This window comes from Eleutherodactylus coqui, chromosome 3, assembly GCF_035609145.1.
Source record: "Eleutherodactylus coqui strain aEleCoq1 chromosome 3, aEleCoq1.hap1, whole genome shotgun sequence".
Lineage (NCBI taxonomy): Eukaryota > Metazoa > Chordata > Amphibia > Anura > Eleutherodactylidae > Eleutherodactylus > Eleutherodactylus coqui.
The window spans coordinates 8,514,829-8,803,186 of record NC_089839.1 but is presented as its reverse complement, the minus strand read 5'-3'; the positions used below and the strand labels follow the sequence as shown (position 1 = coordinate 8,803,186).

The window sequence follows — 288,358 nt, the reverse complement described above, 5'->3', positions numbered from 1 at the left end:
TTCTGTGTGGACTACCGGAAACTTAATGCCTGTACCGTCAGAGACTCATACCTACTACCACGAATCGAGGAGTCCCTGTCAGCCCTGGGAAAGGCCAAATACTTCTCCACACTTGATCTTGCAAGCGGATACTGGCAGGTGCCTGTTGCGGAAAGAGACCGTCCTAAGACAGCAATCATTCTTCCAATGGGACTCTTTGAGTTTAATCGCATGCCATTTGGATTATCTAATGCCCCCGGGACATTTCAATGACTGATGGAGAGATGCCTCGGAGATCTCAATTTTGAAGCCACTCTTATTTACTTGGATGATATTATTGTGTATTCTGCAACCCTTATGGATCATCTGAAGCAGCTGGGACAAGTGTTGGATCGCTTACAAGCTCATGGCCTAAAGGTCAAACCAAAGAAGTGTCATTTGTTTCAACGGGAGATTGAGTACCTAGGTCACATTGTATCTAAAGACGGAGTCCTACCTTCTAAGGATAAAGTAGCAGCTAAACAACAATGGCACGCGCCAAAGACGTTGCGGGAACTGAGAGCTTTCCTTGGACTAGCCGGATACTACAGGCGCTTCATCAAAGACTTTGCCAAGATTGCTGCTCTTCTACATGAGTTGTGTAGAGGGACTGCCGGGGGTCCCAAACACAGATCCATCCCATGAGGTCAAGCTCAAAATCAGGCCTTCCAGACACTAAAGGAGGCACTTTTTGCCGCCCCTATTCTGGCATATGCTGACTTCGAGTGAAATTCTGGCCCTGGCTAGTCGCATAGTCTAGCACCGATGACCGGGCCTCATTGGAAGTCACTGAAATTGCTTGATTTCCCCATTTAAAAAGGTTTTAGTAATAAAAACCCTTTAAGGCCACTTTCTATTTAGAAAGGTCTTCATGAGGCAATCGCTTAAAATTTGACTTACATGCTAAAAGGTCTTCATCAAACCACCCATTAGATGGGGGTTGTGCCAAGATGGCATCCTTGCTCATATACCATCCTACCAAAAGCATTTAGACACCCCTATCAGTAGAATGGATCGTGTCTTACTAGCATGTTATGGGTCCTAAGCCATGCTACATAAGATGCCGACCCTTGGAGGTGTCAGACATAGTTTTGGGGTTTTTTTTGCTTTGTTTCGCTTGTATCATTGTTGGTTGTCACATTAGTGGACTGTCGGTTCCTGACATTTCCTCTAAAACCCAGGTCACCAGGTATATTGTGAGTTATATGATCACAAGGTGGAAGAGACAGGAACATACTGAGCCTAAACCAAGAACCTGGCGACCCATCACAACTCTTGCTCATGTGCCCAAATACTTTCAGTTAGTGTATGCCCTATTATAGCATATGAACTTCATAGAGCAGGGTCAACCTCTCCAGACCCCCCTTTATGTCCCAGAATGGAGAGCTGCTTAGTAAGAGCGTTTCCCACCGTTGTGTCCTGTTATTACAGGATGGCCATTTATGTGATACTACATTTCCCTACAGCAGCCACTGCAGAGGAAACATCAAGCTGGCCACAGCTTTCCCCGACAAAACCACCTGTTTGCCAGAGTTACCGAGAGCGGGACTTGCAGCAATCATCTGATCTTCCCGAGTCCCGCTCTCTCAAAGAGGTTGTGCATCATGGCACAACCCCTTTTATGCCAGCTTCTAGTTAAAAAAAACCTTCGTGAGAAAATTCCTTTAAAGGGTTATTCCCGTCTCAGCTTTTCATATCTGAGATGGCAAACCACTGCCATTGTTACTGGCCACCCAATTAGAGCCTTAGAAACAGCCAAGCACTTCAGCCCAGCACTGTGTCCGTAGCTCTCATTGATGTGAATGGGAGCTATGGAAACAATGTAGCACAGCATGCTAGGCTGCTTCCATACGTTGGCTAGTTATGGTAACAGTGTAGCATGCTTTGCTACAATGTTTTAGTAGCTCTCATTAACTTCAATGAGCGCTAAAGAAACGGTGCTGGTCTGAAGCGCTTTGGTTGTTTTCGACAGGTGGTCAGAAACGCTATCTTTTCTTCTTAGGGACAGCATCTAGACAGTGAGTGAAGAAACTCAAAAGGCTATTCATGCTCCTCTGGGTAATATGCAAATAAGGGAGATGGACTAATACCTCCACAGTGCCACCTATTGAAAGGCAGCATTCCTTCAAGCCAAAGCCAGACTCTTTATGCAAGTCTTGTAACAATGAGAGGGAATTAAAAGCAAAGACAGACTCCATGTACAGACAGCTGTTTCAGGGTCTAGGTACTCATCCACTGTCTAGGTGCTCTAGGAGAAAAGATAGTGTTTCTGACCCCCATCCCAGGCCTCTCACTAGCAAAGCCAGACTCCTACTGCATACTGATGAAGGGCAAATACCCTGAAACAGCTGTCTGTGCATGGGGTCTGGCTTTGCTTTTAATCCCCAGTCATTGTTACAAGGCTTGTATAAAAAGTCTGACTTTGGCTTGAAGGAATGCTGCCTTCCAGTAGGTGGCGCTGTGGAGGTTTTTTTTTTAATCTCCCTTATTGACAAGTGGTCAGAAACAGATGGTCAGGTTTCATACCCCTTTAAGGGGTTGAAGTGGTAATATTGAAGTGCAGGAAGGATGTCGCTTCTGTACTCTTTCCAGTAGGGCCTGTGGTACTTGTCACCTGTAGGGGCCAGTCCACAAAGTGCAAAAGAGCTGTATTTCTTCCCTACTGCTTCCTCAGAAGCCCACCAAATTCTGCTCTCTTTCCCGTCAGAGATATCAAGAACGAGAGGAGCGGCCACACACGGAGGTCCTCCTCCAGGCCCTTGTTACAGACTACGTGTACCAACATACTTCACACATCAAAAATATTTAACCTGAACAACACCGTTATCCCGTTACAGTATCACCGGGCCCATGGGGCAATTAAGGAGCTTCGAGTCTGAATGCCAAAAACCTTCTATCTGAAAGCCCGGGGGACGGAGCGGAGCCGCACAGTAAATGCATCTGGTCACAATCCAACTTTTTTTTTTTTTACATACAAGAATTAATTCTCACAAACAAGTACAACGTCAGATGCAATTCAGCGGGATGAAAAGCGAATACGCCATTAGGTCACTGCTTCATATGTCTGCAACATTGGTGGGAAGAAACAATCTGCAGCCGCCGTTTGGGGTTACGGAAACAACGCCAAGAACTTCTCTAGTATCTCGGGATAATTATACTGACATTGTCGCACATCTGGGGTCTGATTTACGGGTCAGGAAAGCGGGAAATTTGAAATTTGCTTGGAAGGACATAATTCGCATAAAGGAACTCTACGGAAGGTGTAACCCCTACCCACCCCCCTCCTTCTCCCCCACCCCACCCCCGACTGCCCCTTCATCCGCTACCTTCATATTATAATCCAAAAGATGAAACAAAAAGCTTTTTGTACATTTCCCATCTAGTGGCGTTGGGCTCCTTTGGCCTTCAGAACTGCAGCGATTCATCGTGTCGTAGATTCCACTCGGTGATGAAACGGTTCTGCAGAAAAATCGGCCCCAGCGGACAGGAAGCTTCTTGTAGTTGCCGCAGATTAGATGGCGGTGCTGACATGTTCTGACCAGCTGACAGGAAGGGGTCAGCGATTCATGCTGCTTGTGCCAAATTCTGACCTCCCATCAGCAACAGAAATCTGGCTCCATCTGACCAGGAGATGTTTCTCCGCTGCTCAATGATACAAGTTTTGCGCTCTTTTGCTCGCTGGAGTCTTCCTGTCTCTCTTAGACACAATGGCGCTGGAACTGGTCGCCTGCTGTTATACCATCCGTGCGGAGGAACGGCGAGTTGTGCGTTCGGACACGTTAGTTGGAGCTCCAGCGTTGTGTTCAGCTGACTGTGCAGCCTGTTGGTCAGAACGATTCCTGACATCCTCCCCCGACCCCTGTGATGAGTTGTTTCTGTCCGCAGGATCTCCTTCTACAGGATGCTTTCCTTGATCGCACCATTCTCTGTATACTCTCCACACCGTTATACGAGGAAACCCCATGTGCTTGGTCATGAAATCCTGGCCCCAGCTAGTCTAGCAGCAATGACTGGACCTCGTTGGAAGTCGCTCCGATCGCTGGATTAAGCATCTAATGTGGATTCACACTGAAACTGATCCATAGAAAACTTGTCATGTGATTTTAGGCTCCGGGGTCACGGGGAGAATTACCGTACAGGGAAGTGCCAGTTGTGAGAAGGCTGGAGGCTCTAATAAAGGAGCCATGGGCTCTAATAAAGGGCATGGAGAATAAATAAATATTGTATTGTATTTGTATAGCGCCAACTTATTCCACAGCACTTCCAGGTAATTTATTTATTACCCCCCACCGACCTCGGAAGAATGGAGGGCTGAGTCAACCATGAGCCGGCTACCTGCATCATTCAGGGATCAAACCTGCAACCTTCAGGTCATGAGTTAGAGCTTAGGACTGCATTTCTACTGCCTTAGCCCTCACTGACACACAAGGGATCTATTCATGGGGCCATTAAGTATATCACTGATAATAACAAAAGAGAATACAGTAATAATAAGATACAGGAGAGTCCAGCTATATACAGCACCGGGCTGACACTCCGCAGGACTGACATCAATACAGAATTCCCACATCAGTCTTCTTGGTCACATTTCGGATGGTAATGCAGAGCTAATATTTCCTACCCTTCTCATTCCAAGATAATTAGTGTTAGAGTACAACACCCCACCAACAAGGCGCCCCACATTGATATAAATACACTGACAGCAAAGTCATTAATGATCATTATTAATTCCTGCAATTCCGCACATTCTGTTTCTGGAAGATTATCTCCAATCAGGGATTCAGCTCTCAGCTGTTCCAGGGACTAAAGGTCCTAATTAGACAAATGGACACTGGATAAAACAAGGATCGTGTTCCTCTACCGTATACTGACATGCCAAACGTCATGGGATAGCGGTATGCGAACTGATGATGAAGTGGCGTTACCTCAGTGATGGCTTGGATACACCCACATCGGTATAAGTGGTGAGTTTGAACACCGGCCAGAGGCAATACGAATTATCAGAACGAAGCTTGATAGTGGGCACCAGACGGATGGGCATTCCATTCCCAAAATCGTGCGGGTATTTAACATTCCTCAATCCACAGTGTCACATGTGTACCAGGAAAATGTCATAGAAGGCATTACCAGTGGACAGTGCAGTGGTCGCCCACAGATGCTTAATGATGGAGATTCGTGGCATCTGGCTAGAATTGTCCGTGCAAACAGACAAGCGACTCCGGCAGAAATCACATCCCCATTCACACACACATATCCCGCAGCATTCGTTACGCTCCATTGGATATGGGAGCAGAAGACCCACCAAAGCACCTCTGTTATCACCACAACACCGGACACAGCGTCTCACCTGGGCTGGTGAGGCTGCTACCTGGATCCTAGAGGGCTGGCAACATGTGGCGTGGTATAAAAAGAGTCACGGTGCCAATCGTTCGGAGCTGATGGTAGAGTTTGCACAAACCCCATAAAGCTATTGACCCCAGTTGTCAACAAGTCACTGTGCAGGCTAGTGGTGGCTCCATACTGGTGTGGGGGGTGTTCTTATGGCATGGCTGGGGTCCACTGGTCCAGCTAACCAGTTCCCACTATGTTTCTCTGCTTGGTAACTATTCATGGGCTTCATGATTCCCAACAATAAGGGAATATTCCAGCAGTATAATGCACTGTGCCATCAAACTAAAGTTGTTCAGAATTAGAGGAGCATTCTGGAGAGTTCCTACGAATAGTGTGTGCAGCGTCCGAGGAGCGGGCCCACAGCCAAGGAGATGACGGGGTAGATAAAGGTTTCTGTCACGGTGGCTGTACCATCTTCTTCCCTGAAGGTAGCTTGAGACTCATCCAAGTTACTGCTGGGAGACATCACAGGGAAAGGGTAACTAGCGGTTACCTTAAAGTCCGTTATCACTCGTGACGTCACCATTCCATCCTCAGTGGTGAGTCTTGAAGTGAATAAAGCAGCCCATGCACAGGTATAACTTTCTGGACAAACCGGGAACGGTTGGTAATGTCCGTTTACTTAACTCCAATAAAATTCCAATACAACAATACAGTTCAGCACAATTTACACTCTTTGAAGATGGTTTGACAGGGAGGACTTCTCGGGGTGATCCAGACCATCCACAGTCCTAGTTATCAGTGTGATCCCGCTCCCAGCCACTCTCTCTTTCTCTCCAACTCTCTACCGGTCAACACTCACTACTCTGGTGTCCTTCTCCTTCTCTCTTACTCTCAGTGCTGATAGCGGCATCGGCACATCCTGGGTGAAGCAGTCCCAGGCCAAGCTGAGGGATACCTTTCAGCCTCTTCCATTCTGTACCACACAGACCAGACAATGTCTGTGTGGCTCGCTCACTTGCAGACTTTGCAAGACTGCTCCCCTTATTAACTCACTCTCTAACTAACTAACTAACTAACTCTCTCTGCATCCTTACCAACATATACATGTATAAAACACAGTCACATGATATACAACATGATACATTTCTCAGACATAACCCAGACATTAACACATGCAGTGCTGCAAAGGTGTAATGCACATCAAATGCATACAACATGGAAGACACTGACAATACCATTGCACAAGACAAACATTTAATGTTATGGAGGGGCCCCATTAACTCTGGGCCACTTCATGTGGTCTGCACATTTGCCCAGCATGAGTCCAATCAGGCATTAATGGGATGTGGTAAAGAGGTCTATTTACACCCAAGATCCTGCACCTACAAATACCCTGGAACTGTGGGGGGGTTATTCAGATTGCTTAAAGGGGTTGTCCCGCAGCGAAATCAAAAAAATTTTTTCTGCCTACCCCCACATTGTGCCCCGTTAAAAACAATCCCTTTGTAATTTATTTATTTTTTTTTTAATCGCTTACCTGCATCCCCGTTCGGGCAGTTTCTTCTTTTCTTCTTTTAAAGATGGCCGCCGGTCCTTTCCCAATGATGCACCGCGGTTTTCTCCCATGGTGCACCGCGGGTCTTCTCCCATGGTGCACCGTGGATGTCTTGCGTTCCACTGCCGATACAGCCACCTCATTGGCTGATCGGCACCACGTGACGGAGGCGGAGCTACGATGGCGACGCGCAGACCAGCTCTATGGCGCGAGCGCGCTGGAGTGGCCCCATTCACCAGGCAGAAGACCGCACAGCACAAGCGTGTCTAAAGCAGCCTGAAGACACAGAAATTAGACGGCACCATGGAGACGGGGACGCCAGCAATGGAGCAGGTAAGTGAATAACTTCTGTATGGCTCATATTTAATGCACAATGTATATTACAAAGTGCATTAATATGGCCATACAGAAGTGTATACCCCACTTGCTGCCGAGGGACAACCCCTTTAACATCCCTCCATACAGCTTCTGTCCACTTGTGGAATCAATGTTACATATAGTTGCTGCATTTCACCAGGCTAGATGGGGTCTTATATGATATTAGTTCTTGCCCCTTAACTTTTGGCATTCCAGTGTATAATCATATGGACCCTTCTGGTATAACCTGGGCTTCTTCTGTTACTCAATTACCCAAAAGCCAACATAAACCTGTCAGGGATCTGGGGTCCGGGTCCGGGATTCCCTGAAAACAACCCACTACCCCTGTCCCTACCTACTTGCCTCCCTGGGCTAAGCCCCAGGGCGACAACTGGGCGATGGTCCCTACACTTACTAGGGAAGCGGGGCACAGGGACCGATACAGACAAACACTGGAAACAAACGAACACAGAGGAGAGTCAGACAGTCCGAGTCGGCAACTGGAGGGTACGAGGTACAAAGGGGTCAGACAAAGCAAGGTCAGGTCAGGTCCGAAGTCCAAGGGTCAAAAGCCGGGAGCGCAATCCAAATATGCGGGTGTAGCCTGGAGACAAACATACACTGGCAATGCTGAAGAGAAACAGACAGGTTTAAATGCTGTCAGAACTCCCGCCCCAGCAGCTGATTAGGGCGATGCCCTGCCAGCAGCCAGACCCAGACATAGGGCAGTGAGTGCGGAGACCCAGACATCCAGCAGCAAGTGCAGATCATGCTAATCAGGATGTCATGGCAACGGGGACGGCATCCGCCGCATCCCCAGCAACTCGATTACCCAGGCGCCACCCCCTGAGCACAGGAGCATGCGCCCGGAGCCAGTGTCCGGGACCTCGACGGCCAGGGGAGGTCACCAAGGCCGGAGCTCCGCTGCTCCACACCCGATCAGCTCAGGTGATAGGACCGGTGGTGCGGACACGGAGGCCTCAAGAGCCGCCGGTCCTAACAAAACCTATGTGAATTATTAGGTCATGTGGATGTCATGAAAGGGTATGAATCTTAGGTGCCCCTCTATTTCGAGGGCTCACAAGAGGAAATTATTTTGAAGGCACCACCCCTCTATTTATATTGAGCCTCTGTAAGGGGGGGGTCCATGGTATATATGGCTATTGTTATATATTCTTATTGTGTGCTGTATTTTAATTAGGAGCCTACATTAAGTAGGAAGAGGGATAGAGGAACGGGAACAGCAAGACTTTGGGCACAAGATCACCTACTGAAAACCGGAAGGTGAGCGGAGTAGATGGAAGTGTGGGTCAGTCTATTTTCGAGAGAGTGTTGTTGGCGCACAGGGTATCTCCACGGAGCAGCAAAGGCATAGGCTACAATGCCTTACAGGCAAGAAGAAGAAAATCAGCTGTAGAAAGTTGGCCCTACAGGCTCTTTGATCACTTCCTGCTCCTGCATGTAGATCCAAGTTTGCCATTTCCCTGAGTTCTCTGGAATTCTATGTCACAAGAACTAACCATGTCAGCGCAGGAGTATGTTCATAGATATATTGTATTGGTCTAAGCTCCAAAACAAATGGGGGAGACACAAGAAAGAAAAAAAAAGAAGGGGGGGGGGGGCAGCAAGGAGGTACTGTGGGGAAGGTGGGGGCGGGGGGGGGGGGGGGAGTAGGAACATATAAGGTATCTGATCAAAAAGATCCCAACCCTCTGGTGCAACCAGAACTAGAAATAAAAAAAATGAGAGGGGGAAAACCTATAAAGAGCCAAAACCTGAGACTGGAGGGGAAAAATGCTACTTGAATAAAATAAAATAATACAATACAAGGAAAAAGTGACTTTTGGGTAAGGGTTGGAAGGGAGGGTACAGGGGGACAGAAGGGTTGTTGAGGGGGAGAGAGGGACAATCAGTGAGTTCTCTGGAATTTTATCTCAGTGTTCTGATGATTGTCAGACTTTGAGCACAGGGAAAACTGGTAGGCCTTGTGGAGACTGGAAGGAAGCCATGGCCAGGGATGGTGGTAAGTCTCCTGCAATAGGCGATACGCCACAGGCTCTTTCTTAAGTTGGACATCCCTCCAGGGCCTGGAATCAGGCGAGCCTCTCCTCTTTCTCTTTACTTCCCTCCAGCGGCTGTGGTGTATCGGCTGTGCTGGAGACGGATGTATGTGGTCCCATACATAGCCATACTATTTGATATTACGGGCCGAGTCCAGCCCATGGGGGTTTGTTGGACTCTATTCCTTTTCATTTAACCCGAATGCTTTCATCACATACCTTTGCAAAATGAGATATGCGGACATGCCACAGACCTTCTTCAAAAAGTTCTGTAATCCACCCAAGTGTGACCCAGAATAGCCCCGCCTTGATTATCAGAGTCTGTTGAGTCAATTGCCTATAAAGTTGCCATGACCTCCATAATGGTTCAAACATTTTCCCAAACTGAGATGAACATTTGACTCCCAAACACGGCCCAGACCATAACATCCGCCTGTCTTCCTCTGAAGGATAGGGAACCACCTCAGTCTGAAGCTCAGCCATATCCTATACAGGTGCGGTGGTCGTGTTCTGCAGGACCTTTAGATAAGAGTCCAAACCCTCAGAAGGATCCACTGATGGCCCATCCCGAACTGCCCACTATGAGTCTTTCTGGCCTTTCCCCATTGCTTCCACCCTATCTGCAAGACATCCATCTTGTCTATAGGTAGAGGTGTAACGCAACGGCTGCGACTACACAAGAGGCTCGGAGCGCTTAGGACTCTTATTTTAACTAAAAAGACTTGCCTTTGGCAAACGGCGCATCATTTTAATCAGAGTCATATGACTGGAAGAGAAAACATAATTTCCCAGAGTATAAATGACATTTTCCTTTTTTTATGAGAATCTTCTTATTACTTGAACTAAATATAAAAATAACTGAGAAGTCGAAGCTTTGAGTATTTTTGGCAAAAATCTGCTCTCCAGGGATGAAAGAAATAAGAACTAATGAGTATTAACGCGTGAGCTGTCAGAGCCCGCACGTTCGCCCGCTCTGCTGTAGGAAAAGATGGCAGACTTCCCTTATTATGTGGAGTTGTTGGCGCTGCGGTGTGGGAATCGCACACCTTGTGCAGGTGTTGTAAAACATATCACAGTGGGTTCTAGAAGGTTTTACATGGGACTGCTATAATGGAGAAAAAACAGCCTAGTGACAGTATTGCCCCTGCTCCATTTGTCACTAGGGCCGATCCCTTATACCATATATTTCTATGATGCTAACCAGAGTCCCATCAGTGGTTCAGAGTAGCGCAGTATCCGTCTGTAAGCCAATGGGAGGCTCGTCTGATGGGCAGGGGAAGATGGGACCAGCAATGCCAGTTGGTTCAGCGTCCCTCACCAGTCCAGCTGAGGGGTCAGGCTTACTGTAGACAACCTGGTCACTGAAGCAATAGCGAACCATATTTATAGGCCCTCATTATGATGCTTCTCAAACCACCAGCAAAAAAACAGTCTGCCAAGAAGACGTCACCCTAGGAGTCAGTCATGACTCGGTACACCAGGGGACTCGACCTTTTACCTAGGGTCTATAGGAAGTTGGATATCAGCAGACTCTGGATAGAGCTGGATAGCTGAGGGCTAGGTGATAGCTCTACTTGGGTTGGAAAATGCACCAATCCTGCAGCCTTGCAGTTATATTGCTCCCCCATGGGAGCTACAGTTTAGTGTAAGACCCCGTTATAGGATTGAGAATCTATCAGTAGTCATCGGTAGTGACAGTTGTGGCTCTTACTCATATTTCTGTGGGAATCATATATTCTAAATTGATGGGCGGTTTAGTTTGGCCATTAAGCATACTGACCCACCATCCATATCCACGTATTATAAGCTATTTCTGAGGTTCATTGAGGTCCCTGATGATCTGTGACCTCCAGGGAAACCCGTTGGACCAGTGAATGATTCCATCCATACTAAGCTGGGGAGCCATTCCATCATATCGCTTCGCAGTGATTTATCCCCTCCAGAAATCTAGAACACGGTCTCAGCGAGGCTCGGTCACACAAGCCATTTTTTCACGCATGTATAGGTGTGATTTTAAATCACATCCATATAGAACCAATGGTTTCCAATGGAAGCGGTCACATGTGCGATTGTTACATGCACTTAAAAACTGTCTCTGGTTTACATTAGGCAACCTGCACACAGGCGGGTCGGACCTGGAGTTCAACCCGGTGCATGGCCGGTGACCCCAGCTTATCTCTCTGCCATCTTCACCTCTGCTGCTGATGTGCCAGTCGACGCACATGTGTGGTACAGAGGACGCGGCGCCATCCTGCGACCATTTTGCAATGATGATTGCAGTATGGCTGCAAGACTGACAGTTTCCATTGACTTCAATGGAAGCCGGCCATGCGTAGCCTGCACAAAATTGCAGCATGCTGTGATTTCTCCAATGCGAGCGGAGTTAGTTAGTCTAGTCTGTGACGGTCGGCTCACATTGAGGAGTCTAGAAGGGCTCGTAGAATTAGCAATAGAGTTTCCCGTAGTTTATATACATCCAACTCCCTCAATATAAAATTGGTGCAGTTCCCTTGTGCTCCAGGATTATACAGACAAGAGCGCTGTATCCGTGTAATACTGCTACACTCGGGTCGCTCTCACGCGGATGTATTGTCATTGCCCAATATGCGATGCCAATAGCCCATTGATTTCTATTGGTCCACTCAAAGCAGCGAAAAAAATCCCAGCATGCTCTGTCTTGGCGTGTATTATGTGTGCCCGCCCTCCACGATAGGGCATGGAGCTTGGCAACACGCAGTATGTATGCATGTCATTGCGTACTTACTGTGTGCTGGCGCACGACACTCTCACGCATGGCGCACCGGCTCACACGGTCATGTAAGCCCAGCCTTATAGAGTCATTTATTAATTGCAATTCCTCATATTTGGTTTATTTGATACTCTGTTTCCCCGAAAGTAAGACAGTGTCTTATATTGATTTTTGCTCAAAAAGATTTAACTTTTTTACATGTATCACTATGGACACTATCTAAATTGACTTTTTTAATTTAACTGTAAACAGGGCTTAATTTTGGAGTAGGGCTTATATTTGAAGCATCCTTAAAAAAAATCCTAAAAAATTATTTTGCAGCCTCAAAAATCCAGGAAAATAATGCTAGGTCTTATTTTCGGGGAAACGGGGTAGTTTGTGTAGATTGTTGCTTTCATTAGGTTGGGTTCACATCACGGGAATTGAAGTTACGTATAGCGGAACACATTCCGTCTATTTGGAATTTAAATAAGCTCTTTCTGGAGCCGCCCATTATTTTCTTGAAATGCACGCTGCAGACATCTCATCCCTTTTGAGTCATTAGTATCGAGAAAGTATCTTGTCCCATTCAGCGGGGTTGGGCGGGGCGGGGGGGCGGGCTGGTTTCATAACTTTCTCGCTAAAGAAGCTTCTTGAATTTTGAAGTTGGACACAAAGTTTCCTAAAAAATTTGAATCGGAAATCTGATCTTTTGTATCTTCATAGATCCATTTCATTATACGTAAAGGTGGGTTGGTGTTTGCATATTTTGAGGAGGTGCTTATGTTTGCATATGTAGTGTACAGAAGTCAATGTACAGAACTTTCCAGACGTTTTTGAATGATCTATGTATTGTCAGTGTCTTCTACGTGAGTGAATTTGATGTGTATTGCATAGCTGCAGCACTGAATGGGTTACTGTCTGGGTTATGTCTGGAAATGTATCTTTTGTATGTCACGTGACCTTGTTGTATATATGTGGTTGCAAGATGCATGAGTGAGGGTCTTTCTATCAGTCTTCTGTTTGGGATACTCAAGGCAGGAGCCTTTCTGCACTCAGACATCTTTAGTCTGTGTGTAGGGAAGATAGAGATAGCTGAGAAGATGGCGTGCGTGTGTGTTCTGGGTCTCTTATACTCAGGCCTCATCAATAAGGAGCAAGAGAAGAGCCGCAAGTTTGCGAGAGCCTCCATGCAGCGCTGAGTGCATGTTCTAGCCCGTGCGTGTGTACTGGTAGAGAGTGAGCAGAAGAGTGTCCGCGAACAGAGACCCACAGATAACTAGGCCTGTGAAATCCCTCTGTCCTCCCGTGGTTCCTCCCTTCACACCACAAGTCCTCCTGCACCCGTGTCTTGGGAGTGTCTTGTTTGTTCAAGTTATTCTTCAAGTAAACGGGCTTTAACGACAGTTCCCGGTTCAGCCTTTAAAAGTCAACTCTGTGTGTGGCGTCACCCGTGACAAAAGACTAAGGTAAATCGCAGTTGGGTTACCGATATTTAATAGCCTGTCCTCGGCCCCTTGGACGTGTCTCTAGTTACCCTTCGGGTGGGAGACGGTAGAGCCTTGTGACAAGGCCCAAACTCTACCCCACTGTCTCCTAGGCTGAGGGCCGGCTCCTCGGATGCTGCACATACTCACATCATGTCCTTGGTTGGCTATTTGTTACACTGGCTCACTACGTATATTTCACCTTATGGGATATACCAGCAAGGACACGATTGAGCCCTTTCATAGACTGTGAAATTACTGATGGAAGCCGGATGGCGAGCTGCATGATATGTATACATATATTTAATAAAGAAGGACAAAACAATAAAACTCTGCACACATCATCATAACAAAACTATATGGTTGGGCGGGAAACACCAACGAGGGAGGAGACCCAGAACCAGGAATTATAATAGAACCGCTGGACTCCAACGGGGTTCGGACAAAAAGTTAAACTGAGACAGCAGCTTCAATTGCACAGCTAAGCAGCACCACCAAGTGGTGGAGATCATATAGGCACTGTAAATATATATACCCGTAGCCTCTTACCCTACATACATGAGCACTATAACATGTCAGCTCGAAAACCCTACTGGTTTCCACTGTATGGAGGTAAAGAAGGGGGAAATGCTCAAGCATTAAGGGGTTAAATGTGACTCAGGAAGCCGCGGAGGTAATCCCGTATGTTGTGCGTTGCACTGGGGTCTTGATTGTTTAAAGATCAGAGTGTTTCAGTCTAAAGGACCGGACACTTCTTATCATTTTTACTCTTGTGGTGGTTTTACGGCCCGATTGTTTTTCTCTCCTGCCCACATTACTTTTTATTCTTTTTTTGTCACCTGTAGGGCTGCTGGTTATCACCTGATTAACACCTTGTTCACTGACTTTTTTTATCCCTTATTTTATTTTCTGTTCTGTTTTATTAGGAGTAATGAGTACAAAAAGTAAAAAAAAAGATTTTTTTTCTATTCACAGTTTCTTATTTTCAAAACGATTATATTTCTGTTAAGGTACAGGAATGGGTGCGCCATTTTGTTTCAGAAGTTGTGATATATCATTTGTATAATCTAGGATTACAGCGCAGATATGGCGACGGTTTAGGTAGTTTTTTTATGTATATTTAAATTTGTTCTAATGTATTTTTGTAACTTTTTTTTAACAGCTTTGCCCCCCATGACATCATATCAGAGACCTCTGGGGGACATTCACACTGTATTTCTATGTCTAACACTTGTCCACTGTAACTGGAGCATCCACAGGAGCACATAGTCACTGTCAGAGAGGGCCAGGGGTCTGCTAAGACCCTGCAGCTCTGACACGATCACGTGATCGCTGGGTCCCATGCAGAGAACAGCAGTACCGCTTCTTGCATCCTCCACATAACATTCATTCAGCGCTATGTATTCTGTAAAAGAGAAGTTAGAAATGGGTAATAACTGCTTCTATCTTCTCCTCCGGGTCCTCGGCTGTGTCTGACAGCCAGAGACCCAACCTGCTCGACTGCAGGAGCAGAAGCTTTAATCTTGCACCATATTTTTACTGTCAGACGGGATGAAAGCCCAGGACCATGCTCCGTATATTTATGGCGCTTGGTCCTTAACGGGTTAGTAACATTTATTTCACACCTGTTACATATAAAAGAAAATTTAAGAAAATAGGAAAACTTTTTGCAAAGTTGCTTTATTTTTAATTTTCAAATAAACTTAGATAATTCCAAAAAGTCTTTATTTTTGATTTCCATAATAGTTGGGGGGCACCCAAAGCATTTCTGCACAGGGCGCTGCTAAGCCAAGACCGCCCCAGTTACACATCACATAGAATAATGTTTACTTAACTACGTTGCCCTTTAATGAATCGGGCTTCAAATATAATTCTAGGCCGCACATTCCAGACTCCTGTATGGAGAGAAGTGAGAGTTCCTTTAAGAATCTGTATTATTTCTTCTTAAATGGTAGAACCAGACAAGGGAATTTGGACGTGAAAACCCCTGAGATTACGCCTATAAAACAGAAGGTAACTACTTCAGCAGAGCAGTACGAGCAGTGGATATGTCATCATCCAGCGGGGTCTTATGTACTGGTTGGAATGATAGATTGTTGAAGGGTCAAGGCCTCTTGAGAAATTCAGCTTATTATTCTTATTATATCCTTGTTGTTTCCTTTATGAATATCTTGCTACTTAAAGAGGGTCTCCACTTTGGGCAATCCCTACTTGTTAGAGGGGTCTCGTCAATAAATTCATCACAAAGTGTCCCCCTGCTGGTACCCCCACCGCTCTCCACTCTGTCCAAGAGATGAAGATCCTGAACAGAGGTCCCCACTTCAATTAAAGGGGTTGTCCAGTTACTGTAGAACTTCAATAGAACCCCCTGTATGAAAAAATAATAAAGTGAACTACTCTTATCCCTCCTTGGCCTCTGGGATCCAGCGCTGCAGCCCCGCTGCGGTCCCAGTGATTATTGTGATAGATGATGTCACAGGAAATCAGGTGACCACTACAGCTCGTTCTCCTGGCATCGAGGCTCACATCCCAAGAACCATGATGCTAGGAGTTTGAGGCCATGACGCCACAGCTTCTTATTAGCTCCAGTGGTCACCCGATTTCCTGTGACATCATCTGTCACAGCAACCAGGGGAACCACAGTGGGCTGCAGCTCGGGATCCGGGTGGCCATGGAGGGGTAAATATAGTTCGATTTATTATTTTCATATAGGGTGTCCTATTGAAGCGGATTTGTCCACTAATGAGACAACCCCTTTAATAGAGGGGGGTCCTCTGTTTCTTGAAGATGGGGTGACCACAAAAGCATTGTGTATTTTTTCTTTCGGATGAGGTTCACTATTTGGGTAAATAATATATTACTTTGATAGATCGGATGTTTACGGATGCGGCGATACCAATGTTTTTTATTTTTTTTCGTTTTTTATTAACATGGGAAAAGGGGGGCGTAATCTTTTACTTCCTTTCATTTTTTTAAAATAATTTTTAAAACTTTTTTTTAACTTGTTTTAACATTTCTTTAGTCCCCCTAGGGGACTTGAACTTGTGATTGTTTGATCGCTTATACAATATAATGTAATACCATAGTAGTACATTATACTGTGTTCTGACAGGCAGTTTATGAAGCCGTGCCACAGGCATACATTGAGGGGCAAATTTTGTCTCCAGGGGTGGAGGGGAGCTTTAAATGGGTTGCACCACAATGGACTTTCACCACCTATCCACAGGATATCCACAGGATTAGTGATAAAAGTCTGATCGGTGGTGGTCTCATTGCTGAGATCCCTACTGCTCCCAAGAATGGGGGTCCTGTATCCTCCTCACTGCAGGCTCACGCCCCCCCCTCTCACCTCTCCACCTCCGTAAGGAGGAGATTGAATGGAGCCGCGGTCACCCATGTGCGGTGCCCCTCTAAGGAGATTGAATGAAGCAGGGGTCACCCATGTGCGGTGCCCCCCTATTCATCTACAGTGGGACTGTCGGAGATAGCTGAGCGCTTGTACGTGGCTATTTCCTACAGCCCCATTGAAATGAATGGAGCCTTATCGCTTATCTCTCCAGTCTTCACAGAGGTGGGTACAGTGAGCTGGCAATAAGGAGAAAAGGGGGACACGGGACATGCTCCATTTGCAAGATCTCTGCTTGCAGTCATTGAATGGGAACCTTCACTGATGGTGAAAGTCCATCCTGAGCAAGTTTCAGTAGTAAGCTGTGCACCTGCGTCCATCACATGATTAATCCCGCCTGGAATGAAGGTTCCCATTCACTGACAGCAATCAGAAAACAGTAAAGAACGAATACACAAACTCCATTGCAATATTGTATAACTTGCCGACGCTGTAATATCACTTTAGATGAGAGAAACCTTACAGTCTCTAATAGGGTTATATAAACCGGTTATCACCGCCGCCACTAAAACCCGCGAGCGTCGACTCCTACCGCTTACAGGGAGTTTAAATCATTGGAACAATTACGGCTGATAAAAATTGCTACATTGGATAACCTTTATAAACAGTCAATAACTATAATAGTCTCCTGGCCCGCAGACGTCCTCGCCTTATATAAACAGCCATGACTAGGAATCGCAGCAGCTGTTAACATGATTTCCCTGAGAGCTTCGGAAATGGCTGGATGGAGAGCAGGAATTTCTGCCGATGCGAGAACAGCTGGGATTGTATTCTTCGCCTTTCTCTTGGGTTTTATGGCCAGGCGGGATCCGTCGTATTTATCATATGGGACACGATAATGTTTAAAATGAATGATATTCATAGAGTGAAAGTCGAAGCGCCGAGCAAACTGGGAGCCAGGAAGAAAAGGAACTGCGGATCTGGTGTGAACAGCGGCGTAACGTTGGCTGCTCGCGACGCTCCATTTATTGTTATAAACATGATGGGAAATAACAAACCCAGCCGTAACCGCGGGCAGCGAACCAGCATCTACTATGTGACTAGAATTGGCCTTATTGGCCAATTGCCTAAACGTCAGCTTGAAGGGAATGCCCACCCTTATAGGTAGGTCAAAAATTCTGCGCTGATGCATTTCTTACATGTTTGTAGCCATTTTAGCTGCATTTTTCTTATACAAATAGAGTTAAAAGATAGAATTCTTGCTGCCTGCAACCACCACTAGAGGGAGCTGAGGAGCTGACTACATATTATTATTGAGTTTACTGTATTAGGCATTGAGCACCCCCTAGTGGTGGCAGCAGGCAAACAAAATGTTATCCCTTTAAAGGTTTTCCAGGAATACATTTTTTTTCTCGTTAAAGGGGGTTAGTCCACAATTACAAGTTATCTACTATCCACAGGATAGGGGATATCTTCTAATCTTGGTACAACCACTTTAAAGGGAATGCCCACTCTTTTCTAGATTGGTCCAAAATTCAGCACTGATTTATTTCTTGATACATGTTTAAAGAGGGCATCTTGGACGGCCAAAAATGGGGCAGAAGGGGAGCAGATAAAAAGGAGAGCAGGTAATACCCACAATCCTCCAGAATTTTGTCCCAAAACCATGTAGGGCCCAGGGACAGTGAGGATGGTGGAGTGTGCCTCAGGGGATGGTAATCGATAGGCTCCCGAGGTAAAGGAACATCCCTCACAGATCTGGGAGAAGGATGAGATCTACCTATCGCTCTACGTCCTGCAGACGACTACAACCTTTGGGACCTTGGGGTTGGGTGTAAATATGCCCGGGCATAAGCATTCTTCTCCAAATACTCAGTCTGGACACTCCAGCGCCATGCTTCAGAACTTTATTTTAGAACATCCAGCAAGAGACAGTCTCTGGGATTCCGTCATGCAGGCCTAAGGGGGGGTCATGTTGAGTGTGACTTTTTTTGTTCTGTTTTCACAATTGTTCTGTTGATATGTATATTGTTTAGTACTGTGTCCCCTGAGTGCCAGAAAGGGCAACCTGTGCCCGACACAACACGCCAAGGATGTGGTAAAAAATGGAGGGCAGCGCCCACCCCCTCGCAGAGAGTAAGCGATAGGAAAACCAAAAAAGTAGTCTGGTGCAAGACTGTAGCATCGAGCATCAGGCCGAGAGCAAGAGGAACACGGACGTGTTACAGAAGTCCATGGATTGTTCTACCATCCCTCAGGGAGACAACAAGCTCACTGTCCGTGTTGAATAAATCGGTTGATATGAGGCCAGTTGATTGCCGAGACTGGAACCGGAGTGAGAACCAGAGCGGTGACCGAGAGCCCGATCCGGAAGAGCCGAGCTGGACCGATGATGTAGACACAAACTCAGCTGCGAACAGTTAAAGATAAGCAGTAGGCTATGGAAGCTCGCCTTTTACAACCCTGCCGGTACATTTCTTCCCATCCCCAGGCAGGGTTTTCCCAATATGTCACGGGAATTACAGACCCAGTTGGTCTTTCCATCTATTAGGGGTTGCAGAGGGAGAGGAGTCTTGGGAGCTGAAGAGCAGGACTTAAGGTACCGACTCTGCGTACACCGGCGGGCTTAAGGATAGAATACCTCTCCGGTAGCTCCATGAGTAGGCGGTGGCACCACAACAAAGTCCAATACCCCATGGGATGAAAAGTAAACATGTCTTCTCTCAACTTTACACAAGACTTCTGTGAACACAAGACGCACGTGACCCTCCGGTTCGCGCCTGCAGACACCATCCCTCCCCCTTAAAGTGAGCATGGCCCAAAAAGCATGAAACAATAAAATCATATGAAAAACAAGCCGATAAATGGACTGGCATTTAGGTCTGCCCCCTTTTTCACCAACAAATATGGTAAAGGGGGTGTGGTTTAGAACGCATGGTTAGGGGCTTGGCTTATCATGACACATGATTTTTGTGGCTCCTGCAATAATCACACCCCCTCTTTGTGGCCACTATAATAATTGTACCCCCACTCAGTGGGTATCTATAGTAATTATGCCCCCTCTCAGTCGCCCCAATTCTAATACTGTCCTCTCTCAATGCCCCAATTGTAATAGTGCAATTTCTCTGTGCACCAATAGTACTAGTGACCCCTTAAGTGGCCCCAGTAGTAATATTGCGCAATATAGTGGCCCCAGTAATAATAGCACCCCCTCATGGTGCCCGGCTCCCCTCTGGCTGAACAACAACCCTGTCATGAAGCTGCATTCGGGATGGGATGCCGTGGCAGCACTTACAGAAGATCCTCCTCCCCGGCCTCTGCGGCACATACAGTGCATGCAGGAATGCAGATGCCGGGGAGATGTGAGGATCGTCTGTGTGCTTCAGCAGTGTCCCATCCCAACCGGAGCTTCACAGTGACTTATGGCGCTTGATGACAGAGTTGCTCACGCCAGGTATTTATTTTTTACCGGCCATTAATATAACCCGTAAAAAATAAATACAGACACCGGCCCTTAGAATAAATTACCATCTGGCAACCCTACATAGGAGTACCCCATAGGATTGAGATGGCCCACATCTAATTGGTAAAATGGTTGTGATTGGAGCTAGCTGTTGCCATAAAATGGACAAAAATAGGGCAATCAGCTGTTTTTTTTGGGTCAGGAAGGGTAATGTTTCTCCTTAAGGAGACCACCTAGAAGGTGTGTGAGGTGACTTAAACAGCCATCCATTCTCCTCTGGGAGATATGCAAATGAGAAGATGGGGGACTGTCTCTACAGCACCACCTACTGGAAGGCAGCATTACTGCAAGTCAATTTTAGACTTTTTAACAAGCCTCATAACAATAACTAGGAATTGTAAGCCAAAACCAGAAACCATACACAGACAGCAGTTTCGGGGTGATTGCCCCTCATCAGTGTGCAGTTGGTTTCTGGCTTGGCTAGCTGTTTTTTTTTTTTTTAATGGACCATTGGTCTGTATGAAAAAATCATTAGTCTGAATAGCCTCATGGGATATTATGAGACCGTTTGATATTAATGGAATATATAGACAGCACATGACTCAAAATACGACCGTGTGAATGGGCCCTTACAGACAGGCGTTCTTGACCTGAACGAGAAGAAGTAGAATTTATTACATTGTCTATAGAAGAACAGACTTTGGTCTCAGATACATTTCCTCCGACCCCGAGGTGGAGTTTACAGGGAACCAGACCAGTCCTAGTGTTTATGACATGGATGTAGCGCTATATACAGAACCCGCAGTACATCGTATATAACCCTTCTTCAAGCAGAAGGCCGTGTCCCCCTCGTTAACAATCCCATACTTTAACCCTGCGGTAGACATAAACTGTGCAGAACATAATACAGCTCGCTATATTCAGTCATCGGTATTGATGGCCTTTGTCTCCGGCCCTGAGAACGAGCTTTACACTGATTTCATGGCCTACATCATTCACAGACAACATCAAAGTCCCCGGAGGAAAAAAGTAGCAGAATGATTAAAATACCACCAGGGCATTATGGGTAATTCTGCGGTCACTTAATGAAGGAAATCTCATTGAGTCTGATTTCCCAGATTTAATTCATTTACACTCCAGTAAAAACAGAAAACATTTGTGGTTAGAAGCTGAATAAACGCACTTAAGACGAGGCGGAATCCGTCCATTAGTCATTATAATGGGGCGAGGAATACTTTATAAGAAGTCGTGTTAATCGTTATTAACGGAGGGGATTCATAAGTCCAAATAAAAAGTCAGTTCACCTCTAATATGTGAGAGCGGTGATTTCCAATAATGGATCTCCTGATGCTGCGAAACAACAACTCCCAGCATGTCTTGGCATCCTGAGCCTGGCGGAGCTGTGACCAGCACTAGGGGGCACTGTCGCTGACACTGACTCTGGTGTAGGAAATACCTGGACCATGGACCACCAGAAGCCACCAAAAAATGGTGTTACCCATCATAGATCATTATGGTGACAGGTTTGGCCACCCAGGACAGAAGATTGAAGTCCTACAAAGGTTCTCACCACCTCATAGTGAAGGGTACGGGACCCACCAGAACTGCGCCCCCTCTCTGTAAGCTCTGTAATGGGGGTGCGGTGGCTTTAACTTACTTCCTGGCTTTCTGATACTTCCATATTATAGAAGTATTTTATTACATGTCTAACGTTTCTGAATAATCACATTTTACCAGAAGCTTCTATGACAACTTCATCTACAAGCTTATCTGTTATCTATTTTTGTAAGCCTGCTGTCTGCATCGTACCGCCATTCCTGAGTCGCCTGCCCCTACCGCGACACTGCGATGGGATTGTATTGTCAGCACTAACTCGGAGGAGCAGAACCTTCTGGCCTTGTGTGATCCCGCCAGCCTGATTCGGACACTTTATACGGAATTTACATATGTAAGTGTGAGGAGCATTCTTCTCAAAGACTAACTATGGAGCCATTCGTTTGTTGAGAAACTGTTCCATGACTGTCCTCATCACGACAAGGTGACTTGTTCACTCTTGTTATTAAAGTTACTATCCTTTGAGCAGCAAAACGGTGTCAGAGAATACATCTGATGTACGCGAGCCGCTGTCAGCAATACTTCGGCCTTGTGATTGCAGCTGCTTCCAGCAACGGCCACGTTGGCCTAAAGTTCGACAGCCTAAGAAACTTTCATTCGCTACTGCGGAGTTGCCCTCCATTGCACTGGAGACAACCATAACATCTCTTGTGTTGTAACCCGCGGCAGGTCCCTTATGTAGACCTCTACCTGTGGCTCCAGTCATACTGGAGGGCCCCTATAGCTGCATGGGCTACCTCTTTAGTATGTGCACCCTCAGGCAAGACATGTAGAATAGATAGGATGTAAGCAATGGATGGGACACGATATTGTGGGATTGAAGGGAAAACAAGGTGGAATCGCTTACGATAATAATATAGGATGGGAAAGAATAGAAGCTGAAGATGAAATTATTAGGACAGGATGGGATCCGATGATGGGATAACTTGGCTTGAATAGGATGAGATAGGTTGTGATACAATTCCTTGGACCGCCAAGATCACAACCAAAACAGTCCTAGATCGCATCAAACCAAAGCTTTTATTGGAGGGCAAAACTCCAAATCAGAGACTCTCATACTTCGGCCGCATAATGTGAGCTAAGGCATTAGAGATATCGATAATGCTTGGAGTGGTCAGTGGCAAAAGCAGACCCGGCCACCAACGAACACGCTGGATTGATACTATAAAAGCCAACACCAACATGCAAAAGATTGAACTGAAAGACGCCATACAAAACAGAACCGCCTGGAGAGGGCCGATCCATAAAGTGGATAGAAACCGAGGATGGAATGAATAGAATAAGATGCGATTAGACGCACAGGATGAGATAATACGCATTACATAGAATCAATAGGATAGTTTGTGATAAAATTGGATGTAATGGATACTATGGCATGAGGGGGACTGGGTTGCGATATATTGAGATGAGATAGGATGGATTGTTATATAATTGGATGAGTTGTGATATAAAGGCATTGTGTCACATCTAGTTATTAACAGGGACTAGAGCACTATGATGGGACTCACAATCAGACATTACTTACAGACTGACAAACGCCCAAAACACTCACTTGGCATACCTGCATGTATAAACAGATAGAATCACTATGGTACGAGGTATTGGTTCGTATTTTGGACAAGACACTTAAGCCCACAAGCCTGCAATAAGGGTCCAGTGTCTCGTGGGTGCCTACTCTCACAAGACAACCTTCCCATGAATCCTGCCTGCAAGTGGGGTGATCGTCCTAATAGGGACAGCCTCATGCTGGAACCTAAGGACCTAACTCGTCCTAGATGATAAACGATCCAAGCAGACAGGACACAATTCACACCACACTAACACACCAAGGAATGCATCCCACACAGAACAGGACTGTTCATACCACATGTCAGACACATATAACACGTCGCTGTTCACATCTACACAAACTATTAATGCAAACACCAGGGTGTTGGGAAAACCAGCATTCTCTAGCCAGAGGGGCTGGTATTTATGTGCAGCAGACCCGTGGTGATTGACTGGCTGAAGAAATCCACACCCAGCCAGCTCAATTATCCCACACCTGTGGCAGTGTGCTTCCGGAACCTCACAGAAATACAGGCCCCAGCAGCACAATCTAACACATGGGATAGAAAGGGATTGGTTGGATGAAATGAAATAAGATAGATTGCGGTAGAACTGGATGGGTTGGGATGGAGTGAAATTGGGTAGAAAGGAATGGGATAGTTTTGGATGGGTTGGGTAGAATGAGATAGGATAGATTGGGGTAGAATTGAATGGGTTTGGATAGAATAGGATGTGATTGGATTAATTAGGATAGCATAGGAAGAAAGAGGATAGGACGAGATAGTAAAGGATAGAATGAGATGTGATGGATCAGTATAGGGCAGGTTGGGATAAAAGGGTATGAAATAGATTGACATGGGATGGTTTGGGATAGGATGGGTTGGAATGGAATGGGATGTACCAGATTGGGATGGAATTGGATGGGTTAGAATAGAACGGAATGAGGTAGAAAGAGATGGGATAGATTTGGGTGGATTGGATGGAATAAGATACAGCGGATATAAAATGTCTACAAACCCTGTTATAATGTCATGCTAAAAAACCCAATCTAGATGAATCATGTCAGATTTATTACCCCTCCATGTGACCCGTTATAATATAATTTTCTGGACAATCCCAGCGGAAAACAAACTGACATCTTTTAGGGTGGAAAAATAAAAATAACAAAATGAAATAATGTGTTTGCATAAGTGTTCACACCCTCTTATATTTGGGGATGTGATTGTGTTCAGAATCAGCCAATCACATGTAACCTCCTGATAGATAGCAGTCTGCACCCCGCGGCCATTAGTTACAGGGATTCTGATTTCTCCATATAAAGTTCGGCTCTTCTAGGAGGATTTCCTGACATTTTCCTAGTTGGTCAGTAAAGATCTTACAGAACATCAAAGGGGTCTGATAGTTGGAAGATATCAGTCTGGAGAAGGGGGCCGAAACATTCTACAAGAATGGCTTCACCAGAAGAAGATCAGAGTGTTGGAATGGCCCAGCCAAAGCCCAGACCTGAATCCCTTTAAAGATCTGTGGGTGACCTGAGGAGGGCGCTACTCACAAGATGTCCTCGCAATCTGACAGATTTTGGATCACTTCTGCAAGGAAGAGTGGGCAAAGATTGCCAAGTCAAAATGTGCCATGCTGATAGACACCGACCCAAAAAGACTGAATGCCATCATAAAGTTAAAGGGAACATCAACCAAGTATTAGTTTTAGGGTATTTATATTTATGCCAGCACAATGTTTTAGTTTTGTTATTTTTCCACCCTAAAAGCTTTTGGGTCCCGGTTTCGGTACGTCCCGGTCAGATGTGGCAAAAACGATATCCTCGTCTTTTCTATTATCCACCAAAAAGTTCTGTACAACCCTTCAACGCGTGTCGCCATCTGTGATGCCCTTATACACCTATACTGGACACACTGTATATATCGTAGAAGCTAAGAAATGAATCTCCCAATAAAATCCTCAGTTGACTCTATATAGAAAGCAATAACAATGGTGGAAGCTTTATAAGCGCCGGACAATACCAGCGTAATAGCCATCCCATCCTTACGGTATATGAGTCAGTCTTTGTAACCTCTACTATGAAGCATTTAGCTGGGGAATAGGGAGAATATGTTTCCATGAGGGACTATAAATGGCGGCTCTGTGATGTCATCCGCAAATTTATAACAGGCCATGAAGATAAAAATGCTTTAGATCTGCCAGACATAGCTACAAGGCTTAGGACATCTGAAATGTCTTTTTTGTCTCACCAGCAAGAATTAGGAGGCTCGTCTCTATGCCGATACTGTTGTGTTGGAAGAAATGTACAAAAATAGGAAAGTAGAACTACCTGTTATCTCTCCCGAGGACGGATTGACTGCTAGGAGGTTGCATCCAAATACACTGCGGGAAATAATATAAATGTCATCTGTTAAAGGGTTTCTGTTCTTTAGGCCAACAGGAAAATATCCATATGTCATCTTCATACCCTTTTTACTATCCGGAGTGTAGAAACAAAAATTGGTTGTTGCTATCTGGAAACCATCAGGAAGCCACTGCAGATGGATCCGTTATCTTATATGGCGCTCTGAGTGCATACTAATCCAACTGTCTTCACATCTTAGTTGCCAACTACAACTTCAAGGGTCTATAGTGTCTCCTTCTGGTATTTAGGGCTTGGTCATCATGTACCATAACAGTATCAGCAGGCGTGAAACCAACCCATGAAGAAGCTAGAAGGTCAATCGATATTCCTTTACTTTTTGAACAAGAGAAGTCACCTATGTAACATCACCTGAGACCCAGGGCTTGTGGTTTCTCTTGGCGAGATGGTGGTCCCTTTGGTGGAGGCCCGAGGGACAAGAATAGATTAAGCTTACTTTAATAACCAGGATAAAGACCAGGAACTGAAACGAGGCAAAACCAGGCAGTTTGAGCAGGGTAAAATGGGGAGTATACGCAAACTGCCAAAAACAAGGGGAACAGGAAGGGTATAGATACAGGATGTAGCCAAAAAGATAGATCCAGCGTTATATCTCAATACTGGTGTCCTATAGTGAGGTGACAATAGCGTACTTTAATAGGGAGGCATGGATGTGCTATACAAATGGTATGGCGGACAGCCACTGGGGGCCCCGGAACACAGATTTCAATTTTGTGTTGTGGCCCCTGTAAGAGATAGAGAGTAAAACCCAATTGCTCAGTTGAAAAGTAGTATATGAGAAACGGAAATCCACTTTTTGCATCTCTCTAAGTCCTGTAGAACCGCTACTATGACTAAAGTAAGGAAAGCGTACTAGAAGATGCCTCCTTTGCAGGGTCCGAGGAGCATGCTCACAGCCAAGGAGATAAAGGGGTAGAAAAAGATCTTGTCATGGGGTTCTACCATCTCCTCCCCCGGGGGTAGCACGGGACCCGACCACATTACTGCTGGAGGAGATCACAGGGGAAGTAACCAGGGGTTACCTTGAGTCCATTAGTCACACGTGACGCCACCATTTCTTCCCCTGTGGTGAAACTTGATGATGAAATAAAGTAGTCCACACACAGGGGAACCAGTCTTAACAAAACCGTGAACGATCGTTAATGTCTGTTTACTGTAACTTGTCAAAGTCCAAAACACATGAACAGTCTTGGCACAGATACAACAACTCAGAGTCGTGTGATAAGGAGTATTTTCGGGGAATCTCAGATGATCCACAGTCCCAGTTATCTTTGTGATCCCGCTCCCGGTGACTCTCCCTCGCTCACTCTGTACTGGTTCACACTCCCATTAGTTGTGCCTTCCTTGCTTTGACACGGCTTGTCTCGCTCTCAGCACTCAACAGCTATACCGAGGCTTCCTGCGCAAGCAGGGCCCCGGCTGAGCACAAGGAAGTTGCTCGGCCTCCTCCATGCTCCACACACAGACTGATCTCCCTCTGTCTGTCAGACTTCTACTCTCAGACTTCTTGACTGCTCTCTCTCCTCTAGCATCATGCAAACACATACATATCAAGCAGCATCACATGACTCACAAAACGATACATTTTCCAGACATAACCCAGGCATTTACCCATTCAGTACTGCAGAAGTGCAATACACATAAATCTAATGCATACTACACATAAGACGGTGACATATGACAGACACAAGCCATTACGGAGGGGCCCCACTAACTCTGGGCCACTATACCTTCTGCTACAATAGGGGGCGGATCATCCAGGAAGTCATCCATCGCCGTCTGCAGGAGATTCAGGTACTGATCCGCGATGAGAGTCCCTGCAATGAACACAGGTCAAATGAGGACTCCATGCATGTATCGTAGCAGAAGGAGGCCACTTTCAGGACACTTTCCTTACTTCAGTCATAGCAGCGGTCCCACAGGACTTAGAGAGACACAGAAAGCGGATTTCTTCTTCTCACATGCTACTCTTTCACTCTCGATCTGTCTTACAGGGGCCACAACACAAAATTGTAATCTATGTTCCGGGGCCTCCTGGAGCTCATGCGCCATACCATTATGTAGCATATCCATGCCTTCCTATTCAAGTACGCTATTGTTATTGCACTATAGGACACCAGTATGGGATAAAGCGCTGGATCGGCTTTTGACTATACTCTGTATGGTGAAATTAATAACAAGTGCAAAGTCCAGGACCAGCAGGGCATTAACTGCTGAAATGCTAGTCGGGCTGAGCTGGGTCATCCAGGATAGTCGCAAGGAGTCTGTCCAAGAACCAAGATCACAGGTCATTCAGGAGACTAGAGAGAGGAGACACATAGGACTGTCCATAACAGCGCTAACATATCCCTGTACTCACCTGCACTAAACCAATATGCATAAGTCAATTAAGGATCGCTAAGGTCATCGGCGATCATGCAGAGCGTTTAGACTGAAAGTCTTGCCGCTGGATCGCGGGCTTCTCATCTGTTTCTCGCTCAGCCCTTCATCTCCTATGGGAGGCGCTGGAGCAGGGAGCGTTTACACGGGATGAGATGCAATTAAGCCAACAAGGTTTTTTAAGCTGACTGAAAAGTCATCTTCACAAACCACAAACGAATACGGAGCGGTTTTTGTGCATTTAGACTGAACGATTATCACTCAAACGTTTAGCAATAATCGTTACGTGTAAATGGGCCTTTAGGCAGAATTTATATAACAGCAAACTCTGGGATAGTACTCATTGAAGAGATCCAGCAGTTTATGAAGACTGACGTCAGACAATGCTTCATGGGTAAAAAGTATGTAAATTAGCTCTCATTCAAAAGGAAGAAAACTACCAGCGAACTAGTATCCTGTTCTGTACTGATGTGGGGCAAGAACCCGAAAACAGCTGTCTGTAGATGGAGGTCTCTTCCTTTTGGAGGAGTCTCTGATTTGGCTGGTATGGGGTAGTTTTCCTCCTTTTAGAGGAGGGCTACTTTTTTTCCCATGCAGCATTGCCTGAAGCAATAAACTGCTGGGTCTCTTCAATGAGAACCAGTAACCCCAGAACTGTGTCAAAGGCAACTGATCCAGCCAACCAGAACTCAGTTCTGTACTGATGAGGGAGAAAAGCCCTGAAACTGCTGTTCGTAGATGTCAGTGCAGTGTCCGAGGAGCGGGCCCCAGCCTAGGAGGCAGTGTCGTAGAGTTCAGGCCTTGTCACGGAGGGTAACCGGTGACATGTCCAAGGGGCCTGCGAGCAGGCTATTAAAATTAGGTTAACCTACTTGTGGTTTACCTTAGTCTACTTTTGTCACGGGTGACACCACCATTCCTTCCTCTGCGGTGATCTCTCGATGACTGAAGAAAGAGTCCACACACAGGATTGAGGTTTAAAGACAGAAGCGGGAACGGTCGGTAAAGCCGTTTACTGAAACACAACTAGTAATAACTTCAATACAGTCCAAGCTTAACATCCGCCGGCTGTATAGGTAGTGCAGGAGAACACGTGATGTGACAGGGAGGAAACACGGGAGAACAGAGTGACTTACACAGGCCAAGTTTTCTGTGGTTCTCTGGTTCCGGACACTTTCTCATGAACACCTTCACGACTCTCCACCGGTACAAACTCAGAGTAGTAGATTCGTACTCCACAATGCACAGCGGGAACCCACACTTCTTGTGGCTTGTCACACTTCTAGCTCTCCATACATTGAAGAAGGGGGTCCACAGGTCTTCTATCCTCTTGGCCTCCTCCATATCCACTACACACAGACTAGTGGTGTTCGTGTACAGAGCAGCTCCTCTCAGGACAGACCAGAAGATCATCCGACAAGACAGAACAACTCCTCTCTTTCAAACACTCACATATATAAAACAAGGTCACATGACACACAAAGATATACTTTTCCAGACATAACCCAAATGGTAACCCATTCAGTGCAGCAGCCATGCAATACACATCATATTCACGGATATGGAACACATTGACAATACACAGAAGCACAAGACTACATCGATCAATCAGAAACATCCAGAAGCTTCCACACATTGACTTCTGTACACTAGATCAGAGTCTCTCGTTTGGCTGGTATGAGATAATTTTCTCCCTTTTGGAGGAGAGCTGATTTATATAAGTTTGAATGTGACTTAGCAACTAAGAAGGCAACCAAAGGACATAAGACAATGTCACGCAGATCTTTCCTCAGTTGGACTTGAACCCAGGATCCTATACTGTAAAATCATTATGGTTTGACTAGGAAGCCATTAGTGAGAACCAATCATAAAGTTGGAGATGACGACAGAAGAAGGAAGAAATCTTGGTGATTGCTTGGCGAGAAAACACTTTGGCAATTCTAATTGGTTGGATGGGCAGTGGGCCCATGTACTTCACCAATTCACAAGGAGGGACCCTCTGCGTTATCCCATTACCAGTGCTGGTCTGGAGCTCATATGTACAGATGACTAAAGTAACCAGGACTGTGAAGCGTTCACAGACAGTCATGAATCACAACGCTGAACTTACATTCATAGGAACAAATGGTTTTGAATATGGACCAAATCTGTCTTGTAAAAAAATTTTAATAACCCAATTCCAAGTTCCTGGCGGTTACCAGCTGGAAGCTTCAGTCTAAATATAAGCAAACTCACGGCCAAAGTTCACGGAAGTTAGAAATTATTTCTTTGTTTTCTGTTGTCAGCTAGCCATATTAAACCAAATGTGTAACTGTTCTAAGCTAGACCAGGATCCTACACTATACAGGGGTACAGCTATAGGGGAATGCAAAGGTAGCAGTCGTACCCAGGCCCTGGTGCCGGAGGGGTCCATAAGAAGATACCTGTTACGTCCGCTCGGCGCACTAAAACGCCACACCCCCGTAAAACCGCAACAACTCTCATCAGGTGTCGCAAAGACCAATTGCACCTCTCCAGGTAACGATGGAAGGACCCCTGTCCCTTACTAATCAGGGAAAGTGTGGAACCCCTGCCTAAAAGCAGGGAAGTCGTCCTGATAAGGTCGGCCCCACTGTCTTCTTCTAGAACCTAGCTATCCCTGATTAGGAACTTGGAGAGATGCACTAAACACGTAGGACACAACACTGTTCACACACACACTGAACACAGAACAGGACTGCACATAAACCACAAGTTTGGCCACCTCCACAGACATACCACACATTACTGTTCACGCCAACATACATGGTTGTGCATACAACATATAACACGAACCCCACCTAGAGCTCACATGCATACAGATGGTAACCAGAGCCAGTCCAAGTGTCCTCACACCAGATGAATAGAGAGTCAGCCACTGTGCGGACATAGGGAGCAGTGTCAGGCATCACCCATCTGACGCACACATAAGACATCAGACGTCTGGGGCCGCACCTGCCCAGGGATAGGGAGAAACCTGCGGGCCCCTGCATCTGTGCCCAGACCGTCTTCAGGGGAGGAGAGAGGGACTCTACAGGCAAGCATACAAACACCAGCTCTGAGTGGGATTACCAGTGAAGAACTAAAATGACCAGCAATCTCTCACCAGAATTTTCTGGTATTTATCTGCAGCAGACAAGGGGGATTGGCTGGTGGACAATACCACCCCCAGCCAGGTTCCATTAACCCCTACTTGTGAAGGTGTGCACAAGAAAGCCTGTAGAACCACAGAACCCAGAGGCACAACCTTAACACCACCAGTATGGCACATGGTAGATGGGCATCCTGATACAGATTTTGTATTAGGGGCCAGAAGCTTGAAGCGACAGCTCTGATACTACATTACCAGACATTGAATAGCAACTTTAATAGAACCCTCCATCTAATAGCACATTGGACCTTCATTGGCCTTCAGAAACACAGCGATTCCTCATAGTGTCCACCCACAGGTATCAGGGGACCCAGCAAGTGCCAAGAAAAACTTCCCTGCACCATTACTCCACCTCTACCAGCCTGAAAGGAAGGGGTCATCTATTCATGCTGCTTGCACCAAATTCTGACCTCCCATCAGCACAGGGAAACAGAAATCTGGACCCATCTGACCAGGAGATGTTTTCCCGCTGCTCAGTGATACAAGTTTTGCGCTCTTTTGCCCGCCGGAGTCTCGTCTTTCTGTTTCTCTTAGACACAATGGCGCTGGAACTGTCCATCTGCTGTAATACCATCCGTGTGGAGTAACGTCGAGTTGTGCGTTCGGACACGTTAGTTGGAGCCCCAGTGTTGTATTCAGCTGACTGTGCAGCCTGTTGGTCAGAACGATTCCTGACATCCTCCTCCAACCCCTTTCAGTGATGAGTTGTTTCCGTCTTCAGGATCCCCTTTCACTGGATGTTTTCCACAAGGGCGCCATTCTTGGTATACTCTACGCACCATTACATGAGAAAACCCCCCGCAGTTGGCTGTGAGACCCGGGATAGTCTAGCACCGATGACCAGAGCTCGTTGGAAGTCGCTCCAATCACTGGATTTTCCAATCTAATGTGGATTCACACTAAAACTGATCCACGGAAAAATAGTCATGTGATTTTATGCCGCACTCCGGGGTCACGGGGGGAATTTCCATACAGGGAAGTGCCAATTGTGAGAGGGCCAGAGGCTCTAATAGAGAGCCAGGGCTATAATAAAGGGCCTGGGGCTATAGTAAAGGGTCAGGAGCTTTAATAAAGGCCTGGGGATATAGTAAAGGGCCCAATGAATGTATATGGCAGCATAAATCATGGGTTGTGGACCTAGGTATAGCTTTTGCATTCGAAGCCCAGGCATTTCAAATTTTGCCTTGGTCAACAAGTAATAGGAATAAACCCAAGTCCATACAGAAAAGTTATCTCTGCACTGAGAGTTTAACGACTCTTTTTTCTTAGGGTCTTTTTTGCTTATTGTAACTTTTCTCTCTCGTTTTATGACTCGTCCTAACACAACTGTGATGTTGAGGCTTGAAAAAAGAATTTTTTTTTACTTTCTGAGTAGCGGCCAATGTTCATTCTCCATTGATTTGATATATGGCCTCTCATCCATCTTGGCTGCATTAACAAGACCTCTTTTAAAAATACATTTGTATTTATGGCCAGCAGACAAAGATTACGCCTCGTTCTTGTGACACTAAATGTTCGGCTTTTGTTTTTTTTGGTTTTTTTTAGCCTAAACTATGATGTTAGGTCAAAGAAAAGACTAAAACACTGTCTTGAAGTATGTACATATTTCAAGCGCTAGAGTCTAATGTAATAACAAAGGTCGTAATAACAAACCATTACAGCTTCAATCTTGGCAAGTATCTACATAGAAGAATTCTCAAGATAGAACCATCATTTTTGCGATGTTATGGCATTCGGAGGACAGTCCCGGTTCACAAGTGAGTCATGGCGGGGCAGAGAGGCAGTAGCATTGTGAGCACTGAGCCATCAATTATTCATTTGTTTACTGGAAGCTTCTCGCTGTGATATTAACCAGGACTCCTTTAAAAGAATAAGTTTCCAGCTGTCTGGGTGTCTCGGAAGAAGAAGCAGCAGTGCTTGTGCTTAAATAGTTAGCCTAATGGCTGATTAAGTCATCCTTGATGTTGCTTCAAGAAGTCTATGGCCTTAATTAGCCCAAATAAACCTGGCATGGGCTAATTAGCACTCATATTAATGGACTGATCATAGAAGGGTAAATTCCGAAATCTGAAAGGATGGCGAATATGATACTCTCATTTTGATAAAGTGCTAAATGGCTGTCTTGGTGGTAGACTGTCAATTACGTCAAAAATTGTGCCAAATTTAGAGCATGTGCCAAATTTCAGTAGTATGGAACTGAGCATGCTCTGTGGGAACATTCAAGAGAGATGATTTAACAATTATATAAAAGGGACTGTGGCAGAGTGCGGTGGTGCTGCTGTGAGTCTCAGGGCCGATAGCCCGCAAGAGAGAGTGCAGAGACTGCTGAGTGGAGGCGCTGCTCTGAAGGACGCTGAGGACCTCCAACGTAGGCCAAGAGACTGCTTGGAGCTGTGGAAGAATGGTTGCAGAGGGATCATTATCTGTAAAGGAGTTGACAACCAGGGTGTGACAATCTGCCGGAGAGAGGGAGCCAGCGCTAAGTCCACAGATACACGAGGCGTCTGGACAACGCTTTAGTTTTTTTAAGAATTGTAGTTGAGGAAGACTCCAGACTTTGCAGTAGCCCCAATTGGTCAAAGCTGGTACTCGTGAGTAACGTACGTAAGTAAGGCCAGCCTCATTCAAAGCCAATTGGTGCACGCACCAGTAAGACCTTCTTGGTTAGCCAGCAGACCTGCTGTGAGTATAGCGAGGTATTGAATACTATTGATTTGTACAGTACAGATCTAATTGAGACTCGACCAGTTAGGAATAAACTATCATTGGGGCACTATCTGAAGTCGCGCCAAAACATTCATGGACAGTGTGAATAGAGCTTATGCGTACCAGCTACAGTAACCACAAGGCACGGAGGGTTACTTCTTCAGCAACAAACTGGGTGAAGTAAATCGAGATTTGTTACATTGTGTTGTTTGATTTGTGGTATTGATACGGTGTGCTACAATCTTGCTATTATTCCATATGAGGTGAGAAAACATTATTTCCAGGGTCGACAAGAGTAATATTCCTAAACCAATAAGAGTTATATATTTCTGTAACTCTCTGCTGCATTCTATCCTGGGACCTGCATCATGCATGCTCAGCCTCAACAAGTATATACGAGAAGGTAGACTTGAAATGTCACTCTGATAGAAAATATATTTATGGGACAGGCCCCTTTAAGTGAAGGTCTCTACCCTGTCCAACAATACATAGAGAAAATAATACATCACAGAAAGCAGCAATATACTTACTGATATACTGATGCAGGAGGGCAGCTAAAACACCACATCCCTAAACCTGCACACAGCCAAACTGCTATATGGAAGAGCCACCGCACAGGTGAAGGTACTGATGAACCGCAACTCACACGACGTCCTTATATTAAGGAGCTGACTGCTTAGTATTATCCTTGCACAAAAAAGCATATACAATGTACCAGGCCACATGATAAGTGTGGTATGGACAAGACTATAACTACTAAAATTATTGTACATAGTATTAGTAGTAGTTTAATTCTGTCACGTATGTACAAGAATATAACTACTATAATACAGCCCCCCTATGTACAAGAATATAACTACTATAATACTGCCCCCTATGTACAAGAATATAACTACTATAATACTGCTCCTATGTACAAGAATATAACTACTGTAATACTGCCCCCTATGTACAAGAATATAACTACTGTAATACTGCCCCCTATGTACAAGAATATAACTACTATAATACTGCCCCCTATGTACAAGAATATAACTACTATAATACTGCCTCCTATGTACAAGAATATAACTACTATAATACTGCCCCCTATGTACAAGAATATAACTACTATAATACTGCCTCCTATGTACAAGAATATAACTACTATAATACTGCTCCTATGTACAAGAATATAACTACTATTATACTGCCCCCTATGTACAAGAATATAACTACTATAATACTGCCTCCTATGTACAAGAATATAACTACTATAATACTGCCCCCTATGTACCAGAATATTACTACTATAATACTGCCTCCTATGTACAAGAATATAACTACTATAATACTGCCCCCTATGTACAAGAATATAACTACAATAATACTGCCTCTATGTACAAGAATATAACTACTATAATACTGCCCCTATGTACAAGAATATAACTACTATAATACTGCCCTCTATGTACAAGAATATAACTACTATAATACTGCCCCCTATGTACAAGAATATAACTACTATAATACTGCCTCCTATGTACAAGAATATAACTACTATAATACTGCCTCCTATGTACAAGAATATAACTACTATAATACAGCCTCCTATGTACAAGAATATAACTACTATAATACAGCCACTATGTACAAGAATATAACTACTCTAATACTGCCCCCTATATACAAGAATATAACTACTCTAATACTGCCTCCTATGTACAAGAATATAACTACTATAATACTGCCTCCTATGTACAAGAATATAACTACTATAATACAGCCTCCTATGTACAAGAATATAACTACTATAATACAGCCTCCTATGTACAAGAATATAACTACTATAATACAGCCACTATGTACAAGAATATAACTACTCTAATACTGCCCCCTATGTACAAGAATATAACTACTATAATACTGTCCCCTATGTACAAGAATATAACTACTATAATACAGCCTCCTATGTACAAGAATATAACTACTATAATACAGCCACTATGTACAAGAATATAACTACTCTAATACAGCCTCCTATGTACAAGAATATAACTACTCTAATACAGCCTCCTATGTACAAGAATATAACTACTATAATACAGCCTCCTATGTACAAGAATATAACTACTATAATACAGCCCCCTATGTACAAGAATATAACTACTATAATACCGCCCCCTATGTACAAGAATATAACTACTATAATACTGCCCCCTATGTACAAGAATATAACTACTATAATACTGTCCCCTATGTACATAAATATAACTAATATAATACTGCCCCCTATGTACAAGAATATAACTACTATAATACAGCCCCCTATGTACAAGAATATAACTACTATAATACTGCCCCTATGTACAAGAATATAACTACTATAATACTGCCCCCTATGTACAAGTATATAACTACTATAATACTGCCCCCATGTACAAGAATATAACTACTATAATACTGCCCCCATGTACAAGAATATAACTACTATAATACTGCCCCTTATGTACAAGAATATAACTACTATAATACTGCCTCCAATGCACAAGAATATAACTACTATAATACTGCCCCCTATGTACAAGAATATAACTACTATAATACTGACCCCAATGTACAAGAATATAACTACTATAATACTGCTCCCTAAGTACAAGAATATAACTACTATAATACTGTCTCCTATGTACAAGAATATAACAACTATAATACTGCCCTCTAAGTACAAGAATATAACTACTATAATACTGCCCCCTATGTCCAAGAATATAACTACTATAACACTGCCCCCTATGTACAAGAATATAACTACTATAATACTGCTCCTATGTACAAGAATATATTTTTGTACATAGGGGGCTGTATTATAGTAGTTAGATTCTTGTACATAGGAGCAGTATTATAGTAGTTGTATTCTTGTACATAGGGGTCAGTATTATAGTAGTTATATTCTTGGCCAAAGGGGCAGTATTATTGTAATTTTATTCTTGCACACAAGGGGCAGTATTGTAATAATTATATTTTTGTACATAAGGGCAGTATTGTAGTAGATATGTTGTTGTAGATAGGGGGCAATATTATAGGAGTTATATTCTTGTCCATAAGGGGCAGTATTATAATAGTTATATTGTTGTACATAGGAGGCAGCATTAAAGTAGTTATATTCTTGTATATAGGGGGGCAGTATTATAGTAGTTATATTCTTGTACATAGGGGGGCAGTATTATAGTAGTTATATTCTTGTACAAAGGGGGGCAGTATTATAGTAGTTATAATCTTGTACATAGGGAGCAGTATTATAGTAGTTATATTCTTGTACACAGGAGGCAGTATTATAGTAGTTATATTCTTGTACATAGGGGGCAGTATTATAGTAGTTATATTCTTGTACATAGGGAGCAGTATTATAGTAGTTATATTCTTGTACACAGGAGGCAGTATTATAGTAGTTATATTCTTGTACATAGGGGGCAGTATTATAGTAGTTATATTCTTGTACACAGGAGGCAGTATTATAGTAGTTATATTCTTGTACATAGGGGGCAGTATTATAGTAGTTATATTCTTGTACATAGGAGGCAGCATTATAGTAGTTATATTCTTGTACATAGGGGGCAGTATTATAGTAGTTATATTCTTGTACATAGGGGGCAGTATTATAGTCGTTATATTCTTGTACATAGGGGGCAGTATTATAGTCGTTATATTCTTGCACTTAGGAAGCAGTATTATAGTAGTTATATTCTTGTACATAGGGGCAGTATTATAGTAGTTATATTCTTGTACATAGGGGCAGTATTATAGTAGTTATATTCTTGTACATCGGGGGCAGTATTATAGTAGTTATATTCTTGTATATAGGGGGCAGTATTATAGTAGTTATATTCTTGTACATAGCAGCAGTATTATAGTAGTTATATTCTTGTACATAGGAGGCAGTATTATAGCAGTTATATTCTTGTACATAGAGGGCAGTATTATACTAGTTATATTCTTGTACATAGGGGACAGTATTATAGTAGTTATATTCTTGTACATAGGGGACAGTATTATAGTAGTTATATTCTTGTACATCGGGGGCAGTATTATAGTAGTTATATTCTTGTACATAGGGGGCAGTATTATAGTAGTTATATTCTTGTACATAGGGGACAGTATTATAGTAGTTATATTCTTGTACATCGGGGACAGTATTATAGTAGTTATATTCTTGTACATCGGGGACAGTATTATAGTAGTTATATTCTTGTACATAGGGGGCAATATTATAGTAGTTATATTCTTGTACATGGGGGCAGTATTATAGTAGTTATATTCTTGTACATGGGGGCAGTATTATAGTAGTTATATTCTTGTACATAGGGGGCAGTATTATAGTAGTTATATTCTTGTACATAGGGGCAGTGTTATAGTAGTTATATTCTTGTACATAGGGGCAGTATTATAGTAGTTATATTCTTGTACATAGGGGGCAGTATTATATTAGTTATATTTATGTACATAAGGGGCAGTATTATAGTAGTTATATTCTTGTACATAGGGGCAGTATTATAGTAGTTATATTCTTGTACATCGGGGGCAGTATTATAGTAGTTATATTCTTGTATATAGGGGGCAGTATTATAGTAGTTATATTCTTGTACATAGGGAGCAGTATTATAGTAGTTATATTCTTGTACACAGGAGGCAGTATTATAGTAGTTATATTCTTGTACATAGGGGGCAGTATTATAGTAGTTATATTCTTGTACACAGGAGGCAGTATTATAGTAGTTATATTCTTGTACATAGGGGGCAGTATTATAGTAGTTATATTCTTGTACATAGGAGGCAGCATTATAGTAGTTATATTCTTGTACATAGGAGGCAGTATTATAGCAGTTATATTCTTGTACATAGAGGGCAGTATTATACTAGTTATATTCTTGTACATAGGGGGCCGTATTATAGTAGTTATATTCTTGTACATAGGAGCAGTATTATAGTAGTTATATTCTTGTACATAGGGGCAGTATTATAGTAGTTATATTCTTGTACATAGAGGGCAGTATTATAGTAGTTATATTCTTGTACATAGGAGGCAGTATTATAGCAGTTATATTCTTGTACATAGAGGGCAGTATTATACTAGTTATATTCTTGTACATAGGGGACAGTATTATAGTAGTTATATTCTTGTACATAGGGGACAGTATTATAGTAGTTATATTCTTGTACATCGGGGGCAGTATTATAGTAGTTATATTCTTGTACATCGGGGACAGTATTATAGTAGTTATATTCTTGTACATAGGGGGCAGTATTATAGTAGTTATATTCTTGTACATAGGAGCAGTATTATAGTAGTTATATTCTTGTACATAGAGGGCAGTATTATAGTAGTTATATTCTTGTACATAGGAGGCAGTATTATAGCAGTTATATTCTTGTACATAGAGGGCAGTATTATACTAGTTATATTCTTGTACATAGGGAGCAGTATTATAGTAGTTATATTCTTGTACATAGGAGGCAGTAATATAGTAGTTATATTCTTGTACATAGGGGACAGTATTATAGTAGTTATATTCTTGTACATAGGAGACAGTATTATAGTAGTTATATTCTTGTACATAGGGGGCAGTATTATAGTAGTTATATTCTTTTACATAGGGGGCAGTATTACAGTAGTTATATTCTTGTACATAGGGAGCAGTATTATAGTAGTTATATTCTTGTGCATAGGGGGCAGTATTATAGTAGTTATATTCTTGTACATGAGGAGCAGTATTATAGTAGTTATATTCTTGCACATAGGGGACAGTATTATAGTAGTTATATTCTTGTACATCGGGGGCAGTATTATAGTAGTTATATTCTTGTACATAGGGGTCAGTATTATAGTAGTTATATTCTTGTACATAGGGGGCAGTATTATAGCTTTTTATAATGTCAGCAATGGGACATGATTAATATTTATGTCTGCCATTGTTTGCCATGTAATTTGATATATAGCATTTGTTCCATATTACTTTATTCTTGGATTATTCAGGTAAGGAAGCCGTATAATTTAGCATTTCCATCACTTCTACCATTTGTCATTCCTACATAATCTACTTACTCTGGTAGATTACAATTTCTCTAGTTTCCAAACGCCCTCAAGGCTCTGTTAACTCCTGAAGTTGAAATAAATATTTGTGTTGTAATGAATGACAAAATGTGACTGCGGAGGTGAAATAAAAACACATTAGCACTTTGTTTTAAGTTAAATAAACTTTGCTCTGAGTAACTACTTGAGGTGTTTATCCTTGGAGGATCCAGATGTCTGGCACCATCTAGTGGATGATAGCAGCAGTGAAAGATATATTTTGTGTATGGCTTTTTTGATTACTTGTATTACATTTTTTGAGGCAAAATGACCAAAAAGATAGTTAGGCTCACTTTTTATCCTGCATAGCTAACGCTATAAAAAAGATATTCATTTTATTGTGCGGGTTGTTATGCATACAAAACTACCAAATATATGGGATTTTAATTATTTTTTAAAGAGGAGAGAGTGCATAAAAAAAGTTTAGGTGTTTAAATTTTTTTAATGTCCTTATAGGGAACTTGTGTTCCTATGATAATACATTGCAGTACTTCTGTACTTCAATACATTATCGCTGATCATAACGATCACAGACCAATGCAGACCGGACACCAATGTCTGGTGTATGGTTGGTATGGCGGAGGGCTGATGACATCACAGAGGGAGCACCCTCCCTCTGTGAACCCTTTACATGCCAAAATCAACATTGTACACTTACATACTGGGCCAGGAAGGAGTTAATGTTAGTGTCATTCATGAGCTGCAAGTCTGTAGAAGAGAAATAATGTGCTTTTTCAAGTGTAAATGTACTTTTAAAAAATGTTTACCTTGTCATAGGAATATGTCAAAAGTTTTCATGTGTTCATCCGGATGTGGAAATTCAAAGCCTCAAAAGTGCTCGGCCATGGGCTTATTACAGTCTCCAGTAAGTGAAGGAGAACAGCCCATTCCCTAAGAGACCAGGGTTTGATATAAGAGCTGCATACAGAGCCCAATATGAACATATAATGCATCGTATTACTGTCCTACCTTATACAGGCATCCAGCAATACAATATTGTTAACTGCAAGAATCATGAGATGACTCTGCTCATTTGCCCCAGTCTATACAACAAAGTTGACAAGTGAGCTGTAGAGAACAGGAAGTGTCAGCCTATTGCATCTGCTGCAGTGGTCAGTGTGACAACCGCAATATGTCATTTTTTTCTATGTGGATAATGGCATAAAAGCAAAAAAATGTATCTATAAATTGTTAATAAAACCCGCACCTCGAGACCCCGATACAAGGTCTCCTACTCTCTACAATTACTTTTGATATAAAGCTCCCCCTCAAAATAAAACAAAGAGGCTGGTGTTTAATACTGGAGATGTTTGCTCCTCGGCATGAGCGGCCGGTGATGAATGTTACCTCTCATGTTACTGTACACAAGTCTATAAAACATGGTACTGGGCCCAACAGAAACCTCCCGCTGATGGCTGCTCTGTTCACAGTCCCCGACCATAAAAGCAGAACCTATTGAAGAATTCTCTCTGCCATTGTTTATCAAAGAACAAAACATTCACTAATTGCCGTCACAATATTACTGCGCCGCCTTTTATTTCGCCGGCGCATGTTTTATTATTATTTAAATTATCATGGAAAATTGTAGAGAAAAAAAATACAAATTACAGCCGGATTAGTGGAGAACACATTCCAGGACTAAGCCGGGTAATAAACTTATGCCTGAGCTTCCACCACACATCATTGTGTAAACACCACTTAATCGTTTCTGCCGGCGACATCCAAAAACATTTTATTGCAAACAAAAATATCTCATTTTACTTTTTTTTTTTTGTTTAAAAATAAATGGTGGTGCTGATTGTTACGGTTACAATTAGCAGGAATGAGTCTGCTGGTTAATTTCGTCTTCTAGGTTTGTTGTTGGCGCAGTGGCTATACATTAGAGCGGGTCAGCTGACTAAACTGCAGCAGCCCTGCCTCGATCGGAGAGTTCTTATTGGCTGAACTCTCCTTAAAGGGAACTTGGCAAATTTATGTGTAACAAAAACTGGTGCCAACGCTGTTAAAACACTGAAGAGTTGAGCATTTCAACAGTTACTTTGCTGTCCAACATGTGTCAAGCATACCTTCCAAATGAAGAGCTTAAGGTCCTAGCGCAGCATGCAAATTACAGGCGATCGGTTCGGTGGGCATGGCGGGCTGTCTCTGGAGCTCTGAGTAACTTACCCAACATTGTCCCTCTCTGCCAGTGACGAGGAGATGTTCTCCCCACCATCACAGCTTCCAAGAACAGCGCATGTGTAATTGGAAAGGATGAATCTGCCCACAACAGACAAATTACTGCACATACAAGACTTGGACTGCGGCTGTGATGAAATGGAGAACGTCTCCATGTCGCTTGCAGAGAGAGGAGCCGTGTTGGGAGAGTTACTCAGGACTCTAGAGGCAGTCCAGATAGCCCATGATGATTGGTCCAAACCCCCCACCACACTGATCGCATGCAATTTGTATTTAGCCTGGAGAAATAAATCTCTTCATTTTGAAGATATGCTTACGACATGGTGCACAGCAAAGTACCGGTTGATATGCACAATTCTTCAGTGTTTTAACGGTGCTGGCAAATTTACATGTCAAAAAGTGTTTAAAGGTTCCCTTTAAATATTCCTGGCTTCTGCGGTGAGTTGTTGGTTATTATGTAAGCTATGCTTGTTTGCTTCAGCGTCTAGTTTTATGGCTCTTTGCAAGCTCTCAGTGTTGCGTTTCCAGTCTAACTTGGTTTCTTGTCTGTATAGTTCGCTCCTGTGATTATTCCAGATCAGTTCCTGTGTCTTACTCTTGTAGCTTTGTTTGACTATTTCCACTTCTGTCTTGACTTCGTTCAGCTCTGCTCAGTTTGGTTTTCTTATCTTTAGCTCTTAATGCCCTCCCATTGTTTGTCAGGGTCAGTGTTTCAGACAGGGTTTCAACTAGGGATAGCTTAGGTATAGTCAAGGACAGTGGCATCTGTTAGGGAACACTAGCATTAGGGTTAGGTATTGTTAGGTTATTTTTGTTTCCACCATCTACTCCTTTATTTGTCTACCCTCATCCTTCTGCTCCATTATTTCTCATCATTTGAAAATCATCTGATTTCTCACACCAGCCTGTTGCTATTGGCAAGTTCTGATTTTTGCATTACCTACTCGTGCTGATACACACTTCACAAATTTGGTCATTTGACTGTTATGTACAGAAGTTGCAATTGTTAACATGACTGGTGCATCGTGCTAACTAATGTACTACACTGCTGTAAATCAAGTGACGTTAGCATAGTGTCTGAAGTGAACAAGTGCTAGCTCTGTAGCTCAGCCTTACTGTCAGTGCTGGGGGAGACTGCTACTACTGTAAGTGAAGTCGAGTGCTGCCGTCTAAGGTCCAGTGCCCATCATACTAGTGTATGACTATCAGTAATAAGAGTACATGATTGTATTTCTGTGATCTAATGTCTATAGAGGGTTACCAACACTGAGAGCAGCTAGAATCCTACATGAGATAAGAACGGGACAACATTCCTCTCCCAAAACTCCAGTAATCGGTCTCACTTCATGAAGATTACCATTGTGTAGCATCCAGACACGGCCCTGCCCAAACTTATGAGATTTGTCACTGCCATTGATTTCTAAATGCGGCTTTAAAAAAAAAAAAAAAAAAGAAAAATTTCTCCCCTCCCCCCTCTGATATGTTCTATTGTGGATGAAATCTGGTTAGATGAGATCTCCAAGTCATTGCTTTCTTTTTACATTTTAGACAGCTTCCCAACTTTTGTTGGAATTGGGTTGTAGATAATTAATAAGCAGTTATTCAGAAATGTTAGACAGTCTAACTGACCAACTCAGAGTATGCTTAACTCTACCGTTAGTAGGGGGATGGTAACAATCTGTTAGAGATCAGCAACATACTTCAACTGTAGAACACGTGGTAGTACCATAGAACCTTCACCCCAGCAATGGCGGTCGCCCGCACAGTGTCCAAAAGTAACGCAAGTGTTGTCCAATAACTTGTCCACAGCCGGCGATGAATGTGCGTCCTCTGGTGTCGGCTTGAGCTCACGTTTAACTGGCAGGCCTGCCTTTAATTCACTACCCGTATGCACGCATCAGGCCATTTTATGAGGACCTACCTCACTTACATATCGCCAGCGTCTTCAGTACCATAATGTAGGTGATGTGTCTTTGGACGTCTGTTGGGGTACCCCAGTTTGCAGAGCTGTAGGACAATGTGAATTCTTCGTAGCAGTCTCTTTAGCTGTAGTTCTGGCAGCTTTGTCCTCTCTGCGACATCAGTTCTGGAGCTGCACTTCTTAAACACGGGCTGCCTCCGGTCTTGTGCCACTGTCCTTCCAACAGGCACAGATTCACATCCTCCATGGCTCCAAGCCGACTCCTCGCTCCTGTGGCAGCTCAGCTTTCAGCTCTCTATGATATCAAGTCATCCAGATCTCCCACCTGATCTTTGCAGCCAATGGGAAGTCACATACAATACTGCATAGAGAAAATACACAAACTGCAGTAATGTATGACGACCAGTAAGGGTCACCCTTCTACCATCTAGATTACATAACAACAGAACTCATTACAGCACAAACCCAAACCTGGCCTAACTCCTTACAACAATGCTAAGAGGGGAAAAGTCTGTGGGCACCCCTGCTTTAGGGGCTTGGTCACAATTGTGATTCCTATAGCTACGGCACTGTCTGTACGTAAAAGACGGTCCCTCTATTTACAAAGGAAGCCAACAATATTCAGCATCTAAAATGGTCAGGGGAAGCAAAAGGAAAGGTCAGACACTTTTTTAAATTTTTTTTTTTGGGGGGGGGGGGGGGGTGAGGGTAAATATAACTGCAGCGAATTAACCCTTCTTGCACAAAACAAGTGGCTTCCAACGGTTGTGTTTAGGATGATACACGGAGGCCATTTTATTAACCCCCAGGACACCAGGTAATGCTCAATCTCTTTAATATCAGAGGGAGAGGTTCGCTCCCTTTAGGGTAGTCAGACAGAATAAAGACAGCTACGGATTGGTTGAACATACAACTTTTAATGCCATGCTTAGTCTCCTGCACGGTGGCAGAACATTCAGTACGTTATCTGGTACACCGGATCCCCAACTCTTACTGTACCCCACTTCAGCGGCTTTAAAAACTGGCCAAACAATGGAGAGGATTTGAATATTTCATGGTCCATGGACTCACAGAGGCGATAACTGTAAGAAAAAAATGAGACATGTCCGTCACATGATAGCTTTTCTTCATTTTAGGTGGTCATTAAAGAGGTTTTATGCAATTAAAGCTTAAATAGACCCTACGGTCCTGAATCAAATTCTGTTGTGGACCTGAGGGGAAATATTACCTGCGGTTGGTCTTCACTGACGATCAGGGGAAATCTAGGCCCCATTTCTCACTTTAAGATGCCCGCCGCAATCTTCTGAGCATCCATTTAACACTGTATCAGTAGTATGTTAGAGGTACACTTTTGATGCACTACATCCTCTCCAATTGGCCAGCACTGCTCATGTGATCTGTGCTGGCCAATCAGAAAACAGCACAAAGTGCCCTCATTATCGATACTTAGTACGGATTAGGCAGTTAGAGAATTGTGGCAGCCATCTGAATGAATGAAAATGGGGCCCTGGAAGAGGCAGATCCATGGGACATTGGTGCAGAAGCCCAACAGCAGGTAATCTAACACTCCCCTTCAGGACCAGAGGGTCACTTTAATCCCCAAGGGTACTTCCAGATGTAGCAGAGACTTTCCACTGTAAACGCTGACAAATGGACCTTTTTCAATATATTACATACAGTGCAACAAAAAAAGTGAAGCACTTTGATTAAAAAGGCTTCTATGGTTTTGTGTCCGCAGCGTACATGCAGATCTGTGGCTCCATGGCGACAGACTACAAAACAAATCTGGTGTAGTCCGATCCTGCAGTCCAACACCCTTCCACCCATCTTGTACTTACTACTAATGTGCCATCGTTAAGAATTTATGTGATCAGGATCAGACAAGGAGTTCGTAGATTTTAACCATGGAGACATATGGGCCTTCATAGGAACTGTATACATGAAACGGTAGGAGTTTTCCCTCTACTGTGGATGCATTATTTGCAGAGGTGTGCATTACCTGCATTTGACAAAGTATCTCACATCATCCTTAATGGGAAAAAAAAAGTGACCAAATCTGGGATTGACAAGGCAACTGTTAGGTGGATTCAGAACTGGCTGAGTGATCGGACTCAAAGAGTGGTCATAAATGGCTGCACATCCAAGTAAAAGAATGTATCAAGTGGGGACCACAAGGCTCTGTCCTGGGCCCAGTGTTGGTCAATAGTTTTATAAATGATATAGATAACAATGAGGGTTTAATGATCAAATTTGCTGAAGACACAAGGCTAGAAGGGATAACTAAGACTAGAGAAGAAAAAGCAAATTCAAAAAGATCTGGACAAGTTTGAACACTGGGTGGTATTTAACAAGGAGAAATGTACCTACATCTGGGCAAGTAAAATAAATCACCTACAGAATGGGAGGAATTGGGCTAAGCAGCAGCACATGTGTAAAAGACTTGGGTATACTAATAGATCATAGACTGAACATGAATCAACAGTGTGATGCAGCAGCCAAAAAGGGAAACACAATTCTGGGATGTATTAAGAGAAGCGTAGAGTCTAGATCACGTGAGGTCATTATCCCCTCTACTCTACCTTAGTCAGACCTAATCTGTGATACTGTGTCCAGTTCTGGGCACCCCACTTTAAAAAAGACAGACAAACTGGAGCAAGTTTAGAGAAGAGTTACCAGTATGGCGAGTGGTCTGCAAATCATGTCCTATGATCTATAGTTAAAGGATCTGGGAACATTTAGCTTACAGAGAAGGCTGAGCGGAGACTTAAAGGGGTTGTCCCGCGCCGAAACGGGTTTTTTTTTTTTTCAACCCCCCCCCGTTCGGCGCGAGACAACCCCGATGCAGGGAAGTAAAGAAAGTTTACCGGAGCGCTTACCTTAATCCCCGCGCTCCGGTGACTTCAATACTTACCGCTGAAGATGGCCCCCGGGATCCTCTGTCTCCGTGGACCGCAGCTCTTCTGTGCGGTCCATTGCCGATTCCAGCCTCCTGATTGGCTGGAATCGGCACGTGACGGGGCGGAGCTACACGGAGCCGCTCTCTGGCACGAGCGGCTCCATAGAAGACTGCAGAAGACCCGGACTGCGCAAGCGCGGCTAATTTGGCCATCGGAGGGCGAAAATTAGTCGGCTCCATGGGAACGAGGACGCTAGCAACGGAGCAGGTAAGTAAAAAACTTTTTATAACTTCTGTATGGCTCATAATTAATGCACAATGTACATTACAAAGTGCATTAATATGGCCATACAGAAGTGTATAGACCCACTTGCTGCCGCGGGACAACCCCTTTAATAGCGGTCTACAAATATCTGAAGGGCTGTCACAGTGCAGAGGGATCAGCCCTATTCTCATCTGCACAAGGAAAGACTAGAAGCAATGGGATGAGACTGAAAGGGAGGAGACACGGATTAGATATTAGACAGCGAGGGTGATCAATGAGTGGAACAGGTTACCACGGGAGGTGGGGAGTTCTCCTTCAATGGAAGTGTTCAAACAAAGGCTGGACAAATATCTGTCTGGGATCATTTAATGTATCCTGCACTGAGCAGGGGGTTGGACCCGATGACCCTGGAGGTCCCTTCCAATTCTACCATTGTATGAAACTAAATTGCGCAGTATTGTCATTGCATTCCCTATTAGAGCAGATCACCAACCTGCGCAGTGTTTCCAGTGGCTCCTTCATATTAATAATTCCAGTATCAGGATCCACAGTGGTCAGGATACATCTGTCCACCAAAAGACACCAGGAGTCAGTGAGGTCAGTCATACCAGCATGGACTCTTTTCTATATTAGAGGTACTGACCTGGGACAAGGCATGACGCGCTTCAGAGTTACCTGGCTACCAATCTGGATTTCATTCCATGTATCCTGGATAAACACAGAAAAAAAAAAAAAGGGGGGGGTTGGTCCGGTGTCGCCAGTAGAACAAAATGTGATTGTTCTCAGTAAGAGAAGCCAAGTAATGTTGTAGATATGAGACCTTTTAATGGCTAACAAAAACACATGTTATAGCGAGCTTTTGGACATCTCTGGATCCTTCCTCAGGCAAAATGGAACAAATCTAAAGAGGTTTTTAATAAATACACACGATCACATGGGAGGCAAACATTGTAAACTTAATTTGCACTAGATAAATACCAGAGAGAAGGTAAGAGGACACAGACATGGTATTAATAGCATTTAGTAAGGACCTGCAAGACCTGCTCACATGTACTGATAATGGTCAGGATACAAAGAACTGGTGTAAGATAGCAAGCAGGCCTGCTAGTCAGGGACATACTGTGTTATTCAGTTGGATGACCCACAGTTCTAGTAGCTTTCACAGACACAAGCCAAGACTGCTCATCTTATTTGTACAGGTCCTTTGGTCAGACTCTTTGCTAACAAAAAAAAAAACCTGTGTGGCATTGTGCCATAATGAGCTCACATCACCTTCAGAGACTTTACTTGCATAGTTATACTTGTGTACCAATGGTAGAGTGTGAAATATGTTGTTTTGTGTCATGATTATTAGTTACAGCCAGGGTCAAAACTCTAGCGTTATTCATATATTTTCTACTGCTCCTTTTTCCATATCTGCACAGCCAATTTTTCTTTTCAGGTCATAGGTGTAATAAATATATATGGTTTCGTAAGCCTGGTGACCACATTGTACTTCAGTTCCTGTGTTTGCCTGCCCTTACTGAGCAAGCATAGCATCCAATATGTGGGCAGTCACATAGATAACAGTTCCCTAATGCATGCCAGTGCTTGCAAGGAGACATCCGTGTAAAGCACCAAGTCACCCACTGAGATCCTGGCACAAGACCCCCAATGAGGCCAAAACTAAGGGTCTGTGACACCCGTTGGTCTCTGACTGAGGTTCCAGCAAGGATCCTGAGTGAATCCCAGAAGCACTCAGGACACTGCACTAAAGAAAAAAAAAAAAGGGGGACCAGCACCCAGCATCAGGTCTGTTTCTTATAAATAAGTTGTATCCAATCATGTGTATCATCCCACCATGTTTCCGTGATGCCAATGACATCATACTTCTCTTCCTGTGTTCTGAGCTCCAATTCTCCTTGTTTGTTTCCCATGCTCTGTGCATTTGTGTAGGAACATGTTAGTTTGTGATCGGGGTCTCTTGCTCCTGTACTTGCCTTAAGATTTTTTGTCTTTGTTCTTCCTTCTCACTTCTAATAGCAGGGTTCTCAAATGTATTAGGCCCCCAGCACACGGGCGGAAATTCTGCAGCGGGATGTCCCACAGAACTTTCACCCGTGCCTGCATAGGATTGCATTGCAAGATGTAATCCTATGCACACAGCCGCGATTTGTCCGCGTGAAAGCACACGCAGAAGACAAGTCACGGCATGTTCCATTTCTGTGAGGGTCCCGCAGAGGCCCGCACAGAAGTGTCAGTGTCGGGCCGGCTCCGCTCAGCGCATGCACCGGCTGGCCGGCAGCCGGCATACAGCGCAGAGGAGACGCAGGTCTCTGCAGGGGCACGGGACCGCATCCCGCTGCGAGAATTCTTGCAGCGGGATCCGACCCGGCTGTCTGCAGACGGCCTTAATTAGCTGTATATTTTTGCCTCTCACTTCCCTTCCCATATTGTTCTAGTTTAAAGCTCTCCTAATGAGTGAAGCAAAGCGCCCACCAAATATATGCTTACCTGTACCTATACACACTCATTGTCAGTAACAGCCCACCCCTGAAAGTTATCGGAATGGAATGAAACTTTCCGTGTGATTGTAATCACTGACTTGTATCAAAATTACAATATCAGAGCAGTAGGATCATTAATTGTGGAGACCTGACCCCTTGTAGGGAGACACTAGTACCCTGTTGTACCACCTCTGGCTTGGATACTAGATGTGATACAGGTGGGCATGGAGGTTCTAGTACCCTGTTGTACCACCTCTGGCTTGGATACTAGATGTGATACAGGTGGGCATGGAGGCTCTAGTACCCTGTTGTACCACCTCTAGCCTGGATACAAGATGGAATACGGGCGGGCATGGAGGCTCTAGTACCCTGTTGTACCACCTCTAGCCTGGATACAAGATGGAATACGGGCGGGCATGGAGGCTCTAGTACCCTGTTGTACCACCTCTAGCTTGGATACTAGATGTGATACAGGCGGGCATGGAGGTTCTAGTACCCTGTTGTACCACCTCTAGCTTGGATACAAGATGTGATACGGGCATGGAGGCTCTAGTACCCTGCTGTACTGCCTTAAGCTTGGATAGCAATAATGGGGTTTAGCTGAACACAAGGCTCAGTTTTCTTTCAGAATGGGGCAAAGATTAAAAATGATTCACTGCCCCAGAAAATAAAAGCTTCTGTATATGCCTACAGAGAACGAGAAGCACATAAAGCGGACCACTTCTCAGTTATCTAGTGGCAGCACCCGTATACACTCCAACCACGAAGTGCCAGAGTTTGTGAGCTGCTTCCCTGTAGAGATTCATAGCATTTGCCTGCAGCCACCACTAGAGGGAGCTCAGTGTATGTGGATCTGAATGCAGTGGGAGTTGTAAACCTCTGCAGCCCCTAGTGGCAGCTGTAGGCAAACGCTGAATGTAAGCAGTTCATTGGAGACCCCACATCACAGGGCTGATAGTCGCTGACCTACCCGTATAGTAGAGGACACTGGTGGACGGTTAATATGAAGAACAAACTACTATGAATTATACCTCCGCAAACGCGTCACATCCAGAAACCACAATATTGGGGCGAAAGTTTCTAGTGGAGACTTTCTTTTCCAGTTTGGCGTTTACATTCTCTACTGAGGCCTCAGAGATCAGCAGAATGGGGGCAAGATCTGGATACGCCACCTGCAGGAGACAAAGAAAACCCCAAGTTCACAATTAAAATGAGTTGTACAGGATTAGAAAAAAACAAGTCTGCTTTCTAGAAGAACAGCGCCACCTCTTTCAGCAGGTTGTCTGTGGTATTGCAGCTCCACTCTTAAAAAGGAATGAAAATGAACTGCAATATGAGACCCAACGACAGGCAGGCGCAGCGCTGTTTTTAGTAGTCAGCAGCCACGTTCTTCTACTTCTGATGACCAGGAGCATCAGACGGGTGCTGGGAAGATACAGCAAGAACAACATTTTAACCCTTTAGCAATCCATGGAAGCTTTCCCAAGCCGGTATTCTGCATTTCACAGGTAGCCGTCTAGCCGTGCCGGTAACTGCAACCCCTGGAAGGTCTGTGTTGTTTCCATCAGTTAAGGGACAATTTCGAACGGATCAACATTTTATCCTTCCACTGATGTTGAGTTCTATGAGGGCCTCTCCTCCAGTCACATCCAAAGCTGCACTCAGGATTCCACCAGCTGAAGCGTACTGGCACAACAGTCATGAACTCGTACATTGGTTTCTTGGAGGAGAAAGTGAATTGAACTACTGTCTGTCTGCCATACCCAATGTATATCTCCCACAATGCATCACAGCGGGTCATTCTCTGTGCTCCTAGTAAACCAGCAGAGCAGCATCTTGGGTCTCATAGCCTAAAAAGTGGTGAAAGTAGATGGTGGGATCTTTATAACAACGATAAAAATATTAGGCCTCTTTCAGCTGCTGCCTGACACTGGCACTTGCCTAACCACCTGCCATGGAAAGAGTTCTGATGCAGCAGAGATTAAGCATGCTGATCTCACCCTCAATACCATGGCCAGGGCACAGAGGCCAGTTAATACCATCTCTGGCACTCCGCACCAAGGGCATCTGACCCACTAGGCATTCTACTTTTTTATGTGTGCATCTATCCATTTACCTATCCTAGGTTTTCCTCGATCTACAAGTGGCCTTCCATCTCTCTAGGGATCCCACTACAGCCACATGGACTCCCCATATGATACCTATACTCTAGCCTGATACTTCTCAGAGTAGAAGTAGAATTGTGAATGCAGCTCTGGGGATGAATGTTGAACTACATGCGATGCAATTACTTACCGTGTATTAATGTTGGGTTCTATCACCCGACCAGTGAAATGATGTTCTCACAAGTGGAATCTTACACCCACAGGTCTTGTGAGTGAGTGAGTGAGTGAGTGAGTGAGTGAGTGAGTGAGTATGTATGTATGTATGTATGTATGTATGTATGTATGTATGTATGTATGGGGGATTGGACTCCTCCCACCACTGATAACGAAGCAAACTTTGCACAGGTTCCTTTATAAATCAAAGGACAACCCTATATTAACCCCTTTTGGCATTTTCACCTCCCCTTTTCAAAGGCTCTAAAAAAAAAAAAATTGATTGTGGCATGTAAGGTGTTTACAGTAGGGGTTCTCACTGATCCTTGCTGTTGCAGTGGGCGGGGGCGGTTCTCACTGATCCTTGCTGTTGCAGTGGGCGGGGCGGGGGCGGTTCTCACTGATCCTTGCTGATGCAGCAGTGGTGGGGTTGCTCACTGATCCTTGCTGTTGCAGCGGGAGGCCAGCTGTAGGTCACAGATGGCATGGTCTCAGCTACTGAGCCCGTACCATCTATATGCCCTAGATAATTGACCCCTCAACCCTTTCCTCCCCATGATGGGTGTATGTCACGGGGCACAGAAGGATTAGTTCCATCGCTATGTTAGCCTGTGTATGAGCTGCTCAGCTGTTATCTGGAGTTCCCCTTTAACTTCCCCCTCCGCCGCTCACCTTGCCACTCTCAGTATAGAGAGAAAACTCCTTCTTTGGATCTCTGGGCTTCATTGTGTCTTCAAAGTAAACGAGACGATACATCTGCGATCTCTTTAAGAAGCTGTTGATCCAGTTGGAGACTTCATCCCCGCAGTCTCTGCCCTGAACCTCATTGCCGTGAACTCTGAAAGACAATGGAGTCACATGTTCAAACCGGCGCACAGAAACATGGAGGCTTCACCCTGCCTCACCTGGGGTCTCAGGATGGCAAAGCCAGTCCTGATCTGAAGAGGTGATGAAAGTCATTAATTGGTACTTCTGGGTGCTGCTGCTAAATCTACAAACCCCGAGCTTCCCGGAGCAGCGGCCGCAGAATTAGATCAGTCAACTATATTGTTAGCTCTGTTTTGGACAAACTTTCCTATAGGCCGTATCTGGTATGCAGCATTCAGGGCAATGGGGGTAAGCTGCAATACCAGATATGGACAAGAGTGGCACTGTTTAAGAGAAAAAAAACTGCAAGCTGATTCTTTTGGATTGTGGACATCCCCTTAAACAGCCCGTAGCCCTTTAGTCTCAGAAGAGGATCCTGCCCTAGCTCTAGGTTTGGTGTAACCAACCGGGGTCTCCCCGTGTCTTTGTATCACATACTTGCATGCAAAAACAGCATTTGTTTTAGGAAGAGTCAGCGGTATTTTGAGATCATTCATTTCTGGGGCAGCGAGGGTTAAGTTGCCTCCGTCACAAGTTGCCGTAATTAGCACCATTCGTGGCTCTTGCCGCGCCGTTACGTGAACTTTGTCTTCCTTTACAACAAGCCAATGCCTGGAATGAAGAAATTGTTATTCACATTTGAGGTTAGGAAATCTGAGGCTTTCCAGCTTTCATACAGATTTGTGTTTACAGCTCCTATGCAGAGCTATGTGTCTCCATGGTTACAGACGACCAACACTCTGTAGCTTGATCCTGAATCAAACTCCCTACATCTGTACCCTATAGAATAGAGGTTACTTAGAAGTGAGAGAAAGATGAATGGAATATGACTACGCTGGGTTGGTTTGTAGTCTGTTACCATGGAGACATAGGTTTGCATAGCATAGAAGCTGTAGAAATAAGAATGTGAGGAGATCAAGACATTTGCAAAGTTGTGTCATTTAAAGTTGCAGTTGTACTGAACAATAATAACCCATCACACAGGTATAATATACTGGCATGTACTGTATATACTCAGGAGCTTGTCAGTATTGGCATGTATATCCACTGTCAAAAAAAATCCACCCCAGAAGTAGTTGTCATTTTGCTTAAAAATCAGTCATTTGCATAAGAGAGTCGGTCCCCCCTAGCAGTGGTAGAAGGGACAATGACAGCACAGCGATATGTTCAGGACATCCTGCAGCCACATGTGTTCCTCTCATAGTGGCCGTCCGGATCTAGGGAATCACCACATAGAGGTACACCCAATTTGTCTTTCACAACCGGCCACCCTGAAGTCTGGATCACCAGGTGGAGGTACTCCTAAGTAATCGTTTATGCAGGGTGTTCCAAAGTCTGAATTACCGTGTGGAGGTACTCCTGATCAAGTCTATTAATTTTCTGCACTGTTATTGCTCTAAATCATGCCTTGTATTGTTGAAGTTTGCCAAGTAAAGTTTATTCCAGGCTCTGACCGTTCCCAGGGACCTGAGGTGGGTAACCGGAACGATGGCGTCACCCATGACGAACGATTTCCCTGTTCTTCCACCTATTGGGCATCCCTATCCTAGGAAGAGGCCCAGCGCTGCCCTGGCCTTGGCTGTGTGTGTCCCTCCCGGGGGGAGCATGGCAAGTGCTGCCGTGACAAGCCAGTGTCTTGCCCTCTCAACTCCTCAGCGCATGCCATGTGTCTGGGGTCATCCTATGGGACGCTGCACTAGGGCTGGTACAACAGGGTACTAGAGCCTCCCTAAGAGGGTCAGTTCTCCACAATAAATGATCATTTTGCTCTGATATTGTAATCACTTAAGGCCCATTTAGACAATCATCACTCAAAATGTGCTCAAAAGCCATCTTTGGAGTGATAATCGTGTCTAAATGCACAGCCATCATGCACTTCTTGTGTACTATTTGTTCATCGCTGACCAAGCTAAAAGTCAGCGATGGCTCATCAGCACCGTGTTCTCAGCGGGATACCGCTGATACTTTTATTTCAGCTGGTATCACCGCTTGGAGCTCTCAGCGAAAGCTCAGAGAACAAAGCAACTGTCAGCACTCCTGCTGTTCTCAGAGCCATCAGCTCAGCGGAATACCAACTGATAGCTCTGAGAACAAGGCAGCTGTATGCAGATGACAGCGCTCCTGCTGTCTTCTGCATACTGCGGCTGCCTTCATTTACACGCTAATAAGAGCTTATGCAAAGTAAACTCAAAACTGCCACTCAAACTGCCATTTGAGCGATCATGTTTCCGTGTAAATGGGCCCTTACTTATATCAACATTGCAACCACAGAAAGTTTCATCCTTCCGACAACTTCTAGGGGAGAGATGAGTAGAGATATATATTCCTAGCAGAGGGATGTTACTATCAATTAACAATGACTGTATATACTTAAGGCCCATTTAGACAGGACAAGTGTCAGGCAAACTGTGCCCGATACTCATACTCGCTCTTGTGCTCCTGCTACTATTGCTGGCTTACAGTAGGGAGGCTGCAGATGATCTCTCCCCGTCCCTCTCCATTGACGCAACACAGCGGCTGTTCAGTACTGAATGGCAGCTAGTTACACTGAACGATCATTTAGGATTTCATGCTGTATAAACATTAGAGGATGAGCTGATTGCTCAGTGTAAATAGCGGCCATCAGTACTGAACGGCCGCTATGTTAAGTCAATGGAGAGGGATGGGGGAGCGAATAGAGAAATCTCCTGCAGCCGCCCCAATGTGACCCAGCGATACCAGCTCCCGTGCAGCAGCACCGCAGCCAGTATGTACGGGGACGCCCGACACTCGTCCCGTGTAAATGGGCCTTTAGAGTTTGTTAGGAGCTGGGAGGATTGGAGTTGAAATTTTTCTCATATGAGAGAAACCATTTTCCGAGACCCCAGAAATCCCACTGAATAAAACTACAATAAGGACGCAACGACATGGCTGATAAAACAAAACAATAGCTCACAGTTCTACAGCATACATTAGTAGAAATAGGTCACATTCTGCCATTCCCCCTTCCAGGTCTTGTACAATGAGGACATTCACTCCTCGTCTTATGGTCAGGATTGTGCGCAGTCACATGACATGTAGCACATAAATCTACGGATTGTCTATTAGGTTGTGCAGAGACGTAATACAAATCTCCGGGGGCCCTGTGTAAAACCTGTAACCGGGCCCTCAGCTGCCAGGCGCCATTTATAACATTGGTGTCGTCTTTTGTGGCAGAGGGGTCTTTGGGGGCCCTTGAGATACATAGGGAAGGAGGCTGGGACTGCATGGAAATTAATGGGTGAACACCTGCCCCTCCCCCCCCTCCTAATTTTGAAAGGTTTCAGGAACGGGATTGGTTGTTGCTGGGAGGAGGTGGGGTCAAGATCTCAAAAGTTGGAGATGAGTAGAGGCTCCTCCTCTTACCTGCTGATGACGTGCAGAACACCTTCCCACTCCCGCCATCAATTTGACCAGCTTAGGTCCTCCTTTAGCTGATTGGTTGAATGTAAGTTGGCTCATTTTGTCCAAGTGCTCCCGTCTGTTTCCACAAATGTCACAGCCGGTGGTTTGGCCTCCGATGGCGCTAGAGTGTCTACATGCCACGGTCTGTTCGGGCAGCAGGTTGGCATTGCAGGACATCGGGATGAGTTTATTATAGGGAGACTCCTTATGAGCTGATGGCATGTCAAAGTCAAGGCACCCGGTTTAATGAGGGGTACGGTTGCGCCATCCACACAGTCCCCTCTAGGGCGGGTGCGGCCGCTACCTCTGATTAAGGACGGCCCCTTTGCAAGTCTCATATTAAGAAATTCAAAGTTATTCTAAGGACATCCAATAACATTGCTCAATAGTCACGTGGGCGGTGCCAGTCTTCTGTCCTACCAGCCCGTACAAGGCACATCCGGCGTGTGAAGGAATCGCCAGGGACGGGCATAACGTCTAGCTGAAGTCTGCGCCATCTCACAGCTGTGGTAAATTTTTGATTTGGTACCCAATCAGAAGGTGTGCCAAATGTTTCAAGAGGCGGAGCCTGTGTGCGAAGGAAGCGCATAACGAGGCATTCGCACAGGTATTTTTTTTTTTTTAAATTGCAGTTTAAGCCGAAAGTAGAAGTGGATCCAGAAGAAGACGTCGGAGTCCCTTCTTTTACATCCATCCCCCTTTCCTTTGATCCTTTTGTGGCGTTTGGCTCATAAAACGGCATAAAAAAAAAAATCTGTGCATGAACTCACTTAAAGGGATTATCCAGCAACCAAGCAAAATGGCCGCCATCCTTGCAGCCTATGAGAAACCTGTAGTGGCCCCTAGAATTAATGGGGCCCCTCCATAAGTATGAATGTGTTTGTCTTGTGCGTGTCTTCAATGTGTGTGCATTTGTGATGAGTATTGCAACTCTGCAGCACTGAATGGGTAATGTCTGGAAAATGTATCTTGTTGCATGTCACGTGATCATGTTTCATATGTGTATGCAAGGATGCGATGTTAGTAAGGGAGGCTACTTCTGGCTCGTCTTGCAAGAGTCAGTGCAAGGTGCAAAGTTGTCCGATAAGCCTGCAAGTTAGTGGTGATCCACACAGACACGGATCAGCCTGTGCATGCCCAAGATGGAAGAGGCTGAGCGATGGCCTGATGAGAGGGTGAGTGAAAACCCTACAGATAACTAGGACTGTGGACTCGCCTGACATCCTGGGAATCCTCCCCGTCACTCCACTATTGTCTGCACCGGTGTCCTGCTGGTGTTGGACTGTAACCGTTATTTGCAGTAAACAGGCTCTACCGACTGTTCCCGGTTTTGCTCAGAAAGTCATCCCTGCGTGTGGACTACTTATTCCTAACGTCTGGATTCACCGCAGAGGACAGAACGCTGGCATCACGAGTGACAAAGGTACTTAAGATAATCTACACCTTGGGTTACCCTGTGAAACTTCCCCAGCGGTAACTTCAGGTCCTGCGCTACCCCCAGGGGAGGAGATGGTAGAGCCCCATGACAAGGCGGTGGGCCCGCTCCTCGGATGCTGCAAACCCATCTGAGCAGCTGGAACGCAACGCCATTCTGTTAGGCCACTGACACACGGACATATTTCAGCCACCATTTTGTGCCAATAATACAGAAGTGTGTCTGACCGCAAGTCTCCTGACCCAAACTCCGTACGTTCTACATGGTGCTCAGAGATCGGTAGGAGATTCGCCGTCAGACCGGGACACACCGGTGACCATAATACAGTAGTGTGTCACAGGCATTAGTCACATAGAAACCAACAGTGCGACATTAGGCTCCACCCCCTTGACAGGCTTCTCACAAGCATTCCTAGACAAGTGAAAAGGTCCTACAGGAAGGCCATACAGACACTAATAAACCTGCGAACAACTGCCGGATTAGCAGATTCTCTGGATCATCAAGGGCCACCATGAGGCTCGAGTCTGCTGTGACATCGGGGTGACCCCATGAGAGAACAGCACCAAACAAGCGCAAGAAGGTGGTAATCCCCTGGCCTTACAGCAACCATTAAGCTCCGGCCTGATGGGATGTAAGAGGAGACCCACGCGAACACTCAGTCGCAAAGGCGAACATACATGCACAAGTGTGAAGCCCCGCCCCTGGAATGTTCAGGAACGTTCTAGATTTATACGGAGGTGTTCCAGGACAGTGAGGGAGACAAAGAGCCTTGAGGAGATGACCCGAAGACCAGGTGGAGCGGAGGAAGATGCAGGGGGGGACTGAGAGGGAGGGCAGCCGGCTAGACAGTGTGTGAGGTGTATATCCCGCTACGAGTAAGCAGCTCCCATGTTTGTGTGCGCCAGTAGAGACACTGGGGAGCTTCAGGAGCCAATCACCATGCAGCTTCCCTTTTGTTTCCCTTTTGGGAGGCGATAAAGGACTGAGATCCAGACAGCCAGGTTAGATTCCGCGTGCGAGATCCCGCAGAGGAATCCAACCTGGTGCCCGGCCAGAGACTGCTGCTTACCTGTCCATATCTGTGCAGCGGTGTGCCGGCCGGCGCACAGTACAGATCGTGCCATCGATAGGCGATGACGTAGATTCCGTGGCCCATCCGCAGTGTCCGCTGCGAATCAGATGGCTTCCATTGATTTCAATGGAAGCCATCCGCGCTCAGATAGCGCATGCTGCAATTTTCCATCTACGAGCAGAAAACCGCAATGATTTCCACTCGTGTAAATGGAAAAGCAGTTTTTAATGACACGTTGTGGGCAGCATTTGCTGCGGAATCCGGAGGCGGACGCCCGGGCGCATTGGGCCTTAGGAAGAACGTGAGGTAGCGTTCACAGCTGGTAACGTCAGGAGCGAAAGGCCGGCGTCACACAGGCGCAATACGCAGAGAATAGCGCCGATTGAAGTCAATGGGTCTGCTTACATGTCTGTATCTTACGTGCGACACTTCGATTGTGCAAAACACAAAATAAAACCCGCGGCGTGCTGGACTGGTCTGCGCATTTGTGAACTAAAAGGTCCCCCTAGAAGCCGTTAGGGGGAGCATTTTAGTCGGTGTCTTTTTGCCGTGCGCATGCCTTGCAGGACGGCCAATGAGGTAATTACTCACAGCACATAAGGGGTTAACAGCGTTCAGCCTGACCCCCTCAGATAAGTTGTTTTGGCAGGAATCTCTCTTTATTCTACATTTTACACCCCAAATAACCCCGAGGCGGTCGGACACGCTCACTGCGCAAAAACTGGGCTGGCAATACGCAGCATCTCCCATGCAGTCCTACGCTGCCGCACGAAAAGAAAAACACACCACAACATGTTCTACCTTGGCGTGTATTCCAGCCGTGTACACGCCATGGTAGCACATGTGGATTGGCGGCACACAACGAGTCCACGGGTCGCCGCTTACTTACGCGCAGCCTGTGGCTAGTTATGGCCATGCGAGTCCGGCCTTACGGTGACAGCAGTGACCCCCAAACAGTTACAAAACCCCAACTCCCGTGACCAACAGGGCATGCTGGGGGTTGCAGTCCTGCACGCAGGTAAGTGAGGGCGCGGCACCTACCGGTCTCTCAGCTGGCCATCCTTCAGGCCGTACTCCCTGCACTCGGCCTCTTGCAGGGGGATGCCTTTACAGGACTTGATGGGATAGAGGAACAGCTGGGACACCTCCCCCACCCAACGCAGCTGCCTCTTCCTCCTGGACAGGTAGAGCCAGGTAAGGGCCACAGCGGCCCCCAGGAGCAGCAGAGTGCGGTGCTTGCTGATCGCCTCCATTATTACTGCTGGGGGGTGTGGAGGATCACCAAATATATAGGCTGACCCCTCTTCCACAGGAATGAACTTCTGTCCCGGATCCGCCTCTCAGCCTTTAACCCCTTGTTTCCACCCTACAGAATACTTTTCTCTGAAGCTCCACGGTAGGAGAGGAGGGCAGCATACGGGCGGCCACAAGGTCTTCTGTACCATCCATTTCACGTACAGAGCAGCCTGACCGCGGGCCTGCGGACGCGAACGCTGAGCATCATCCGCGCACCACATTCCCGTTACCAGGGTCGTTACTAACGAGGGTTCTGCCTCATGTCCACGGGCTGATCGGATTCTGCATGTGAATTTCCGCAGCGGGAGAACTGCGCAAACCATTTGCAAACCATTGCAGATGTAATGGTTTTCCGTGCGGATGTACATGGATGCACTGCGGATCATCCGTGTGGAAAAAAATCCGCTCCCCCGCCTCCCGGCCTTTTCCCCACCTTCCTAATTGATTTTAACCTTCAAATCCGCAGTGCATACGCAATTCTTTTTGCGGATCGTCCCATTGACTTCTACTGAGCCATCTGCACGGAATCCGCATTGGAATGGAGCGCGCTGCGATTTGTTTTCCGCACCAAACGGTCCGCAAATCAAATCTGCCCACTTAAATTCAGTTGCAGATGCCAATGCTTCCCTACGGGCACTCTGAATGGCGGATCTTCTGCGTGGGTGACCCTTGTGGATTCCGCAAATCAAACCCGCCACGGACATTGGGCCTTCTGTGGCAGCCGGGGGTCTAACAAGCATTGCAGTAAACCATTCACGAAGGGTGTTTACATGCGTGAACGAATATTCCCCCACGGAGAAATCGGCAGCGACATTTTCAGGTCTGACGTACGGATTTTGCAGTGGATTTGCTAACAACAAAATCCACAGCAATTGTGCAGCAAATGCGCAAAACTGCAGATGTTGGTGCAGCTTCTGCATGGCGGAATGTTCTGCCATAGATGAAAGCGCCCTAAGCAAACGCCAAATAGTACATTAACCCTTTGCAATCCAATTTTGGATTTAGGGTTTTCTTTGGGGCTTTCTCTTTCTGCCATTTTACAATGGCGCCATCTGCTGGCTAGAGCCAGTACTGCGGTATGGGACATGCTGGAGAGGCCCCCCGACAACAGAGCGGCCAGTAATATACAGTCCCTGCTGGACGTCTCCCGACATCGGAGCTGTACAGCCTTCAATCAGAATGTCTTCAGACGTTAGACAGTGGATTGGAAAGGGTTAACCCCTTAGTGACAGCCAAGAGGTGGGAAAGAAAACGGGAAAATTAGGAGAAAAAGTTTTTTCTCAGTTTTTTATCCTAAGCCATTTCTTATGTTCCATAGTCTGAATACCATAAATATATTATTCATCATTGGAAAAGAACAGATTCTACACACTTTTTGCTTTGGAAAAAAACTGTTTTTTTCCCAATTTTTCCATTTTTTCCATCTTTATAGCCAGTGCACCTCTTACTGGCCTCGGTGATTGATTTTGAACCTGCACATACTCATTTTAAGGCTTCTTTCACACGAGCGCATATTGGTCGGCGTTTTCACGTCTGGCCGATATATGCTTCCATCTAGGGCGTAGAATCTCGTGAACGGGCGCACAAATCTAACGTTTGTGCACCCGTTCACACGGCATGGGGTAGGGTGCATATGCACCGAGCTCACCATGCCGTCGCCCATTTTCCTTCCCTCCGCATCACAGGCTCCCCTCTCGTCTCCTCCCCGCTTGTTCTTTGCAATGGTGGGGGGCAGAGCAGGGGTGGAGCTAAGTGGCGGCCCGTCCCACTTCCCCCCATTAATGGCTATGGACAAGGGGTAGAGGGCGGTTGCTTAGCTCCACCCATGTCCCATCCCTTATCCATAGCCATCAATGGGAGGAGGCGGGATGGGATGGCGCTTAGCTCTGCCCCACCCTGCCCCCTCCCATTGTACATAGCGAGTGGGAAGGAGACGAGAGGTGAGCCTGCATGTGTCAGTAATACACCCATGAGATCTATGCATGGGAATGTGAGGGTTATGAACATCTTAATTTATATATGTATGTATCTTTGATATACGTTTCCGGAGGCTGTAGGCCTAAATTGTACACTCTATTCTGTGTCCTATGAAAAGCTCTGCTAAATGAAGTACAGGTGTAATCTTAAGTGTCCATCATGTCTCTAAGAGCTTGTTTATCTCGTTACACTGATCAAAAGGTTGTATGGAATGCTTTGTTAATGTAGAGTGTGATGATAATCAGGGTACCAGACACGATGTCTACAAACAAACAAATAAAGCATTGTTTATAGAGAAGACAAAATTATGTACCAGTAAAACAGGTCGACCTCTGTAAAGCAGTTCAACCTCTGATACGCCTACTATTTTTTGTATAAGAAAGACAATGTACACAATAAACTCAGATTTGCTCTAAGACACGACCGTGATGCCTGTGTCTATTGCTTTCTCATGGTGGCTGCCATAACCACCTTTGATTTGGAGCCCCACAGCATATTAACGTAACATGGAAAAATCCCTATCAGTAATTGGCGCCCGATCGCGGGGCTTGATGGAACAAGAGGACCACCTACACCTCGAACCCCCCCGGACCCAGATGGGATAAGGAGCCACTCGGAACCACGGATTGACAAAAACTGCGCAGTAAGGTAAGGTTTTATCTTGCCACAATCTATCCGTGCTTCCTGGCTGCTCCTTTCCTGTCCGAGGGGTAAGAAGTGCATGCCTCTTATAAATCTTCAAGCTTTTTAAGAATTCATATGGTGGGCTGAATATGCTGTGCGGGTGTTTAACTGTTATTGTCTTTATTTGTTACTTTGCATGGTCAGTGTACAGAATATGATACCCTATTGCCAATCTCTGGAAGGCATGGTATAAGTTATACCAGGGAAGCCTAAAATTTTCAGGGGATAAAACCCCTGATGGGATCCTCTTATAAACATAAGAGAAGTAGTAGAGACGAGGTAAAATATGCAGGGTGAGGAAGTACAGAATATGAAACCCGCTTGCCGATCTCGGGAAGGCATGGTATAAATTGTACCAGGGAAGCCTAAAATTTTCAGGGGATAAAATCCCTGAATGGGAGCCTCTTATAGGTATAAGAGAAGTAGTTGAGACGGGGGGAAATAAGCAGGCTTGGGAAGTACCGACACTTTTAGACAAGTGAGGAAGTACTGACACTTAAAAAAAAGTACTGACACTTTAGTAACTGACATGCAAATGTTTTTGTCTTTATGTGTGTGTATAAATGGAAGGACCTGTATGAGAGTTAGACTGTGTTATATGGTGTATACTGTCCGGTAACCAGAAACGAAATGAAGCAAAAATGACCAAATGCTGAGCCAGACCACAGGGGGTGGAGCTAGGTGATGTAGGGAGATGGGAGGGAAAAACAATAGGAACAGGTCTTGCTCCACCCTACACACAGTCCAGCCTAGGTGAGAAGTGTGTCTCCATTTTAAGTGGATGTTGGTGTATATATATGTATATTGTGGTAATGTATAGAGTGAAGGTCACTCTTAGACTCCATGTTAAGTCTCTCACTTGAACAAATGGAGTGACCAAAGGAGGGGCATCTAATTTTATTCCTGAGACTAGTTGTGTGAGATAATAGCCCAAGATTACCACAGTGTATATATGTATATACAGATTCGTGGAATATGTGGAATTCAAAAATATTGGGTTGTGTTAATTTGAATATTATTGAATTAAGATATTAATATGAGATAATTGTGTACTTGAAACACCTGATAAGTACTTTAGTCAAATTAATAGCAAAAGTTCTATTTAAAGTGTATCCCATTTCCAATTAACAACAGTATTTTATTTGAAGAGTGTATAAAGAAAATAATAATAAAAATTATAAGCCTCTTGGTATACATAAACCGCCAGCCATTGTCCATACTGCTGGTAAAGAGGATAAGGTGCGGAAGACTGCACAGAAAAATAGTGAAACAAACAATTGTTTTATGTGTGTGAAAGAATAAAAATTATAAGCCTCTTGGTGTACATAAACCGCCAGCCATTGTCCATACTGCTGGTAAAGAGGATAAGGTGTGAAGGATGGCTGGGGAGGTTGGCGGATGAGTGTTGGTCCCCATCCCACTTGTTGGGGTCCCAATCAACTACAGTATGGGCCTTTTGTGGTGTCTTATTCTCTTTGAGGCGTAATTTGAACTAAGTCTTGCTCCTTGCAGCAATATATATTAATGGCGCTGTGAACAGGATTACGCAGAGAGTAATACACTAGTTTGTTTTAAAGGAAAATTTTGATAAACTGATAGTTGAAGAATTTCTTGTGATAATCTGGCACAGTGTGAAAATGTCGCCTTTTAAGAAAATCCGCAATAGTACGAAAATGTCGGTAGCTAAGAACAAAGAAGTGTCCGATGAATTGTTAATTATGCCAGGGTGGAATAAAGCCCCCTATAATATATTGGCCGCTGAGTGGTCGCAGTGTGGTGAATATCAGTATGTGAGTAGAAACGGGCATAAGTTGTATTGTGTTTGTCATTGGGTAGCCTATTCTGAGCAAATTGTGTAAAAACCGCGGTACTAAGAGTTTTTCTTATCTATACATAATTCGCTCATTATTGGAAGTCTGGTGTACAGTAAATACAATCCCAATTTCTACTTCACATATTATCAGTCCGTATAGGAATGAATAAAACCCCCTTAGTGAGTGTGAATTTGCAGTTTAGAAGATGTTTACAGGCAGTGGAACCAGTTATACAGCTATTTGTCTGGAGAAGTTTCTGTGTTCTATAGAAGATAAGATACATTTCAAAGGGTGGAGTACTGGGCTTTAGAAGACCTACTTGTCTTTGCAAAGAAATCTGAATTAAGAATTGGTTATATTTTGCTACACAGGAAGTATGTTGTATTGTATATATATATATATATATATATACTGTTCAGTAGCTGAAAATGAAATGAGAAAAGAATTCAAAGATGTTCTCTCATTGTCGGGTTAGTTCCCTCTTCCATCTTCACCCCCTCCTTCATCTCAATTCCAACCGTCTCCTCCCCACCCTATGCCAAGTCATCCACTCCAAGGTCAAACATTGGACTGGAGGGATGGACCTGCTGGCATTGTGGACAACAGAACCCGGATTGGAGAGAGAGCTGCCCTGCTTGCGGAGCTCCTCGGTGCAAACCGGTTATGCCTATGCTCACTAGATCCTAGGCTAGTGAGTGGAAGCATGAGAAGGAGGACAAGGAGGAGATGCAGGAGTATATGTAGAACAGGGAAGGCAGCGGGAACTATAATCTAAAATTATGTGAAAGACTATTGTGGCACAGATTGGGATAAAATTAAACATAGAGAATTGAGAAGTGGTAAAATATTTTTAATTTGTCTGAAACATTGGGGAAAAAGAAAAAAAAAAATTGAGAGAATCCTCCTTGTCTCTTTCTAATATCACACAAAGAGAAGGAAGAAAGTGTAAAACAATTCTATGCCCCCCTTCAACAACGTTTGTCAGATCTGGGGTATAGGGGCATAGAAGAGATGGGTAAACATGTACTTAGTATGGCCTTTGTAGAAGGTCTATTGAAATCCCTAAGGTCATAGATAATATACCAGAGTGGAGACAGTCTGAATCTCCGGCCCCTTTTCAGACAAAAGGGCATTTATGTAACTGTCCTGCAGGCTTGGACTCCGCCTGAGGGGACTGTGCTGTTGCAATATGTTAATGACTTTCCAGCTTTGTGCTGAGGATATGAAAACATGTCAATCTGCACCCATTTCTCTTCTAAAAATTTTTTTTTTAGCAGAAAATGGCTGCAAGGCTTAAAAAGGAAAAATTACAGCTTTGTAAACAAAAGGTTGTTGTCTAGCTCAAGAAGGCAGACATCTCACAGAACGACGCAGGGCTGCAGTTCAAGCCATTTCTGTATCTTCTTCTGCTGCCAAAGCTTCGCACCTTTTTGGGACTTGTCTCATACTGCCGTCCCTGGCCTTTCATGCGACAGCAGTATTGACGCAAAAACATGGAGGACGTCCACGGTCACTTGGGTATTACTCCGGTAGCCCGAGGAGCCCCCTCCTGTGTCTGTGCGGTGGCAGCAGTACAAGTAAGGGTTGACAAATCTTCTGAGTTGGTCCTGGACTACCCCCTAGTGGTTCTCACCCCTCATGACATCCAGAGTATACTCACTCAAGTACAACCTAAACACCTGTCTCTAGCTTGTCAAATAAGGTTGCAATGTGCTTTGCTCATGCCCCCCCTTTAATATTTCTTTTCAATGGTGAACCCGGCTACTCTTCTTCCAATCGAGTATCCTGTTTCAAATGGGGGAGGGGGAGGCATAGGTGATCAAATGGGGGAGGGGGATGCATAGGTGATCTATGTATTACAGATCAGCTATTTTTAAAAAATTTTTGCAAATAAGAACGTGATCTATTTGGAATAGAATATCAGCATGATTGTCTAGCATTGATGCAACAAGAAAAGTTTAAGTTTTAAAGAGTTATTGAAACCCCTTGTTAATACATATTTTGAGTTGTTTTTATAGATGGTACCAGGGTGATTGATGACTCCACACCAGATATGCAGTGTTCACACAACAAGATCTCTAAAAGCAGAATGCCTCCGCATGTCTCAGTACAAGAAGCGGAACTGAAGGCCCTCACTGAGGCGTGTAGAGTGACAGAAGGTAACCATTTACACTGACTCCTGGTATGTATTCGGCATAGATCATGGTTACGGCCCAATATGGAAGGCCAGACATTTTTAAACTTCTGTAGGACAACCCATTGAGAATGGTGTAGCAGTACAGAACCTTATGAAAGCCCTACTCCTACCAGACAAAGTAGCAATCCTGAAGGTGAAAGCTCATACTAAAGCCAACAGTGCAGAAGCAAAAGGCAACGCCCTAGCAGACTTCAGCGCAGACAGCGGCCCTCAAGCCGTGGAAGAAAGAAGAAAAGAAGATACTGACCGCACAAGTCAGAGACTATGATTTGGACTTTGATAAAAATTTGAACATTGATGTACTAAAGACATTACAGTCACAAGCCAGCAAAGAAGAAAAAGATAAATGGACTAATATGAGAGCAGTAGAACAGGGTGGCGTATGGCAAACAGTCAGTAACTTGCCTACCACGATCCCTGTACCCCATGATGGCCCAGCTGATCTATGGAAAGACTCACCTATCGGAGGCAGCTATGCTACTGATGCTTGAGAGAGAAAGGGTTGCCCCCAGGGTTCTTTGTAACTGCTACATCATTTGTCCAGTTTTGCATGAGCTATGCTGTAAGCAACAGGGTAGAAGTAAATTGACCACAAAGGCACTTGCCAGGACCACTCTACCCATTTCAGGGATTGCAAATTGACAACATTCAGCTCCCACGTGTTGGGAAGTATGAATATATGCTTGTTGTTGATGTTTTTCAGGTTGGAGGCGTACCCTGTTACAAAAGTAAATGAGCAGGTAACCGAAAAGAAGCTCATGAATAAGGTAATCCGCAGATACAGGGTACCAGAGGTAATCGAGTCAGATAGAGGTACACATTTCACAGGTGAAATAATGCAACACTTCATGTCTGCCCTGGGTAACTCCCAGGCATTTGACACCCCTTATCATCCACAAAGAGCCAGAAAACCATATTGCATTATAATATTTCTCTTCAGGCAATGAAACCCTGCACCAGAGGAAAACGAAAATGGTATGATACCCTATTAGGGGGAATTGGTACAGGTGTAGGGGTTCTAAACTCTATAGATTTAGAGGTGATGAAGAATAAAATGGCTGGGGTAGGACAGGATGTTTCTAGATTGATAAATGTTCAGGCACAATGCATGCCTTCCTTGTTCCTCCCCCGATGTCTTGCATTAGGATATGATAAGGATGTATTAACGCTTTTTAATCTGGTTTTGCGGTTTAAAAGGATTTGTTTGTAAATATGAGTAAATTCATGAACTATACACAATGTAGCCTGCAATATGTATATATGATTCACGAGAGGGACAAAGCAGTCAGATGTGATGACAAATAATGAAAAATTGTGGAAAAATATTCTCAATAATGTAATTCCAGTAGCATCTTGGATACGGCCCGGGGCTGATGGCGTAGAATGCTCTGATGAGTATAGCACTGGGGAAATGATTTTATGATGTAAAGGACACAAGCCTGATGTGTAAGTCTGTAGTACTACCTGTGGTGTTCGGACCGCCTCTATATGCTTTACAATATTGGTTGCCCAAGTTCACAGGTATGATGATTTATAGTGAAAATAAAACCCATGGTATAGAGAACTGTGAAGAAACGCTGGATGGCCTAGCATGCGGACGGAGTACAGCCGCATATGAGCCATGTTTCCAGCAGCCTTCAATCAGCATATGTGATTGGACGGTGTTACCTGCTTCATCTATATGCTGATAGAAGTTGGCCCCCAATATATATTCTTTGTTGCCAACCGAACTGGAACCACCAGTATGTATAATCTCATCACTCCATTGTCTGGATGTATACAGAACATATCGGTGATACATTGGTTTACAGAAACTTACACATTTTTGCCAGATGCTGAAGCAACATTAAGGTACTACTGGTACCCAGATGCTATCCCTATGTCAACTCTGACAGTATCCTTGGGTAGAATTGTAAGACTAATGATAGATACTGAACACCTTTAAAAGCATTTGGATGTTACTAACCTCTCCCTTATGGAATTAGAAAAATGTATGGGTAGGAGATAAGCTAGTCAGCCTAGGTACTAAGATCCAGGTAGACACAGAGTATAACTGGTATGATATTTTTACTGAATGGTCACCTACAGCAGGAAAGATGATGGATTTTATGTTTCACCCATTATTAATACTGTTTCTTTTGTTCATTCTTTTGAGTGTTTGCAATTTATGGACATTCTGTGGGATACGGAGACAAGCAAATTATCTGGAATCGCTCCCTCTACGATATCGTTAAAACAGTCATACGTAAAAGAGCAACAACAGTGGGGATCCGGCGAAGAGGATAGAAAGACCGGCGGGGGTGGCTTAGCACCCCTGATAGTACCACTACAAAGGCTCTTTTCAAGATGGACTGTTTCAAAATGGGGGACTGTGAGGGTTATGAACATCTTAATTTATATATGTATGTATCTTTGATATACGTTTCCGGAGGCTGTAGGCCTAAATTGTACACTCTATTCTGTGTCCTATGAAAAGCTCTGCTAAATGAAGTACAGGTGTAATCTTAAGTGTCCATCATGTCTCTAAGAGCTTGTTTATCTCGTTACACTGATCAAAAGGTTGTATGGAATGCTTTGTTAATGTAGAGTGTGATGATAATCAGGGTACCAGACACGATGTCTACAAACAAACAAATAAAGCATTGTTTATAGAGAAGACAAAATTATGTACCAGTAAAACAGGTCGACCTCTGTAAAGCAGTTCAACCTCTGATACGCCTACTATTTTTTGTATAAGAAAGACAATGTACACAATAAACTCAGATTTGCTCTAAGACACGACCGTGATGCCTGTGTCTATTGCTTTCTCATGGTGGCTGCCATAACCACCTTTGATTTGGAGCCCCACAGCATATTAACGTAACATGGAAAAATCCCTATCAGGAATCCAATGCATCAGATCACAGCGCATATCAGCCGGCCGTGAAAAAGGTTGGCCGATATGCACGCATGTGAAAGAAGCCTTAGGCGGTGGCTCAGCTGGCTACTGACAGCTCCTGCTCTAACGGCCAGGAACAGAGAAACCTCAGATCCTGGCAGTTTAACCCTTTACATGCCACAATCATTAATAGCTGCAGCAGTAAGGAGCTGACAGGGGAGGGGGCTCTTTCTGTCACCCACCGGCACTCAGCAGTGAAATTAAAAGGTACCAATGAGTTCCCACGGCAGCTGAAAGCCTGACAACAGCCTCCATGTCTACCATGTAAGTCAGCCTATTAACACCCCGCCTCCTGCAGAATCTAACGGGCTGCTGTCAGAAGACTGGCTTCACACAGGCAAGAAAATCGCGCAAGATTTGTGTGTTGTGAGACACACAAATCTCGCAGGAATATGAACCCTACTCGGCGGCGGCGGCAGTAGTGCAAGCGGGGCACATGAGCAGACAGAGCGAGGACACTGACAGCGGCGCCGGGGACACATGGACGGAGAAAGCGGGGTTTTGACAGCAGAGGCATGGACAGTAAGAGCGGAGGGGGGAGTGGCGCCGGGGGGACATGAGCACGGTTTGGCAGCGGCACCATGGACGGTGACAGCGGAGAGGAGAGTGACAGCGGGGGACGGCTGCAGTGGCTGCAGGGGTGACGGCAGCAGAGATGGGAGTCCGGTGTTTACTATGTGTCAAGCGCCACGGCAGCTCAGGGGGGCGTGACCTGTCACTGATACCGGCCAACCCATGTCTCCACCCATACATTCGGTGGAGACATATTACGCCAGTACCGAGTGGGGGCCTATATGGGCATTATTACTGAGTGGGGACCAATATGGGCATTATTGCTGAGTGTAATGGTGGCCTATATGTGGTAATATTACTGGGTGGAGGCCTGTATGGCACATTATTATTGAGTGGGGGCCTGTGAGGGGCATTATTACTGGGTAGTGGCCTATATGAGGCATTATTACTGGGTGGGGCCTGTGAGGGGCATTATTACTGGGTAGTGGCCTATATGAGGCATTATTACTGGGTGGGGCCTGTGAGGGGCATTATTACTGGGTAGTGGCCTATATGAGGCATTATTACTGGGTGGGGCCTGTGAGGGGCATTATTACTGGGTGGTGGCCTATACGGTGTGGTATTACTGAGTGAGGCATAAGAGGAGCATTATTACTGGATGCGGGCCTATATGGAGAATTATTATTGAGTGGGGGCCAATATGGGGCATTCTTATTGAGTGGGGACATAAAAACACAGCACCGTTAACAAAAAAAAGAAAAATGTTAGGGGTCTTTGAAAGTGACAATAAAAAAGTTTTTTTGTTCTTTTTTGTGTGAAAAAGTTGCAAAAGCAATATAGAAATTTGGTATTGACATTATCGTACTGAGCGGCAGAATTAATTTCACACATTATTTATACTGCAGAGTAAATGCCTTTAAAAATAAAAAACATGCCAGTGTAGCGTCCCGAAGTACGTATATCTGGCCCCTCCATAACTGTCATACATGTCATATCTTCAATGTGGATGCTCTGTGCAGATTGTGCACAGCTGCAGTATGTAAGAGGTTAATGTCTGGGATATGTCTGCAAATTGTAACTAATTGTCCTGTCACGCGGGTATGTAAGGTATAAATAGGAGTGTAAGATGAGTTTGAAAAGGTTCCATTTTTCTTCAATGGTAGTGTGTGGGGAGAGAGTGCCGGCCGCATGGGGGTACCTTCAACCCTCATGTGGTGAAAAATGGAAGCTAAGGAGAGGTACCCTTGTGTTTCAACTCCAGGACCCCTACCGAGAGTGAGAGAAGCAGCCGCTGTGCAGTGTCTAAGTATCCACCTGCAAGTGAGTGTCAGTGGAGTGTTGTGTCCTCCTCTGGTGTGTCTGTCCAGGAGCGAAGTCATACAGATAACTAAGACTGTAGGCCCAGTGTCATCCTGTGTCTTGGAGTGTGTGTCCAGGAGCGGAGTCATACAGATAACTAAGACTGTAGGCCCAGTGTCATACTGTGTCCTGGACTGTGTGTGTCCAGGAGCGAAGTCATACAGATAACTAAGACTGTAGGCCCAGTGTCATCCTGTGTCCTGGACTGTGTGTGTCCAGGAGCGAAGTCATACAGATAACTAAGACTGTAGGCCCAGTGTCATCCTGTGTCTCGGAGTGTGTGTCCAGGAGCGGAATCATACAGATAACTAAGACTGTAGGCCCGGTGTCATCCTGTGTCCCGGACTGTGTGTATCCAGAAGCGGAGTCATACAGATAACTAAGACTGTAGGCCCAGTGTCATCCTGTGTCCCGGACTGTGTGTATCCAGAAGCGGAGTCATACAGATAACTAAGACTGTAGGCCCAGTGTCATCCTGTGTCCCGGACTGTGTGCATCCAGAAGCGGAGTCATACAGATAACTAAGACTGTAGGCCCAGTCACTCTGCCTACGTTGTACAGCTGACCTATTATTGAGCTTTAGATTAGGTACCAGTATTACTGGATCCTCTGTTATCCTTATTAGGAACGTTCCATCTGCTAGATATCATTTTCTGAGCACGTTATCACAAGCTCTGCGTCTGGTCAAATCTCCTACAAAAGAGGCAATTTATTGTCTCTTTTTTTGCTGACCATCCACAGCAGTAGCAGTAATTTATGTTGCCATATGGCGCTTTAAACATACTTGTAGCCAAGTATAGGACATCAATTTAAAGGGGTTGTCCCGCGCCGAAACGTTTGTTTTTTTTTCAATAGCCCCCCCCGTTTGGCGCGAGACAAACCCGATGCAGGGGTTTAAAAAAAAAAACGGATAGTACTTACCCGAATCCCCGCGCTGCGGTGACTTCTTACTTACCTTGCGAAGATGGCCGCCGGGATCTTCACCCACGGTGGACCGCAGGTCTTCTCCCATGGTGCACCGTGGGCTCTGTGCGTTCCATTGCCGATTCCAGCCTCCTGATTGGCTGGAATCGGCACACGTGACGGGGCGGAGCTACAAGGAGCAGCTCTCCGGCACAAGCGGCCCCATTCGGAAGGGAGAAGACCGGACTGCGCAAGCACGTCTAATCGGGAGATTAGACGCTGAAATTAGACGGCTCCATGGCGACGGGGACGCCAGCAACGGAACAGGTAAGTGAATAACTTCTGTATGGCTCATAATTAATGCACAATGTATATTACAAAGTGCATTAATATGGCCATACAGAAGTGTATACCCCCACTTGCTGCCGCGGGACAACCCCTTTAAGCGGCACTCTCTGTGATCATTCCTAAGCACATACACTCATTTATTGGGTGCGGGTATTCCGTCTCCATCAGTTAATACACGACAGGAATTATTAATTCAGCTATTCTTTAAGCTTTGAGAGTTATATATGACAACATCTGGCCAACTGGGCAACTACCCTGTTTCCCTGAAAATAAGACATAGCATGATTTTCCAGAATTTTTGAGGATGCAAAATGATTTTTCAGGCTTTTTGAGGATGCTTGAATTATAAGCCCTGCTCCAAAATTAAGCCCTGCTAACAGTCAATTAAAAAAGTCAATGTAAATAGTGTCCAGGCAGCTATACATGTAAAAAAGTTAAACCTTTTTGAACAAAAATTAATATAAGACACTGTCTTATTTTCAGGGAAACACGGTAGCTCCTGATGAACTGTTTGCAATACGAACAGGGAAACACGTTGAGCAATTTATTTATAAACAATGAACTCCGCTTTGAACATTGTCTCAAGCAAACCTCTCAGCTCTTAAGTATATCTATAAAAAAAAATATATATATATATATAGATAGAGAGAGAGAGAATGCACCCTATGCCAGAGGCGTAACTTGAAGCTTCCGGGCCCCGATGCAAAACTTGTAACAGGGCCCCCAACTATAATGCTTTATTCATACTACTGGGCTCCTTATATGGAGAAGAGAGGCCTTATGGGCCCCCTAAGGCTCCTGGGCCCGGGTGCAACCGCATCCCCTGCATCCCTTATAGTTATGCCTCTTCCCTATGCATATCCTGATAGTAAAATATTAGTACCTCTAAAAAAAATTCTTTCTCTTGATCTATAAGGGATCTCTGGTAGCCCACAGCTGGACCCGTTAGGAGGCCTATCAGCCTCGATCGAGACACGATTATGTTCACCGTGATCCGGTTGTTGTTCTCTCTGGTCACATCTCAGGTGATGTGTGTATGCCATTGAACACTGGGACATTTATGGTAACCTATCTCCCAAGGTGTAACTTACCTCTAGATGTACTGTTCTTTAGTCCTTGTACATCCCACATGTGACTACTATTCATTTAGGTACAACTCCATCATCTAGTGGGGACAGTCTATCTTGTAAAACCCCTTATATTACGGAAGGCTGATAATCCAGTACCGCCTTGATAATTGTGTCTTGTCGTTGTTCGTATGTTTGTTCGCCCAGAGTTTTAATTGATTCCAATAGTTTTGTTTTTAGTCTATATCTGTGAAGGGCTTGATACATATTATATACACTTTCCTACCTCTGTGATTTCTGACTTCCCATCTTTGCTGTAACCCCACGCAGGCGCCGCAGCAAACCTACCACGATGTGGTGTTTCATATTGAAAACTATGGGAAACACTTGCTGGTCCTCCGACACGTGTGAAATGAGCACCGGAGGATCGGCATTTCAGAGAAGTGATGCGAGGCGTATGAAATCGCCTTGCATCCACAGTAAAAACACACGTTGACAAGTGCAATACCGGACAGGGTTTCATGGCCCAACATCGTGCTCGCCTGTGTGAATATAGCCTCAGGAAGAGCAGAGGGTGATGACCTCATCTGATTTGCATCACATTGTTGACTCATGTTCAGTCTATGATCTATTAGTATACCCAAGTCTTTTTCACTTGTGCTGCTGCTTAGCCCAATTCCTCCCATTCTGTATGTGCTTTCTTCATTTTTCTTGCCCAGATGTAGGACTTTGCTTTCTCCTTGCTAAATACCATTATGTTAGTCGCCGCCCACTGGTCAAGCTTTTCTAGATCTTTTTGAAGCTTCTCTGTATAATAGTGTAAATGTAAAATGGCACTATACGGTGGTATTACTTGGACATTACTGCTATGTTAGCACTTTATGGCAGTGTTATTTGGTCCCAGTGTGATTGTATAGTAGTGTGAAAGTATAATGGAACTCTATGGTAGCATTATTTGCACATCATACAGCACCACTATGTTAGTACTGTATGCCAGTATCATTTGATCCCTGTGTGACTATGTAGTATTATGGAGGTATAATGGCAATGTATGGTGGTATTTGTTGAATATTATATGGCGTTGCTACATTAGCACTATATGGCAGTAACACTTTATTCCTGTATGGCTGAATAGTAGTGTGGAGTTATAATGGAACTATATGGTGCTATTACTTGAACACTATACAGTACTGTTATGTTACCACTGTAAGGTGGTACCAATTGAGCCCTGTGTTCCTGTATAGTAGTGTTGCAGTATAGTGGCACTATATGGTGGTATTACGTGGACATCATACAGCACTGCATGGCATTATTTATTTGATCTCTGTGTAACTGTATAGTAGTGTGGAGGAGGTGTAATGGCACAATACGGTGGTATTACTTGGACTGTATCAGCACTGTATGGCAGTATCATTTAATCCCTGTGTGATGGTATAATAGTGTGCAGGTAGAATGGAATTACTTGGATATTATATGGCACTACTACATTAACACTATATGGCAGTATAATTTGGACCCCGTGTGGCTGTATAGTAGTGTGCAGGTATAATGGCCCTATACAGTACAACGACTTGGACATTATATGGCTCGACTATGTTAGCACTGTATGGCGGTAAGAGAAAATCCTATATAAGTAAATAGAGCCATATAACATAATGGGTTCTCTTCCCCTGTGATTTCCAGGCACCGCACAACACACAGAAGTCACCCGCGTAAGGGCGCCCCATAACCTGTGATTTCGCCTGCAGGTTCACTACATTCTGCGTGTGAAAATCGCATGTGGTTTAATAGAAACAGTTAAAAATCCCATCGCTCTCACCTGAAACCTACATATACAAGCGAGAGCAATGTGAACGCAGTACAATATCACCCCCCATAGGTAATAAAGGGCGAGTTTTTAAAAGGATTTGCAGAAAAATAATCCAGACTGTGATTCCTCCAGACTGCAGCATCGCTTCTATGTTCGTGACGCACAATACAATCCGGCATGTAAATTCAGCCTTAGTTCTTAGAAATTGGCGCCGCTGTTAATTTCACACACAAATTAATTTGAAAACAGGGAAAATAACCCACTTTATTTACAAAGAATGTACATTGGGGCCACAAAACCTTTATAGGGTTAATTACAGCACGAACATACAAAGAAAAATACGAAGAAAGGGCGGACGTGCGACTCGTGTACTATACGGAGGGGCCACACAAAAACCTGCTGCGGACAACCATCTTCCAGGAGACTCGATACGTTATCGGCCGTAATCTTTTAGGCCCCTCCCCCATGGCCCATAATGCATCTGTGCTCTGTATGTTTAAAGCATAACTCCACTGCAAAACTCAATAAAAAGTGGAGCACTTTCACAAATCCTTTTTTTGGTGATGACTTTTGAGTTATTTTAAGTTATTTTCTCCAGTCACATCCGGAGCTGCTTTCAAAATTCTGCTGGATGCCCTTGGAAACAGGCAGGAGTTTAGCTCCACCCCATTGTCAGATTTGTGAGCATATTTTTAATTTTTATTCACACAGGCATAATTCTCCTCACTGTGTACAGCTGAATGCACACGGGCCATCAGATGCCTCACATGGGATGGGATATTCCACAGGACTTTTTAAAAATTTTTACTACTTTAGGGCTATTTCAGACTGCCGTATATCGGCTCGGTTTTCACACTGAGCCGATATACGGTGTCCTTGTCTGCAGGGGGGGGGGGGGAGGATGGAAGAGCCAGGAGCAGGAACTGAGCTCCCACCCCCTCTCCGCCCCTTGCCACTATTTGCAATAGAAGGGGGTGAGATGGGGGCGGAGTTAAGTCCCGCCGCTTAGCTCCTCCCCGCCCCTCCCATTGCAAATAGTGGCGAGGGGCAGGGAAGGGGCGGGAGCTCAGTTCCTGCTCCTGGCTCTTCCATCCCCCCCCCCCTGCAGACAAGGACACCGTATATCGACTCGGCGTGAAAACCGAGCCGATATACGGTCGTCTGAATCCACCCTTAGCACAATAAAAACACATTTTTAAAGAAAAAATATTGACTCTGCATCTCCGCATTCTAAGATCCATAACATTTTTTATTTTTCCTGTTTTTTTTGTAGGAAGAGTTCTATTTTTTATTGGCACCCGTTTGAGGTCCGTGTGACTTCTGGATGGTTTTTATTGAGTTTTTTGTGGGTGAAGTGAGCAAAAAATAGCGATTCTGGCATTGCCTTCTTAAAACTCTTTTTATAGTTTTCACCATGCAAGTTACATAGCAAAATATTTTCATCGTCTGGGCCGATACATACGTGGCCACACCTATCATGTGCTGCATTTAAAACATTTTTTGTAGGCTGCAAGGCTGGCGGCCATTCTGTTCATTTCCCCCTTAAATCATCACACTAATTATAATGTGACCATAATTCAGTGATGAGGAAACAGAAATACCAGCATTAAAACTTATAGAATGGCGCACGTATATGATATATGTTTGATGAGACCTTCATGTTAATGGGGGAGGGGCGGGGTTAATTAGCATAAATACGGGTACTTTCTATGTTCTTATTAATATTACTAGTACATTTAAAGGGGTTTTCAGCACTGCACTATTCATGGCCTTTACTCAGGATTTAGTATCAATAGTTGATCAGCGATGGGTCTGCCGCTCAGGATCCCATCGATCAGCTGATTGAAGGGACAGGGGCGCTCAGGTGAGCACTACTCTCACTTCAGTCCATAGCAGGCACAGCGCTCTACATTGTAAAGGTCTAGTATCACAGCTCAGTCCCACTTACTTGAATGGACGTGACCTCACCGGCCTGAATGGAGGCTGCACTGCTCACTTGAGCACCATGGCATTGGGGAATCCAAGCAGAGGATCCCACCAATCAACTACTGATGAGTTATCCTGAGCATGAGTCATCAATAGTGTAAACCCCTTTAATAGGACCCCCATCTAGGAGTCGGAGCGGAGAACACTTACAAAGAGTGTCTCTCTTTGTAGAGTTCAGGACATTTGTGCAATACATGAATTCCCTATTGATTGCAATTGGCACTGTGTAATACTTCATTTCTCCTGTGGGGGTGCTGTAGGAAAACTAAACACCTGCTGTTGGATTCTACCACATTCCGCAATAGGGGTGATCTCTGATCAGCTTATTGTTGAGGGACATCTTCTAACAGAAAACGTACATGCCATGCCATAAATCAGACTGGTGGGGGCCCCGATAACCAGAAGAATGACCCCCATTCGCAGCAGAGAGGTGTCCATGCATTTCCTTGTACATCCTGTTCAGTCCTGAATTCCCCTCATATACTGTGACATTTGCAAAAGCCACAAACTCCGCCTTGTATCCTCCATGCACCAAACAATGAAACCTCCTCTAGTACAAACCTGCATCTATCTCTCCGCAACATCCCAAATCCCTCCGATCCTACCACTAACACGGACACATCTGCTGCGAATGTTGGTTCGGCTCCTTAGACTCTTAGTGTAACACATTGTCTGCCGGACTATGCAAATACTCAACTGTAGCACGAGGCAAGTTAACGAGTGCTACATCCGAGTCAGGGCTCCGAGTCACCTGCATCCCCCCCCCCCCCCCCCCCACAGCTACAGAGGAAAATGACAAAATTCTGGCTGCCTGCAGCCACCACTAGGGGGAGCTGATTGCATATTCATTTATTATTGAGTTCAACGGGATCTATAGCAATCCTAAAACTATGAAATCCCAGCTTGGTGGTTCTACAAAGGATTGTGCTGGAACTGAAGAGAATGGCTGCCGCACGTGTAGCCTGTGAGAAATGACCTAGGATAGGCTGATTGTAGTTCTAGACCGGGGAAGGGGAGCCGCGAGCAGGTCTAGTGCTGTCCAGTCTGACAGGAAGTATGTTAGGCTCCGCTCCAACCTCACTTTCAGACCCGCCCCCTCCCCCAGGTCTAGATCTGCAATTCAACAGTCCTAGTTACATTCTATGACAGGTTTGTTACAGACTGCACGGACGGTGGCCATTTTTACATCCATTGCTGTGAGAAACCCGTCCCAGATTACAACTAGGATTGGTTGATTGCCGATATAAACCAGGGACAGGGAGGGGGTATGGGGGGGGCGGAGCCTAATATCACAGTGTTACTTCCTGTCAGGCTCAGTGCCCTTCAGTCTGATCTTAGGCCCCGCCTTCTCCTCCTCCTCCATGTCTGGAGCTGCAATCAGCTGTCTTCGTTACTTTCGATCTCACAGACTGTAGGGATGGAGGCCATTTTTAAAAATTCCTGCGAATGTAAAATCACTGAGGGACCCCTAAAGATCACTGGAGGAGTCCCAAACTCACCGTTGCGTAAGACTTTGATTGGAGTGGCAATGCACCCTGCAGCACCACTGAATGTCCATTGGAGATAGCCGAGCACGGCGTCCAACATGGCTACCGTTCTCGCTCCTACAAGGTTGTCATCCAGCTTTCCTAGGTGCCTGAACATTACATCTGACACGTTTTGCACTCATAACTTCATCCATGTATTGCTTATGCAACTCTTGACAATAGGGAACCTGGGAACCATCCCTTTAAGAGCTGTGATGGCAGCCATATTGGAGCTCCATAGAATTTTTGGTGTTTTTAAGGGATAAATGCTCCTTATTCGCAAAGTCAAAATGTACAGTTCCAGCCTCCTTATGAGCTTTGCTGGCATCTTGTGAAGGAGACGACGGCGACTGTCCAATCATGTAATACAAGACTCCGTGTAAACCCGCCCCTCAGATTCACTGTTGCAGAGATGATTCTGTTCCCCCATGTTCCTCCCTCGAGGTTCTGTGACATCCACTCTTTGGTCAATTTTCTTTCCAACAATGAGTATGCTGCATGAAATGTTGGGACACAATTTTCACAATGATTTAGCGAGCCGCCGTCGAGAGTACAACCGAAGAAACCCCGAATGGAGCAATGTAAGCATTCGCCAATCCCTGCAGTCCAATAATCATGTAGCGGCAGCCGGCTCTTACCGCTTTCCCAACGTTCTGGAAAAGAAAGCAAGGAGAAAAAAATCAGTTAACGTTGCAAACACTGCAGAAGGAGTCTTTCCTCAGACTGAACTGGCTGATAACAGGGAACAATAGACTGCATTCAACTGCACAATGAATAGTGATAAGAATAGACTTTTATTCCCTTTAAATGAATGCATGTATAAAATTCCCTAAGAAGATGAGCTGCATGCCAACCCACTCCCAATGACACCAGAGTTCTGAAAGCTTTTACTGAGTCCCCGCCCCCGAGGAACCCCGTTGCCAGCCATATAGCTTGTATTTGCACTCATTTTTCTTCTTTTATCACATGACATAAAATTTTGATGGTTTCTCTTTAAATGAGAATGCAGTAAGGTAATAACCTGAGGTGCTGCTGAGAAAACAACATGCTGATAACCCACACGCTTCCCTGTGTATGCTTGTTCTGTGCCAAAGGCAAATAAGCATTTACATGCTGTAACTATAAACTGCTTGCTATGCTCTGAGATGCCAAAGGGGGCCGTTATTGGGTGTTACAGTACCCCCAAATACACATTATGCCATAACAGTCACTCTATGTCAGCCACAATGTTCCCCTTAGGATAACTTCCCCATTGTCAGTCTCAGTGCCCCAACTGTTGAGCCATATTGCTCTTAGTGCCAAGCTACAGTACCCAAGTATTAGCCACATTACTCCCAACGTCAAGCTCCATTGCCGCTAGTGTCCACCACAATGCCACTAGTGTCAGCCTCAGTGCTCCAACTGTTGAGTCATATTGCCAGTGTCAATTAGTATTCCTGTAATGTCAAGCTATAGTGTCCCCAATGGTAGCCACATTGCCTCCAGTGTTGATTAGTATTTGCCATAATGTCAAGCTGTACTGCCCTGCTGTTGGCCACGTTGCCCTATTGTTACTCAGTCCCCTAGTGTCAGCCTCAATGCCCCAACTGTTGAGCCATACTGCTCCTAATGCCAAGCCACAGTGCCCAAGTGGCAGCCACATTACCTTCAATGTCAAGCAGTATTCCCTCTCATGCCACGCTGCATCACCCCTAGTGTCAGCCTCAGTGGCCCAACTGTTGAACAAAATTGCCCTTCAGTATTATAACTGCCAGTTGAATTAACCTGTGATGCAGAAGGATAATGGTGGCTGCACAGGAGCTCTGTGATAAATACTGTAGGGATCATTGGGGTTATTTACAGCATGATATCATGAAGTGCAAACAGAGGTGAATCTTCACTGTGGTAGTTATTGAAGCAAGCCTTGTGCCTGCCACAGTGATCATAAGGAGCCTGCCACAATGCATCTACAATAATGCCCTCTACATTGCACAAAAAGTGCCTACCACAGTGCCAGTATAATAGTACCTGCCACAGTGTACACAAGGTGCCTTCCACGGTGCTTTCCACAGTCCATCTATAATAGTGCCCTCTACATTGTAGAAAAAGTGCCTTCCACAGTGCCAGTATAATAGTACCTGGCACAGTGTACACAAGGTGCCTTCCACAGTGCCTCTATAGTTAGAACTATAAGTCTTCCATAATGACTCTATAATAGTGCCCTCCACAGTGTATTTAAAGTGCCTTCCATAGTGCCTATTTAACGTTTGCCTGCCACGCTGTTCACAATGTGCCTGCCAGAGTGCCTCTACGGTATAATTCTTCCTTCAAGTGCTTACAAGATGCCTTCTACAAAAAGTGGTTTCCATAATGCTGCTATAATAGTGCCTTCCAATGTTCACAAAGTGCCTGCGACGGTGCTGCATAGATGTGTTAGTCACAGTGACAATATATTACAGGCGGTCATATTTCCACAGTAAACCATGCCACGTGGAGGATATGTTGGTATAACACAGCTGGGCCAACCAGAAAGAACAAGTTATCCCCGCCCTGGATAACTAGTATTGCTATGTAGTTGGCGGCCCCAGGTGCCGTGTACCTCCTCCCAAACTGCACTGCTGTACCCCAGGACCTCAGAATGCCACTTTCACTTTCTTGCTGAGCTTGTTTTGCAACATTCTCCACTACAAGGTATAATCATCTGTACTCATGTCTGCAGAGGAAGAAGCGTGACATCGAGGAATCTCCACGTTATACACAGTTACTCAGTGCAGCTGGTGCTCTTACCTGCAGGAAGAATGTACAAGGAATAAGGCGCCCCCTATTGTTCATAATAGGAATACAGATAGTCCCCAACATACGAACATCCGAGTTGTGAATTTCGGTACATACAAACAAGGTCGTCCTCAAGCGCCTAAGGCTAATTCGCATGGCGGCAGAGTGGTGGCAGCAGCGAGCAGGAGCCGCGCCTGGCGCAAACAGTAGCTCTTTCTTACCGTACCCACGTTGTTTCAGTACAACGAGTGTTGTGAACTCCAAACATGTTGGGTGCCAAGCGTAAAGGAAGTGGTTGATAGGGGCTAAAAGAAATTAATATATGTTGCTTAGCAATCCATTTGAATCAATAAGGCTGAATACTGCAAAATATTTAATGTGTAAAAGGACTCATGACTGTTTTGAGGAAGAAGCCTGTGGTTTTCTGTCTACACTGAAGGTCTACGCCTGACCTGAATGGAATCAGGAAGTTCACCAGAGCAGATGTCCCTTATTCTGTCAAGAGATGGCTTGACCACAGAGAGTCATCAGCAGTTTCTTTTTGAAGAATATGCTTGTCTAAGTAATATGTGTTTGTCTAAAGTCATATGTTAAGGCATAAGTTTTTGTCAAATGTAAAATCACGAGTTTTTCCCTGTTTAACCACAAGTCCCATCCTGCGAGAGGGGCTGGCTATAAAAACCAAGACGATGCAAATAATAAACTCAGAGCTCATTGCTTCAAACCATATACTGTGTGTATAGGTCTATGCATGGTCTCTCAGGAGCGCTCCTACCTAGGTCAATTTGGAACCGGACAACATCACTGACCAGTCTGTTTGAACAGGCTTACCCCCGACAGTTTTTGGCGCCCAACTAGGGGGTGGGGCTTATCTTTACGGGACATCGCAACCAGTAGACTGAAACAAACTCCTGGCCCGTTGACGTGGACACTGGATCCTGAGACCCCAGACTGAAAACACCGGTGTAAAGGTAAGAGCTTGTCTTACTATTATACAGTCTGGATTCTTTAGATCTGTGTGTCTCTAACGGACTAGAGGTTAGTTGTTGCCTGTTTCCTATATTTTCTGCCCCGTCCATATTTTAGAGTGAATAAGTTCATTTAACTGTCCTAGACGGAAGAACTCACTCATTGGGACTTAAAGAGTCATGTTGTCTGTATTGGAGATTGAAATAATTGTTATTGTTATAGTCTCATTTCTGGCAGTCATATTGTTACTCTGGATCTGTTATAATATTACTAAAAGTTCCCTAAGAGGCGAAGTCTGGTCTCCCCTGAATCCTAGTGTTTGAAGTTGACCACGTTTTAGTTCTGTAAATCTATTCCGGGACAGGGAACTGTGTGTTCCCAGATAATCTCAGTGATTATCTTAGTTTACTGTGTGAAATATACGTCCTGTATACTTAGTGAAGAATAGTCGGAAGTGGTCAAGATGGGGTCTGAACAATCTAAGATATATCAGACTCCTATTGAAATAATTAAAGATAGAGAAGGGGAGGACATTTGCAGACAAGCCTATAAAGTTTACAAACGTATAGGCCTCAAGAAGGCGGGAACATTCAATTATGAATTTTGGTCACAATATGAGGATAAGCATAGAAAGGAAATAAGAAATAAGGGTTTGGAAAAGGGCATGAAGGCCATCCTGGACTGCTCTAAAACAGCAGAAGACGAACACTGGGACTCCGAGTCCCGAGGCGAGGGCATTTTAGTTTATTGTCCTATGGCCCGGCCACCAATAGACGTTCCCATGGAAACCCCTACGGTTCCATTAGCCCCTCCTGTCGTCCCGGCCGCTCCACCAATGTCTCCTAATAATCCCTTTAATTCTCTGTATCCCAATTTGCCGCCCCTGCCCCCTACGTATCCACAGGCTACTGCCCAGATGGATACACCTCCCTACAACCCTCAATCAGGATCCCCGGGCCCTGAAGTAAATAGAGGTCCGGCTTGGGATTGTCCACGTTGTGGTCAACAGAATGCCTGTTTTAGAGAACTCTGTACGGTATGTGGGACTCCATGTCCCAGGGACCAGTGTAGACAACCGGTTCCCTTGTTCCCCGTTACAACCTCCACTACCCATTATAGAGAACCAAACAGACCGAGTCCACCATTGGGCACGGTCAGACAAGAGGACACCGACAGACCATCGTCTTCTAATGACAGACCCCAGGCGGGAGACCCGTAAGTGTTATAACTGCGGGAAGACTGGACACTTGGCCCGTAATTGTAGGGCCCCTAAACGCCCTAGACAGAACATGTCAGACGAAAGGGGGCAACAGGGAAGTACGGCCAATACCACATCATCCCGCCCACAGGGAAACAACGGGTATACCAATTACCAATGAAGGTCTGGCACTCCTTCCCCCGTGTCCCTTATAGTTACTGACACACGTGGACCACAAATTTTCAGCCTCTAAAAATCCAGGGGAAGGAGGTGCCCTTTTTAATTGACACAGGGGCCACTAAAACATGTGTCAGTACCTCACAAGTCAATGACCTTAGTATTCCCCTCTCAGACTCCATAGCCATAGCCGTTGGAGTGTCCGGTGAACCAACACCCATGCGTGAGACCGAGCCCATAGAAGTCTCCTTTCAAGGGTCACGAGTCCTCACTCGCTTCCTGGTGTCACCCGCTGGGGATTGCATCATGGGAACCGATGTGATGGGACCCCTGGGGTGCTGTATTCAGCTCCATCCTTCCGGTGAGGCTCATGTCAGTACCTCTGCGGCCGACCACCAGGTATTCTGTCTCATGGCAGCAGACTTGGTCACTCCGCCTCCTTCATGTACTGTATATGTGTTGACCCCAGAAGATACACAGGTTCTCTCAGCAGTACCAGAGACCCTATGGGCAAAAGGGAAGACAGACTTGGGCCATCTCCACGTACCCCCAGTCATGGTGCATCTCAAAGATGGGGAAAAAGCTCCCATGATTCGCCAGTATCCCCTAGCCATGGCACAGGAAGACGCAATAGCCTCCACTATTACAGAGTTATGTGCCTTGAATGCTTTAAAACCTTGCGTCTCACCTGCTAACACGCCACTCTTCCCGGTTAAAAAGAAAGGCAAGAAAGGCGAACCTGATACCTACCGGATGGTTCACGATCTAAGAGAAATCAATAAGGTGACCATCCTAGAGACACCTCTAGTTCCCAATCCCTACACTCTGTTGTCCACCATACCCTCCGGAACCTGTTGGTACACCCTGGTCGATCTTACCAATGCCTTCTTTTCTGTCCCGCTACACCCCGATTGCCAGTACCTGTTTGCCTTCACGTTCCGAGGAAAACAGTACTGCTGGACTGTCCTACCACAAGGGGCACAAAACAGCCCAAATCAATTCACCCGATGTATGAGGCTTGTACTTGATGCATGGATGGTCCCACCAGGTGTGGCCCTGCTTCAGTATGTTGATGATCTCCTACTGTGTGCACCGGACAGACCTGCCTGCGTTGCGGCCTCACTCAGCCTCCTTTGTTTTCTTGCAGACAGCGGGTGTAAAGCCAGTAAAGACAAATTACAGTTTTGCAAATCTCATGTTGTGTTTCTTGGTCACTGCCTAGGTCCTGGTACAAAACACCTCACGCCAGAACGTACCAAGGTGGTGGAGGACATGCCACTCCCCGCCTCCCATGCTCAGTTGCGGACATTTCTGGGGTTAGTTTCATATTGTCGGCCGTGGATTCGCTCTGCCTCCATGACCATGCAGCCTCTGTACGACTGCCTGAGCTCGAAGCCATTTGCTTTGTCTCCGGAAGCCGAGTCAGCTTTTTACCAGCTGAAAATACAGATCACCAGCGCTCCGGCACTGGGTCTGCCTGACTATGACAAGCCGTTCCAAATGTACGTGACTGAGATGGCGGGACATGCTACTGCCGTCCTCACACAAGAGCATGGTGACAAAAAGCGCCCTGTAGCATACTACAGTGCACATCTTGACGCAGTAGCCAGGGGTTCACCCTCCTGTGTACGAGCAGTTCTGGCCGTACAAGCACTACTTGAGAAAGCTTCTGAGGTGGTCCTAGACTACCCTCTTGTGGTCCTCACGCCCCATGACGTACATGGAATTCTGACACAGGTGAGCCGTAGACATCTGTCTCTTGCTAGACAGATCAAAATGGAACTTGCAGTACACTCTTCATCCAATGTCTCATTTCAACGTTGCACAACTTTGAATCCGGCCACCTTACTGCCATTAGGTGACACTGATTCAAATGGGGGAGTAAGCACAGGGGATCAACTTTTTGTCAATTCCCTAGGCGAAGAGGAAGCTTTTGACACCGAGCACCAGCATGACTGTGCTGCTCTGATGGAGCAGGAGACAGCTGGATTTGCTCATGTCACAGATAAGCCACTCCTGAACCCCCACCTTGAAATGTTTGTGGATGGATCACGATACCAGAATGAGATGGGCAGATTTGTGACAGGGTTTGCTGTAGTGTCAATGAATGAAGTACTGATAGGCCGCGCCTTGCCCCCACATATGTCAGCACAGGAAGCGGAACTGTGCGCTCTGACCGAGGCCTGCAAATTAGCCCGGGGAGTCACTGCTAATATCTACACGGACTCCAGGTACGCGTTTGGCGTTGCGCATGACTATGGGCCGATTTGGCGCGCGCGGAGCTTCTTAACAGCTCAAGGCAGACCGATAAAGAATGGTGAGGCAGTAAGCAGTTTAATGTCAGCTATCATGCTCCCGAAGCAGGTAGCCATAATAAAGGTAAAAGCACACACCCAAGGGGACTCCTTGGAAAGCAGAGGCAATGAGAAGGCAGACGGAGCAGCTAAGGCTGCAGCCCTGCTGGACTGGAGGACACCCGTGTGCAGAGTTCAGACCAGGTCCTGCCCAGCGGAGGAGGATCCTGATCCCCCTGCCAAGGACCAGACCCTCTCTGTCCCACCACAGAAGGAGGTGGACCTACTCCCCTCAGGGCAAGAGCAGGAGCGCTGGGCAAGTGCAGGGGCAGTAAAAGGAAATGAAGGTTGGATGATGGGTTCCCGTATGTGTTTACCTGCGGCTGCCTATCCTAGTATGGCCCTTTTGGCTCATGGAAAGGTGCACGCTTCTCGTAATGCCATGGTAGCCCTGGTGGAGAAAATGTGGTACGCTCCAGGATTTGACAGGATGGCAAAGGCATATGTCAAGGCTTGTGAAATCTGTGCACTACACAACCCCGGTCAAGTAGTAAAGACCCCTCGGAAGTGCACTCCGCGACCTTTGTACCCCTTCCAGAGACTGCAGATAGATTACATCCAGCTGCCCAGGTCAGGAAGGTATGAGTATGTCCTGGTATGCGTTGACCTCTTTTCTGGGTGGGCTGAGGCCTACGCGGTCCCGAAGGCCACCGCCCAGGCCACTGCAAAAAAACTTGTGTCAGAGTTAGTGTGCAGATTTGGGGTACCAGAGACCATTGAGAGCGACCGTGGTACTCATTTCACTGGTGAGGTAATGAAGGAAGTCATGTCCGCCTTAGGAGTAGAGCAGGCGTTCCACACCCCCTATCATCCGCAGAGCTCCGGAAAAGTGGAAAGACTCAATGGCACCCTCAAACTTAAGATACAGAAAGCCATGGTTGAAACAGGAAAACCTTGGCCAGAATGCCTACCTCTGGCCCTCTACTCAGTACGGACCACGCCAAATAGGAAAACAGGACTGTCTCCTTATGAGATTCTCTTTGGCTCCGTGCCTAGGTTAGGACTGTATCACCCACAAGCTCTATCCCTGGGTCATGATAAAGTTACTTCCTTTGTGCAGGACTTATGCCACAGACTAAAAATAACGCACGACCTAGTTTTCTCTTCTATTCCAGACCCTGATAGTTTGGAAGGATCCCACTCTCTGAATCCCGGAGATTGGGTGGTGGTAAAGAGACACGTCAGAAAGACTTTGGAATCTCGCTTTGACGGACCATACCAGGTACTGTTAACCACTCCCACCTCGGTCAAGCTAGAAGGCAAACCCACTTGGATCCATGCCTCACACTGCAAGAAAGTTCCAACGCCTCAGCACCACGAGGGGGGTGGAGAATAAGCCCAACCCAGGGTGGGGGAGGGGGATGGCAACCTGGACACCAGCATTGATAGTCTGGATAGGTGTATTATTTACCCTTTGTCTTCTTGGACTACTCTCTTTTCGGGACAATTCCTCACCAACTGTCGATGTAAGAAGAAGATGGACTGTTTGGGCGGAAGGACACCCCAACATGTGGGAATACTTTGCAAAAGATGTACTAAATATCTCCCACATGTGCATGCCCAACCTTCGGAGTGGGGAAGATATTTTACGGACTTGCTTACTGTCTATCCCCACTCCAATAAAGACACTTCGCGATATATATTCAATAGTGCATAACGATAGTGATGTGGAGGAGAGCAATGTTATTCAGGAAAATACCTTTCTTAATGTATATGAATATTGTCCCCATTGTGATGCGGTCGAACATACACTTTGGTCAAATATGACTCGTTTCCGGGTCAGGAATGTCGCTCCGGCTGAGGTATGCTATAACTTCACGTGTAATAAAGAACATATGGGAGGTTGTGCGCAGAGAACCAGGGTGACTAGTGATTCCCAGAGACTCTGTAATCGCACAGTCAAGCAATGTAGAAAGGTACAGACTCCTATGCTCTGTAACCACACAGTCCGAAGCCCCAGCCATTTTAGGCACGTCAAATTACCATTAGGCTGGGTCCTGTCCTGCGGTAACCTGACTTACACATATATTCCAGCTAACCTGACCGGAGGTCCCTGCTCCCTAGCTAGATTAAGTATACTAATGTACCAAAAACCTAATAGCCCACAACTCACCAACAGACAAAAGAGGGAGGTAGAAGGACTGGATAGCAACTGTGAAGGACCACCCACTCTACTTAGCTACACAGAACATACGGCGGTTCCTTCCAGTCTTGTCACTAGGTAGTGTAGGGTCAGGGTGAGGCGACCTGGACGTGTTCACCATTAGGACTATCTCTAGGAGGGACATTGGTGTGGGTGAAGATTAGGGAGTCCCACGCCGTGCGTACCTGTGCACGCTACTAATATTGTAACATCATACTAGAAGCGAGAAGAGAGACCCCTGGTGGTAGTTTTGATCTACACGTGTACATTGACGTCATAGGATAGCCAAGGGGGGTACCTGACGAGTTTTAAAAAAAATAGAGACCAAGTTAAAACTAGATTCGAGTCCATTTTCCTGGTCATTATGGTAAATAAACGTTGATTGGATTAATTATGTTTATTATAATTAGCAGCGGTTTATAAATTATACTAGAGACGCCTTATAGGGACTAGTCGACCAATAGGACCTACCTCGACTATGACTTTTCAAAATAGCTACTAGCATAAAACAGGATAAAGACCAGGGATGGTTTAGCTTTCTTAACCCTACAAATTGGTTCTCTGGTCTGGGAGGATGGTTCATGGGAATTCTACAGAGTATGGTACAGATAATTGTCATGCTGTTGTGTATATATATAGTAATCAAAGTCATAATCTCTTGTGTGGGCAAATGTACGGCAAAAGCATTTTCAGCCCCTGTGTAGGCCGACCCCTGCTGGATGAAGGCAGACATACTGTCCAGGGACCTGACTAGGCCGTCAGCGCCATCGGGCGATAGAACTGGACCCTGCGTGTGTCTTCCTGATGTCCAAAATGGGGGAATGATAGGGGCTAAAAGAAATTAATATATGTTGCTTAGCAATCCATTTGAATCAATAAGGCTGAATACTGCAAAATATTTAATGTGTAAAAGGACTCATGACTGTTTTGAGGAAGAAGCCTGTGGTTTTCTGTCTACACTGAAGGTCTACGCCTGACCTGAATGGAATCAGGAAGTTCACCAGAGCAGATGTCCCTTATTCTGTCAAGAGATGGCTTGACCACAGAGAGTCATCAGCAGTTTCTTTTTGAAGAATATGCTTGTCTAAGTAATATGTGTTTGTCTAAAGTCATATGTTAAGGCATAAGTTTTTGTCAAATGTAAAATCACGAGTTTTTCCCTGTTTAACCACAAGTCCCATCCTGCGAGAGGGGCTGGCTATAAAAACCAAGACGATGCAAATAATAAACTCAGAGCTCATTGCTTCAAACCATATACTGTGTGTATAGGTCTATGCATGGTCTCTCAGGAGCGCTCCTACCTAGGTCAATTTGGAACCGGACAACATCACTGACCAGTCTGTTTGAACAGGCTAACCCCCGACATGGTGATGCTGGAATTTCTAAAAAATGCCTGGCCATCACAATGCAAACAAAGGCTGACATCATAAAAAGAGTGGAGCGCGGTGAGAAGATGTTGCTCGCTCATACCAGATGAATCGTTCTACCATCGGTACCATTCTGAAGAGCAAGGAAAGGCTCATGGAACATGTGAGAAGTTCGGTGCCGATGCACTCCACTATTATTAGTAAGAAACATGGAAAAGTGATAGAAGAAATTGAAAATCTTCTGAGCATTTGGATGGAGGGTTGTCATCAGAAAAGAAAGCCACTAAGCTTAATGCTGATTCAAGAGAAGGCTTTAAGACTTTATGAAGATGTGAAGACAAAATATGGGGAAGAAGCAGCAGATGTGACCTTTACTGCAAGTCATGGATGGTATAACCACTTCAAGGCACGTAATAACCTCCATAACATAAAGGTGATAGGAGAGCAGCCCAGGAGTTCCCCGCTACCCTTAGGCCTCATGTCCACGGGGATAAAATCCGCAGCGTTTCTCCCGCACGCGGATCCGCGCCCCATAGGGATGCATTGGACATCCACAGATAGTTAAATACCTGCGGATGTCATTTTTCCCATCAGGTGTGGATCCGCGTGCGGGAAAAAATCCGGACATGCTCCATTTTCGTGCGGGTCTCCCGAGGGGACGGCTCCCGCAGGCTTCTATTGAAGCTGTTACCATGCAGGGCGGCTCAGGGTCCCGCGGTCAGTGCGCGCCACCCCTGGAGCCCTGACGTCGGGGCTCTCCCGGCGACGTGGAGCAGCTGGTGTGCGGTGGAGTGGGCATGTCCGCCCGTAGGGCGCCGCCCTCACTCCTCCACCTCTCTTGTGCAGTAGTAGGGGAGCTGGCTCCTCCCACTCACCGCCCCGGGGTGGAGTCTTTCGTTTATAAGGCTGGCAGTGACCTGAGCTCACTGCCAGTTATTGGTTCTGCTTCCATCTAGTCAGTCCCTAGTTGTCTGTCAGCTTCCTTCTAGTTACCTGTTGTTCAGTCTTTTTCCTGTTGGTCATTTCCATCTGCCTCCTCTGTCGGCACTCTGTTCCCCCATTAAGTAGTTTCATCTTGTCAGTCGCCAAGTCCCTAGCCAGCGCAGGGACCGCCGTCCAGTTGTCCGCCTGGGGTTAGCCAGGGCCGAGGCAAGTAGACAGGGGCAGTGGGGTGCGGGAAGTTCAGGGCACCCCACCTGGCGCTCGGGGGGTCAGAGTGCCGTAACATAATAACTGGCCCTTTAAACTGTTTTTTTTTCCATGGAGGCGATCAGCTCCCTCACAACCCAGCTGCAAGCCCTGGTGCCTGTGATCTAGGATTTGTCAGCTCGCATGGTGGCCCAGGAGCAGTGGGCGTTGTCGCAAAGGCGGGACGCCTCAACCAGTCCCGAACCCAAGTGCCCTCTTCCCGAGGTGTTCTCTGGGGAGAGGAACAAGTTTTTTGTTTTTCAACAGGCGTGTCAGTTGTTTTTTCGGATGCGCCCCCGTTCTTCCGGGTCGGAGGCCCAGAGGGTCGGGCTTATAATGTCCCTGCTGCGGGGCTTTTTCCATTCCCAAGGGTTCCCCCGCCCTGCAGTCGGTGGACTCCTTTTTCCAGGAACTCGGGGGTATCTTCGATGAACCGGACCGTGTGGGGTTGGCGGTTTCTCGGCTGTTGGCGTTGCATCAGGGGTCGCTGTGTGTGGAGGATTTTTGCTCCAATTTCAGACGCTATGCGGGTGACACTGCATGGAACGATAGTGCTCTAAAAGACGTTTTTCTGCAGGGTCTCTCGGACGCGGTTAAACTATTGATCTCCCATCCCGTTCCCGGGTCCTTAAAGGAGGCTATGGAGCTAGCGGTGAAGGCAGATAGGAGGCTCAGGGCTGGGAAGCAAGATAGACAGGTCCGTAGAGTCAGCGAGGTCGTTTGTCCTGTTCCCTCCTCTTCCGTACCAGTCTCTGTTCCCGAGCCAATGGAGGTGGACCCGCTGGACCCCAAAGAGCGACGCCGGATTCGTTTATGGCATCATCTCTGCCTCTACTGCGGGAAAGCTGGACATCAGGTGATAACTTGCCCCTGGAGGCCTCAGCGTCCACAGTCTGAATCGGCAGAAAGACTCCAAGTCCTAGGCGATTGCAGGGAGGATCGCCTAGGACTACAGGTACGTCCTAAACTTCTGGTACCTTGCCAGGTTAGATTCCGGACCTTCTCCCGCCTAGGGCAGGCGTTTATTGATTCCGTAGCAGCCGCTAACCTGATAAGCATGCGTTTCGTTGAGCCCCTGATGGCTGAATTTGTGGCGCTGAAGACGCCAATTCGTTTTACTAGCATTGATGCTACCCCTCTTGCTTCGGGCTTGGTACGATGGAGGACCCCAGTGTTACAGTTCACGGTGCGAGGTCGCCACTCGGAAGATCTATCATTCCTGGTGATGGAGAAAATGTCGGTAGACATGGTACTAGGGATGCTGTGGCTGGCGTTGCACAACCCCCAATTCGATTGGGCCACTGGGGAGCTGACCCAGTGGGGATCATCCTGCCATAGCCATCTTGCTCCCCTCTCTCTCTGCTCAGTTGATACCGCACTCAGTCCCCGAGGTCTGACTTCCCTTCCTACCCTGTCTGCCTGTCCTGCTGCTGATGTCGCCACCGATGTGCCGCAGGGGAGATGGAAGGAAAAGCAAAAGAATCTGGAAGTGGTGGGGTCTCGTATGCAGTTGCGTAGTGGAAAGTGTCTGTCTGTATCTGAGCCGTACAGGGTGGGACAGAAGGTGTACCGGTCCTCTGGAAATCGCAAAAGGAGGCTTTGCAGGGTGTTCCATAAGTCGTTATCGAAACCTTTTGTCCCTTCGGGCCAAGGCACGTAGGCAGGGACAGTGGGGTGCGGGAAGTTCAGGGCACCCCACCTGGCACTCGGGGGGTCAGAGTGCCGTAACAGAAGCCTATGGAAGCCGTCTGGATCCGCGGGAGACCCGTACCAGAATTAAAACTCACCTGCTCCGGACGATGCGGTTCTTTCCTTCTTCGCGGTCGGATCTTCTTTCTTCGGCCCGGCGGATGTGCGCGCGGCATGCTTCCGGCGCGCCAAGCACATCCGCCGGGCCGAATAAAGAAGATCCGGCCGCGAAGAAGGGAAGAACCGCATCATCCGGAGCAGGTGAGTTTATTCTTCTTTTTAGGCCTCAAGTCCGCGGGGCAGGAGGGACCCGCTAGGGATTCTACATGAAGAATCAGCGGCGGGCCTGATTTTCCCCGTGGACATGAGGCCTTAAGGAAATTATCAAAGAAGGTGCGTTTTCATTTCAGCAAATATTTAATGTTGACAAAACAGGCCTTTATTGGAAAAAGATGCCAGACAGAACCTACATCAGTAAGGAAGAGAAGTCTATGCCTGGCTTCAAACCGCAAAGGACAGACTGACGCTACTGCTTGGCGAAAATACCGCAGGAGATAAGAAGATCAAGCCATTGTTAGTGTATCATGCTGAAAACCCAAGAGCCCTGAAAAATATAGCTTAGGCCTCACTTTCTGTTGTGTGGAAGAGTAACCAAATAGCCTGGGTCACTCTTGCTATGTCTCAAGACTGGTTTTATCACCATTTCATCCCCGAGGTGGAACGGTACTGCTGGGATAAGAACATTCCCTTCAACATTCTTCTCCTTTTAGATAATGCGCCAGGCCACCCTCCTTTCCTAGATGACTTTCATGCAAATGAGAAGGTAGTTTTCCTGCCACCCAACACTACCTCCCTACTCCAGCTAATGGACCAGGGGGCCATTGCAACCTTCAAGAAATACTATCTCCGTCGCACGTTTCGTCAGGCACTGAAGGCAACTGAGGGTGAGTCTGGGATGTCATTGTGTGAATTTTGGAAGAACTTCACTATCTATAATGCCATAAAGAACATTGATGCTTCATGGCGTGAAATTACCACGGCCACCATGAATGGGGTTTGGAAGAAACTGTGCCCCATGTTTGTCCACGATTCCCCTAGTTTAGTGAAGCCGCAGGCAGAAGAACAAAATGTAGTCGACAACTTAGTGAGCATCAGCGAGAAGCTTGACCTTCATCTTGAGGAACAGGACAAATGAAGAGGACAAATGAAGATCTCATGGAACTGGAAAACCAGAGGAAGGAGGAAGAAAAAGAGGACGAACTGGAAGTGGAACCACCAGGGTTGCAGTACTTCCACGATGCACTTCATTGCTACCGGGCCATATACGATGAGAAAATGGCGGCTACCACCCAGGCATCCTTAGACCAGTTCTTTAGAAGGATGGAAAGATGCGATGAGTCTCATCATGACGCTGAACCAGTGCCATCGACGTCAGGTGTTACAGCATCCACGCCAACATTTTCTCCCCCTCCCCCTGTTGATGTCCCATTACCACTGAGTGCTGATGACTCATCCATTCTTGTACATAGGGGGCAGTATTATAGTAGTTATGTTCCTGTACATAGGGGGCAGTATTATAGTAGTTATATTCTTGTACATAGGGGACAGTATTATAGTAGTTATATTCTTGTACATAGGGGCCGGTATTATAGTAGTTATATTCTTGTACATAGGGGCAGTATTATAGTAGTTATATTCTTGTACATAGGGGGCAGTATTATAGTAGTTATATTCTTGTACATAGGAACAGTATTATAGAAGTTATATTGTTGTACATAGGGGACAGTATTATAGTAGTTATATTCTTGTACATAGGGGGCAGTATTATAGTAGTTATATTCTTGTACATAGGGGGCAGTATTATAGTAGTTATATTCATGTACATAGGGGCAGTATTATAGTAGTTATATTTTGTACATAGGGGGCAGTATTATAGTAGTTATATTCTTGTATATAGGAGGCAGTATTATAGTAGTTATATTCTTGTACATAGGGGGCAGTATTATAGTAGTTATATTCATGTACATAGGGGGCAGTATTATAGTAGTTATATTCATGTACATAGGGGCAGTATTATAGTAGTTATATTTTGTACATAGGGGGCAGTATTATAGTAGTTATATTCTTGTACATAGGGGGCAGTATTATAGTAGTTATATTCTTGTACATAGTAGGCAGTATTATAGTCGTTATATTCTTGTACATTGGAGCAGTATTATAGTAGTTATATTCTTGTACATAGGGGGCAGTATTATACTAGTTATATTATTGTACATAGGAGCAGTATTATAGTAGTTATATTCTTGTACATAGGAACAGTATTATAGAAGTTATATTGTTGTACATAGGGGACAGTATTATAGTAGTTATATTCTTGTACATAGGGGGCAGTATTATAGTAGTTATATTCTTGTATATAGGAGGCAGTATTATAGTAGTTATATTCTTGTACATAGGAGGCAGTATTATAGTAGTTATATTCATGTACATAGGGGCAGTATTATAGTAGTTATATTTTGTACATAGGGGGCAGTATTATAGTAGTTATATTCTTGTACATAGGGGGCAGTATTATAGTAGTTATATTCTTGTACATAGTAGGCAGTATTATAGTAGTTATATTCTTGTACACAGGGGGCAGTATTATAGTAGTTATATTCTTGTACATTGGAGCAGTATTATAGTAGTTATATTCTTGTACATAGGAGGCAGTATTATAGTAGTTATATTCTTGTACCTAGGAGCAGTATAATAGTAGTTATATTCTTGTACATAGGGGACAGTATTATAGTAGTTATATTCTTGTACACAGGGGGCAGTATTATAGTAGTTATATTCTTGTACACAGGGGGCAGTATTATAGTAGTTATATTCTTGTACATAGGGAGCAGTATTATAGTAGTTATATTCTTGTACATAGGAGCTGTATTATAGTAGTTATATTCTTGTACATAGGGGGCAGTATAATAGTAGTTATATTCTTGTACATAGGGGACAGTATTATAGTAGTTATATTCTTGTACATAGGGGACAGTATTATAGTAGTTATATTCTTGTACATAGGGGGCAGTATTATAGTAGTTATATTCTTGTACACAGGGGGCAGTATTATAGTAGTTATATTCTTGTACATAGGGAGCAGTATTATAGTAGTTATATTCCTGTACATAGGGGGCAGTATTATAGTAGTTATATTCTTGTACATAGGGGGCAGTATTATAGTAGTTATATTCTTGTACATAGGGGGCAGTATTATAGTAGTTATATTCTTGTACATAGGGGACAGTATTATAGTAGTTATATTCTTGTACATAGGGGACAGTATTATAGTAGTTATATTCTTGTACACAGGGGGCAGTATTATAGTAGTTATATTCTTGTACACAGGGGGCAGTATTATAGTAGTTATATTCTTGTACACAGGGGGCAGTATTATAGTAGTTATATTCTTGTACACAGGGGGCAGTATTATAGTAGTTATATTCTTGTACATAGGGAGCAGTATTATAGTAGTTATATTCTTGTACACAGGGGGCAGTATTATAGTAGTTATATTCTTGTACATAGGGAGCAGTATTATAGTAGTTATATTCTTGTACATAGGAGCAGTATTATAGTAGTTATATTCTTGTACATAGGGGGCAGTATAATAGTAGTTATATTCTTGTACATAGGGGACAGTATTATAGTAGTTATATTCTTGTACATAGGGGACAGTATTATAGTAGTTATATTCTTGTACACAGGGGGCAGTATTATAGTAGTTATATTCTTGTACACAGGGGGCAGTATTATAGTAGTTATATTCTTGTACATAGGGAGCAGTATTATAGTAGTTATATTCTTGTACATAGGGCGCAGTATTATAGTAGTTATATTCTTGTACACAGGGGGCAGTATTATAGTAGTTATATTCTTGTACACAGGGGGCAGTATTATAGTAGTTATATTCTTGTACATAGGGAGCAGTATTATAGTAGTTATATTCTTGTACATAGGGAGCAGTATTATAGTAGCTATATTCTTGTACGTAGGGGGCAGTATTATAGTAGTTATATTCTTGTACATAGGGGGCAGTATTATAGTAGTTATATTCTTGTACATAGCGGGCAGTATTATAGTAGTTATATTCTTGTATTCCTATCCAGTGGTGTCAGAATCAAGCAATATTATTTGAAAACCTATCTCAGTGGAATTGTACATATAAAGAAGTGATTTTTTTGTGATTGCAGTTAAGTTGGTTCATGTTGATCTCTCCCTTTAAATGACTTCACTGATCAAAGTCTGAAGTTCAATGATTCGTGTTGTTGAGATTATGAAATACAGCGTTGCCGTCATCGTTACATAAACGATGAATAAATCAAAACGATAAAGAAGGAACAGCGGATGATATATGCGTCATCCAATAAACACGTATCTAAAAGATAGTGTGGGCGACCTGATGGCCACCATCCAATTGGTCAGGCTTACTTCTCAACCAGCATGTATACGAAAAGGAAAAGTCATGGACTTGATGCTTGTTTCCTCCTCCAGCCCCTTTTGATGACTATTGGGCCAATCACCAACCTCCTTACTCTCTCTCCAAAGCCCTCATGGTAGCGGCATGGTCTGCTTATAAGGATCGTGTGTTCTGTCCGCTGCTGCGCAGATCACAGGCACTTTAACCCAATAATAGTGATAATTAGCACTTGTTCAGATAAAGTGTCTATGACGTACTAACCGACCTGTGAATCTCAAATAAGGCCGCCTGCACATGACCGGGATTGAATTGCAGAATCCGCGATCGTCTTTTGTGCGGACGACCCGCGGCATTCCGCACCAATACAAACCAACTGAGCATCCATATGTCCGCTTGCGGAAACAAAAATCACAGCATGCTCCATTTTTGTGTGGATGGCTGCCATTGAAGTCAATAGAAACCGTTCGATCCGGGGGCCCTTCTGCAATTGACATTGTGGAAAGATCATGGGTTCCGCCTCATAGCTAGGCGATGACACGGGAAAAGCAGCTGTTAGAGAAAAAATCTGTACTGCGCATGTCTAGCAGCGAGCCGTGTGGACCATCCGCAGTACAGAGTATGAAGACAAATGACAGGTATGCACAGACGCCAGCTGGGCACAAGGTTGGATTCAGCTGTGGGCTCTCGACCCGTTTGTTTGCAGGCGGGCCTAACAGTATAATGCCCTAAAAATGCCCATTTTTAATAGATTACCATATCTGATACCAAAAAGTTCTTATTTGCAGGATTTTCCAGCGGTAATTGGGGCTATTGGCAGGCATGGTCTATGGGAGCCTAATGGACCGCCTATCACATTTTCTTTGGCGCTTACTGACAGTGTTTCCCCCGCTGCTCTCCCCGACGTCCACATCCTGCCGCACGAGAACCCGTGACTATATTACTAATGCGCATGCATTATATGGCTTCCTGTTATGTAGGATCTTCACAGTCCGAGTATAATAATCACATTCATTAATGAGTCCAGCAATGAGAGGGATCACACCCATCACATGCTGCCAAGTGCCGGGCGGGTCACATGGAGTGTATGACAATCCGTACGCAGACATGAAGGATGGAGGCCGTTAGAACTTTATTACTGCTGATGAATAAACAGTTCACTCTCCACCTCCAGCCTTTTCTAATGAACGACTAAATCTTTTGGGATCAGATATATTGCTTGTTAACCCCTTAATGACGGGGTATTTTTTGTTTTCATTTTTTCCTTCCACTTTTAAAAAAATCATAAGAATTTTATGCATCTTTTTATTCTTCCTAATAGTTAATAAAATGTTTTTTTTCCTTGTTTTTATTTTTAGCTCCCATGGAGGACTTGAAATTGCGATCATTCGATCACTAATACAGTATAATGCAATACCATAGTATAACATTATACCACCTTCTGACAGGCAGTCTATCAAGATGTGCCACGGGCATGGCATCCATGGGAGCTTTCAAAAGGCCCCAGGCTACCATGGCAACCCAAGCGGCACCTTGCAGTCTCATCATAGTGCGGCTGTTAGGGGCCTCTAAACACCAATTACTGAACACCAACACAGTCTGTGGGGAGTGCAGAGACTTTGATGGTGAGTGAAGGTGCTGGGCGAGCGCTGAGACTGTAATGGTGAGTGAAGGGACTGGGAGAGCGCAGAGACTGTGATGCTGAGTGAGGATGCCGGGGGAGTGCAGAGACTGATGTTGAGTGAAGGTGCTGGGGGAGCGCAGAGACTGTGATAGTGAGCAAAGGTGCTGGGCGAGTGCAGAGACTGTGATGGTGAGTGGAGTTGCTTAGGGAGCACAAAGACTGTGAGACTGTGATAGTAAGCGAAGGAAGTTGGGGAAGCGCAGAGACTGATAGTGAGCGAAGATGCTGGGGGAGCGCAGAGACTGTGATAGTGAGCGAAGGTGCTCGGGGTAGCGCAGAGACTGTGATAGTGAGCAAGGATGCTGGGGAAGTGCAGAGACTTTGATAGGGAGTGAAGGTGCTCGGGGGAGCGCAGAGACTGTGATAATGAGTGAAGATGCTAGGGGAGGGCAGAGACTGTGATGGTGAGTGAAGGTGCTGGGGGAGTGCAGAGACTGATAGTGAGTGAAGGTGCTGGGGGAATGCAGAGACTGTGATAGTGAGCAAAGGTGCTGGGGAGGGCAGAGACTGATAGTAAGTGAAGGTGCTGGGCGACCGCAGAGATTGTAATAGTGAGCGAAGGTGCTCAGGGTAGCACAGAGACTGTGATAGTGAGCGAAGGAGGTTGGCGGAGCGCAGAGACTGTGATAGTGAGCGAAGGAGGTTGGGTGAGCGCAGAGACTGTGATAGTGAGCGAACGTGCTGGGGGAGCGCAGAGACTGTGATAGTGTGCGACGGTCTCTGGGTAGCGCAGAGACTGTGATAGTGAGCGAAGGAGGTTGGCGGAGCGCAGAGACTGTGATAGGGAGTAAAGGTGCTCGGGGGAGTGCAGAGACTGTGATAATGAGCAAAGATGCTGGGGGAGCGCAGAGACTGTGACAGTGAGTGAAGGTGCTGGGGGAGTGCAGAGACTGTGACAGTGAGCAAAGGTGCTGGGGGAGGGCAGAGACTGATAGTGAGTGAAGGTGCAGTGGGAGCGCAGAGACTCATGGTGAGCGATGATGCTGGGGAGCGCAGAGACTGTGATAGTAAGCGAAGGTGCTAAGGGAGCGCAGAGACTGTGATAGTGAGCGAAGGTGCTGGGCAAGTGCAAAGACTGTGATAGTGAACGAAGGAGGTTGGGGGAGCGCAAAGACTGTGATAGTGAGGGAAGGTACTGGGCGAGTGCAGAGACTGTGATAGTGATCGAAGGTGCTGGGGGAGGGCAGAGACTGATAGTGAGTGAAGGTGCAGTGGGAGCGCAGAGACTGATAGTGAGTTAAGGTGCTGGGCGAGCGCAAAGACTGCGATAGTGAGCGAAGGTGCTGGGTGAGCGCAGAGACTGTGATAGTGAGGGAAGGTACTGGGGGAGTGCAGAGACTGTGACAGTGAGCAAAGGTGCTGGGGGAGGGCAGAGACTGATAGTGAGTGAAGGTGCAGTGGGAGCGCAGAGACTGATAGTGAGTTAAGGTGCTGGGCGAGCACAGAGATTGTAATAGTGAGCGAAGGTGCTGGGCGAGCGCAGAGACTGCGATAGTGAGCGAAGGTGCTGGGTGAGCGCAGAGACTGTGATGCTGAGTGAAGGTGCTGGGGGAGCGCAGAGACTGATAGTGAGTGAAGGTGCTGGGGGAGCGCAGAGACTGTGATGGTGAGTGAAGGTGCTGGGGGGGCGCAGAGACTAATAGTGAGTGAAGGTGCAGGGGGAGCGCAGAGACTAATAGTGAGTGAAGGTGCTGGGCGAGCGCAGAGACTGTGATAGTGAGCGAAGGTGGTTGGGGTAGTGCAGAGACTGTGATAGTGAGTGAAGGTGCTGGGGGAGTGCAGAGACTGTGATAGTGAGTGAAGGTGCTGGGGGAGTGCAGAGACTGTGATAGTGAGTGAAGGTGCTGGGGGAGTGCAGAGACTGTGATTGTGAGCAAAGGTGCTCTGGGGAGCGCAGAGACTGATAGTGAGCAAGGATGCTGGGGAGTGCAGAGACTGTGATAGTAAGCGAAGGTGCTGGGGAGCGCAGAGACTGTGATAGTGAGCAATGGTGCTGGGGGAGCGCAGAGACTGATAGTGAGCGAGGATGCTGGGGGAGCGCAGAGACTGTGATAGTGAGTGAAGGTGCTGGGGGAGTGCAGAGACTGTGATAGTGAGCAAAGGTGCTGGGGGAGTGCAGAGACTGTGACAGTGAGCGAAGATGCTGGGGGACAGCAGAGACTGATAGTGAGTGAAGGTGCTGAGCGAGCTCAGAGACTGTGATAGTGAGCGAAGATGCTGGGGCAGTGCAGAGACTGTGATAGTGAGCGAAGGTGCTTGGGGGAGCGCAGAGGCTGTGATTGTGAGTGTGGATGCTGGGGGAGCGCAGAAACTGTGATAGTAAGCAATGATGCTAGGGGAGAGCAGATACTGTGATAGTGAGCAAAGGTGCTAGGGGAGCGCAGAGACTGTGATAGTGAGCGAAGGTGCTGGGCGAGTGCAGAGACTGTGATAGTGAGCGAAGATGCTGGGTGAGCGCAAAGACTGTGATAGTGAGTGAAGATGCTGGGTGAGCGCAAAGATTGTGATAGTGAGTGAAGGTGCTGGGCGAGCGCAGAGACTGTGATAGTGAGCGAAGGAGGTTGGGGGAACGCAAAGACTGTGATAGTGAGCGAAGGTGCTGGGGGACTGCAGAGACTGTGATAGTGTGCGAAGGTGCTGGGGGTAGCACAGAGACTGTGATAGTGAGCGAAGAGAAGGTGCTATAGTCTGCAGGAGCGCTGCTGCAGGAGCGGGTAGCAAAAGCCTGGACCCCTAGATGTGAGAGGCGCTGTATTGGAAGCACACAGGGTGTTTTGCTGAGGTCCCGGAGACTCTTTGCTGCAAGGAGGATGAAATAAGCTTCTTACAGACATAATCTTGTGGGGATAGTTGACTGCGACAAAGAAGGGACAAACCTGCGTCGGTATTAGTAGCGATTCCCATACAATGAAACTGTGAGTGAGGCCAATCTCCATTCTGATTGTAGGTGTTCATACCTTTATAGACGAACATGGGTGGTCAACAGGCCTGCTAACCATTCTACGGACTACCGGAGTCGGACTGAAATATTATACAGGGGGCAGTTATGCCATCTGCAGCATTGGATCCTGAATCCGCATCGCCATACCATCCAACTGTGGTAATCACTCCATTAGGGGAGCATTGGGACCCCTGTTCTCATCATTGGTGGGAGTAACAACGGTCATCCCCCCCTGATGAGACAGTCATTCCCTGTCCCGTGGATAGAGGATAACTTCTAATCGTTGTACAACTCTTTACGTTTTAAAGTTAATCTCTATTATGATGTTTCTAGACCGAAAAGTCTGCACTGACTACAGGGATTTTCTACGGATCATCCTTGGAATAGGTAATCGATAGTAGAGGGGGGCGGTCAACCGACAGGATCCCGTCTGATCAGCTGTTCACTGGGAGGTGTGCTACGGCACTGAGCCGATCTCTGCAGGAAGCTTACAGTTTCACTCCCTCTGAAGTAGGGTGGGGATGTTATGGCGCCATCGTCTACTTCTGTGTAGAAAGTAAGCCCCAGTGGACTGGCCGGTCCATCTTTGTTTGGCATTGCTCCTTCAGCTCCAGCCCCCTGGTCATCAGGGCCCTCTTGTGTTTGGTCACTCAGCCTCCTGGCCACTCCCAGAATGGGGATGTAGCCTGCTGTGCTGCCCCTCACAGGCTCCTGCTGCCATTGTCACTGCTCTCCGTTGCACAACCTCTCTGCAGCAGTCTCGGGCTGCGGCCGCTGGGCGCCTTCTCATCCGGTGTTACACACTCTGCAGACTCTCACTTGCCGCTGCTCTGTGTCACAGCTATAACTTATATGGCCAAGGTGGCCGCCGTGAAATCACCCAGAGGCAGTCCTAGGGAGTTCCAGGACCTTTCTGGAGGAGCGGTTTATCAAATGTCACACAATGCTGATAAACTTGTCGCATCTTTAAGTACGTCTTGAGACGCAGAGTCACTTTGTAAATCACCCGCTACTGGAGTGATAGATTTTGCGACTTTTTAAAAAGTTGCAAATCTTAAATCTGTCTAAACTTCCCTCCACTCAAGCTCCACCCCTTCCATAGAACATTTTGAAAGGTGTGGCGAAAGGCGTAACATCCGTTCTGTTTGGCGCCAATCAATAGAAAATTTGTTGAAATTGATTTGCGCTGTACAAAGCACAACTTATACCAGAATCTGGCCCAACACAGTAAGAAATGTGCTCCATGTGTTACAGGATAATATTCTGACTGCAGCCACCACTAGGGGGAGCTCACTGCATTTTATATACTGTGTTGATATTGAGCTCTGTATGGCTGACCAATTTAAAGGGGTATTTCCATCTCAGCATTTCAAGGTTGAGATGGGAAACCTGCGGCTGTGATCAGACCAACCGACCAAGGATTACAGAAACAGCTGAGGCGGCAGGGCTATGCTGCTTCATATATACCAACTGTTTTTATGTTCTGAGCTTGATTCTGGTGCTGTATTTACCTACTGAGTTTGCTTCTAATGCTGTTTTTACCTACTGAGCTTGGTTCTGGTGCTGTATTAATGTTGAGCTTGGTTCTGTTGCTGTGTTTATGTTCTAAGCTTGCTTCTGGTTCAGTATTAATGTTGAGCTTGGTTCTGATGCTGTATTTATGTACTAAGCTTGGTTCTAGTGCTGTATTTACTTAGTGAGCTTGGTTCTAATGCTGCATTTAGCTACTGAGCTTGGTTCTGGTGCTGTATTTACTTACTGAGCCTGGCTCTGGTGCTGTATTTATGTACTATGCTTGGTTCTGGTTCTGTATTAATGTTGAGCTTGGTTCTGGTGCTGTATTTATGTACTAAGCTTGGTTCTAGTGCTGTATTTACCTAGTGAGCTTGATTCTGGTGCTGTATTAATGTTGAGCTTGGTTCTAGTGCTGTATTAATGTTGAGCTTGGTTCTAGCGCTATATTTACCTGGTGAGCTTGGTTTTGGTGCTGTATTTATGTACTAAGCTTGGTTCTAGTGCTGTATTTACTTACTGAGCCTGGCTCTGGTGCTGTATTTATGTACTAAGCTTGGTTCTAGTGCTGTATTTACCTAGTGAGCTTGGTTCTGGTGCTGTATTAATGTTGAGCTTGGTTCTAGTGCTGTATTTACTTAGTGAGCTTGGTTCTGATGCTGTATTTACCTACTGAGCCTGGTTCTGGTGCTGTATTTACCTACTGAGCTTGGTTCTGGTTCTTGTTCCCCAGGAGATAATCCAGCGCCAGAGCTGCATGACTGCGGTTTACCCCTCCAAACACACAAACGTTCCTCCGAACGTACTTTTTGTGTCGGCTGAACAATCGTTTGCCCTCTAGTTATTGAATGTATATGTGCAGCCGAAGCCCTGTGTCTACATCGCTCTATTGTTCTCTGTTATCAGAGGGGGAGGGGCTGCCTATAATGTTCTTTAATGGGATGACTGGCAGGAGGATGAATGATCACTTCTTTATGTCAGTGTTGAGATCCTCAGTGTCTCCAAGGACATTCAGGTCCTTACATGGGACTGACATTTGTCGTGCAGCTTTTCAATCTGTTATTACATTAACCCCTTCAGGACCAGAGACTTTAATTTCTTTTTTTTCCCCAAGAGCCGTCATTTTTTCACTGACACGGCCGTATGGGGTTTTGTTTTTTGCAGGACGAGTTGTATGTTTTGTGGTACAATTTAATGTCCAGCATGAAGTATGGAAAAACTGTAAAGGATGTAATTGTGTCATTTTTGGTAGATTTGGTTTTCATGGCGGTTGCACTGCAGTAAACATGACGTCTTCTAGTTCTGCGGGTCGGTGTGATCGCGGGGATACCAAACTTATAGAGGGGCCTGTGATCCGTGGACTGAGCTGAAGGTTTTGTTATTATCATTTGGGAACAGATGTGCCTTTTGTATCATTTTTTGTAACATTTTTTGGAATATTCCCCCCCCCCCCCCCCCCCCCGGAAAAAAAAAATCACAATTCTGGCTTTTTTTTTATGGCCCTCACCGTGCGGGGTAAATGTTGTGAAATTTTGATAGTTCAGACTTTTCTGTACACGGTGATACCAAATACCGGAGAGGACGGCAGCCATGATGGCCCCAAAGCCTCAGGTGTGAATCAGGAGCCCGAAACGCGTCAGAGACAATTCCATGTTTCCCATCATATTTGTGTAGAGACGGCCTGAAGGGGCTGATAATAAATACCAAAGGGAGGCTTCATGTGACTGGAGATGTGATCAGCCAGCGGACACCCACCCGGCTGCCAGAGGACTACAAATCCCAGCATGGCCGCTGCCCAGAATGGTGTTGCAGCTCATCATTTGGTTTTATCGTACTTTGCCGCAATTTTTATTGTGATAACAAACACAAATGCGCTGAAAACGGCGGCAAATCACACGCTGAATGTTTGATTCAGCATTAACCGCAGATCTGAGTCACCCTGATGGAGCCGAGCGGCTTCAGCCAAATTCACATCGGGGTTCGCAAAACGCACCTGTCCTATGACGGAATAAAGCGCCGCAGAACAGACCCATCCGGCTTCCATTATGCCCTCAGATGAGAATGTGGCCTTAGTTGGATCAGATGTAGCAGAGCTGAAGTTGTCGTTTCACCTTTTTGGTTTGCATTATTGGAACATTCTGATAACTTCCAAGTTATTAAACTGCGGAAGATTTAACTTGCAGTCCTATGTAAGGCAACGGGCGATCTCCCTATAAAGATTACAAACCTAGCTCTACTACACCTTCACAGTTACTGGCTCGCTAGTTGCTAGCTCTTGTTTAAAGACCCCACATGCACCCCGGCCAGAAGGTTTTAATAAACACTATCAGGAGCCTTCATCTCATTGGGGGGTCTATGGCCATTTTAGACAAGCAGTGGTCACTAATGGAGCTTTCAGGGACCTACAAGTCTAAGCATGTTCTCCTTCCCAGCAGCAGTGATGCTGCGTAGAGTATACAGATGTAGCAGAGCTGAGTTTGTCATTTCGCTCTTTGGGGTGCATTGTGATAACTTATGAGTTGTTAGAGTACGGCAGGTTTACTTGCAGTCCTATGTAAAACCACAGGTGAACGCTACAGGAGTTGCGCAACATAACAAACCCAGCTCTGCTACATCCGTACACGGTCATTTGCCTACTAGTTGCCATCCCCACAATAAAGACCCCCATGTTACGTCTCACCTTGGCGTATTTCTTCACTTTCTGCTTCCTCTTATACTTCTTGTCCTCTTTGCACTCGGTGTCCTCGGCGTTCTCCTCCAGGGGCTCGTACCTGTCGGACAGGGGGGACAGGTGCACCTTCTTACTGCTCCTCTCTTTCTTCCCCTTCTTCTTTTTACCTTGAGAGGTCTTGTTTTGCTCTGCAGCTTCTTGGAGCTCCTGCTGATTTCTGCTCCCCTCCGCCTTGTCTCCTTGCATCTTCCTGTACTTGTTCTTCTTCTTGCCTCGGATCTTGGGGCGGCCTGCCATGATCTGACTGCACCGAACAGGTAAATGCAGCAAATAACAAGCCTTGGACTTTGCTTCCTGCAGAATTCCAGCACAGGAATGTCCCTACTCCGCCACCCCACCTAGTGGTGCACTCAGCAACTGCAGCCTTTATTTCCTATGGCGTAGGCTGTGATGCTCTACCTCGCCATCTAGTGATGCTTGTGCAGAATGCAGCGTCTGTTACTTCCTACAGCGCAGGAATGTTAAAGGGGTTGTCCCGAGGCAGCAAGTGGGTCTGTACACTTCTGCATGGCCATAATAATGCACTTTGTAATGTACATTGTGCATTAATTATGAGCCATGCAGAAGTTATAAAAAGTTTTATACTTACCTGTTCCGTTGCTGGCGTCCTCGTCTCCATGGTGCCGACTAATTTTCGCCCTCCGATGGCCAAATTAGCCGCGCTTGCGCAGTCCGGGTCTTCTGCAGTCTTCTATGGGGCTCCGTGTAGCTCCGTGTAGCTCCGCCCCGTCACGTGCCGATTCCAGCCAATCAGGAGGCTGGAATCGGCAGTGGACCGCACAGAAGAGCTGCGGTCCACGGAGGAAGAGGCCATCTTCAGCGGTGAGTAGAGAAGTCACCGGAGCGCGGGGATTCAGGTAAGCGCTCCGGTGAGCTTTCTTTACCTCCCTGCATCGGGGTTGTCTCGCGCCGAACGGGGGGGGGGTTGAAAAAAAAAAAAACCCGTTTCGGCGCGGGACAACCCCTTTAAGTACTCTTGTATAAAAAAGACAAACGTATTACAGAGGAGACACTTTTATTGGCCAACCAGAGAAATGATATATGCAAGCCTGCTGCGCCCCTAGTGGTGGCCCAGAGAACTGCTGCTATTTCCTCAATCTCTCCTGCTGGCTTCCGTCCCAGGCTGGTTTTGTCCGGTGACACTGTGGGGGTCCGCCGCCCATTGTTCCCTTATACTTGGTTTATTTTCTTGGCTCCATCCAGGATGCCCCCTCCCTGCGCTGGGATTGTTATGTCAGCGCCGTTCTCCTAATCCCATCACCGTGGAACAGGGAGCATCCAGCCAGTACAATACCGCCCAAAAATAAAACACTTCCTTTATTTTCGCTTTATGCGGCATCAATGAAATATTCGCTTTGACCTCACTTTGCACAAATAATAGTGATTATCGCTGTTTTCACGTTACTGTATGAAAATTTGAAGGGCCGCTCCGGGGAAAATAATAATATAATAATCTTTATTTGTATAGCGCCAACTTATTCCGCAGCGCTTTCAGGCATGGAGCTTCATCCCCACCCCCCTTACCTGATTGCCTGTCACACTCTGGAGGTCTCCTCTGTGTATTCCAGTCACTTCTGTGCGCTGCAGCCCCCTTTCTGATGCACATCAGGCACCATTTTAATGGCAAGATTTTTTTTATTTTCACATGTGTCCCATGGAGCATCAGCACAGCATTAGCTGAGACTATACCATTTCTGCCTGCTGGGGGAACAGCATTGTAGATTCACCTGAATATGGTTCCAGATAATAAGTATACAGTCAGGAGGATGAGCTGTGATCTCCTCTATTATAACTATGTGATCATCATCAGTAACTGTGGCTGGAATGCCTGTGACTAGTGTCGGCCAAGCGATAAAATCGTTCCAATTTTCGCAAAATCAAAACAAGTTAGTCTGAACTGAGTTTTGGCGAAAATCGCAGGAGGATTGAATTTCCCATAATGCCTGCTGCAGAGGTCAGTGTGCAACCAATTAGCAGCCAGGGCACCTTACTTATGTTACCAAATATGTCCTCCATCTTGCAATTGGGCTGCAGTTTCATTGGACACCTGCATCACATGACCTAGCCATATATAACATAGGCGCAGTGTAACATTTTACAGTTGAGCACCGGACAGAGAAGCTGCAGTTATGCCTATATAACACATGATCTGTTGTTAGGGTCAGATATTCCACATAGGATATATTGCTGCTGGTGTGAAAGCTTATATACCGGGGTTATATTGGAAGGATCATACGGTAGTATCATAGTATGTAATGCCAAAAAAATACATACTTCCATCCAGTTCAGCCTATAACCCGCCCACCCAATGTTGATCCAGAGGAAGGCAAAAAAAAAACTATGAGGTAGAAGCCAATTTTCCCCATTTAAGGGAAAAATTACTTCCTGACTCCAATCTGGCAATCAGATGATCCCTGGATCACTGCCACTACCTGCTGTCTTGGAGAGCCCATCTGGGGCAGAGGGCAAGGAGTCAGCTTCATCCTGCTCCCTCTCCCGCTGTTGCATCTGCCTCTTCCCCCATCTCCCTGCCTGTTCCTGCAGTGGCCCCTGAGTATGGGAGGCAGTTATTTAGGGCAGCAGGACTACTCCACAATTGACAATCGGGCTGCAGGCCCTCAAACTGCATATACTTTCCGCGCTTGCAACCCATGGAGAAGCACAGAGAACTTCATGGTGTATGTCATTAGCAGACACTGTATGGAGGTCGGTCACTTGATGCCAACTGTAGAGTGGCTGCAGATCAAAGACGTGTGTGCGGTTTTAGCCTGCTTTCAGGAAGCGATCAAAAAGATCAGTCATGATGACGAAATGGTAAGTATGACCCTCCCTGTTGTCTGTCTGCTGGAACAGAGTCTACAGGCCTCAGGGAAAAAGACATTTAGTTGTCACAGGGGGAGGAAGAGATACCAATCTCTCAACTGTCTGGCCAATCCACCATGGTTTTGGGCAAGAAAGGGGCATCTTCCCCAACATATTTCTCCACCCATGGGAGAAACCTAGAGGAGGGGGATAATATAGGATCAGAGATGGGAGGGGGCTTTGCAATGTTCTGTCTATCGATCACTAACCCCAGTTATTCTACGTGGATAGTGGAATCAGCCATAGGACACTCTTAGTCCTGACCACAAGAAATGTAGTCCATCACCCATAGGCACTTTGAGGCATATGAGCGCTTTTATAGTACAGTGCTTGAAGAAGGACCGTCACATAGCCGACATCAGAACATTAGGTCATTACTTGGTGGCAACCCTCATTGATCCCCACTACGAGGTCAAAATGACAAATCTCATTCTGGGTGTATCTCCAGCTATAACTGAGGAACGGGCGGTGCCCTGAAACATGTATCTTTATACTGAGCTTACTTCTTGTATCATACTGAACTTTATATTTCGGTCAGCTGCGCTTACACCCATCACATTTCTGTCTTCACTAAGCAGCTTAAGTAGAGCATTTCCCCATGGCGGCAGGGATGTATCTGCAATGGATCACTGTTCTGTAGGTGAGCAGAGAGCCGCCACAGCAGCACCACCATCTGTGGCAGGGAATGCCTAATAGAGGTGTGTCATAGTAACAGGCAGCGCTTATCCATGATGGACCAAGTATATGTCAGCTCCCACATGGATGTACTCTGACATGGCATTGGCCCCTTTGACTCCTGGGTGTCTAAGCTGGACGAGTGGCTGGAGCTTCACAACCTGTTTTAGAGGCACTTGCCTGCCTCGCTGAGGTTTATAATAATGGACCAGCCGTGGACTTAACCTGACTTCTTCACCCTCGTGGCAGATCCACTGATTAGTTAGCATACTGCCGATTATTACTCACACATGACTGAGCATAGATTTATATCAAAGACCCCAAGGTGCTGCTGGTGGAACTGCTGCTGCCCTCCTCCTCCTCCAGGTTCCGCCATGTGTTGTCCTCCTCCCAAAATGAACATTATTTAAAGCACAAGAAACACCTGCAGCTCTCCATCTGTTCCTTGGAGGAGCCCCGTGCTCGGCTGTTCTGTTCACCTGGTAGAATTTGTTTTTTAAACTTTTTGACATTGCTTGTAATACCCCCCCCCCCCCCCCCGCTGTCCTGCTTGGTGTGATTTTTGAACTAGGAGACCCTATGTGGGCCTTTGTTTGTTTTCAGTGACACCCCTGTGCTACGAGTGACCCCCACATGACTGTACACTATTTTGACCACTTTTTGGGAGCAGCACAGTGTTCCCCAGATCTAAGGTTGCATGCCACTGTAATTTGGGGGGCTTTGGCTGCATTGGGAATATTTTGGAGGGCAAATTAGCTAATCTGATTTTTACTCCCATTGACTTTAATGGAATTTGGAATCAAGCGCCCCGATTCACAATGACTTCCATTAAATCAGCCCGATACTAACAGAAACTGATTATCCCACTAATCGCTGATCACTACTTGTGTCCCCCTCTAGGCAGCATAACCCCAAGTAGATCTTGGATAGTCAGAACTGAGATCACATGACCATCTGGGGAGAAGGAGGCTGGGAGTCTCAGACAGAAAGAAATAACTAACCGAGGTGACACTTGTTGTTGTTAGCAGTTTAGTCGTTCCCGACCCTCGGTGACCCTAAAGGCTCCCTCCCTTCATGTTTTTCAGTTTTGCACTTCTTCTTTCAGTTGTGTGATATCCATGCCAGTATCAGCTCTGACAGTATCAGCCATCAAGTCCTTTGGCGGCCAGGTCTTCTTTAGATAACACTAGACCACTTATATATCCTAGGGGGGCAGCTACATAATGAATGAAAATAAAATCAGTGGAGTGGCCCTTTAACAGGGACGTGGGGTCCACAATCCCAGCAGGCAGTCCTGTAATACCATAGAAGGCCCATTATTACATATAAAAGTGTTGTCTGTGTTGGCGGGATCTATAAATGTCGCCTCCATCGCTTTGAGAGCCGCCACAAGCACCACTGATGCTCTCCATTGGCTGCAGGGATCGCTGTGATGATGATCTATTGATTAGATGTCTGATCAGTGGGATTCCGGAATCGTCACTCCCTGACCCAGAGATGCGTTGTGGTTCCGGCACAGCGTTAGGTCAGGAGTGATACGGTATGGGGAAAAAAAATTGCAGGAGGCCCGTGACTTCGCCCCCTCCCAGTGATCAGACTCCCAACAATCAGAATTGAGAACTGCATTAAAGTGAATGTCAAGATCCAAAAGTCCCGGAGGCTGCATATCCCCTGTGTAGTCATAGCGTGACAGGGTAAGGTTGTGGCAGTTTACAGCCATCACCAGGGGATAGCTGAGCCTTTTGTCCCAGTCTTGAGCGTAATAAAGTCACAAATATTTGTGCAAGTGAGAATTTGCATCTTTTCGGCTTTTTGCTCTGGCATCATCACTTTTGGGGGAAAGTGGGAGGGGCTTGTCAGGTGGACTGATAGATTTATGTATAATTTATGCCAGAAATGTACGCGGGGTCGGATGTGTGTAGGTGCGCAGAGGTATCAGATATTAGGGGCATTGTGCACCGTCAGAAATAACACTAAGCCCGGCATTGGGGATGTGGGACAGTAAATTCCTCCCTGTTGCTACTTTATAGGAAATGGAATCATATTTCCTGCTCTGTTCACATTTCCGTTCTGTTCCGTAATGGAACACTAAAACAGAACGCTATGCTGGATCCATCACAGGGCGGAACCCGTGGACTAGAATGAGTTTCGGCAAGTTTCCATCAGAAACACAGTGCGAAAACCATGATGAAAGAAGTGTGAACAGAGCCCTAAACAGTCCTGAGCTTCTGACGCTGTCCGGGAGGGCCATCTGCAGGATCGCATTAAAGTGTACCATGTGTGTCCAGGAGGAATAACACGACCCGGCCCTTATATGACTTGTATCACCTGAAGGACAGAATTGTAATTAAAAGCCCCCTATTTTGCTATACTATTACATTCTCCGTTTATAAACCGTTGGTCACAATCCAGGGGTGGGGGTCACACACTCACCGAGGGGCCGTAAATGAACTCTGACCAGGCAAGACTTGTTATCTCCTGATAGTTTCTGTCTACGTAAAAGTAAAAGATCACATCTGCATGTACGAATGTATTCAGAGAGAATGTATATGCAAATGTTAAACATCCAATCAGGATGAGGACTTGGTGTATAATGAAGAGTGGCTCCTCCCATTCTGTGAGCATTATCTTCATTTGTGCTGTGTTAGTGCATAAACTTTAAAGGGACAGTAACGTTTCAGACAACTTCTGCTCATCTACTGGCTTCTGTAAGTCTCATCATTTCTGTAATATACTTTCATAACAAATTGTGTTTGGTTTACTACTGTAAATCACCTTTGAATTGGCTGCCACTAGAGGTCTCCCTTCCAGCTTCTCTGCAATCCACTCTCTTTGGTTAGGTAGCACCAAAGACACCGGGACATTGCCATAGCAACAGGGGTAGGGGCTATCTTCACAGGGCACTCCTGTACACCCAGAACCTGCAGGCTGACAGATCTGTAGACAATGTGATAATGATCTCCACAATCTCTGCTTCTCCTGCTATTACAGCATGTGGGTGTGTGACACATTATAGCGGTTCACTATCCATTTGTTCAGAATGTCTCTGAATGCCTGATCGTCCTAGGAAAGCAGAGGGGCGGGCATTCAGATACTGCCTCCCTGCTGATTGGACCAGAGACAGTGTAATGCAGCATGGGAAGTAAGGGCAAGGAAGTTAAGACAGTGAACTACCGGCAGAATGCTAGGCTTGTTACAAGTCCCGTCCCTGATAGTGGATTATAAACAGCAGAGCAACAGAAAAATAGGGAAGACCACCTGAAAAGCAGAACTTATAGACATGAAACGGTGCAAACAGCAACAAATAAGCAGGTAAGGAGAAACAGGTGTATTGTAGAAAACTTGTTAAAAACTCGGGTACGCTTTAATTTTCCTGAAGACTGTAGGAAAATTCCACAACACACCTGCTTTTTCGTTCTGCAGACTCCATCCCTAAATCTCAGTCATCACTGAGCTGGTGGGTGTAGACTGCTTCCATAACATCTCCATACATTGCATGCATAGAAGAGCAGGATCTCTTCTCCATCTCTGAGCTGATGGGTGTAGACAGCTGCTATCCATTGCTATACCTTTGCACTTACCCCTGACAATTGATGCTAGGGAAAGGATCGGACAAGTTGAATTTCAACACCCAACCCTTTTGTTTGCCCAGGAGATAAGCTAATGGCAGAGCCGTCTGGCTATGGTTCTCTCCACTCTCCCTATTGAAAACCCATGAGCGCCCGGCTGAACCAAGCGTCTTGTACATGGTGGAGTCGGGAGAGATAACTTCCGTCAGAACCAGCTGTTGAAGGTGTATGAGCACCCTCAGATTGTGGCAACAGATCCTGCACACTTTTCCATAACTCGGTTTCTATATTGGCAGCCTCTATATCATGGCTGATTTTAAGGGGTGGCACTATATTGTAGTACAGGCGGTACACATGAAGAAATTGTCTAGAAATGGCAAGCACAGGGGCCCTATTTTTCTAGTTGGCTATATAAAGTGGAAGCTGTGGTTCTCCAGGGGTTAATCCACAACCATGTAGCTATATATGCATAGAACACAGGCTGCCATGTGATATACTCTCATAATGCCATCCATGAGCTGCTGATTCCTTGTGATCTCCGGCTGATGTCACTCACATCCTCATTAATTAGCAACAGGATCTTCTGCCAGGATGTGCAGGAACGGTTGGATCCAGCGTCCCTCAAGGTTCTCCCAACTCTTTCCATTCTTCTGACTGTACAATCCTCCAGTCATCAGGTTATGTTTCTGACACCCCAGAAGACGCCAATAATGTTCCTGCTTGCAGAATAGAAATTTAGCAGTTTTTCAGTCACCTGATTCCTTACTTTCACCCTCCTTGGTGGACTGCAAATGTATGACAGTGATCGCAAAAAATCATAATGTCTTCATTGCAACTTCCAACCAGCTCAGCAACAATTGCTTCCCTGAGACGGTAATTGAAACTGCAAAAGAGCAAAAAAGGGAGGCGCAGCAGTAAGTTAAGACCCCCCATTTACATTAAATTAAAGTTGATTAAAATGCACAATTGCAACCTCTTATGGTCAGCAGGAATCCTTGTGCTCTCCTCTCTTCTAAGGTTGTTTGAGCAGTTGCCATGTAATTGTCCCACAGCTGATCCATTACATTGGGTCAGCTGACCACACTGCTACAGCTTGGCTACATTTGGGGGGTGGAGATATTCTTGGCTTCTGCAGTGTTGCTGATTATAGCGTAAGCTATGTGTTTTTATCCAGTATTCCCTCTTTGCTTATAGTCTGCTTTCCTTGCAAGCTTCTAGTTTAGCTTTGTCTCTCGTCACTACAGTTTGCTTTTGTGGTTTTCCAATCCAGTCCTTGCTCTTAGCCTTGTAGTTTTTGCTTCTTCACCTTGTTATATGTGTCTTTGTTCTAATTCAGTTTGTTTTTTGTCACTGGGTCTTAGTGTTCTCTCGTGATTTGTTAGGAACAGGTTTTCAGAGAGGGTTTCCATTAGGGATATCTCAGGGTCACTCCAGGACAGTGGTTTCTGGTGTTAGGGTCAGTGTCAGGGGAAGACTTGGAGAAAGCTAGCATTAGGGTTAGTTATTTTCAGGTTATGTGTTACAGTTCAGGTGGTTGCAGCGCACATCCTGTCCCTTCCCCCTGCAGATGTCTGGCGTCTGCTCAGCCTCTATCGGTGGTCTAGAGCAGTGGCCCCCAACCTTTTTTGCACCAGGGACTGGCTTCAAGCAAGACCATTTTTCCATGACTTGGCAGGGGCGGGGCTTTGGTCATATGGGGGTGGGGTTATGGAGGAGGTTCGGGTTTAGTGCATACTTATTTCATTATGACATTTATAATGTGAATGCGACTCAGCTCACCATAGGTTCAGAATGAGTGGGAGCATTGGGCTTGTTTCCCTGGATCAGTGGGAGCACTGGGCTTGTTTCCCTGGATCAGTGGGAGCACTGGGCTTGTTTCCCTGGATCAGTGGGAGCACTGGGCTTGTTTCCCTGGATCAGTGGGAGCACCGGGCTTGTGTCCCTGGATCAGTGGGAGCACCGGGCTTGTGTCCCTGGATCAGTGGGAGCACCGGGCTTGTGTCCCTGGATCAGTGGGAGCACCGGGCTTGTGTCCCTGGATCAGTGGGAGCACCGGGCTTGTGTCCCTGGATCAGTGGGAGCACCGGGCTTGTGTCCCTGGATCAGTGGGAGCACCGGGCTTGTGTCCCTGGATCAGTGGGAGCACCGGGCTTGTGTCCCTGGATCAGTGGGAGCACCGGGCTTGTGTCCCTGGATCAGTGGGAGCACCGGGCTTGTGTCCCTGGATCAGTGGGAGCACCGGGCTTGTGTCCCTGGATCAGTGGGAGCACCGGGCTTGTGTCCCTGGATCAGTGGGAGCACCGGGCTTGTGTCCCTGGATCAGTGGGAGCACCGGGCTTGTGTCCCTGGATCAGTGGGAGCACCGGGCTTGTGTCCCTGGATCAGTGGGAGCACCGGGCTCCTTTCCCTGGATTAGTGGGAGCACCAGGCTCCTTGATCAGTGGGAGCACCAGGCTTCTTTCCCTGAATCAGTGGGAGCACCAGGCTTCTTTCCCTGAATCAGTGGGAGCACCGGGCTTCTTTCCCTGAATCAGTGGGAGCACCAGGCTTCTTTCCCTGAATCAGTGGGAGCACCAGGCTCCTTTCCCTGGATCAGTGGGAGCACCAGGCTCCTTTCCCTGAATCAGTGGGAGCACCAGGCTTCTTTCCCTGAATCAGTGGGAGCACCAGGCTTCTTTCCCTGAATCAGTGGGAGCACCAGGCTTCTTTCCCTGAATCAGTGGGAGCACCAGGCTTCTTTCCCTGGATCAGTGGGAGCACCAGGCTTCTTTCCCTGGATCAGTGGGAGCACCGGGCTTCTTTTTCTGGATTAGTGGGAGCACCGGGCTTCTTTCCCTGGATCAGTGAAACCAACGGGCTATTTTCCCTTAATCAGTGGGAGCACCGGGCTAGTTTCCCTGAAGCAGTGGGAGCACCGGGCTTGTTTCCCTGGATCAGTGGGAGCACCGGGCTTCTTTCCCTGAATCAGTGGGAGCACCGGGCTTCTTTCCCTGAATCAGTGGGAGCGCCGGGCTTCTTTCCCTGAATCAGTGGGAGCACCGGGCTTGTGTCCCTGGATCAGTGGGAGCACCGGGCTTCTTTTCCTGGATCAGTGGGAGCACTGGGCTTGTGTCCCTGGATCAGTGGGAGCACCGGGCTTCTTTTCCTGGATCAGTGGCAGCACCGGGCTTCTTTTCCTGGATCAGTGGCAGCACCGGGCTTCTTTTCCTGGATCAGTGGGAGCACCGGGCTTCTTTTCCTGGATCAGTGGGAGCACCGGGCTTCTTTCCTTGAAGCAGTGGGAGCACCGGGCTTGTGTCCCTGGATCAGTGGGAGCACCGGGCTTGTGTCCCTGGATCAGTGGGAGCACCAGGCTTCTTTCCCTGGATCAGTGGGAGCACCAGGCTTCTTTCCCTGGATCAGTGGGAGCACCGGGCTTCTTTTCCTGGATTAGTGGGAGCACCGGGCAATTTTCCCTTAATCAGTGGGAGCACCGGGCAATTTTCCCTTAATCAGTGGGAGCACCGGGCTAGTTTCCCTGAAGCAGTGGGAGCACCTGGCTAGTTTCCCTGAAGCAGTGGGAGCACCGGGCTAGTTTCCCTGAAGCAGTGGAAGCACCGGGCTAGTTTCCCTGAAGCAGTGGGAGCACCGGGCTAGTTTCCCTGAAGCAGTGGGAGCACCGGGCTTCTTTCCCTGAAGCAGTGGGAGCACCGTGCTTGTTTCCCTGGATCAGTGGGAGCGCCGGGCTTCTTTCCCTGAATCAGTGGGAGCACCGGGCTTGTTTCCCTTAATCAGTGGGAGCACTAAGCTTGTGTCCCTGGATCAGTGGGAGCACCGGGCTTGTGTCCCTGGATCAGTGGGAGCACCGGGCTTCTTTTCCTGGATCAGTGGGAGCACCGGGCTTGTGTCCCTGGATCAGTGGGAGCACCGGGCTTCTTTTCCTGGATCAGTGGCAGCACCGGGCTTCTTTTCCTGGATCAGTGGCAGCACCGGGCTTCTTTTCCTGGATCAGTGGGAGCACCGGGCTTCTTTTCCTGGATCAGTGGGAGCACCGGGCTAGTTTCCCTGAAGCAGTGGGAGCACCGGGCTTCTTTCCCTGAAGCAGTGGGAGCACCGTGCTTGTTTCCCTGGATCAGTGGGAGCGCCGGGCTTCTTTCCCTGAATCAGTGGGAGCACTGGGCTTGTTTCCCTTAATCAGTGGGAGCACTAAGCTTGTGTCCCTGGATCAGTGGGAGCACCGGGCTTGTGTCCCTGGATCAGTGGGAGCACTAAGCTTGTGTTCCTGGATCAGTGGGAGCATCGGGCTTGTGTCCCTGGATCAGTGGGAGCACCGGGCTTGTGTCCCTGGATCAGTGGGAGCACCAGGCTTCTTTCCCTTGATCAGTGGAAGCACCAGGCTTCGTTCCCTGGATCAGTGGGAGCACCGAGCTTCTTTTCCTGGATCAGTGGGAGCACCGGGCTTCTTTCCCTGGATCAGTGAAAGCACCGGGCTTCTTTCCCTGGATCAGTGAAAGCACCGGGCTTGTTTCCCTTAATCGTTGGGAGCACCGGGCTTGTTTCCCTGGATCAGTGGGAGCACCGGGCTTGTTTCCCTGGATCAGTGGGAGCAGCGGGCTTGTGTCCCTAGATCAGTGGGAGCACCAGGCTCCTTTCCCTGGATCAGTGGGAGCACCAGGCTCCTTTCCCTGGATCAGTGGGAGCACCGGGCTTCTTTTCCTGAATCAGTGGGAGCACCGGGCTTGTGTCCCTGGATCAGTGGGAGCACCGGGCTTCTTTTCCTGGATCAGTGGGAGCACCGGGCTTCTTTTCCTGGATCAGTGGGAGCACCGGGCTTGTTTCCCTGAAGCAGTGGGAGCACCGGGCTTGTGTCCCTGGATCAGTGGGAGCACCGGGCTTGTGTCCCTGGATCAGTGGGAGCACCGGGCTTGTGTCCCTGGATCAGTGGGAGCACCGGGCTTGTGTCCCTGGATCAGTGGGAGCGCCGGGCTTGTGTCCCTGGATCAGTGGGAGCGCCGGGCTTGTGTCCCTGGATCAGTGGGAGCGCCGGGCTTGTGTCCCTGGATCAGTGGGAGCGCCGGGCTTGTGTCCCTGGATCAGTGGGAGCGCCGGGCTTGTGTCCCTGGATCAGTGGGAGCGCCGGGCTTGTGTCCCTGGATCAGTGGGAGCGCCGGGCTTGTGTCCCTGGATCAGTGGGAGCAGCGGGCTTGTGTCCCTGGATCAGTGGGAGCAGCGGGCTTGTGTCCCTGGATCAGTGGGAGCAGCGGGCTTGTGTCCCTGGATCAGTGGGAGCAGCGGGCTTGTGTCCCTGGATCAGTGGGAGCACCGGGCTTGTGTCCCTGGATCAGTGGGAGCACCGGGCTTGTTTCCCTGGATCAGTGGGAGCACCGGGCGTTTGCCTGGATCAATGGGAGCACCGGGCTTGTTTTCCTGCAACAAGATGGTCCCATCTAAGGGTGACAGTGACACCCGAAGTGTGTTCCTTATGTCAAGTCTACTTCGTAATCTCGTTTTTGCTGTTGTCATTGCAGGAAACCCTGTTCCACACAGATAGGATATTGGAAATGGAAGCTGAGTTTTCAGTGCTTTTGTGGCGATCTCAGGATATTCTGCAATCTCAAGCAGTTGGTCCTCAAGCATGGGCAAGGTCAATTCACCTGGCTTGTACACAAATGGGTTGCGAATCCATTCCTTCCTAGTTCGTGGGTCTTTTGTGGTTGGAAAGTAACGCTCAAACTCTACTGATAGCGGAGATAGGTGATCATGCACCAGCTGGGAGAATGAAAGCTCGGTCTCTTCCAAAATCCATGCTAATGTTTGTTATATCAGGCACCTTCCCCCATAGAGGATGTCTTTTGGCCCAGCTTGAGGTGCCACCTTGTGTGTTCCGAGTCTCTGGTTCCTGACTGACTATTCCTGACTTCATTACATTCTTCGCTCCTAACTTCAGCTTGTATTGAACTTTCTTCTGTTTGCCGCCTCCCAACTTCTGGCCTGTTGTATCGTGCTGAACCTCGTTCTATGTGTCTTGACCTCCGGCTTCTGCCTTGTTCTTAAAGGGAACCTGTCACCTTGGAAGAGTACCATAAACTAAGTGACAGGGAATCGGGGATGTAATTTTTAAACTTGCCTGCTCCCTGCCGGTGAAGATCTGGGCACGAAGATCTGACTCTTCTCTGAGGGCTGTGCACACGGTCTCCCATACAAGTCTATGGGAAAGCGCGCGTACGTCACTCAGAGAAGAGTCAGATCTTCGTGCCCAGAGCGATCTTCACCGGTGGACACAGCAGGAACCGGGGAGTATAAAAATTACATCCCCCGACTCCCCATCATCTCCCAGAACAGCACTAGGACTTCGTTTATGGGGCTGCCTAGAGGTGACAGCTTCTCTTGAAGTTACGCTGCCTGCGCCAACCTGGACCGCTCTGACTACGCCTCTGTTCACACCCTCAAGTACTGCACCTTGGTCTGTAGTAGAGGCAGCTGCCACATAACTAGGACCACTTCCAGAGTAACAGCTTGGGATCCCCAACAGCAAAGCCCACATCCCGATTGCTGTGGTTAAAGGAGAAAGCCCGGAGTACCTCAGGTGTTAGCTCTGAATTTGGCCCTAAGTCAAATCAATGTTTTGCCCAGTGGATCCATATCGTCCACTTTCACCATCTGCACCACTATCTGATGCCATCAGTATACTCCTCATCCGTCTGTGCCATCATCTGATTACTGTCACCACCCTGTTCTGTCACCCATTGGCGAGTTCCTATTTTTGCATTACCTACTAGTGTATATACGTGCTTCATGTAATTGTGTTTATCAATTGCCTAGTTGCTATATAATTCATCCCTACTTTAAAGGGGTTATGCCCTAACCTCAGGACAGGTAATCAATAGTAGATCAGCAGGGTCAGTCGCTCAGGAGCCCCACTAAACAACTGTATGCCGAGTTAGTGAAATTGCACACTGAGCTGATTTTGACAGGAAGCAGACAGCTCCATTTTTACTGCAGTGGCTAGGCTTGGTATTGCAGGCCAAGTTCCCATTGAAATAATTGGGAACTTGGCCTGTAAAACAAAGTCTGGCAACTGTGGTAAGAACAGAGCTGTCCGCTTCCTGCTGAAATCATCCGAGTGCACGAGTGTGCTGGCCTAAGCGCACAGCTGTTCAGTAGGGCTCCTGGGTGACTACCGATGACCTCTCCTAAGGGTAGGTTCTAAATAGTTTACAATTGGACAACCCCTTTAAGTCCCTAAGTTATCCGAGTACTGGATGATATCGTTAGTACCCAGTAAAGATGACCACTATAGGTGAAATCAAGTTCATGGCCTTGGTGTCATTGAACTGTAGGGCCGGTTCGGACAACTATAATGTGTATGACCGGATGATCATTCAGCCAAGAGTTGTTCGACCAGCAACCACCTTGTAAGGCCCCTCTGACCTCCTTAAAGACCCTTTTGCTAGGTGAATAAAGTTGACCTTGAACCCTTTTTACCCAAGGACAGGAAGCGACCAAACACTTATTGCGAGAACTGTTCAAGTAGATTTTTTAATAGAGTGCACCAGAATGTGAATATCTTGCATTAAAATGTCACTAGATAAAAGGGGGCTAGACTTTTTTTTTTGTTGTTTTCAAATCACCCTTTTTTTTTTTTGTCTAAGGCAACAATACACGTCCATTGTAGATCAAAACATTACAAAATAAAGTAAAGCTACGTCACACAGTACAGTACTTGTCAAAGTCCATTTCAACCAGGAAGCCATTTTTTGCAGAAATCGATGGCAACAACGAAAACAAAATAGAAGAAGAATAAAAAAAAAACAAAAAGAAAATAAAAACTCAGTTAAATTTGTAAAATTTCACTTTCCTCACAGCTTCAGTCGTGGGTTGTTGTTTTTTTTTTTGTAAAGGGAAAAAAAAAAGTTTCTTTTTTTTCAACAGCTTTCTGACGGACCGTTCTCGCTACGAGCGTGTGCAGATGGGGGCGGAGCCCAAGATATTGGTTACAATCAATACAACATTAAATAACATTGCACAATCAACCTCTAAAGGTCAGTTCAGTACAAAATAACATGTAGTAAAATGTACCAGCACTAGTGGTTCTTGGTTTTTGTTTTTTTTTTATTTTTTTTATTTTTTTTAGCTTTTACTAATTCCAAAAAGGGAAAAAAAAGTTTTATATATTTATATATATATTTATATTTCAGGCGGTTCGCCTTGTTGAAAAGCGTGATGAGCTAGAATAAATACGGAAAGGGGGGAGAGGAAGTAGCGGAGGGGATCGGGGTCGATTATGGAAGCGATGAGAACCAGAATTGTTTTTGGTTTTTTTTTTACGATCACAGAGGCGCGATTGAAGAAACCAAAACCCCCCCCATGTGAGCGGACCAGGAGATCATTTACAAAAAATAAAAAAAAAAAGGACCCTCGCAGGCCCTGCCTGGGGGCAATAAATTAACTCTTTCACTGCCACAGTGACATGCGAAGCAACTGTAAATTCCAACTGCCCCCTCCCTCCCCCCCCCCCCCCCAAAAAAAAAGAAAATTAGCAATAGAGGTAAAACTTCTCTCTGATTCTTCGTTCTTTATACAGACTAATATATTTGCAGATATACATATTGATAGAAAGCCCAGCGCTGAATGTCTGCAGTGATCCCTCACACCGACTGACGGGAAGGAGGGCCGCCATGTTTAGGGGCTACAACAGCAAGAAAAGGCCGTTTAGAAGGGAAATATCAAACTCAGTCCGGTTGCCCAACTTTTTTCTTAACCCCTTTGTGACCGGCCTCTTTATTTTGTGCCTTCGTTTTACTAGCTCCTCTCTGGGGTTCATAGAAGCCGTTGGGGAACTTTTTTGTTGTGGGTGGGAGATAGAAATGCTGCCCAGAAATTGACACTTTTTTAGTTCCTCAAGAGGTCTTGAAGATGTGATTTTTCGATCACTAGGATAGTACACTGCATTACTTAAGTAGTGCATTCTACTAAGCCTATGAAAGTAGACTATCAGACTCTGCAGGAGGCGGGGTGTAATAGGCTGAGTGACTTGTCAGGCTTTCGTCTGCAATGGGAACCCATTAGTATCTTGCACTGCGAGGTGCCAATGGGTGACAAAGGAGCCCCTTCCCCGTCTTACATGCTGCAGTTGTCATTGATTGTGGCATGCAAGGGGTTAAACTGCCAGGATCTGAGGTTTCTCTGTTCCTGGAGGTTAGAGCAGGAGCCTGGCTGTCACCAACTTAAAAAGTAGTATTGTGATCACAAAGGGGTTAAATAGGTAACTGCCAGCCAAGTGCCTCGCTAACACAAGTTGCAGCACATTGGTTTTACCATGATTGTGTCACCATCCCAATATCAATTTTTACGCGTTTTTGGGGGGTAGGAGACTAACAAAAACACTGGTTGTACGGCCCAGTGCCTCGTATTCTTGTAAACCCCGTAGCATGTGGTAATAAACCCGAGTATCGCCGGCTGGATTCAAATATAACCTCTCAACGAGGCCAAGATTTGAAGGAAGGATAAGCAGCTGCCTTCACCACCGGCACCACTGATCTCCAGAGGCCGGATCAAAAATCCTCAATATGGCCCCAAGCTGACATTCCCCCAAATCGTAGACATTAGATCGATCGTGGCAGGATCCGCCGACTACAAGAAACTTTATTTTAAAAAAATTAAAAATTGGGAACGTTGAATCATCCTGTGCAGCGGTAAATTACCGGGAGGGGTCAAGGGTCGAGAGAGGTCTCTACTATGGTTGGTGTCCGGATGTCCTAGGACTTGGGCCACGCAGCAATCCCTCGTGTGCAACCATGCCCAATATTAGTCGTCATGCAATAACTGCACCCATTCACTAAGACTGAGCCACACACTCTTCTGCTGTAGCACGGTTCTACGACCGGTCGATCGCGACGCACGGACGAGTAGATTCTTGGATAATTTTATAATTACATTACGGCTTCAGCCGCAAAATCGATTGCAGGGCAAAATCTACGCATTGTTACACCTGAAGACGGAACTTTGCAATATTTGCAGGCCTATCAGGAGAAGCAGAGATAACAGATGAGAAAAATTAATCACCCTTACCAAAATGGTCAGGGGACCGAAAATGGCACCTTAAAGGGGTTGTCTCACATCTAGAAGCAGACAGCTCCATATATTGTGTAGTGGCCCGGGTTGGTGGGCGTGCGTCCTTGGGTTCCCTGTTTGGGTACGTTCAGGCATGCTGGAGTTGGTGCAGTGGAAAATCCACGTAAATTATGCATCAAAAACAATAGAAGCCGGATCGCTGTGCCGGATCGCTGTGCCGGATCGGTCGTGCAATGGATCCAAATAGCGCCTGATAGACCCATTGGTTTGGGATCTGTCAGGGTTTCTGTTGTCTTGACATCACGAATAGCGCTTCATACGACCCATCCAACAGAATCAGGAATAACCATCGGATCGTGGGGGTCTGACCCCTGAGAGCGGCAGCCCTGAAGGTCTTTGATGAGCATGCTCATAGCGGCTCCATTCATTTCCATGGGACTACCGGAGATAACAAAGTACAAGAACTGGAAACGAATGGAGCAGCAGTGCGCATGCGTCGCCAAAGCGCAACAGGACCCCTGTTCTGGTAATTGTGGGGGTCCCAGCAGTCAGATGGGCAATAACTGTCCATCTTGGCACAACCCCTCTTAAAGGAGCCTCCATCATAGATGGATCCATAGGGATCTTTAGAACTCTTGGGGACCATGTAGGCCGAACTGTGAGCACCTGAATTGCTCATTTCAATCAACTTTATTTATAAAGTCCACAAAAATACTGGAACTTTTTGGTATACATTTCTGAATGTTCGCAGATCTCCGTCCGTGTCAGACCGCGCAGTTAGACTCTGTTCACATCTCGCGGTCCTTATGGTCAGCACCCGCTTTGGAAAAGCTCCCGACGTATGCGGTGAACACGTCCATAGCCGGCTGCCATTATTTTTTAGGGGATGTTCATACAGCGTATTGTTCTAGTCCCGGTCTTCATGGTGTGTATTTAAAATATGGATAAAAGAAGACTATTGACAGGTCCCTTCTTTTTTGTTTTCCGCGTCAGATTTTGCCATAGAAACCAATGGGACTTCAAAATATGCATCAAATACCGTCAAATGCAAAAAGTGAGCCTAAAACCAGAGGAGTGTTTTGTACGGTTTATTTAGGCAAATTTTGACGTGGATTTTTTCAGCCCCTTCAAATGCGCCGTGTGAACCCCCCTACCGTGTATATACATATAGTCTGCTGTGTCCAATTACAGACTGGCGTTTTAGAAAAACATGCCGCGTCAACGGCGGCCGTGTACCGATACAGCGGGAGGTTTCCATCCGGACCTTAATCTCAGATGGCAAAAAACAAGATGTGAACAGAGACTTAAAGGGGTTTTCCAGAAAAATATTATTGATGACGGAGCCTCAGGATAGGTCATCAGTAGTTGGTCAGCTGGAGTCCGCTACTCGGGACCTCGGCCGATCAACTACTCACAAAAGGCACGGAGCAGAAGCGGTTACAGATCCGGGGTTGGTAGTAACAGCTTCAGCTCCGTACCTTTCGTGTGTAGCGGTGCTGATTGGCCAAGGTCCCGAGTGGCAACTATAGTTGATTGGCCGAGGTCCAGAGTGGCAACCCCATTCCATTAACTTTTGACCTATCATGAGGATAGGTCAGCAGTAGTGCCTTCTTGGAAAACCCCTCTAAAGTGGAATTACCAGCAAAGTGAGTTATCCCCGATCCACAAGACCCCAAGATTCACTGATCCTAAAAGTACAGCCCCAGCATGTTCCAAAGTGCCACCAGCAGAGGACGCACTAATGCACCGCTGCTCCATCACTTCAGTGTGGCTGCAAGAGGTAGCCAAGTTAAAGGTCTCCGCTATCTCCATCGGTCCAACGCAAATGAACAGAGCAAAGGTGAGCGTGCGTCATTTCCGCTGCGCTTTGGGCAGGTACGTAGCTAGGCTTTCAGTCACTGGGGGTAAAGAATGAGTGTTGCACCCCCCACCATCGGGTACAGGAAGCCCCCCGACCCCACTCTGCACCAGACATGTCAACCACACTTCAAACGGCTGTAGCTCCGATTCTACAAGCGCTATAGACCTGCATTTGGTGTCATTTTAAAGGCAAGGATCCTGGCTTTCTAACTATACCAAATCCCTATTGGTAGCACGGATCAACTGGAGCGACAGCCGTTAGAAGTAGAACAAGCTCAGTTAGTCCAAAACTGTAATGTCCTGCCCCGGCAGAACCAGTTCTGTTCCAAATAAGTGTAAAAGGGTTAAACTGCTCCCCCCCAGTCTTAACTGCACCTGGGGTACATGCCTCGCCTGCCCCCCTAGCTAGGCTCCTGATTTGGGACATGCCGGGGCTGCATTCTTGGGCGTCCCAGCAATCGAACTCCCACCAATTAGCATGTTTCCCCCCTGTGATAAACAACAACTTGCTTTGCTGGGAATACCCCTTTTAATGATGGTATCGATTGATGGTCACCTTCTTTCTCTCTGTGGTGCACTGCCTGACATTTTAGAAGATTTGATCACATGGTCCATACGGGCGACGGTGGGTCAAAAAAAACCAAAAAATCTTTGCTTTGCATTTCCGGAAAGCGCGTCCTGTTATCGGGATGGCGGCTCAGGTTCAGGCTCCAGTGTGTCCTACTATTCACCAGAGGAAAGTTTCATTCATTATGATCCACAGGGGCCAAAGTGCAAAAACTTTGGGCCCAAAACCCAACTGTGGTCACTGCTGGAACTTCCCAATGGTCAGATATGCAATGGACTCAGAGAACATGGTATACTGGTATCCTGGGACCAACATGACGATGGGGGCCACTGGGGCCATCACAGTTAGACTTCTGCACAGCACCCCCCCTAAAGCAGCCGAATGAAACTTGCAATAACTCACATTAGAGATCTCTACGATGTGTAAACTGCACACCCGACAGATTATATGGTAATATTCCTACTCGTAGTCGTGATACCCCGCTCATGCAGTCACCACCGGACCACTAGGGGGCATCTTGGTCTTGAGGTTTTAGCACAAACAATTATAGCAAAGCGACAAAGAGCCTACCGGATGTTTATATTTCCCCAGTCTACCGGCTGTGTACCAAACTCACCAATATATTGTGCCCTAGCCCCAGAGGATCATGGGAGTTGCATTTTATGATATATAGCTTCCTTACACTAAAGGCCCTTTCACATGGGCCAACGAGGATGCTCCTTTGCTCAAGTGTTGGCCCATATAAAGCTGCGCTCAATCGGCCGACGCACAAGCAAACACTCGTTCATCGGCGAATCCCATCTTTTCGGCAATCATCGTCGGCTGCACATTTCCCCATGTGAGAAAAATGGCATGAGCGATCGATCAGCCCGTGTCAAGGTTGGCCAGACGAGCGCTGATCTCATGGATTGGCACTCACCTACAAGAGCAAATCACTCGCTGTAAAAGGACCCTTGTAACTCTTAAAGACCGGCCATTGTTGACCTGTTGCCCAAGGACGCTTCCAAAAACTACCAAGGGGCAGAATAAATTAATAACTCCTTTCTAAGGATTCTTAGCAGTAACGGAAGTGAATGTAACACATCATGTGGGGAAAGGGGGAACAAGCTGTACCCCTAACTCCCCACCATATGAAGCAGAGCAGCATTAGGCCCTCGAGGGCCGGACGGAACGACCTCCGTTCTAGAGCCCAAGGAAGGAGCCGATCATCTTGATTGGGTTTTCCATAAAATTTCTCTTAACACTGTCATCATAATGGTCTCTCCCTGAACACTGCCGTCTGGTATACTGTACACATCTTTGGGGGTCATCCCATTGCCCGATGGGGGTCACTGCCAAAAAACTAGACAGCGCTACTGGATAATCATCTGGTTCTTGAGTCAATGACTCGTCTGGACATCTTGCAGTCATGGGGATAAACCTGCGTTTTCTCTGTTATTGGGGTTTAGATGATAATAAAGTTTTATGAAAAACAAAAAATGTCAAAAATTTAAAATGATTAAAAAAAAAGGAAAGATCGTCTGATCGGAAACAATGAGGAAGAACGTGGTTATCTGAACCAAACACTGAACGGAGACGTCTGTACAGAAAACTAAACCCGGCTATACAAGATCTGCTTTTTCGGAAAGCAATCAATTGTCTATTTTACAATTCTATCCACATGAGACCGAGCGGTGAAACGTTCTCTCGGATTCGCTGTACAAGCCGCGCATTTATGGTCGAAGGGATACGGAATTTCAAAATGTACAACTGATTAGAGAATTCTGTATTAACTTATTGCAGTAAGGGCATCATCTATAATGTAAGGGGGGAAGGCGTGCGTGCCAGCCAAGAGACGGTAATGCCCGTTACTGGTGGAGAAGCCCAATTCTGCTGCCTGGCAGCGGAGTTTCCAGCAGTACATTCAGATGTTGGATGTTGTTGTGTCGAAAACATTCTCCCCCGAACCGAGATATTCACAGTTTAAGTTCGTTCGCAATCTTGGACGCAATGTTCTTGAAGGCGATGGAGGTCCCGGATATTCTCTTGAACCGCACCCCGTTGAGGGACAGTCGGGGCAGTTTACACACCTCCATCTCCCACTGTACCAGACTGTCCTGCTGGGCGTCCCCGTGCACGCAGAACAGCAGGAAGCGCTCCTTCTGCTCGTAATCGCAGTTGTTGGCATCCAAGACCTTGCGGATCTCCCTCATCATGTCACTGGGGTCCATGGAACTAGTGGTCTTCATGCTCCAGGTGAAGCGCAGAGATCGGGGCTTGGAGTCTTTTGAGTCTTCTTTTTGGCTCTCCCTTGGCTCCCCGGAGGTGCTCCTGAGGAAAGAAAGGCGTACAATCACATCATGCAGCTGCTAAATATATGTATCACAGCGACGGAAGCTACTCTGGAAGTCGTAAAACTCTCCTGCAAACTTCTGCAGCGCTCATGCAAACTCTAACCTAGCTGCAGAGTTTAGGGGCCACGGACCCCTGTGGTTGGACGTGATCCACCGGGCTACAGATAAGGAAGAGGCAATATGACATGACACTAATGTAAAGACGGATAGACGGAAAACAGGAGGGGAACCTGATTCCCCAGACCGGAGGTTGGCCTTGATGAAGCATGAGGCTTATAGCTCATTTACATAAATCCGGTGATCCAATGTGGTTGTGCCGAGCCTATGGAGCATGGGGGAGGGGCCGGAGGCAGGGTGTGCATTTGGTGATCCCCTACAGGGTGTCTTCGCACTCCCTCTGGATCACTGGACATATGTGAACCCCGCTTTAGTTCGGGCTCACACGGCTGTATGCAGAATCGGCGGCAGGCCAACTGCAGCACATTTCAACTGTGGGCTGGCCGTGACTAGAGATGGGAAGGACTGGGGGAAAAAGTGAAAAATTGGGGAAAAAACTGTTCTTTTTCTGATTTTATATGTTACATATTTTGCATCCCGTGTCACAGATGTGTTATTTATCTTCGGAAAAACACATTTTCTACAGACTTTTTTACTCAATTTTTCCAGAAAAAAATGGCTTTGGAAAAAAACTGAAAAAAAGTTTTTTCCCCATTTTTCCATTTTTTTCCAGGCCTTCCCATCTGTAGCCATGACCCTGCGTACATTTGCGTTATTGTACTGCGCATGACCGTTTACGCACGCAGGCAGTCATGCACAGTACACCTTTTTGTTTGTTTCCCGTCTCGGGTACCCGCTGCCCGTATACAATGTAGTTGCTGCGGGTATGGGCTGCGGGTATGTTTGCGACCATAGAGAACAATGGACTCAATGTGGCGGATATCCACGGTAACATACAACACGCTGCATTCTATTTTCCACGTGTGGATTACGCCGACCTCCTAATGTGATTGTACTGCGTATCACCGCGAATCATTTGTTTGCGGAATCCGAGATTGGCTATGTTCACACGCTGGGATAGATTCTGAAGCAGAATTTGCGCTAAAGTCCACGTACGACACGCGTCCCAATCACTTGGAAGGAAATCTGCGTTGCCGTCTTCACAACACGGATTCTTCAGCTGTAAATTTCTAATTGGCATTGTGGGAAATTAAAGTAGCGCAACGTCACCTCGTGCGGATCCGCGCAGAATCTGCTGTAGAAAGCCACCCGCGGATTTTGCCCATTGACAAGGACTGAATCCACATGCGGGCGGCCTGCGGTAGAAATAAGGGGCGTGGCCAGGAATATTTTCCACTTGTGTACAGGCGAAAAAATCCGAAGCAGATCCCTGTGTGAACACATCCCAAGAGAGCCTGTAGCGGACAGAAGAATGGGGAAAGAGGTTCTGCAGCGTCCAGCTGCCTCGCAGCCAGAGACAAGTCTGATCTGAAGCTCTGGGACGCTTATAGAAGAAATGCTTATCTACAGGGACATTTAATAAGGGCTGTACGTCCAGCCTGCTTGTGCAAAACTTTTGCAACTTTTCTGCACAAGCTTCACGACTTTTGTGAAAAGTGGGCAGGGCTTGTCAGCAGGGGGCAGGGCTTGTCAGCAGGGGTGGGGCTTGTCAGCAGGGGGCGGGGCCGCCCAGACAGATTTATGTATAATGTACTCCAGAAACTGACATCAATTACACCAGAAATCTACGCCAGATATCAGCGTTGGCGCACAGAGGGGTGGAGAGGCGCCTAATATATGAAGAGGCATGCAGCGGGGAACATGCACTTTTAAGAATGTCAAACACCACATGCAGCTATTGAGCCAGCAAGGAGTGCTGGGAGATTTCAGCTCTGAGGTCTGCAGTATTGTGAATGCAGCTTTGGAATACAATACAATGCCGGGCTGATGATTATGATGATGAGAGGAGACCCGAGTCTCCAGAAGCAGCACCTACAGACGATATACATTATAACATATAGACATGATCCCGTTGGAGGCGCAATCAAGCACAGTGTTTACAAACAGCGTCTTAAAGGGGCGCTAAACCTAGAATGAAACACAAAGCAAACACTTACCTGTCAACCTACAACCGTCTGTCAGAGAGAGAAGAGGGCCAACTTTTGGCTGCCTGAAGGGGGTGGGGCTTAACTAAGGGGCAGGGCTTAACTGATCAGCAGCAAGCCACAAACACATAAGCTGAAGCCCCACCCCTTTCCTAAGCTTATGTATCCGTATAGGACGCAGCGGATGCCTCCTGGAACACATATATTAGACGTCACATGATTTATTGGTTGCTCTTTGGATTGGATGATATTATGGAAATTTGTGCGTAAATTTTAGAGTCCCTTAAAATGGCGTTCTGTATAACAGACTGAACGTTCGTACAAAACACGGTATACATAACAGCGGCTCCACCACAAGCGGTAACGTCATACTGAATGCACTTGCAATACGTCATGTTAAGCGGGACGCGGCGCCCAAAAACAACTCCAGATTTTTTCGTTCAACACTTTTTTTTAGTAAGAATTCCTGAGTAATCGGCAACTTAGTGAAAGGAAAACGGGTGAAACATTTCCAAAAACAACACTAACAACTTGTGCATTCATATTTTGGTTCCGACATGGAGTTGTTTTAGGGCATCGCTGTCCCTTTAAGAGCCGCTCCGCACAGAACAGACTGAGAAGGAATTGGTGGTTAAATATAAAATGGACAGAAGTTTTATGCAGAGAACACAAATGTTTCCTGTAAAGGTGCAATCCCCCCCGCCGGAGCGTCTCCATCGCCACATGGGACGGGAGGTATGCCGAACGTTGATGGTAACATATAATGTGCCGAAAAACTACAAGGAAATGTAATCGGGGTGAAACGCAGGAGTCAACCGCGCCATTGTTCTTCCTTTTTACAGCGTTTTTTTTTCTCGTGACGTTCACCGTGTGAGATATTTTAATAATTCAGACAGTTACGGACGCGGCTTTTCCAATTACGTGTTTTTTAATTGTTTAGAGTTTTTATGGTGAAAATTTGAAAAGGTTTTTTTTAACTTTAATATTTAAAAAAAAAATTGTATTAAAACTTTCCCAGCATTCTTTTAAACTTACTTGTACCATATAACGCAATACTTTAGTATTGCAGTATATAGTACTTTTACTTGTTGCCTATTAAGCCGTGCCACAACCAGGGCTTAATAGGCATCTATAGATGGCAGCCTTCTCTAGGCCCTGGGCTGCGATGGCATCTTATCGGGGAGCTGAAGGGTCTCCCCTTTACGTAGCTGCTTAGATGTTGTAGTCAAGATTAACCAATGCAACTAAGTAGTTAAACGGTTGCAATTGGAGATAGTTTGTTCACGGTCTTTGCCTGTTGAGAACAGTAAGCACCCGCCGGGTATGGAGTGGGCGCCAGGCCTGCTGCATACAATCATACAAACCACATGACTGCATGGCGTATATATAAGTATTGCACCCTCTATGACTGTAATAGTATACAGCTCTGTAGCCCCCGCTGTGTAGTTGTGCGGTGCAATGGAATCCAGTGCAGCTACTGAATCATGCCGGGGACCTGGTAATAGGAAAGTGGGGGAAAACTTCAGTAAAAAAAATTAAAACTGCAGGTTGTTTGGGGATTCCTCAATCCCCTCCCCAGGTCACAGTATTTACATCCTGTCCGGCACCATAGTGCGATCTAGACGTCATTCTGCTCCTGCGCCCGCAGGACGCCGGGGGAATTGCACCTTTAAAGCTGATAAAAAGATTTAAAACAAGAAGCAATAAGCTCGGCCGCGTTCTCAAGGCAGCGAATGCGCAGAGCGAAGAGATAGGAAGACAAGACGGACGCTGCAGAAGAGCAGCCCAGAGGCGGAGGGAAAGATGACAGCTCCTCACCTTGAGGTGTCTGTTCTGCCACTCGCTTCAACTTCACTTGGATCCCTCAAAACAAAGTCAAGGTTCAGATTCAATGATGAGCCAAACACAAGTATCACAGACGACACGTGCAGAAGAACGGCGCCCCTCGCCGCCAGCAATAGACGAGTCTTGGATTGCAATTTGGAAGCAGCCGGGCCTGGAGCTGGAATCTTCTGCTGGTAACTCAAATGCAAACTCTTAAAGGGGCTTCACCCACAAAGTACCATAGGGTTCCAGTGGGAATGCCAAAGTCTGCAGGAGGGACAACGGTGCTCTACTGGAGAGTGACTGCACTTGCATGGCCACTAACGTCTATGGGAGACAAGGAAACACCCAACTGCACCTTTTCCACAGGCTGGACCAGATAATCCTCCGTAGGGAAAGGGCCAATACAAGCCAGTTTGTATAGGAGTTAGCAAATGTAACAGACTGGTTTTCAGAGGAATACCAATTAACAGATGATGTGGGATTCTACGTCATTCTTCCCCTTATGCTTTTGTCGACATCTGAACATGAATCCAAGTAGTTTATATACAGAACATCTGAATACAGAGTTGATCACTGTGTACATACATTAGTTATCCTATATTATACTCCAGAGCTGCACTCACTATTCTGCTGGTGGAGTCACTGTATACATACATTACTTATCCTGTAGTGATCCTGAGTTACATCCTGTATTATACTCCAGAGCTGCACTCACTATTCTGCTGCTGGTGGAGTCACTGTGTACATACATTACTTATCCTGTACTGATCCTGAGTTCTATCCTGTATTATACTCCAGAGCTGCACTCACTATTCTGCTGGTGGAGTCACTGTGTACATACATTACTTATCCTGTACTGACCCTGAGTTACATCCTGTATTATACTCCAGAGCTGCACTCACTATTCTGCTGGTGGAGTCACTGTGTACATACATTACTTATCCTGTACTGATCCTGAGTTACATCCTGTATTATACTCCAGAGCTGCACTCACTATTCTGCTGGTGGAGTCACTGTGTACATACATTACTTATCCTGTACTGCTCCTGAGTTACATCTTGTATTATACTCCAGAGCTGCACTCACTATTCTGCTGGTGGAGTCACTGTGTACATACATTACTTTCCTGTACTGCTCCTGAGTTACATCCTGTATTATACTCCAGAGCTGCACTCACTATTCTGCTGCTGGAGTCACTGTGTACATACATTACTTATCCTGTACTGCTCCTGAGTTACATCCTGTATTATACTCCAGAGCTGTGCTCACCATTCTGCTTTTTATGCAGCTTCTGTATGTAAACCATAGGACTGTGTTCAGTGTAGAGGTTCGGTTAAAGGACCGGGTTCTATCCATATACAGATATATGTTGGGCTGGAAAATACATCAAGGGCCTCAGACCCATAAGGCCACTTTAGTGAACACACCCGTCCTGAGTGGTCGGAACTTACTGTCCACCCCAGCGAGGAGCATGCCAGCCGCTATGTTTGTTTCGGTCTATCAATCCAAGACTCTACTATGGCAATTCCAACTACACCTAAATGTATAAGACATGCTTACATCACCCAGGGGCGCCCATTTAACACCAATATTCATGTAGTAGGTTCCTCATTATGACATCACTATGACATCACTACAGTTCAGAGCATGGCATGGCCGCCTCCCATCTGACTACTCACACGTCACCCATTCGCCCTTATTAGCTATTTACCTTCGTACAAACTTGGAGGTAATCTTGCTGATGATCCCGGTGGACGTTCCTCTCCTGGAGTGGGAGAACTGGGTGGTCTCGTGGGCAGGTGATGCCGGTGGTCCGTTATATGTAGCAGTGCGACGATCCCTGAGCTGCTCTCCGTGGAAAGTGCTCCGACTGGTGCTGCCGCGAGGGAAGCGAGTCCGGTCCGGGGTGGTTGTACTAATACTGTGAGCAGAGGGGGATGTGGCCGGTACTCGCTGGTTCGCACTGCTGAGGCAAGCGGGTCAAAAGCCATTAGAACTGCGTGGATAGAGCCAAGTGTGAACGCACCCAAAGCCCCCCATACACATCAGACAGAGGTAAGTCGCTAAATGATCAGCTGGAGAGCGATCATTGATCACTTGGGGAGCGATCACTTTCGCAGACCCAGCCGTACGCCTTTTTAGTCCATATTGATCATTATCGTCGTTCTAACGGGCCGCATGCGTTAAATGACACCGAGCCACAAAGCATTCTGGGAAAGACAAAAGATCTCCGTCCGACTATCGGATGACGACCACAAGCAGCCGGTCGGCCGACAGAATCATTGGTTGTTACATTTAACCAATAAAAGAGCGTTCTGGGTGAAATCCTCCATTTTCAGCAACTTTAGTATAATGTGTTTGTGGAGCTTAAAGCGGCCCCCTGGTTACGGGACCGGATCCTATCCCAGGACAAGTGGGAGGAGCTGCGTTACCTGCTGACTCTCCGATTCGCCATCCAAGATGGCCGACCATCTATAGCTGTATATACGTGGGTGAGTGCGATGTCACGCTTGTATATCTGGGATTTTCACACGTGTGACGAGAGAAAACGGCATTTACACGGAAGTGCGATGCGCATTTTATTTTTGCTCTCGTAGGAAATGATGGACGATTTGGTTCCAGAATCCCCCATAAAACAGGCCGCGCTCGGATGTTGTGATCTCGCACTATTGGTGGGGGTGAAGAATCACTCGTGTTAATTAACCCATTGACACCCTGGTGCTACAGCTGACCGGCTGCGCATTTTATTGAGATTTTTTAAAACCCCATTCACTTTGCCGCTACTGGAAATACCGCGATTTTTCCGTGTGGAACGTCTGCATGAAAAATCTGCAGCAAATCCGCCCCGTGTGGACATAACCTTAGACTTCTAATGCGCTATACATGTTGTCTGATTGGCCAGGGCTGGTCATGTGATCAGCACTGGCCAATCAGGGAGCCGTACACCGTGTGCATTAGCTAGACAGAAAATTGCTGCAGCCATCTTGGACGGCCTAAAAAAAGGGCCCTGGCGAATCAAGAGGAAGAGAAAAACAACTGCAGGTAATAATCCGCCCCCCCCTGTCACGGGGCAGTACTTTGTCCCAAAACTGGAGGGAAGCTTTAAGAAACGAGGCAGCCGTCCCCCACAGAGGGTGTCATTTTGGGTAAAAATGATTGATGAGCTATCCTTAATACTGCTGAAAAAAGCAGCGGCCCCAGTGTTTGGTACAAAAATAAAAAACATGAAGCATAAATCACAAAAAACAACGTAAAATTACGTGAATAACCTAAAAATACAAAAATTATATCAACCAGTAAATACAAAAAAAAATAAAACAAAACCGACAAAAGTTGTAGCGGTCATTAGGGCCTCATTCACACGAGTGCGTCAGATTATGGGGTATTAAAAAAAAAAGGGATGAGCCCAGAGGATCACAGACTATTCACATCGAACCAAAGCGCTGCGGTCACTAAGGGGTTACAGAGCGCGGCCGGTTTTCAGCCCGCGGTGCGACGGATGTAAGCAGATACCTTGGCCGGAAGCCTTCTGTACCGTCTTTGATAGTAGGTAAGGTGACTTTGATGGGATGTCCTGAGGCTGACATTGACTTCTGGTGCCGCGGTCGCGTGGAGGGGACCGCGGAGCCGCTAGAGGATGTGCTGCCCGCAGACATCTCTGTTAAGCTGTAAGACAATCAGAAGCCCCGTTACCCTCCGTGCGCATCGCTTCACATCACATATGACTAATCCCTGCGTACTAGGACTGCCCTTTATTCTAGGACTGCCCTTTATTCTAGGACTGCTCCTTTAAGAAAAATATGAGGGTTTTTGGTACCGTAACCCGCTGCTCCGCCACAGTGGTCTGCAGCGTAAACCTAACCTCGCTAGGCTGCTGGAAGAGGAGCTTCAGAAATATGGAAAGCAGCAGAAACATCATACTTGGTGCGGGTTTACATCAGATAACTGGTCTGTACATGATGTACCCGCCCCAGGATCACCCTGCCCCTATCTGCGCCCGTCAGCCATCATGGCACGTCTGGTCTAGTAAAGTGCCGTTAGCATTACATCTCCAGCATCTTTATCTTACAACTCTGCATTATACTGTCCCTCTGATATTCCTCCTGGAAATGTATATGTTAAATTGTAGGTGTTACCATACTGGGGAAAGAACGAGCACGCCCTACATATCCATGTATGTATCCATCCATCTATCTATCTATCTATCTATCTAATATCTATCTATCTCATATCTATCTATCTATCTATTATCTATCTATCTATCTATCTCATATCTATCTATCTCATATCTATCTATCTATCTCATATCTATCTATCTATTATCTATCTATCTATCTATCTCATATCTATCTATCTATCTATCTCATATCTATCTATCTATCTCATATCTATCTATCTATCTCATATCTATCTATCTCATATCTATCTGTCTATCTATCTATCTAGCTATCTATCTCATATCTATCTATCTCCTATCTATCTATCTCCTATCTATCTAGCTATCTCATATCTATCTATCTATTTATCTCATATCTATCTATTTCCTATCCATCTATCTCATATCTATCCATCTATCTCATATCTATCCATCTATCTCATATCTATCCATCTATCTCATATCTATCTATATCATATCTATTTATCTATCTATCTCTCTATCTCTCTCTCTATATATATATCTCTCTCTCTATCTATCTCATATCTCTCTCTCTATATTTCTCTCTATCTATCTATCTCATATCTATCTATCTCATATCTATCTATCTATCCATCGCATATCTATCTATTCATCTATCTATCTCGTATCTATTTATTTATCTCATAGCTATCTCCTATTTATCTATCTATCTATCTATCTTCTATCTATCTCCTATCTATCTATCTATCTCCTATCTATCTATCTATCTCCTATCTATCTATCTCCTATCTATCTCATATCTATCTATCTATCTCCTATCTATCTCCTATCTATCTATCTATCTATCTATCTCCTATCTATCTCCTATCTATCTATCTATCTCCTATCTATCTATCTCCTATCTATCTATCTCCTATCTATCTATCTATCTATCTATCTCCTATCTATCTATCTCCTATCTATCTATCTCCTATCTATCTATCTCCTATCTATCTATCTCCTATCTATCTATCTCCTATCTATCTCCTATCTATCTATCTATCTATCTCCTATCCATCTATCTCCTATCTATCTCCTATCTATCTCCTATCTATCTCCTATCTATCTCCTATCTATCTATCTATCTCCTATCTATCTATCTATCTATCTATCTATCTCCTATCTATCTCCTATCTATCTATCTCCTATCTATCTATCTCCTATCTATCTATCTCCTATCTATCTATCTCCTATCTATCTCCTATCTATCTATCTATCTCCTATCCATCTATCTCCTATCTATCTCCTATCTATCTCCTATCTATCTCCTATCTATCTCCTATCTATCTATCTATCTCCTATCTATCTATCTATCTATCTATCTATCTATCTCCTATCTATCTCCTATCTATCTATCTCCTATCTATCTATCTCCTATCTATCTATCTCCTATCCATCTATCTCATATCTATCTCCTATCTATCTATCTATCTCCTATCTATCTCTCTATCTATCTCTCTATCTCATATCTATCTATCTATCTATCTCCTATCTATCTCCTATCCATCTATCTATCTATCCATCCATCCATCCATCTATCTATCTATCTCATATCTAATCTATCTATCTATCTATCTATCTATCTATCTATCTATCTATCTATCTATCTATCTATCTATCTCCTATCTATCTATCCATCTCATATCTATCTATCTCCTATCTATCTATCTATTTATCTATCTATCTATCTATCATATTCTCAAATGAAAGCAGTAGTCACTTCCCCCATCTGCCATATAAGTGACATGTGTTTGGATTCTATCAGTCTGTGATTATTGCTGGTAGGGGCCTAATGATTATCTATGACTAACGGGATAATTGCTGCTATTTTCAGACGCTATATGACAGCTCAAATGCAGGAAGAATGTGAAAACTACTCCAGCGGGGAGATCTTCACTGTCAGAGCCTCTCCCGAAGCCATCACTGCTGCCTGATGATAATCATGTTTACTTGTCTTACTAGACAGCGGCATTACTCCACCCGGAAGGGACCTACATAATGTTCATCCTGAGCCTCCTGTTTCATAGCGATCCCGGAGCTGGAAGGTCTCTGACGGCCACTCACCTGCTATCCTTCCCATTCTGTACAGCATTGAGTCTATCAGTAGTGCGTTCACAAACGTAAGTGTTTCTTCTCGTCATCCCGCTGCCGGGAAACAGGCTATTCTGTAAGAGGACAAGAAACCCCAAATAAAAGATCTGCAGGACTCATGAGACGTGAGGTAGGGTGCAAAACTACACAGGAGTGTCTGACCGTATGGGAAAAGGAGTCACGTCAGAACTTACGTTATTACATACTGTTAGATGGAGAGAGATAGATATCATATAGATAGACACATAGAGAGATAGATAGATAGATAGATAGATAGGAGATAGATAGTTGATAGATGGATATAAGAGAGATAAATATTAAATAGATATGAGATAGATAGATAGATATGAGAGAGAGAGAGAGATATGAGAGCGAGAGATATGAGAGAGATAGATATGAGAGAGATAGATAGATAGATAGATATGAGATAGATAGATAGATAGATATGAGATCGATAGATAGATATGAGATAGATAGATATGAGAGAGATAGATGGGTAGATATGAGATAGATAGATAGGAGAGAGATAGATATGAGAGAAATAGATATGAGAGAGATAGATATGAGAGAGAGAGATAGATATGAGATAGATAGATAGATATGAGATAGATAGATATGTATGAGAGAGAGAGAGATAGATATGCGATAGATAGATAGACACATAGAGAGATAGATAGAAAGAAAGATAGATAGATAGATAGATAGATAGATAGATAGATAGATAGGAGATAGATAGTTGATAGATGGATATAAGAGAGATAAATATTAAATAGATATGAGATAGATAGATAGATATGAGAGAGAGAGAGAGAGATATGAGAGCGAGAGATATGAGAGCGAGAGATATGAGAGAGATAGATAGATAGATAGATATGAGATCGATAGATAGATATGAGATCGATAGATAGATATGAGATAGATAGATAGATATGAGATAGATAGATAGATATGAGAGAGATAGATGGGTAGATATGAGATAGATAGATAGATGGATAGATATGAGATAGATAGATAGATGGATAGATATGAGATAGATAGATAGGAGAGAGATAGATATGAGAGAAATAGATATGAGAGAGATAGATATGAGAGAGAGAGATAGATATGAGATAGATATGAGATAGATAGATATATATGAGAGAGAGATAGATAGATATGCGATAGATAGATAGATAGATGGATAGATAGATAGATGAATAGATATGAGATAGATAGATATGAGATAGATGATAGATAGATAGATATGAGATAGACAGATATGAAATAGATAGATATGAGATAGATATGAGAGAGAGATATGAGAGAGATAGATATATGTGAGAAATAGATATAAGAAAGATAGATATGAGATAGATAGATAGTAAGATATAGAGATATGAGATAGATGGATAGATGTGAGATAAATAGATATGAGATAGATAGATATGAGATAGATAGATAGATAGATATGAGATAGATAGATATGACAGAGAGATAGATAGATAGATATGAGATAGATAGATAGATATGACATAGAGAGATAAATAGATGTGAGATAAATAGATATGAGATAGATATGAGATAGATAGATAGATAGATAGGAGATAGATAGATAGATAGATAGATAGATAGGAGATAGACAGATAGATATGAGATAGATAGATAGATGGATAGATGGATGGATAGGAGATAGATAGATAGATAGATAGATATGAGATAGATAGATAAATAGATGTGAGATAAATAGATATGAGATAGATAGATGGATAGATAGATAGATAGATAGATAGATGGATGGATAGGAGATAGATAGATAGATAGATAGATAGGAGATAGATAGATATATAGATAGATAGATCCTGACTTACACTCGGCCCAGTTGTGGATTTCTTTCTCTCCGGACCTGACAAAGGACTAGCAGTAACCTCCCCTTTGGAGCCCACGGTGGCGCTGCTGAGTTTGCGGGAGCCATTTTTGTCCCAATCCTCTTTCTGGTCGCTTTCCACGCTGTTTGCCTGTCCTCGTTTTGTGTATGACACAGATGGGGGAATGGACGGCCCGGCTGCGGATCACATAAATGGTCAAAGTCAATTGCCCAAAGTGATTAAAATGGGAGGTTTGACACATCATGTTAAGTTTTTAAACTATAAGCCCTCCTTTGTGGTCTGTGGGACCTCTTGTCATTGCGGTTTACTTTCTATAGGTAAGACCATACGTTGTCAATAAGCAGTTTGCAGAACATTTAAGATCGATTGTGATTGGAATGGGCTACAACATGTGAGAGAGGAACATGGACTGTTGGAGAAGTAATGAGATTTACAGCAGTTAAAAAAGTAAAATGTTTTGAAAATGGAGAAGACGGCCATCAAAGTACTAACGATCATTTGTCCGTGAGTGAGTTACATGCTCCGCCCCTGATCACATGATGGTGACGTCATCACAGGTCCTAAAGTATAAAACATGCAGGGTGTGCTTACATTTCCGTCATGTGATCAGTCACCTGTACTCTGACCTCCACCCCTGATCACATGACGATGATGTCATCACAGGTCCTGGTTACCTTTATTAAAAATCTGCAGAGCCAGGTAGCAGCCATGTGCTTACAGGATCTGTGATGATGTCACTGTCATATGATCAGTCACCAGCTCTGAGCTCAGCCCCTGATCACATGACAAGTGGCGTCATCACAGGTCCTAAAGCATAAAAACATACAGAGCCTGACAGCAGCTGTGTTAACAGGGCCTGTGATGAGGTTACTGTCATGTGAGCAGTCACCAGCTCTGAGCTCCGCCCCTGATCACATGACGGTGACGTCATCACAGGTCCTAAGCTAGGAGAGTCAGACGGCAGCCATGTGCTTACAAGTCTTGTGATGATGTCACTGTCAGTGATCATTCACCTGTATGGGAGAAGTCCGGTGTTCAGTGACTCTGCTGTGGCGATTGTGATCCCTGTTATATGGGATAAAGAATGTATCTACCAGAGCTGTGCGTGTGACGTGCATGTAGCAGAGCTATCTATTGTTTATCAAACACCCTAGAAGTGCAATGACGGTGACATCATCACATGTCCTAAACCAGCAGGTCCTTAAACAGCAGCCGTGTGCTTACAACTCCAATCCCCTTCACTATATTATATTAGTAAGTGACACATTTCGCCACCAGAAGCACTGGTACTATAATTTCCTAATTACCCGAGTATGAGGCAACGTGGATTAGCAAGCTTCAGGAGATTTAGGTCTGAACGCATTTGTGAAATAAGTTTTTAAAGTGTTTTCTCTGATGTCTGTATTGTTTCTATGTTGTAAGCGATAAAGGGGGCGATGCATAGAAATTAAACTCTAGTACTCCTCGGGTGTGAAGGCTGAGAAAGCGTGATGTGACACCATTGTTACCCCTGCACTTTTGTTATGGGATTAGGAACGCTACAGAATTTGAGGTCATCGAGTGCCGCCCGTTCACTCTACTTTGTGGATTGTGGATAATGGAGCGATGATGGAGCATGCTCAGCCGGCGCTCCATTCATTCTGGCATCGCTGCAGGGGCGGAGAGGAACCCAGGACCCCCGTTCTTAAGATTGGTGAAGGCCTCAGTGGTGACACCCCCACCCATCAGCAAGTTATCCCCTGTTCTGTGGAGAGAGGAGAACTTGTGATCCTGGTCAATTAGTATTTCCAGTCTGGGTTACAATAATAGACGCACCGTGATCGCTGAACCGCCGCTGCTTCTGATTGGCTGATATACTTCTCTGGACCTTCATGTGGGCGGGGGATGGCACGGAGCTGTTGTTCAGATCGCTGCTTGGCCGAGACCGCTGACACAGATTAGTGCTGGAGAGAGATTCGCTGCCCTCAAACTGCAAGACAAAACATGATCGTAACCAACTGCAAGAGATGAACTGCCCAAGTTTAACCCCTATTGGCCCTTTTACACGGCCGACAGTCTTTCCAACGACTGAACAAGCACTGAAGTCACCGATGAGGTCATTGGTGCCCATGCAGAGGGTCTTAGTACTTGCCGGCGGCTCGCGGGCTTCTTGTCTGCTTCTCGCTCAGCGCTTCACCTCCTATGGGAAGCGCTGAGCAGGGAGCGTTTACACGGAACGAGAAGCCAACAAGGTTTCTTAAGCCAACTTAACAAACTGAAAGACAAGTCGGCGAATGTTTCGCATTCACACTGAACGATTATCGCTCAAATTTGTTCGTTTACACAATTTTTCGGGGATTTTCAGTTCCGCTTTTCAAAAGCCATAACATTTTTATTTTTCCATCGACCCGGTCGTACGAGCTTTGTATTTTGTGTGACGAGTAGGTTTTTTTGCCACCATTTTTGGGTATTTTCAATGTTGAATGGCTGTGATTGGCTGACGCTGCGTGAGTTAGCCAATCACAGCATTAGCTTTCTGGAGGTGGGGATTTCAAGCCCCGCATCCAGAAAGCAATGCTCTGTCGGGGATGAGGAGGGAGCGACAGCCTGCAGCAGCACCGCAGAACGCCCTGGGAGGCGAGTACTTAATTTTTTTTTTGACACTTTTTTTTTGTATACCCAGCGTATAAGACGACCCCCGACTGCAGAGCGGATTTTTCGGGGTTAAAAGGTCATCTTATACGCCGGAATATACGGTATATATATTTGTCCATTGTTGCATTTGAAGTCCCATAAGTTTTTTATGTTTCCATGGAGCTCTGTGAGCGCTCGGTTTTTTTGTGTAACAAGCTGCAGTTTTTATTGGCATTATTTTGGGGTACATATGGCTTTTTTATTACTTTTATTGTCTTTTGGGGGAGGAGAACTGAAGAAAAATAGAATTTTGGTTCCTTTTTTTCCCAGCATTTACTGTGCAAGATAAAAAGGGTCTTCAATTTATTGTACAGGTTGTTACAGACAACAGAGGAAAAAGTGCACAAAATAGTTTTTTTCTACTATCTTGTAGGTGTTTTAACTATTTTTATTTATTACATATTTGATGTCCCAGCAGGGACTAGAACCTGCGGTGCTATGATGATACACTATCGTCTGTTACAGCAATCATAAGCCATAGCAGATGTGGATGCCAGTCGCCATGGCAACCTATAAGTCTTCTGCGATTACATGGGAAAGGGCCAATGACATCACAAAGGGAGTGCCAGAACCTTTTAAATGCTGTGATCAACATTGATCGTGGCATGTAAGTGGTTAACAGAGGGGATCAGTGTTCTCACCGATGCCCGCTGTTGGAGCAGGATGACGGCTGTCAGTCACGGCCAGCTCCCGTTTTGGATGGCGCTTCTGAGCCTGAGCCACCAAGAGGGCGTAACTGTTCACCTATTGACGGGAACTCCTTCTCACCCACGGTGTAAATATACGCCCTAGGGTGGGAAGGGGTTAAACATTTAAGCTCTATTGCGCAGTGTGATTTATCGGATCCATTAACGTAAGCCCAACCGGATACAAACGGAGCAGTTTTGTGTCCAGACCCCATTGAGTACAATGGAAAAAAACTGAAAGCTAGACTCCGCCCTGTTCCGTTTTTTTTTTAAGATTACGTAGAAAAAAAGTCTTGCGCTTCAGTCTTTTTTTTCTGTAAAAAAAAACGGAAACCAGATGGAACGGATGCGAGCAGAAAGAGAATACGTCCCACTGAGATCAATGGGGATTTTACTGAAAAACGGAAAAAAACTGCTGCTGCGACGGGCGTCTCTCGGACATTGCGCAGCAGCTGCAGCGGAACCGTATTCGCTAACCGTGGGAAGACTCCAGTGCAGACATGAGTCACGTTGTGAACTGTCACATCTGCAGCATGATCTAATTCTTGTGAATAATTCCCCGCGGACTTCATTCATTTCAGTGTAATAAATCAAATCCTGCGGCTAAATCCGCAAAAAAACACGCGCCAATTTCATTTAGGATTTTGGTGCGAGAATACAGCGGACTGTTGTAGCGGTGTGCGAACGTAGCTTCAGTTACTAGAAAAACGTCCTTCTCTACCGAACAGCTGTAATGGAGGTGCAGTACATTATACTGTCCTGCAGAGGGCACTGTTGTACATGGAGAGATCTGCAAAGTAATGCGGGACCAACATGAGGCTGATAGCGGCGCTCTGAGGACATGGAGGATGGACCGCGACAAACTAGAGGTTCTCAGCCCTGGTATTGGTGGACAGACGGTCCGTCCCACTTACCTCTGGAGGCTTCCTCCCCAGGAGCAGGTAAGTAGCCATCACCTCATCATACTTCTGGTTCACTACGGCTTCTGTGATTTCCTCTCTAGAAAATCCCATTGTGACCATAATGTCTGCAAGACGGAAAAGAAATGTCAGATCCGGAAGATACAGAGTAACCCTGCGCGGCGCACGAACCGCCCGGCGACATTTCTTCCTGGTGGGCGGGGGGATTCTGGCATCTTGGGGTTCAAATCAATGTGGACAAACTTACAATTGATTTGAAGAACAGATGTTTCTCCTCTCACGTCACTTTTCAAAGTACCCAGAACAAGGGGGCGGAGTCTGAGGGAAGTTTTTAGACTCATTTAAGACCTGTGACTTTTTAAAAACTCTTCCAATTTGTGGCGCTCTCGCTGCCGCCGCCGCGGCGCACAAAGTGACTCCACATCTCTGGACACAATGTGACAAATCGTTCAAAATCGCGCAACGTTTTATAAAATTGTAACATTTTATAGAATGGAGGCAAAAAAGCTGCCAGAAAAGTGGGATAACGAAATCCCCGGATCCTGCAGGAAGACAATAAGCCCCCCTTCTATTAAAGGGGTGACCTGCCTGGGCATATATCCTATCGGGCTCCCCACTCAGGACCACCGGGGTGTCAGCTGTCTGAGGGCGCACTGTCCAGCTAGGACGACCCCTTTACACCATCACAGGGACTTCTATCCCCACCCCCACTCATTAATGGAGTTGTTCATGTCTGAGAATGGGTGGGTGAGGGGTCCGTGTTCAGGACCCTCGTCCTTCAGATAGAGGGGTGAGCAGTAACAAAGAGCAGCCATCCTTCTGGAGGTCTCGGATGTCATTGGGGAGCTGCTTCCCTTTAACACTATAAGAGTTAAAGTTGCAGGAGGTCTTGTAGGAGGCACCAGCAGCCTCAGGCCATATGTACACGGCTGACAGCGAGTCTTTTGGGCGCAACTCGCATTTCCTTAGTACACTGCAAGTTCTCAGAGCCGGAATCGCACGACAATAGGCCTGCTCCAGTTTTTCTGTCTCTCACTATTGGTGTAAATTAACCCATTGGAGACCTTGGGTTATTACAAGGTGCGGGCGGTGTGCCTCATGCCATCACACAGAACGCACATGTTTTACGGTCTGCCCGCTGCGCGTATAACGGCGTCACCCACCTATCCTCTTGGTGTCGTTGTTATCGGGCTCCGGCTCGGTGTACGGCTTCAGCTCATCGTCTTCATAGCCGACATTCATCCACCGATCCTTCATAATTTGCTGCGGAGAGAAGGAAACGCCAAGTTCACAACAAAGTCACCTTAAAGCGGCGGAGCTCCTTCTCTGACTTCATGTGCGTCTTCTAGCTTCCCATCAGTCCACAGGTGACGATAGCAGATGTGCGTCATCCTGTGTGACCTGTAGGGGTCACCGGTCATTTCGTGTCCCCTGTAGATGGCTTCTCATTACCATAAAGGCAGACCATGCTACTGCGATGGGGACCGTGGGGATAAGGGGGTCCCGTTCCAAACACCTGCCTGTTAACATAGATCTACTGCATTTTTTTGGAGCCACCACTAGGGGGAGCTCTGTGCATAAAGATCTTAAAGCTGCCTGCCCACGGGCGTTTTTGCATTGCGTTCCCCGCGGCGATAATCCAACTGCGCGAAACGCAGTGCACGCTCTCCTTAGCGTTGCTATGGAAAGCGCAGTCCACCTGTCCACGAGTGGAGAATCATAGTGATTCTCTGCTCCCGGGCTGCATGCTGCGAATTGCTGCAATTCTCTGCGGTGAGCCTATCTGCTCCCGGGCGGCGGCTCCTGTGGCGGAGATCCACCTTGGGATATCGCAACGCCCGTGGACAGGCGGCCTTACAGCTTCCATTCAGTTCTTTGGTAGCGGTATAAATTCCAATGCAGTGAGCTCCCCCTAGTGGTGGCTGCAGGCAGGCAGTTTTATCATGTATTGTTTGGAGGGAAGTCAGGGAGGTTTATCATTGTATTTATGCCAGTTATCTGCAGCAAATACATTAAATATAATGGCGTTCAGACTCTGGCGCCATATTTATGGCACCTTTTCCTCTGCAGAGAGTAGCGCCTGCTGCGGAGCGTTCCTCGTGACCACGTGAACCGCGTTGCCTTGTGCAGGCATATCTCCCCTGCGACGCCGGTTCCTCCCCAGCCGTATCCGAATATTTGCAGGATTAGTAGGATGGCGGAGCGGCTGTAATCTGATGGGACTTACTTCTAAGCTGCCTCGCTTCACGGGGTTCAGTACAAGCAGTTTCTTCAGCAGGTTTTCACAGTCTGTGGACATGTAGAAGGGGATGCGGTACTTTCCTCGTAGAACTCGTTCCCGCAGTTCCTTAAAGAAAAGAACAGGTTTTTGGCTATTACTGACCGCATTCCATGTACGCCGCCTGACAGTAATCAGCGCCTGACGAAACATTCAAGCGACCCTCTGTCCCTGATACACCCCCCCTCATCATTCCCCCCAAATCCACCCCCTACAACCCACTTCATCTGATTTCGCCTAAAACGCTGTCATGCCCGTCCAAGATGGCTTCTGCAATTTTCTATTTAATGCATACTGTGCACTGCCCCGATTGGCCAGTGCTGATCATGTGAACAGCACTGCCCAATCAGAGCGCCGGTGTACTGCATAGGTAGTATACCACCACTGATACACTGAAGGATTAAATAATCTGAAGATCGCGTCGGCCATCTTGGATAGCTGGAAATGGGATGCGGATTATAGGGATATCTGGAGAGAAGACCAACAGCAGGTAATGTGACGCCCCCCGTCAAACAACAGCAAAACTGCAAACAGGTCGCAGCCGTGCGCAGCTTCCACGGATGTCTATGGTGGCAACGCTGCATGCGACTCACCAACATTCACCCACGTTGGATTTTCTCCGACTGCCACGTTCCCAATGTGACACCATTGTGCGACGTGGCAGTACGACAGGTATATCTTTGTGTCGTTTAGCCGCCCGCTGCGCAGCTTCGCTGTTCGCAATGCAAAGGGTGGGATCTGCAGCAAATCCACAGCAACTAAAACATCAACCACTTACTGTGTTTTCACCATTGTGGATTTTGAGCGGTTTTGCTGCGGATTTTCCACTGCAGCCTCTTTGTGTGAAGGTAGTAATAACGTACCAAATACCGGGGTGCACCCCATGATGAGCGACGGACAGGCAGGCGGACCGGATGGCTGCCAGCGTACAGATATTATCACTGGGGGTCATAGTGAAGCCACAAGATAAAGGGACGTCATGTTGCTTTATGATCGTGGGGTCTGAACCCCGATACAAAGGATGAGAGAGCTGCGTCTCCTTCACAGCGCCGCTCCCAGATACTGCAGAGCGAGGGCTCAGGACATCGAAGTGGGGAGAAAGACTAAGCTGGACGCGGCCGCAAATCACTTCATAACACAGGAAAACCCTGGACAAAAGAATGCCCAAGTCGGCCCCCGTACCCCCCAGTAATGAGGGCACCGGCACGGCCCACCGGGAGCAGACACTGCCCTTGCATCATTTGTTAGCACTGGTGGGAGCCAAGGGCCAGACCAGCTGAGATCCGACCATGATGCAATTGTCAGTAGATCATATAGATCCCACTATAGATCTGTCACCCTAGAAAACGTTGTTGACCGATGCATCCATAGGGGGCGTCCAACGTAGACAGAGAGTGCGATCTGATGTCTGAATACAATGCCAGATTATAATAAGTGCGATAAGGGCCCGAGTCTCCAGGGGGCCACAGACATCCTAGAGGAAGGGCGCTGCAATAAAATATACTATACTCACCTGTATAAGTCCTCCATAGTAGGCACCACTGTTCCCCAGCTTCCAAGTAGACTGATCACATGATAAGTGATAGATGGGGGTCCGACCGCTGTGCCAGACTATCTGTCTGCCCCAATGAAATGAATGGAGTGGTGCTGCTCCATGGGGCAGACAGAGTTAGCCGAGCACAGAGCTCAGCTATCTGCCTGCGGCACTGAGGAGTGGAGTCGCTGCTGCGCGTGTGCGACCAGAGGCTCCATTCCCCACTGCACTCTCTTGAACTGTGAAATAGGCAGACTTGGGTTCCCGGCCCCCCCGATCCATCAGTGGTCACCCATGCAGTGGGCAGTTGGAAACTGAATAAAATGCCCCTTGCCGGAATACCCCTTTAATCTGCCCCTGGATGCTCCGACTGTAAGCTGCCCGTATACTGCCCATCACCCCCTCCCGGCAGCCTTTCATCCCTCGGTCATTATTTATCTACCTTACCTTTAAGTTCTGTCCATCAAAGGGTAAGGAGCCGCTGACTAAGGTGTAGAGGATGACCCCCAGGCTCCACACGTCCACCTCGGGGCCATCATACTTCTTCCCCTGAAAAAGTTCCGGTGCTGCATAAGGGGGGCTCCCGCAAAACGTGTCCAACTTGTTCCCGATGGTAAACTCGTTGCTGAAGCCAAAATCGGCTATTTTGATGTTCATGTCTGCGTCGAGGAGAAGGTTTTCTGCCTGTTCGGAGAAAAGATAATGTAAGATCAGCCATTCCTTCATCCCTAGTACCTGGGCGGACCCCCTATACAGTCATCAGAGGGGGCATCTGAGCTAAAGTGGCAGTGGTCACGGGCTTCATGGAACCCTGTGAGTGGCTGAGCGGTGCACCATGTACGGCACGTAACCGCCCGCCGCTTCTTCTGGGTTCCGTGCGGCGGCACCGGGCTGCCAGGATAGGGACAGATTCAATTTTTCTTCATTTTAAGCCCATTTAACATTTTTTATGTCCTGGAAAACCCTTTTAACATCTCAATGTATGGATAATCCACTGAAGGAGGAGTCTGTGGGATTGCCGCAATCTGCAGGTCGTGCCAGCAGAGGGAATATATGGGGTGCTGCTATGGAAACTGTCATATAGCTGTGAAATATAAGGCCATCAGAAAGAACAATAAACCTAAGCGGCAACCCCGCATGGAAGAGGATCAGCAGAAATCCCATTATATATATATATATATACACGGGGTCAATGTATTCTGGAACTGAACTAAATGATTACAATTCATTAAAATAATTAGTGCCTGGTAATTCTTGCTATAACCGTGTTGCAATCTGCTGAGTCACCAGCAGGGGGAGCTCCTGCGTCATGTCTCCATAGAAAGAGCTAACAAACAGCTAAACCAGCGCAGTCACAGGCTGGTGGCCGAGAGCAGCGGCGCGGCCTCCTACCAAGGCGAAGAGGCGGGAAAAGCAGAAGGAAATACATAGAAAGCAGGAGAAGTGAACGATAAAAAGCGCATTACCTTCAGGTCGCGATGCACAATACACTTCTGGTGGCAATACTGCACGGCCGACACGATCTACAGAGAACAAGGAGAAGAAAAGGTCAATCGGCGCGCTATTAACGGGGGAGATTTATTAACACGGCTGCGCCAAGATCGACCAATCAGATGATGTTATTAAAAAAGCCTATAAAAAATGAGAGCTGGAATCTGATTGGTTCGAAAAACAGTGCCACACTGTGACACAGCCCCATTCACTTCAATGGAGTGGAGCTGCTATACCAGACATGGCCTGCGGAGGGATGTGGCGCTGTTTTTAAAAGAAAGCAACCAAGTTTTTCCAATCCTCTCCGATCACTTAAAGGGGTTATCCCGGAATTACCGGATGTCCACAGGATGGGGCGTAAGCGGTAGGGGTCTCATCTGAGATCGGGAGGAGACTGGATGGACCGCGGGGATATCTGATCGCCAGCCTCATTCAAATGAATGGACCGCTGACCGCTCACGCTCGGCCGACATTCGCTTCATGTTGACATCACTGCGGGGCAAAGCGAGCCCCACAGTGACAGCGGAGTGGTGGTCTTAGTGGGGAGACCCCCGACAATCACTACCTGTGGGGAGGAGATCCCCGGTTATTCTGCTAAAACCCCTTTAATTTACTGACTGATTGCCGTCATTTTGGGCAGAACGAAATTTATGAAACAGTTTAAAATAAAAAATGTCTCCGTTGCCCGTAGCAACCAATCACACGTTGTATTCAGCGGTAATAAAATGAAAGCTGCGTTGTGATTGGTTGCTGGGGGCGATAAATCTTCCCCAAATGTGTTGCCAGGTTGTTCATGGATGTTTGCTGCCCTCTGTTAAAATCAGAGACGTAAGAAAAGGCACGGGACACAAAACGGCGGCGCAACCGGAGCCACGGCAAACCGAGAACCCCGCAGACTTATACGATACAATTTACTAGTTGCAAAAGTATTAATTAGAAGGCGGGACGTGAGCAGCGGCTCCTGGGACGTAAAACCGCTGGGTTGTGCGTGATTGTGAACTTGCAGGAGCGCGACGTGTCCGTATCTGATGTGGCCGTATGCGACGTGTCTGTATCTGACAAACCGTATGCGACATGGCTGTACCTGACGTGGCCGTATCCGACGTGGCCGTATCCGACGTGGCCGTATCTGACAAGGCCGTATGCGACATGGCTGTATCTGACGTGGCCGTATCCGACGTGGCCGTATCTGATGTGGCCGTATGCGACGTGTCTGTATCTGACGTGGCCGTATCCGACGTGTCTGTATCTGACAAGCCGTATGCGACATGGCTGTACCTGACGTGGCCGTGTGCGACGTGGCCGTATCTGACGTGGCCGTATCTGACAAGGCCGTATGCGACGTGGCCGTATCCAACGTGGCCGTATCTGACGTGGCTGTACCTGACGTGGCTGTACCTGACGTGGCCGTATGCGACGTGTCTGTATCTGACGTGGCCGTATCTAACGTGGCTGTACCTGACGTGGCCGTATGCGACGTGGCTGTATCCGACGTGGCCGTATCCGACGTGGCCGTATCTGACAAGGCCGTATCTGACAAGGCCGTATCTGACAAGGCCGTATGCGACGTGTCTGTATCTGATGTGTCCGGATATGACGCTGTCCGTCCTCAGAGACTTACAGGGGTGACTTGAGACTTAAAGCGATTTTTCTCTCAGACCGAGAGTTGGCCGTCTTATTTTTGCAATATTCTTTTTCATGAATCGAGCATTATTTTCTATGGGTGCATAAAAAAAAAACGTGTCGCAGTTGCACGCCGCGCTTCTTCATGTGAGTGCGATGCATTTCTAAAACCGGTTACTATGGGGACAACGGGAGAAAAAGAACCAGGAAGTGTGAAGCTGAGAGAAAAAGCACAATAAAAATGTACGTTTTTCACATGCATGAAAATAGCAAGAAAACAGCGTGAAAGCGGTCGGCTTCTCACGGACTACAATCGCCATCGCCTGCGTAACAAAAAACAATGGGCAAGAAATGTGATGAAATAGGATCACCGAACTCGCCTTGTTACATCCCCCGGTCCGATGCAGGAGCCTCACCGTCGGACGGACAAGTAGCCTTATTTGTGGATTTTCTTACATCGCCTTTTATTAGCATTTTCTGATGTCTGAGGTGACATCACGAGGCGACGGGAACGCGGTCATTACTGGTCAGCGGAGACGCGGCCGAATACGGAGAGGGGGAAAGACAACGGGCCCAGTCATCAACGCTGTGTACAACAAATTGTCCTTGTTGCCCATAGCAACCAATCCGAGCCCGCCGCTTTCATTTTACCACAGCAGTTCGGGAAATGAAAGCTTCGCTGTGGTTGCTAGGGGCAACAAACAGCAACCTCAGCCTGCTGCCATAAAGTGAAAGCTGCGTTCAGATAAGTTGCTAGGGGCAACAAACAGAAACCTCAGCCTGCTGCCATAAAGTGAAAGCTGTGCTCGGATTAGTTGCTAGGGGCAACAAACAGCAACCTCAGCCTGCTGCCATAAAGTGAAAGCTGCGTTCAGATTAGTTGCTAGGGGCAACAAACAGAAACCTCAGCCTGCTGCCATAAAGTGAAAGCTGTGCTCGGATTAGTTGCTAGGGGCAACAAACAGCAACCTCAGCCTGCTGCCATAAAGTGAAAGCTGCGTTCAGATTAGTTGCTAGGGGCAACAAACAGCAACCTCAGCCTGCTGCCATAAAGTGAAAGCTGTGCTCGGATTAGTTGCTAGGGGCAACAAACAGCAACCTCAGCCTGCTGCCCTAAAGTGAAAGCTGCGCTCGGATTAGTTGCTAGGGGCAACAAGGACAGTGTCACGGTTAGGCAGTTTTGATAAATGAGGCCTGAAGCACGTACTTACCAGCTGCGCCGTGTTCGCAAGTAGCGGGAAAACCAGTAAAAATCCGCAGATGTGGATCCTTCAACGGAAAGGCTGGAATCAACTGCGGATCCGCGATAAAATCCACACAAAATGCGGTGCAGAATTTGATGCGGATTTTGAATGGATCTGCACCGAAACCTGCTCAAAACGGCGCCAATATATGCTACGTGAAAACATAGTCACAAGAGGCGGATTTACCGTCCGAACGCTTCACGAGGAAAGTATTTACAACAGGGACAGCGTGGAGGAAAAATCCACTCCAGAAACGGACCTGCGTGCGCCATTAAAATCCGCTGAATGTCAATATTCGCAGTGGGTTTGCGGGAGAATTCCACACCAAAATAGGCACCAAATGTTGTGCACTTTGACACGGATTTGCACTGTGGAACGTCCGCTGCAGACACTACTGAAGATCCCGCATGGCGCGAACATAGCCTTCACACTTGTGTCATGGCGTCACGGATGTTGTTAAGCTGCGTCAGCTCTGCTCTACAACAGATCCAGGCCTCAACTGGCGGACGCCGCGGACGCGTCTGTTTGGACTGCAGACTGCGCCATTCTTGCCATCACCAGTGAACTAACCTGCCATGTAGGCTCTGAACAGCAGCAACAAGGGAACCTCAGGCCGCGCGTCAGATTGCACCGCGGATTTGACGCAAACACAAGAAAGCCCATTCATTCCGTGCGCGAACGCGCACGAATCAGGCGTAATCCGTGCAAGAACAGAACCGGCTGCATATTTTTTCACCAAAAATTGCGTGAAAATTATTCATATGTGAGTAAATCAGCTGAAACCAACGGGCTTTATTCACCGCATAATAGGCGCATAAAGCCGTTCGCATGAAAGGGAACGTTCACATGGCGGAATCCAACGGGAATATTCGAGCGCCAATTCTGCTTCTGAAACAACGGCAGAATCCGCCGCCACGTTGTATATTTCTGCACGAGGATTTATCCCTGTGAACGAGCAAAATCCGTGCGCAGAAATCTGGACAAAATCTTTCGCGGATCCACGTAAAAAAGTGACACGCCATTCTTCACAGATTCTCGCAGAATCGCATCAGAAATTTTTTCCTCTGGCGAATCTGCCGCAAAATCTCCGTCCGGAGAGCAGCGGACTTCTGGCGCAGTCTTACAGGCGGAGTTCATACAGAAAAATCCGTGTGTGAACACACCCTCATGGCGCGGATTTCCATAATTGTCGCGTGAACCTTAGATCCCCCCACAGTGGTGCCCTCACTCGCTGGCATTGTCTACTGGAGGTCCCATCTCACGGACATCCCACCACCGCCCCGTGATCCCAGCCAGGTCTCCCCCCATGCCAGGAGATGCCATGTCCACGGTTGGCATCACCAAGTGTCATTCCCCACCGCGGAGCCCCAGACATTTTCCATCTTGCGAGGCGCGAGCGCCTGGACTGCGGCCAAACCGTAGTAAAGGCAGAGATTCTGCGGGCAGAAGGGTCCGGTGATTGTGCGTTCCGGAGAGTTCCCCGTGTGTCGAGTATTTATAGCGTTCCCCCTACAGAACGCCAACAGCTGCCGCCCTGCACCAGCCGGCGGGCGAGCGGCAGCGCTGGGATCTCGTGAAGAATAATCCGGCGGGGGAGGGGATTTTCCATTCATGCATGGCTGATTTTTCCCACTGGTGTATAGAGTTAACCGCCGCACTGCCAGAAGCCTGCGTTACGTGCTTGGCCGGCGAGCGGCGGCTGCGACCGTGTGACCATCATCATTACTGGGTGAATTATTTTATATAAGACGACAATATAATGAAGCGTTTCGGAGCCGCGCCATTTATGGGACGTCAGTGTACACCCATTCACGGGAACCCGTTCTCACCCAGGGTGAAAATATGCGGGCGTTTAAATGCCGCTGTCAGCATTGTCAGCAGCATATGAAGGGTTACCAGACACGACCCATGTCCACGCGGACGCCCGCAGACAACGGGCATGAACTGTACATGTATGGCGCACGTCAAGAAGGGGTTAAGGGCTTATTCACAGGGCTGCCGCCGTGTTCGCTCCGTGAATTACAGTTGCAGAAACAATCCTCTGCGGTGCGATTTCCGTAAAGGCCGACACAATCCTACTTTTGTCAGTCGGACACGCAGAAAATATTTTCCCACGGACCATCGATCAGCGCGAAGAACGTTCTTGTGAACCGTCTGATTGGCTATTATGGGTCCGTGCGCGGTCCGCAGGACACAGACTGAAATCACGGCCGTATTAATGAGTCCTTACAGGACAGCATAAGCGAATCGCGCACGGATAACAAACTCAGCTCTGCTACATCCAACTCCAATGTAATCGGACGCAGCAACCAAAGAACTGGGGCCGCTTCTGGGAAATGACACGATGAAGCAATTAGGCGAGTTCACGACGTCAATGCGGAAGCCGGTCCGGTGATGTTAACCAGCGAGGGAGAGCGACCGCACACAAGCCAAGAATAGTGCAGACCTCAGAATATGAACGCAGCCCCCCGGCGGCGGCCGCACCTCCCCCCCCCCAACCCCAGCTCATTGTGCGCAGCGAATCATCCTCCGAGCGAGCGAAGAGCGCAGATTCATTTACAGCCGACCACCTGGAACCCGCCACGTGAAAAGACGTCACTGGGACTAAGAATAGCCGCGTCTCTCCTTTACCTGCCTAAATTTCGCCCGCGCCTCCTTCTCCTTCATCCGCCCGTGGGCCACTAAGTAGTCAAACACTTCTCCTGCAAGAGATAAACACATGAATTACACACGGGTCAGAGCGGGACACGCAGCGCACATGTCAATCATAGCAGACCGTGGGAGCCGGCGCTGCATTAACCCCTGCGCTGCTGCCGCGCACAAGAACCTTACAGTCAAAACACACAAGTGTTTATACCGAAAACTCAACAGAAGAGACAGAAAAAGAGAAAGGAGGCATGAAGAAACGCAAAGAGCGGAGAGCAACCAATCTCATATTTATTCTGTTTATCTCATATCTATCTCTCTATCTATCTCATATCTATCATCTATCTCCTATCTATCTATCCATCTCCTATCTATCTATCTATCTATCTCATATCTATCTATCTATATATCTCATATCTATCTATCTATCTCCTATCTATCTATCTATCTCCTATCTATCTATCTCCTATCTATCTATCTATCTATCTATCTCCTATCTATCTATCTATCTCCTATCTATCTATCTATCCATCTCCTATCTATCTATCTATCCATCTCCTATCTATCTATCTATCTATCTAAACCAGAGATATTAGATAGATAGATAGATAGATAGATAGATAGATAGATAGATAGGAGATAGATAGATAGATAGATAGATAGATAGATGGATATGAGATAGATAGATAGATATGAGATAGATAGATAGGAGATAGATAGATGGATAGGAGATAGATAGATGGATAGGAGATAGATAGATAGATAGATAGATAGATAGGAGATAGATAGATAGGAGATAGATAGATAGATATGAGATAGATAGATAGATATGAGATAGATAGATATGAGATAGATAGATATGAGATAGATAGATAGATAGATAGATAGATAGATAGATAGGAGATAGATAGATAGATAGATAGATAGGAGATAGATAGATAGATAGATAGATAGATAGATAGATAGATAGATAGGAGATAGATAGATAGGAGATAGATAGATAGATAGATATGAGATAGATAGATAGATATGAGATAGATAGATAGATAGATAGATAGATAGATAGATAGATAGATAGATAGGAGATAGATAGATAGATAGATAGATAGATAGGAGATAGATAGATATGAGATAGATAGATAGATATGAGATAGATAGATAGATAGATAGATAGATAGATAGATAGATAGATAGATAGATAGATAGGAGATAGATAGATAGATAGATAGATAGATAGATAGATAGATATGAGATAGATAGATATGAGATAGATAGATAGATAGATAGATAGATATGAGATAGATAGATAGATAGATATGAGATAGATAGATAGATATGAGATAGATAGATAGATAGATAGATAGATAGATAGATAGATAGATAGATAGATAGATAGATAGGAGATAGATAGATAGATAGATAGGAGATAGATAGATAGATAGATAGATAGATAGATAGATAGATAGATAGATAGGAGATAGATAGATAGGAGATAGATAGATAGATAGATAGATAGATAGATAGATAGATAGGAGATAGATAGATAGGAGATAGATAGATAGATAGATAGATATGAGATAGATAGATAGATATGAGATAGATAGATAGATAGATAGATAGATAGATAGATAGATAGATAGATAGATAGGAGATAGATAGGAGATAGATAGATAGATAGATATGAGATAGATAGATAGATAGATAGATAGACGATAGATAGATAGGAGATAGATAGATAGATAGATAGATATGAGATAGATAGATAGTTAGATAGATAGGAGATAGATAGATAGATAGATAGATAGGAGATAGATAGATAGATATGAGATAGATAGATAGATATGAGATAGATAGATATGAGATAGATAGATATGAGATAGATAGATAGATAGGAGATAGATAGATAGATAGATAGGAGATAGATAGATAGATAGATATGAGATAGATAGATAGATATGAGATAGATAGATATGAGATAGATAGATAGATATGAGATAGATAGATAGATAGATAGATAGATAGATAGGAGATAGATAGATAGATAGATAGATAGATAGATAGGAGATAGATAGATAGATAGATAGATAGGAGATAGATAGATAGGAGATAGATAGATAGATATGAGATAGATAGATAGATATGAGATAGATAGATAGATATGAGATAGATAGATAGATAGGAGATAGATAGATAGATAGATAGATAGATAGATAGATAGGAGATAGATAGGAGATAGATAGATAGGAGATAGATATGAGATAGATAGGAGATAGATAGGAGATAGATAGATAGATAGATAGATATTAGATAGATAGATAGATAGATAGATAGGAGATAGATAGGAGATAGATAGATAGATAGATAGATATTAGATAGATAGATAGATAGATAGATAGATAGATAGATAGATAGGAGATAGATAGGAGATAGATAGATAGATAGATATGAGATAGATAGATGATAGATAGATATGAGATAGATAGATAGATAAATATGAGATAGATAGATGATAGATAGATAGAAGATAGATAGATAGATAGATATGAGATAGATAGATAGATAGATAGATAGATAGGAGATAGATAGATAGATAGATATGAGATAGATAGATAGATATGAGATAGATAGATAGATAGATAGATAGATAGATAGATAGATAGATAGATAGATAGATAGATAGATAGACGATAGATAGATAGGAGATAGATAGATAGATAGATAGATAGATAGATAGATAGATAGATAGATAGATAGATATGAGATAGATAGATAGATATGAGATAGATAGATAGAAAACTGTTTTTTGAATGGAATGGCAGAACTACAGTGCAGACTGTTACGGCAAAAAATGTATGGCCGTTTAGGGAAAGCGGAGTGTACCTTGTGAATGACGTCATATGACCCATGTTATGGCGATGGCCTGCTGAGGGGCAGCAGAGTGTACCCCGTGACTGAAGTCCTGGTGGCCCGTGCAGTACGGCTGCTCACACCAAGACTTCAATATGTCATATGACGGAGGAATTACATGCCAGAGCCCACAGTTATGGATCATCAAAGAATTCCCACCTGATGGCTATCAGGCACCTTTATTTATAGGCCCCCTTACATCGGGGTGTCACAACATCATTGGACAATTAACTAGGCAAGCTCATTGGTTAGTTTTCAATCCAACATTTTCATAGGTCAGTTTAACCCTTCTCGTGTCCATTGGTTACATCTCATTATTCCAAGAAGTATCATAGTTCATTGGACACGTCTCAATCTTCATTTGCATACTCTTCCAGAAAACTTTTAAGTCGCAGTGAATGACCTCTTGACAAAGTTCCAAGTTGCGCAGTAGAAACTTCTTAAAGTTCTTATGTCATCTTAGCCTATGTGTCCCTGTACATCGCCAAGAACACGGTCACGTGGTTACACTCCATGATTACTCTGTGGCGCAGGTAATAATTCTAACATCACTTGTACACACATATATACATACATACACACATCTAGCCCATGATTTCCTTAAGATCTCCTTATTTCTACTTGCTGCAAGGTTGAAAGCACTCTATAGTTCCCTGTTATCAGCCATTCTTCTGCCTGTGAGGCTGTTCATTGGGAAATCTGTCACCATCTAGTAATATTTATATAATAGCAGCTCTTCCAGACTCTGTGCTTGGACATGACAGATCATAAGCAGATGAACCATGAGCCGCGTAGCGAGCCGCCGGTTCCCACGCCGGAGTCACCTGTCCCCCGCTAGTCATAAGCGATAATACGTAGCTGCGTGTCCTGCAGTACGGAGGAACGCTGATGCAGCTGTAACACGATAGGGGATGAAGTGATTGGAATCTGACTCCGGTCCTGCTGCGCCGCTGGACGCCGTCGCTGCCAACAACGCCATTAATCGTGTTCAGTGTAATGAAGTTAAATCCTTGATGTCTTCCCTTTCTGAGGCTCCTCCGGAACAGACCGGCACTTCAGCTGCTGAATCCCTCCAGGACTAAACCATTCTACCTTTCTTCATCCCATAACTTAGTCACACGTCGGCTCGTGATTTTATGGAACGAGTTGTATTTTTTAAAGGTACAGATCATAAAAAACGGTTAAAGTGTTTAGGGGAGCAAAACTGAAGGCAAAAAATGCAACGGTGTCACTTTGGTGGTGGTGGTGGTGGGGGGGGTACAGAGTTTAGTGTGGCTTAAAAATGGCGTTAACGTCAGACTGCCGATCAGAACAATTTTAGTGATACCAAATTTGTATCGTTTTTATTATGTTTACTACTTTAAAAAAAAAAAAGAAAGAAAAACAAAAACTTTTTTTTTGTTTTTTAGTCCCCTCGGTGGGACTTTAACATGCCACTTTTTGGACCACGTGTACAATAAACTGCAAGACCTCTGTATTGCAGCATATTAATCCTCAGCTGTGGCAGGGTATAACTGAAGTGCTAGAACGCGTACAACTGCTATGACAACTATTAGGCTGGGGTCACATGGGGCAGAATTGCCGTGGAATGTCCACGCAGGCCCTCCGTACCCTTCCACTGCATCACAGTAGCAGCAAAGTGGACAAGATTTTAAGAATTTCATCCACAAGCTGTGGAAAAAACCCGTGCAGAAACTTCGATATGATGCAGAATTCAAATCCACGACGTGTCACTTGTATCACCGTCTCCATTCTGCACAGGAAGCCGCGATGAAACCTGCTTCAAAACCCATACTGAGCGGTCTGGTTTTGGAGGCAGGCAGTCCGCGACCGATCTGCAGGGGAATGTCCGCTCTGGCAATTCCATATGAACCCCCGGCCTCAGACGCCCTGTGATTGCATTGTGAGCCCCTCAGTCTAACCACTTATATGCTGCAATCAGTATTGGCTGCAGCATCTGAGGGGTTAAACGCATGGGATTGGAGTTTTCTCTGAAGCCGGCACCCCCTGTGCATGAAGGGGCTCAGCTCCCAAGTTTCCACCACAGAAACCCTGTGCATATCCACTGATGCCCTATTTACACGGGCGAGTGCGGCATCGATCTAAGAAATCTGAACCAATATTGTGCTTTTAAACCGGCCCTTTTTCCTGCGATCGCAGTGCGTTTGTGAGAAAAACCCGATGCGTCGCTGCATGAGTGATTTTCTCGCGTGTTAAAATTGCATTCGTTTCAATAGTAAAAAAAAGAAAAATCTATCGCATTTACATGAAACTCATATCTACATGCGAGCGAGAAGAACTAATGGTCGATTCCTGAACAGAATCATCCAAAAAGAGGACATTCTAAAATGTATTTTATGTTAAGGCCCATTTACACCAGCTGATGATTGCTTAAAAAAAAAAAATTGCTAATCGGCGATCATTTTAGCGATAATCGGTGTGTGCAAATGTGCGCCCATTGTGCGTTTTTCGGGCACTGCTGGCTGATCATTAAATTCAGACCGACCTAAAAATCGTCCTTCAGCCTTATCAGCAGTTCTCCACGGGGAGTGCTGATAGCATTGCTTCCCGTGGAGAACAAATGATCTGAGCGCAGATAAGAGCCTCGGGCTATTAACTGCATTCAGGGAAGGCTTCGTTTGCACACTTGATTGCTATTAAGTAGCTGAGTAGCTACTTAATAGTTCATGCAAAATGATCGCTGAAAGCCGTCACTCAGACTGTCGTTTGACCAATCTTTGAGCGATCATCCGGCCGTGTATACCAGCCTTAAGAGAGAAATCACTCATGACTGAAACAAATAAATGTGTTACTTTCACTTCCTAGTTTCATACATATCGCTGTTGGATGGAAATATAGAATAGGCCATCAATATCTTACAAAACCCCTAACGTATCCCATATCCACAGGTCATATACACGATGCTGACGGAGGTACTGGGGCGCTTAGAAGGGGATGAAATGGGAGGTTATTCCTATTTTCAGTCCGGTGTTGGCCGCCTTTGGCCTCGAGGACTGCAGTCCCCCTCCCACATTTGGTGCGGCTGCATCCGTAACGACCCGAACAATAAACTGAACAGGTTTTTATCCTACATGGCAAACACTGTGAAAAACAAAAAGGCAAAAAAGCCAAAATTCTTTTTTCATTCATTTTGCTTCTCAAAATGCAATAAAAATGATAAACAAAAGCCATAAATGGTACAAATAAAAACCGCAACAAGAGCCGCATCCATGGAAAAATATAAAGGTTGTGGGGCTTTGAATGCAGCGATGCAAAAGAATATATAGAAAATTTCAAAAAAATGGGTTTTATTGTGCAAAAGTGAAAAAAAACTAAAAATTATATAATTTTGGTCATTTATGCTGCATGATTAATGGAAAAAAAACACTAAACAAAAAGCATCGCCAGAATTGATGTTTTCTCTGCCTGTCCTACAAAAAGAATGAATAGAAAATTCATTATATGTACCCGAAAAATGGTACCAATGAAAACTACGTCTCGCCACAAAAAAAACAAGCCCTCACACGGCCGGGCAGACAGAAAAAAAAGGTAGTGCTTTTAAAAGTGGCAATGAAAATCCCCCCAAATGTTGCATCACCAAGGGGTTAAAGCTCCGAGTCTGGAGCTCACCCAATCTCATAGGGTGGGCTGCAGGACGCCGAGGAGCATTTGGGGTCCCATAAATAAGTGATAGCTTTGTGTGATGAAGTGATCGGTCTGCGGGATCTACTGGAAGGGCAGAGTCACCGGTGGGCGATGGAGGCGACCGGTCAGCGCTCGCTCTACGATCCCCGGATCAGCCATCATCAGGAATACTGCAGAACCGCAGGAGACCGATAACAAGACGGGAGCTAGACATGTATGTGCATCAGGTCTACAGGAGTCTATGTAGGCGCCACGGGCATCTGCTGGCACCTCATGCTGGTGTCCACCGGGCATCATGGTCTCCACTATACAGTGAAGCCACAAGACGGATGTGTCCAGAGCCTTCAGCCCATCATACATGCGAGTCCTTCCATCGTCCGCCGACCACAGGTGAGACTGTACAAGCGGATGGGTGACAGTCAGACATGGGGAACGATCAGTCACACCGGAATAGGCACAAATATCCATGTCAGACAATCCAAGTCTTACGAGACACCCTGAGGAAAGCCCCGGGAAGTCCCCTGTGGGTCATAGCATCTAGTATTGATAAGCCGAGAGCCGCTGGTTCCTGGGGGGACTTCTGTTAATGAAAACCGGGAAAAAGTAAAAAAAAGTTCTAGGATCATTTTGATTGGGTGACTATAAAACTAACTGAAGGTGGTTGGTGGGGACAGACGGGGAGTGCGGACATGGCCTCTACGGGCGTACCGTCTCACCTCCAGACAGTATTAGTACATACACCCCACTGTGCAGATATGGGCATGTATGACGCACAGACTCACCCCCGCTGGCATATTCCATTATTAGGTATAACGTCTTCTCAGTCTCGATCACCTCAAAGAGCTTCACTGAAAGAAAGAATGAGAGCGTTAATGAACGGACAGACAGACAGACAGCCGGACAATTAGGACAGACAGGACGGACGGCCGGACAGACAAGACAGACAGACAGTACGGACAGACAGACGGGTGGACAAGAGAGAAAGACAGCCGGACAATTAGGACAGACAGACAAGACAGACAGACGGGCGAACAAGACAGACGGGCGAACAAGACAGACGGATGGACGGACAGACAGACAGACGACAGGACGGACAGACAGACAGACGACAGGACGGACAGACAGACAGACGACAGGACGGACGGACAGATAGGACAGACGGGCAGACAGGACAGACAGACAGGATGGACAGACGGATGGACGGACAGATAGGACAGACAGGACGGACAGACAGACGGATGGACGGGCAGACAGACAGATAGGACAGACAGACAGACGGGTGGACAGGACGGACAGACAAATAGATAGATACCCAGACAGATAGTTTCCCATAAGAGTATTCTCCTGATCTCCTGATATCTTACCGATATTCGGGTGATTTAAGATCTTCATTATTCGGACTTCCCGAAATAACTAGAAAAAAAAGGAACATTCCAGTTATAATGGAGCGAGATTACAAATGTCCTAGGCTATAAAGTATCCAGGGGCTGTAATCAAGGCAGGGGGGGGCACCCCACACTCACCTCCATCCCTAAAAGCAAACTGCCCCAACCGACAAAAAAGGGGGCGGTTTATAAAAATTGCACATGGCGGTAGAGTATAAGTAAAGCCGGGTCTGAGGGTGGAGAAGTCTCCCGCTCCCTTCGGCTTCACACCTCAGAAAACTGGATAAGCCAAAATGGAATCGCTGCCGGGCCGCGCCGCCACAAGGAACCTATAAAAGGCCGTAGCTGTAAGTCAGAGATCCAGCCAGATAACTCACAGCTGGGCGGGCATTATGCTGGGCAGGGGCATTCAGCTGGGCGGCAGCCTGGTGCACCATTTTGCATCTGTCTGCACCAGGAATCAGATTTTCTACCATTAGAATTAGATAGAGAACCAACAATAGACAAGACAGCACAGAGGGGATTTTAACCCTTTCCAATCCCCTATCAGACGTCTTCAGACATTCTGAGTGAAGGCTGTACGGCTCCGATGTCGGAAGACGTCCGGCAGGGTATTCTTACTGTATATTACTGGCCGCTCTGATGTCGGGGACCTCTCCAGCATGTCCCATACTGCAGTACTGGCTCTAGCCAGCAGATGGGGCCTTTGTATAATGGCAGAAAGAGAAACCCCCCCTAGGAAACCCCAAATCCAAAATTGGATTGCAAAGGGTTAAGAAGCATCATCATAAAAGCTCACAGAAGACGTAGCAGATCTGATATGCTTAAGCGAATATACAGCATAGCCAGCACAGCCGTATGTTGGGTGAAGGGACAGTTTAATACAGTTCCTTTTAGAATACAAACTGTGAAAAATCTGAAGAATTTCTAGATGCAGTACCCCCTCCTACCAGAAGGAGCAGCGTTTTATTTTTATACAACTCCCAACTTCTCCACAGCTCACAGTCATTGGGTGATTTCAGATTTGATGGACAATGAGCAAGGCGGAAACGGCTCGCGTGACAGATTCAACGCACAGGGAGTCGAATCTAACAGGATGCCGTACGGGGGGGGGGGAGAAAAAAGCTGCAATAGAGTCAGCGGGGCCACAGTTGTAAAACTCTACAGCCAGCCTCACCAAATAGAGGACAGTCCTGGTCATTTTTGAAGGGGTTCTCCCGGGTAAATATATGTATTTGGTGCAGTAGATGTAATGTTGTTCATACTGACTGATTTGTAGAGGTCCAATGAGATGCGCTGCACCTCCATTTTCAGCAGCAGTCATGTGACCAGTCAGCGGTAGTCAGTGACAAAGACCACCTCTTGCCCATGTCACCACCAGTGGTCAGCACGTCATGCAACCGGCAGCTCACTACGTCCCTCTCCTTTCATCCCCTCTGCTAGACATGCAGTGCATGTGATGCGATGCCTCAAATAGCTGCATGGATGAAGAAGGCGGAGCTTAGCACCGTACATTGACCTGTCCATTATGTCTTCGCAGCAGTGCAGTACAGTATTAAGTGGTCACGCGACTGCTGCAGAAAATGGCAGAGCGGCACTTCTTACAGACTAGGTATCCATGTACAAACAAGTATGAACCACATTACATTTAGTGCACCAAACCCACGTTTGTACGCAGACGGTCATCCAGTTGGAAACTATTGTTGGGCTATCCTCAGGACAGGCCATCAATAGCAGATCAGCAGGGATCTGCCACCTGGGGAACACCCGACAATCAGCTGTTCGCTAGGCCGATGCACTCATGCACCGAGCTGAATTCTGCAGGAAGCAGATAGCTCCATTCCCACTGCAGTGGTCAGACTTGGTATTGCAGGCAGTGTTACTGTTTAAGTGAATGGAAACAATGCTTGTAATACAAAGCCTGACCACTGCAGTAAGAACGGAGCTGTCTGCTTCCTGCCTGAGGACACCGGCCCAGCAAGCAGATCAGGTCCCAGGTAACAGACACCCGCTGATCTACTATTGATTGGCTGTCCTGAGGATAGGCCATCAGTAGTTTACAACTGGACAACCCGTATAAGTCCCAGAAAACGTCTGAGGGACCCATCACGCGGGACAAAATTGCTCCAAAAGACGAAGTAGCAAAATTCTGCAACAAAACCCGCATGTCTAACCGGCAGACTGTAATGCGGAATCAGAGATGCTTTAATTCCACATCCTAATCCGCATTTCCACAGCGGCGCATTTAGCGGCACGTTGCAGAACCACTTTGTTGCGAAAGCTTCCATTAGTCCTAATATTCGCGAAAATGCTTTATTTTATATTTTAGATGTTTTTTCCGGAGATTTCCGTTATCGGCGCAGATAAGGCTGCAGCTTTCCTGCTACGAGAAAGGCATCCGTAGGTTTTGCGATGGGAGACACGACGTTTCTTCCTTCCTTTCTTGTGGAATGAATGCGGCGGCGGCGGTGGCCGGGCGCGCGGCGGTTCGCGGTGTGACTTGTACAGATGTCTCCCGGCACTCAGGTTTTACGACAGCCAATAAAAGGCCTGTCTGGCGGAGTATTTATTCGGAGTCCTCGCTGCACGCGGGATAGACGGCCGCTCACAGGAAAGCGCAAAACTTATTAACTTTTACAACTGCGGATAATCATTTCTTCTCTAATGAGAGACGGAGAAGAAAGAAAGACACCCAGGAAGCGCTATTTATAGAGGCAGAGCGCGATCTACACGAGGACGGAGGCGAAACGCACGCGAATTAACCCGCTCAGCGCCAATCAGAATAAAGAGAAGCCCATGAGTAGGGAAATCGCCAATCCGGCATTAATGAAGCGGAAAGGTACGGCTGTGACTGATGTATCAGATTACCAACAGTTCCGGAATATCGTGTGACAGATGTCGCCCCCCTCACGCAGGCGTTTGCCGTTTCAGCAGCGTCGTCATACATTTTTGTATACATTTTGTTTTAATGCACTTTTGACAACGCAGCCAAGGATGCTGAAAAAAAAATCAATACTCCCCTAGTCGGCGCTGTCCGGGTCGCTTCCGCTGCTCTCCGGCACTTGGCATCGCCGACAGAGGATCTTTTTGCTAGTGACGGGGTTTGAAGACCCTGCCTCTAGCTAGAGATTGCCCTGCTTGGCTGAGTCCGCTGAGTGTCAGCAGGTTTAGCCAATCACAGCCAGCACTGGATGCACCAATCACTGCCATGCATTGAGCCCCGCTCTGATTGGCGGAGCTGGCACTCCTGAACCAATCAGAGCAATCTATTGCTGGGCGGCGGGGATTTCAATAGATGCTTTGTCGGCTTGACAAGTGCCCAGCAGCCTGCCTGGAGCTCCGGGGATCAGCTGGAGAGTCCCGGACGGCGCCAGCAAGGTGAGGATTCTCTTTTTTTATTAAAGGTGGTGTAGCTAGCGCTTGCGTTTAGCGCTGCCAAAAACGTGATGCCAGGTTGTGCCACATTTTTAGCAGCGCTGAAACCGCTGCCCATTGGTTCAATGGGCGGCGCAGGGTTGAAATTGGCCAAGGATGGAACATTTAACGCTGTCAAAGTGTCAAGGAGGCTCCATAGGGAGACATGGGCTACAAATAAATCGCGGCTGTATAGAGCATGCCGCGACTTTGTAGTCTTGCTATGTTGCAGGCTACAAAACATCGCCCGTGTGGAAGAACCCATTGGAAAGCATACATACAATTTGTAGCACTGTTCCATCACTACAAAATGAAATCGCCCCTGTGGAAGCGGCCTAAGGGAAGTTAAGGAATTAATTTCTCTCCAATAGTAGATCAGCGGGGTTCTACCACCTGGGAGCCAGTGTACTGCACTGATCTGATTTCTGCAGGAAGCAGACAGCTCCATTCCCACCGCAGTGGCAAGGACTGGTATTACAGGCAAAGTTCCCATTAAAGTGAATGGCCTGTAATACCAAGCTTGTCCACTGCACTGGGAACAGAGCTGTCTACTTCCCGTAGAAATTAACTGCATGCACAAGAGCAGCAAACAGATAATAAGCACAGCTCCTATCCTGAGGACAGACCATTAGTAGTATACAACTACAAGCCCTTTAAATGGGGGCCCTCTATTATGGTTTATTGACGTCCTGTGGAAATGATTATATGGACACTGGGTACGGTTTATGGGGGCTTGTTTTTATAGCTTATGAGGGGCACTGTGGCACTGTTCGTGGTGAGCATTAGGGCACAGGTGGAGCAAACTACACTAAATACTATGTTTACAGTTTGCCAAGTACTTTTACACTGAATGGTCCCTTTATTAGAGCCCCAGCCCTCTCACGATTGGCTCTTCCCTGTATGGTAATTCTCCCCGTGACCCCGGAGCATAAAATCATGTGAAAAGTTTTCCGTGGATCAGTTTCAGTGTGAATCCACATTAAATGGGAAAATCCAGCGATCGGAGCGACTTCCAACGAGGCCGGTCATCGGTGCTGGACTAGCCGGGGTCTCACCGGCAACGGGGGGGGGGGTGACATGTAACGTCGTGGAAAGTATACAGAGAATGGCGTGAAAACATCCATCCAGCGGAAGGGGATCCTGTAGACGGAAACAACTCATCTCTGAAAGGGGTCGGAGGAGGATGTCAGGAATCGTTCTGACCAACAGGCTGCACAGTCAGCTGAATACAACGCTGGAGCTCCAACTAACGTGTCCGAACGCACAACTCGCCGTTCCTCCGCACGGATGGTATAACAGCAGGCGACCAGTTCCAGCGCCATTGTGTCTGAGAGAAACAGAAAGACTCCAGCGGGCGAAAGAGCGCAAAACTTGTATCACTGAGCAGCGGAAAAACATCTCCTGGTCAGATGGAGACAGATTTGTGTTGCTGATGAGAGGTCAGAATTTGGTGCAAGCAGCATGAATCGCTGACCCCTTCCTGTCAGTCGGTCAGAACATGTCAGCACCTCCATCTAATCTGCGGCAACTACAAGAAGCTTCCTGTCCGCAGGGGCCGATATTCCTGCAGAACCATTTAATCACCGAGTGGGATCTACACCACAGGGAATCACTGCGGTTCTGAAGGTGAAAGGAGTCCAACACTACTAGATGGGGGTTAATAAAGGGGCGGTCAGTGTATGTGCGCTACTAGATGGGGGCTAATAAAGGGGCGGTCAGTGTATGTGCGCTACTAGATGGGGGCTAATAAAGGGGCGGTCAGTGTATGTGCGCTACTAGATGGGGGCTAATAAAGGGGCGGTCAGTGTATGTGCGCTACTAGATGGGGGCTGATAAAGGGGCGGTCAGTGTATGTGCGCTACTAGATGGGGGTAATAAAGGGGCGGTCAGTGTATGTGCGCTACTAGATGGGGGCTAATAAAGGGGCGGTCAGTGTATGTGCGCTACTAGATGGGGGCTAATAAAGGGGCGGTCAGTGTATGTGCGCTACTAGATGGGGGCTAATAAAGGGGCGGTCAGTGTATGTGCGCTACTAGATGGGGGCTAATAAAGGGGCGGTCAGTGTATGTGCGCTACTAGATGGGGGCTGATAAAGGGGCGGTCAGTGTATGTGCGCTACTAGATGGCGGTAATAAAGGGGCGGTCAGTGTATGTGCGCTACTAGATGGGGGCTAATAAAGGGGCGGTCAGTGTATGTGCGCTACTAGATGGGGGCTAATAAAGGGGCGGTCAGTGTATGTGCGCTACTAGATGGGGGCTAATAAAGGGGCGGTCAGTGTATGTGCGCTACTAGATGGGGGCTGATAAGGGGGCGGTCAGTGTATGTGCGCTACTAGATGGGGGCTAATAAAGGGGCGGTCAGTGTATGTGCGCTACTAGATGGGGGCTGATAAAGGGGCGGTCAGTGTATGTGCGCTACTAGATGGGGGCTGATAAAGGGGCGGTCAGTGTATGTGCGCTACTAGATGGGGGCTAATAAAGGGGCGGTCAGTGCACACGGTCACGGCCTAGTAAGGAAACAATAAAACCCCTTTCTTCGCCCCGGACTTCGTCGCGTCCCCTGAGCGCACATCTACCACGCTCCAGATAGCGGGCTGTGAGCGCGGTGACGTGTCCCTATTATCAGCCGGGGTCCCCGCTGTCTAATTACTACATCGCCCGCTCTGCGCTGTCATGTGTCACCCCATCTTATGGCAAGGCTCCTCGCTATACTGGCGCAGCTGTTGCCAGCGGCAGGGTGACCACGGCACGTGTCAGACCTCACACACTGGGGTGACCTCGGGGTTGTAGAATCTCTCTGACGCCGCGGCTATATGCGAGGTGCGCCATTGTGAGCGAGCGAAGGCTTCCCGCCATCCCACACATCCGCATTGTTCTATATAAAGCCGTTACACCTACATAGCATCCAATTTAGGAACGTTACATCTGATCCGCCCGTACCCGCGAGGTCTGGGGCCTTTCATGCCGCCATCTGCGGCGAGGAACCCAACCGTCCCCTGAGAAAATGACTGACTGCTACCGGAGTGCTTATTACTAGCATTACCACTGCTAGGGTGGCATTTAACTCAGCGGCGCCGAAAACGCGTTAACTGGCAAGCCGATATAACGGAGCGAGCAGAACACAAACAGGCCGGGCACAGCTGGGTACAATAACGGCAAAAATCACCCCCGCCGGACCCATCACCCCAACACCCGGATCTAACGGCTTCTGAAGATGATTGGCACATCGCTGGACGCCAAAATCCAGAGCTTTGATGGCTACAGGAAGTGACCGCCAATCAGTCGCTAGCGGCCTCACAGATGGCAGAGCGGCACGCGCTTCTCCAGACCCGCTGATTGGCACTTTGGGTGGCTTTTTAGTGGGTACAATGGCATCAGCACTTTAGGGTCCTCTAATAGGATCGTCTCTGAAACCAACGGAGCCCCACGGCCCCTTCAATAAGGCTATCAGCGGAACCCATCGATCAATAAACAGTCTAGTCCCGGAAAACCCCTTTACAGGATCCATTTCATTTAAAGGGATTTTCCATGACTTAAGTATTGATGATCTCTCCTTGCAACCGGTCCTCAATATCAGACTGGTGGGGGCTTGAGCCCTGGTGATTAACTGTTTAAAGCGGTCATGGCGCTTGGTTGGGCGGCGCAGTCTCCTCAATGTATACCAGACACCTATTCTGAATGGTAGATCCTATATATAAATATAGGTGTCACCTTTCAGTGTAATCCTGCCTGTGATGATAATGAGATGACGGATGAGAAGTTGGAACAGAAGGTCTTAGACTATTATTAGGCTCAGTGGTCAGTATGCAAGGAGGGGGAGGAGGGGAGCTGTGACATCACCTATTGTGAATGGTGGCTCCTGTGTTATCTTTATATTGGTGTCGCCTCTCAGTGTAATCCTGCCTGTGATGATCATGAGATGATGGCTGAGAAGTTGGAACAGGAAGTGTCAGACTACTATTAGGCTTACTGGTCAGTGTGCAGGGAGGAGAGGAGGTGAGCTGTGACATCACCTATTGTGAATGGCGGCTCCTGTGTTATCTACATATAGGTGTCACCTCTCAGTGTAATCCTGCCTGTGATGATCATGAGATGATGGCTGAGAAGTTAAGTGTCAAACTACTATTAGGCTTACTGGTCAGTGTGCAGGGAGGAGAGGAGGTGAGCTGTGACATCACCTATTGTGAATGGCGGCTCCTGTGTTATCTACATATAGGTGTCACCTCTCAGTGTAATCCTGCCTGTGATGATAATGAGATGATGGCTAAGAAGTTGGAACAGAAGGTCTCAGACTATTATTAGGCTCAGTGGTCGGTGTCAGAGCTGCAGGAATTTACTACTTATTTTTTACGTTATTGATTGTGATATAGAAAATTAAAAAAAAAACACAAAAAATTCCTAAAAATATTTGTGTATATAAAAATGTAATTTATGTAATAGTTCATTTTCTGATGAAACCTTCCCTTTAATACCACATGACTGGGTAGCAGAATGGTTAAATATGTGCGCCATACACGCCGCGCCCGCGCCGCTGATTTTCCCATGAACGTAAATCTGCACTGATTTTTTCCGCTACTTGTGGATGAGCTATGTGGCTGTCAGGGCATGCTGAGACTTGTGGTTCTGGCACTCACTATCATGGACTATCACTAGAGCGCTATAAGATAATGTAGGGGCGTTTAGAGAGCAGAAACCACAAGGACCCCAAGAGCGTTATACCATACTTTATCATCCGGGCCTTCAGCCCCATCACCAGCGCCCCAACGCCCATAGTCAGATACTACCGCTATTAATTACACCGCTGCAGCAGCATCCTGGGTAATCACTCCAGCTTTATTATCAATGGTTAGAAGTAATGACGTTCTGACTATTTAACCATTAGTGACCCGCTACAGACTGCGGACAAACCATCGGAGTCTACAGGGCAAAAACCGGAGAATGTTCCCAAAAGTGGGGGGAGCACAATGCTGTGTGCGACATACAATGCACTGATACTGGTGCAATGAGGGCTGCGGTATAAACCCATCTTATATATGTACTAAGACGCCCGTGGATCTCTACGGGGAGTAATTTGTGCAATATCCAGTAATAGAGCTTCCATACCCCCTGTATCAGATCTTGTATCCAACCTAGAGGTGCCCCAACAAGGTACTAGAGCCTCCACGCCTGCCTGTATCACATCTTGTATCCAAGCTAGAGGTGGTACAACAGGGTACTAGAGCCTCCAAGACCCCCGAATCACATCTTGTATCCAAGCTAGAGGCAGTACAACAGGGTACTAGAGCCTCCATGGCCGCCATATCACAACTTGTATCCAAGCTAGAGGCGATACAACAGGGTACTAGAGCCTCCATACCCACCTGTATCACATCTTGTATCCAACCTAGAGATGGTACAACAGGGTACTAGAGCCTCCATGCCCGCCAGTATCACATCTTGTATCCAAGCTAGAGGCGATACAACAGGGTACTAGAGCCTCCATGCCTGCCGTATCACATCTTGTATCCAAGCTAGAGGCGGTACAACAGGGTACTAGAGCCTCCATGCCCGCCCGTATCACATCTTGTATCCAAGCTAGAGGCGGTACAACAGGGTACTAGAGCCTCCATGCCGGCCTGTATCACATCTTGTATCCAAGCTAGAGGCGATATAACACGGTACCAGAACATCTTTTCAAGGGATTGGTTTTCCACAATAAATGATGCTCTTGCTATGACATTGTAATCACTTATATCAACCTTCCAAAATATAGAAAATGTCATTCCAATCCGACAACTTCTAGGGGAGAGATGTTACTGACAAGCAATCAATGAATATTCATCTACGTCAAAACTGCCTCCCAAGCAGTGCATTAATAACTGCATAATGTGAGAGCGATGCTCTGAAGGATCAGTTTTATTAAACACCCTATAATTCTGAATGTTCTTTTTTATACCTGTGGATGGAGCATTCTGTACTGTCCCCCCCCCCCCTCTCCCCCCCCCCCCCCCCCCCCGTGTACAAGAGTATAACTACTATAATACTGCTCCCCTACGTACAAGAATATAACTACTATAATACTGCCCCTATGTACAAGAATATAACTACTCTAATACTGCCTCCTATGTACAAGAATATAACTACTATAATACTGCCCCCTATATACAAGAATATAACTACTATAATACTGCCCCCCTGTGTACAAGAATATAACTACTATAATACTGACCCCTATGTACAAGAATATAACTACTATAATACTGCCCCCTATGTACAAGAATATAACTACTATAATACTGCCCCCTATGTACAAGAATATACCTACTATAATACAGCCCCTATGTACAAGAATATAACTACTATAATACTACCCCCTATGTACAAGAATATAACTACTATAATACAGCCCCTATGTACAAGAATATAACTACTATAATACTGCCCCCTATGTACAAGAATATAACTAGTACAATACTGCCCCCTATGTACAAGAATATACCTACTATAATACTGCCCCCTATGTACAAGAATTTAACTACTATAATACTGCCCCCTATGTACAAGAATATACCTACTATAATACTACCCCCTATGTACAAGAATATAACTACTATAATACAGCCCCTATGTACAAGAATATAACTACTATAATACTGCCCCCTATGTACAAGAATATAACTAGTACAATACTGCCCCCTATGTACAAGAATATACCTACTATAATACTGCCCCCTATGTACAAGAATTTAACTACTATAATACTGCCCCCTATGTACAAGAATATACCTACTATAATACTGCCCCCTGTGTACAAGAATATAACTACTATAATACTGCCCCTATGTACAAGAATATAACTACTATAATACTGCCCCCTATGTACAAGAATATAACTACTATAATACTACCTCCTATGTACAAGAATATAACTACTATAATACTGCCCCCTATGTACAAGAATATAACTACTATAATACTGCTCCTATGTACAAGAATATAACTACTATAATACCGCCTCCTATGTACAAGTATATAACTACTATAATACTGCCCCCTATGTACAAGAATATAACTACTATAATACTACCTCCTATGTACAAGAATATAACTACTATAATACTGCCCCCTATGTACAAGAATATAACTACTATAATACTGCTCCTATGTACAAGAATATAACTACTATAATACCGCCTCCTATGTACAAGTATATAACTACTATAATACTGCCCCCTATGTACAAGAATATAACTACTATAATACTGCCCCCTATGTACAAGAATATAACTACTATAATACTGCTCCCTATGTACAAGAATATAACTACTATAATACTGCCCCCTATGTACAAGAATATAACTACTATAATACTGCCCCCTATGTACAAGAATATAACTACTATAATACTGCCCCCTATGTACAAGAATATAACTACTATAATGCTGCTCCCTATGTACAAGAATATAACTACTATAATACTGCTCCTATGTACATAAATATAACTACTATAATACTGCTCCTATGTACAAGAATATAACTACTATAATACTGCCCCCTATGTACAAGAATATAACTACTATAATACTACACCTATGTACAGGAATATAACTACTGTAATACTGCTCCTATGTACAAGAATATAACTACTATAATACTGCCCCCTATGTACAAGAATATAACTACTATAATACTGTCCTGTATGTAGAAGACTATAAAGTAGTTACATTGCGGTAGAAATATTTCTAAATTCTATCCCACTGAAAATCAGTACAGATAACCTTATCGCAGCCTGAAATGGCTGATAAAAGAGAACTGACTGCATTAAACTGCACAGAAAAGATAGTTAAAAGGTTTGTCCTGTTGTAAACTATTGATAGCCTATTAGCAGGGAAGGTCATCAATAGCAAATTGACGGTGGTCCTTTGCCAGTGTATTTGTGCACTAAGCTGGAAACAGACAGCTCCGTTCTCACTGTACTGGCCGTTTTTGGTTCTGCAGGCTCAGCTTACATAAAAGTGAATGTCAACGTCACTTGAAATACCAATTCTGACCACTGCAGTGGGAATGGAGCCATCTGCTTCCTACATACATCAGCTCATTGTAGACGCACACTGACCCATTATATAGCTGATCAGTGGAGGTCCTGGGTGGCAGACCCCTGCTGATCTATTATCAATGGCCTATGCTGCTGATAGACCATTAGTAGTTTGCTACTGGACAACCCCTTTAAGGCAGGCTCTAAGCATAGTATCTATTCAGTTACCTGTAGGCATAATAGTAGAGTACCCTCGGAACATAAAGAAGGGATGGCAAACTCCAAGCTGAAGGCTCCTCCCACCCTTCTTGGCCGGACAACCTTGGCTATCGGCAATGTCCTGACAATGGTTCCCCAGAGCACATTTAGAAGCACTCCACGGCGCTCAATATTGCTCCTCGCTAATGGAAGCATAAGACGCCGTGAATAATTCAGCAGGATAAAAGAATGCTTCCCTAATTTTATTAGCATTGCTTCCCTCGGAGGCCAGCTTCACTTTCGTAAGCAATTTCTAAAATTCTCCTTTAATGTATATAAAATGAAAAATGAAGCAACTTTGCAATGTATCTTAATTAAAACTTTCTTTTCTACAGCTTTTATGTAGACTAAAGGAGTCTCCATGGTAACAGACTACAAACAAACTCTATGTAGTCTGATACAGCAGTCATATTCCACTTTATCTGACCTTTGCTTCTGGCTAAAGTAGCAAATGTATGTTAGCGCAAAGTAGAGGATGAATGGGGATGGGGGGGCACTGAAAAAAAAACCAAAAAACACCACACTCACCTCTTGCTATGCGCTGGTTTACTTCAGACTACTGTGGTGACGTGGGTTGTTCACCCACATGACCTCTGCAGCCAATAGGAGGCCGGCGAGGACGTAATCAGCGCTGTCCCGTAAACCTGCCTTGAGGCTTCTACAGGTTTACAGGATGTCAGCAGGCCTTCTGCTGGGTGACATCACCGGCGTGACGCCATGGCAGCAAACCGGGTAAGTAAGTGTATCCCTTTTATATAGTTTTTGGCACAGAAGGCTCAAAAGTATATTAAAGTAATAACTCGGAAAACCCCTTTAGTCAGCCACATTCCAAAAAGTTACCAATTTCGAAAAGCCGGAGTGGAACATGTAAGTGTACGGGGGAAGAGGATGGGGAGGAGGAGCTGCTGGCCAAATAAGTGTTTAGCCGACAGCTACATAACGTGTACGGCAGCCTAAGAGCTCTTCTACACGGCCGATGCCGGCATCTACATGAGTGCCAGGCAATGAGGTCAGCAAATAGGTTTTTTTTTAACCCTTTCCAATCCATTTATTTTTTCTCACCCATTCTCCCCAGCTCCAAATAAATTGGAGCTGGGGAGAATGGGTGAGAAAAAATACATTTTCCTGCACCCTCCTGAACTGACAGAGTTCAGGAGGGTGTAGGTGCTCACTGCACCGTGGGGGGATCCTGCTTACCTGTCCGGCGTCTTCCACATTCTCCTTCTGCCTCCCGGCTCGGCGATCATGTGACCGCTGGGCTCAGGTGACACCCAGCAGTCACATGATCGCCGAGCCCGGAGACAGAAGGGAGAACGCGGAAGACACCGGACAGGTAAGCAGGTTCCCCCACAGTGCAGGCTCCCGGCTCGGCGTTCATGTGATCGCTGGGGGTCAGGTAACACCGGTGGTCACACGATCGCCGGGCGGAATCGCTATGCATTGCATAGTGCTAATTGAGCGCTATGTAATGTGTAAAGGAGATGGCAGGAAGGGTTAAAAACCCTTTCTGCCTTCTCCTCGGGGGTCCTCGATGAGGACCAGTGCAGGAATGCATCTGCACCCGATGTGTCTGACTATCGGGTGCAGATCCACTCCTGCACTGCAGTGTCGGGCCTGCCCCAACATCGGAGCTGTGAAGGGAAATGATGATGTCGGGACAGGCCCGACATTGGACTGGAAAGGGTTAAAGCCAGCATTTATCAAGCAGAATATTTTTTTTCTACGGGCGGGTACAGCAATACTAAAATGTTTTAATAGCGTTTGCTGTACAAGATAAATAGTGTGTTTAATGTATTGTACGGGTCTTTACGGACGAGATCAAATATGGTGGCTTTAACAAAGATAGGAATGTGCGCAAAAAAAGTTTTTAGGTTTTTTTTATGTCATTGTAGGAGACTTGAACCGAATCACTATAATAATACATCGCAGCACTTCCGTACTGCAATGCATTATCACTTCTCATAGCGATCACAGGCCGTGGCAGACCCAGACGAGTCATGGGTCTTGCGATTACATGGCACTTTGGCAATTACGTGGTGGAGGGCCGAAGAGGTCACCGAGAGAGAGAGCCCTCTCTCTATGAACCCTTTACATGCTGCAATCAACATTTATCTCAGCATGTAACGGGGTAACAGCGGGGATTGGTATTCTCACTGATCCCCACTGCTGCAGGTCGGCTGTCAGTTATAGCCGGCTCCCGCTGCAGATGGCGCAGGCTCAGCTTCTAAGCCCGTACCATCCATGAAATGTAAATGCTTGCCCTTTTGTGGGAATTTTTTTTAAAGAAACGGCGCCACACCTGTCTGTGGGTCGTGTTTGCTATTGCAGCTAAACTTCATTGAAGTGAACGGTGGTTAGTGAAAGTACGAAGCCGGCGGGGTTCCATCAGGCACTGGTGGTATTCATTGTACAACCGACCCGGCAATGCGCGGTACTCTTAGTAATGAATGGAACCACAACACAACTGTGAACAGAGCCGGAAAATAGTCAACGACCATCTGCAAGATTAAAGAAAACTCAGTTCTCTCTGTTCTTCCGACTACATGGCTCGTCAGATTCACCATAGATTCACTGAAAATGGGTAAATAAATAAAAATAAAATATAACTTACTTAACCCCGGGCTCTATACATATATGGACATATAACATACTCTTCGGATCTACCGTATATACCGGCGTATAAGGCGACGGGGCGTATAAGACGACCCCCCAACTGTCACCTTATACGCCGGTATTCAGTGGAGAAAAAAAAAAAATTTTATTACTCACCTCCCCCGGCGTCCTGTCGCGCTCCGGCAGGATGTCGCTCGCTCCGGCAGGCTGTCGCTCGCTCCTCGTCCCCGCCGCAGCATAGCTTTCTGAATGTGGGGCTTGAAATCCCCGCTTCCAGAAAGCTAATACACACGCCGGCAGCCATGACATCATTGAATGGCTGTGATTGGCTAAAGCACACGTGGCTTCAGCCAATCACACTATTCAATGACATCATTGAATGGGTGTGATTGCTAACACGTGCGCCTTCAGCCAATCACAGCCATTCAATGATGTCATTGAATAGTGTGATTGGCTGAAGCCACGTGTGCTTTAGCCAATCACAGCCATTCAATGCTGTCATGGCTGCCGGCGTGTGTATTAGCTTTCTGGAAGCGGGGATTTCAAGCCCCGCATTCAGAAAGCTATGCTGCGGCGGGGACGAGGAGCGAGCGACAGCCTGCCGGAGCGAGCGACATCCTGCCGGAGCGCGACAGGACGCCGTGGGAGGTGATTAATAAAATTTTTTTTTTTTACACTTTTTTTTTTTTGTATTACCGGCGCATAAGACGACCCCCGACTGCAGAGCAGATTTTTCGGGGTTCAAAAGTCGTCTTATACGCCGGTATATACGGTATGTCATCTAGCCTGAAGAAGGACCCCGAGAGGTGGGAAAGCCCACACAAATATTACTGCTGTCCCCTGGATATATCCAACCTATATCCATCAGCAAAACTCTTGAGGCGAGAGAGAGGGTACTCCAATATCACACCCTAAATATACCCTGAGAACAGATCCAACGCGTCGGGGCCCATCGTAGATCTGTCTACTGCACTGCCGGTCACTGATCTAGGCCATTAGCAAGTAGAAGGGGTGGTGGACAAAGCGTCACATTGAACAGTGATCTCCCCAGATCTGAGGGATCGCTTGATCCACTATATACGAATCCCGCTATGTGCGAATAGTTTTTAGAACGCCAGGGATTGTGCAATGACATTCAGAAACAGATACACGCCGCCCTCCTATAAAGGTCATATGATACAGTGCTGTGTATACACCAAATCCCCAACCCTCTCTTCTCTGATGAGACTTTGGAACAGTTGAAACGCGTTGGGTCCATTCTCAGGGTATAGTTACGGTGTGATATTTATCTGCAGTGCCCGTTTTCTCCACCAGGATAGAGTACCCTCTCTCGCCACAGATTTTTGCTCATGCGATATAGGTTGGAAACATCCGGGGGCCAACACTAATATTTGTTGTATGTCCATATATGTATAGAGCCCGGGGCTCCGGTTGTTTTAAAGGGGTTGTCCCGCGAAACAAAGTGGGGTTATACACTTCTGTATGGCCATATTAATGCACTTTGTAATATACATCGTGCATTAATTATGAGCCATACAGAAGTTATTCACTTACCTGTTCCGTTGCTGGCGTCCCCGTCTCCATGGTGCCGTCTAATTTTCAGCGTCTAATCGCCCGATTAGACGCGCTTGCGCAGTCCGGTCTTCTCCCTTCTGAATGGGGCCGCTCGTGCTGGAGAGCTGCTCCTCGTAGCTCCGCCCCATCACGTGTGCCGATTCCAGCCAATCAGGAGGCTGGAATCGGCAATGGACCGCACAGAAGACCTGCGGTCCACCGAGGGTGAAGATCCCGGCGGCCATCTTCGCAAGGTAAGTAAGAAGTCACCGGAGCGCGGGGATTCGGGTAAGTACTATCCTTTTTTTTTTTTAAACCCCTGCATCGGGTTTGTCTCGCGCCGAACGGGGGGGCTATTGAAAAAAAAAAAAAACCCGTTTCGGCGCGGGACAACCCCTTTAAGTATTTAGATAAAAGTTCTATTTTATTTTTATATATTTACCCATTTTCTCAGTGAATCTAGAAAACCTTCACGCAGCGATTTCTACCACACTCTGACTAGTATACGTTCTACAGAGTGCTCACAGACCAAGAAACGCGCTCACAAGAGTTTTTCAATATGAGAAATTTTTGTAACTTTTTAAAAAACTTTTTAACTGTTTTATCTCCAATACAGCGTTCGATATACACCCAATCCCCAACCCTCTTTTTCCTGAACATAGACTTCTGAACAGTTGAAACGCGTTGGGTCCGTTCTCAGGGTATATTTACGGTGTGATATTTATCTACCGGGAATACAGAGAACAAAATAAAAATACATGAAGTATACCCAAGGCTAAGAAACCACAACGCAAGGACTGAAGAAGAAACGCAGGACGTCTTGCATGTTGAAGATAGAGAGTTTGAGACGGACTGAAGAAATGTACAACCGGTAGAAGACCTGATGGAACTTTCCCGACCGTAGTGGTCCGGGCAGGGCGCCAACATAGATCAGAAGCAAATCCCTAAGTAATGAAATGACATTTTGGAAGCACTGAAGGATGATGAGAAGGCCGCTGGTTGAGATAGGAAGATTCCATCAAAGCAGATTCTGTCCAGATCCTTAGGATAAGAAGTTGGCAACAAGAAACTATAAATAGAGAAGGATGGCGGAAGGAACCTGAGGAGGCCAAGGCTTTATTTAGGCTTCTTTGATACCATAGAGTAGCATCCACCGATTGGCCCAAAACCTCTTAACCACCGAACTGCAACTACTTCTCTTCTAAAGCAGTTAAGGAACTAGTCAGGTGATCCTTCTCGGCCAATCAGACGAGAGGGATGTGCTGTTGCACATAAAGTGAGTGTTCTTCATGGGCGGGTTCATTGGATGCCCTACTTTCATAAAGTTCCCACCTTGAAAGATTTTCCTTCACAGAGTCCCTAAACCTTTGAGCATAGCAGCCTGTGATATCAGAGGGTCGGTCTGCGTTCTATATTCTTTGCCGCAAAGGTTCCCAAACTCAAACCGAAAATCAAACCGTTTCCAGCCCAAACTTACTGATCGTCCTATTTATAAACTGAGTAACGCTCACAAGCGGCTCGGCGATCAGCCGGTGGTCCTTAGCTTGGGAAGGTATATACGATGGTTTGATGAACCAACACCCCCCCCCCCAGCCTGAAGTGATGTTTCTCAGCATGAGATGCCACACCACCAACTTTAAAAGGGGAAAGACAAGCAAAAAATGGGGCGTGTCTGTCGGTACAAGACAAAGTCGCGGATCACCAACATGCCCTTATATGCAGGCTAGGAGAAATTTAACAGGTGCATTTTAAAAAAAAACAAAGCAGTACTTCTGGCCGCCAACCGTGACTATTGGCGCCTTCTCCCATTTCCCTCTGTTGCTGGTCACTGGTGTCCTCGGCCCTCCCATCCGCTGTGTGGCCAATGCTGCATCGTTCCTCCCGCCGCTGACCATGCACGTGCTCAGTCCTCCTTTTAAAGGGAACCTGTCATCTAAGTTATAATTCAGGTGGCATGGAGTCCGGGGCGCCTCTTTTCATACTCACCCGGCTCTCAGCTCCTGCGGCGTTCAGTTGGCGCACACTACCAGCTCGACTCTTTTCAGAAGGCTGTGAGTGCACACTCCCATACCACAGGAACGGGGACACAGCTCCATGTCACCTAAAGTACAAGCACCATAACTTAGTTTATGGTACTTATAGTTAATGACGGGTTCCCTTTAAGGGTGAACATCCACCCAGCTTTCCTGTCCCCAGCCTTTCCCAGGTTATTTAAGGCACCTTTCCCTGGTAGATACCTGAGCAATAAAGTCCCTAGTGTTACAAGTAAAGGTGTTCTGTATCCTATCTGCCTGCTAGTTGTGACTCTCAGCCTGTGTACCCAGCTTTCCCAAACTCTGCTTGTCCTAACCCAGACCATGTCACATACCCAATTCTCTGAACTCTGCCTGTCCTGACCTTAGCCCTTAGCCTGAGCCCTCGGTATTATGCTCCAATAGCTTTTGATCTCCTGTCATCAGCCATCACTGTACTGAGACTACTCCTTAGGTAGGTAATGTCCGGTAGGTTACCTGCAGCTAAGACCAGATCCCTCTAAACGGGCCAAAAAGGTGAATACCCGGTAGCCCAAATCCAATGGATCCATATCGCAGCAAAGTGGTATTAATGCTTCCCAAGACAGTTCTTAAGACAGATTGTCCACTTATAGAGGTTTTTGAGAAAAATCTGATTACTAGTGCAGGGTGAGATGTAGGACTACAGAAAGGCCCACCTACAGGGGATGAGTGTCGGGGGCTACAGTGCCTGACAGCCGTCCCAGCAATGATTGCTCCGATGCTTTCACACAGGAGCGAGGATCACTGGAGGTGGATTGGGCCGGGGACCGCTCTGACCTGCAGGCCTCCATTCATAGTAAACAGGCAGTCAGTCAGTCATAGATGAGGACGGGATAAGCTGCCGCCAGACAACTATTGGGCCACTTATCTGGAAATGAAAGGATCAAGAGAGACAAATCCATCCATTAGGATCCTTTATCCCCTCAGGGAAGCTCTCGGTCCAAAGACAGGCAGTGGATGTTACCTGAATTACTGGGATTCATCAACCAAAGCCTAAAGTCTAATAGGCTGACTTAAAGGCTGTCCAGTGTTAAACTACTGATGGCCTATCCTTAAGATAGGTCATCAATAGTAGTTTGGTGAGGATTTGCCACCACCGCCCAAGATTCCTGAAGATCAGCTATTCACCAAGCCCATATGCTTATGTAGGGAGCTGATTTTTGCAGGAAGCAGAAAGCTCCATTCTCCCTGCAGTGGCCAGGCGTGGTATTACAGGCAACGTTCCCATTCAATTCAATGCTTGTAATACCAAGCCTAGCCACTGCAGTAAAAACGGAGCTGTCTGCTTCCTACAGAAATCAGCTCAGTGCATGAGTGCACCAACTCAGAGAACAGCAGGGTTCCCAGGGGCTGGACTGCTGTTAATCTACTATTGATGACCTACCCTGCAAAGACCTGACCTTTCATTGGATGTCACCGTATAGAGCCGGCTCTGGAGCCGAACCTGCCTTTACACAGAGGGTGTCAGCTGTCTTTGACAACTTGCAACTGCTGGAATCTGAGATAACTCCAATCCATGCCGTTAATCCTTTAAATGTCAGCTCTGACAGCAGTGGCGCTTGGGAGGGGGCTATCTTTGTCACCCAAATGGCTAGCTGCAACAAGATTGCATGCAGACCCCACCCGAAAAAAAAGGGCGAAATTGCGGGGTCTTTTGCCAATGCACTAAATGTTTTTTATTACATTTCCTGCAAGATTAAATGGCATCAATGAAAACTACAATTTGTCCCGCAAACAATAAGCCCCCATGCGGATATGTCACCGGGCGGGGGAGGGGGGAAGAAGAACCAAAAGGGCCACAGCAGGAAGGGGTTAAACGGCTGGCCTCCACTCCTCCGTCATTGTACGTACATTGGGCTTATAATATGCCGCCTCCTCTCCGCTATCTTACCGACCCTCCATAATACACTGCAATAACACTTCCAGAACAGAATATGAAATCAGCGTCTTCACTCCTGAGCGAATGTTCCTAACTGTCCTTCACGAGACCGCCGCCGCCGGATCCCATTTAGGGAGTGAGAGACGTCTAAATATAGAGCGCTCAGGAGGTGGATGCGGCGCTACAGAAAGCGTCTATAACTCCACTTGTGACGTAGAGAACCCTCCATCCAGAGCCAAAGCCACAGAAAGCAGATCATCATCTCTGAAGATCGATACACAGATATAGAAGATGAAGAACCTCGGAGGGGAACGTGCCTGGATGACAGTCCAGCTAGAGCAGGGGTGTCAAACTCATTTTCACCAAGGGCCACATCAGCCTTATGGTTGCCTTCAAAGGGCCGATTCTAATTGTAAGACAGTAAAGTAAAAGTAAACCCCACAGTGACCCGATTGGTAATAAGGTTCCCCATAGTGGCCAGTGACGCACGCCATTCTGCGCATACACACGCACGCCATTCTGCGCATACACGCGCACGCCATTCTGCGCATACAGACGCACGCCATTCTGCGCATACAGACGCACGCCATTCTGCGCATACAGACGCACGCCATTCTGCGCTTACAGACGCACGCCATTCTGCGCATACAGACGCACGCCATTCTGCGCATACAGACGCACGCCATTCTGCGCATACAGACGCACGCCATTCTGCGCATACAGACGCACGCCATTCTGCGCTTACAGACGCACGCCATTCTGCGCTTACAGACGCATGCCATTCTGCGCACACACCCGCACGCCATTCTGCGCACACACCCGCACGCCATTCTGCGCACACACCCGCACGCCACTCTGCGCACACACCCGCACGCCATTCTGCGCACACAGACGCACGCCATTCTGCGCACACACAGACGCATGCCATTCTGCGCACAGACGCACGCCATTCTGCGCACACACAGACGCACGCCATTCTGCGCTCACACAGGCGCACGCCATTCTGCGCTCACACAGGCGCACGCCATTCTGCGCTCACACAGGCGCACGCCATTCTGCGCTCACACAGGCGCACGCCATTCTGCGCTCACAGACGCACACCATTCTGCGCATACACCCGCACAGACGCACGCCATTCTGCGCATACACCCGCACAGACGCACGCCATTCTGCGCATACACCCGCACAGACGCACGCCATTCTGCGCATACACCCGCACAGACGCACGCCATTCTGCGCATACACCCGCACAGACGCACGCCATTCTGCGCATACACCCGCACAGACGCACGCCATTCTGCGCATACACCCGCACAGACGCACGCCATTCTGCGCATACACCCGCACAGACGCACGCCATTCTGCGCATACACCCGCACAGACGCACACAATTCTGCGCATACACCCGCACAGACGCACACCATTCTGCGCAAACACCCGCACAGACGCACACCATTCTGCGCATACACCCACACACCATTCTGCGCATATACGTACAGACACACACACATATATACAGACACACACATTTATATATATATATATATATATATATATATATATATATATATATATGACACACACACACACATACATATATATATACACACACACACACACATATATACACACACATATATATAGACACACACACACACACACACATATATATAGACACACACACACACACACACATATATATAGACACACACACACACACATATATAGACACACACACACACACACACACACACACATATATATACACATACATACACACACACACACATTATATATATATATATATATATATATATATATATATATATATATAGAGACACACACACACACACATATACACACACACACACATTATATATATATATATATATATATATATATATATATATATATATATATATATATATATATATATGACACACACACACATATATACACACACACAAGGCTCTCACCCTGCAGCTGCTCCTCCTCAGCGATGCTCTCCTTGCTGCAGAGATCATGTTCTCTGCACTCCCCTTCCCTCCTCCGCGGCCGTTGTCAGTCTGCTATCGGCACTCCTCTATTACTGTCTGCAGTAGACAGAACAAGCCGAGAGCAGACTGCCTACTGACAGCAGCACGGAGGAGTGAGGAAACTTACTGCATAGCCTGCGGGCCACAGAAAATGAGGCGGCGGGCCGGATTCGGCCCGCGGGCCTTGTGTTTGACACCTGTGAGCTAGAGGGTGGCGGCCGTCGGAACGGTGGGCCGAGAACAGCCTGCTATGGAGCAGGACCCGTAGAGATCCCAGAAACCTATACACTGTGTGGAGACCCCAGGAGGGTCTAAAGGGTTCAAGGGGAGCCCAGAAGTAAGTTATTGATGACCCATCCTCCGGATAAGTTATCAATAGTCGATTGCCGGGGATCCGTCACTCAGCTGATTGAAGTGACAGCGGTGCCCGGGTGAGCATCGCTGTCACTTCAGTCCATACAGGGCACAGCGCCGTATATTGTATAGAGGCTGTGCCCAGTATTGCATCTCAGTGTCATGTGACCGATGAACGTGACGTTACAGGCCTAAGAAGAGGCTGCAGCTGTCACCGGGGCATCTTCAGCTGATCGGCAGCGATCCCCAGAAGCAGAACTGGACTGATCCACGACTGATGACCATTCCTGAGGATAGGTGATCAGTAGTTTAGTCCCAGTAAACCCCATTAAGCGGGTTTTTATGTCATTTAAAAAAGTGCCCCCAGGTAGGGCATGGCGTAAAACCATAAGAACGCCATTACTCACCCTCACACGTTGCCTCCATTACAGCACCACCAACCCAATGGCCTCTGCTCTGATCCCCGCTGATACAGAAAGCAAGGACTGCATGTTCATCTCTCACATGACTCCTACAGCCAATGGTCATGTATGCCTGAATGGCATGTGACCACTGAGGTCAGTGATTGGCTGCAGTGGTCATGTGAGCAACGAAGGTGACGTCATCACTTCCTGTATCAGCAAGGATCAGAGCGAAGGGGATTGGGGTGGCAGTGCTGGACCACGTATAACATGAAAGGGTGAGTGACGGCTTTTATTTTTCTTTTTACACCATTTACTACCCCAGGATCACTCCTTTAAATTTTGGAAAACCCCTCTAAAGTAGAACTCGCCCAAACCTAAAAGTAAAAGGGGTTGTCCTATCCTCTAGATACACCATTAATAGTAGATCAGTGCAGTTTGCTTGCCCAGGATCCTTGCCATTCAACTATCAGCTGAGCTGGTGCGCTGAGAGGATTCTGCAGGAAGCAAACAGCTCCGTTCTCACTGCAGTGACCAGACTTGGTATTACAGATTTCTGTGACTCCACCCAAAATGCAACCTCTTGTAGCAGCCGACCTGTTGGCGGTTGTGGCTCAGCCCATATAATGCCGCCACCTTACTCTGTACACCCTACACGCCATCCATCCATCACTGGGCAAAGCTGCAAGAAGCTGATCAATTCTGGCTATGCCAACAGCCACCTTCAGCACAACGATAAGTGAATGAGGCCGACTGCAGCGCTGTGCAGAGTCAGAAGGGGGCGCAATGCTGCAGCCGCTTCATTCGCAGGATTGGTGGTTGGGCCCCAATAATCATGAAGCGCAATATAAGAATACACCATTAACACCTCCCACCAATTACATTTATCACCTACGGGGACCCCTACCGATCTCAGTACTTCACTCGCCCGGCTGCTTCCATCTAGAAGTTGAAGGGATCAGCAGCGCTCCCTATTGACCCCTCCTGACCACCGGTCATGAGGGGGGGACCTGGGATTGTGGGAGCCCTGGTAATCACTGGATACGGAAGAAACCTTTAAGAGGATCACCAAACGCCTCGCCTGCACCTCTATGCAATAGCTTTTCTTAAAGCGATCCGCGGGTCACGTGAGCAGCGCCGGCCAATCAGAGAAGCGCCTGATGTCTTAGGGGGGTAAGCAGCGATAAGCCGGCGTCTGTCTTACCTTCTGTAGGCTCGTCGGGTTTAGCTGAGTCTTGTCAATGATTTTCACAGCGACCTGCGCGGTAAAGAAAGAGACAGAATTAGCAAAACGAAACGTATAAAGAGCGGTTTTGTTGTTTTTGTGCGCGTTCCACGGCGAAATCCACATCATTTTACCATCCGGTCGCCTTCTACGAGAATCCGCGCCAAAGTCTATCTAGCATGGATGGACAAACGGGTCTTGATGGGTCAATTCTTTAATTTGTCTGACTGAATGGAGCGAAATCCGTGTGCGAATCTACATAAAAACGCGCAGCCGACTTCTGCGGCTCAGCCTCGCACGCCTGGTGCGATTACACAGCAGAGCGGACGGACGCGCCGCGGATCCGCCACTTTAACGTGTGAACATGTCCTTACAGCAGCATTAGGCTGATTTCTCACAAGCGAGCGCGACATCAGCCCGTGGAACTCGCCCCAATATCGCGCTCGCCAACATACGATTTTCCCGCAGATGCGAGGCGTTTTTGTGTCACTTCAGGGAAGCAGCGATCCTCGGCCTTAAAAGGACAGGAAGCGGAGCCTGCGGACACAATGTGGCTCCCTGGAATGTCTGTCCTAGTAAATCCTTGTATTTTAACCCCTTATGACCCGCCTAGGGTGCAAACATTGTCATACGCCATTACTTAGATTCTGCCCCCAGCTCAGCCGTAGAGGTTCGCTCGTTGTCTGGCGAGCTGCGGTTTGCATTCACTTTTTTAAGTTGTTTTACTTGTTTTTTGATAAAAATGGAAAAGTGTGATACGGGGTTATTTATATTTATTTTTATTTACTATTTTGTACAGGATTTGAACCTGCGATCCTATGATCGCTTAGATAATACACTGCAGTACTTCTCTATTGCAGTGTATTACTGGGTTTGCTTGCCAGGACTTGCTATGGCAGACCAAGAGGCCACAGTTAGACCTCCAGCTGAGATGGCAGCCCATCGGCCCTACATGATTAGATGGAGAGCTGATAACATCATAGTGGGAGCTCTCTGTTAACTCCATACATGCCACTGATCACAGCAATGAAGGTGATTAAAGGCGGGGCTTAGTGTTTGGGCCGATCCCCACCATTGCAGCAGGACCCCTGCTGTCAGTCACAGCTGGCTCCTGCTGCAGATAACGCGGTACATGTATGGCATTTTGCAGGAACCCCTTCCCATCCATGACGTGTAAGTACATCATGGGGTGGGAAGGGGTTAAATAAAAACTCTGCAGCAACTTTTCTTAGAAGTCTTCACAATGTCATTCCTCTGTTATTCCTCCTGGAAAGGAACAAATGAACTGGCAACTGGGTGTTACCATTCAAGCACCCAATGATGTGCCACTACTCTCCCTTTAACCCTGGCAGTGCCAGACTGTACAGGGACACAAGGAATAGTAATTCTCCATACTTACTCATACATTTCCAGGAAGAATAACAGAGGAACAACACGATTTAACCTTTTGAGAAAAGAATCCTGAGTTCATGGGAATAGATAAATCGAACCCGTCAGGAGAGGGAACGAGTCCGCTTTAAATTTACAAGTCCTTCAACTTCCCCCTGAAGCTCTTCTGCGCTGTGACTTGCGTGGGCCGAGGAAGTCAACGCAAAGAAATGAACTGAAGTTAGGAACAGCTGTTGAGTCCATTAGCTTCATCTGCTGCGGAGCGGACTTGGCTGTCGGGGAGGCTGTTAATAGGCCATAACGGAGTCGCACAATGCGGCCATACAAGAGAATGACCCCCCTTTACCATACAGCAGCTCACAGACAACAATGGGCCTTGGACGGGGCCTTGGCATCTCCTTGGCAGCTGGATCGCTCTCGGCCGTCCGAGGTGAGCTGAACAATTAAAGGAAATCTATCTGAGGCCTGACCTCTGCCCTTCTGCCGCGGAGTGGCGCGTTCTGCGCCCGTTCTGCGCACTCACCTCTCTCCCCGTCAGCACGTGTCGGGCCAGTTTCACCTTGGCGAAGTTTCCTTTGCCGATGGTCTTCAGCAGGCGGTAGTTTCCGATGTGCGGTTGCTCGTCGGTGGTGGACGCTATAGAGTTGCGACATCGCGGGAGGCTTTGTCGACTGCTTGACTTTGTGGGAGGAACGTGCGGTTCGGGGTACCCGTCCAGCGATGTATGCTGCAAGGGAAGATGGGTAACGGTCAGTATATTCAATGAGGAGGCTTATATTTAACGACTACTTCAAGAATAAACTAGGTTACGGCGCCCTCTATGTGCCTCTATTGGTATGATGTTCCTATATGGCCCCCCAGCTGCTCATCATTCTGAACAGGTACCTGGCACCCCCATAACTGTGCCAGTCGATGTGCCACCAAGAACAGGTCGCGCCGCTGCAGTGATGACAGCCGAATGCCATTCTGATACGGTCATACAGCTCAATAGAACAGACGGCCACAGCGCCCCATAATGGTGCAGGCTGCAGTGCCCCCAGAAAAGGGTCAGCCACGGAACCCTCATAAGAGAAGTAGCCGTACTAGAACCAGACGACAATCAAAGTGCCCCCATAAGAGAGACCGCCTCGGTGCCCCCATAACAGAGACCGCCTCGGTGCCCCCATAACAGAGACCACCGCGGTGCCCCCATAACAGAGACCGCCTCGGTGCCCCCATAACAGAGACCGCCTCAGTGCCTCCATAACAGAGACCGCCTCGGTGCCCCCATAACAGAGACCGCCTCGGTGCCCCCGTAACAGAGACCGCCTCGGTGCCCCCGTAACAGAGACCGCCTCGGTGCCCCCATAACAGAGACCGCCTCGGTGCCCCCATAACAGAGACCGCCTCGGTGCCCCCGTAACAGAGACCGCCTCGGTGCCCCCATAACAGAGACCGCCTCGGTGCCTCCGTAACAGAGACCGCCTCGGTGCCTCCGTAACAGAGACCGCCTCGGTGCCTCCGTAACAGAGACCGCCTCGGTGCCTCCGTAACAGAGACCGCCTCGGTGCCTCCGTAACAGAGACCGCCTCGGTGCCTCCATAACAGAGACCGCCTCGGTGCCTCCATAACAGAGACCGCCTCGGTGCCTCCATAACAGAGTCCGCCACCATACGCCTATATCAGTGCAGTCATTACAGAAACACCCACAGGCCCCCATAACGGTGCCGGCCGGTACCCCCATAACACTGCAGAATGAAGGCCATGCTGTGATTCGCTGACAGGCAGAGCGTCTCGGCCGGAGGGTCTCTTTCACAGCGTTTACGGGCGAAGGCAATCCTGCGGTCCGGAGAAGACGCAAAAGCAGAAACGTAATCCGCCTCTTGTTGTAACGAGCGGAGTGACCCTGAGAGCGAGCGGACGTCACCGCCCTCCATACTTACATCGCGCGTACAAACCATAGCCTGCGCGGCGCACTGCGGCCGCAACATCATCCGCGCCACAGACAGCAGCACTGTACTGGCTGGCATCGATGTGACAGACAAGCAGACCGCGGAGACACCGCCATCTGTACGACACGGAGCAAAACACGTCAGCAGTCGCAGCGTTCACGCCTTCCGGGAAAGCTGGGTGCCCACAAGCGATGCTGACGGCGGAGCGGCGGTCAGAGAACATCCGCTTAAAGGGATTGTCAGCTTTAGGGCTCACATGGACAAAAGTCGCCTGCGTGATATGCGCACATTGTACACGCGTGTAATACACGGAGCTAAGAGCTGATCGATATCTATCGAGCCAATCACACGGCTTTTTATTAACGTGTGTGAATAAACCGCAGCGTGTCGTATTCTGGTGCGGATTACACGCTTCCTACACACCAGGACGGGCTGCGAGGGGTTAACATGGGCATGTGCACGCATGTTTGCTGTATATTCTACGCGTGCGAAAAAAAACGCACGTCTTATGCGGGCCACATACGCTCTTAGAGAGCCAAGCCTACATAGTGACGCCCGCCGGCGACAGCCGTGACCAGCGACAGCCGTGACCAGCGACAGCCGTGACCAGCGACCGGGGTGTTAACCCTTTAAGGGCGTCTTCACATGTCGCCGAATTGGTGCAAATTGTCAGCAGCAGAAAAATTAGCACCAAAATTAGCGCCAATTTCTGCATCAAAATCAACGTCATCGGCACAGATCGTGGAGCGACGCCGCAGCAGAACACATTCGATTTTCTTCCTTTGCGTTTCCCCGCTAAGTGCTGCTCTGCTATTGGTCAGCAATCAAGTCCTGGGGGCCTTCTAAAGACCCCCAGGGCTGCCGTGACTGATTGCCTCTCAAGGCCTGCCCATGGCTCGTCTGCCTGTCAGAACACCGTATAATGTAGCATCACTCTATTGCATGAAAACCGTGTGATCGCAAGTTCAAGTCCCGTGTGAGGACGGAAAAAAGTGTGAAAAAGTTTTATAAAATATTACAAAAAAAATAAAAAGTAGTAAAAGTCCCCCCCCCCCCCATTCCAGTCATCTCACCCAATAATAAGAAAAATAATTAGCATCACTGCGTCTACAAAAGTACAGATCATTAAAACATCCCATTATTACCCGTCTGAACAGAATACACACAATGCCGGGGCTGCACCTTTTTGGTCAACCCCGTTTCCATGAAAAATTTGAATAAAAAGCGATCCAAAAGTTGCGCGTACCCTAAAAAGGGTCTTTAATAAAAACTACAGGTCACTGCGCAAAAAAAAAGGCCTCACACAATCCAATCGACGAAAAATAAAAAAGTTAATAGGTGGCGATAGAGAGCAAATTTTTGTTTTTTAAAAGACATTTTTTAGGTCGTACTACAAAGTATCTAAATGTATCTCTATAGAAGGTCATGTGACGTCCCGGCTGCCCGTGAGCGTCCCGGCTGTGGCCAGCGTAGCCCTCGCCTAAAGTGCTTACACCCCTTACGAGGCCACAGAACTCTGAAGTAGCAGCGGGGATCTCGGATTTCGCAAGTGACCGGTTCCAACAGGAAGAGCGCGGCGTCCTCGTCATCTCAGAAGCATCCGAAACATGCTAAATATTTCCAGAAGAGGATAAAAGTCGGCGACCAACTGCACGGTGCTGTAGCATTATTACTGCGGAGCCAATGAAGGCGGAAGAGAACATATGGGCACATTCTTAGCCGCGCTGCCACCCCCGGCACCTGTCGCAGAGCGCCGCCGCCGCACAGGATGACCCCCACCGCTGCTGACAGGCTGTTCTATCAGCGATAAAAGTGAACAGACTTGATTGTTGGGACATTTTACAGTTCACCTTAGTGATGTCTCTTTCTGGGAAAGCTGGGTGACAACCAATATGGCCGCCATAGTGGTTAAAAATCTCTGCTTGCTCTCCATGTGAAATATCTGTTTACATTCACAACCAGAAAGTCCTCAGGATAGGTCATCAATATCTGTTCAGTGGGGGTCCTCCGCCGGGAAGCATCACCCAGCTGTTAGACCCGGCCCTACCAGGCACAGCGCTGTACAATTCCTAGTGGCTGTGCCTAGTACTGCAGCTCTCAGGTCATGTGACAGATGAACATGACGTCACTGGCCTGAAAAGAGGCCGTAGCGCTCCCATGAGCAGTGGTGACAGGTCATCAATATCTCATTGTACCTGCCACACTTGTGCCATAATTTCTGACTTTTTGCCCTTTTTACACTTTTCTTGCTACTTTTCCAAAGTATTACGAATAGCGGACGGGACTTCGGCCAGTCTCACATTTTTGCGCGATGTCCGCACAGACAGCTTCCATTGCAGTGAAAGGAAGCCGTCCGACCCGCAGCGCATCCGCATTGCAGATAGGCCGCGGCTACCCATGTCATCGCCTATCGACGGTGCGGGAAAACCCAAAATAAACTAAAAAATCTGTACTGTGCATCGCAGCCGGCGAGCGACCGCGGTCATCCGCAATACAAAAAAGTGAAGCTACGCAGGGTCGCTGGCCGGGGTCAGAGATAGATTCCACTGCCGCAGTGGGAGGGGCTGCCCAACACCTCGTGCTAAAATGTCATGCAAATCATAGGGCAAATCATGGTCAGTCTGTAGAGGGCGCCGATCTGCATTTCGGGTGCACAAACTGTAGATCCAAGCTTATACCTTCTCTCTTATCCACAGGAGAGGAGATAACCTGCTGATCGCTGGGGGGCTCACTGAGGAGATCACTCTGATCTTGAGACTCTCGTGCCCGCTTCACCCCCCTCAGTGACGTCAGCATGAAGGGACCGCCGGCCGAGAATGCATGGTCCGAACTCCATTCATTACAATGGGACTGACGGAAATGCCCGAGCAGGTGCCCCTCGCCCATCTCCGCAGTCCCATGGAAAGCCAATGGAGCGCTGGAACCCTTGCTCGACCAGTCTCCTCTTTGCAGGGGGTGCAGTAACCACACATTGAGGAGGATGGGGGGCACGGGGGACCCCCATTCTCGAGACTGGGTCCCCCACAGATCAGCAAGTTCTCCCCTATCCTGTGGCTATCCTGTAGATAGGGGAGAACGTGTAATTCTGGTACCTTTTAAGGGCCGCGTAACTGCCAGTTCTTAGCAAATTTCCCCCAAAGGGTATAAAAAGGTGGAAGAACTTTTCATCTTTTTATAAAAAAAATAAATTAAAAAAATGAAACAATCCGGCTCTAAGAAGAGTTCTCATTTTGCTGCAAAACTCAGCATTTAGTTACCGTACATCTCAGGCAAATATGTTGTATCCAAACTAGAGGCGGTACAACAGGGTACTAGAGCCTCCATGCCTGCCTGTATCACATCTTGTATCCAAACTAGAGGCGGTACAACAGGGTACTAGAGCCTCCATGCGTGCCCGTATCACATCTTGTATCCAAGCTAGAGATGGTACAACAGGGTACTAGAGCCTCCATGCCCCCTGTATCCCATCTTGTATCCAAACTAGAGTCAGCCCAATGGGGTACTAGAGACTCCATGACCACTTGTATCACATCTTGTACCCAAGCCAGAGGTGGTACAACAGGGTACTAGAGCCTCCATGCCCTCCCGTATCACATCTTGTATCCAAGCTAGAGGTGGTACAACAGGGTACTAGAGCCTCCATGCCCTCCCGTATCACATCTTGTATCCAAGCCAGAGGTGGTACAACAGGGTACTAGAGCCTCCATGACCACCTGTATCACATCTTGTATCCAAGCTAGAGGCGGTACAACAGGGTACTAGAGCCTCCATGTCCCCATATCACATCCTGTATCCAAGCTAGAGGGGGTACAACAGGGTACTAGAGCCTCCATGCCCCCTGTATCCCATCTTGTATCCAAGCTAGAGGCGGTACAACAGGGTACTAGAGCCTCCATGCCCCCTGTATCCCATCTTATACCCAAGCCAGAGGTGGTACAACAGGGTACTAGAGCCCCCATGCCCGCCTGTATCACATCTTGCATCCAAGCCAGAGGTGGTACAACAGGGTACTAGAGCCTCCATGCCCACCTGTATCACATCCTGTATCCAAACTAGAGGCAGTACAACAGGGTACTAGAGCCTCCATGCCCCCTGTATCCCATCTTGTATCCAAGCTAGAGGCGGTACAACAGGGTACTAGAACCTCCATGCCCACCTGTATCACATCCTGTATCCAAGCTAGAGGTGGTACAACAGGGTACTAGAGCCTCCATGCCTGCCCGTATCACATCTTGTATCCAAGCTAGAGGTGGTACAACAGGGTACTAGAACCTCCATGCCTGCCTGTATCACATCCTGTATCCAAGCTAGAGGCGGTACAACAGGGTACTTGGGAAAATTGGAACCAGGCGATTTTCAACATGGCTTTGCTAGACCCATAACTATCTGGCAGCCGTACGAGGGCTTGTGGTTTTTTGGGCCGAGTTGCATGTTTTCATGTCCGCACCCCGCGGTGCACATAATGTGTCGGACTACATTTTTTCTGAGGACATGGAAACAGAAACTCGCCATTGTTTTGGGGTTTTGTTTTTTCGGCGTTCGCCATGTAACAATACATAACGACTTTCTTATCTAGATCAGGGCGATTACTGCGACGCCGGCTTATAGAGACGCATTTTACATATTTACTACTTTTGCACAATAAAAACATGTTTTTAAAGAAAATTGAACCTGCATCGCTGAATTCTAAGACCCAGCACCCTTTCCTTCTCCTGGCAGCGGCGCTCTGCGGGGCTCTTTGTTTTTTCGTGAGCAGAGCGGTCGCTTTATTGGCACCATTTTGAGGTGAACAAAAGAAAAATAGGAATTATAGAGTTACTTTTTTAAAATCAAATTATGGCTTATTCAGACAGGCGGGTCTTCACGCCCGGCCAATATATAGGCTGCCCTTCCCTGCAAGGGCAGGAGCGGGTGGCTGGGTGCTAGTGCATTGAGCTTCCGCCCCCTCACCACTGTTTGCAATGGGATTGGCGGGATGGGGGCGGAACTTAGCGCCACCCCCGTCCGTCCCATTGCAAACAGTGGTGAGGGGCGGAGAGGGGGCGGGAGCTCAGTGTACTAGCACCCGGCCTGTCCCGCTCCTCCCCTTATAGAGAAGGGCAGCGTATATTGGCGGGGTGTGAAACCGCAGGAGGCGGGGCCTAATACGGGGAGATACATGGTAGACATGGAGGCCTTTGTCAGGCTTCTGGCTGCCATGGGAACCCAGCGGTACCTTGTAACCACACCCTCTGTTATCTACTTACATGCTGCAGTTGGTATTTATTGTGGCATACAAGGGGTTACACTGCCAGGATCTGAGGTTTCTCCGTTCCTGACAGTTAGAGCAGGAGCCGGGCTGTCAGTAGTCAACAAAGCCACTGACTCAAAAAGATGCAGGCCTAACCCCTTAGTGACCAAGCCTGTTTGCGCCTTAATGACCTGACCAAATTTTGGAAATCTGCCAAGTGTCACTTTGACATGGAACAACTCCGTAAAGGTTCTGCAGATCCCACTGATTCTGACATCGTGTTTATTCATCACATGTTGTGCTTCGTTTAGGAGGTGAAAATAGTTCGATAGAATTTATGCATATTTATTAAAAGCACCAAAAGTGGGAAATTTTTGATAAGATGTATATTTCCATCTGTTTACTTTATTCTGGAAGCACATTGGAAAAACTTCAGTTTTTTAAACCATTTAAGAGACGTACAAATTTTACATTCACTTTTAGCATTTTGAGGGACATTTTGTTTTCCTGCACCAAGATTGCAAAGGTTCATAGGTGTCAGAATGATAGATCCCCCCACAAACGACCCCATTTTAATAACTACACCCCTTAATGTAATCACTGAGGGGTCCGGAAAATTTTGACCCCACAGTTGTTTTTTCAGGAATTCATGCAATTTAGAGGAGAAAAAATAAAATTTCATATTTTTGCTAATATGTCATTAAAAAGATGGGATTTTTTTTCTATAGTGCACATTAAAATGAGGATTTGCACCCAAAATGGATACCCCTGTTTGTCCTGTGTTCAGAAACATACTCATTGTGGCCCTAATATTATGTCCATATGCACAACAGGGCTCAAACCGAAAGGCGCATCAAACTTCAACTGTGTCTTAACTTTTACGTAATCGCCATTATCCATTGGATAACGGCGATCACAGGACCGGGGACCACTCACTGCAGCCCACGATCACTGCTCCAGGCTCTCGGCTACCTTTAGTAGCCAGGAGCAAGGAGACTTTAAATTTAACAGGCCCTCCACAGCTTCTGCGCTTCTGTCCACCATTTTACTGATGGGCACAAGCGCCAAAGTTGGGGTAGCGTCTGCGGATAAAAATCCCATCAGGGGACATTGCCGGAGGCCTTAGGTAAGTAATTTCCCCTCCCCTCACGGATCGGGTCTGTAATTGGAGGTGAAACTTTAACTTTTTTTACTTTTCCGTGATCGCCATTTTCAAGTGGAAAACGGCGATCACGTGACCAGGCGACACGTACTGCGGGCCCCCGTAAAATCTCCAGGATATAAGCCGTGAGCGGAGATGAAACCTAAACTTTTTTCAAACTTTTTTTTACTCTACATGATCGCTGTTAGCCATTGGATAGCAGCAATCATGTGATCCGCATACAGGAGCTCCCGGTGACATCTCTCTGCTCTCGGCTACACAAGGGAGCCGGGAGCAGAGAGTTTTAAAATTTTCTGGGCCGTTAGCGGCTTCTGTGCGTGCGCCCGACGTCCAGTGCGCATGCACAGAAGGCGCCGACGGGACCCGGGAGGCTAGGACACCTGCGGGTGAGTATTTTTCAGCTGCCCTGATGGATCTGATCCATTAGAGCAGCTGCTTCTTTAACTTTTTTCAACTTTTTACTAACTTTTACATGATCGCCGGCGATCATGTGACCGAGGGGAGGGGATCCACGGCCCGGAATGGCAGCTCCAGGTTGCCGGCTACCTCTGGGAGACGGCAGCCTGGAGCTGTCACGTCCTCAGCTTGCAGGGCCTTAATCCCCGCAGGAAACATGTTTCTACGTCCTGAGGGAATAAGGCCCAGCAAGCTAGGACGTAAAAAGGCAATGGGCTGGTCACTAAGGGGTTAAAGCCCATTAGTGACTGCAGTAAAAAAAAAAGGCTTACTGCGGTCAGAAAGGGGTTAAGTCCCCGCCGTGCGCTACTGCGACTTCATCCATCAGTGCAGTAGTAGAGCGCCCCTGGCGGTGACATGACAGACGGCTGTAAGGCTTTGGGATACGTTGTCACAGTTAGAGGGGCTTCTGGTGTCTAATGAGCCTTTAACAGTGAAACTTTCCATAAACAGAACCCTGGATTCCTGTTGTCCCCGCAGGAATGGCCGTGACATGGGAACGCTGCATGTGTCTGGCACCAGCCGGGCCGGAACTGCCGACCCAGAGCCGCCTTCTTACTGGTCTCTGACCCCGTGGATCGTGGTGGGACTCGTCATATCCCGGCTGCAGTGAGAGGAAAACTTATAGGACAACTAAACTGATGATTGGGTGTGCCCCTATGAGTAAACGATATATACCGGCTGCATATATACCGGCTGTACTTACTGAGATAGAAGACCTCACAGCTCCTCTATATACTACACCGCAGTACAGCTCCTCTATATAATACACCGCAAGACAGCTCCTCTATATAATACACCGCAAGACAGCTCCTCTATATACTACACCGCAGTACAGCTCCTCTATATACTACACCGCAGTACAGCTCCTCGATATACTACACCGCAGTACAGCTCCTCTATATAATACACCGCAAGACAGCTCCTCTATATAATACACCGCAAGACAGCTCCTCTATATACTACACCGCAGTACAGCTCCTCTATATACTACACCGCAGTACAGCTCCTCTATATACTACACCGCAGTACAGCTCCTCTATATAATACACCGCAAGACAGCTCCTCTATATAATACACCGCAAGACAGCTCCTCTATATACTACACCGCAGGACAGCTCCTCTATATACTACACCGCAGGACAGCTCCTCTATATACTACACCGCAGAACAGTTCCTCTATATACTACACCGCAGGACAGCTCCTCTATATACTACACCGCAGGACAGCTCCTCTATATACTACACCGCAAGACAGCTCCTCTATATACTACACCGCAAGACAGCTCCTCTATATACTATACCGCAAGACAGCTCCTCTATATACTACACCGCAAGACAGCTCCTCTATATACTACACCGCAAGACAGCTCCTCTATGTACTACACCACAAGACAGCTCCTCTATATACTACACCGCAAGACAGCTCCTCTATATACTACACCGCAGTACAGCTCCTCTATATACTACACCGCAGGACAGCTCCTCTATATACTACACCGCAGGACAGCTCCTCTATATACTACACCGCAGGACAGCTCCTCTATATACTACACCGCAAGATAGCTCCTCTATATACTACACCGCAAGACAGCTCTTCTATATACTACACAGCAGTACAGCTCCTCTATATACTACACCGCAGAAAAGCTCCTCTATATACTACACCGCAGGACAGCTCCTCTATATACTACACCGCAGGACAGCTCCTCTATATACTACACCGCAGGACAGCTCCTCTATATACTACACCGCAGTACAACTCCTCTATATACTACACCACAGTACAACTCCTCTATATACTACACCACAGTACAGCTCCTCTATATACTACACCACAGTACAGCTCCTCTATATACTACACCGCAGGACAGCTCCTCTATATACTACACCACAGTACAGCTCCTCTATATACTACACCGCAGGACAGCTCTTCTATATACTACACAGCAGTACAGCTCCTCTATATACTACACCGCAGGACAGCTCCTCTATATAGTACACCGCAGGACAGCTCCTCTATATACTACACCGCAAGACAGCTCCTCTATGTACTACACCACAAGACAGCTCCTCTATATACTACACCGCAAGACAGCTCCTCTATATACTACACCGCAGTACAGCTCCTCTATATACTACACCGCAGGACAGCTCCTCTATATACTACACCGCAGGACAGCTCCTCTATATACTACACCGCAAGATAGCTCCTCTATATACTACACCGCAAGACAGCTCTTCTATATACTACACAGCAGTACAGCTCCTCTATATACTACACCGCAGAAAAGCTCCTCTATATACTACACCGCAGGACAGCTCCTCTATATACTACACCGCAGGACAGCTCCTCTATATACTACACCGCAGGACAGCTCCTCTATATACTACACCGCAGTACAACTCCTCTATATACTACACCACAGTACAACTCCTCTATATACTACACCACAGTACAGCTCCTCTATATACTACACCACAGTACAGCTCCTCTATATACTACACCGCAGGACAGCTCCTCTATATACTACACCACAGTACAGCTCCTCTATATACTACACCGCAGGACAGCTCCTCTATATACTACACCGCAGTACAGCTCCTCTATATACTACACCGCAAGACAGCTCCTCTATATACTACACCGCAAGACAGCTCCTCTATATACTACACCGCAAGACAGCTCCTCTATGTACTACACCACAAGACAGCTCCTCTATATACTACACCGCAAGACAGCTCCTCTATATACTACACCGCAGTACAGCTCCTCTATATACTACACCGCAGGACAGCTCCTCTATATACTACACCGCAGGACAGCTCCTCTATATACTACACCGCAAGATAGCTCCTCGATATACTACACCGCAAGACAGCTCTTCTATATACTACACCGCAGAAAAGCTCCTCTATATACTACACCGCAGGACAGCTCCTCTATATACTACACCGCAGGACAGCTCCTCTATATACTACACCGCAGGACAGCTCCTCTATATACTACACCGCAGGACAGCTCCTCTATATACTACACCGCAGTACAACTCCTCTATATACTACACCACAGTACAACTCCTCTATATACTACACCACAGTACAGCTCCTCTATATACTACACCACAGTACAGCTCCTCTATATACTACACCGCAGGACAGCTCCTCTATATACTACACCACAGTACAGCTCCTCTATATACTACACCGCAGGACAGCTCTTCTATATACTACACAGCAGTACAGCTCCTCTATATACTACACCGCAGGACAGCTCCTCTATATAGTACACCGCAGGACAGCTCCTCTATATACTACACCGCAGAACAGCTCCTCTATATACTACACCGCAGGACAGCTCCTCTATATAGTACACCGCAGGACAGCTCCTCTATATACTACAGCGCACAGGAGAGCCAACAGCTCCTCTATACACTACACCACACAGGAGAGCCGACAGCTCCTCTATATACTACACCACACAGGAGAGCGGACAGCTCCTCTATATACTACACCGCACAGGATAGCTGACAGCTCCTCTATATACCACACTGCACAGGAGAGCCGACAGCTCCTCTACATACTACACCGCACAGGAGAGCCGACAGCTCCTCTATATCCTACACCGCACAGGAGAGCCGACAGCTCCACTATATACTACACCACACAGGAGAGCCGACAGCTCCTCTATATACTACACCGCACGGGAGAGCCTACAGCTCCTCTATGTACTATACCACACAGGAGAGCTGACATCTCCCCTATGTACTACACCGCACAGGAGAGCCGACAGCTCCTCTATATACTACACCACACAAGAGAGCCGACAGCTCCTCTATATACTACACCACACAGGAGAGCCGACAGCTCCTCTATATACTACACCGCACAGGAGAGCCGACAGCTCCTCTATATACTACACCACACAGGAGAGCCAACAGCTCCCATATATACAACACCGCACAGGAGAGACGACAGCTCCTCTATATACTACACCACACAGGAGAGCCGACAGCTCCTCTATATACTACACCGCACGGGAGAGCCGACAGCTCCTCTATATACTACACCACACAGGAGAGCCGACAGCTCCTCTATATACTACACCACACAGGGGAGCCTACAGCTCCTCTATATACTACACCACACAGGAGAGCCGACAGCTCCTCTATATACTACACCGCACAGGAGAGCCGACAGCTCCTCTATATACTACACCACACAAGAGAGCCGACAGCTCCTCTATATACTACACCACACAGGAGAGCCGACAGCTCCTCTATATACTACACCACACAGGAGAGCCGACAGCTCCTCTATATACTACACCACACAAGAGAGCCGACAGCTCCTCTATATACTACACCACACAGGAGAGCCGACAGCTCCTCTATATACTACACCGCACAGGAGAGCCGACAGCTCCTCTATATACTACACCGCACGGGAGAGCCGACAGCTCCTCTATATACTACACCACACAGGAGAGCCAACAGCTCCCATATATACAACACCGCACAGGAGAGACGACAGCTCCTCTATATACTACACCACACAGGAGAGCCGACAGCTCCTCTATATACTACACCGCACAGGAGAGCCTACAGCTCCTCTATATACTACACCGCACAGGAGAGCCGACAGCTCCTCTATATACTACACCACACAGGAGAGCCGACAGCTCCTCTATATACTACACCGCACAGGATAGCTGACAGCTCCTCTATATACTACACCGCACAGGAGAGCCTACAGGTCCTCTATATACTACACCGCACAGGAGAGCCGACAGCTTCTCTATATACTACACCGCACAGGACAGCTCCTCTATATACTACACCACACAGGAGAGCTGACAGCTCCAAACTTGTTAGGCTTGTTATTCCTTCAAGGGATAAGTTCAGGGGCAGCCCGGCAATTAACAGTAATCCACATGCAGGTACCTTGTACACCCTAAAAACGCTAGCAAAGCAGATGACCATTTTTCTCAGAAGGAGCAATAAAAATTTGCTTTTAGTCTCAGTACGTGGCACAGAAGTATAATGAAGGGCTTATTTCTCAGGTACACGACTCTCCCGATTTGTTCCTTTCGTCCGATCATTGTGTTCTGCCTCTGCCATAGTAACCGAGCACAAATACACCAGCGAGCGCAGGTTCTGGGATAAAATGGAATTATTAACACAAAGCAGCAGACAAGGTCATTGAGCGACAGCTTCTCCTGGAGAGACCAATTATTACACTATACTGCTGACAAAACGCAACCATTCCATCCGCTTTACAGAGCAATTCCAGACACAGCTGATATTAACATCAGTGCTGCACAAAGAGCGCTCAACCTAAATGATAAGGACGTTCTTTAAAATGGATTTAGCTAAATACCTTCACTTTTTTTCTTAATGTCTCTAATATCATGCCTCTGAAAGGAAAACAAATTTCATATTGTCGTTACCCTGGTAGCAGCTCTGCTGACTTATGTACTTTGTATATATTCTGTAAGCGGGGAGGAATGAAGTGACAGAAGCATAAAGATCAGAAAAGTGCTGGTCCATTTTATCACAGTACAAGAATATACTTTAACTACTATAATACTGCCCCCTATGTACAAGAATATAACTACTATAATACTGCCCCCTATGTACAAGAATATAACTACTATAATACTGCCCCCTATGTACAAGAATATAACTACTATAATACTGCCTCCAATGTACAAGAATATAACTACCATAATACTGCCACCTATGTACAAGAATATAACTACTATAATACTGCCCCCTATGTACAAGAATATAACTACTATAATACTGCCCCCTATGTACAAGAATATAACTACTATAATACTGCCCCCTATGTACAAGAATATAACTACTATAATACTGCCCCTATGTACAAGAATATAACTACTATAATACTGCCCCCTATGTACAAGAATATAACTACTATAATACTGCCCCCTATGTACAAGAATATAACTACTATAATACTGCCCCTATGTACAAGAATATAACTACTATAATACTGCCCCCTATGTACAAGAATATAACTACTATAATACTGCCCCCTATGTACAAGAATATAACTACTATAATACTGCCCCCTATGTACAAGAATATAACTACTATAATACTGCCCCCTATGTACAAGAATATAACTACTATAATACTGCTCGCTATGTACAAGAATATAACTACTATAATACTGCTCCTATGTACAAGAATATAACTACTATAATACTGCCCCCATGTACAAGAATATAACTACTATAATACTGCTCCTATGTACAAGAATATAACTACTATAATACTGCCCCCATGTACAAGAATATAACTACTATAATACTGCTCCCTATGTACAAGAATATAACTACTATAACACTGCCCCTATGTACAAGAATATAACTACTATAATACTGCACTCAATGTACAAGAATATAACTACTATAATACTGCCTCCTATGTACAAGAATATAACTACTATAATACTGCCCCCTATGTACAAGAATATAACTACTATAATACTGCCTCCTATGTACAAGAATATAACTACTATAATACTGCCCCCTATGTACAAGAATATAACTACTATAATACTGCTCGTATGTACAAGAATATAACTACTATAATACTGCCCCCTATGTACAAGAATATAACTACTATAATACTGCTCACTATGTACAAGAATATAATACTATAATACTGCTCGTATGTACAAGAATATAACTACTATAATACTGACCCCTATGTACAAGAATATAACTACTATAATACTGCCCCCAATGTACAAGAATATAACTACTATAATACTGCCCCCTATGTACAAGAATATAACTACTATAATACTGCTCCCTATGTACAAGAATATAACTACTATAATACTGCCCCCTATGTACAAGAATATAAGTACTATAATACTGCCCCTTATGTACAAGAATATAACTACTATAATACTGCCCCTATGTACAAGAATATAACTACTATAATACTGCTCCTATGTACAAGAATATAACTACTATAATACTGCCTCCTATGTACAAGAATATAACTACTATAATACTGCCCCCTATGTACAAGAATATAACTACTATAATACTGCCCCCTGTGTACAAGAATATAACTACTATAATACTGCCCCCTATGTACAAGAATATAACTACTATAATACTGCCCCCTGTGTACAAGAATATAACTACTATAATACTGCCCCTATGTACAAGAATATAACTACTATAATACTGCCCCCTATGTACAAGAATATAACTACTATAATACTGCTCCTATGTACAAGAATATAACTACTATAATACTGCTCCTATGTACAAGAATATAACCACTATAATACTGCCCCCTATGTACAAGAATATAACTACTCTAATACTGCCTCCTATGTACAGGAATATAACTACTATAATATTGCCCCTATGTGCATGAATATAACTACTATAATACTGCTCCTATGTACAAGAATATAACTACTATAATACTGCCTCCTATATACAAGAATATAACTACTATAATACTGCCCCTTATGTACAAGAATATAACTACTATAATACTGCCTCCTATGTACAAGAATATAACTACTATAATACTGCCCATATGCACAAGAATATAACTACTATAATACTGCCCCCTATGTACAAGAATATAACTACTATACTACTGCCTCCTATGTACAAGAATATAACTACTGTAATACTGCTCCTATGTACAAGAATATAACTACTATAATACTGCCTCCTATATACAAGAATATAACTACTATAATACTGCCCCTTATGTACAAGAATATAACTACTATAATACTGCCTCCTATGTACAAGAATATAACTACTATAATACTGCCCATATGTACAAGAATATAACTACTATAATACTGCCCCCTATGTACAAGAATATAACTACTATACTACTGCCTCCTATGTACAAGAATATAACTACTGTAATACTGCCCCCTATGTACAAGAATATAACTACTATAATACTGCCCCCTATGTACAACAATATAACTACTATAATACTGCCCCTATGTACAAGAATATAACTACTATAATACTGCTCCCATGTACAAGAATATAACTACTATAATACTGCCCCTATGTACAAGAATATAACTACTATAATACTGCTCCTATGTACAAGAATATAACTACTATAATACTGCCCCCTATGTACAAGAATATAACTACTATAATACTGCCCCCTATGTACTAGAATATAACTACTATAATACTGCCCCCCTATGTACAAGAATATAACTACTATAATACTGCTCCTATGTACAAGAATATAACTACTATAATACTGCCCCCTATGTACAAGAATATAACTACTATAATACTGCCCCCTATGTACAAGAATATAACTACTATAATACTGCTCCCATGTACAAGAATATAACTACTATAATACTGCCCCTATGTACAAGAATATAACTACTATAATACTGCTCCCTATTTACAAGAATATAATTACTATAATACTGCCCCCTATGTACAAGAATATAATTACTATAATACTGCTCCCATGTACAAGAATATAACTACTATAATACTGCCCCTATGTACAAGAATATAACTACTATAATACTGCCCCCTATGTACAAGAATATAACTACTATAATACTGCCCCTATGTACAAGAGTATAACTACTATAATACTGCCCCCTATGTACAAGAATATAACTACTATAATACTGCCTCCTATGTACAAGAATATAACTACTATAATACTGCCCCTATGTACAAGAATATAACTACTATAATACTGCTCCCATGCACAAGAATATAACTACTATAATACTGCTCATATGTACAAGAATATAACTACTATAATACTGCTCATATGTACAAGAATATAACTACTATAATACTGCCTACTATATACAAGAAAATAACTGCTATAATACTGCCCCCTATGTACAAGAATATAACTACTATAATACTACCCCCTATGTACGAGAATATAACTACTATAATACTGTCCCCTATGTACAAGAATATAACTACTATAATACTACCCCCTATGTACAAGAATATAACTACTATAATACTGCCCCTATGTACAAGAATATAACTACTGTAATACTGCTCCTATGTACAAGAATATAACTACTATAATATTGCCCCCTATGTACAAGAATATAACTACTATAATACTGCCCCCTATGTACAAGAACATAACTACTATGATACTGCCCCCTATGTACAAGAATATAACTACTATAATACTGTCCTCGACGTACAAGAATATAACTACTATAATACTACGCCTATGTATAAGAATATAACTACTGTAATACTGCTCCTATGTACAAGAATATAACTACTATAATACTGCCCCCTATGTACAAGAATATAACTACTATAATACTGCCCCCTATGTACAAGAATAAACCCACTATAATACTGCCCCCTATGTATAAGAATATAACTACTATAATACTGGCCCCTATGAACAAGAATATAACTACTATAATACTGCCTCCTATGTACAAGAATATAACTACTATAATACTGCTCCTATGTACAAGAATATAACTACTATAATACTGCCCCCTATGTACAAGAATATAACTACTATAATACTGCTCCTATGTACAAGAATATAACTACTATAATACTGCCCCCTATGTACAAGAATATAACTACTATAATACTGCCCCCTATGTACAAGAATATAACTACTATTATACTGCTCCTATGTACAAGAATATAACTACTATAATACTGCCCCTATGTACAAGAATATAACTACTATAATACTGCCTCCTATGTACAAGAATATAACTACTATAATACTGCCCATATGTACAAGAATATAACTACTATAATACTGCCCCCTATGTACAAGAATATAACTACTATACTACTGCCTCCTATGTACAAGAATATAACTACTGTAATACTGCCCCCTATGTACAAGAATATAACTACTATAATACTGCCCCCTATGTACAACAATATAACTACTATAATACTGCCCCTATGTACAAGAATATAACTACTATAATACTGCTCCCATGTACAAGAATATAACTACTATAATACTGCCCCTATGTACAAGAATATAACTACTATAATACTGCTCCTATGTACAAGAATATAACTACTATAATACTGCCCCCTATGTACAAGAATATAACTACTATAATACTGCCCCCTATGTACTAGAATATAACTACTATAATACTGCCCCCCTATGTACAAGAATATAACTACTATAATACTGCTCCTATGTACAAGAATATAACTACTATAATACTGCCCCCTATGTACAAGAATATAACTACTATAATACTGCCCCCTATGTACAAGAATATAACTACTATAATACTGCTCCCATGTACAAGAATATAACTACTATAATACTGCCCCTATGTACAAGAATATAACTACTATAATACTGCTCCCTATTTACAAGAATATAATTACTATAATACTGCCCCCTATGTACAAGAATATAATTACTATAATACTGCTCCCATGTACAAGAATATAACTACTATAATACTGCCCCTATGTACAAGAATATAACTACTATAATACTGCCCCCTATGTACAAGAATATAACTACTATAATACTGCCCCTATGTACAAGAGTATAACTACTATAATACTGCCCCCTATGTACAAGAATATAACTACTATAATACTGCCTCCTATGTACAAGAATATAACTACTATAATACTGCCCCTATGTACAAGAATATAACTACTATAATACTGCTCCCATGCACAAGAATATAACTACTATAATACTGCTCATATGTACAAGAATATAACTACTATAATACTGCTCATATGTACAAGAATATAACTACTATAATACTGCCTACTATATACAAGAAAATAACTGCTATAATACTGCCCCCTATGTACAAGAATATAACTACTATAATACTACCCCCTATGTACGAGAATATAACTACTATAATACTGTCCCCTATGTACAAGAATATAACTACTATAATACTACCCCCTATGTACAAGAATATAACTACTATAATACTGCCCCTATGTACAAGAATATAACTACTGTAATACTGCTCCTATGTACAAGAATATAACTACTATAATATTGCCCCCTATGTACAAGAATATAACTACTATAATACTGCCCCCTATGTACAAGAACATAACTACTATGATACTGCCCCCTATGTACAAGAATATAACTACTATAATACTGTCCTCGACGTACAAGAATATAACTACTATAATACTACGCCTATGTATAAGAATATAACTACTGTAATACTGCTCCTATGTACAAGAATATAACTACTATAATACTGCCCCCTATGTACAAGAATATAACTACTATAATACTGCCCCCTATGTACAAGAATAAACCCACTATAATACTGCCCCCTATGTATAAGAATATAACTACTATAATACTGGCCCCTATGAACAAGAATATAACTACTATAATACTGCCTCCTATGTACAAGAATATAACTACTATAATACTGCTCCTATGTACAAGAATATAACTACTATAATACTGCCCCCTATGTACAAGAATATAACTACTATAATACTGCTCCTATGTACAAGAATATAACTACTATAATACTGCCCCCTATGTACAAGAATATAACTACTATAATACTGCCCCCTATGTACAAGAATATAACTACTATTATACTGCTCCTATGTACAAGAATATAACTACTATAATACTGCCCCTATGTACAAGAATATAACTACTATAATACTGCTCATATGTACAAGAATATAACTACTATAATACTGCCTACTATATACAAGAATATAACTACTATAATACTGCCCACTATGTACAAGAATATAACTACTATAATACTGCCCCCTATGTACAAGAATATAACTACTATAATACTGCCCCTATGTACAAGAATATAACTACTATAATACTGCTCATATGTACAAGAATATAACTACTATAATACTGCCTACTATATACAAGAATATAACTACTATAATACTGCCCACTATGTACAAGAATATAACTACTATAATACTGCCCCCTATGTACAAGAATATAACTACTATAATACTGCCCCCTATGTACAAGAATATAACTACTATAATACTGCCCCCTATGTACAAGAATATAACTACTATAATACTGCCCCCTATGTACAAGAATATAACTACTATAATACTGCTCCTATGTACAAGAATATAACTACTATAATACTGCTCCTATGTACAAGAATATAACTACTATAATACTGCCCCCTATGTACAAGAATATAACTACTATAATACTGCCCCCTATGTACAAGAATATAACTACTATAATACTGCCCCTATGTACAAGAATATAACTACTATAATACTGCTCCTATGTACAAGAATATAACTACTATAATACGGCCCCCTATGTACAAGAATATAACTACTATAATACTGCTCCTATGTACAAGAATATAACTACTATGATACTGCCCCCTATGTACAAGAATATAACTACTATAATACTGCCCCTATGTACAAGAATATAACTACTATAATACTGCTCCCTATGTACAAGAATATAACTACTATAATACTGCCCCCTATGTACAAGAATATAACTACTATAATACTGCCCCCTATGTACGAGAATATAACTACTATAATACTGCCCCCAATGTACAAAACTATAACTACTATAATACTGCCTCCTATGTACAAGAATATAACTACTATAATACTGCTCCCTATGTACAAGAATATAACTACTATAATACTGCCCCTATGTACAAGAATATAACTACTATAATACTGCTCCTATGTACAAGAATATAACTACTATAATACTGCCCCTATGTACAAGAATATAACTACTATAATACTGCCCCCTATGTACAAGAATATAACTACTATAATACTGCCCCCTATGTACAAGAATATAACTACTATGATACTGCCCCCTATGTACAAGAATATAACTACTATGATACTGCCCCCTATGTACAAGAATATAACTACTATAATACTGCCTCCCATGTACAAGAATATAACTACTATAATACTGCCCCCTATGTACAAGAATATAACTACTATAATACTGCCCCCTATGTACAAGAATATAACTACTATAATACTGCCCCCTATATACAAGAATATAACTACTATAATACTGCCCCCTATGTAAAAGAATATAACTACTATAATACTGCCCATTAACCTGCAGTAATTACTATAATATTGGGACACAGGAGCCCGTAAGATAGTTCTAGTTCTAGCCGTTATACGGTAATTCCTTAAGGCCGTCACATCTGGTGTCTCAGCTCTTTCCTTGACATGACCTGGCAGTGGAATGAGCCGTCCGTATGCCATCAGGGCTCAGGCTGGCTGGTACATGCCCAGCTGCTCCCGGCTAATGGACTGTACACATCTTTCCAGGGTTAGCCTGGCACGGCTTCGGCACTATCTACAGTGTATTACGCGGCTCCTGCGGTGCGTGCCAAGCTGCAGCTTCTACAGAAGCGCCTGGTAGAACTCCAAAAATGAACACAACATGGGAAGTGATCATTAGCAGACTACAGCCTCGACGGGGTTAATACCAGGGCTGCCAATCAGGATTGGCGCAGCAGACGTTAGAGCGCTGCAGCTAACGAGGGGCTGATTTAGGACACTATTATGCTTATTGCTCTGCTATGAAGCTGTCCCCAGGGAGGCTTCCTCCGTCCTGTTAGGCTTCCATCTACTAGTATGATCCACAGGGACCGGCCCTGCAAACATGGCAGCACTAAACTAGTGCGAACGCAGCCGCCGCGGACGGGAATACAGCGGCTTCACGAGACTTTAGAGGATAAATCAATATAAAAACTGCAAACAAAGGAGGTAAAAACATCCTGCAAGATCCTCACAACTAGGAATATGTGACTGCGGCTGGGAGAACCCAATCATGCCAAAATGTGCACCGTTTTCGCCTACTTTTCTGAACCCTTCAGCCCCACAGCCTGGCGTGCCCCCAGGGGCGAGAGGGTTTTTGGGGGGGATAGTCCTCTCCATTTTCAGCAGCTGACACGTTATTTTTCCATCGACACGCCGTGGGAGGGATGTTTGTTGCGTGGCGAGCTGTAGTTTTTCTTGGTACCATTTGGGGGCACATATGTAGCTTCCTGGATTCACTTCATCGGTTTGTTTTTGGAAGCGTTTGGGCTGTTTTTTTATTAATTTTTTACAGCACTAGCTGGGCGGAATAAATAGTATATTCAAATCATTCTACAGAACATTCCGGATGCAACACCACATAGCATGTCAGGCCGAAAAAAGACGACATGTCCATCTAGTTCAGGCTAAGGGCGCCCACCCACTGGCGTTTGCGATTTTCGTGCGTGAAAAACGCAGCGTTTTCGGCGCGTTTTTGCCGCGTTTTCCGTGCGTTTTTCGCTGCTTTTTCGCGCCTTTTCCATTAATTTCCATTGACATTCATGGGTGCATTAGGAGAAAAATAAGGACACATATGCAACTGACAGTTCCTATGTTAAAAATCGCAACGCGCCGCAAACAAAAACGCCAGTGGACAGGAGTACATTCAATTCTAATTGCTCTTGAGAAAAAACGCAAAACGCAAAGAAAAAAAAAATCGCCAGTGGGTGGGCACCCTTAACACCCACTTTCCCAATGTTGATCCAGAGGAAGGCAAAAAAAAAACAATGGGGGTAGACAATTTTACCCATTTAGGGGAAAAAATTCCAATCTGGCAATCAGAATAATTCCCGGCTGACCGACCCTCTAAGTAGTCAGTGATAGAACATGTAATATTGTAATACTCAAGAAAGGCGTCCAGATCCCTCTTATATCGAGTTCACCATCGCAGCGTCCTCAGGACAGAGTTCCATAGTGTCACTGCTCTTACAGTAAAGAACCCCCTTCTATGTTGGTGTAGAAACCTTCTTTCCTCTAGCGGTAGACAGCGCCCCCTTGTTACAGTCCTGGGTATAATAGATGATGGGAGAGATCTCTGTACTGACCCCTGATATATCTATACATAGTTATTAGAGTGCCCCCTTGTTACAGTCCTGGGTATAATAGATGATGGGAGAGATCTCTGTACTGACCCCTCATATATCTATACATAGTTATTAGCGCGCCCCCTTGTTACAGTCCTGGGTATAATAGATGATGGAAGAGATCTCTGTACTGACCCCTGATATATCTATACATAGTTATTAGAGCGCCCCCTTGTTGCAGTCCTGGATACAATAGATGATGGGAGAGATCTCTGTACTGACCCCTGATATATCTATACATAGTTATTAGAGCGCCCCCTTGTTACAGTCCTGGGTATAATAGATGATGGGCAAGATCTCTGTACTGACCCCTGATATATCTATACATAGTTATTAGAGCGCCCCCTTGTAACAGTCCTGGGTATAATAGATGATGAGAGAGATCTCTGTACTGACCCCTGATATATCTATACATAGTTATTAGAGCGCCCCCTTGTTACAGTCCTGGGTATAATAGATGATGGGCGAGATCTCTGTACTGACCCCTGATATATCTATACATAGTTATTAGAGCGCCCCCTTGTAACAGTCCTGGGTATAATAGATGATGAGAGAGATCTCTGTACTGACCCCTGATATATATATACATAGTTATTACAGCGCCCCTTGTTACAGTCCTGGGTATAAATAGATGATGGGAGATCTCTGTACTGACCCCTGGTATATTATACATAGTTATTAGAGCGCCCCCTTGTTACAGTCCTGGGTATAATAGAATATGGGAGAGATCTCTGCACTGACCCCTGATAAATTATACATAGTTATAAGAGCGCCCCCTTGTTACAGTCCTGGGTATAATACATGATGGGAGAGATCTCTACTGACCCCTGATATATCTATACACAGTTATTAGAGCGCCCCCTTGTTACAGTCCTGGGTATAATAGATGATGGAGAGATCTCTGTACTGACCCCTGATATATCTATATATAGTTATTAGAGTGCCCCCTTGTTACAGTCCTGGGTATAATAGATGATGGGAGAGATCTCTGTACTGACCCCTGATATATCTATACATAGTTATTAGAGCAATGCCTTGTTACAGTCTTGGGTATAATAGATGATGGGTGAGATCTCTGTACTGACCCCTGATATATCTATACATAGTTATTAGAGCGCCCCCTTGCTACAGTCCTTGGTATAATAGATGATGGGGGAGATCTCTGTACTGACCCCTGATATATCTATACATAGTTATTAGAGCGCCCCCTTGTTACAGTCCTGGGTATAATAGATGATGGAAGAGATCTCTGTGCTGTCCCCTGATATAGTTTTCTGATGCCCCCAAACTGTCCACAATATCCCATGTGTGGTCTGACCAGTGACTTGTAAAGAGGAAGAACAATGTTCTCGTCATGCGTCCCTAGACCTCTTCTGATGCCCTCCATGATCCTATTTGCCTTGGCAGCAGCTGCCTGACACTGGTTGCTTCAGTTAAAGGGGTTGTCCCGCGGCAGCAAGTGGGGTTAAGCACTTCTGTATGGCCATATTAATGCACTTTGTAATGTACATCGTGCATTAAATATGAGCCATACAGAAGTTATTCACTTACCTTCCCTGCGCTGGCGTCCCCGTCTCCATGGCTCCGTCTAACTTCAGCATCTAATCGCCCGATTAGACGCGCTTGCGCAGAAGGGTCTTCTGTCTTCGGCTCGGTCTGGCACAAGCGGCTTTCTGGCTCCGCCCCCTTCTATGCATCATCGCGTAGCTCCGCCCCATCACATGTGCTGATTCCAGCCAATCAGGAGGCTGGAATCGGCACACGTGACCGGGCGGAGCTACGCGATGACGCGTAGAAGGGGCGGAGCCAGAACGCCGCTGCTGCCGGACAGACCCGAAGACAGAAGACCCTTCTGCGCAAGCGCGTCTAATCGGGCGATTAGACGCTGAAGTTAGATGGAGCCATGGAGACGGGGACGCCAGCGCAGGGAAGGTAAGTGAATAACTTCTGTATGGCTCATATTTAATGCACGATGTATATTACAAAGTGCATTAATATGGCCATACAGAAGTGCTTAACCCCACTTGCTTTCGCGAGACAACCCCTTTAAGCTTACAGTTATAAAATCCCAAAGTCCTTTTTCCTGTCAGTGTTACCCAGTGGTTACCCTATGTACTCAAAAAAAAAGTGCTCCGCGCATTAGAAAAATGCGCATGACCATGGCTCCATGCCTACTGCTTTCAATGGGGCCAGCACTATAGGCACCGGCCCCATTGAAAACAATGGGATGCAGGCAACCCTCGCAGTGATTTTCGTAGAAGCGCTTGAAATATAAGCCCTTCCCTGAAAATCATCCCCAGCTGCTGTAAAAAATATATACATCACCTGTCTCACTGTCTCTGCAGTGTTCTGAAGCTCTTTCAGCAGGTGGGGATTTAAAAATCCCCGCCTCCTGAAAGCGCTGGGTCTGATTCGCTGAGCGCTCAGCCAATTACAGGCAGTGCTCAGCCATTCATTGAATTCAATGAATAGCTGAGCACTGCCTCTGATTGGCTGAGCGCTGTGACTAATCACAGGCAGCACGCACTGTCATTCAATGAATGGCTGAGTGCTGCCTGTGATTGGCTGAGCACTCAGCCAATCAGACACAGCCCTTTAAAAATCCCCACCTGCTGAAAGAGCTTCAGAACATGGCTGAGTGCTGCCTGTGATTGGCTGAGCGCTCAGCTAATCAGACACAGCCCTTTAAAAATCCCCGCCTGCTGAAAGAGCTTCAGAACAGTGTCAGGGAGCCAAGTGACAAGACTGGAGCTCCGACAGCGGCGGAGAGGTGAATATATATATATTTTCTTTACACAAGCTAGGGATGATTTTCAGGGAAGGGCTAATATGACAGCTGTGGCAGGGGATTCTTTCGTCCCCGCGGGGAGTCCCATCATCACTGAACACTGTGACAGTGCTGTAAGTTTACATCTTGTAGCGAGTAGAGGTAAAATGGATTTCCATAACTGATATATATTATCAATCCACAAGATTAGTGTCTGTTGGATCGCAGGCGGCCCCTCTGGTAGGACCCCCACGATCACTAGAATGGCTCTCCTGAGGTCCCCGTTTGTCCTCAACCGCAGTGATTCAGAGATTGAAAGAAGTGCGGATATAGCATGTGCTCCGCTGCGTGAAGCCTTATTCTCCAATGGCTCCGTCAGTCCATATACTTTGAATAGAATACGGCACATGCACGGCTGGTGTAACTTTCAGGCTCCTCCTCACTGTAGTGGTCAGTGGGAATGGGGTCTCGGGAACCTTGTTCTAGTGATCGTGGGGGTCCCATCAGTGAAGCCTCCATGTCAATAAAAGTAAAAACTCTTTAAAGGGAGCAAACCATCCTTACCTATGTTGGCATTCTCAGCCTCTCCATAGCACCAAATTCCCTCCCCCCTCTTTTTTTCACCTTGCCCCATATGCAATGGGTGATTCAGTCTTCAACACTGGTCTGGGTTTCCTCCCACTTCTTCGACACTAACCCATTGTCAATTTATTGACATTTCCAGCTCCCTTAAAGGTATTGTACCACAATAAAAGTCTGATCAGTGGGGGTCTCGCCTATTCTGAGAATTAAGGTCCTGTATCCCCCTCTTCTCATCACTGCACCCGCCTGCAGTGACATCACGATTGAATAGACTGGTGGTCGCACATGTGCGGTGCTGCTAGATTTATTTCAATGGGGTTGATGGGAATAGCGGAGTACCAGTGCTTCTATCTGCAGTAGCCCCACTGAAAATGAATGGAGTGGCGAAGCACATGAACGACCACCACGCCATTAAATCTGCTCCTCACTGCAGAGGCTGCTCAGGGCCCACAGTGAGGAGCAGAGGAGGACATTCTCAAGGTCGTTGGGGGTCTCAGTCTCAACAGTGGGACACTGGATCGGTGATAAGACAATTGTGCTAGAACCGCTTTAAACTGCAGCTGCTGAAAGTTGCAGACGCCAAACATTGTATGTCCACCGCCCCTCCCCGATTAGCATGAGCGTAGTGACTTGCCCGGCTGTGTGCAACGGCCTGCTACCGCCTAGTCTGTAGTAGGTGGATAGAATTCATAGATGGGGAAACCCAGGTGGAAGAAGGATTTTCCATTAATGGACATGTTGGATGACTGTAGACTTCACTGGTGGGATCTCCATGATCACTAGAAGGTGTGAAGTGGATGGAGAGACAATGAGTGGGGCCAGTGCAGAAAGTGGGGACGGAAGCCAGGACCAGCACTGAGGACCGAACTGCACATTGGATGGTGTAATCCCATTGGGAAAGCAATTTCAAGAGCTGCAGACAATTATACCAAAGGTAAGGATAGGTTGGCCTTCATTCTCCCATCTATGGTCAGAAAAACCTGGCGACAGACTTCCTTTATGAGGATGAAACCGTGTCTCTCTGGAGAGCGTGGCCACTAATCCTGGTTTTCCAAATTTGGGTCAAAGTAACCAACCACAGTGCAAATTTGGAACACACAACCATCTGTAACGGTTTTTGACTCCATTTATGCCAAGAAACTGGTGTGAACTACTTTGTGAAGGCCATCAGCTTTATAACATCTCTAAACTTAGGATGGCCCAAAAGAATCTGTGGCTCCCCCATCACCGTGAACTACAGATCCCACCATGGTCTGCAATGCATCGCCACAAAGGACCCGCCGGGATAAGGACTTCCCACATACTTGGAAATCCACCAATTGCCTCTGAAGTCATAATCCACAGAAGGGTTATTAGGGGTGGACTCCAGAGGAATAGGAGGGGGCCGTTATAAAAATGTCCTCTAAAAACAACTTTCACATTGGAGACATAAACAACCACATAGCCAATCGTAGAGCAGAGCCCTTGGTACAATGTGTGAGGTTTCTGTACATGTCCCAGAAGACAAAACCCACTGCGGAGGGTCCATGAGATTGGACGCCCACCGAATGCCCAGCACGGCTCAGATCAAGCCTCAGCAACCCAAGTCTCCGATTAAGGTGACATCGGGTCTTTAAGAGTGTATTCACACCTGCAGACATTTCTGTGACAGACCCTTTCACCCGATCGAGGCTTGTAGATGGCTTCCTGGATCACCGTTGGATCTGTGCCCAGTCTAAGATGGCCAATCACCACAAGCATGTCACTAAGGGTTCTTTTAAGCGTGACGATTCTTGTTTGACGCTCACGGTCCGGCCAGGGGACACTCATTGGTATCAGAGACACATAAATGTGACCAGAACATGGTAATGTGTCACCGGCCTAAAACAAGTGGAGCAGCGTCATGCCGGGAGGGGGGGGGGGGGGGGGTAACCCCTTAAAGATGCAAGCCTTTTTTAACTCTTATTTCTACCTCGCCGTAGATGTCGGAGGGCTTGTTGTTTTTTGCAATTCCACCATCTTTGTGTATATCTTGTATTTAAGGTATAAACACTGCGGATAAAATACATCATAAATTTTATTCCATGGGCAATAACAATTACGGCTGTACCAAATATATATATATGTTTTATTTACTGTAATACACTGCTTGTCAAAACACATTTTTCCCCTAGAAGAAGTTGTGATTTTGCAGTTCCATCTCAGACAGATATGTAAGTGATGGCAGTTGTGGCGTTTGCAATTTTGTTTTTGCTTTACTTTTTATAATAATAAAAAACTTTTATTTTCATTTATTTTTGCTTTCATTTTTAGTTCCCATTGGGGAATTGAACTTGCAATAACTTATACCATATATTGCAATAATTAAGTACTCATGTTTATGGTATTTGTGTCCTAGTAGGCAACCAGTACAACAGGGTACTAGAGCCTTCATGCCCACCCTATATAACGTCAAGATACAAGTATCTAGGTTAGGGGTGGAACAAACGGGTACTAGAGCCTCTATGTCCTCCCTTACACATCTTGTATCTAAGCTAGAGGTGGTACAACAGGGTACTAGAGCCTCCAAACCCGCCCGTATGACATCTTGTATCCAAGCTAGAGGTGGTACAAGAGGGTACTAGAGCCTTCATTCACCCCATATCGCATCTTGTATCTAAGCTAGAGGTGGTACAACGGGGTACTAGAGCCCTTAATACCGCCCGTATCACATTGTATATCCAAGCTAGAGGTGGTATAACAGGGTACTGGAGCCTCCATTCCCACCCGTATCACATCTTGTATAAAAAAAAGCTAGAGGCGGTACAACAGGGTACTAGAGCCTTCATGTCTGCCCGTATCACATCCTGTATCCAAGCTAGATGCGGTACAACAGGGTATTAGAGCCTCCATGCCTACTCGTATCACATCCTGTATCCAAGCTAGAGGAGGTACAACAGTGTGCTGGAGCCTTCACGTCTGCCTGTATCAGATCTGGCATCTAAGCTAGAGGCGGTACAACAGAGTACTAGAGCCTCCATGCCCACTGTATCACATCTTGTATCCAAGCTAGAAGCAGTACAACAGACTACAGGAGCCTCCATGCCCACCCCCATATCACATCTTGTATCTAAGCTATAGGCGATACAACAGGGTACTAGAGCCTCCATGCCCACCTGTATCCCATCCTGTATCCAAGCTAGAGGCGGTACAACAGGGTACTAAAGCCTCCATACTTGCCCGTATCACATCTTGTACCCCCTCTAGCTTGGATACAACAGGGTACTCGATCCTCCATGCCCACCCATATCACATCCTGTATCGAAGCTAGAGGGGGTACAACAGGGTACTAGAGCCTCCATGCCCACCCATATCACATCCTGTATCGAAGCTAGAGGGGGTACAACAGGGTACTAGATCCTCTATGCCCACCCATATCTCATCTTGTATCCAAGCTAGAGGCAGTACAACAGGGTACTGGAGCCTCCATGCCCGCCCCGTATCACATCGTATATGTAAGCTAGAGGTAGTACAACAGGGTACTTGAGCTTCCATGCCCGCCTGTATCAGATCTTGTATCTAAGCTAGAGGCAGTAAAACAGGGTGCTGGAGCCTCCATGCCCGCCTGTATTACATCTTGTATCCAAGCTAGAGGCAGTACAACAGGGTACTAGAGCCTCCATACTCGCCCATATCACATCCTGTATCCAAGCTTGAAGCAGTACAACAGGGTGCTAGAGCCTCCATGCCCGCCCTGTATCACATCCTGTATCTAAGCTAGAGGCAGTACAACAGGGTACTAGAGCCTCCATGCCCGCCTGTATCCCATCCTGTATCCAAGCTAGAGGCGGTACAACAGGGTACTAAAGCCTCCATACTTGCCCGTATCACATCTTCTACCCCCTGTAGCTTGGATACAACAGGGTACTAGAGCCTCAATGCCCACCCATATCACATCCTGTATCCAAGCTAGAAGCAGTACAACAGGGTACTAGAGCCTCCATGCCCGCCCTGTATCACATCCTGTATCTAAGCTAGAGGCAGTACAACAGGGTACTGGAGCCTCCATGCCCGCCTGTATCATATCTTGTATCCAAGCTAGAGGCGGTACAACAGGGTACTAGAGCCTCCATACTTGCCCGAATCACATCTTGCATCCAAGCTAGAGGCGGTACAACAGGGTACTAGAGCCTCCATGACTGCCCGTATCACATCTTGTATCTAAGCTAGAGGCGGTGCAACAGGGTACTAGAGCCTCCATACTTGCCCGTATCACATCTTGCATCCAAGCTAGAGGCGGTACAACAGGGTACTAGATCCTCCATGCCCTCATATCACATCCTGTTTCCAAGCTTGAAGCAGTACAACAGAGTACCAGAGCCTCCATACCCGCCCCGTATCACATCCTATATCCAAGCTAGAGGTGATAGAACAGGGTACTAGAGCCTCCCTGCCCGCCTGTATCACATCCTGTATCCAAGCTAGAGGCGGTACAACAGGGTACTAGAGCCTCCCTGCCCGCCTGTATCACATCCTGTATCCAAGCTAGAAGCAGTACAACAGGGAACTAAAGCCTCCATGCCCACCTGTATCACATCTTGTATCCAAGCTAGAAGCAGTACAACAGGGTACTAGAGCCTCCATGTCCACCCGTATTACATCCTGTATCCAAGCTAGAGGTGATAGAACAGGGTACTAGAGCCTCCATGTCTGCCAGTATCACATCCTGTATCCAAGCTAGAGGCGGTACAACAGGGTACTAAAGCCTCCATGCTTGCCCGTATTACATCTTGTACCCCCTCTAGCTTGGATACAACAGGGTACTAGAGCCTCCATGCCCACCCGTATTGCATCCTGTATCCAAGCTAGAGGTGATAGAACAGGGTACTAGAGCCTCCATGTCTGCCAGTATCACATCTTGTATCCAAGCTAGAGGCGGTACAACAGGGTACTAGAGCCTCCATGCCTGACCGTATTACATCTTGTACCCCCTCTAGCTTGGATACAACAGGGTACTAGAGCCTCCATGCCCACCCATATCACATCCTGTATCCAAGCTAGAGGCAGTACAACAGGGTACTAGAGCCTTCATGCTCACCTGTATCACATCCTGTATCCAAGCTAGAGGCAGTACAACAGGGTACTAAAGCCTCCATGCCCACCTGTATCACATCTTGTATCCAAGCTAGAGGCGGTACAACAGGGTACTAAAGCCTCCATGCCCACCTGTATCACATCTTGTATCCAAGCTAGAGGCGGTACAACAGGGTACTAAAGCCTCCATGCCCACCTGTATCACATCTTGTATCCAAGCTAGAGGTGGTACAACAGGGTACTAAAGCCTCCATGCCCACCTGTATCACATCTTGTATCCAAGCTAGAGGCGGTACAACAGGGTACTAAAGCCTCCATGCCCATCTGTATCACATCTTGTATCCCAGCTAGAGGCAGTACAACAGGGTACTAGAGCCTCTATGCCCACCTGTATCACGTCTTGTATCCAAGCTAGAGGTGGTACAACAGGGTACTAGAGCCTCCATGTCCGCCCGTATCACATCTTGTATCCAAGCTAGAGGCGGTACAACAGAGTGCTAGAGCCTCCATGCCCACCCGTATTACATCTTGTTTCCAAGCTAGAGGCGGTACAGCCGGGTACTAGAGCCTCCATGCCTGCCCGTATCACATCTTGTATCCAAGCTAGAGGCGGTACCACAGGGTACTAGAGCCTTCATGCTCACCTGTATCACATTCTGTATCCAAACTAGAGGGGGTACAACAGGGTACTAGAGCCTCCATGCCCCCCGTATCACATCTTGTATCCAAGCTAGAGGCGGTACAACAGGGTATTAGAGCCTCCGTGCCCACCCCTATCATATCTTGTATCCAAGCTAGAGGCGGTACAACAGGGTACTAGAGCCTCCATGCCCCGTATCACATCATAAAGTTTCAACCGTCCGACAACTTCTAGGGGAGGTTACTGACAGTGTGTGTGTATATATATATATGTCTTCCTCTGATCGCCACACCTTTTTCTTATCTGTATGTCGATGTGATTGAGCAGGCAGTGTTTTTTGCGGGACGGTGTTTGGTTTCTCCCGGCACCACTATCGACTACATACGAGACACGGTGACCAACAAAGTGCAATTCTGGCTTTTTCAGGATAAATCTTGCGCTGTTTTGATGCATCGGACTTATTACGGACGCTGCGACGCCAATCGTGTTTTAGGTTTTTTTGTTTTGTTATTATAAATCTGGGAAGACGGTTCTTGAACTCTTAATATCCTTTACTTTTTACAACAACTAAAACTTTCTTTTCCTTTCTTCTCTACAAAGAGAGGCGTTCAGTAATGCCCCCCCCCCCCCCCCCCGGCGCCCCACCACTTGTCAGTTACAGTCCACACAATAACAGTGGTCCGCTATCTTCCAAAGTACTAGATTTCCCATTAAAATGTAAGCCTGCCCCCCTCGCCGGCTCCTCTCCTCCCCATATACAGCTGTGAAGGCTGGCTGCTCCCATCATCGATCCTCACATCATGCAAATGAACCGCCGCTTGCAAATCCATTTACATAGTGTCATCAAGGTCTCCAAAACACTCATTTACGCCAATCAATGGGGGCACGACTTCCTGACGAGCTCATGATACTGGATGCCCGTACACAATTACTGGCGCTGCAAGGGCACAGCAGAGTGCAGCCTGCAGACGGCTCGGCGCTCCGCGTCACTCTGCTTTATGCTTATTTGCAGGCGAATAGTAATAATGCGGCAGATCTATAACGGGACCTAGGGGGCGCCACCGGCCCTCCTGACCTCTGTGCTCGGAAATACTTGTATTCCCATAAAATACAAATTCTGCAGCAATGCTTTTTATATAAGTGTTGTGGTGTCCCTCTGTTACTCCTCCTGGAAATGTACAAATATACTGACAACTGGGCGTTATGGTTCCTCCTGCTGATGGGGAGCTTCCCTGCATAGCAGCACTGATTGGATGGAGTATAACAGCCAGGCCTTCCGAGCGGAGAACAGCTGGATGCAGAAAACAAGCGGGCGGCCCAACTTGTCTTCTGCATACGCCGCTCGGAGCGCTCGCTATATAACAGCCGGGCGCTCCGAGCGGAGAACAGCTGGATGCAGAAGACAGGTGGGCGGCCCAAGACACAACGATTATCGCTCAAAAGACATGTTTTAAACGATAATCGTTGTGTCTAAATGGGCCTTAAGTCACATGACGGCACTTCTGTACAAGGTACGGGGGAGGAGGGGGTGCGCGGACCCTCTCAGATGCGGACACACCCGCAGGCGGTCTGCTGAGCTTGACAGGCTTAATATTTCTAATTTGAAGGAAATTGACACTATTTTAATTTTGGATAAGCATCATGCAGAAAGTCTTGGACACGCCCCTTTAAGGAAGCCTGGGTGACAACTAATGAATGATTGGTCACTTGGCTGGAATCGGCACATGTGACGGGGTGGAGCTACGCGATGACGCGTAGAAGGGGGCGGAGCCAGAACGCCGCTGCTGCCGGACAGACCCGAAGGCAGAAGACCCTTCTGCGCAAGTGCGTCTAATCGGGCGATTAGACGCTGAAGTTAGACGGAGCCATGGAGACGGGGACGCTAGCAACGGAGCAGGTAAGTGAATAACTTCTGTATGGCTCATATTTAATGCACGATGTACATTACAAAGTGCATTAATATGGCCATACAGAAGGGTATAACCCCACTTGCTGCCGTGGGACAACCCCTTTAAGTAACGGTATCTAGTTATGAGGTGGTAGGAGAACTGTTTCTCCTTGTGGAGAGCGCCAAATGGCATAGGGAGTCTTGTAGGCCGTGCAATGCTCTCTGGGAAACAAAAGGGTATGCAAATTAGCTCTCTTTAGGGAAAGAAGCAAGAAGGTCTCTCTAGTGTCACCTATTGGATGGCAGCTGCGCTACAAGTCACTGTCTGACCCTTTAAAGGGGTATCTTGACTTTTCATAGATGAGCCTGGAATCTGCTGCTATAGTTACCGGCCCTCCACTATGGGAACAGACAAATGCTACGCCTCAGCACTGTTGCCATAGCGGCCATTGAAGGGATTCCATGGCGCGGCGCTACGCTGTTTTCGTAGCTTCCATTCACTTTAGTGAGAGCTACACAAACAGCGCCGGGCGGAAGCAGGACATGACGAAGGAGATAAGCCACACCAGAGCCTTCCCTCCTACGGAGAAGACTGTTGTGTGGCTTATATTAGGCCGGTTTCACACGGAAGACAATCTCGCGCGCGTTTGGTTTGGTTTGGTGTGAGCGGGGGTCTTCAAGTGAACACCCACTGCTGCAACAAGTGTATGGAAGACCCTGAGAGACCATCGCAACGACTGCACTGTATCTTCGAAGACCAAAACCAGCCAGAGACCGCAGGACCAAGTCTTCTTCTGAAGACCAGCAGGGACTGTTTGCACTTATGTGTTTTCGGGAACCAATGAGCATTAAGTGGGAGGGGCAAAATATTCAAAAAAAGGCAAGAGCCAATCAGCTGAAGAAGGGCGCACCTCCTTACAAAGTTGTTGGCTAGTCTTTGATAGACGCCGATTGCCTGTGTGCAACGGACGATCAATAATCCAGCAACTATTTTTAGGTGAGCTGAAACAAAGTGACTAGAGGACGGACTCTCACGCGACTTATTGGAGCTGCTGCCGCCGGGCGTCAGCTGTAACAAACGCATGGCGGTCTCCCTCCATACAGCGCGTGCGCCAGCTGATCTCTCTTCATACATACCCCGACGCTGCAGGACGTAAATGTAGGACTTGATGACTTTGTGAGGAGGACGATTTGTATAGGAAGGCCTTTACAGCTCCCACAGGGGGTTATCACCTACCTTTCCCGGACTCTGAGAAAACAATCCACCTACAGCACAAACAAGCCGGGCCTCACTATGACCAATGGACTGACCGTCCGCGAGTCTGTCTGACAGGACGCTCAAAAACTTACATTATCTTGACTGCAGAATTTTTGATTTCCTGGGTAAATGGCTTTTAACCCTTTAGTGACCCTTCTATAAATCCCCCTTGATGCGCACATTATCGAATCAGTCACGGTCTCTCCTTAAGGTCTGCTCCTTGAAGACGTGCCAGATCTCGAGACAGAGCTGCATTATGGTGTCTTGTTACACAGCCGCGACCTTGAGAGCCTCTCGGCTCGTACCCTTCGCTGCTGGCGCTTCAGGGGTTATTGTCCTTCCGAGCAATCAGATCGATGCGTAACGGAATACGAGAGGGGGGGGGATCTATGGCTACAATGTGTGAGTCCGCGATGAGCCGACGCCAAAACGTATAGAAGTAGTCAAGTGTGACCTGACAACGCGGTTAGCGCCAATTCACACGGCCATATTTTACTGACCGACTACGGACAACACACAGACCCGCTGAATTAACCCCTTTAGGACCAGAGATGTGACTCGTTTTTTAGGTCGCCTGCACACGGGCGGGTCGGACCCTGCATGCCCGCAGCAGAGTGACCCCAGCATACCTGCCCTGCGTCCTCTTCTCGGCTGCGCATGTGCAGGCTGGCACATGCCCATTACCAAGGACGCCGTCCCGTCACTATGGCTATGTCGTATTTTAGTCTGTATTCACGCGCCAAACTCGCCCATTGAAGTCTATGGCCTTACCCAAAACACACCGCGAACAAGCAGTAACATCCGTGTTCCCGGGGGGTATTTTGCGCACCGTTTCCCGTGGGTTGTGACAAAACTGACATCCCTTGGCCCTTCCTGCGATTTTTAATGTGCATAGGAAAAACGGATGGCACACGGATGTAAAAAGAAAGCGCACCGACGCGCCCAAAACGCACAGAACCGCGCAGCGAGAACCGCGGCTGGAATAGTATAAAGTGTGCGAAGGCCGCTGAAAGAGCTCAGAGGGGCGCAGAACGAGGAGCGACGATATCCAGGAGCCTCGTAACAGGTTGTGCGCCCGACATCCCGCCCCGCAGACGGCGGTACAAACCTGTAGGGGGCTTCAGGGGGAACGACAGACATAAAGGTCGGAGTGAGGAACCCGCCAAGAGGAGGTTCTCACAAGACCTGCCGCGACACGTCTCAGGTCCGGGCGAGGGGAAACAATAAAAAATTTGCAGAGACACGAATTTTTGTAATAATGTAATTAACCCCTTAATGACGCCGCGCTTTTATTTTTTTGATTTATGGTTTCTCCCTCCGTGGATGAGATTCCGCAGCGGCATCCGGCCTCCTCATCCGTACTCCCGATGGTCCGCACGGTTCGCTGTCAGACGCGCACAGTACCAATTACATTTTTTTTTTTAACTCCTGCTTTTCCCGCGTCATCGCCTGGTAATGACGCAGAATCCGCAGCCTTTCCAAGGCCGCAGGTCGGATGGCTTCTATTGACTTCAATGGAAGCTGTTTGCGTCGAATCCGCGCAAAAATGGAGCATGCTGCGATTTTCCCTCTGCGAGTGGAGACCACAATTGGTTTCCACTCGTGTGCATGAAGAATCACTTTTCCATAGGATGCTGTGGACGGTATTCGCTGCAGGACTCGAAGCCGGACGTCGGACGCGAATTCTGCACTGCAAATCCGCCGGCGTGCAGGCAGCCTTAAAAAAGAAAAGATATCTTTTGGAAAAAATCGTCCTTTCCGCTGCGGTCACCTGACTGACGGGTTTTCTCTCTGTTTTCCGAGGGCTCGTGTTTTGCAGGATGACCTGTGATTTTGTATCGCCATCATTTTTGGAGCAAATACAACTTTTTGCTCATCTTTTTTTATTACATTTTTATCTAGGATTCAGGGCGGCCGCTTGTGTATTTTTTTCTGACGCCATTTACCCTGCGGAATAAACAATGCCTTATTTTGATAGATCGGACTTTTACAAACGCGGTGGAACCGAATATCTTCTAAGTTGTTGCTTTGATTTTGTATTATAAATACAGGAAAAGGGTTTAGAATCCTCTATTTTTTACTATAAGAAAAACTTTATTTCCCTCTTATTTTTGCTTCTTTTTTTTAGTCCCCATAGGGGACTTGAACTGGCAATTGTTTGTTCGTGTATACCATATACTGCAACACATGCCCGGGTGCGGTCTATAGACAGCCAGGCCTTTCATTTACATACATGGCCTATAAATACCCGGCAGCTGTTTCATCCAGTGGAATCTAAAGCAGAATGGGGGTCCTCACAGCCCCGGCCTTGGCCAGCAGGGGTCCTCACAGCCCCGGCCTTGGGCAGCGCAGGGTCCTCACAGCCCTGGCCTTGGGCAGCGCGGGGTCCTCACAGCCCTGGCCTTGGGCAGCGTGGGGTCCTCACAGCCCTGGCCTTGGGCAGCGTGGGGTCCTCACAGCCCTGGCCTTGGGCAGCGTGGAGTCCTCACAGCCCTGACCTTGGGCAGCGTGGAGTCCTCACAGCCCTGGCCTTGGGCAGCGCGGGGTCCTCACAGCCCTGGCCTTGGGCAGCGTGGGGTCCTCACAGCCCTGGCCTTGGGCAGCGTGGGGTCCTCACAGCCCTGGCCTTGGGCAGCGTGGGGTCCTCAGAGCCCTGGCCTTGGGCAGCGTGGGGTCCTCAGAGCCCTGGCCTTGGGCAGCGTGGAGTCCTCACAGCCCTGACCTTGGGCAGCGTGGAGTCCTCACAGCCCTGGCCTTGGGCAGCGTGGAGTCCTCACAGCCCTGACCTTGGGCAGCGTGGGGTCCTCACAGCCCTGGCCTTGGGCAGCGTGGAGTCCTCACAGCCCTGACCTTGGGCAGCGTGGGGTCCTCACAGCCCTGGCCTTGGGCAGCGGGGGGTCCTCACAGCCCTGGCCTTGGGCAGCGGGGGGTCCTCACAGCCCTGGCCTTGGGCAGCGGGGGGTCCTCACAGCTCTGGCCTTGGGCAGCGTGGGGTCCTCACAGCCCTGGCCTTGGGCAGCGTGGGGTCCTCACAGCCCTGGCCTTGGGCAGCGTGGGGTCCTCACAGCCCTGGCCTTGGGCAGCGTGGGGTCCTCACAGCCCTGGCCTTGGGCAGCGGTAAACCTTGCAGCCTGTTAAAGGGGTTTTCCCAGAAGAGTAAGTAACTTTACCCTACCCACAACATAGGGGATAACTTGCTGATCAATGGGGGGCTTCTACTGATGCAGAGAAAGAGTGCTCAACGCCTTCTGAGGTCGCACATCACCGGGACCCCTGGATATAGCCGAACTTCACACGGTACGGAGGTTTACGATGGACACAATGTTTCAGTCTCATTTTCTGATTTCTATGGGGACCATCAGATGGACCAGGGTTTGTGTTTCATACAGCGGTGACCACTGTGCAAAGAATACAGTATCACACAGAGGTATAGAGCTGAGACCCCGTCAATCTTGAGAACGGGGGTCTCATGTCCTCCTTACTAATGGGTTACTACACTCCTGACAGTGAGGAAGAGACCGAGTGGAGCGCTGGTCACACAAGCGCAAAACAACATTCAATGGGACTGCCGGGATACCTGAGCGCTGCCTTAATGTGCTGACCGGGGACCCAGCACTCCCTTCATGGTGATGTCACTGGGGGGAACGACACAGGAGTCCCATTCCAGAGATGAGTGGGAGTCTCAGCAGACCCCAACCGATGACGTCATCCTCTATCCGGTGGATATTCTGAGGATAAGGGATAACTTGCAATTTTGGTACAACCCCTTTAATACAGTTATTTGTGGGAGACCTTAAAGGGGTTATCTGGGCACAAAATTTATTTTTGCAAAATTGCTTACCAGGCGGCACAAACATAAAAAAAAGCCGCCGGCGCCTCAACGGATCTCACGCCGCTCCAGCTTTCCCCAAAGCTCTTCACTTCCTACAGTAACGATGAAGTCACCAACACCAAGGATATGTGACAGGTGCTAACCCTAGCCGGTGATTGGCTGCAGCAGTCACATGACCTGTCAGAATGTCATCACTTGTGGAGGGCAACCAGGCACCGGCAGAGGATCGGGTCAGGAGGGCTTCTTTTAGGTTTGTGCAGCGTTTCGTGTGCAGCTGTGCAAAAACAAGGCCGTGCAAAGAGAAGCCCTTTAAATGAAAAGTATGCCTAGAAGGGGAAATTGTGTGACAACCGCTGGGGGGAAAGGCGGTCGTTGACTAAGAAGAGGGCAGTCATGGGAAACCAGGAAGAACAGGCAGTGCTGCGGACTGAGGACAGCTGGACACAATCCGCTGACAGCTCAGCTAGCCGGTCCGCTCACCCCAGGCTGGGGGCCTGCTTACCTATCTCTAGCCGGAGGGCGACCGCCTGCTTTCCTCTGGATAGGCATCGATGAGGGCAGGTTGTAGGCGGCTGTGCTCTGGATAGAGATAGGTAAACAGGCTCCCTACCTTGAGGTGAGCGGCACATACAGGGACCGGCTGGCCGATCTGCCAGCGGATCGTGTCCAACTGTCCCTCGTGAGCAGCGCCGTGCGTTCTCACACTTTCCCCCAATTGTCCATTACCCATGGAGGTGTCCCGCAGCGCTCCGGCTGAAGGGGGCAGCAGCTACCAAGTGCTTAGTGTGTTGCGCCGTCTGCACAACCACCTATTACTATCAGCCGGTGCCCCACTCGCGGCTGCGCTGCACCGGGAGAGCTTCTTTTCATATGTGCAGAACGGAGCCAGAAGTGTGCCATACGGGCAATTAAAGGGGTTTTCAGCGACATAAAAAAGGATATACAGCCTTAAAATGAAGACAAATGTAATATTCACCTATCCCGGGGTGACTTCCCGTCCAGCGCTGCATCCCCGGTGCCCGCCACACACAACCCAGAGGAAGCAGCGGGCGTTCACGTGCCATACATGGTGCACTGCTCAGCCACTCACAGGGTTCAGTAGGGATCCTTCTATGGCCGCCGAAGTCTGTGAGCGGCTAAGTGGTTACAATGAAAGGCACGTGCCCGCCGGGCTGCCGGCCCGCTGGACGAGCAGCCACTGAGATAATGGAGTATTTAATTTTTCTCCATTTTATGCCCATATAGCCTTTCTGTTTAATGTCTTGGAAAACCCCTTTAAGGCGTCCTTCACGCGACCGTTTGCGTTTTTACGATCGCCGGTACGCACCATATTATCACATGAATGAATAATTGCCGCGATCGACTCCCTAATTTTCGCTGCATATTTTCGTCCATTCACGCGGGCCGCTGCTCCTACGTATCGGCAAAAGAAATACGCAGCAGCGATAAAATCCATCGGTCAGCGAAAATCCTCAAAATGACTACGAATGCCTAAATCGGGCAGCGGTGTTCGCTGTCCACAGGGTAACTCCCTCCCCCTCCCTTTTCTCCAGCTTTCATTGAAGTCTATGGGAGCTTCCTGTGTATCTCAGTAAAAGACGGGGCAAGACCTATCTTTTGATGCGGCATATAAAATCGCCGACCGTACGTGGTTGCCTATGCGCTATTTTTCCGGGCGCAATTTTTGTTATGTGTCCAAAAATCGTTTACCTGAAAATCGTTTAAGGAGTTATCTAGCCTTGTTTGGGCTGGCGGCCTATCCTCAGGTGATTATTTGGACCGCTGTCCGGTGCAGAGGGCCAGACGTGGCCATCAGCGGACGGGAGGTAGTGCGGGCGTTGGCTTCACTTCCACTGAAATGGGAGAGCGGCGCCGCTGCTGACTTGGTGCTCCAGTAACGGGACCGCTCTCCTATTGATTTCACTGGACTGCAGGCCGGACGATCAGCTGATGGACAGACGAAGGGTCATCAGTCCGACGTGAACAGGCAAGCCCTTTAATCCACTACCTACCTGCTTTACCACGGATTGCTGTGGTTTTGCAGCGCTACTTCTACAGGTAAAGCACGTTGGATCTTGATATCCGTGCCGGTCGGAATGCGTAAAACCCCCTTATTGGCGAGTTCTTCAGCTTACGGTTTACGGTTATCGCTTGAATCGGAGGGCAGAGCAAGACGGAGAGTACGGAGTCAGATAATTAAGCCCCAATTAATTGTGAGCCGGCATCCAATTAATAGTCTACCCTGCAGAAAACGTCTAAATCCGACCCTTTTGGTATTCAGCCTGCCGTTCCACTGAAGCCGCGATTTCCTGCACGCGGGAGCGCCAATGAATTCACATCGCCATTAAGTTGTAAGAGCTGGTGTGATGGCTGAAGGGGTTAACGGGCGGCTATAGGACTTCTATATTTGAGCGGCTCATCGGCCTGACTCATATAATGCACAATAGGGAGGATAGAAAGTAGCAGGTCGGAGTTCACATGGAAGACGCAATGCGCCAAGGACGAGGGATGGAGGAAAGTAATAGGCGCTGCAATACATGCCGCCATCCGCTTCCCAAGCAGGAAAGCATTGTTTTAAAAAAACGGTCTTGCAAAACACAACTCTCACGCGATTTTCTCGTCCGTGTGAAATTAGCCTGAAGGAGATTTCCAGTACTAGGATATCGACTACCTGACCTCAGGATAGGCCACCAATATCCCATCTGTGGACAATAACCCAAGACTCCCACCGATCAGCTGCTTGACGAGGCTGCGGCACTTGGCTGAACGTGGCAGCCTCTTCTCAGGCCTGTGATGTTACGTTCATTCATCACGCGGCTTTTCAGCAGGTCAGTCTGACTCCAGTGAAAGGGATTGAGCCGCCATACCAGGCGCCACCACTACGAGATGTACAGCACTGTGCCTGGCATGCAGTGAAAAGTCAGCGTCCCTCGCCCATGCACGGTAGCCTCTTCAAACAGCTGATCAGTGAGGGTCCCTGGAGGAAGACCCCCTACTGATCTGATATTGTATTCTCGCCTCGAAAATCCCTTTAAATATACGGATTAGTGACACGGGTTTAACTTAAAGCGTTTGTCCGAGATAGTTTTTAGAAAAGGATCCCCCAGGGTGGAAATATAAGCAAGAGCTCGTACTGGCAGCTCCCCCGTTGGCGGCTTCGGTCTCCCTGGTGACATCATCTTTGCATGACTCGTCTCCAAACAAGCTTCTGCGGCAAATGACAGCGCTCAGCGATTGTCAGTGAGCGCCGTCATTGGCTGCAGTGGCAGGTTTGGAGACTGCAGCCTGAAAATAAACAAAGCAGCGGAGACCGGAGCCGTTGGCGGGGGACGAGTATGGAGAGGTGGTATGAGCTCTATATTATATCTCAACACTGGGGGATGCTTTTCTAAAAACTTTTTTATCTAGGAAAATCCCTTTAATTATTATGGATGGATAGGAAATCAATAGTAGATCGGCGGGGGTCCACTGTTTTGGATTCCCGCGGTAAGCAGACAAGTCAGGACATGGTCATCGATGGGAGCCATGCATCCTGCTACACTTTGGGCTCTCACTGCAATGAACCAGAAGTGTATTAGGAGGCATCCCTCCCACCGAGTACCAGCAATGCAGACATCCAGGCCCGCTGCAGGCTGGAGGATCAGCTGATCGGCAGGTCAGCGACTTCGGATGACCTACCCAAGTATAGGTTGTCACATCAGAGGTTTGGCTCTTTGCCCACAACCGATTTTGCCGGGGAAATCTACATGCAGCCAGACCTTTAACCTGTAGGCCTCTTACACAATGGCCGTACTTCTTGGTTCCGGCTCAGAGGGGGTTGGAAGCAAAGAACCACTCTTTGAGCACTAATGCGACGTATGGACAGGAGTTATCTGATGACTACCAATTAGAGAGTTTTGACCCAAGTACCAATTATTGCTGGTGCCACTGCGGCACAACAGCTACCTCCCAAATCTAACCGATGGGGGGTCCAATGGCTATAGCTGTCGCTAAAATGAAGTGACATCAGTGCCAGGAGAGTTATCATCCGGCAAGGAAGCCAACAAGCAAGGAGGTAGACTTTTCTACCGCCACCGTCAACTTCACTCAAGTGATTAGAAGGACTTTGCAGCCATCGGACACCCGTCGATCGCACATTCTAATTGGAGGTCATATCTTCTGGCAGTCTCACCAGGAGCCATCGTTATGTCGGCTCATAAAAGTACAATCAGAACCACCACTTAACCTCCCAGGACATAATACAACCGCCATGCCCTCGTCTGACTAACAATTCTCACAGATACCTTAATATCTCACCCACTGACCCTGGAATTATGTCCACCTATGTGGGAAACCAGATCTGTGCCACCACCGAAATACAAGCTGGAGATATTCTGGGGGGGGTCTTTATTCTTGGGGGCGTTGCTGTATTGGTGGCAAGATGCCAAGCTGCAGTTCTCTTGTAGATTGCAGCAGGTTTTGAGAACCTTTTCATAGCTAGATGACCGGACAAGAACATTAGCCTAAACGTTCGATGCCCAATCATCAACGTACCCACCACCCCAGCGGATTGTGTCTTTGACGTCCATAAAGATGCTCGCTGGTCAGATCCATGTGAATGGGGAGATGAAAAGCCGACTAATGATGGCTGTATGGGGACAAATAATCGTAGTATCGTATTCTATGATGCTCTGACCCACAGCTGGGCGGGAATACATGTCCATATTACGGGTGTATAAATGTGCCTCAAAGCGCTTGTTTCACCCTCCAATATTTAGTAAAATTAAAAACTGGGCCCTACCTACATCGATCAGTCACTTTATTAGAGATACCCCGTTCAGTAGTGCGTTGGCCTCCAAAACCGCAGCGATTCATCGTGGCATAGAGTCCACTGGGAGATTAAATGGTTCTGCAGGAATATCGGCCCCTGCGGACAGGAAGCTTCTTGTATTCGCCGCAGATTAGATGGAGGTGCTGACATGTTCCGACCGGCTGACAGGAAGGGGTCAGCGATTCATGCTGCTTGTGCCAAATTCTGCCCTCCCATCAGCAGCAGAAATCTGGCTCCATCTGTCCAGGAGATGTTTCTCCGCTGCTCAGTGATACAAGTTTTGCGCTGTTTCGCCTGCTGGAGTCTCCTCTTTCTGTTTCTCTTACACACAATAGTGCTAGAACTGGTCATCTGCTGTTATATCCTATTCGTGCTAAGCTACGCAGCGCCTCTTGGACAGAACGATTCCCGACATCCTCCTTTGACCCCTTTTGGTTACTAGTTGTTTCTGCCCACAGGATCCCCTCTCGCTGGATGTTTTCCTCGATTGCACCATTCTCTATATACTCTCCTACTATTACACAAGAACCCCCCCCCTCACGGTTGGCAGTGAGACCCCGGCTAGTCCAGCACCGATGACCGGCCTCGTTGGAAGTCGCTCCGATCGCTGGATTTTCCCATCTAATGTGGATTCACAATTAAACTGATCCACGGTAAACTTGTCACATGATTTTGTGCTGCACTCTGGGGTCACGGGGAGAATTACCATACGGGGAAGCGCCAATCATGAGAGGACCGGGGCTCTAATAAAGGGGCCATTCTGCATATTCTATCCTGGAGAGGTCACATTAATTCAATCATAATGAAGGTCCTCTCCCCAATGCATCTTCAGATGCCTCCTCATCACCTTCAGGTATGCAGGACCTACGACAAATGGTCCTTTTGTTTGTAGAAAAGCGATTGCACCCCCTTTGCCACAAGTGGAGGATACTTTTCTTTGTTTTCATTGCCATATGCGATGCCATGTTTTGCTGCCATGTGACGCTCCTGCTGGCCATACGCCGCTCTGACGGGGTCCTTTCTGTGTAGCAGTAATGCCATATGTAACGTGCTTCCCATTGGCCCGTACATGTTGTTTATTAGTTTGGTGGGGGTGTTTACCAGAAGATACATAATTTGGTTTCTCGGCATTGTGACCTGCGGTGATTATGTATAATTCATCATCACACTGCATACCATCATGAATTAAAAATTATATATATTTTCATGAAAAAAATGTTTCCTAGTACTCGGCGGTTTAGTGCAGTTTTTTCCTTTGTTTCCCTGATGAGTTTGTGGGTAGGGTAAAACACGTTAGGGCTTTTAATCATTAACCGCGGTTCCCTTTTCTGGTTTATATTCCCTGATCCCCTATCAGGGCTATTACAGGCTTCATATTTTCATATATCCCAGCCCTCTGGCTTCACTTCACTCTAGAGTTTTGCTTTCTTGCATGTTTGTTCTGTGTGTGTGAACAGTGTTGTGTTCGTTGGGTCTGTGCAGGTGGCCAGACTAGACGTAAGAACAGCCCTGTTCTGTCTTGCATACAAATCCCTGGCGTGTTGGTGCGAGCTGAGTCCTGTCCTGCTGTGGATCGTTTGCCATCCAGGCCGAGGCAGGTCCCTCCCTAGGCTCTAGGCTGCGGCTGTCCCTATTGGGACGATCGCCCTGCATGCAGGCAGGTTTCACAAAATAGTTGTCTTGTGAGAGTAGGGACCCACAAGATAATGAGGACCCTTGTTGGCAGGATCGTGGGCTTAAGTGTCTTGGCCAATTCATGAAACAATACCTTGTACATTTATAGCTATTCCATCTGGTTATGTGTGCAAGTATTCTTGGTGTGTGTTTTGGTCATCAGTCCTTATGTTATCTCTGCCCGTGAGTCCAGTATGCAGTTTTTCCCTTTGGTGTTCTGGTGTTCATTGGTGTAATATCTAAGTCTTCAACCAGAACCAGTGCGTCCTGTTTGGACACGATACTATCCTTTGCGTCCGTGCTGAGGCGTGGTGGGCCCAGAGGACGTGACACCTTTCTCATACATGTGCTATGGCGCTACACATGTGACATCGGTGTCCTTCCTTGGCAGGCTGGCTTCTGACAAACGTATAATGAATTACTTACTTCGCCTGCTTTGGGACATGAATTCCCCGCTCTCCTCTGTATAACTTTCGCTCATCATCTTTTTCTCACTTGCATGAGATGCAGATTTGCATTAATGTCACCTATACCCCCCACTTCTTCCCAGGATCCCCCACACAAACACGCACTTCTCCTAACGATCCTACCTGTTGGCGTATGAGAGGATTAACTACACTCCATTATTTCCCATCTCTCTCCAGTACGCTCATCAACTCGCTAAAAAAGTCGAATTTTAACTTTTTGTTACTGGCTTGAAGTTTCTCAAACACTCAACTTTGTGCTTTTCAGAAATGTCTCTTTTTTTTCCGTTTTTTTCATCCCCGCCATCCAAGAGCCATAACCTTTTAATTTTTCCATAGACATAGCTATATGCAGGCTTGGATTTTTTTAATTGTACCATTAAATGTACCTTCGAATGTATAGAAAAACTTAAATTCAGCCATTTTTGGTGGGTTTCATGTTTGCAGCGTTCACGGTGACATGTGACTTGTTCTACGGTTCAGTAGGATTTTTTTAATGTTTTTCTTTCCATCTCTGTGTTCTGAGACCCGCAAATTTTACATTTTTCTATCGATTGGTCTGTGTGAGTGGTCGCTTTTTTGCGGGGTGAGCTGTAGTTTTTATTATTACTATTGTGAAAAACATCCATCTTTGTGACAATGTTCTGGGGACATTCCTGTTAACCCGTTGTGTGCGCGGCCGAGCATTATCCTGCTGCCTCTTGTAAGGCTGAAGACAGCCCAATAGCTTCCTTGGTGATATGGCTGACTGTTGGGAGGTCAGAGAAACCAGACTTACGCTAATGAGCCGATCAGGTGTTATTTTACCAACAGCAAAACTGCAGCATCGTATGGCAATTATTGAATGGACGACTATGTAATACAAGGCCCGGCCAAGTTTACCAGAACAGGAGACGCTGCTGTACAAGATTAGAAAAACCTGGCTGCTTTCTTCCAAAAACAGCACCACATGTTCCACTGGTTGTGTCTGGTATTGCGACCAACAGAATCGTATTTAACAAGGAGAAATGCAAAGTCCTACATCTGGGCAAGAAAAGTGATAAAAGCACATACAGAATGGGAGGAATTGGGCTAAGTAGCAGCAACTAATAGATCATAGACTGAACATGAGTCAACAATGTGATGCAGCAGCCAAAAAGGCAAACACAATTCTGCGATGTATTAAGAGAAGCACGGAGTCTAGATCACGTGAGGTCATTATCCCCCTCTACTCTTCCTTAGTCAGACCTCATCTGGAATACTCGGTCCATTTCTGGGCACCCCACTTTAAAAAAAGACATAGACAAACTGGAGCAAGAAGAGTTACCAAGATGGAAGGAAACAAGGAAAGATTAGAAGCAATGGGATGAAACTGAAAGGGAGGAGACACAGATTAGAGATTAGACAGTGAGGGGGATCAATGAGTGGAACAGGTTGCCACAGGAGGTGGGGAGTTCTCCTTCAATGGAAGTGTTCAAACAAATATCTGTCTGGGATGATTTAGTGATCCTGCACTAAGCAGGGGGTTGGACCCGATGACCCTGGAGGTCCCTTCCAACTCTACCATTCTATGATTCTAAGTATGGTGTGACGCCATTTCTGGAAGAAAGCAGACTTGTTTTTTTTTAATTCTGCACAATCCCTTTAACACTTTTGGGCATACATATACGCGTACGCCTTACAGCGTCAGGGTTTGTATGGAGCGTGATCTGTACAGACCCTGCTCCGTATACTGTAGGTGTTACACCTTTAAATGCCCCCCATCCCATCTGGGCTGCCTTTATGATGCCATGTATTTTTGCCTACTAGGACAGGCCTATTGCATGTCCTAATAGAATGCCCACACAAATACCATAAACCTCAGTACTTAAGTATTGCAGTATATGGTATATGCAATCAAACTATTGCAAGTTCAAATCCCCCATGGTGACTAAAAAGGAAAGTAAAAGTAAATGAAAAATAAAGTTTTTTTATTATTATAAAAACTAAAGGTGCAAAAACTATTAAAAGTGCAAACTCCCTCACTTTTTCCCATATTCATAATAAAAAAAATCAAAACAAAAAAACAGAAAACCTATTTGGTATCGCTGCATCTGTAAAAGTCCAATCCATCAAAATAATGGGTTATTTATCCTGCATGGTGAACGTCAGCAGAAAAAAATAATACACAATGCCAGAATTGCACTCTTTTGGTCACCCAGTCTCCAAGAAAAAAGTTTAATAAAAAGTGATCAAAAAGTCATATGTACCCCAAAATTGTACCAATAGAAAGCAAAAGATGTCCCGGATAAAAGAACTCCATCGACAAAAAGATTAAAAAAGTTACGGCACTCAGAAAATGGCGGCAGAAAATATGTTCTTTCAAAGATTAAATTTTTTTAAGGCTGGATTCACACGAGCATATATCGGTGACCCTTTCACGCCCGGCCGATAGATGCTGCCCCTCTGATACATTGGTTTACAATGTATCAATCAGCTCCCATGGGTGTAGCGTATTTCGGCCAGGTGCTTTTACTCCAGCGGCAGCTGCATAGACTCTTATAGGGGCCTATGACAGCTGACGGAGAAGGGAGGTGGGAAGGAGTTTAGCGGTGTGACTGCTAAAATCCCACGATCCTTCTCTCCGCCCCTTGCCAGCTGTTTGGAATGGGAGGGGGCGGTAGCTAATTGCTAAGCTCCTGCCTCATCCTGCCCCCTCTCCACCCCTTGTCAGCAGCCAGCAATGGGAGAAGGCGGGATAGAGCTTAGCAACAAACTACTGCCCCGTCCCACCCCCTCCCATTGCACACAGCCGGCAAGGGGCGGAGAGGCTACTGGCTGCTGACAAGGGGCGGGAGCTCAGCAAACTAACTGCAGCCCCATCTTGCAGAAAGCCAACGAGGGGGAGGGAAGGAGGAGACAGCTTAGCAGAGCTAAACTGTCTCTTCTCGCCCAACGGCATTGCGGGCTCGGCATATATGCGCCAGGTGTGCGACCGTTAAAACGCATACGCCCATGTAAATCCAGCCTAAGTAGAGTAAAAAAAAAAAACCCGAAATTTCATATTATCATAATCGTACTGACCTGCAGAATAAAGTTGCGCAATTTTTCCTATAGTATGTACTGTGTGAAAAAATGTCACCGCAAAGATGGCGAAATTGTTTTTTTTTACTCCACTTAGAAATTTTTGAAAGTTTTTCAGTACATTATATGCTATATTAAATAGCTGCGCCCACGGATAAATAAAAGCTATGATTTTTTTTTTTTTTTTTTTTAAATTGGGGAGGAGAATTCGAAAAAGGAAAAAAGGGCCGTGTCCTTAAGGGGTTAATCATCAGGTGCCAAATTATTTGGAGCGGCGGCACTGCGGTGAAATCAGTCGCAAGCGGGTGCAGCTTTACAATTGTTTAACATATTCTACCTGCAAATAAAACGCATTGCGAAGCTGCGACAATGTAGCCGGGGTTTTGCGCAGCAAAAGTAAAAAGATTCCCTGTAAACGGCGGATACGGCGGTGAGTGCGGCCTTATCTCATACGTGACCCAGACAGATAACAGCCATCAGGTGAGCCGTTTCTGCAGGGAAGCTGCGCTCTGGGCAGAGATCCAGTTTAACAATTAGTACCCGCCTTTGGGCAATTACAAGATAATTGCGCGATCCGACCCTCCGTATCTGGCAGACGCGACTTTAGGAAAGTTTGTGAAATTCTCTGTCAGAAAGTCTCTGAATGATTTATGGACGGGGAATCCTCACTGAAGCTCCGTGGTAAGCTGTAGCTAACGGAATCAGTCGACATCCATCATGTTCCTCTCCCACATTACACAAAACCCAGAAACATCAGCAGGATTCCATCACGGACCGGCACTGAGTCCTAAACTCCTTGACATTGTGAAACCAGTCCAAGACCCCGATAGAATTAAAGGGGTAGTCCAGGACTGTACTATTGCATCTTGTTTCCACCGGAAGCAAAGGGTGGAGAGATGGGTGAGCTGTGTTGAGATGCAGGTGACGCCCACAGCTGCTGATTGGCTAGTTATCCCCGCTGCCCTGCCAGCCATCGGTTCCGGGTCTCCGCTTTCATCTTCTCCCCTCCAGACTCTGGCTGCCATCTCCACTGCTGTGAGTGCCGACCACCCTGATGCTGTGTCCCCTCTCCAGCCAGCCCGCTGCCATCTTTTCTCTTGGTTTTCTGGCTGGAAAAGCCCATTTTGCTGCGGCCGCTGCCGTCACAGTTCCCTGCCCTGTCCCTGCTGGCTGCCTCTCTCCGCTGCTCTCTGTGCTGACCACTCCACTGCTGCTGCTTTCGAGGGCCACTGCTGTCACACTTCCCTAGGCCCGCTGGCCTCCCATCTCTGCTGTTCTAAGTGCCGACCACCCCGATGCTTCGTTCCCTGTCCACCCCGCTGCCCTGCCATCATCTCCGGACCCACTGCCCTACCATCTCTGACTTTGGCGAACACCCTTCGCGGCCCGCTCCTGTCACACTTTCCTGCCCTGTCCCCACTGGCTGGCCGCCCATCTATGCTGCTGTCAGTGCCAACCACCCTGCCGCTTGCAGAGTGCCCTGTCCCTGCTTCCCTGCAGCATCAGGGAGCTCACATACCGAACTGCCCAAGCAGAAGCCAAGCCAATCAGCAGCTGTGGTCATACTATATACCTCCCACAGCTGTATCCCCGGTCTCCACCAATTTTTGTGGTGGAGACAAGATACAATAGTACCATCCAGGACCGCTATCAGGGAACTGCACCGCTATCAGCTGATTCCCGGCCCGCTGTCAGTTCAAACTGCACTGTAAGCAGATAGAGCTGTCCGTATTATAGCTGCCCGGGTTGGTACTGCAGGCACACCTCCCACTGATTTCAATGGTAGCGGTGCCTGTAGTACCTACCAGAGCTGCTGCAATGCTGATATCTGCTTCCAGGGCTATTTACACTGACAAGCAGGCCTTGTGATCAGCTGGGATCCCAAATGGCCAGCCCCCACCAATCAACTATTGTCAACCTATCCTGAAGGACATCAATAGTAAAAGTCCCAAACGACCCCTTTAAAGGAGTTTTATGACCAAAGACCTTTATCCCTTATTTACAGAATATAGCATATATGTCTAATCGCTGGGGGCCCACCCACTTGGACCCCCAGCGTTCCCGAGAACAGCACCCCCATGTAAATGAAGCAGCGATGCACTCGTTCATTCACTGCTCCATTCACTTCTATGGGACAGGCAGAGGCCAGTGCACTCGGCACTCTTTTTTCCATCCCATAGATGTGAATGAAGCGGTAGTCACAAATGCACATCAAAGCTCCATTCATGTGGGGCAATTGGGGGGTGCCTTTCTCAGGTTTGCTGGGGCTCCTAGTGAACAGACACCAGCTATTAGACATTTGTTCCCCATCCAGAGGATAGGGGATAACTCTGGTGGTAAAATCCCTTTAAGATAGCTATCAGACAGGCACTCATTTGGTCTACAACTGTTCTCCCGACTTCTCTCGGCTGAGTTTGGTTATTTATTGTGAAGAGGGGAATAAAGTGCTGCCAGGCAGCTTTGGCAGCAGCTTATCTCCCACGGAGCCAAAGGATCAGGCATATTGAAATCCAATATGTCCAATCCTTCCATACCCAACCCACCATGTGCTCACTGGGGAGAGTATAGTGACCCCCATATACAATGTGGTCCAATCATGCTGAAAGTGGCGAGTTCAGGCAACATCTACTTCCATATACAGTGCTGTGTAAAAGTTTTAGGTAGGTGTGGAAACATGCTGCAGGAATTTTTGATCAAAAATAGTAGGCAACTGATTGACTGTGAATATATTCTTCAGCAGGACAACAACCCCCAACGTCCAGCCGATGTAATTAAGAACTATCTTCAGCGTAAAGAAGAACAAGGAGTCCTGGAAGTGCTGATTTGGCCCCACAGAGTCCTGATCTCACATCATCCAGTCTGTCTGGGGTTACATGAAGAGACAGAAGGATTGGAGCGAGCCCCATTCACAGAAGATCTGAGCTTAGTCCTCAAGATGTCTGGAACAACCTCCCTGCCGAGCTCCTTCAAGAACTGTGTGCAAGTGTCCCTACAAGAACTGATGCTGTTGTGAAGGTAAAGGGTGGTCACACTGAATTTCGATTTGATGTAGATTTCTCTTTTGTTCAGTCACTTTGCATTTTGTTATTTGACAGACATGAACCCTTCTATTTCTGAAAGCATTCTTCTGCTGCAGCACTTTACAGACCTGCCTAAGACTTTTGTAAAGTACTCCCCCTATATATGGGACCTTTAGGGCTAATTCCCACGGACGGATTTCTGCCACGTTTCTATTGAACCTAATAGCTTTCTGCCTTTCAATGTTCACGCTGCGGAATACTACCGCAGCATGAAAAAAATCACGGCATGATCTAATTGTCGCGGAAAAACGCGTGGCCGGCTTCCATTGTAGTACCCTGTTGTACCACCTCTAGCTTGGATACAAGATGTGATACGGGCAGGCATGGAGGCTCTAGTACCCTGTTGTACCACCTCTAGCTTGGATACAAGATGTGATACGGGCAGGCATGGAGGCTCTAGTACCCTGTTGTACCACCTCTAGCTTGGATACAAGATGTGATACGGGCAGGCATGGAGGCTCTAGTACCCTGTTGTACCACCTCTAGCTTGGATACAAGATGTGATACGAACACCTCCTAACAGTCTGGTCAGAACGGTCGGTGGGGGACAATTCATCGGTACGACCCTCCAGCTTCTCCCATCCCAATAATGCGCCCCTAGTGGCCAACAAGCTCTACAAGTGGAAGAAGAGGCAACTGCACACAAGGAGCCTCTGAGAGCCTCTTATAGGCCAAGGGGGGAACCACTTTTAGGGCCTCCGATGACAAGACCGTCCATCTGATCACCACAACTCTCATCATTTACAGATCTGCCTGAGATGGAGCCGCATGCTGAGTTTTGCAGCAAGAATGACAACTTCTTCTAGGGGCGCGATTTGTTTTTGACTAATAGTCCTTTTACATGGGATTAGCTTTCGGGTAAATGATGCCGGACAACGGGTCCCAGTGATGCTGTTACGCAGGAGCGAGAATCGTTGGCATCGCTCACAGAGAGGCCGGGCTCACACGAGTGTAACTTCATTGCATATTACGCGTGCAATATACGCGCGCATAATACACGGTGAATGGAGTCAATGAAAGTACACGGATTTACATCGATCTATTCGTACTTGCATAGATTAATTGCGTGAAAAAGAAAGCAACATGTTCAATTTCACAGCGTATGACGCACGATGGAGCCCTACTGTTGTCTATGGGAGCGTAATAAACAGTGTACATGTACAATTACAGTGCGCATGTGCGGCGTTTATACGCAATGTCGCTACGTGACAGAGCGGGGAATTATGGGGAAAAAATGAAACAAGGAAAACTGCGCATGTTCAGTCGCTGCATGCGTTTACACAGGATGGCGATCATTCAGAATCTCGCAGGAGCACGACCCTTGTAAAAGGGCCAAAAGAGCGGAGTCACAACGTACGTAGAACTGCAACGCAACAAACCGCAACAAGTCACACATTTATTTTCTTGCAATTTTCCAAGCTTTTTGTCACCTTCGTTGGGAATTAAAAAAAAGTAAAAGTGCAATAAAAAACTACCCCAAAATCTAACTCTGTAATCAATAGGCTGCATGGACAGGCCGGGTCCTTCAAAGCAAGAAACATGCCTTGTAGCCATTGTGGACTTCAGCTATTTGATGGACATCCCGAATACACGTATGAACTCAGAATCCCCTAACGGTATGTTCAAAAATGGTTTCCAACACCAGACTAAGAGTTTCAGTCCTCCGCTACGGGTGCAGAAAATGTCGCAGGACTCTAAAATAATAATCCTTAGGGCCTCAGCTGTGCCAAGTCAATCAATATGAAGGACGCTCTCTTGGCCCGTTGCTAACCTTTAAAGGTGTGAGGTGCAAGGTTTCTGACAGCGGTCTCCAGTGTCATTAATACATGTCATACCATAATTCACAAGAGGTAAACCGGCATGTGTGTCCGAGCCCGATCCAGAGATCATGTGACCTACTCCACATTGAAGAGACCCTTGAAAAGACTTTTGCAATGCAAAGTCTAAGTGGCCGAAATGTACTATTCCTGTTTACATAAGTATTCTTGAGCGTCCTAGAAATAGTGAAAATGATGCAGAACACAAAAAAAAAAAATCAAGAAAAGGCTCTTGAATGTAAAAAGGCGTAGTTACCCCAATCACAATTAGAAACACTTGAGTCCCGCTCTCATTAGGAAGACTGCGAGGCAACCAATGTGGTTGCCAATACAGATCCTAAAAGCAGGTACCTGACAGAGTAACAGCCCTGTAGGAAGGGGTTCTTATAAGAGTCAGAACCCCTTAGGAACGGACGATTTTGTGCTTTAGGGTGGCTTCACACAACAGTTTTTGGAAAATGTTCTTGCAGTTTTTGATGCAGTTAGTTGAGCCAAAGCCCGAAGTGGATTAAAAAAAAGTAAAAAGGAAGGACTTCTACTTCCCCATCCGGCTGGATCCACTTCTGGCTTTGGATCAAAAACTGCAAGTGTGTTTCCAGAACATCGCTGTGTGTAAAGCCGCTTAAGGGGTTTTATCAGTTAAAAAATATATCAATCCTTGCCTATTCCTCCCGTCAGTCTTCTTACCACATCTTCTCCTCGCCGATCTTCTCCTGGCTCCTCCGGTCCTTCGGGTCACCTCCTCACCGGCCGCATCCTGTTCTTCCTGTTATGTAGCCTACATTCTCAGCAGTCTCCTTCCGGCAGGTCCGTGAACCCGGTCACTAGTGACGTAGTGTTCACTGCCTAGCAGGGAATGCTGAATCCTCTGCCGGCCTATCGCCGTGACTGCACATGCGCAGTGTTTTGCGTCAATAGTATATGAACACTCGCGGCAAGACAGCGCACTAGCGCAGTCTAGGCAATAGCCCGACATAGGAGTTGGCATTTCCCGCTAGGCAGTGAACGCTACGTCACTAGTGACCGGGTACACTAACCTGCCGGAAGCAGAATGCCAAGAATGTACGTAACGTCACAGGAAGATGATGATCCGGCGGGCTGGAGGTGAGGTGACCCGGGGGACTGGAGGAGCCAGGAGAAGATGTGGTAAGAAGTCTGACGGGGAGGAATAGGGAAGTATAGAATCTTTTTTTCTAATAATAGAATCCCTTTAACTTTATTCATATAGCATTCACCAAGAGATAAATAAAGTATCGTCATGGTAACATGGTAACACCTACTATGTGCTTCTCTTTTAAAAAGTCTCGTAGTATTTTATCCATTTGAAAAGGGTTTTTTAGAGGAAAAATGTGCAATTTTTTTTGCTTTAACTGGACTTAAATAATTAACTTTATTGACACAGTTTTTTAGGTCCTCTGGAGGACTTGGAAGATACGATCATTTGATCACTAGGGTAGTATATTATGTAATGCATCCTATTATACCTGTGACATCTTCCTGTTAGCCTATTAGACCCTGCCTCTGCAGAGTCTGAGTTACATAACAGATATGAAGGCCCCCGAATGAACAGAGCTGTAGTCCAGCATGTGCACCACACACTATTTATTTCATTGCCAGAGATAGCGGACTTCAAGTGCTTGGCTATCTCTAACAATCCCACTGAAATGGTGTGGTAGTGTGCTTGCGAGACCACCACTCTATTCTTTTGAGGATCTTCAGAGCCTTGTGTGGCGCAGCGTGTTAAGGCAGCAGAAATGCGTGAAGGTTGCAACTTCAATCCCTGCATGGTTCAGGTAGCCGGCTCAAGGTGGATTCAGCCTTCCATCCTTCCGAGGTCGGTAAAATGAATACCCAGCTTGGTGGGGGGTAATAAATAAATTACCTGAAAGCGCTGCAGAATACGTTGGTGCTATACAAATAACAAGATTTTTTTTTTTTATTATTTTTTACCCCTGTACTCGTCATCTGGGACCCCAACCGATTATATAGTTATCCGTTATCCTGTAGATAGGGAACAACTTTTTTTGGCCACACACATTAGATGAATGTTGGCCGAACCCGTAGATTTCAGAGAGACTAAGTGACTGATTAATGTGTACATGATGATCCGTTATGGCAGATGCTGAAAGAAGGAAGGATAAGGCATGTTGAATTTCAACCTGATGGATCGTTTTGCTCTCAGAGAAGATAAGCTACGGCCAGAAGTGATGACGTCACCAGCTTGTTCGTTTGGGCAAACGGGAATCGTTTGATTCTTTTTTGGTGTAAAAGGGGCATAAGTCCTCTCTCCATTGAGGACACATGAAAGGCCGAGCCGCATGTGTATGGGCAGAAAGAATAGCTGTTGGTCTTTCGGCTGACAGATGTCTAACTTGTGTGGTCAGTCCGATTCTCAGTATCTGTCTGGTTTCCGGCTGCCGATCTCCAATCCATTACACTATTATGATACGTCTTGTAGGTATATCACCGACAACCCAACGTAAACCTACAAGTGTGACCCGTTCGACATTTACATCGATCCGAGTCTCAGCTCAAGGACCGCGACTTCTGTGACCTCCAACATGCCGATAGAAATCTACAGAATCCTGCTGAATTTTTCAGTCATTCTCAGAAGAAACCTCCACAGGTTACTCCTCCAAGACGTCTGGAGGCTAGAAAAAAATGCATTGCATCATTGCCGAAACCCTATATATAGCTGGTAGGACGATCTATAGAAATATCAGAATGGTTACAGACTACCAGCTGCAAACTCACAGAGCCTCGCCGACATCGCAACCGTAAAACACAAGCCAAAAACCAGACCAAACTGATAGCACGCAACAGTAAAGAACGTAATCAGAGAATTCTTGTCAAATCCCCATCGACAACAAAACCCATAATTATAGCGTTGAGCCACAAGATCACACTCCATATCACCCCTCCGGTAGGACAACGGACATGGAAAGCACAAGAATGAGGCGAAAGGGTCTTGCAGGTACTTGACGGGCGAAATGAATTCAGGAATTTGAGAGATAAGCGGCGACTGTAGGAGGCCAACGGAGTGATGTAATTTCCTCATGATGTACGAACAAAGGAGAGACTATCTGAAAATCAACGAAAGGCCCCGTACATGTCTTCTGCTTCGTATTTCAACTTCTGTCGCCTAGACAAATACATAGGAGGACGCCTCGGGGCACGCTTTTTTTTGTTCTTCGCAGCAATGCTCATGATGCAATCCTATAGACTGCATATCGTGCATCTCCTGATGCAATACTGTACAACGCAAACATCTGCGCTGGACCACCGTAACGAACACCAGCCCAGCGTACGTATACCTCATAACGGCAACAAAGGATCCTGTGGAGCAAATGTAGGAAATCCCCCAAGAAAACAATCCTCATTACAGGTAATTAATGCAACAATCCATACGCAGCTCTTCTCTTCTTGCAGACATGGGTGTGTTCACCAAATTACATAGTTTCCTAAAATCCACTTAAAAAATGCCTCTGCAAGGGTTAATTAACGGGATGGGTACAGACTGGTATCACTCATGACAAGCAGCATGCTGTCACCTCGGAGGGGGGTCTTAACTATGTCATCCATTTACCTTCACTACATGGTTTAATTAAAAGGCAGCATGGATGACAATAGTTTAATCATATTTCTCGGGGGACTTGCATTAGTTAAATCGCAGAAGCTCAGGTACCGGAGAGGGTAACTGTTTCAGGTAGGAGAAAGTCACCCAACCTGAAGAATTCCTCAAGATGACAGTAGGTTTATCAAAACCATCTCTAATAGTGGTTGCAGATGAAAATTAATGACTTGACCTTTGATGTTGCCCAGATATTGACAATAGGAAAGGGTTAATATTAGGACATTGTGCTGAAAAAAAGCCCAAAGACAGCGGGAAATGGAGGATGGCATACACTTCCTGTGATTAGTGGAGCTCCTCAAGCGATCCCTCACGCCTCTGCCTCAGAACAGGCATTTCCCGCGTGCCCCAGACCCGGAGCGAGCCGACCCGCGCGCCCCAGACCCGGAGCGAGCCGACCCGCGCGCCCCAGACCCGGAGCGAGCCGACCCGCGCGCCCCTGACCCGGAGCGAGCCGACCCGCGCGCCCCTGACCCGGAGCGAGCCGACCCGCGCGCCCCTGACCCGGAGCGAGCCGACCCGCGCGCCCCTGACCCGGAGCGAGCCGACCCGCGCGCCCCTGACCCGGAGCGAGCCGACCCGCGCGCCCCAGACCCGGAGCGAGCCGACCCGCGCGCCCCAGACCCGGAGCGAGCCGACCCGCGCGCCCCAGACCCGGAGCGAGCCGACCCGCGCGCCCCAGACCCGGAGCGAGCCGACCCGCGCGCCCCAGACCCGGAGCGAGCCGACCCGCGCGCCCCAGACCCGGAGCGAGCCGACCCGCGCGCCCCAGACCCGGAGCGAGCCGACCCGCGCGCCCCAGACCCGGAGCGAGCCGACCCGCGCGCCCCAGACCCGGAGCGAGCCGACCCGCGCGCCCCAGACCCGGAGCGAGCCGACCCGCGCGCCCCAGACCCGGAGCGAGCCGACCCGCGCGCCCCTGACCCGGAGCGAGCCGACCCGCGCGCCCCTGACCCGGAGCGAGCCGACCCGCGCGCCCCTGACCCGGAGCGAGCCGACCCGCGCGCCCCTGACCCGGAGCGAGCCGACCCGCGCGCCCCTGACCCGGAGCGAGCCGACCCGCGCGCCCCTGACCCGGAGCGAGCCGACCCGCGCGCCCCTGACCCGGAGCGAGCCGACCCGCGCGCCCCTGACCCGGAGCGAGCCGACCCGCGCGCCCCTGACCCGGAGCGAGCCGACCCGCGCGCCCCTGACCGAGCCGACCCGCGCGCCCCTGACCGAGCCGACCCGCGCGCCCCTGACCGAGCCGCCCCCGCGCGCCCTTGACTCGGAGCGAGCCGACCCGTGCGCCCCTGACTCGGAGTATAGGTTTGCTTTGGAAAGAACGTTTCCATAAGCATTCACTTCAGAAAAATATGTGCTTGGCCTTCAAAGCGAGCCTTCCCATACATACATGCTTCCTTCAGAGCTAGAATTAGTTTTTCCATTTGAGTTCCTTTCAGGAAGAGCGCTCCCAAATGCGTTCCCATACACATTTCCTCCAGAACAAGAGCTTTCCATATGTGACAGCTCTTCTACAAGTTCCCCCTCAAAATTAGTGCTGCTGTACAAGTTCCCTTAAGAACAAGCTTTTCTCTACGCACTTCCTTCAGAGCCATGTGTTGCTTTCAGAATTATCGCTCTTTAGAATCATTTCCATCAGAATGACCATTCCCCTACATGTTCCCTTCAGAAGTCGATCCCCCCCTGAGCGGCCCCGTTCGCAACGAGGGGAGGTCCCCCCAGAGCGGCCCCGCTCGCAACGAGGGGAGGTCCCCCCTGAGCGGCCCCGCTCGCAACGAGGGGAGGTCCCCCCTGAGCGGCCCCGCTCGCAACGAGGGGAGGTCCCCCCTGAGCGGCCCCGTTCGCAACGAGGGGAGGTCCCCCCTGAGCGGCCCCGTTCGCAACGAGGGGAGGTCCCCCCTGAGCGGCCCCGTTCGCAACGAGGGGAGGTCCCCCCTGAGCGGCCCCGTTCGCAACGAGGGGCGGTCCCCCCTGAGCGGCCCCGTTCGCAACGAGGGGCGGTCCCCCCTGAGCGGCCCCGTTCGCAACGAGGGGCGGTCCCCCCTGAGCGGCCCCGTTCGCAACGAGGGGCGGTCCCCCCTGAGCGGCCCCGTTCGCAACGAGGGGAGGTCCCCCCTGAGCGGCCCCGTTCGCAACGAGGGGAGGTCCCCCCTGAGCGGCCCCGTTCGCAACGAGGGGAGGTCCCCCCTGAGCGGCCCCGTTCGCAACGAGGGGCGGTCCCCCCTGAGCGGCCCCGTTCGCAACGAGGGGCGGTCCCCCCTGAGCGGCCTCGTTCGCAACGAGGGGCGGTCCCCCCTGAGCGGCCTCGTTCGCAACGAGGGGCGGTCCCCCCTGAGCGCAACGAGGGGCGGTCCCCCCTGAGCGGCCCCGTTCGCAACGAGGGGCGGTCCCCCCTGAGCGGCCCCGTTCGCAACGAGGGGCGGTCCCCCCTGAGCGGCCCCGTTCGCAACGAGGGGCGGTCCTCCCTGAGCGGCCCCGTTCGCAACGAGGGGCGGTCCCCCCTGAGCGGCCCCGTTCGCAACGAGGGGCGGTCCTCCCTGAGCGGCCCCGTTCGCAACGAGAGGCGGTCCTCCCTGAGATGCCTGTTCGCAACGAGGGGCGGTCCTCCCTGAGATGCCTGTTCGCAACGAGGGGCAGTCCTCCCTGAGAGGCCTGTTCGCAATGAGGGGCGGTACCCCCTGAGCGGCCTGTTCGCAACGAGGGGCGGTCCCCCCTGAGCGGCCACTTTGCAACGAGGGGCGGTTCCCCCTGAGCGGCCACTTTGCAACGGGGGGCGGTCCCCCCTGAGCGGCCACTTCGCAACAAGCGGCGTCCCCTTCGCAACGAGCGGCCCCCCCCCCTGAGCGGCGTCCTTCCTGAGCGGCCCCTTTCGCGACGAGCGCTCCCACACGCGGCCCCTTCGCGACGAGCGCTCCCACACGCGGCCCCTTCGGGACGAGCGCTCCCACCACCAGTGGTCCCTTCAGGATGAGCGCTTCCATACGCAGCCCCTTCGGAACGAGCGCTCCCACGCGCCGCCCATAAGAATGTACATTTCCATATACGTTTCCTTCAGAACTGTTCCAATGAGTCTTCAGCACTAGCGCTGCCGTACAGATTCCCTTCAGAGGAACCTTTTTTTCAGAGTAGCGGTTCAGTTTGTGTTCCCTTCACAACAAGCGTTCCAATGTGTTCCCGTCAGAGCCGCCATTCTAATGCGCATTTCCTTCAGATCGAACGTTCCCATATTTCCTTCTGAGCGAGCATTCCGATAAATGTTCTCCCTGGAACAAGCGTTTCAATACCCTTCCGCGTCCCGGCGAGCGCTCTGATAAAATATCCATTACAGTAAAAGCCGGGCGCACCGGGTATTGTTGCCCGATTATCAATTCTCTACTGGCAACGATAACGACCGGCATGTTCACCCCGTCTGACGCCGCCGCCGTATAAAGTTCCAGACCGATTTCAGCGTTCTCAGTAAGTTCGGTGGCACAGCTTATCGCCACCGCAGGCGCGTCCATTATAGGGCACACGTGTCCGGCACCAGAGTTACTTGTGTATTACCACAGATTTGGCGATTATCATCCATTTTTGACCAAAGTATCATTCCCTTTATGAGCGCAATCACAGCACTTTTGAATACTAATTATTTGCTGATTAATCGCTTTTATTAAGGGTCATTTTGTCCAAATGATCAGTGTGCTTGTCGCGGTACCTAACGGCTTGTGTATGGGAGACCGGCGGCTTGTGTGTATGGGAGACCCCAGGCTTGTGAATGGGAGACCCCAGGCTTGTGAATGGGAGACCCCAGGTTTGTGTGTGGGAGACCCCAGGTTTGTGTGTGGGAGACCCCAGGCTTGTGTATCGGAGACCCCAGGCTTGTGTATCGGAGACCCCAGGCTTGTGCGTGGGAGACCCCAGGCTTGTGCGTGGGAGACCCCAGGCTTGTGCGTGGGAGACCCCAGGCTTGTGCGTGGGAGACCTCAGGCTTGTGTATCGGAGACCCCAGGCTTGTGTATGGGAGACCTGATGGCTTCTGTATGGGAGACCTGATGGCTTCTGTATGGGAGACCTGATGGCTTCTGTATGGGAGACCTGACAGCTTCTGTATGGGAGACCCCAGGCTTGAGTATGGGAGACCTGATGGCTTCTGTATGAGAGACCCCAGGCTTGAGTATGGGAGACCTGATGGCTTCTGTATGGGAGACCTGATGGCTTGTGTACGGGAGACCCCAGGCTTGCGGCCACCTCAGCAGCCCTACACACTCTGCACATGGGCTGTGAGAGAAGGACACCATATTGTTAGAACACATCCAAGCTGAGGTAAACCGGAAGATTCCACTGCCGCCCGGGAGAGAGGGGGTTAATGGCCAGTGCCCCCACGTCGCCCTTTTTACCGGCTCCCCTGTGATCACCCTATGGTACAGCCCCCTCCTCTGCTTTCCCCCAACAATCCATTTAGTCCCAAAGAACCCCCTTAGATAGCCTCCCTCCTCCTCCCGCCCCCCTCCGCGCCATCACAGTGGACTCGCCCGTAGGGCTACTCACATTCTCTGTGTCCCGCTCGTTCACTGTCGGCAATGGCGTCCTGGCTGACATCTTGAGAGGGAGCGCAGAGCTCAGTCTCCCCACCTCCTCCTGCCAGGCCCGAAGCTGCCGCTATCAGATCGTCCCCCGAAGCAATTAATAGACAGAATGTCAGTAAAGGCAGACGAGGGCGTCCTCCTCCTCTACCACAATCACAGCATCCCTAATAGAGCGGGGGGTCCCCACCCCTGCTGCAGGCTGGGGTCTCCTCATTCCCTGCAGGTGACATCCAGAGCCGGGAGGAAGCGGGGGTCTGGCTGTTGCATCACCGGCTCCAAGGCGACGGCATGCGGAGACATCAATCCATCCGGGGCGATGCGAAATCCATCCAGTGCTGAGGAGCAGTAATCCAATGTGTGCTGCAAGGAATGAGAGTCAGGGCGAGGGGGGCAGCGAGGAGCCGAGAGGCTGAGGCTGCTGGGGAGTGCAGGCAGATCTCACACACATCTAAAGCAGCAGCAGCAGCCCTGCAGATGGATCTCCTCCTCTTCCAGGACAGCAAATCCAAGGCTGCATCCTCATCTCCTCCTCCTGCACTCGCACCCCCTCCCTCCTCGGCCAGGAAGAGAACAACTACTTCCAGTGGGACCATCATCCTGGGAGCGGAGGGGCTCCGGCCCATCGGGGACTCGGCCCTAAGTGGTGCCCGTATCGATGCCCATGTAACGATAGAGGGGTAGCTTGTGGCAACTAAACTTTAATACGGACCCGCGCCATAATATACCTGTAGATATATGGAGGGCGTAATAAGGAAGAGAAATGGGGCGCGGCGTGGCAGGCCGTTACGAACGGTCGCCCCTCGTGTCTCCCGCTTTTAATGGCGCTGCGATATAGAAAGCTGATTACAATGGAAACGGAAACTCAAAAAGTTTTGTTGCACAACATCAGAGGTGTGAGTGCGCCCCCCGTGGTCACCGGACACACGTGGAGCCGGTAGTCAGGTCCTTGCCATACGTGTAGCGGATCACAGCTGACTGATGCAATGGGGTCTGGGATGTCGCAGATCATGGCAGGCGGTAAGGAGGGCACGTAGACCCGAATCACAAGGTGTACGGTCCGGGGGACGAGGAAGAAGTTCACTATCGTCACCGGCGGCACGACCGATCCATCTGTTTGGTGGTCGCCGCGCACTTCTGATGTCGTCATGATAAAGAGGGGGTCCAGCTTGTTGGAGGATGACACCTGGGATAAGCCGTATCTGTAGCGTCCGGGCACGAAATCCCCGGGATTGTGTCCTCAAGGAGTAAGAAGGAGCCAGACACTTTCTACAGGTTGTAGCACCCAACACGTTTACCTCGGGGGAGGGGCGGTCGCGCATAGGCTCCATGTAGACCGGTGGTTTCCCCTCCCCCACATTCTGACGTTACGCTTGTTGCCCAATTGGTGGACTGCGACTTTATCACTAAAGATCCCATGAAACCATCGCTTTCCGTTACGGTTCGCACACTCTCGCAGAGAGAACGGCGCCGCGCTTTGTCGGCCGGTTTCAGCGCCGTAACAATATACTCAGGTCTCCCCGCTGTGCCCCGCCACGCTGCTCGGCCCCCCGCTCCGGACTCTGTTTACAGCTACAGTCCCGCCTGGTTGACAGGACATCACAGGGGCTGCAGCCAATGGCAGATCTCGTCATCAATCACTGAGCTCTGTTATTGGCTACAGCCCCTGTGATGTCCTGTAAACCGGGCGGGACTACAACTGTAAACAGAGTCCGGAGCGAGGGACCGAGAAGTGTTGCGGGACACTGTTGACTATTTGTTCTGTTTCTCAGTGTGGAAGTGGTTGTAATGGAAAGGTACAACTCGGCAACCCCTTTAAAATTGGAATCCCACTTACAAATTGTGCGCCTGCCGGGATGATCTTCACCGGACGTTGTTCAGAAATGATGTGCACTAATAACAGACTGGTAGACATCAACCCAGCCGTGTAGGAGTCATCCATATACACCACACCCACGTACGGACAAATGGGTAAGTTAAGGGAAAGACCTGGCAACCTACCCGGTAAAAACTTCGCCTTGGAAACCCTATGAAAGAGCTCTCCAATGATTCAGGTATGACATCCGATGGCAGGCCCCCAGGCCAAAGGATTCTCTGGGGAAGAGCAAGGTCTGAGTACAAGTAGTTAGGGTTTTCCTCATGATGCAACTGGGAGAAAGTCCTTGGGAAGCCCTCATGATGAAAGCAAAGGACTGCGCCGTACCAAAACTTACATACTAGCAACATGGAATGTGTGTGGCATGAGTCTGGGGAAATTGGACATAGTGAAACACGAAATGACAAGACTTAACATTGATATTCTTGGAATTAGCGAATTGCACTGGACAGGTAATGGGTATTTTCAGTTCAACGACTTCACATTGCACTATGCCGGACAGGAGGAACTCAAGAGGAATCCAGTAGCCTTTATTACAAACAAGTGGACCTCAAAGGCAGTAGAACGTTTTAGAACAATCAGCGACTGTATCATTGCTATCTAGATACGTGGTAAGCCAGTGAACAGCTCAATCTTACAGGTCTATGCCCCAACAACTGATGCTGATGAGGAAACCATTGAAGATTGTGAAGGACATCATTTACAATATGGGCCACTTCAATTCCAGAGTCGGCAGCCAGCCAGAAGCAGCCATCACAGGAAGATTTGGGCTTGGTGAAAGAAATGAAGCCGGTGATCGCCTGGTATAATTCTGCCATGAAAATCGACTCAGGATAGCAAACACATTGTTTATGCAACCCAAACACCGACTGTAGACTTGGACATCTCACAATGGCCTACATCAAAACTAGATTGATTATATCCTGTGTAATCATCGTTGGCGAAGTTCAGTCGCTGCAATAAAAACCCTTCCTGGTGCCGACTCATCATGAACTTCTTGCAGCTAAGATCAAGATCAAATTCCATAGCATTAAAGGGGTTGTCCCGCGGCAGCAAGTGGGGTTAAGCACTTCTGTATGGCCATATTAATGCACTTTGTAATATACATCGTGCATTAATTATGAGCCATACAGAAGTTATTCACTTGCCTTCCCTGCACTGGCATCCCCGTCTCCATGGCTCCGTCTAACTTCAGCGTCTAATCGCCCGATTAGACGCGCTTGCGCAGAAGGGTCTTCTGCCTTCGGGTCTGTCCAGCAGCAGCTGCGTTTTGGCTCCGCCCCTTCTACGCGTCATCGCGTAGCTCCGCCCCGTCATGTGTGCCGATTCCAGCCTCCTGATTGGCTGGAATCGGCACACGTGACTTGGCGGAGCTACGCGATGACGCGTAGAAGGGTGGCGGAGCCAAAACGCAGCTGCTGCCGGACCGAGCCGAAGGCAGAAGACCCTTCTGCGCAAGCGCGTCTAATCGGGCGATTAGACGCTGAAGTTAGACGGAGCCATGGAGACGGGGATGCCAGTGCAGGGAAGGCAAGTGAATAACTTCTGTATGGCTCATATTTAATGCACGATGTATATTACAAAGTGCATTAATATGGCCGTACAGAAGTGCTTAACCCCACTTGCTGCCGCGGGACAACCCCTTTAATGCTATGGAATTTGATTTCCAGTCAATTAAAAACATCAGACATCAGACTTTAAATCAGAATATGCTTAACTCTACCGTGAGTGGGGGATGGTGACAATTTTTTATAAATGTTTTAGAGATCAGCAACACACTTCCCTGTACAACATGTGGTAGTACCACCCAACGTTTCAACCTAGCAATAGTGGTCGCCCACAGTCCGAAAGTAACACAAGTGTTGTCCAATAACTTGTCCAGAACTGGCGGATGAATGTGCGTTCCTTTGTTGTCGGCTTGAGCTCATGTTTTTTTAACTGGTAGGCTTGCATTTATGTCACTACCCATGTGCACACATCGGGCCTTTTCCTGAGGACCTACCTCACTTACACACATCGGTCCATTTCCTGAGGACCTACCTCACTTACATATCTCCTGAGTGTTCTGTACCATAATGTAGGTGACGTGTCTTTGGACATCTGTTGGGGTACCCAAATTCTCAGAGCAGCAGGATGATGTGAATCCTTTGTAGCAGTCTCTCTAGCTGTAGTCCTGCGGCTTTGTTCTCTCAGCGCCATTGGTTCTGATGCATTATGGAGCGGTGCCACTCAAACACCGGCCGCGTCCCTTCTTGTGCAAATATTGCTCCACAGATTCTCCAAGACTTGTCCTCTATGGCTCCCCAAGTAGACTCCTCACTCCTTTGGTCGTGCTCTCTCCTGGCAATGCAATCTCTCTTAAGGCTCAGTACCACTGGAATTGCTCTCCAGTTTGCAGCTCTTTATGATCTCAAGATTTCCCACCTGACTTTTGCAGCCAATGGGAAGTCACATACAATATTCCATAGAGAAATTCACAAACTGCAGTAATGCATGACTGCCAGTTGAGGTCACCCTTATACCATCCAAATTACATAACTATAGGGACTATGACAGAGCTCATTACAGCACTAACTCGAACCTGGCCTCCCTCCTTACACTGTCTTCAATAGTTAAGCCCCAGAAAACCCATTTAAGGCCCTTTTACACAGGCTGATGATCGGGCACAAAATTTCATGCAAACGTTTGTTTGCCAGATCATCAGTCAACATATGGACAAACTCTGATTGGACCACAGAGGAGAGGGGTACACAGGACCCTGTTCTTGGCTGATTGGATCTTTTATGCAAGCATAAGAATGCTCACTCACCGGCAGCACGTCCCACCCATGTAAACGGGATCGGCTGACAACTAATGTTATCTGTATGGGGACTGATCGGTCGTCCCCATACTACCAGTCTTCTGCCCATGTAAGACTGCTCTAAATTGTTGGCAAATTTTGTTGCAATTTTGAACTGCAGCAAAAAAAAACCCGCATTTAAAAAATGCACACGTTTCAAAAACTGCATTTTTTTTTTAAAGAAGGCGCATTACTAAAAACGTCATAAAGTTTCTTAAAAAAAAATGCATGCCGTTTTTAACAATGCATGGGCTTTTTAATGCGTTTTCTTGCAGTGGCTCTAAAATGCCTAAAAAAACATCAAGTGTAAACACAGCCTTACATCAGCTAAGTTCCGCCCCATCCCGCCTCCTCCCATTGCAAATAGTGGCAAAGGGGCGGGAGCTCAATGCACTGCTCCCGGCCTGCTTCCTCCCCCTGCACAAAGGGACAGCGTATATCGGCCGGGCGTGAAAACCCAGCCAATATATACGGACATGTGAATAAGCCTTTAAAAGCATCAATCAACATGCTGTTTTGTCAATCAGCGCTCATTAACAAGCCATGTCAGCCGATAGATACATTAAACTAGATGAATTTATGTCTCATTACATTTAAAAATGTCGAATGGATTTTATGTAAATAAGGCATAAAGGGGTTTTGCGAGGTGTGGCTTAAGTTGCAACATCATGTACCAAAATTGCACCAAGACTTTGTAACTAAATTTTGGTGCAGACTAAGCCAACCGATGCAATGTGTAAAGTGTCTAACGATGAGGCAAATTTCTAATCCAGTGTCTGACTATAAGGCTTCATGTCCACCTGCACGCACGGTGCTGAATCCTGCAGCGAAATCCGTGCGTGTCCGGGGCCGTGGGGAGGAAAAAGACATTAAACTTACCTCTCCGGACGCTGCGGGGCTCTTCTCAGTGCAGGCCGGATCTTCTTTCTTCCAGCGGTGGATGTGCTCGGCACGCCGGGAGCATGCGCCGTGTACAGCCATTTTTTTTTAAACTCCTGCTCTCCCGCGAATTTGCAGCACCGCACAAAAACAGCTGCAGCTGTGCCACGGATACGGACGGCTTCCATAGGCTTTAATGGGAGCTGTCCATACGGGAGACCCTCAGCAAAATGGAGCATGCTGCTATTTTTCTCCCGTACGCTCGATCCGCACGCCGGGAAGAAATCTCATCTGCATGCTTTTAGCTGCCCTATGGATGCTAATGCAACCCTATGGGCAGCAAAATACACAGATCTTCCGTGCGGGGGCCACGCATACACGCAAATGTCAGCTACACAGCGTAAGGCAATGTATTTGATTGCCTGCAAATTCCTGCGTATCATACGCGCATACATCTCAGGCATAATACGCAATTCAAATACATTCTAGTCAGCTCGGTCTATATGCATGTCCATACAGATGTGCTGTGAGAACTTTCTGGGCAGAAAATCCGCAGCATTTATAGTAGCAGCAAAGTGGATACGATTTTCAAAATCTGCACGTGACCAGCTCTGGTCAATCAGAGAGCAGGTATAGTCTGACACTATGTTAGGGGTTTGATGTGGATCCACTGTGTTGCCCAACCAGTAGATGGAACAGACCGGCAGGGCAGACAGACAGCTGTGGAAACCCGGATGCTCAATGCTGGAAGGTGTGTCTTAGAATGCAAGGTGACCAGGGGATCTAGCCCTATGCTAGAAGCAGGAGATGGAAAGTCCCTGCCTATCAACAGCAGAGAATTCGCCCTGAGAAGGGCGGCCCTGCGCAGGAACCTAGGCACTGATTAACTCTGTAAGGACTGATCACCAGGAAGTTGGATAACAACATGCCGTCTGCAGAACCAAGGAGTGAGCAAGTTCAGGGCCAAGCTGGAAGTACTTGAGCAAACTGAAGACAAAGCATAAACTGCAAACACAGGAACAAGCGGGAGCAGCTGCGACACGTGCCTATATGAGGGCTCATACACCAACACTGCAGCAGGGTCTAACCTGAGGCCGGCCCTGTTAGTGTGGCAGTGAAATAGATTTGGGTCCCCACTGGAAAGTCTAGGCTCTGGCACAGTAATGGGCTTCAGAAGAAGACAACCGTATTTGCAGGTGAGTTTGGAGCAATCACTTCCCACTTGGGTGTATTTATTCACAAATGACTTATTAAACCTTTTTGGTGATAGGTCCTCTGTGCACAATGATAACTATAGAGATGGCCGTGCACATGTTCTGTATAGATGGAGAGAGGCGCTCAGGATCATCTCCTCCGCCGGTGGACATCAGGGATTACCGTATGATGCTGCTGACAAATGCCAGGAGGCATCCACTGCAATAGGTGGTGACAGCGCCAGGTCTCCACCGAAGCTCGGCGCTCCGTCTGATCTCTGGGTTGCTAAGTAATATCTTGGACATATTTATGACTCAGTTCTAAATGATTCATTGTACTAAAATGATTATTTATTGGGGGACAACCTGAGTTTCCTGTAATTTACTGTAAGCTGCGATGACATCATGTGTACGCGTGGGTGCGTGACCTGGAAAAGTATACTTAGGTTACATAGCAGGTGATTTTCACAACGATGTTTGAAGGAGTCTTATCTCTCTCCATCAGAGCGTTATCTTGTGGATCCTGTCAATATTTGTTCTGTTAGATACACAGCTATGAGAAAGTGGAAGACACCGCTAATCTGCTATGAAAGTCTGGTTTCTATTTGCACCTAATTATATATTTATAATTCGAAGATGTGCAAAAAGTCGTATAGAATCCAGCGAGCAACATTCAAAAAGTTTACTAAAATTGTTAAATCCTGTTGAACTGAGGAAGTCACACTCATCCTCCAGCTAGGGTACGGTCATGCATAGTCCTCCAGCTAGGGTACGGTCACACGTAGTCCTCCAGCTAGGGTACGGTCACACGTAGTCCTCCAGCTAGGGTACGGTCACACGTAGTCCTCCAGCTAGGGTACGGTCACACGTAGTCCTCCAGCTAGGGTACGGTCAAACATAGTCCTCCAACTAGGGTACGGTCAAACATAGTCCTCCAACTAGGGTACGGTCAAACATAGTCCTCCAACTAGGGTACGGTCACACATAGTCCTCCAGCTAGGGTACGGTTACACATAGTCCTCCAGCTAGGGTACGGTCACACGTAGTCCTCCAGCTAGGGTACGGTCACACGTAGTCCTCCAGCTAGGGTACGGTCACACATAGTCCTCCAGCTAGGGTACAGTCACACATAGTCCTCCAGTTAGGGTACGGTCACACGTAGTCCTCCAGCTAGGGTACGGTCACACATAGTCCTCCAAGTAGGATACAGTCACACATAGTCCTTCAGGTAGGATATGGCCACATGTAGTCCTCCAGCCAGCTAGGGTATGGTCACACGTAGTCCTCCAGCTAGGGTACGGTCACACGTAGTCCTCCAGCTAGGGTACGGTCACACGTAGTCCTCCAGCTGGGGTACGGTCGCACGTAGTCCTCCAGCTGGGGTACGGTCACACGTAGTCCTCCGGCTAGGGTACGGTCACACGTAGTCCTCTGGCTAGGGTACGGTCACACGTAGTCCTCCAGCTAGGGTACGGTCACGTGTAGTCCTCCAGCTAGGGTACGGTCACACGTAGTCCTCCAGTTTGGGTACGGTCACAAGTAGTCCTCTGGCTAGGGTACGGTCACATGTAGTCCTCCAGCTAGGGTACGGTCAGATGTAGAGTCCTCCAGGTAGGATACAGTCACACATAGTCCTTCAGGTAGGATACGGCCACACGTAGTCCTCCAGCTAGGGTATGGTCACATATAGTTCTCCAGGTAGGGTACAGTCACACGTAGTCCTCCAGCTAGGGTACGGTCACACGTAGTCCTTCAGCTAGGGTACGGTCACACATAGTCCTCCAGCTAGGGTACGGTCACACATAGTCCTCCAGCTAGGGTACGGTCACACGTAGTCCTCCAGCTAGGGTACGGTCACACGTAGTCCTCCAGCTGTCAGAACCGGCAACTCTCGGGGCTGCCGTGCCCGCACCACCGGTCCGGCCACCCGGGGTACAGGAGCACGGCGCAGAGGTACCCCGGTTCTTGTGATCTCCCCGGGCCGCTGTAAGACTGGTCGCCGCCGGGTTGCTAGGGAGGCAGCTGGTGCTTCTAGTCGCTTGACTACGAGGCTGGCTTCCCTGGTAACTGTCTGTGCAGCTAGACTGGGGGCGTGCCCCCAGCACCTCCCTGATTAGCCCTGCTGCTGTCAGGCTCCCCGCCCCAATCAGCTTCTGGGGCGGGAGCGCTGACAGCATTTTAATAGGTGTGTTTTCCTCTCAGGCCTTGCCAGTGTTAGTTTGGTCTTCCAGCTGCACCCGCGTATTCTTTTGACTCCTGTTTGTGACCCCGGCTTTCTTGACCTCTGCTTTTGGACCTTGACTACGTTTTTGCCTGACCCCCCTGTACTGCGTACCCTCCTGTTGCCGACCCGGATTGTCTGACCGTTCTACCGTTGTTTGTCTTCAGTGTCTGTTTGTCTTCCCGTGTCCCGCTTCCCTAGTGAGGGTAGGGACCGCCGCCCAGTTGTCGCCCTGGGGGTTAGCCCAGGGGGGCAAGTAGGCAGGGACAGGGGTTGCGGGATATATCAGGGACCCCCATATCCCGGACACTGTCCTGACAGTAACACTGGCCGAAGGTAGGTCAGACTCGTGCATCCGCCCGGCTACTTTGAATCCCTCGATGGAGGCCGTGGCTGCGTTAGTGAACCAGGTCCAGGTCCTTACTAACCTTGTCCAGGACCTAACCGCCCGCATGCAGCTACAGGAACAAGTGGCGGCTGCAGGTCCCATGCAGCCCCCTTCCGCTCCCGGGACTATGTCAGAACCCCGAGCCACGCTGCCGGACTGCTTCTCTGGAGAGAGAGGTCAGTTCTTTGCATTTAGAGAGAGCTGCAAGCTCTACTTTGATCTCCGACCCCACTCCTCTGGTACTGAATATCAGAAAGTGGGAATTGTAATTACCCGCCTGAGGGGGGACCCCCAAAATTGGGCTTTCTCGCTACCAGCAGGCTCTCCAGCCCGACTATCCCTTGACGCCTTTTTTTCCGCCCTGGGTCAAATTTATGACGAACCCGACCGGGCGGGCTACGCAGTCTCCAAACTTCTGGCCCTGCGCCAGGGTTGTAAAATGGCGGAGGACTACTGTTCCCAATTCCGTCAACATTGTACGGAATCCGGGTGGAACGATGCCGCCCTAAAAGACTTATTTTTGACCGGTCTGTCTGAGGGTCTCAAGGACCTACTTGTGGCCCACCCAGAGCCTAGAACCCTGGAGCAAGCCATGACGCTTGCTATTCGGGCCGACCGACGTTTGAGGGGCCGACACGCCGCTCGGGCCACTCCACTCCCCACGCCCACTTCTTCTACTGACCTGACTCTCTCACTTCCCACCACCGAGCCCATGGAACTGGGAGCCATGAACCCCAAGCAGCGACGGGAATATCGCCTGAAGAAGAATCTTTGCTTCTACTGTGGGGAGCCGGGTCACCGCATTGCCACCTGCACTAAGAAGCCACGGCAGGAAAACTCCCGCTCCTAGGCAGTTGTCGGGAGGACTGTCTAGGAGCTAAGGTACTCCCTGTGTTATCCAAAATGTTATTGCCTTGCACCCTAGAATTTCATGCTTTCCACCGTACTGGGCAAGCCTTTGTTGATTCTGGGGCTGCGGCGAATTTCGTTAACTTTAATTTCGTTGCTCAACTGTCCGGGGTTTTTTTACGTTTAGAGACCCCGATTCTGGTTTCAGGAGTGGACTCCACCCCATTGTAAGCAGGGGTGGTTCATCTGGTTACCCCTGAAGTAAGGTTTACGATAGGAGCCTTACACGTGGAAACCTGCACCTTTCTAGTGATGAGAGATTTGTCTGTGGACGTCGTCCTAGGCCTCCCCTGGCTCCGGGAGCACAACCCGGTAGTAAATTGGGACACGTTGGAACTGGTAAAGTGGGGTCCCCGCTGTGCCAACCACCTTTGTGCGGTGAAGGTGGGAATCTCCACCTGCGAGGGGACCCCCCTACCAGATTACCTCTCCGAGTTTTCTGACGTGTTCTCCAAACAATTATCTGAAGCTCTGCCCCCTCATAGGGAATGGGACTGTAAAATAGACTTGATTCCTGGGGCCAAACTTCCTAAGGGCCGCATTTATAACGTTACGGTTCCTGAGAGAGAATCCATGAGGGATTATATCCAGGACAGCCTGGCCAAGGGGCACATCCGGCCCTCAGAATCCCCGGTGGGTGCCGGGGTTTTCTTCGTGGAGAAGAAGGATGGGGGTCTCCGGCCCTGTATCGACTATAGAGAGCTAAACAAAATCACAGTCCGAAACCAGTATGCCCTTCCACTCATTCCTGACCTCCTCAACCAGGTCGCTGGTGCCCGATGGTTTTCTAAACTTGATCTCAGGGGAGCATACAACCTCATCCGCATTCGGGAGGGGGATGAGTGGAAAACCGCCTTCAATACGCCCCTCGGGCATTTTGAATACCTAGTTATGCCTTTTGGATTGTGTAACGCCCCCGCCATTTTTCAGGGGTACATGAACTCAGTGTTTCAGGATATCATGGGGGTGTTCGTGGTTGTATATCTAGACGACATTTTGATTTTTTCCTCCGACTTGCCAAGTCACCATACTCACGTTCTGACTGTACTAGCTCGACTCAGACATAACAAGCTGTTTGCTAAACTCGAGAAATGTGTGTTCGGGGTACAAAAGATATCATTTTTGGGGTATATCATCACGCCATGCGACTTCCAGATGGATCCTGAAAAGGTGAAAGCCATCACGGAGTGGGCCCAGCCAGGGTCGTTGAAAGCCCTTCAACGCTTCCTCGGCTTCGCCAACTACTATCGCAAATTCATCAAAGACTTCTCCGTGGTGGCTAAACCTCTAACGGACCTCACCAGAAAGGGGGCAGATGTGAGGACCTGGTCTTCTGAGGCTCTGAGGGCCTTCGATACCCTAAAGGCGGCGTTCTCTTCTGCACCTGTCCTAGTACAACCAGATCTGTCCAGCCCTTTTTTGGTGGAAGTAGATGCCTCTGAGTTTGGTGTGGGAGCGGTACTGTCCCAAGGTCCCTCCACTCTCACCAACCTTAGACCGTGTGCCTATTTTTCTAGGAAGTTCTCTTCCACCGAACGGAACTATGATATAGGCAACCGGGAATTGCTGGCGATTAAGTGGGCTTTCGAAGAGTGGAGGCATTTTTTGGAAGGAGCCCATCACCAGATCACGGTACTCACAGACCATAAAAACCTCACCTATCTAGATTCCGCTAAGAGGTTAAATGCTCGGCAAGCCCGCTGGGCCTTGTTCTTCTCTCGGTTCAATTTTGTTGTTACCTATAGACCCGGTTCTAAGAATGTCAAGGCTGATGCCCTGTCTAGGAGCTTTGGTTCTCCGGAACCTGCCGAGCCGGAGCCTGAGAGCATTCTCTCCCCTGGGGTGGTCCTCGCTGCTGTCTCCTCCGACCTTTCACCTCTCATTCACGCCGCTCAACAATCTGCTCCTGAAGCCCTTCCGGAAGGCAAATTATTTGTCCCATTGTCACTGAGATTGAAAGTGTTAGAGGAGACACACGCTTCTGTCCTAGCTGGACACCCCGGCATCAGGGGTACGCTGGAGTTAGTATCCAGACTCTATTGGTGGCCGCACATGGCCAAGGAGGTACGGGTATTTGTGTCCGCGTGCCCGGTTTGCGCAAGGGGGAAGAATCTCAGGAGACGTCCTGAGGGTCCTCTTCTTCCCTTGCCCATTCCGTCCAGGCCATGGTCCCATTTGTCCATGGATTTTATTACTGATCTGCCATCCTCGCTGGGGAATACGGTCATCTGGGTAATAGTAGACCGTTTCTCTAAAATGTCACATTTTGTTCCGCTTTGCAAGTTGCCTAACGCCAAACTTCTGTCTGAAATGTTCATCAAGGAGATTGTTCGGTTACATGGGATCCCCGAGGACATTGTGTCAGATAGAGGGGTTCAGTTCGTCGCTCGCTTCTGGCGAGCCTTCTGTAAAAATCTAAACGTAAATTTGTCCTTCTCCTCCGCTTTCCATCCCGAGAGTAACGGACAAACGGAACGAATGAACCAAGAACTTATCCAGTATCTGCGACTGTTGGTCTCTGATAACCAGTATCAGTGGGCCAACTACTTACCTCTCGCCGAATTTGCTATCAACAACCATGTTAACTCGTCGACCCAATTGTCACCTTTTTTTTGTAACTATGGGTTTCATCCCCGGTTCTCGCTTTCCACTCCTGTGGTCTCGAACAATCCGGCCGCCGACATATCCTCTGAGGAACTGTGCACAGTTTGGGCCCAGGTTCGTAAGAACCTTCAGGGTTCCCAAGAGAAACTGCGTAAATACGCAAATAAAAGATGTACCATCTCTGCACCTTTTGTAGTCGGGGAGCAAGTTTTGTTGTCTTCCAAGAATCTGAGACTCAAGGTTCCCTCCCTGAAACTTGCTCCTCGGTTCATTGGCCCATTTACTGTTTCTCAGGTCATCAACCCGGTGTCATATAAGTTGGCACTTCCTGACCCCTGGAAGGTCCACAAGGTTTTTCACAAAAGCTTACTTAAGAAGTATGTGACTCCAGTTCTACCCACCCAGAACCCGCCTCCTCCTTCTCTGGTACAGGGGGAACTGGAGTATGAAGTAGAAAGGCTGGTGGATGCCCGACGGGTTAGAGGTGTGCTGCAGTACCTGGTCCACTGGAGAGGATTTGGCCCTGAGGATAGGACGTGGGTCCCTGCCAGGGACGTTCATGCGCCACGCCTAGTCCAGGCATTCCACAGGGCTTTCCCGCTTAAGCCCGCACCTGGCCATGGGGGTCCGGTGTCCCCCCGTAGAAGGGGGGGTACTGTCAGAACCGGCAACTCTCGGGGCCGCCGTGCCCGCACCACCGGTCTGGCCACCCGGGGTACAGGAGCACGGCGCAGAGGTACCCCGGTTCTTGTGATCTCCCCGGGCCGCTGTAAGACTGGTCGCCGCCGGGTTGCTAGGGAGGCAGCTGGTGCTTCTAGTCGCTTGACTACCAGGCTGGCTTCCCTGGTAACTGTCTGTGCAGTGAGACTGGGGGCGTGCCCCCAGCACCGCCCTGATTAGCCCTGCTGCTGTCAGGCTCCCCGCCCCAATCAGCTTCTGGGGCGGGAGCGCTGACAGCATTTTAATAGGTGTGTTTTCCTCTCAGGCCTTGCCAGTGTTAGTTTGGTCTTCCAGCTGCACCCGCGTATTCTTTTGACTCCTGTTTGTGACCCCGGCTTTCTTGACCTCTGCTTTTGGACCTTGACTACGTTTTTGCCTGACCCCCCTGTACTGCGTACCCTCCTGTTGCCGACCCGGATTGTCTGACCGTTCTACCGTTGTTTGTCTTCAGTGTCTGTTTGTCTTCCCGTGTCCCGCTTCCCTAGTGAGGGTAGGGACCGCCGCCCAGTTGTCGCCCTGGGGGTTAGCCCAGGGGGGCAAGTAGGCAGGGACAGGGGTTGCGGGATATATCAGGGACCCCCATATCCCGGACACTGTCCTGACACCAGCTAGGGTACAGTCACACGTAGTCCTCCAGCTAGGGTACTGTCACACGTAGTCCTCCAGCTAGAGTACGGTCACACGTAGTCCTCCAGCTAGGGTACGGTCACACGTAGTCCTCCAGTTTGGGTACGGTCACACGTAGTCCTCCGGCTTGGGTACGGTCACATGTAGAGTCCTCCAGGTAAGATACAGTCACACATAGTCCTTCAGGTAGGATACGGTCACACGTAGTCCTCCAGCTAGGGTACGGTCACACGTAGTCCTCCAGCTAAGGTACGGTCACTCGTAGTCCTCCAGCTAGGGTACGGTCACACGTAGTCCTCCAGCTAGGGTACGGTTACACGTAGTCCTCCAGCTAGGGTACCGTCACACGTAGTCCTCCAGCTAGGGTACGGTTACACATAGTCCTCCAGCTAGGGTACCGTCACACATAGTCCTCCAGGTAGGGTACGGTCACACGTAGTCCTCCAGCTAGGGACGGTCACATGTAGTCCTCCAGCTAGGGTACGGTCACACGTAGTCCTTCAGATAGGGTACGGTAACACGTAGTCTTCCAGCTAGGCTACGATAACACGTAGTCCTCCAGCTAGGGTACGGTAATACGTAGTCCTTCAGCTATGGTACGATCACACGTAGTCCTCCAGCTAGGGTACAGTCACATGTAGTCCTCCATCTAGGGAACGGTCACATATAGTCCTACAGCTCGGGTACAGTCATACGTAGTCCTCCAGCTCAGGTACGGTCACACGGAGTCCTCCAGCTCGGGTACGGTCACACGGAGTCCTCCAGCTCGGGTACGGTCACATATAGTCCTCCAGGTAGGGTACAGTCACACGGAGTCCTCCAGCTCGGGTACTGTCACACGGAGTCCTCCAGCTCGGGTACGGCGCTGAGGATGGTAAGTACCCATTTCTTTTATTGTCTTAATCCATTTAGCAGTCATTTTAAAACCCTTTAGCTTCCTGTGTAATCTGAGCTCCACATTCCTGCCTCCAAGACTTTCCTCATGCTGCACCACTTCTCTGGAATGAGCTGCTCCAATTGCCATAAACGAAGAGTTCCAAATACCTATTCACACCTTGAACTCTTCCCCTTTGCAGAGATGAATGGGGACAGTCAAACAATTCTAATTTCTCTCACACATTGAGAGGGGTGCAGTGATGGAGGGCGTGTTCTGTCCTTCTAAATGACCACGAGGGAAAGATGAGTGATGTAACAAAGTAACATTGTATGTTAGGCTGAATGAAGACAAATGTCCATCCAGTTCAGCTTGCTTACACCCCCACACCCTCCCATGTTGATCCAGAGGAAGGAAAAAAAACAATGAGGCAGAAGACAATTTAGCCCATTTTGGGGGAAAAACATTTCTTCCCGACTCCATAGTAGGACCTCTGAGTGACCTGTGGCGAAGAAATGAACCCTTAGAAAGCTAACATGACTGACAGGAACTAGCTGCCAGATAGCTACTTCTTTTTCAACGTCCTTAACCCCTTCCCGCTCCAGGGCGTAAGTTTACGTCCTGGCAGCGGGGTACTCCCTGCAACAGGGCGTAAACTTTCATCCTAGGGATAGCTGTCAGTCATAGCCGGTGTCCCGCTGCAACAGCAGGGGTGCATCGGAAATGCGCCCCCCGCTGTTAACGCCTTCCCTGCCGCGATCTATGTAGATCGCGGCATGGGAGGGGTTCACAGAGGGAGCGGGGTTGCCGGGTTCCGGCGATATAATTGCAGAGAGCCCGGCCTGTTGCCGTGGCAACAGGACGCCAGACACTGGCGTCCTGTATTGCCATAGCCTGTGATCGCTGTATAAGCAATAAGGCATGGCAGCGCAGTAGCCCTGCCATGCCTTATCACAGCGATCATCAGTGCTGTACTGTAAGTGCCTCAGAGGGACACAAATTGTGTAAAAAAAAGATAATAAAAATGAATATAAAAGAAAAATGTTAAAAAAAACTAAAAATAAACCTTTTTTTATGCTTTTTCTCATATTAGCATAAAAAAAGGTAAAAAAAAAATTAAAACCCCACATATTTGGTATTGTTGCATCCGTAACAACACGTACAATAAGTTGCACATGCTCTTGACTGTGCATGAAAAAAAGCGTTAAAAGATCGCTAAAAAACTGAGGCAAAATGCTAATTTTTAGCATTTTGCCTCCCTAAAAACGCAATAAAAATGATCAAAAAAGCCGTATGTACCCAAAAATGGTACCAATAAAAACTACAGCTCATCTCGAAAACAATAAGCCCTCATAGAGCTCCGTAGATCAAAAAATAAAAAAGTTACAGGACTTTGAATGCAGCGATTTAGAAAAAAAAAAAAAGGGCTTTTATTGCAGAAAAGTGGAAAAACCTAAAAAAATGTAAGAATTTTGGTATAGTTGTAACCGTACCGACCCGCAGAAAAAATGGATTGTCTTATTTATGCTGCTTGATTAACGCTGTAAAAAAAAAAAAAAAAAATCTATGGCAGAATTGATGCGTTTTCTCTCCGCTATCATAAAAAAAATTATTAAAGTTTTACGATATAGTCTATGTGTCCAAAAATGGCACCGATGAAAACTACAGTTCGCCACGCAAAAAACAAGCCCTTATACGGCCGCGTCGACGGAAAAGTAAAAAAGTTATGACTTTTGAAAAATGGAGAAGAAAATCTGCCAAAAACCATTGCGTCCTTAAGCCCAAAATAGGCCGTGTCATTAAGGGGTTAAAGGGCCACTCCAGTGGAATTTTTTTATTGATTATGTGACTAGTGCCCCAGTATATATACGTTGACTAGTATGAGCCTATTTATTTCTCTGTATCTGAAAATTACTCAGATGAGTCATGTGATCTCATTGTGACAACCTGGGAAATACTTGTCTCTCTGTTCTCTCCAAGAGTCACCAGACATTCCTGTATGAGGAAACTGCACGGACTGTACAACACAGGCTCTTCACAGGGGAAGAAACTCCTATCACAGTTGCTGCTGATGATTCGAGGCTTCTGTTACACTGCTACAATAAATGAGATAACAGTTCAGGCTCCTCATTGAATCCGCGCCAATTCTGAGATAAATCCACTTGCCATTACTTTCTATAGGAATCTGCATCTTAGTGTATATGACATGGATAGTGTATATGACATGGATAGTGTATATGACATGGATAGTGTATATGACATGTCGTATCCATGCAGAATCCATATTAGGAATTTCCCACATGGACTTATCGATTGAAAGGGGTTAAATCTGCGTGTGGCTTCACAGGAATATCTGTGCATAGCTGCGGCAGAAATCTGCGGTGGAATGGAAGAGTACATTTCTGCATCTGATTCCTACGTGTGAACCCCCAAAATCATGATGGTGTCTGATAAGTATCAGAGAGGAGGCTGCACTGTATGGAACTGACTGCAATATACATAGAAGACGTCCAGAGTCTGACAACCAGGTAAGGCGGCAGGGATGGAAAAACATGTTTTCGCTGGAGTCGGCCTTTAAAATAGTTTGGAGTACTAGAATATGATGAAATCAAGGGAAAATACTTATGGATTTCCCCGGTATCCCTTAAACTGATAATCCAGAACCGCCCTGCATGCAGAATCTCATAAATATCAGAGTGTTAGCATTTGCTGAGTAACGATGTATATTCCTCAGTGTGCGCCGACTGCTGGACAGCTCAGTGCCGGTAGTCAACGGGCAGCGCGCCGCTGCAGCTTCATTCTTCAGATCCGTGATGCTGCTGACCTTAGTGCAATGGTTAGGAGGAGCTTTGGACATACAAGAGGTATTCTGAGGACATTAACTTATCTCCAGGGGATGACTAGCTGATCGGTGGGCGATCGACTGCTGGGAACCCCCCTGATCACAAGAACGGGGTCCCGTGTCCCCCAAGACTGATGAAATGAATGCAGCACCAGCGCACATGCTCGGCCACCACTCCATTCATTTCAATGTGAGCGCCACAGATTGTCTATGTTCAGCTCTCCCATTGAAAAGAATGAGCACCACCGCTCTGTCCATTTTTCCAGTTTCTTGGACCCCCGGTCGGACAATTGGTGGGGGCCCCAGGGATAACTTATTGTCACCAGAATACCACTTTAACCCCTTCCTGTCCCAGGACATAAATGTACACCCTGGGTGGGAAGGAGTTCCTGTGAATAGATATATACTTGCAAAAAAAGATAAAATAGGTCAGCACTTCCCAATACAAATCTATAGGTGCACGTTAAACCATGGCGGCAACATACAATAGAAGCAGAAACCAAAAAGCGGCAACAGCACGGAAAATACATTTCCTATCAGAGGTATAAAACCTATAATAAATCCTCTAACCACATTACATAATGCAAGGCTCTTGGTATATAATACGATCAAATCATATTGGCCCATCTACCAACGTCCGGGTGACCGAGCTATCAGCTCCTATTGGACCATACCAATGGTATCCTACCTTCCCTGGTTTATTTGTAGGCTTAGTCCCAAGAGAAGAGCGTTCTGAGAGGTAGGTACCCAGGTTAGGATTAAACACCTGGTATTAGTGTTAGGACCCATCTGATAGTTTGGTCACCTGGACAATGACATCCTATGGATGGTGCAGGCTCAGAAGCTATGTCCGTGCCTTCTGCAGCCGGAGTCAGCTGTGACCGACAAACAGCCTCCCGCTGCAACAGTAGAGATTGGCAAGAATACCAGTCCCCACTTTTAACCCCGTACATACCACAATCAGTGTTAATTACAGCACGTAAAAGGTTTACTTGGGGAAAACGCGCCTTTTATGGCGTCATTGGCCCCCCGCCTTGTAATCGTGCATGATTGATAAATGACCATGGCAACTGGTGCCAGCCAATGGCATCTGGGTCTGCAACGGCCTATGATTGCTTTTATTAGTGCTAACTAGAGATGAGCGAACGTACTCGTTACGAGTACTTACGCACCCGAGCACCGCCATTTTCGAGTACAGCGGTACTCGCGCGTAAAGATTCGGGGGGCGCCGTGGCGGCACGGGGGGTAGCAGTGGGGAGTGGGGGGGAGAGGGAGAGAGAGAGGGCTCCCCCCTGTTCCCCGCTGCTCCCCCCCGCACCGCCGCGCCTCTCCCCGCCCCCCGGCGCCCCCCGAATCTTTACGCCCGAGTACTGAAGTACTCGAAAATGGTGGTACTCGGGTGCGTAAGTACTCATTACGAGTACGTTCGCTCATCTCTAGTGCTAACACATTGCAGTACAGAAGTACCACATTGTATTATGAGAACGATCATACGATTGCAGGTTCAAGTCCCCTACAGGAACATAAAAAACCCTCACGTTAGCATCTGCTACAACCCGTACAATAAATTGGAAAAAAAGACTTTTTGCTATTTAAAGAAAAGTCAAAATGTTTCTTTTTTTTGCTTATTTCGCCTCCCAAAACATGCGACAAAAGGGATTAAAAAAAGCCATATGTACCCCAAAATAAAAACTACAGCTCATCATACAAAATAAGCAAGCCCAGTTGATAGAAAAATAAAAAAGTTCTGGGACTTTGAATGCAGCAATGCGAATAAAAAATATTTTCACAAAAAAGAGATTTTATTGTGCCAAAGTGTAAAAACCTAAAACACATGTATCATTTTGGTATTGTCGTAATCGTAGCGACCCGCAGAAAAAATGTATCATCTCATTTATGCTGTGAAAAACCAATGGCAGAAGGGGGGTGTTTTTTCTCCTTGCACTCTAAAAAAATTCACTGCGCCCCATGGTCAATGTAATGCCTTGGAGATGTTTTGGCCCCCTTCATGCTGACTGTCTCCCCTGTGCCCCATGGTACATGTAATGCCTTGGACACGTTTCGGCCCCCTTCTCCTGACGGTCTCCCCTGTGCCCCATGGTACATGTAATGCCTTGGACTCTTTTCGGCCCCCTTCTCCTGACGGTCTCTCCTGTGCCCCATGGTACATGTAATGCCTTGGAGACTTTTCGGCCCCCTTCTCCTGACTGTCTCCCCTGTGCCCCATGGTACATGTAATGCCTTGGACACTTTTCGGCCCCCTTCTCCTGACTGTCTCCCCTGTGCCCCATGGTACATGTAATGCCTTGGACACGTTTCAGCCCCCTTCTTACTGACGGTCTCCCCTGTGCCCCATGGTACATGTAATGCCTTGGACACGTTTCGGCCCCCTTCTCCTGACGGTCTCCCCTGTGCCCCATGGTACATGTAATGCCTTGGACACGTTTCGGCCCCCTTCTCCTGACGGTCTCCCCTGTGCCCCATGGTACATGTAATGCCTTGGAGACTTTTCGGCCCCTTCTCCTGACGGTCTCCCCTGTGCCCCATGGTGCATGTAATGCCTTGGACATGTTTCGGCCCCCTTCTTGCTGACGGTCTCCCCTGTGCCCCATGGTGCATGTAATGCCTTGGACATGTTTCGGCCCCCTTCTTGCTGACGGTCTCCCCTGTGCCCCATGGTACATGTAATGCCTTGGATATGTTTCGGTCCCTTCTCCTGACTGACACCTTCCAACAATCAGACCCCTTTGATGTTCTGTAAGATCTTTACCGACCAACTAAGAAAATGTCAGGAATCCTCCTAGAAGAGCCGAACTTTATATGGGGGGACCAGAATCCCTGTAAATACTGGCAGCGGAGTGCAGACTGCTATCTATCAGGAGGTTACATGTGATTGGCTGATTCTGGACACAACCACACCCCCAAATATAAGAGGGTGTGAACACTTATGTAACAACATTATTTTAGTTTTGTTATATTTCCACCCTGAAGATTCCAGTTTGTCTTCCAATGGGATTGTCCAGATAATTATATTATAACGGGTCACATGGAGGGGAAATACACCCGAAATCAGTCATCTTTGGTGGATCTTTTTAACATGACAAAAACCTGGCGTTATAACGGGTGTGCCGACTCTTTGTATCCTCTGTATCCAACTAGAAGTGGCTACATAATTGTACTGATAGTTCTGAGAAGTTGTATGACCGTGTCTATAAATCTGTTACATATTGTATCGGTGGTGGCTAGAAGAGTGTGGGTTAGATAAGGATTCATCGGGCTAGTATGCCATCGTCATCGGGTGCCAAGGGCTTAAAGAGACCCTGACGCGTTGTGAAGTCAGTGGGCCCATCCATAGCTCTGCAGACATGACTCTATCGCCGCTTGTCCTTTTTTTCATATTCACCTCCAATCATCCATACGGACTGTTCTCAGATCTGCCGCCCAGCGCTGTGAAGCTGTTAAGCTGACGGTGCCCACTGCTCACTGTTGATGGGTCGAATGTGATTGACAGTCTGACATCATTAGTGGTCCTAATAACACATGACCCCTTAGTGCTCCCAGTAGTAATAGTGCCGCTATTAGAGACCCCAGAAGTAATAGTTCCCCCATTAGTGAGCCCAGAAGTAATAGTGGCCCCAGTATTAATGGGGTTGTCCAGTTACCAGAGATATATTTACCCGTCTGCTGACACTGGAATCCAGCGCTGCAGTCTGCAGCGGTCCCGGTGATTCCGGTGAAATCAGGTGACCACTGCAACCAATCAGAGGCTGCAATATTACAGTCCAATCTCCTGAGCGATATGATGCCACGAGTGATTTCCTGTGACATCATCTGTCACAACAAACCCTGGGAGCGCAGCGGGCTGCAGCGCTGACTCCGGCGTCAGCGGACCAGGAAGTATCTCTCTGTTTAGTATTTTAGCCCAGGGGTTCTTATTGAGAAGGGGTTGTCCAATAACTTTACAACCCCTTTACTAGTGACCCCTATAGTGGCCCCAGCAGTAATAATGCCCCATTAACGGTTCCAGTAGTAATAGTGCCCCCATAGTTTGCTCAGTAGTAATAGCGCCCCCATTAATGGACCCAGTAGTAATAGTGCCCCCATACTGTGTTTAGTAGTAATAGTGCCCTCATTAGTGGCCCTAGTAGTAATAGTGAGTCGCACAGTGGCCTTATTAGTAATATTGGCACTTGTAATGTAAGCGCCGGCTGAGAAGCCTTCAGACCACCAAGTGAATTCACTTATCTGAAGTTCCGTCCCGGATGCTGCCTCTAATATGGCCGGTAAAAAATAAATACTGGCACTGGCTTTCTGGACAGATTACCAACCGGGCCGTGGGATCACCGGCAGGGTGGCAACCCTAAACATCACCCATTGGCAGTGAGCAGCGGGAAAACCCACCTGACAGATTCATAGCGCCAGATTTAAGGCGAGCTAGAATGAAAAAAAAGAAAAGCGCCAATAGAGCCAGCGGGACCGCGACTGCGCCAGCGTGACAGCAGCCCCAAATGTCTAGTTACATAGGGATGAGGTTAGAAGCCGGGACTACCAGATCCTAAATGACTCCAGGAATAATTGTATAAAGATGTCAGCAGATTCCAACCCCGCAATGTTCTCATTAGTAATTGTCCTGAGCGTCTCTAACCGGCGTCCGCACCGGAACCGTGCCGACTGATGACTGTACAAAGTCCTGCTCAGATGTAATCCCGTCCGTGTGACTCCGTCTCATTGGGAGTCATTGTAAGTCACATCACAAGGGCCGGCTCTCGTTAAACATACCTCGGACCAAAAGTGACAATTGTATTGGACGTCATTAAAAGCCGAATCGCCGCTGGAATGACCCGCCTCCAGTACATGAGGACAAGGCTGGGAGTCCTGCAGCTGCAGAAGCCGTATATGTACATTGTTTCACACGTAGATGATCCGCTCTCTGCGGCTGCCGGTCACCAAGACCAGAGACAACTGGGTTTTCACATACGAGATTTCGATTTAACATTGAGATTCTGGATTGTAACATTGAAGGCAGCGCCTGCCTCAGGTTAGGTGACCTGCTCAGCAGAATCTTTTTGGCACCCCCTATCCTAAGAAAAAAATCAATATATATTGCACTGATAGGCTTCCTGTATTCAGCTTGTGCACAAAGCAGCAAAATAGCAGTATACCCACACCAGAGCAGCTCAGGAAATAAATACCAGAACCGAGCTCAATAAATAAATACAGCATCAATACCAAAGTATACAGCACCAGAACCAAGCTCATAACACAAATACAATACCGGAACCAAGCTCATAACTTAAATACAGCAGCAGAACCAAGCTCATAACACAAATACAATACCAGAACTAAGCTCACAACTTAAATTCAGCACCAAAATCAAGCTCATATCAAATACAGCACCAGAACCATGCTTATAACATAAATGCTGTACCAGAACCAAGCTCATTACATAAATACAGCATCAAAACCAAGCTCATGGCATAAATACAGCTACAGAACCGAGTTCAGTGACAGCAGTGCCTCAGAACATCACAAGAAGGAAACAGAGCCGAGATAATGATCTTCATGAGACTCTGCTACCTGGAAGAAGAAAATCATCTGGCCTAACGGATTTAAGGTTGGCGGCTGCCCCAAACCTATGTCTGCCTAGCGTCTTCCACAGCAGCTGTTGGCTGGCCCCCTGAGTGATTGCACAATCTACACCAAATGGTGCTCAGTACATAAATACAGCACCAGAACCAAGCTCAGTACATAGATAAACCAAAAAGCCAACCGCAGTATATAGTTACAATACAAGAACCAAGCTCATAACATACATGTAGCAACATAACCAAGCTCATAATATAAATACAAAAAAGCAGCCTAGTTCTGCTGCTATATTTATGTTATGAGTTTGGTTCTGCTGCAGTATTTATTTTATGAGCTTGGTTCTGGTGCTGTATTTATGTACTTAGCTTAGTTCTGTTGCTGTATGTATGCACAAAGCTTGGTTTTAGTGCTGTATTTAAATACTGAACTTGGTTCTGGTGCTGTATTTATGTTATGAATACGGGGAGACTGCCTATTAGTGCAATATATACCTTTTTTAACTTGCAGTGTCAAAAATAAATTCAGTAAAGGTGCCATTTAACCGAAAGCAGGCACTGAGCATGGCATTGCATTGTATGGAGCATCAACATACAAATTGGCTACTGTTCTGTAGAATCCTTTGGCACTGCAGCCGTCTAACGATTTTTGGGGGCCCCAATGATCAGAAGCTCCTCTGGATAAGTGATAATGATTAGAGGAAGACTAGAGATGAGCGAGCACCAAAATGCTCGGGTGCTCGTTACTCGAGACGAACTTTTCGCGATGCTCGAGGGTTCGTTACGAGTAACGAACCCCATTGAAGTCAATGGGCGACCCGAGCATTTTTGTATATCGCCGATGCTCGCTAAGGTTTTCATGTGTGAAAATCTGGGCAATTCAAGAAAGTGATGGGAACGACACAGCAACGGATAGGGCAGGCGAGGGGCTACATGTTGGGCTGCATCTCAAGTTCCCAGGTCCCACTATTAAGCCACAATAGCGGCAAGAGTGCCCCCCCCCCCCGTCAGCATAAAGATCGTTCTCCTCTGCCATAGCTGTAACAGCTGTGGCAGAGAAGAACGATGTTAGCCCATTGAATTCAATGGAGCCGGCAATACAGCAGGTTCCACTGAATGCAATGGGCTGCCGGCGTGCGCGGGATGAATTGTTGGGAAGGGCTTAAATATATAAGCCGTTCCCTGCAATTCATCCAGAAATGTGTTACAATAAAAATATATACCGGCGTATAAGGCGACGGGGCGTATAAGACGACCCCCCAACTGTCACCTTATACGCCGGGAATACAGCGGAGCAAAGAATAAAAGTCATTACTCACTTCTCCTGGCGTTCTGCGGTGCTGCTGCAGGCTGTCGCTCCCTCCTGGTCCAAGGCAGAGCATTGCTTTCTGGTTGAAATCCCCGCCTCCAGAAACACACGTGCCTTCAGCCAATCACAGCCATTCAATGACATCATTGTCATTGGCTGTGATTGGCTGAAGGCACGTGTGTTTCTGGAGGCGGGGATTTAAAGCCCTTCGTAGAGAAAGCAATAGTCTGCCGGGAACCAGGAGGGAGCGACAGCCTGCAGCAGTGGAGCAGAACGCCAGGAGAAGTGAGTAATGATTTTTATTCTTTGCTCCACTGTATTGCCGGCGTATAAGGTGACAGTTGGGGGGTCGTCTTATACGCCCCGTCGCCTTATACGCCGGTATATATTTTTATTGTAACACATTTCTGGATGAATTGCAGGGAAGGGGTTATATATTTAAGCCCTTCCCGACAATTCATCCCGCGCACGCCGGCAGCCCATTGCTTTCAGTGGAACCTGCTGTATTGCTGGTTCCATTGAATTCAATGGGCAAGCATCGTTCTTCTCTGCCACAGCTGTTACAGCTGTGGCAGAGAAGAATGATTTGTCTTCTATATGTTCTCAATGGGGTCGGCGCTGCTGCCGCCGGCCCCATTGAGCGTATATAGAGAAGAGAACAGAAATCGCAGATCGCACATAGGTGCGATCTCCGATTTCTATGGCCTAAGAAGGACCGTTGGGGTTCTTGAAGCCTAAAATCACTCCTAACGCTCTCCCTATAGCAGCTCCACCAAGATACCACTTTCCCTGAACTAATGTCAGAATGCATCTGTGGCGAGCCGCGGGAGGGGCAGATTTTAATACTCGGGTGACATCTGATCTCGCCAGCCACTCACTGCAGGGGGGTGGTATAGGACTTGAACGTCGCAGGGGGAAGTTGTAATGCCTTCCCTGTCTTTCTATTGGCCAGAAAAGCGCGCAAATTTCTCAGGAAAGAAAATGAAAGTAACCCGAACACCGCGTGGTACTCGCCTCCAGTAACGAGCATCTCGAACACGCTAATACTCGAACGAGTATCAAGCTCAGACGAGTATGCTCGCTCATCTCTAAGGAAGACTTCTTTAAAGGTGACCACTTTTTACAATGTTTGCTTGTCAAGCTGTCTCCTGAATATAAACTGACCGCACGGTGTCCTGCGGCTGTGACCGCCAGCGATCAGCTGCGATCTGCAGAAGAGCCTGACAGCAACTACTGAATCCTCCTATAGCACCACCAAAGGTAAAATGAAGTATTAGGCTGGGTTCACACAGGGGGGATTTGCCGCGGAAATCTGCCCGCGGCCAATAATCTCAGAATTAGCCATCTGGACGAGATTTCTCAAAAATCTCATCCACATGGGCCGACAAACTGACAGTAGCCAGCGCTGTTGTGCAGATTTGGCGGCCGCAGCATGTCCATTTTTTTTTTAAATTCCGCTGCGGCCGCGCTCTCCTCTATGGGAGCAGCTGCCACAACGGGAAAGCGAGCGGCCAGGCTGCTTCAAAACCCGCGGCTTTCCTGGCGGAAATCTCACGGTTTTTTTTCTGCGGCCAAAACGCGAGATTTCCGCCGGGATTCCAGCTTGTGAGAACCCAGCCTTACAGGTTGTCCATTGAAGTCAATGAGTTGTCCATGTAACATATGGACAAACTGGGTCCTCCAGAGTTAGAAGTACTGAAGGTCCCAAATGGGTTACTAGCCTCTATTAACACTGAGTAGGTTATTTGGAAATTTTTCTAGACCAGACAACCCCTGTGGAGTTTCCATTTTTAAACTATTGACAATCTATCCTCAGGACAAGTCATCATAGTAGATTGACAGGGTCGGTCACCTGGAAGCAGACAGGAAGCATACAGCTCTGTTCCCAGCGCAGTGGCCGGGCCTGGTATTGCAGTTCAAGTTCCCATTGATTTCACTGCCTGTAACCTGACTAAGCCTGAGCTTAGGCCATGATTAGTTTGCAACCGGACAACCCCTTTCACCTCTTAAGCATGTGGACCCCCTTTTTTTTCCATTTTCGTTGTTTTCCTCTCCACTTCAGGAATCATAACTCTTTTAGTCATCCGTGCACGTAGATGTCTGAGGGCTTGCTGTTTTTCAGTGGTACTATTTAATGTTTCACATAATGTACTGAAAAACTTAAAAAAAATTCTAAGTGGAGTGAATTTTATGGATGCAGTAATACCAAATATGTTTTTAGCTTTTTTTATTTAAATTTTATTATAAATATGGCAAAAGTTTTTTTTTTTAAAACCCTTATTACATTTTTTTTTAGTAATTAATAAAACTTTTTTAAAACTAATTTTTACATGTTTTTTATTCCCCATGGGGGACAAGAGCTTCAGATGGTTTGATCGCTTCTGCAGTATGATGTAATGCCATAGTATTACATTATACCAGGATCTGACAGGCAATCTATCAAGCCATGCCAGTCTCTGCCCTCCATTCATTTAGAGGGACTGCTGGAGATAGCGGAGTTAAAGTGCCGCCATCTCCAGCAATCCTATTGAAATGAATACAGTGGCATGCTTGACTACCCCTACATTCATTCAGAGATCTTGTATGCGCCATTCTAGTGATCGGTGTGAGACCCAGCATTATTTCCTGTCCTGTGCATAGGGGATGACTTGTTTTTGTGGGACAACCCCTTTAAGAAAGTCATGAAGTATTCTGAAACTTAGTGAGATTATAAAGTTCTGGGAAGCAAACATGAGATCTTGCTGCAGTAATTGTGGTTGGAGCGGGGCTTTGCAGGTGAGGGATAGATGCAAGGTGATTTGCTGCCAGCATCTCCTCTGTGGGCGGTCGCTCTTATGACCAGTGTGACCCAGCGTCATACCCTACATAGTGGTGGGGGCAGCAGGCTGCCTGTCATGGCACTCAGTTAATGGAAGACTTAGACTTCCACATTGTTTTGGTGTAGAACTGGTCTTTACTCAACACGGGCAACCAAGATGACTGGGTGACCACAGTCGAGAGAGGCAGACGGTGTCCCTGGTGTTTGTCCAGCACTTCCACTGGAATTCGGTGTGTTCCCAAATAAAACAAAGTCTATCAGTATCCGGCTTTACTGACAAGCCTGCGGCCCACTGCTGCGGCTCAACTACTGGATCTCCATATCGACAGCGTCTCTTCTCTGCTGCAAATCACTTGCAACTGTACCACATGCCCTACAACGGGCGTCTACGCTGTTTGTGAACTCTGCAGGCTCCTCACACCAGAGGGTCCTTCCACACCTTTCATCTCAACATAATCTCACTCCGAATCTGTTTAGAAGAAACAATAAAATACACTATGTTAATAAAATTATACCTCCCCACCAACCGAATCCTGTATGGTCAGGTGATGTGTGAACATTAGGTACAAAGGAGAGAATCCCACAGGAGATCCCAGTACAGAAACCATCAGATGTCAAAAGGTGTAGAGCTGACAACGGGGTCTGGTGGCGGGATGTCACCAGGTGTAGAGCTGACAATGGGGTCTGGTGGGAGGATGTCACCAGGTGTACAGCTGACAATGGGGTCTGGTGGGAGGATGTCACCAGGTGTAGAGCTGACAATGGGGTCTGGTGGGAGGATGTCACCAGGTGTAGAGCTGACAATGGGGTCTGGTGGTGGGATGTCATCAGGTGTGGAGCTGACAACGGGGTCTGGTGGTGGGATGTCACCAGGTGTAAAGCTGAACACGGGGTCTGGTGGTGGGATGTCACCAGGCGTAGAGCTGAACACGGGGTCTGGTGGTGGGATGTCACCAGGTGTAGAGCTGACATCGGGGTGTGGTGGGGGGATGTCACTAGGTGTTGAGCTGACAACGAGGTCTGATGGGGGGATGTCACCAGGTGTAGAGCTGACAACGCGGTCTGGTGGTGGGATGTCACCAGGTGTAGAGCTGACAATGGGGTCTGGTGGGGGGATGTCACCAGGTGTAGAGCTGACAATGGGGTCTGGTGGGGGGATGTCACCAGGTGTAGAGCTGACAACGGGGTCTGGTGGGGGGGATGTCACTAGGTGTAGAGCTGACAAAAGGGTCTTATGGGGTGATGTCACAAGGTGCAGAGCTGACAATGGGGTCTGGTGGGGGGATGTCACCAGGTGTAGATCTGACAACGGGGTGTGGTGGTGGGATGTCACCAGGTGTAGAGCTGACAACGGAGTCTGATGGGGGGATGTCAACAGGTGTAGAGCTGACAACGGGGTCTGGTGGTGGGATGTCACTTGGTGTAGAGCTGCCACAGGGGTGTGGTGGTGGCATGTCACTTGGTGTAGGGCTGAAATCGGGGTCTGGCGATGGGATATCAACAGGTGTAGAGCTGACAACGGGGTCTGGTGGGGGGATGTCACCAGGTGTAGAGCTGACAACGGGGTCTGGTGGTGGAATGTCACCAGGTGTAGTGCTGACAACGGGGTCTGGTGATGGGATGTCACCAGGTGTAGAGCTGACAACGGGGTCTGGTGGGGGGAATGTCACCAGGTGTAGAGCTTACAACGGGGTCTGGCGGGGGGATGTCACCAAGTGTAGAGCTGACAACCAGGTCTGATGGTAGGATGTCACCAACCAATCAGTACGGACATCGGAGCTTTAGGGCCTTCCAGAGTCCACTGTTGGCCATGTTACAGGGAGATAGAAGCCATCCGGTGTGTGCGGTGCCGCCTCGTCCAGGGAGACCTCATAAACTGACAGAACGTGGGCAACGAAGCCTTGTGGGAGCTGTGAAGACATCACACACATCGTCTGCCCTCGCTCAGGAGGTCCCACAGAACATTGGAACATCCATTAGTACCAGAATCATCCGTAGGGAACGACATGTGAAGGGTTACCATGGATGAGCGGCGGCACGCAACATCACACCACTGAATGCACAGCGGCGCCTGCAAAGGGGCTTTGAGCGACAGACTGTAAGTGAGTGGAAGCAAGTGTTGTGGATGGCTGTATCACAGGACACCATCCTCTGATCGGATGGCGGCACTTGGGTGTGGCGGTTGCCTGGAGAGCGGTTTCTACACAACTGCATCATCCCAACACTGAAGTTTGTGGGGGGGGTCTGCTGGGAAGGACTAGGACCATTGCTTATAGTGAAGTCCACCCTCAACGCCAATGGGACATTCTAGACAATGTGGCATCACCCACCCTGTGGCAATACTTTGGTACAGCTCCGTGTCTCCACCAACATGACTGAGCGCCATGTCATACAGCACACAGTGTGGAGGAGCAGAACGTCTGCAAACTTCATCGGCCGGCCCAAAGTCCCATCAAGCAGCTTTGGGATGAACTAGACCGCCATATCTGTGCACGCCCAATGCACCCATCATCCCCCGCATTACTATCTGAAGCTTTCCTCTAGGAATGGAGGCAAATCCCTCTACACATCCATGGGAATCTGGCTCTGCTAGAATCACCCAGAGTTTACCTTGAGGGTCTCAGGCCGGCCACCCTTGCAGCTTAGGCTGGATTCCTTCGCCCAGCTCGATATTTGAAGTATGGCCTGTTGGCTCCCTGCACGATGCCGATGAGCGCTTTATGCTACTGTTGCAATGATACAATCCACCAAGCCTTAGAGAAACCATAAAGCGCCTCTGATTTACTGGTGTTGGTGATCGGCGCGGCGCTGCCAATTCTACAGCCCTGAGAGGACACTTTGCTTCCTTCAAACAGCAGCTAGGAGCTATTGACCTGGAATGTCATTCTTGAGTGCGCAACATGATCTGCGTGCTATTCAGGGGCCTACAAATGCATGTCTCATGAAAAAATGATTATTGCGCACTGCGAAGGGATGTCCATTAACCCCTTCAGTCTGGCTGATTGTTAGCTGCGATCTCGGGGCCCGTTAGCACATCCAGAAAGCCAACCTGATTAATGTGCCTATTACCCGGCTGCTATGCCTGACCATTTCTACTCATTACCACGACTCTGGGGCACAACTTTATCGTACGGGATGCGTAATAATGAATTCACTGTGCAGACAGGATGTCGCTTATTATTTAATATCAGCTGCTGCTTAGATTACGAAGAAAGGAAATATGTCTTCGGACACCATAAAGGCATAGAGGAAGCACTCCAAATTTGGGTGCCTGAAATACGGAAATGTTAATTCCCCACGCATTTGGAGTACCTCTTGTTCTACACAAGACTAAGACACAAGGAGTATGGACACACCAGCTGTAGTGGTGGCTTTCCTTTTTACGGAGCTCATTGTCACGCTGCATGCCTCCCAAACATTCTGCATGCTGCGGGATAGTTCCGGATATTGTGTGTGGTCTCGGGAGGCATGCATCGAGTCCTGACTTCAACTGTAATCTGCATCCTGAGTTGAGTACAATAGTTTTAGCTCCCTACTCCTTTATTCTTCTGCTTACCTGCAGTCAACAGCTTGATAAGCAACAGACAGTGTAGCCGTGGCCCTCAATTATGTCACCACCGGAGCAAGATGAGGCAACCCCTGGCCTGGCATGCCGCTCACCTCTGCTGCCAACCAACAGCACCCAGGATGGTGGGTGTAGGGTCCAGCAAGGGGAGTGAGAGGCACCAGGAGACTTCACTAAGAGGCATCAATATTGTAAGGGGGTTCCTAGTGGGCACTATTACTGTGAGGGGGTCACTAAGGGGAACTATGACTGTGAGAAGAGTTATTAATGGGCACTATTACAGGTCTGCCGGAGCCGGAAGCCCGCAGGGCGGTAGGAGGAAGGCAGCATGATAGGGTTAACGGGGAGGAGGGGGGTTAATTAGAGTAGAGGATGCCGGGAGGGGGCGGAGCTTAGGAAGAGGGGGTTAAATAGAGGGGTAGCGCAGGGAAAGGCCATTACAGCGTCCAGAAGAAGAGGAAGAAAGAAGCTGAAGTTAGAAGACCCCAGCGGACCGAAGACCCCAGCGGACCGAAGACCCCAGCGGACCGAAGACCCCAGCGGACCGAAGACCCCAGCGGACCGAAGACCCCAGCGGACCGAAGACCCCAGCGGACCGAAGAGCCCAGCAGTCCCAAAGAGCCCAGCAGACCTGAGGTGCCCGGCGGAGCTGAAGAGCGCGGCAGACGGCAGCGAGGCAGGGAGACTGAAGACCGGAGACCCGAGGTGCCGAAAAAGAAGCAGCGGAGGCAGTCCCAAAGAAGAAGAAAAGAAAAAGAAGAGCCCGAAGACCAGCCACTTACCGGGAGAAGATGGAGGCGATCCTCGAGAAGATCCGGGCGGAGGCAGAAGAAAGGGGGCTGGACTGGCTTGTCCAGCTCTCCGGTGAAGCCCTGGGAGCAGCGGCGGTATCCACGGCAGCGGCGGCAGAAGCAGGAGCAGCGGGAGCTCGAGCGGAGGCGGCGGGAGGTGCAGAGGCGGCTGCAGAGGTCCGGAGTCGGAGGACAGGTGCGGGGCCGGCGGCGGCAGCACCAGCGGGGCTGGCAAAAGAGCGGCCGCGGAGGGCGCGTGCACCAGAGAGACTGAGCCCCGAGCACGCTCCCTCACGCAGGCAGAGGCTGCGGAGTGCCTCTCCGGCCCCCCCCCGTAGTAGGCTCCCCCCGGCAACACCAACAGGCAGGGGGAGCAGGGCGGGGAGGACTCCCGCCAAAAGACGAGGTGCGGCGGGCAGCGCGAGGCCCCGTGCTGAGAGGGGGGCGGGGCCAAGCGCTGCACAGAAAGCAAAGAGCCTGGAAGGGGTCGGGGGCTGCTCACCCGGAGGTGCATCGGAGGGGGAGCAGCCCTGCAACAGTTCAAGTGACGGGCGGCCCGCGGTTTCTCGGGGCCCGGCGGCGGAGTCATCCGGAAGGCGTGCGACGGCGACAGAGGTGGCCTATGTTTCTTCGGCACCAAGAAGATCGGAGGCGGTTGCGGTCCCAGCAGAGCGGTCACAGCCCGGCGTTAGCAGAGTCCAGGAGGAACAGCGGCAAGACTGGTCGGCGGCTGGTGGGTCCACAGCCCCTACGCAGCCAGGTGAGTCATGCTCTATGTCTGGTGTGTCCAGCAATGTTAGCCGCGTGGCGCATGCGGGGTCTAGTAGTGGGGTATTTGCGGGGGGTAGCGCTGCATTAACTAACGCGCTAGGGGTAGGCGGCGAAGCAGGTGCATTGCTGGGGGTGGTATTAGAATTGCTGAGGAGGCAGGGGGTAGGTTACGCTCCGTCGCCTGTCACAGCATGGAACTCACCATGCAGTGCGTCGTCCAGCATTAGGGACGGACCGGGAGGACCGTTTGCTGGTGGGACTGGGGTAGGACAGGCGGTTGGGGTGTTACAATCTGCCCCGCTGGTAGGACAGATGTCCACGAGCGGGTTACAGACGGGGGCACAATCCACTGGGGAAATCTCTCAAGTGGGGGGTGCAGCAGGTACGTTGGAGTCAGGGGGATCGGCCGGGGTGGCAGTAGCGGTCCAGACAGAAAAGGACGGGGAGGGGGTGCGGCTAGACGATAAGGCAAAAGGCGAGGTCTACGTCTGCTTTGAGGGCCCGTTGGGGGCCCACCTAAAAAAAGAGGTGAGGGAAAAGATTTGGAGGGACGAATATGTCGAGATATTCTCCCTCCTACCCTTGGAAAAATTTAATTTAGACAAGGGAAAGCGGACTGAGTTTAAAAAAGAGGAGGAGGAGAAGCGTAGGTGGCGCCTTATACCCCAGACGTTCGCGAACTGGCTGCAGGCGTTTGCCATTCTAGCGAGCGTAATCGGAGAAAAAGCGCCGGACAATTGCTCCGGCCTTTTCTGTTACATGGACTCCATTGGTGAGGCCTATCGAGTGTATGGGGGACAGACCTGGCTGCGCTATGATGAGCAGTTCAGGCAGCGTAAGGCAGTGCGCCCATCGATCAGATGGGATCACAAAGATATAGGTCTATGGTTGAGAGTAATGGCCCCCGCGCGGTTCGGTCAGCCCTTTCAGGGCAGTGCCGGGTCCTTCGGCTCGGCCTCTAGTTCAGCCGGGGGGCAGGGTGGTTCAGCAGGGGGGAGTAGGACCGGGTACTGCTGGCAGTACAACGAGGGTCAGTGCAAGTTCGGAGCAACATGCAAGTTCCGTCATGCCTGCTCTCACTGCGGCGCGGGGTCTCACGGGGCTGGCAGATGTTTCAAGAAAGGAAAGGGAAAAGGTCCAGGGGGTTTTGCGAAAAGGGATGACCCCAGTGATTCTGGAAGAGATGGTACCGTACCTAAGTAGGTACCCGGATAGAGAGAAGGCGGAGTTATTGTTTAAGGGTTTTAGGGATGGTTTTCACATCCCGCCTCCGGTTCATGGGGTCCCCTTTTCGTTAAAAAATTTACGTTCGGCGTTAGAATATCCGGAAGTGGTGACGGAGAAGCTAATGAAAGAGGTTAGGTTAGGGCGCATGGCGGGGCCGTTTGAAGAGCCACCCGTGCAAGACTTTGTGGTGTCACCTTTGGGAGTGGTACCGAAGAAGGAGCCGAATAAATTTCGGCTTATTCACCACTTATCGTACCCAAGGGGGGCGTCTGTAAACGACGGAATAGACCCCGAGCTATGCTCGGTGGTGTATACATCGTTTGATGCGGCGCTTCATTGGGTTCGGAACTATGGAAGGGGGGCATTGATGGCAAAGGCTGACATAGAGTCAGCCTTTCGCTTGCTGCCAGTAACACAAGAAAGTGTGAGGTTGTTGGGGTGTTTTTGGGCAGGGAGTTATTTTGCGGATCGTTGTTTGCCCATGGGATGCTCAATCTCATGTGCATACTTCGAAGCGTTTAGTTCGTTTTTAGAGTGGGTGGTGAAGGACACGGCGGCAGTGCAGTCGGTCATTCATTACCTGGATGATTTTCTGTGCGTAGGGCCCGGGGGTTCGCCAGTTTGTGCGAACTTACTGGGAACCTTGCAATGGGTGGCCAAACGGTTCGGGGTGCCTCTGGCACCGGAAAAGACGGAGGGGCCCACAACTTGTTTAAGTTTTTTGGGCATCACCATTGACTCTGAGGCAATGGAGTGCCGATTACCAGAAGAAAAATTAAGAAACTTGCAGGAGGAATTAGGTGCGGCGCGGGTGGCGAAGAAAATCACGCTCAAAGGGCTGCAGTCACTGCTGGGCAAGCTGAATTTTGCCTGCAGGATCATGCCCATGGGCCGGGTTTTCAGTAGACGGTTGGCGGCGGCAACAGCAGGGATTCGGGCCCCTCATCACTTTATCCGTTTGGGAGTTAGTCACAAGGCGGACCTGGCAGTTTGGTCCGCCTTTTTAGAGAAGTACAATGGCAGGTCGGTAATTATGGGGGAGGTCAGTAGCAACGTGGACTGGGAGCTCTATACAGATGCAGCAGGGAGCGCAGGCTTTGGGGCCTATTTTCAAGGTAGATGGTGTGCGGGGGAATGGCCGGAGCAGTGGAAGCAAGAAGGCTTAGTTCGGAACTTAGTACTATTGGAATTATTTCCAATAGTAGTGGCTATCACACTGTGGGGTAACCACTTCCGTGATAGAAAAGTAAGATTCCACTGCGACAACATGGGGGTGGTGCAGGTGATTAACAACCTCTCTGCGTCATCCCCCCCGGTGGTTAACCTGCTGCGTCAGTTGGTGCTAGAGGCCTTGTCATTAAACATGTGGGTAGTAGCGGTACACGTTCCAGGTGTCGAGAACTCAATTGCGGATGCTCTCTCTCGCTTTCAGTGGGAGCGGTTCCGGACACTGGCGCCGGGTGCGGAGAAGGAGGGGAGGAAGTGCCCGTCTCGAATCTGGAACGTGGTAAGCGAGCAGTGGGGGGCCTGATAGAACGGTCACTGGCTCGGCGGACTAGGGCAGCATATTGCGCAGCGTGGAGCGAGTGGGAAGAATGGTTGAGGCAGCGTGGGGGGGAGCGTTCAGAGGAGGATAGAGTGGGCTTGCTGTTGAGTTGGTTGGGAGAGAGTGCAGATTTGGGTCGGTCAGTGGCAAAAGTGAACCAGTTTATAGCGGGGGTGGCTTTTGGGTTTAAAATACGGGGGGTGGAGGACGCGACAAAAAATTTTTTGGTAAAACAGGCGCTGAAGGGTCTGAGGAGAGGGAAAGGGAGACAGGACACTAGGCGACCGGTATCATTTGATGTTTTGGAGAAATTAGGGGAGGCGGTTGATGTTGTTTGCGGAAAAGAGTTCGAGCGGCGGTTGTTTAGGGCGGCTTTTTCATTTGCATTTTTCGGGGCCCTACGGGTAAGCGAATTGGTGTCACCTAGCAAGACCGTGGGGGGCGGCCTGCAGGCGGAGGATGTGCGGTTGGTAGACGGGAGGTTGGACTTGCTTATCCGTCGGTCCAAGACGGATCAGCAAGGACGGGGGCAGGTGATCCGGTTGGGTGAGGTGCCGGGGGCCAGTATGTGCCCTCTGAGTGCCTGGGAGCAGTATAGCAAAGGGTTAAATTTTCGCACGGGCCCATTTTTGCGGCACGAGACCGGGGAATTTTTGTCGCGTTTTCAGTTTATAGCGGTGTTCAAGAAGGCCTTAGAGGTGGCGGGTTTTAATAATACACAGTTCGGGTCTCACTCATTTCGGGTGGGGGCGGCGACGGAAGCGTCAGTAAGAGGTATGGGGGAGGAGGCAGTGAAGAGGATAGGTCGGTGGGAGTCAGGGCGTTTTAAATCATACGTGCGACCCCACCTGCTTTAAATTCAAGGCGGGGTCGTCTGGAGGGTGGGGGGGGTCATAATGGCGGTTTGCTAATATAGTATTGTTGCTGTTTATTTTACAGATGGTCGTCCAGCATTAGTTTGGA

The 288,358-nt window shown here is 47.1% G+C and overlaps 4 protein-coding genes across 9 annotated transcripts in view; 1 reads left to right on the top strand and 3 right to left on the bottom strand.

Moving 5' to 3' along the window:
• Positions 1-45,291: 45,291 nt before the first annotated feature.
• MTARC1 (mitochondrial amidoxime reducing component 1) lies at positions 45,292-60,444 on the bottom strand. Its single transcript, XM_066595100.1, has 7 exons — positions 60,198-60,444; positions 53,665-53,838; positions 53,032-53,197; positions 51,073-51,213; positions 48,199-48,263; positions 48,049-48,120; positions 45,292-45,476 (listed from the first exon to the last, which is right to left on the bottom strand). Exons 1-7 carry the CDS (start codon positions 60,407-60,409, stop codon positions 45,350-45,352), a joined length of 957 nt encoding a protein of 318 aa, XP_066451197.1. The 5' UTR covers positions 60,410-60,444; the 3' UTR covers positions 45,292-45,349.
• Positions 60,445-78,822: 18,378 nt separating this feature from the next.
• Positions 78,823-107,041, bottom strand: C3H1orf115 (chromosome 3 C1orf115 homolog). The gene is made up of 2 exons (XM_066595099.1): positions 106,687-107,041; positions 78,823-80,227 (listed from the first exon to the last, which is right to left on the bottom strand). The coding sequence occupies exons 1-2, from the start codon at positions 106,972-106,974 to the stop codon at positions 80,105-80,107; spliced, it is 411 nt and encodes a 136-aa protein (XP_066451196.1). The 5' UTR covers positions 106,975-107,041; the 3' UTR covers positions 78,823-80,104.
• A 17,930-nt stretch (positions 107,042-124,971) lies between these two features.
• Positions 124,972-252,304, bottom strand: MARK1 (microtubule affinity regulating kinase 1). Of its 5 annotated transcripts, none has more exons than XM_066595095.1 (18): positions 251,780-252,298; positions 189,466-189,669; positions 187,533-187,586; positions 163,731-163,779; positions 163,149-163,214; positions 155,800-155,870; positions 150,277-150,333; positions 149,258-149,494; positions 147,226-147,345; positions 146,162-146,261; positions 144,993-145,105; positions 142,535-142,688; positions 140,702-140,895; positions 138,828-138,928; positions 136,100-136,252; positions 134,298-134,549; positions 132,578-132,622; positions 124,972-128,634 (listed from the first exon to the last, which is right to left on the bottom strand). In XM_066595095.1, the coding sequence occupies exons 1-18, from the start codon at positions 251,828-251,830 to the stop codon at positions 128,280-128,282; spliced, it is 2,376 nt and encodes a 791-aa protein (XP_066451192.1). In that variant the 5' UTR covers positions 251,831-252,298; the 3' UTR covers positions 124,972-128,279. The 5 variants fall into 5 exon arrangements, with proteins under 5 accessions (XP_066451192.1, XP_066451190.1, XP_066451193.1 ...); XM_066595093.1 differs by having other exon boundaries at positions 134,298-134,552; positions 251,780-252,297; XM_066595096.1 differs by lacking the exon at positions 132,578-132,622 and having other exon boundaries at positions 134,298-134,552; positions 251,780-252,299.
• A 31,096-nt stretch (positions 252,305-283,400) lies between these two features.
• The window catches only part of LOC136620368 (armadillo repeat-containing X-linked protein 2-like), a 6,013-nt gene continuing 1,055 nt past the window's right edge, over positions 283,401-288,358 (top strand). The window contains exons 1-3 of one of the 2 annotated variants that reach the window (XM_066595092.1): positions 283,401-284,611; positions 287,282-287,356; positions 288,335-288,358. The exon at positions 288,335-288,358 is cut by the window's right edge and continues 1,055 nt beyond it. In XM_066595092.1, coding sequence (XP_066451189.1) covers positions 283,852-284,611; positions 287,282-287,356; positions 288,335-288,358 — 859 coding nt within the window. In that variant the 5' untranslated portion in view covers positions 283,401-283,851. Of the gene's footprint in view, positions 284,612-285,069; positions 287,357-288,334 lie in introns of those variants that run through there. The other variant, XM_066595091.1, reaches the window with a different exon arrangement.

Excerpts from the sequence above, each read along its gene's own strand:
- C3H1orf115 (XM_066595099.1), bottom strand. The coding sequence starts at position 106,974 with ATGGCAGGCCGCCCCAAGATCCGAGGCAAGAAGAAGAACAAGTACAGG. Across the intron at positions 80,228-106,686 it reads AAGTGAAGAAATACGCCAAG|AACGTTGGGAAAGCGGTAAG; the intron begins GTGAGACGTAAC and ends TTTCTTTTCCAG.
- MTARC1 (XM_066595100.1), bottom strand. The coding sequence starts at position 60,409 with ATGGAGGCGATCAGCAAGCACCGCACTCTGCTGCTCCTGGGGGCCGCT. Across the intron at positions 51,214-53,031 it reads TCTATACTGAGAGTGGCAAG|GTGGCGTATCCAGATCTTGC; the intron begins GTGAGCGGCGGA and ends TGTCTCCTGCAG. Across the intron at positions 48,264-51,072 it reads GATGTGACGCGTTTGCGGAG|GATACATGGAATGAAATCCA; the intron begins GTATAATTCATA and ends GTGTTTATCCAG.
- MARK1 (XM_066595093.1), bottom strand. The coding sequence starts at position 251,830 with ATGTCAGCCAGGACGCCATTGCCGACAGTGAACGAGCGGGACACAGAG. Across the intron at positions 149,495-150,276 it reads TTGTGCATCGCGACCTGAAG|GCAGAAAACCTTCTCCTCGA; the intron begins GTAATGCGCTTT and ends TTCTCCGAACAG. Across the intron at positions 146,262-147,225 it reads TGAAGCGAGGCAGCTTAGAA|CAAATTATGAAGGATCGGTG; the intron begins GTAAGTCCCATC and ends TTCTCTCCGCAG.